Source organism: Anthonomus grandis, chromosome 9 (genome assembly GCF_022605725.1).
Source record: "Anthonomus grandis grandis chromosome 9, icAntGran1.3, whole genome shotgun sequence".
Classification (NCBI taxonomy): domain Eukaryota; kingdom Metazoa; phylum Arthropoda; class Insecta; order Coleoptera; family Curculionidae; genus Anthonomus; species Anthonomus grandis.
The window spans coordinates 18,498,433-18,705,624 of record NC_065554.1 but is presented as its reverse complement, the minus strand read 5'-3'; the positions used below and the strand labels follow the sequence as shown (position 1 = coordinate 18,705,624).

Sequence of the window (207,192 nt, the reverse complement as noted above, 5' to 3'; positions counted from 1 at the left end):
AAATTATTGATCTATTGCTATTGCTATTTACCTCACTCTTCTTTTTTTTCTATTGTTTATTCCTGTTAGAAAATTAATTATAGACCTATTTTTTAATGTAAAATGTTGATATCTGTAAAAATAAGTTTTAGGAAATAAAAATCTTTTTAAAATATTATTTCACACACTATTTTAGTTTAAGAAATGAAATATTTATTGCGGGTTTTAACGAATGTTAAGGTCGAATATTATCGGGACCAAACTAAATGTTACGAAATTTATGGTCACTTTTTGGCCACTCTGCATTTCTAATGGACATCTTAAAAGCGTTGTGCAATCCTTTTAGCATTTTTATATTTATATCGGCCTTGTCTGGTTTAAAGAACCAACCTTATCGACCAAATTCTGACAAGATAAATAGTTATGTTTGTACAGGCCGTATTAAAAAATAACACCCGTTTACGCCCACTGAGAAGCTATAAATACAGGGTGTAGCGCTTTGGTTATGGCTTAATTAAATATACCCCGGACAAGTTGTAAGGAAATGTCTTTATCGATAGGTATTTGTTCGATGTGAACAGTTTTTTGTCGTATAATAAGAATTTTATTTCCCATAATTTTTTTGTCTACTTATGTTAAGTTTTTATAAAAAATTGTTTTTTTTTGTTTTTGTTTTTATCATAAGTAACCCAATAAAATTGTCAGATTTTATAATTTGCTTTTCTTGGATTAAAAGAAGGAAAAAGAGAGAACACAAAGGAATGACGTAGCTATTTAAAAGAGTTTAGTAAGGGAGAAAACCGCTTTGATGTATCACGGATGTTTTTGCCTGTAAAAAAAACTTAAAAAAAATAATTTTAATAAACAAAAAATCCAAGATAAAAAAAATTAACAGTTAAAAAAGTTGGAAATAAATAGGAAAAGTAGCAAGAAATAGAAGAAAAAATCAGAAGAAGCTGAAGACAATTGAAAATCTATTCTATAGTCAAAAAATAGAAAGCGAGATAAAAAGCAAGTAGACCTTATATGAGCTGAAAAATAGTATATCAATCTTTCTCCCATATCATTTGTAACATCATTTTATTAATTATAATAAATCTTAAAAATAAAAAGAATAGAAGAAAATTCAACTTACAGAAGAAGATTAAATAAAAAATGCAATTATTGTAAAAAAAAAAGCTTATAAAACATAAGAAGAAATAAAAATTTAAAGTGTGTCGCAGATTAGCATAATCGGACATTTGCTTTACAGTTATTGCAAATTTCATTTTTACACCGACGATACGCAATTATATTTCCATTTTTCTTTACTAGAAACTGAACTTGCCCTAAATTGTGTAAATTCTGATCTGTCAAATTTGTTAATACCTCCAAACAAACTCAATACTCATAAATCAAAAAGAAATCTTTGCAAAGAAAAATTGAACATTTTCCTAAATAAGAACATTGTATCTACCTCAGGTATCTGTAAGTATTTGGGCCTAGTCATAGATTCCAAATTAAGATTTATATCATATAACATCAAAACTTTTTTTGGCTTATTTGAATTTACTGACAAAAAACATTTATATTACATTTTTTAAAAAATGTATGACTCTTTAATACAAAGTTATTTCAACCGTTGTAATAGTGTTTATTACTCCTTACTTAATAGTTTTGATGTCTGAGACTTATTTATGACCTAAATAGGTGTACTGGAATTACGCCATACATAGATCTAATTGGCTAAATATTGTGAAAAATGTGCGCGTTATAGGCGAAACAGTAATAAGACCTATTATGAAATTCCTCACGAACATTGGTAAGGGTTTGTCGGCTAATACCTTTACGTTCCCGAGTAATTCGATTTTATATATCATCAATATTTTGTAGTGGGGTTTTATAAATTTTGCTTTTTAAATATTTCCAAAGGAAAAAGTTTAGTAAAGTTAGGTCTAGGGACAGTATTGAACATTTAATAATTTAACTAAATAAACTCTTTATTTTAAACATACATTTGTATACCGTTTACGCTTTACAAGCTTATTAACTATCCATTATCATTTGTTTTGCATCGTTGGACAGGAGGTTGTATGCCCTTTAAAACTATGTATTCTACACTATAAGGTAGCCATTTGACATATTAAAATTTATATATGAATTTAAGTGAAGCAAGAAATAAGCCGGCTAGAAAAGGCACTAAAAGCTAAGGAGGTTTTCATCAAGAAAACTAACTTAAGAGGTATTATGATAACCCCGCCTATTATATTTTGCAGGTATTATTTAAACATAAAGCAGCTACTATTTAAATATTTCTTAAATATATAGATCATAATTAGATAGGCGAAAGAAAATTATATTTAGACTTTCCTACTTTTCATTAGCCAACCACTTGTAGACTGCGAGTCAGAGCAGACAGAGCACAAGGCAAGGCACTACATCTTTCTTGAAACTCATATAGGTTCAGAATCCAGAAATCTCTTCAAAAACCTAGAAAGTATTAAGCAGTTCCACTATCAATAACTAGTGGGATTGACACTAAGTCTACAGAGAGCAACAAGGTAAAGGTTTAATCAAGTCTCCGTATCTGGCTTCAAAAAAACAAGAGAAGGTAAAAGAAAATAGAATGGAGTTTGATCCATCCACTTCAACCTCTTCTTTCTCCGCACCAGTCACCAATGAGTTTATATCTATGGAGACTGAAGCACAGGAGATCCAGGGATTGAACTTAGATGTCAATACCTAACTGTCCTTCTTCAAGAGCCTTCCAAATCAGCAAACTAGTACAAATCAACGTGCAACAACAAACGTGCTTCATCCGCTACTCAGTTTGCTAAGCAAGATCTAGGACTAGTCTTAATTCAAGCACCTTGGATTAATCGCGGGCAAATCAAAGGTTTGTTTAGTAAAATATCAAAGGTAATATAATATACCAGGCAGGAATCACAAAAATATTAAGTATATATGTATTTCAAAATTCATGAGATGGGACTTAACACCAATTGTCGTAAGTCTCGATACTGGGGACACCATAGTAATTGCGTCAGCATATTTTGCTGGATATGGGCCTATGACACTACCACCAGAAGTTCAAGAGGTGATTCAATACTATAGCAGATTGCGTGTAACACTTTTCTAGGCTGTGATGCAAATGCTCATCATATCACATGAGAAAGCACATACATAATTTTTAGAGGTGAGTATCTCCTTGAGGTTCTAAATGTGGAAATTACACCAATATTTATAACTTAATCAAGGTCGGAACTATTAGATATTACTTAAGTTAGCTTTAGTATTAGAGACCACGTTAAGGACTGGAAAGTATCAGCTGAACCATCGATGTCAGACCACAGGATTATTGAATTCAGGCTAGATAGCATTTAATAAAATAAACTTCTTTAAGAGTTAAGAAAAATAGACTGCAAACTATAAAACACCAATCTGGAAAATAATATAAACATTATATATTAAATGGCAAACGGCACCATCTAGACTTAAAACAGGAGTTGTAAGATGTGACACGTGCTATAAATGAAGCCTTTGACTCAAGCTGCCTGGAGACTAGTGAATACCAGTCAATGATGCACCATGGTGGAATACACACCTAGCAAAACTTAGGGGTTTCCAATAAAAGGTATTATTTTGATATTCAAAGACAAATAGCTACCATGACTACGCGTACAGGACTATGTTTTTTTTTATAAAATTTTCCTTAAACAAAATTGGAGAGTGGCTGCCTATGTCCTCGATAGCCTCACGAGTTCCATCTTTGAGGTCTTGAATCAACGCTGGGCTGTTAGCGTAGACCTATTCTTTCACGTGGTTCCAAAGGATGAAGTCGCAAGGTGTTAAATCACAAAAGACCTTTACAGATCACTTCTGGGCAGCTGGGTAATTGCAAGAAGAACTGTCTTTTTAGCAGAAAGGATGAAGTGGATAATGAACACTTTTTAACCGTACAAGTCACCGGACAAGAGAAAATTCTTCCTCACTGGTGGAATACCAACGAATTTAGTGAGTAACGTCCTCTGCAGTTAGCGAAAGGCAAGCGTCATCTTCATACCAAAAATAGGAAAAGGATGGGACTGACCCAAAATCTTTTAGACCTATAAGTCTTACATCTTTCATTCTGAAAACAATGGAAAAGATTGTATCAGGAATGAGATTTAGGAGAGACCACCTTTATATTCATGTCAACATGTTTATAGAGCGCAACAGAACTACAGAAACCGTACTATATCATTTGACACAAATTATCCAGAAGACTTAGCCCTCTGCACTGTTCTAGATATATCTGGAACCTTTTTTAACACATCAAATGTAGTGGTCAAAAATAGCCTAGAGAAGAGAAATTTGAACAAAATCATAATTCGATGGATTTGTCAAATGCTTGCCACACGTACAGTTGAGAAAACGGTCAACAAGCATCAGAACTACTCGTGGTAGCCCCAAGGAAGGGTAACCTGCTTACCCTTATTATGGCATCATAGATAGCTCGATAATAGTATTCAGAGGCTCGTAGATAGTCGATGGCTAGTAGTAGATGAACCATTATAAATATTGACAAACCATGGAATGGCCTGCACAGGATTTGCTGATGACTAAAGAAGTCAATATTTTGGCAAGAAAGGGTTCCGGTCCTCAGTTTTTGGAACTTACTACTTACAAGCTTTTAAAAATGGAAAAACAACTCAGATAACGAATCTGGGATGATCATTTGAGGTTGAGACAATTCAGAAGGTTCCTTGGAACTATTAATCCAAAAAGATCAAAAGCTCTAGTAAGTTTAACTTCAACTAAACTACGTATTCTCGCAGGTTTTATCACCTTCGAGAACACCGTAGGAAATTAAAACTAGAACAGACAAATGAATGCAGATTCTGTGGGAAAAAAGAAGAGACCCCAGAACACCAAGTTAATCATACAATTGGTAACTATGAAGGGAATCATCCCATCACTAAAGCCGTCAAAATTACTAACCTTTATCAAAGAAATAGGATTGTACGAAGTAATTTGACTTGAAACTAATATTAAGTACTAATTAGAAAGGGACACACAATAGATGCTATGGGTCGCAATGTATCTTCATCCTTATTTTAATCTAGGCTAATCTCTAAATCTTGAGCCAACCGCTAGTAAATGTGAATATAGTGTTTTGCTTAAAGTTTACTAATTCTGCTTTAGTAGATTACATTAATAAAATAGAAATAACTTCCGAGCACCCTGTATGCGGTACTGGTCCGTCCTGCCGGGCTAAGGCCGTATTAGTATGCCGGTGGTACTGCGAATTCGCGTTCAACAAAAAAAGTCGCTCGTCAACGTATCGATGAGATGCCTGTCTGGGTTACAAACACGAAACGACACACGGCGAAACTCGAACTCTGGCAAATTTTCCGAACGTCACGTGGTCTATGGACCCGGCGAGTCTCTCCGCCCTTTTTTTTTGCCCGCGTACTGCGAGGAGCTGCCGAACGAACAGCAATTTTTTAAACGACCGACCGGACAAAATGTTTGGCGTGATCTCGGCTTGTTTTTGGTTGCGGCATGCGGTCGCTGGACGTTTTAGGACATTAATTAACAAACATAAAGGCCGCATTGTTTTAGCGGGTTCACATGCGTCCGTCCGTCCCGTCCCCGTTCATGAGTCGATGCGAAATAATGCGAACATTTTTCCGTGCCGGCATCCGAACCACCAACGAACCACCTCATCGTCGCCGCCGCCGTCGTTATTGATGTTATAGGGATGAGAACGGAATGTTCTTCAGTAGTTTCGGGTATTTTAACGAGGATCCAAAGAGTCATTATTATCGACATTCTTACGGAAATCGTTTCCTTGAAAATTCACTTTAAGACGTTAAACGGATTCAACAATGATAAAATGATTATACAAATAGCAGCGACGATAAGAACGATAGAACAACTCGAACATATCGGTATAAATATGACAGCAGTTCAAGAAGTACGATGGTTGGACACGGACAGTTAGAAAGTCAGAAAATCTGTAGTATTCTACGGCGGACATAAGACCAAAGACACAAATTTGGGACCGGATTTGTTGTTTAATCTTATTAAGTAGGATCTATTATCGCGTTTAACTTAGCACCTCTACATTCATATCAACATGCTTATAGAGTAGGCAGATCTTCAGAAACCGCATTATTTTGTTCCTTTCTAAATATATCTGGAGTATGATAACACATCATATGTAGCGGACAAAAATGCCCTAGAGGAGATAAATTCATAATTTAATGGATTTGCCAATTGCTTGTCATGCGTACAGCTGAGGCAACGGTGGGTGAACAAACCACAAACATTATAACTACTCGGGGCATGCCCCAAGAAGAGGTCTAGTGGTAGATGAACTACTTCATCCATGAAAACCATGAAATAACCTGCATAGAGTATGCTCATGGCATCGCCATTATAGTCAAAGGCTGGTACAAGGGCACATTGTACGATCTCACACATAGAAGCCTAAGCATTACGGAAGAATGACGTACATCAGTACGGCTGAGCATCAATTCGGCAAAAACTACGATTGTACCACCTTGCTTCCTTACAAATATTGGAGCAAAGTGTTATTAATGCAGATAATGATAGTTTAGCTAACTGTGATCTTATTTTGACACTCCTTAAGTCGACTCATAAAATATACACTTATAGAAGTATTAAAAATTTTAATAATGAGCTTTTTTTTGAGGATATGTTAAAAATTATCAGAGGTAGTATTTTTTACATAAATGACAAAATAGAGATTTTAACTTCTCACCTCTTGAAGATTTTTAACATACATGCTCCTGGGCGAACTGTTCGTCTGAGTTGGCCTCATGTGCCTTGGCTTACGGATATTCTGAAGCAAATTTTCTAAGAATGCGATAAGGCATTAAAAAATATAAAATTAACGAATCTCCTAACAATTGGAATTCGTACAAACAAATAAATTTTGCTTTAGCACCCCTAAGACGTAAAAAGATGCAGTCTTCAATTGGTGGATTCACATGATGCTCGGACTACTGGGAAAAGGCAAATAGTAGCAAAGGCAGTATCTATAGATGAAATGAACAGATCCAAAGCGCACCCATTCCGCTATGGGATCAAATGCTGCTGGTATAGATAATGTCTCTTTAATTATAGCTAAACTAAGTATTCCAGTTATTTTACATTATATAATTAATCAATGCGTGGACCTTCGCGGTTTTTCTTTATGTTCGAAAACAGCAGTCGTTGTCGTCGTCCCTTCATCTCTAAATGACTTATTAAACAATAAGCCTATTACCCATTTTAAGCAAAATCCTGGAGAGCGTTGGTTATCAACAATTATTTTTATATGAAACCCAATGTAACCTTTTACCCGCCACTCAATTTGAATTTTGGCTTAGTCACTGTGCGAAAACAGCTTTCTGATACACATACATGACTTGATTTTAGGGGTATGGAATCTGGGGTAGCAACTATTTTAATACTGCTAGATTTTTCTTGTGCATTTCACTGCATTAACCATGAATTGCTGTGTATAGAGTTAAATTTTTTTGGTTTGAATAAAATTGCTATAAGTATCTTTTTTTAAAGGACAGGCGTCAACTTGTAAGATTCTGCCTTGGGGAGTCTGCTGTAGGTGTTGCAGGCGTGCCTCAGGGTTCTTTTTGAGAACCTTTGTTACTTTTATTATATATATTTAGTTACTTTATTTTCACAAGCAAACTCCTATGCTGATGACACACAGCTTTTGCTTCATTTTAACCCACATTTCTGTAAAGAAGTTGAGGCAAATGTCAAAGCAGATATAGGAAGTCTTTTTGAGTATAGCATAATCTTAAACGCAATAGTATCAAAACCCAATTAATCATGTTTGCACCTAAAATTTGTTCAGAGATACTCCTTATCTTGTATTTAATATCAATGGTCAACCCCTAAACTCTACGGAATCTGTCAAAAGCCTAGAAGTGATATTTGATAGTAATATTAGGATTAGTATTCATTTGTCTAATCTGAGTAAAAAGACATATAACACTTAAAGTTCTGTATGGGAATAAGCATATCTTAAACTATAAGGTAAAAAAAAAGTTTGTGTGAATCATAATATGATATTTCTATTTTATCTTATAGTCTTTTTTTACACTATTCTTGCTTAACGCAAGAAGAAAAGTGTATCTTACAATTCATGCAGAATAATTGTGACAGATTTGTTAATGGCTTAAGAAAATTTAACCATCCTCCAGTATAAGGAAAATGAATTGGCTCCCCGTTGAACATCTGTTTCGATATTTAATGATAGTATTCATTTTTAAATATTAAAAACATCTCTGTCAGACTATTTAAGTTCAAAATTAGTTTTAAAAGCAGATATACGTGTGGTTTTTATAAGAATAAAGAGAGGTTTTTTGTGAGAAGTTTTACTTATAATGCTGTCAAATTTTATAATAAGTTTGTCAATATTTACAAAACCATATACCTAAAGTCAATGGTTTGTCAAATATGACGAACATATTAGCAAAACCGATTTAATGCGTTCTTTGCAAAGAAAATTGTATTGGTGTCAAGTAGAAACTATGACGCCAACAATAATTTTTTTTGTGATTTCTTAGAAAGTAAGTAGACCTCATTATTTTCGAACAGTTCTTGATGCAACTTTTCCAAGCAAATGGATTGAACGAAGGGATCGATTGAGTGGCCGCCAAGATCACTGGATATAACCACATTAGATTTTTTCTTATAGGGCTATTTGAAGTCCAAATTTGATGTAAATAGACCCAATAATATTGAGGATTTAAAGGAAAAAATTCGACAAGAAATTAGACTAATCGATCCGCAAGTAATTGACAATGTACATATACATTATTTTATAAATGAAGAAAAAAAAACTATGTCACATTAACAAAATTACCTTTTTTTCCAAATTGGCTAAAAATTTTAATTTTCATACATTGACCTTTTACAAATACTATTGGTAATACTAATACTAGAAGTAGAAATAATGTCAAGGGTTAGAAACAAATGAACAACGTGAATATAGATAGATTCTGCTACTTAAGTATATCAGAGTTTCTGCTGAGTAGAGAAGTACATATAAGTAGACGCATATCTTTTACCTGGCTAGTAATAAATACAGGGTTAGGAAGAGATGTACAATAAATGTGAATCAGCGCAAAGAGTTCCAAGATAAAAACGTGCTGAAATGTCAGAGACATGCAAGAATTTCTTAGACCAGTAGCACAAAGATACCTAACAGCTTTATTTTAAGTTACAAAAACAACAAGGATTTATTACTTAAATGCCAAAAAGGTAAGCTATAACATAAATGGAACAGAATCAGAGCAAAGTACAAGCAACCCTATTGAGCTCATGCGTGGCAACCTTCACTAAAAAACAATTCGAAGGCAACCGTGATCTTCAAACCTGAGGCGGCCATCGATAGTAACGTCGACGAACTTATATTACACCCAAAGTTCAAAATTTGTTAGATGCACACCACTTTCTTACCATGTGTAGAGCAACAAAGCGTTGAAGGTTTATTTGATCATTAGGCTTATCTTTTACATATATAAGATCTGGATCATGCCCTTATATAGTGGTTACATCTGCAAACTGGATCACCTGTCCATAGAGCTCTAAGGTATTTAGATCGGCAAATGAAATTAGGAATAAAATTGGATCCACCACTGATCCCTGCAATTAGTCACGTTCGACTCCTAGTTTTTAAATATAATGCAGAAACCAACTATGTGAGTACATCCTGATAAATAAAATCTGAGGCGCTCTAAAGAAACAATTAGTAGAAGTCAAAGTGATTAATCTGATATAGATTAATTTATGTAAATTCGATTCGATTTGCCATTAGCAAGGACTAATTATCTCATCTGGATGTTAGTGATATAAATTAAAAAATAGTATAAAGGAAAGAGATTCAAGACTAGAGAGTATAGTAAGAGAACCAGCCGACTGGATTATCAATTAAAAGAAAATCAGATCTCTAACATCTGAAATGAAATTCCTTAACGGTAATTGCAAGTTTTCCAAGATTGGGTGGGTCCATCTTCTTGAGATCTGAGAATCCATCAATTTAAATAAAATATGCAGAACATTTAACATACCAGCATGAATAGCCAAATGTATATGGGCTTACTGAAACAGAACAGAAACAGGAGAAAGAAATCTTAAGAGCTCCAAATTATTTTTTAGGCATAACAACTATCAGTACATGCAGAAAACGAAATCGCTAATAGATTCACAAGCTTAGTAATATCCGTCCTAAGAAAAAAACTAAGAAGGGACAGAACCAAAAAAAGAGAGGACTTTATATGAACGATAAATTGATATTAGTTTATGCCCTATGTTAAAGTTAAGCGTGCAGTCTCTTAAAAAAGTATAAGACTTTTAGGAGTTAGAAGCACCAACTTTATAAACTCGCAAGTGAATTTCTTTAAAAGTAGTTAAGCGCATTACATTCCTTCAGGCATTAGAAATGAGTAGTATTATTAAAAAATTTACCAATAGGTTAATAATCTACCATAAATAATTAGAAATACAAATTTGAAAAGATATAGGTGAGTTTCAGAAACATTTTGACTAATAGAGAATACGATTTAAGAAAAGATAAATAACATAAAAGGCACCTACGCTAGTATTGAAGAATTTATTATTGCTAGATATAAATTAAATAAAGAGATGAGAAAATACGAAAAAATAATTAATGAAAAATTCCAAGAGAAAAGTGGCTAAGGCTAATATTATTGCAGATGATTGGACCAATAATTAAATCTGAGTAAGATCACTAAAATCCCTATCAAATTTCCTTATAGGTATATTAATACGTTACACTTCAGTAAATTAATAGTACTTGAACGGACAATGTATTAATAAATAAACATAATAAAAAGAGTTGATTGATAAGCAATAGCAAGCAAGAAAGTAAAGATCAAGGTGACAAGATTTTTAGCATCAAAAAAAGTAAATACAAATGTTGGGAAAACCTGAAAAAAAATTAAATCAAATTTCTAAAATTTCAAGTGTTTCTCTTCAGTGGTAATTACTAACCTTCTTCTTTTAATTTAAATATTGGAATTTTAAGACCATTAGGTCAACATTTAAAGAAGCCCATATCTTTATTGTAAATGAATATCTTTAGGAGTAATTAAACGCCTCGCAATTCTCACATCAACTTCCAACTGAGATAAATCGATTAAATATTTTACAGCTTATACTTAACCTAACTGCAACTCTGTTTCAATTATTACACGTTAAGATTCTATATCTAATACGAATCGTGATGCATTCATGCATATTGTATTTTAGCTTGAGAATGAAATTTTCCCTTTAGCAGTGGCACCAAAATTACTATGACAAAATACTCTTTTTCAAAACGAAGTAAACTTTCCTGTGTCAAGTTATTCATATTCTGTAACCTTTAGAGCCCGCCAGCCAAAATTTAAAACAGCAACTATCCAAATATCCATTTTATGATCCTCGATAGTTAGATGAATAGCAACAACGCCAACAACAAGGCTATATTTGGTAAAATGAAAAAACGAACTAGGTTCAAATCGAATGTTTGCAATCGGCCCAATCTGAGTCACGAATTGCGAGTGCCGCACAATAAACACAGTAATTTTTTTGCACAATTTGCAAAGTGCCAAAGAACGGAACATCGCATTACGGAATATTAAATATGACCGTTATTATTGTCATTATACGACTTTAAGTCTGATCGTCGTTAACAAATTTATCGTGATTTCGTTCTTGGATTGATCAATAAATAGAGATAAAGTTAATCAACGATAGGTCAATAAACAAATACCTGTACTGAAAAGTCTCGGTTCAGATACTGTTTAGAAATAAATAATTGTAAAACCAGTTTTTTGAGTGTCGGTTAAGGAAGAATTGTAGCTTTGGTATAAAGAGGATTATTGGAAACTATTTTAATTTATAGGTTTTTCGGTTAATAATGTCGATTTTGTTTGGAGATGGCATTAGAGGTATATTAGCAGCTTAACACTAGTGACATCTACTATGTTTTAAATGGTAAACAGATACGATTCAAAGCATATATATCAATAAATAATACCAAATATATATAAATATATAATAATAAAAAATATATACCAATTTCTTCTTATGGTGGATTTAGCTTAGCTAATTGTGTTATCTCAAATAGCGAAATAAACTGGTACGAGGATATTTCTATTATCTATCATGCTTGCAGTCATGTTAAGAACATTTTTCGCATTATAAGGAATGAAGAAGCCTGCGAAGTTCTTCGAGAGATTATGGCTGGTACAAACTCCTACTAAGCATCTAAAAATGTAAATGAATCCATAGTTCCGGAACGTACTTTTAATATTCGTTACTTGGGAATTTATGAAGATAATTCATTTCATTAGCATATTGCTGTTGTAAAGATATCTGTGAGATAATAAGATCCACAGCATTATTTTGTATAATAAAAATTGATCAATTCTTGGTGTATGTATGCCTTTGCATTACGGTTTTCGTATTATATTTTTCAAATAAAATCACCCTTTCCACCGGGTGCTTATAGTTGTTAAGTATACCTGTGCAAGTTTTGTATTTGTTATTGTATAAGCGATTGGGAGGAATTCAAAAGAGTGCGAAATATTTTTACCCAGGCTATTCGTAACGAAAAGAAGGCTTATTTAAAATTTGCGTCACGTTCGCATAATCAAAAAGTTATTTGGAAAACACTAGATGAAATGAATGTTTATAATAAGAAAAAAGATAATCAATTGGGTCTACCTTTGCAATTTAAGGATGCAGAACAAATTAATAAATATTTTATCGACAGTGTTCGTCAGGTTGCCCCGCCGATTAATGACAGTACTTTGAGGTATATCACGAAAACAAACAAAAAATGGATATGTTATGTGAGCTAAGGCAGGTTACTGGTGACGAGATTGGGATTGTTATTCGTAATATAAAGTCCAATGCATCTGGTGCTGATAGAATTTCGCTAGAAATGATTAAGCTGTATGAATCAGCCATAACTCCGTACTTGGTACATATATTTAATACTCGTATTTTATACTTGGAATTTTTTTCCAATTGGAAGTAAGCAATTATTAAACCTCTGGCCAAGGTCACACAGCCTGATACGTTTTCTGATTTAAGACCCATCAGCCTGCTATTTGGGTAAAATTTTAGAAAAGTTGGTTTATCAGCAAAGTCCCATAGCACAACTACAGCATTAATTAAAGTGCTGGATGATATTGTAGGTGCATCAAATATTGGTAAAACCACGACTTTGGTTATCTTGGATTACAGCAAGGCATTTGACACCATTGATCATGGAATGTTATATGCAAAATAGTCTTATTTGTATTCAGATGCCACTGTGCTATTTTTTAGGAGCTATTTGAGCAATCGGTTTCAAGCTGTTAAAATTGATAACTACATAATTATCATCATTTTTGCCGTTGGATAGAGGAGTCCCACAAGGCTCCATTCTTGGTCCTTTATTGTTTATTCTGTATACTAGAGATATTGGACAAGCAATTAAAACATCTTGTGTAGGTACACCAATATGCTGATGACACTCAATTGTATATCAGTTTTGACAAAGAAGAACTACCTGCATCTATAGAGACACTTAATAACGATTTTAATTGCATATATTCTTACTCAGCTAACAATGGACTAAAATTAAATCCTAGTAAATCGGCAATTATGTTTTTTGGGCCTAACAAGGACTGGGTTAAGGATAATGTTATAATAACTTTAAATAATATACCATTGCCAAATGTAGATAAATACAAAAATGTAGGTATTATTGTTGATGACAGCCTAAAGTTTAAAAGTCAGGTTGTGAAGTGGTCCAAAAATCTTTCTGTGCATTGAAAAATTTCTACAAAAGTAGGGAAATTATTAACACAAACCTGAAAATAAAGCTAACGGAATCGCTTGTTTTATCACACTGCAATTATGGTGACACAGTTTATTGCCCTTTTCTTAATAGAAATTCAAAATACCAGCTTTAAAAAATACAAAACGCTTATATACGGTTCATTTTTGGGGTGAGTGTAAGAGAGCATATCACTCCAAAATATTGGGAACTTGGTTGATTGAAAATATGCGATCGTCAGAGGCTTCACCTGAATTGCCTAGCAAAACGATTACTTGATAGTTTCTCTCCAGGCTGTCTATTTCATAAGCTTAATAAAAGAAATACTCTTCATAACAGAGACACGCGCTTTAATGATTTATTTGATGTTCCTAGGCATAGAACAGAACTTTTCAAACGTTCGTTTTCCTATCTGTTACCTAAGTTAGCCAACACTGATATTTTTCGCAAACTGTATGACCTACCATTTTTGACATTTAAGAAAAAATATAAGCAACACTTACTTAGCCAAGTTTAAATAATTGTTAGTTGGTAAAAGCAATATACTTACGCCATAAAATGTGAAAATTTTTAGTGATGTTATAAAATGTCATTCCTACGCTTCTTTACCTACTGTATACCTTTATAATTACAAAAGTATCATGGTTAGTTAGTACCTTAAGTTGCCAATATGTAAATTTAATCTTATATATTTTATATGTATGCTCCGTTAATAAGAGCTATGCTAAACTTCGCCGAGTTAAAAATAAAAGCCTGTTATTATTATTATTATTATTATTATTATTATTAATAGAATCAGATAAACTTACCGGAAGATGTGTTATTTTAATAAACTTAAAAATAAGGCTTAAAAATAAATGAGTTTGTGACATCTTTATCTATTTTATTCTGCAACTTCTTTAAAGGTTCCTTCCTTAAATTTTACCTTTTTTATCTTGAATCTTTCAGTTTTACTTTTTTTATTATTCTTCTTATCCTAAATGCATCCAATTTTATCCTTACTTAAGCCAACAAAACCGAAGAACCCATGTAAAAAACCAAACTAATTAATTACCAACCCAAATTCACCAAACTCTATCATTATTATCATCATCACATTCGCCGTCCTCATCATCATCTGTAAAAACAAGGCAAATTACACGCGGACAACAATTTACAGTTTGGTCTTTAAACGAGCCGGCCATTATCGATATCGGGGTTCCAAGTATACCATCGAAAAAAGAACAACCAACGCTTATTTGACGTCGAAATGGTATGACATAATGACTGTAAAAATGTGCGATTACGGTTTATACGTTTCCACCAAGTCGACAAATCGTCGTCCCATCGAAATCGCGGACCCGCTTGTTATATATGATAAATTCTTGCGGTGGCAATTAAGGGCCCCTCTCAGTCTTTCTTTGGCTCTGGTACTTTTTTTTACCTAATAAACATCTAGTTACTCTCGCTACCTAAAACCGGACCGGGAATATTTGTCAGCATTCATTTTATATACCGGGTCGGACAACGTTTCGCTGTCCTTGCTAATGAATCGATTTTGATGACGGTAACGTTTTGTATGGATTCAGGTCACCAGAGCTAAAATCGTATCGTCAATCCCCCAAAGGGATTTAAAAAATATATATTCCTATTTAAACTCAATGTTTTAGATAATATTAGAAAAGATGTAAGGATTCTAAGTATATTTATTTTTCTATTTATTTGGTTAATCAGACTTGGTTGCCCAACGGATAGGTTACCATCACCCAACGAGAGGACAATATTATATTTAATATTTATAAAGCTTATAAAGGGTGGCCCAAAGAAAAGTATGGTAAATATTGAACAATGACATATTCAGTTTAAGAAAGGGTAGAAATAATAATACTGTATTACCAAAATGGCCGCATTAGAAGAGCTACACCATTCGACTGAAGTTTATAAGAAAATTTAAAGTAACTAAATCTGTATCTAACATTTGACCAGTTAGAAATTAAGCCACTTGACAATACCCCAAGCACAAGCACTCGACTGGTTATTTTTTTACGACTTACACGCTCAGTAGTACAAAGAAATGTAAAAATCAATAAATTTCACCCGTACAAGATAAAACTTGTCCATGAGTTTCATGAAGATTATTTTGATAGAAGATTGCTGTTTTGACGTATAATCAGCAACACAAATCTGTTATTTAATATATTTGTGTCTCGGATGAGTTTACGTTCTGTTTATATGGCGCTACAAGTACAAATAATTGATAATATTGGAGTGACTTGAATCTACATTTGTTTCGAGAGGTACACTCGCAATATCCTGAAATTTAATTGAAAGAAAAACTATGTAACTCCAGTACGACAGTTTTTGGTTTTTCAAAGAGTGGAAAAAACTTATGTGACATGGTTGAAAGGTTGACAAAAATCTACAAACTAAAAATAATTTTACATAATTATACAGGGTGCGTCAAAAATAAGTTGCGGAAAAATATGTAGTTTTTTCAAATGGAATATCCTGTATTAAATAGCGTTATGCTTTTGGGAACCACGAGAGCTTTACACTGATACCTCATTTTTTAAATTTAATTACGGCGTTGCCACGTAATTCGTATTTTTAGGATATTTTTAGTGTTTTAAGAGGTTTATTAAAATTCTTATAGCAACCGCTGTTTTCAATCTAGATAAACGAAATTTTTAAAAAAATTAAAATTCCCTATTTTTATATTACTCGTAAGGTATTTTATTAATACCCTGCTCTATGGGTCTGATGGAATAAGCTAATCTACAAATTAAAAGACATTACAATTTTACATCGATATAATATTAAAAGTGGTGTTACAATAAAACTTAAATGAGTAAAGTGGAATAAAATTTCTATAGGCATTCCTTTGACTTTTTTTAATTGCATTTAATCACGCTTCACCAAAAAAGGCGAATTTTCCAATACAGTGATTGCAAACGTGTTTCAATCATAGATACTTGTTAATTTCCGAGAACGAGCATCAACAGGGAAAGAGATACAATAGGAAAAATAAATAGGACTGTCCCGCGCAGATAATTTATGACCCTTTAATGGAACCTATGCCTGGCACGGATGACAATTATTTCGTAAAATCCCTACTCAATCAGGAATAAAATACATGTGGCAGATATAAATCATACCTACACCTACTGGGCAAAGAAAGTATTAAAATTAATTGTTTCCTATGCATAACTCAACGTAACTTGATGCAGAGTGGGATTTTGAAATTTTATTATTCCTCATTAAGTATTAAAATATATTTTAATAAAAAAATAAAAACTGCCTTCCTAAAAAATACATGTGTAAATTACATTTGATTTCACGCATTATAATAAATTTGATATCAAGTCATACCATTTATTCGAAAAGTCCAGTACTGCAATTTAGTCTAATAGTCATAGTATTCAACTGTTGCACTTGTCTGCATGCCTGATCACTATTTTTTGAAAACTAGATCAAGTTCAAAGAAATAGAGGGGCTGGCTATAAGAACCACAACAACTAGAACTTTGGAGGTAATCTAACGCACCTGGATATTTATGTTAAGAAGGTAATCTTACTCACAATGACTGCCTCCGCTCTTGCAATCAATTTGAATGCAGAAATTGGTCCGCAAAGAGTTTTTGATAGCAAGTAGAAACTCGCTTCCACTACTAGAGGCTAAAGTGAACTCATAAATATTCAGCATAAAAGCCATTGGTAATAATCTTATTGCAGATAATACTAATATCTATTTAGATGGTTCCAAAATGGCTTACGTATCAATGACCTCCAATGGAATATAAAGCAAGCATTAGGTACTATGCCACGTGTTCTTCCAACATACTGCATAACTCTGGAGACAGAATAACTAATCAGTAGTAACGTTTTGTTTTGCGCTGTCAGCTACGCCTCACGTCAGAGCTAATCCATCGCACTTTTGTGAAAGGTTCTTGCAAAGAGAGCGTAAGAATAAACTGGATCAAGGGATACAACTATATCAGGAGATTTCCAATTCCGTAGCCAAGAGGTCCGTTCTTAGTTCCACCACTAGAGCCCGAATTTTTCGTTAGTCTAACTATGGCGAACGTCAAAGAGCTTATCAAAACACGCTTTTATGGTCTTTTCAAAAAGCTTTGAGATAATACCCATGAGTGCAATTTATCTGAGGAACTTCTCAGCTAAGAGATATCCTCACTAGTAACTGTCAATTAAATCGCCATTTCTTCGAATTGAAACTAAGCTCGAGTCCACTATGCATAGCAATCAGGAGACAATGGAGCAATTGCTTTTTGATTGAAAACTTTGTAATTGCCCTTGTCATTTTGTCTGGGATGTAGTTTGGTTTCTAATATAATATATCCACGAAGGATACCTCAGTTAGACTCAAAAACGACAGACAATAAGGCTTTATGTGGGTTTGTGGGTTTGGCCGAGGCATTTGACATAGTGAATAATGATAACTTGCCAGATACTTAACATAAGGGTATCTGGTCAGGTGAATTTTTTCTGGATCTGCTGGAGAGTGACTTACTTAAACGTACTCAAAAAGTTCTTGTTGGTGAAAAAATTAATGCAGTGGTACGAATGTAACTTCCGCAATACTTTAGAAAATTCTTTCTGCGTACGTAATATTCATTACATAAATTACTTATTTAAAGCATCGATTGAGCGATTATTTTTAAGGAGCAAAAATGGCGTGCTCTCGATGCTCTTTTTCCTAAGCTGCGATAAAATAAGAAAAGAATGACAATCTAAGAAAGAATGTTCATAACAAACAAGTGAAAAAGAAAAATATTTAATATACAATTAAAAAGATGTGAAGCTTAATGCATACTTTTAAAGAACTTATAAAGAACTTAAAAACCCTCTCACCTGAGAATATCCTTTGAACATTCTCACTTTATTAATGAAATATTAGTGTGGTATACTATTCCTAACTTATCGAAATTCTAAACTAAGATTTACACTTTAAGTATAATTAAATTAAACCTAACTGCTATTATTGTTATATTTTATAAGTCAACTGGATCAACAAAAGTTAGATACTTTAATAAAAAAACCACTGATAAGAATTAGTTATTTTATGGATAATTGAATTGTTCGTATGTAAGTTTGTACAAAATAAATATATTGCTGCAGAAAACATTCAAGTAATTAATATAAATTAATACCATGAAACTAGATTTCGCTAGAACAAGATTTTGCATTGTGTATATTTGCTGTAAATAATGTTTAGTTTCTTTTATTTACTCGATCTGGATTCTGGTTGCTCATTCATATATTTTGTAGTATTCCTAGGCATGTAACCATATAAAATCAATAGTCCTATGGTTGGAACCTTTGTTGTGACACTCGAGTCACAAAACCGTTTTATCACCAACCAAAACTTTTTATTTCAATTTTGATATGATGGTAGCATCTTCGGGAGAAAATTAGTTGAAGAAGACTCTCCAAAATTTAATAGAGTTAATAGACTTTTATTATTTTGAAGATGCTAACATCGTTAGTGAAACACGTGTCGAGAATAGAATAAAGAGTTTTGGTTAGTGATAAAACTATTTTGTGATTTTATATAAAAACAAGCTTGGCCTATGCATATCAGCAAAAAAAAATTAATAATTACATACAGACTCTGAGTATACAGATCGGGGAGTCAATCATTACATAGAGCTATATGCTTAAAGGCGAAATATAGCAACACGCACGCCTGGATCGTGCGCTCTGCTACTCGCCTGCTACGTTATTGTTTTTTAGTATAATAGCATTGAGCGATTAGAATCTTATTAAGATTCAAATCATATAACTCGTGCTAACTTAGTGATAAGTATCAAAAGATTCGTATTATTCGTACTAAACCTAAACCATAGATATATACAATATGCCCTCACATACGGCATACATTTTGTATAAATGTATTTATATAATATGATGCCAATAGTACGAATACAATTAATACGATACATACGAATTGCGATTGTCGATACAACTTAAACGCAATCGAGAGAACCAGAAATACGATACTAGGTGCGATACGAATTTATACAAATTCGAAAAGGTTTTTGCGATTCGTATGAGTCGACAGTACATTGAGATTTGTATCAATGCTACGAATAATACGAATACGACCCATCACTACAATACGTACTAGTACGACGTTAGTAAGCATCTGACTTTGATAGCATTACTGGATTACTTGCAATCAAATTTCATCAATACGTTGCAGAATTCATGGTGTATCCCATCCATCTGTTGAAGAGATCAGAGAATCTTCTCATGGTGACGTCGCTTTCATTGATTCGTTAGGCTTGATGATGAGCTGATGGTGACTCTTCTCCTTTTTTAACAGAGGCGCACAGGCCTTAGTAGGCCTCTAAGGCCTTTGGAAATTTTTTTAATATTTTTTATACTATATAAATACGTTGATTATTTATTAGACAAAATTAAAAAATAATAAATTTAGTCCATCAAGAAATACTCCATGGAATTTACTTTTGGTGAAATTATAATGTGACATAAATCGAGAAATCAAAACATTTTTTTCAAAAATGTAAAGGTTGTTGTTTTTTACGTTTAACTTTTTAATGTCTCACTTTTTCCAATAAAATATATTTTTTTACAAGGTATAGAATGACAGCCACTACTAATAAAATCTACATATGCAAAAATGTACATGTTTATTACTTCTTTCGCTGCAACGAAATATTTCCCAAAAGATTATTAATAAAATAAGATTATGAACAATTAAATAAAAATTTACTAAAAAAATTTACTAAAGAAAACTTTTATTAGCCTTTTAACGAATACGACCCTGATTATTGGCAAGTAAATGGTCGGGTTACAATATCACTTCGGATAATTTATGGTGCAGAGAGTAATGGCAATTCGCCATTACCAAATGACTTTGTTTAAATAGAATAATAAACCAAACTCTTTACGAGTACTGTTTTATTTCAGACATAACATGTTTGATTTCAATGTAGATATTTATTTTATAGCTGTAATAATGGGGGTGCCCCAGTAAATCAGTACTTATGAATATTTACATAATAAAAATAATTCTAAGGCAATACTATGTAACAAAAATTTAATATACAAATAAAATATTCTTATGCGCTTTTTACAATGGTTAAAGCCCATCTAACTCAGCTCATGCAAAATAATTCAAAATTCATCGTTAATCTTCAAAGTCAATAATTTATCGGTAATAAAAGTTTATGTTTATCGTATAATAAATGGCCCTCGCCTAGTCGTAATAAACTACCTCCGTCCTATGTCAATGTCATGATTATTCAGCGTCTTTCAAAGTGAAAAAGTCAGTTGCGAATGTGATGGGAAACAATCGCTATATCCCATAGCATCACTAAGGAAAAGGTAATAAAAATGGCAATTGTGTAATCCAACACTTTAAAATTGTATTATGCTAAAACCATTTGCAGACATACAATAAGGCGCCAGAGTAACGTAAATAAATAAAGAAATAATAATAATTATTGAATGCCAATGCCAGAACAATCGAATATATTGTCCGGTTTGTTAGCACCTTTCAATAACTAAACTATTCGCGTGGGCTTTTAAAAAATAATACGGAGCTTAGTTTGCCGACGTCCATTATGTCCCATTTGAATAATTTTGCATATGGTATATTTTCTATTATCTGGAATATGATTGATGTAGTTTGCGTCTTAACTTAATGTCTTAAAAGGCATCCATTATCTTTAAAAGGCTGATGAGCCTATTTAAAATTATGTATGAGATATGTATTTTTAAACGTTAATAAGGTAATGACAACAAAAAACTCATAATTTAAATGGGTACAAAACATATTTATTCCTATTTAAGTTTGACATTACTTGATATTCAAGAAGAAAATTTGTTTACGAATAATTTTTTACTTTAAAAAAGAAATTATGCTTTTTGGTGTTGTCTTATACTTAAAAAAAATAAAAGTTTTACTATAAAGGCATCCATTCCATTTTTATCGTTAATAGCCTTTATAGGGTTCTAATATTTCGCACATTAAAATTTTATAAATAAATTATTATTAACAAAAGATTTAATGAGACCCTTATTAATTGGCATTCAACCCGAATGAAGCCAAAATGTGGAAATAAGGATTATGTTAAAATAAACTTTATTTGTTAATTTTTATTTAATTTCTTATTAAAAAAAATTATAATAATATAAAAAGAATTCATATTTTTTGAAAGCTTACATAAACTAAATTTTAAATTTTACGTAGGAGTGTCTGAAATAATTGATAAGCATCTTGTTTTCATATAATTTAAACAACGTTTTTTTGAATAGCATACAGCCTACATTAGTTGAAAAAAATTATTAATTTTTTTTTATCTTAGTAACATTAATTAAATATATTTTGTAAAAAAATAAGGAAAATATTTATAATAGATCACAAACTTATTATTTAAAGAACCTACTTGTTTTTTTTTCCTAATTTAGTTAGTAGGCATAATTTAAATGGATACGACAAACTTGTATATTTTTAATTTAATTTCACGTCTTTTAAATGTAAAAAAAAATAAATTGCTACTAACATAATTAGAAAACATGCACATTACTTACATATATAAAATTTATAATAATAACATTTATGTGGGAGTGTTTTAAATAATTGATATACCTCTTGTTTTCGACATAATTTATACAGTTATTTTTTTGGATAATATACAGCCTCCATTATTTAAACGGAATTTATTCGAATGTTTTTCTATCCTAGTTGGAAGGTCAGCCATTTGTTAAACGCCATCTTAAATTAATAAATTTCACAAAAGAAGGTCAACGTGTCAGCGGAATTTGTGTTTAATAAATATTTAGATGTTTTTTTTTTATATAATTTTATGCATTTACATACAATGGGGGTATTATAACATTTTTGGAATTTGTATAATTGATGTTAACGCCTTAAAAATATTTGGTACAATTTTGTAATCTAATTTGCATTAAGTTTTGTCTGCTTTAACTGAATTATTTTGCTTTGAAAAATATTGTGCAATATTAAGTAAACATTTTTGTAGAGTCACTATAGATTTATTATAAGAGATTGATAAGAAAACAAAATCAAAAGCTCATAATAATTCTGTAAGTTATAGAAAGCCTTATAGTAAAATACAGTATGCGAAAGGACAAAAAAGACCAGAGAAAGATTTTTGATTCGTTGTAAAAGTTGAAATGAAAGAAAAGTCACCCTATGACAGAAGAAATTTTAATAATAATGATTTGGTACCAGAAACATGCATTTAAGCCCAGAAAAAAATGTTAAATCATGAATATTTACTTGTTATTCGAACCAATAAATTACATTATAGTTTTTTATAACTAGAGTGTTTAAAATCTCTATATTTTTTAAAAAATATTAAATTTAAAACAAAAAACATGATTATTTTAAAGCTTTTACGAAATTGCACAACATTTCAAATATTTAAGTATATTATTGTATATTATTTTTATTGGTATATTAGACAAAAATATAAAATATTGTAAAAAGTTTTCTGTACTCTTATTCAAAGCTATTTTGAAAACGTTTTATTTGCCACATATTAAGGAATTTTAATATATCATGCATCAACCACATAATAGCACGTATTATTTAGAACACGTCATTTAAATTTTTTGGCAGATTGTTCTGAAGAAATTTAATGTTATCCAGTCGATTCCCGATTCGATCCCTTCACGATTACTTAACTTTACGATCACTGCCAATGATTCCGACCCAAACATTAATCGGTTTAAGCAAATGTTGGTTATAAGATACAATAGACCTACTTAGATCTGCCCATAATTATAAATTATAAGAGTTAATAATTTCGTTTTTTGAATATCCAGCTTCATCAGTACAAAGAATTGACCCTATAAACTTTGTATTATTTTCATGTCTATACAAAAACCAATTTCTGAACTACATACATACTAAGTGTATGAACTTTTTGTAATTTTGTATATATTACCAGTTTCCATAAGATGAATGAATGAACTCGTTCAAACGTATTATTATCAGGAATTCTGCAGTTCGCAAATCGTTCTTCGTAAAGCATTTTAGCTTCTAAGGCTTGATGTAAGTCTAGATTAGAAACTGGAAACTGGCTAGAGAGCTCATAGTTTTCAACTGAATTTTCATGACATTTTAGTCAAGTTTTTTTGCTTTTTTTGTTTTGCATCATGTCATTTTACCTAAATTGCTTGTGTCATTAATTTGTTTCAGTATTACATGGAATAAAATTGTGCAAATATGTTTTTGTTTATATATGTGTTTTCTCTTTTTACAGCTTTTTCAACAAATTTACTGTTATAACAAGGAAGCATGTTGATTCATCGATTAATTCATTACAGAATTGTCAGTTTTAAGATTGTAAAGATACATGTTCTTTAAATTTAATTTATTTGGGTAGATATTTATTTTTGAGATTTTTTTGGGTTTAAGAATTTTCTTCTTTTAATATTTCATTTAATATGGTACTCACCGTCTTGCTTCAGTTTCCTACCCTTCAACCAAACTTATTTAAAATTTAAAACCCATTTCAGATGCAACTGAGTTTGGTGATATTTGTGTGATTAAACGAAACTTTTTCTTAAACATGACTAACCAGAATGTATAGAAAAGTCAAGTAAAATTCAGCAATTTTATTACTTCTTGTAACTGACTATAGATGTTTACTCATATTATACAGAGTGTAAAGAAAAATAGAAAAATGTATTAGCGGTAGCTCGTTCTCGGAAAGCAAAATTATCCAGATATGTCTCTAACAGATAATTTTTTTTTACTAATCATTATACTAACATTTTATGAAATTATACAAACTATATTGAAAGTTCTAATGAAACAGTATTTAAAATATTTGAAAAAATTTAATTTTATTAATAATTAAAATTCATGTAAATACGATTAATAAAAAAATATTTTTGGAAAATATAGGCTTTAACATATATATGGATATTTTTTCTTAGTTCCTTAAGTATTCGTACTTGACAAAAACTGAATTGCTGTTAAAAATTATTCAAATGTTCAATGTTCAACTTTTCTTATAAAATATATGATTTTATACAATTATAAAAATTGTATAGCTCATTAATTTGTAGTTTGTACGTGGTTTACTATTTAGAAAGAAAAAACAATTTTTTTGGCTTACCCCGTATTTTTCAATAAATTCGATATCGTAAATGGATGTAATTTAGCTCGAAAAAAAATAAAATAAAAAAACATTGGCATGAAAAACAAAAGAATTACGCCCTAAACAATATGATTTTTAAAAAAAACACCCTCAATCAATTATTAAATTTTTGGATTCTATGGTCAATTCTAAGTGTTTCTTCATAAGGGTACTATACAGAATGTCCCCGTTCAACTGGTCAAAAATGCTAGTATATACAGGAACCATAGAGAATTAGTTTGAGATGGGACACAAATGGTCGGAAGTACGTGGTTTCCGAAATACCCTGTTAGGTTAGGTTTGTTATAAGTGGGGTATCTTGTGTCCCTCTACTGCAACCCTAGGTCTATTGTGGCTAAGCCTAATACCCTGTATTTCAGAGCTGATTTTCCCAGTTGAAGATATAAAAAAAAATCGATTTTTTTCCTCTGTATTTAAAATGCTTTTAGAGATTTTAATGAAATTTTTTGGTTTTTAATGATAGGTTGTGAGGCCACTTTTTTAGTAATTGCAAATAATTTCACTTTTTCAGGGACGGACCTGCAGCACGTGTGTTAATTTAAAAAAAAATGGTACGCCACTGCTTTTTAGAAAAACGTATGTTTTTTCAAAATATTCAATATATTTTCAACAAAAAAGACTAAATTTTTACACCGTTTTTGTGTAAAAAATTAAAATCCACACAGGAGTCTTTTACTTTAATTCCCCGAAATTTTTAATGTTAGCCAGTTTTTCATTGCAATATCCATGAAACTAAAAAAAAAAGAAAAAAAAGTGTGTGCATGTTTTCGTGAAGTTTGGTGTCGTATTTTTAGGGTATGGCAAAAAACCATTTTTGGGATATAACAAACATTATGTTTTGTTTATGTTATTTTTTATAACAATAAATTCAGCACTTTTATTATTATCACTATAATTTAGTAGCGATTACTTGTCTCTAACTGTTTAAAAAGAATACTGTAAAAACAAAAAAAATCGCTTTGACAGCGCATGTATAGACAGTGGTTTCCAGATGGTGAATTGCCCCTAACGTAGTTTTCATCAAAATTGATTAAAGGCTACAGGAGACCGGCTCAATGATGGTAAGTATTGTTGAATTACTACTATCGCTGTTTTATTTAAGCTTTAATTATAAAATTATAGCACGCATCCAAAATAAATCCCAGCAGTAGCACTCGTTAATTAGGATCAGCAGTTGGTTCAAAGATAAATACTTCTGAGATAGGAAACTCTTACAAGAGCCAATAGAACACTAAACCGTCGATTGAATGTTGCGCCCTATGAATGTCGAGGAGTAATAATAACCGGAAACGAAAATGACTTTGTGACGTCATAGTAGCGAGAAATTTAAAACTTGATTCTAGCGCCAAGTTTGAATGTAATTCTACCGTGCGCTTTAAATTAGTGGGAATTGTATGGTTCTTTCGGAAACTAGATTACGCAAATGAAAACAGTGTTGTCTTGAGAATTTTTTGTCTTTATATTAAACAAAGTCCTTTATTTATCACTTTTTCTATTTGCGTACTATAATTTGTGAAAGATATATTTCCTACTAGATAAATAAGTCTAGGTTGCAGAAATGAAACAAAAAATATTTACAAAATGTTTTACTATATTGTGAAAAAAGATTAAGGCACAAAATTTACAAGTTATACCATAAAAATTAACATTAATACGTAGGTTTGGTAAAACATCAAATAAAATATAAAAATTCGTCCAAATTCCACAATATATAAATATACAACTAAATTTAATTAGCAACTTTGTTATATAAAAAACGGTATATAAATACAAAGTTTGCAAAGTAGAATTTATCCAGGGTTACAAAAGGTTGTAGTAAATGTATTAAGGTCAATAAAAATGTAATAAAATCATCAAGGAATTACCTTTTACTTAATTCATCAGTAATATGAAACATTACTGGTAAAAATTATAAATTAAATAACTATCAACAAATTAGCAACAAAACAAATAATAAATCAAAATGATAGCAGCAAACAAAAGATAAAATATTTACAAAATATATTACCACATTATAAAAATAGATTAAAACAAAAAATACAAATTATTTAATCAAAATTAATAGTTATACACACTTGCTAAAACATGAAATAAAATTTAAAAAAGCGTCCAAATTCCACTATGTATAAATTTAGAAGTTAATTTAATTAGGAACTTGTATGAAGAACAAAGTTTGCAAAGAATTTATACTAGTAGAATTTATAGAAGGTAAGAAGGTATTGCAAAAATCAATTTTATCAGTTTCAATGCAAGAGCACGATCTTGGGAGTCTATGAAATTTTCAAAGGCAAATGGAAAAATTGTAACTGGTGTAAATTTTGCTTTTTACATATTTACTTACTGCCTCTTTCATTGCTAGTTTGTTAATAGTTATTATAATTAATAATATTTCCTAATAAACATTATTAGTGAATTGAGTAGTGGATAATTCACTTTGAGCGTATTGAGCTTCACTGGGTAATTTATTTCGATCTGCAATGTCTAGAAATAGAAAGCATACTTGGAAGTATTAATTTAAAAAATTATTTAAAAAGATAAAATCTTATACCATCTTGCTATATTGTCCATCTAGGATCCTATGGTATTACTTAAGATCTGGGTGCAGTTTTTAACTTTCAATCCATCAGCATATTCTGTTGTCGGCTGCTGCTCTATGTGAAAAGTGGTTAGTTTTTTATAATTATGGTCTGAAAAAATACATTTTTAAATGGATTGTACGATACTACACATCTTGGACTCAAAGAAATATAAAGTTATTATTTTATTAATTTCATATATATCATACAAAATATCATTTAGCCACACAACAATGATGTCAGTCTAATGTGTCCCTTACTAAGTTAAGTATAATGTTTTTTTAGTATAATAAAGCCTTATTATTAATTAAAGAGTTTAGTGTAACGTAAGCAGTTTATTATTAAATTAAGCTGCTTAAGCTTAGAGTTCTGGTGACGTACCTTTTTACAAAGATCATTCCAACTCTTTAGCTTCTTCTTCTCAGAATCCATTTCTCACTTTTGTTGTTTACATTTGCGCTTGCCATTTTCACAAAAAATGTTAATTGCAATACCTACTTATGAATATGCAATATTTAAAGTCGATTCAAAGTTTTTACTGTTTTTTCTCAGTTTTTTTACAATATATTTCACCGTTTTTTTAGAGAGTTTCCTTTATCCCACTTCCTTTATCTCACGTGTCAGCACAGATAAATGAAATATAAGCAGACTGACATAAACTGAACTAAACACTTGGAAAAGTTTCGTATGAAATATGAGAACAAATCAATTGCAAAATTTGATTTGATTTTTCAGCAGAGGTAAAAAGAAAGCTTCTGCAAGCTATAGCTAAAGACCCATCAAAAATTGATGATGACAGCCCGTACAGTCTCGAGGAGCTAATTTCTCTCTTTTACCGCCATCTATATGTCGAGGAATGCAAGTTTTTTCAATGTTCCGTAAATTTCACTCAAATGTCAAAGTGAGGTTGCAATGCCGCAAGCCATAATCTCCCTGTAATAGAGTTAATTAACATCTTAACAATATTAAAATGTTATGTTAAGGGTACATAAATCTTTTGGAGTTGGTTAAACGGGTCATACCAACATATCTGTAATATACCTTTTATGTAATATTTTAGTATTACTTTGAAACAACATTCGTATATTCCCTGTATGTTGATTACGGGTTATAAACAAATATACCAAGAATAATAAAAACAGTATATCGCAAGACATTACGTGAAGTAACAAGCAAGCTAGGATTAATATTTTAATTAAACATTATGCTAAAATTTTGATTTTGTTAGAATTCTTATGAAGCTTACAGCAAGCAAATATTAATTTACAGTTAAAATCTTTTAAAAAAGTTATACAGAATAATTACACATTAAGAAATTAAAAAAAAAAACGTTGAAATATTTGTAATAAATTCCTTAAGTATAATATTTCTACGTAAAATAAGCATTAAAAAAATTAATAAATGTAATAAATATTTCAAAGCTTCTGTCTTATATTTAATAACATTGAAGCACGTCCATCAATTATTTTGTAACGTTAATGACGTTAACTCGCCTTTTAAAAAAATGAACAGTAATCCAAAAGTATGTGGGACGAGAAGCCTATAATTTGTTAAACTGGTGGCTACAACAATTGTCGAAGATAATTAATTAAAAGACGCAAGGCAGATGATGGACAAAAAAATATACGCGGAAACCCATTTTGAGTCGATCACTCTCCGAACTGGCCCGCTACCGCGAAAAAAGCCAAAAAAAAATTTTTACCGAAAACTGGTCTCGTTCTTCCTCTTCTCGTCTTCTTTCTTTAAAAAAGTGGGCGTGGTTTACCCCGGTCATTATCTACTAATCAGTAACGGGTGACAATTGCGTCCGATCTTTTCTCTCGTTTAACGACTAGTTTTTGCTTAACGGACGACCGCCATATTTTCGGGTAATTTAAATTAAAGTAACCATCCATGGGCGCGCAGGTGAATCATCATCGTCATATATATGTATTATTAACGGGAGAACTGGTAGTGGGGATGACGAGTGAGATTTTGAAGGATGATGGTAGCAAGACAAGAAGTTTTATTTGGGGAAAAACGAACAGTGGTGGGGACTTTTTGCGCCTTGTCCTTGTCTCTTTTGTAATGCTGATTTAGGAAGATGTCTTTACATTTCGCGATTTTGATGGGAGGGTTTTAGTAAGTGATGCATGAAGTATATACAATCCCCACTATAAAGGTTGGCTTCAGCAACCTGATAAATATGCTGGATTTTTAACTCTTAAATTTTTGTCATTATTAAGACCCTAATTAAGAAAAACCTTCAAGTAATTGACAATTCACGATGCTCAGCAATTACTGCACAATTAGCAACCTATTGTATATACGATCGAGTGACGATCTAACTCACTTAGGTGACAATATGGCTCTAACAAGGCAATAAAAATGACGACTTACGCGGAATTACTTGTTAATATACTGATTAAAGTCACACGGTTATTTTATCGTCCATTGGAAAATCGCGTTTTTCTTTTTAATTGATTCCTTAAGGTGTATTTATAGATCGGGTCTAATATAAAAACGCGATCCGAAGGAAAAATGTAGGAAGTGTGCGGCCTGAATATTTTATTTTCAAGTTACGACAGTCAATCCTCGGTTCTTCTTCAATAGAATTTTTATTATTTTACACGGTAGCACAGAAATCAGAAGCCCATTTGACACTTTGGAAATAATAGGAAAACTAGAATAAAAGTATAATTTCCGATGTACCTTTTGAAAAACTATGTTTTTTAATTCTGATGAGATATATCCTCTATTTAGAATGTCTTTAGATACATTTCAGCTTAGTCATCCAAAAAGTATGCACTGATTTTGAATTGCTGATTGCTTTAATATAGATCAAACTTAATTTAATTTAAAGAACTCTTATTACACATGATGTTAATGTGCACTTTCTAAAAACAATCCTGACTAACTTGAGTTTTCAGGCATTTTTTTCTTAGTTAGGCATCTTTCAGGTCGTGAAATTCAGTACACGATATGATCAATATCATGATATAACAACGAGTGTGAATTTGGAAAAAAAACTAAAAAAATTAGAAAAGTGCAATTTGGTACAAATATCATGTTGATAGAATTTTAAAGCATTTAAAAAATTATAATAACAATCCCTTGTACGTAGCCACAGGCTCCGGACCACCACACAATTCCTTAAAATATCAAATTTTTTATAGTTAAATGGAGGCAGTTGAGAAAAATCTTAGTGATTGGTTGGTCATGCATAAGCTGATTTTTCTACAATTTTGGAAATTAACCCTCGACTTGTAAAGAGAAAGAATTTTGATAGAATTGTAAAAATTTTTAAAAAAAGTAGACTAACAAAGCATTTGCATGGCCAGATACCACGTATCATACAGTATCTTAAATTATCAACTTTTTTATTGTTAAATGAAGGCAGTTGAGAAATTTTTAGAGATGGATATAATTCTAAAAACTACCATTCGCCTAGAAAAGGGTAAAGATTATTAAAAAAATTTTGAACCATTTAAAAATGTTTATATACAAGGCGTTTCATAAACTAAAAGTGGAACACCAGGGAAAACCTTCTCAGAGAATCAAATTTTTTAGAAAAAATTGTATTGAACTTGCCCAATCCATAGAAAATTTAATTCTAGTTGTATATTTTTATTCTTGTTGTATATTAATGACTTATAACTTCTACCGATAAAAGGCAAGATGACAATGTTTGACACCACCATTTTATGGCATGAGAGAAATTCGACAGATGTCGAAATGACTATGAACACTGATCTCGAATCAATTAAGAAGTGGTTTTATTCAAATAATCTTTGCTTTAATTCCTCAAAAATAAATGTGTTGACTTTTAAGTCTTGTATGGATGATGTTGTGTTGAGCAATGAGCCTATTCTTAGACAGTATTCTAGCAAATTTTTGGGTCTAACAATTGTTAACCAGTTTTAGTTATAGGGTGAGTCACTCCCTGGGCCTGATACACTTCAACCCCAAAATTTTAAATTGCACCACCCCTTCTGTGATTATTTATCTATATCGAAAAGTTGTAAGGATGCTCTATTTCTATCAATAATTTTTGATCTGTCATTCAATAATATAAAATAATCAGAGATTGATCAGAATATTTTTGCTGTAGCTGTCCATTCATCAAAAAGAGCAAATTATCTATAGACTTATGATTAAGCAAAGCAAGGCTTATTTGCTTTATGAAACTCTGTTGAACTTAAGGTAAATAATGACTTTTAGGTATATAGTGAGATCTCACATTAGCGGACATTGACGGTACCAAGTTTATTGTCCGCTAATAAGAAAACCCAAATATGTAAATGTATGTACATAATATTTAATAACTAACATATGTTTTATTAATAACATAATTTTTATTAACTAACATGTATTGATGAAAATTACAAGTATAAACAAACATAGGTACATTGCTACCTTAAATACCAGAAAAAGAAAACTGAAATTTAAAATCCTTAAAAATTTGTTGCAAATTTCAGATCTTATACCTTAAAAAAGTCAGATATTTTTGCCTGCTTCTTCTTTTCCATTTTTTCCTGAAAAAGGCAGTTTTGAAAATGCGATTCGATATTTTTAAGGTGTTCAAAAGCGACAAAATCATTTTTTGTAAATTTTTTTAGATCATCAACACATTTTAATGCATGAATTCACAGTACCCAAAGCTTCTTCCCTTTTTTCCTCTTCTTCCTTTTCTTCACTATCACTTTCCAGCAAAATTGTATTTTGTACCTCATCAGCAATGGTTTCTAGACCTCTTTTAAATGTTTCCTCCGTATGAAGTTCTTGGTCCAATATAATAAAGTCATTATCTAATGCCTTAGAAATTTGGCCAACTTCCTGACAGTTTTTCCAGAATTCCGCTAAAGTTGCCAAAGGTAAGTCATCTTCTGGATCGTAGTCTTCTGCTCGTGTTGGAAACCAGCTTTGACAAAACAATTTTGTATAGTGCATGGGGTAACCTTATTCCAGGCGTTCTTAATAAAATATAATGCCTCCAAAATGTTAATCGATTTTGATAAATCTGAAGCAGACGACACATCATCCATTTTTGATAGGATGTGCTTTAAAATCTGGCTTCTATAAAATAATTTAAAATTTTGTATTATACCTTGGTCCATGGGCTGATATATAGAAGTTGTGTTGGGAGGTAAAAAAAGTATTTTAATATTTTTAAGGTTAAGTTCTCTTGGGTGTGAACCGGCATTATCAGGAAAAAGTAAAATTTTTCGTTTTTGACAACCCATTCTTTTATCGATATCCAAAAGCCAGTCTGTCATGATAATTCTTGTCATCCAAGCTTTTTTATTTGATGTCCATGTAGCCGGCAAACTCTTAAGTGGTAAATTTTAAGGCTCGTGGGCGCGCAGCTTTTCCAATAACCAAAAGCTTTTCTTTGTCACCAGCCATATTGGTGCAAAATAGTATTGTTAATCGTTCTTTTGACATTTTGCCCTCTGTGCACTTCTCACCTTTAAACATTAAAGTTTTATCTGGCAAAGCTCTAAAAAATAAACCGCTCTCATCTGCGTTATAGATGTCCTCTGGCCTATATTCTAGCAACATTCCTGGTAGCCTCTCTAAGAACTAATTCACATCTTCTTGGTTTACATCTGCCGACTCCCCTAAGATGCACTTAAAGTTTATATTATACCTTCTTCTCCACTTATTCAGCCAACCATCAAATGCGCTGAAATTGCGATGCCCCAATTCAATTGCTACTTCTTTCGCCTTCGTTTTTATTAGGGGCCCTGAGATGGGAATTTTTTGATTTCTTGCACGGGCAAACCACTCAAAACAAACTCGGTCTATTTGGGCAGCTTCACCTTTCAATTTTGCTGATTTCTGATCTAATTTTTTTCCTGATTGCCATTGTCTTCAAAGAATTTCTTTATTTTTTACAATCTTCGCCGCTTGACTTTTACTTATATTAAACCTAGAATAATATGTACATTGTGATCACAAAATACAAAAATTAAAATCCTACACCCATACCTTTCTCTCAGTTTACGGACATTTAAACTTTCCTGTTCTGCAATATTTACAACCTCCATTTTTTGCCTCAGCGTTAAAAAGTTTCTAACGGGCGCCATGTCACCTGCTTCAATTACAAGACGGTACTAAAACAATACATTCGTGGATACTAAAGTGGCGTGATTTTTTTCCTGGAGTAACGTAACGGTCATTTTTGTCCGCTTTCGGAGATCCGTGTCCGTTGTTGGGGAATTTTGCGCGTTTTGGGGTTGAAAATGTTTGTCCTTGTCCGTCCGACAGGACGACTTATTTTATAGGAAATTATTCTTTAAAATCTCGTGACAAAAAATACTATCCATTAATAGGACATGTCCAGTATTGAGAGCTGTCCGCTAAGAGGAATTTCACTGTATATCTTCATTATAATTAAATTGTCCAGATATTCAGTTACAGATGTATAGTTTAATCAATTTATTTTTAATCGAATATATTTTTGTTTTCCTATTTAGGATTATGAAAAGTAAAAATTGATTTTTAATTAGCTCAGGTAGATATGGATTATTAGAGCCTATGAAGATTATGTTAATAATGCCAGTAATAGACTATTTGTTACAAAATTGTTTATAACTGGTATTCAAATATTAAATGAAAATTGTACTAAAAATTCATTCCTTAAAGAAAAGGTGCTAGGCGGATACTTATATATTTATACAAACCTTTCAAATATATGCCATACCTACACCTCTTTTAAGGAAACCTGTAATTGGAGTTAGAGGCTCTTTTTATGGTCACATCTACTATACTAATATTTCTCCGATCGATGTAGGTTTAAATATACGAAATGTCTCTTTTGGTGTTCAATCCATCTTTATCAACGATGTTATGTCCTACTATAAATATAGTCTCTGCTTTATGTATGTTGATCACAAAAAATGAAGAGACTATTTTAAAGACCTAACTAAATTGTCTCTAACTAACTATTGGAAGCATATGAACTTCTTAAAATGTAGAGATACTCTAAATTATATATATATTTGATATTTTATTAAAAAAAAAATAGTTATGCAACACGTGTCGATGTCACTGATTTGGAAGTAATTTTTCACAGAGAGTTATGCTTCAACTTGAATTTGGATAATTATTTGTTAGCCTTTAAGACTGCTTGGACTTCAAGCAGAGTTTAAGGTTATTAATAGGTATCAAAGCTTTACTGGCTCTTTATAATGTCTTAATTGGAAGCATTACTGAATATTTTACTGTATAGTATATTTCCCAGCTTGTAATAAAAGTTTATAATAAGTACAATTAAAATTTACCAAATATCAACTAAAGATAATACTGTTTTCTCAAGATCCTTCTTATAAAACAAGGCAACTATTATTGGGTTGAATGCAGTTTCTTAAACAACGTCGTTTGAATTTCTGTTTTCTTTTTTCTTTACATATTTCTCAACATTTTATTCTCTGAGATTTAGGATCCAGTTCAGCAGGTAATAAACAGGATCAGTTTTTACTTTAATCTCATTAACTAAATTATGGATATACCGCATTTATGGATAGACCTAGGAGTCTACATGGAGCACTCTGGTGATCTAGACATATTTTACATTATTACAATTTCCTGAAAAGGAAATTACTTCCATAAGGTCTAATCTAAAGAAGGTTGGTTTATGTGATTGCATCTTAAAAAAATGTAAGTCGCAAATTAATATTTTAATTTACATCCATGAAGCGATTTATTTATTGAAATTTAATATTCATTTTGGCTAGTGTTAATTAGAGTAGGGAGTGATTCAGAGGAGAGAGTTGCTATTTTATAAATCTTTAATCTCCTATTTGTTTTAGTTTTTCCCATTAATGGGTAATAAACATTTTTTTCTTCCAATCAATCAGTCATCATACTTGCAACACTGATTTCATATAAATCTAGTAGCTTTGATGGAAAAGTAACACCCATGCATCCTTACACCTTTAAAATGAGTAACAAAAACTTTTTTTATAGATCTTGAAAACTAATTTCTTGTAAATTGTATGTATTAGTATATTTAAAACATTTGAACTTCATATGCTACATATATGTCAACCTGTTGGAGCATTATTTATTAGAAAGGCATCAAAAGGTGAGATTAAATTCTGCTTATTCTAAAATTTAGATATATCACAGGGAGTTCCACAGGGTAATGTCCTCACTATTTTTCTTCTTTTCATTCATACCAATTCGCTAGCAATATCCAAGTTTATTATTCGTTTAATGAAATTGATACCAACGAGTCTGAGCAAGCTTTAAGTTTATATTTTTTTACTATATCCAATCTACGTATAAGTCACGAATTAGTTTTAAACTCTGCTAAATCCAAGCTGCTGGTATTTGAAGAATCACTTTCTGATACGAAAAATGTGATCACGTAGCTCCGTTACTAAATAGATCAAAATTGCTATCCTTGGATGAAGAGTTTAATCTATAGTTGGCTACACTTGTTTATAAAGTATACCTACGCAATAAGCTAACATCCAACCTTACTGTTCATGGTTCAAAAAATACAATTCAATACCGCCTGTAGTAAAATCACTATTTTCCGTAGCAACCTTTAACCGAAAAGGTAGAACCAACCACAATACTCGTATTTTCAGTAGAAGAAATATTGGTCCCTTATATTGTATATATAAATCAGAATTCCTGTTTACTCTGAAAATCATCAACCATTTTCTGAATTATCAATATTTAATTTATTTTTACTGGGATGATATAATTAAGTATGATCCGTTTACAGTATTTATACAGTTATCTTACTTTCAGTTAAGTTATTGTGAATTCCATTAATTCCATTAAGGTTTATTGTGAGTGGGGCATCTTGGATCCCTCCACTAGTTTTTAATTTTAATAACTATGGTTGTAGTAACCCTAGGTTAAATCTATTCATGAATTTTATCAGTATTTAAATAACATATAAACATTTAGCAAATTCATATTTTTGAGGCAAATAAAAGAGGCCTGTCAAAATTGAGATGATTATCAAGATAAATGTATTAGTACCAGGATGGTCTATTTTCTGCCACTGGGATTTTTTTTCCAAGCATACTTATGCAATATAATGATCTCAGCATATCGGGTTTTTGCTCTAATGTTGAGCGTCGATGATGCTTGGACTTGGTTTATCATGAGTACTATAGACCACAAAACACAGTGACTTTTTATATATCGTGATGGTAAAATTATGCTAAAATTCCTTTGTACATCGCATTGCAGCAACTTAAAAATCTAAAATGTTGATTCTGTCAACCAGACAGAATTTCATCTCTTTTCGTGTATATTAAATTGTATATCTGTCCGTTTAGTATGACAAGGAGTTATGCTAATAGATTGTGCTATGTGTGAGTATATCAAGTTCAACATAACTATTGAGTTCAACTGAGACAAATGAAATTTTCATTTTTTAAACTGAAATGTTCAACCGATAATTGTGTGTATGAAGGCTGCATATTTCATACTTAAATTTGAAACAAGATAAATAATAATAAGAACTATATCAATAAGTTTGTCATTCATGGCACCAATGCAGTGTGGAAAATGCCATTTTTCCTCAAAGATAGTGGCTTTTAATTAGAGTTAGAAAACTGAAACAAACGTGGAATAACCAAAATTAAAATAAGGCTTTACAATATTTTTTCTTCTAATATACATATAATATTATTGTATTAAAAAAAATAATTATTTGTGTTTTTATTATTAAGAATTCCATTGAGAACTGAAGAAGTTTTGAGTGTTAATGTTAAAGACACTACATCAAACAAAGAACATGTTTAAGAAGTGCAAACAATTAAATAAAAACTACTATTAACTTCAAGACCTGGTTGAAATAACTAACTACTATAATAACTTGACAGTTGTAATCTGTTGGAAAAAACTATTGCTGTAAAATTGAGAATTATTCTTGTTGAAAATATGAGACACTATGCTAAAAATCTTAAGGAAACAGTGAATCTTTCGTGAGAAATATTGGTGTTCTTTTTTCTGTATCTTTCTTCTTAATCCAAAGAGAAACCAGCCAAAGAAAATCGGTATACTTGTTTTGTCATACGCAACTAATGAAATCTAAAGATATTTAACGTAATTTTTTTTAATAAGGTGTCATTCGAAGACTGTCATCTGAAAACTTTATCTTTATAATCACTTCCAGTACCGCTGTCTACAATTTTTTATTAAAATTGAACAATGAAATCATTTTGCACCTTCTGATCTATTGTAAAATCTAAAAGATTAAACTGTACATGTGAACGTATACAGTCTACAGTTTTAACTGACAGCTTAGACTTGTTCAATTGCTAGTTGGAACTCATCGTGTATTCCTGGCTTTAAATATTCCTGTGTTTCATAAGCTGCACAGATTAAGTAATGTTACTAACGTAAATTATTGCAATAAATTTGCATTTTTTAATCTATTTCTTGTTAATGTACGTAAGGTTTACTTCTCTAAAATCACACAAAAATTAAATACATGTATTTTAAATTGTATCAAGTAGTATCTAGAGGTAGTGATATTTCTCGTGCATAATGAAACTTTTTTTGAAAACATTGCTTCACGTGTCGTGATATTATTTTTAAGTATACCCCTCATAAAAAGTTAATTTTATTACTTTATTATCTTCTGATTTGTGTAGTGCAATTGCTGTATTTCTTACCATTAACACATTTTTAATTTTTCTAAATTAAATGGTAGCTCTTATAAAGCCGTAAGAGCCCTTGCATGCTGCTGAAACTTAGTCTGGCGAATATAAATTTGGAAGAAATGTTTATAAGAATATGCCTCTAATACCTGATGTATATTGCTTTTTCTGATTGATATTTTTTATGTTAGAACATAGATAAACCTTTTATCACAACGCAGTTACTGCCGCCGAATATACAGAGGTTTTAGTCAAACATTTTTTAGATTATCTGTATTATTTTTTTTTAATTCAAAATCCACTTAGCTAAAAATACTCATTATTTTTTGGCCAAAGATTAATGTAAAGAGATTTCAAGCGCATTTGACATGCACCCGTTGTTATTTTAGATCATAAAACGTTTGTAGGGTAAAGACAACCAAAAAATAACGTCTTTTAACATCTTTAAAAATATCATCTCTACCTGGACTGATGGTTTAACTTCTGAACAAGCTGAATTTTTTATATGAAGATTCTGAAACTTCAATATACTCTATAGAGAGCGCAATTTTATTTCTAAGTTACGTCGTTAAAACCAAAATATTAAAATAATTTAATTTCCCTATAAAGGAATAGTTCAATCTTTTCTTTTTTAACGTAATCGATAAGTAAACAAGTTTTAAGAGTCAAAACTTCAAAATCCTAAAAAATATTAATTTAATTTAAGAAATAAATAAGTCCAGGAAAAAAGGCCTTTCTCTATCAGTAGCGCCATCCAACACCTACGACAGAAAGTTATAAAGTGACCCTGAGTACTACTTGACTAGAGAAAAGATTTCTTTCCCGTACATGAGTACATGTCGGTACGGTCGAGAACTGTAACCGGTACAACTTACAGTTCTTTAACCTACTGAACTGAATTAGTTACTGGTTGGATTACGAGATGGCAGCGTTTGAGTAATGTGAGATTTTCCTTAAGAAAGTTTTCTTCTTTGGAGAGTTTCGGAGTTTCGAACCTTAGTCCTTTATTTTACTTGGAGATGGTTCTATTGACCATTTACTTTGAAATTAATATTTCAGTAGTAAGTAAAGGATTTTTTGAAATAAGCTTAATATATGATTAGTATATTGCTGGTTTAAGTCTTGGGAATTCTACATAAAATATAGGTTAAATAAATTAAATAATAATAATAATAATATCAAGTTTATTTAATTTTTAATTAGCCAGATGTATAGTTTTTTATATTTATAATATTATTATTAATAATATATATTTAGTTATTGATAATTTTAAAAAAATAACAAAGTTGTTCTGTTTAAAATTTTAAAGTTTTCTTGTTATTACATAGTTTAAAAGTTTTACAAAGTAAATAAAAAATTAAAATTAAAAAAGGCTATAAGACTTAAAAAAGAAACAAAATATTTAATTTTAAAATATATACAATTTAATTTTTTACATTTGAATAATCAAACTAATTAATTAATGATAGTTTTAAGAAAAATAATAAAACAGATGAGATATTTTAATTACAATTTTATTTTTTATTTTAACTTTAAACCTTATGTTATTTTTCATAAAGATTATTTTTATTTTTTAAATTTTACATAAAAAACCAGCAATAAAATTAATGAAAGAAAAGAAAAATGTACAGAAGAACATTTTAGATAATATTAAGAATATAGTAGATATTCATTCCTTAGAAATTCTAATTATTAATATATATTCCTTGTACATCATTTTATTTTCAGAAAAATCAATGATTTAAATTTATCAATTTTATTTATTTATTTTTTATTATTATGGGTTTAATTGCGATACTTTTGATGTGGCTAATATAAGCTTTCTTTTTTTGAGTTGAGTCTAATTAAGTATTAAAACTTTATTTTATTCATTAAATTTTTATTAATTGGGTAAAGATTTGGTCTTGTTTTAATTTATAAAAAGATCTATTAAACTAATTAAAACTATTGAGAATATCTATTTAATATTATAATAATATGCAAAAAGAAGAAATACTTAGAACTAAAAATAAATTCAAATTTTTATACAATGTATTCATTTATCTTTTTTTCATTTCTTATTTTTAATTTATCAAAAACAGTTTTTTATAAAAAATATAAAAAATAATAAATTCTTGAGCGATTTGTTGGCTCTATGGGATATTCCGTATATTTTAACATTTGTATCCAGCACTTCATGGAGGTATTTTTATTTTATTAAATAAAGTCAAAAATCCAACTAAACTGTTATTTGCCTAAATAAATAGAAAATTGAATGTATATATATATAAGTCCAATAGGATATTTTTTCGTGAGACAAATAAGTAAAACACTATACCTTATAAACGCGAAGTAAAAAAGCTTTTATCGATCATTCACTACAATGTGCAGGAAATTTATCACAAACTTTATATATACCAAAGTTCTTATACATATATAATAAAATTATTTCCTATTTTTATATATTATTTAATAAATATAACAATTTTTATATTATTATATAATCGATACCTATAGTTAATAGTTTCAATAAAGTTAGTTAAACAAAGTATACTGATACCTTCGAACTATGTCACTTTCAATTTCTTAACCTACCAGCTACGTCTTACATTGCCAATTTAGATGCCGACTTTTGAAATGGAAAATTCGAAACCCAATAAACTTAATCAATATAAAATCCCCATCTTTCGCTAATCACAGTTAAACTCTCCATATCCTATCTCTTTTGTATCTTTGGCCATACTCTATTTAAGACATAATGCAATATTAAAAGCGGTTTACTATTATATTATATATTATATCCCCCTTATTTCTTAAATAAGGAAGATGGTTGTTAGTACGTTAAAAGACTTCCTGCTCCGTCCTTTTGTTGTGAGGATCATCGTCTGTATTTAAATACTTAGATTTCGAATCCCATTGTCGGTGGGAAACCGTGTGATTATGTTATTATAAGAAAAGACTGTTGTAAGAAACCACTAAAATCAAGTTAGTTACGGGTTTTAAATGCCCCTGTACCTATTTAGAAAAAACACTGAAGTAGGAAATCAATTACCTGATGTCAATTAACCTTTGTAGAATATTTCAGAGTTTAAGATTTCAAAGACCTACTAATAATGTAATTTTTTCCATTTTATTGTATTTTTTTTTGATTCTGTGGTTGGAACTTTTGGTGTGACACTTAGGTCACCACACGTGTTTTTCTAACGAAGCATCACCGGGAAAAGATTGAAACTATAATTCCATAAAAATAGCCTAAATAAAAGCTAAAACAACGTTTCTTTTAGAACAAAGCCAATTTTTACTTAAAGTGCTGAATCTGCTACATTTTCTCTACATTACACAAGAATCAATAAGCTATATTAATATTCACGGAATATTACCGTCAATCTGGGATATGCTCGAATCCAGAAACCGAATTAAAATGTATTAAAAGTTAGATTGAAAAGTGTAAAACTGCAAAACAATAATTTTGTATTTTAAAAATTAAATATTTTGCTTTAGACCTTAAAACTTCTAAACAGACGCAAAACCGGAAGTATAAAAAAAAAGACCAAAGAGAAAAAACCACATGGAAACACATTTCGATTGTGTATATTAAAAGTGACCACACAGAATGGATTTGTATATTTTTTTACGATCCCGTCTGTCTGACAGGATGTCGCCGCCGTCATCCCGGCTAAATCTCGATTATATTATCGGGATTTGTGCGATCATAAAAGTCGTATTCGTGTAAACAGGATTTTAGTGATTTTAGAGCCTTCCGAAAACAAACAGGATTTTCGTATTTTTGTCAATTCGGGATATAAATAAACATGAGGCAATAAAATAGGATTAGTTGCAACTGGATGGGCGGAAATGATTATTTGAAATTACGCGTACAATGTATATGCAAGATGGCCCAAATTTCGAGCAGTTACAGGGTGCCTTACTATGATCTATGAAACTTATGATTCTGATATAACTTTCCTAATATTTTAGTTTTTGTAAATTGAAAAAGTTTTTGATAGTTTTCACCTTTGCTTGTTTCATACAGTTTTTATAATACAGGGTGTGATACTGTCAATTGAATTAAGGCAAGTTCAATAATTTTCTGCTTATTTTCTTCTTGTAGTGCATCTCCTATCGGAGGTTTGCTATCATAACACCAATGTGGATCTTGTTTAACTGTTCAGCTGAACATTGCTACAATCAAACCATACTCTTTAGTTCTTTAGCCAGTAGGACACCCGTCGTCTGCCAATGCACTGCTTTCCACTTAGCTCTTTCTGGACTATAAGTTGGAAAAGTGTGTATTTCTGTCCTCTCAATATATAATCCTGATATTAAAAACAAATCTTTTGTTAATGATTTCGCATTTCTTCAGCACTTCTTTAGTATTTGGACATTAGTACATTTAGTACGCCACATTCCACCGTAGCACTACATTGAGAAGGCTTGCAGTTTGTCTATGTGATTTTTAGTGAGGGTTCGTTTATGCTTCAACGCCATTCAAAAGCGTGCAGAAAACGTATCATCGCAGCATCCTCATGCCTAAAGTTTCATGTCAATATTTCAAATCCTTAATATAACTTTTTCCTTTTTTTTTAAGGTTGATCTCTATGCCCGTTCTTATTTCTCTTATTTAGTTCGATCCAAGTTCCTAGATATTCATATATTGATACATCCTCTATCGGTATTTTCCACGGTCAGGTGCACATGGTTAAGATCTTGTGAGAATTTTGAAGCTCTCTTTAATTTTTCTTTAAGTTAATTTTTAATTCGTGTTCATAGTATTGATCCTGTTGCATGTCCTTAAAATTACTTATTAACACAACTGTTATCAGTACACATCATATTATTAATTACTTTTCCATTTGTAATTCCCACTAACTCATCCTCTAGGGTTTCCCTAAAAATAGCTTTGCCATAGAGGTTAAATAGCAGCGGTGATAAGTAGTAGTAACAACCTTACCTTGTCTCTTGACTAATCTTCATTACTTTTATTGGTTGATTTTTTACCATTGTATTATATATTTGGCCTCAATATAAATTAGTAATTATTCTGACGTCGTTGAAGTCAATGTTTTTGCTAACGAACAGCTGATGTAACTTTTCATGTTTCACTTTATCAAAGGGTTTGTCGAAATCAATGTAACATGTATACAGCTCTTGGCTTATACATGTTACATCGTATCGATACAGTGATGGAAAAAAACATTAATCCGAAAAAGCATCTATTGTTTTAAAAAAAAAACATCTACAGTGATATCTCAAACAAGAAAACTTTCATTATATGCTCAACTTAATAATAGTATCATTAATGAAAAAGTAATATTGCTTATATCTTTCTCGATAAATCTTCTGTAAATCTTCTGTAAATTCTTTGAACTACACCATCATCAAATATCTTGATGAACTTCATGGATATCTGATCAGGAGCAGCAGCTTTACCGAGTTTCTTAGTCTCCAAAGCATATCATATTTCTGATTTTAATATTTTTAAGAGCACATTGCTTATTTCTAAAACTGGTTTTGGAGGTCTTTTATCATCCATCAGCTCCAACAAGTATGCTTTCTACCTTTTAAGCTTTTCCTTCATGCCAGTTATTATATACCTATTAATTGTATCCTTGATAATATAACTAGTTGCCTTGACTCTTACATACAGCCATTTCCTTTATTTCTTGTGCATGTAAAAGCTGTCAAATTTCTTTTCTAATACTTATATTTCCTAACATTGAACCATTGAATCCTTAAATATTCCTCTTTTGCTTTCTCAATTTTTCTCTGTTCTGCTTTATGTAGTGTCCTGTGTTTAGCTTTATTATTTCTCGTTTTTTCAATAAGATCCATAAAGGAGTTTTTATTAGTTGTTTTTCTTTTTAGCTATTATTTCTACCTGTATTTGTATTTACTTCCACTTTTCATCTATACTGACTTTATTTGATGTACTAAAATCTCTCATACATTCGTTCCTCAACACAACCTCTTTCCTTACTGTGTCGCGGATTTTAGGATTCTTTAGGAGTCTTGGGTTTATAAAGTTACTTTGACGTTTTGTTATCTTCTCATTATATTGAGTTTAGCTATGACCGGGTTGTGATCGAAATTAACATTAGCTCCTGGGGAGGTTTTTGCAGATTTCACGGAATTTTTGTTATTGAGAATGTAATCTATTTGGTTTCTAAATATATTTTCTGGGTTATCCGCAGCAGATTTGCAGGTGTACAATCTATGCTCTGGTAGTTTAAAGAAACTATTTGTTATCATAAGACTTCAACTTGATTTATCAGTCGATCTCCCTTATTATTCTTTTCTTCCAGGCCGGAACCCTTTGTGTGTACTTCAAGCTTCAAACTTTCAATTTTTGCCTACTTTGTCATTGAAATCACTTATAACTATTGTGATATCATTATTCTTTATGCTTTTAAAGATATCATCAGATTTATCATAAAATTCGTCATCCTCTTTATCTGCTGTTGGTGCATACGTCTGTATTTTGATTATGTTTCCTCTAAGTGCTTTAAATTGAAGCATAATGACTCTGTCTTCTCAGTAAGGTGTAAAATTGCCTGTAAACTTTTGGTGTAAAATCACTCCAAATCCATATAAATGCTTTGTAACTATTCCCAGAATAGTAGAATGGGTCGTTATTTGCAGAGCTGCTACTTCCTGTCCATTTGACATCACTAACCCCTTAATATCCTTAAAAACATTGTCCAGATTTCCGATGTAAGATTACTTCTTGTTTGTTGTTGCTTTGATAAACTTGCGCTGATTCCGATTTCCCGTGATCGAATTGGAAAACTATTAACAACGGAATATGTTGTCTTTAATGCAGTGATTTCCTCTGCCTTCTGCATCCACATGCCGTTGGTTATTTTCTTAATTCATTCGCCTTTGAGTATGATTTCTCATCTCTAGGACAAGTGAGTGAATTTACTCTTACCGGCACATACACCCGAAGCTGTTGACCGGCAAAAGGGATCACATGGTCGGGCTGCGTATTTACAGACTATACTACAGCACAGACCACCATAAAACTCGGCGGCTCTGTACCGCAGTATAATATGTAGTTAAGAAATGCGCTTATTTATCACTACATACTGTACTACGCTACAGAGCATTAGAAAGAAAAATGTTTTTATGTGATTTGTATTATGGTGCTGTAAAATTGGTAGTAACAGAGTAAATAAATGTGTAATTATTTATGTTATTATTATTATTGGTTTCATTTTTGTTAATGATTTTAATATACAAGATGAGGCGTGTTCAAATATTTAATGAATACAATGCTACTTTAAAATTTTAAAACATGTTGTGAAAGTGTGTTGTATTTTGGATTTTAGAATTTCGATAGTGCTTTGTTTCTTATTTTTATGTATATGAATACAAAGTATGTATCTAAATAAGTACATATAAGTTGTTAGATTTTAATAAGGTGCTATCTATTTAGTTTAGGTTTGAAATTTAAAGGGCCTAATGAATAAAAATAAAGCAATTTTTATTCATTAGGTTTACTTTACTTACCTTTGCTTAAAATATGAAAGCAAAACCTCAAGATTTTGCGGATTAGAAATGGTAGAATTATAAGCATATTTTTATGTGTTAATGAGTTATTGTCTACCGTAGATTGGACATGTTGCTTATCTATAGACAATATTACCAAACTTAAGGAGTTTCTACGAACACCACTGTTAATCAGTAAGAAAAAGCTGTAAGAAATTATTTAATATTTTATTAGATCTATTTTATATCAAAAAAAAATAAAAGAGATGATACCTAGTATTCATTCAACAAAAAGATTAAATTCAATAGTAGCTTCAAATTCAATATTCAATATTATTTTAATCTCTTGTTTGGCCCTAAATATCAGCTTTAATTTTAGTCCTTAAATAATGTCCATATACATTATACCTATATATTTTCCCCGAAAAAAACTAAATTTAACCTACCCTGTTTAGCGTTGACTAAATTCCTTTATTAAATTTTAGTACGCGGTTTTTTACAAGGAAAAAATACAAGGTACACCTTCTAATTTTAAACAGTTTGCAAACTTTTCTGAAATTGCAAAAAAATTTAAAGCAAACTTCAGAAGAATACTTAACGTAGTCAAGCTTAACCACTGAAGGAGTTTTTAATTTAGTTAATTTAGTAAAAAACACAAAATTCAATAATAATAACAACATAAATAATTAAATGTGTTACTACCATTTTTACAGCACCAAACCAATCACATAAAACATTTTTTATCCTAATGCTCTGTACCGTAATATAGTATGTAGTGATAAATAAGCGCATTTCTCAACTACATATTATACTGCAGTGCAGAGCCGCCGAGTTCTATGGTGCTCTGTGCTGTAGTATAATAAGTAAAAATACGCGGTCGGGCTAGTAATTCATCATGTAAACCTCCTCATCTCGCACCTAATCTCCATATCCAGAGGCTGTCAACTATTCTTCACCTGTGACCCCGCTAGCAATCTGCATCCAAAGCCTGGATGAATATGCTTATTACAATGCGTTATAAAACTTATATTCGAATAAATTCAAAAAAAACTAAAAATTCAAATCTTTTTGATTGATTTTCTCACGTTGCCTAATAGTCTTATTTTTTTCTAAAAAAAAATTATCTCAATAATAGGTTTTTTCTTGAGAATTAATAACGGAAAAGAACTTAATGATTATAAGGAGATAATGCGTGAAAATTTTGTTTCTCTTTTCCAAAAATTACAGATCTGTGAGAAAAGAACATTTAATGAAAGTTGTGAGTTTAGTTAAATATTTAGTTATATTCTGAAGAAAAAGATTGCCTTTTCGAGATGAACGTAAAAATTTACTGATATTTTTTAAAACTGTAAGACTGTTTAGAAGCCTATTGAAGCAAAATTTATAAGGGATATGTTTAAGGGGAATAAAAAATGTTATAGTATCAAATGTAAACTGTGCACTATTATCAGATCTGCTGTTTTCAGTCATGCTTCTCAAAATATTTATATTTATGAATTAAATTATGTGGATCATCATTAAAAAAAAACTAAGAAATCTAAAAATAAGGAGACTGCATGGCTTCACAGTTTTCTACGTGGTTGTGCTTCTGCTTTTGCTAAACCTCTGTGTATACGTTTTAATTTGACAATACGTAAGAGCATGGAGAACTATCGCCCAATATTCATTTTGTTCAACTTTTCTAAGGTCTTTAAGACCAGAATTTATAGCAACATGTTTTACCAAATTAAATATCTTGTTTTACCTTATCAGCATGTTTTTTCAGGGTAAATCAACAGTCACTAATTTAACACCATTTCTCCGAGATGCATATGAGGCTATGAATTTCAAATATCAACTTAATATAATCTAAACAGATTTTGGCTTCTATAATTTGGACCGTGCAATTCTTTCCAAAAAACTTTATAAAACAGGCTTTCATAAATATTTTCCTATTTCGTAAATATTTCCTAATAGTAACAAAGATAAAATGTTGGACTTAGAATAGCAACTTGAAGAGCACCCTAATGCTACCAACTTGAGAAAATCTAAAATAAAAACTAGACCAAGATCTAATATGAAATTGTCCAAAAAAGAGCAGAGTATTGAATGTCTCACTAAAGACCCTTCTATCGCCTAGACTTGCAATAAATATAATGTATTATAAAGGTCAGCTCTAGATCTACAACTTAAAATTTTGTATGATCTTGGTTTGTATAAATATTTTTTTAATAACGTTAGTGCAGGAATCGAAGAATTACGCTTATGATCAGATTCATATCGAGGACAAAAACGCAATATTAAATAAGTAAGAAAATAATTATCATTATTTAACTTGCTTTATATTATTTATGCGTAATTTTTCTTAGGTTCTTCTGCTTTAGGAGATTTTAAAAGATAGACATATTAGATCGACTGCAATTTGTAGAGGTTAGTGAGTTCAGATTACATTCAGATTACGTTCAGATCCATACATTACCTTCAAGTTTTTACTATTAGTCGATGACATGAAGGTTTTTTATTTTGTTAAGAACTGTCATGACTGCATGCAGCTGCAAGCAAGAACTAATAGAGTTTATTAATGTTGTGTAATTAACAGACTCCCACATAACATTTATAAATGTAAGAAGAGGCCAATTTCTTTACTTAAAGATAAGATTGACTTTGGTTACGTAATAAAGGATACCACACTTCCAAATTGTGACTTTGTTCGTGACCTGCGGGTCTGTGTTGATAAAGAGCTTACCTTTAATGCCTATAAAGAGTATTGATGTATTATAAAATCTTCTTTAAAGATCCTAGGATCCTTTATTAGAAAATCAACAGAACTAGTCTTTCAACTACAAGAACTAGAATTTCATTTAACTCCCATCTACTGTATGCATCTTTATTATGGTTACTTATTTATGCAGTGCATATTAACAATCCCGAATTAGTTTAACGAAAATTCTACAAATATATTAGTTTTAGGATGGAAGGTATATACCCTGAGCGCCTCTTCATTAATCTGCTGCTTGTGAGAGTCTTTTTATTTACATTTCAAATGGATGCGTCAGATCTCTTATCAACTTTAAATTTTGCTGTTTCCTACATCCATATAAGAAGACACAATATATTTAATGTATTTTCCATCCTTAGTTTGATATGGTAGTAGTTTAATGATTTTATACGTGATATTACTGAATTTATTGTATTATCTGTCAATATTTTAATAATTGTCTTATTATTAGAATTTGTTTTCTGATGGACAATAAAACTTTGAACTTAAACAAAATTTAACTATATTGTGAAAAACAAATTCAGGAAAGTAATTTTATTTTATGACATTGTTTTATGGTAGACAGGAAATAAACATTTTATAAAAAAGTGCCTCATAAACTAACATAATTTAAATAAAAATTGGCAACTTATCGACGTTATTTTTAAAATACACTATTACCATAAAATGCACTTATCATTCCATAGTTCACAATTAAAGCGTAATAAATGTACGCACCGAAGGAAATAAAAATAAGCCGGAAACAAACAACCCTTAACTGGTCCGTCCGGCTTAAAGGGAGGTCCCCAATAATAACATAAAAATCCCCCTGGACAACTCCGTCGTCGTCGTCTTTCGGATCGCAGGGCGGAAGTCGATTGTTAGACATTGTAAATGCTAAAAACAGGAAACGGATATGCCTATTCCCGATGTACAAGTCAAATTGGCCAAAGAAGCGGTTTTTTGTTCAGAAAAAGAACGGGCCCGTCTCGAAATATGTTTCAATTGAAATTAAACGAGATTAGGAAATGCAAATGGTTTTATGACCTTGAAGCATCTGTACGTACTGTTTCCTGGGAATTTATATTTAAATTTCTTTATGCTTAAAAATAATTTGTCACAATTTTTAGTAGTTAATTTTATCAAAAAAAGAAATCCTACTTTCAAAAACAATTTTAAAAATGTCATTAAAAAATAAAATGAGTTCTAATCTATTTTTTTTTTTAATTTTGTTAAGATTAATACCTTAATCTGAACTTACTAATTTAATTTTGTCACTCCCAGAACTTAAATTGCTTTTTACTTTTTTAAGTCTCCAGTTCAAATTTTCTAAGATATATGTCAAAAATCCCGAGAATTTTCTTTCTATAAAAATACCGACATTTGGAAAAAGATCAAAATAATTAACGTAATAAGTGAAAATTACCTTTAAACGTTTGTTTATCAGGAATATTGAATTATTAAACAAATTATGGAAATAAAACTAAAAAACTAATTTTATAATAAAATGGAGAGAAAGTTCAGTAGGTCTAGGACTTCTACTAAAACCAATTTTATTTTAGAAGAAATGCAGACATTTCGGCCTTTATTTAGGACATCTTCAGAGCTAGAAATAATACATTGCAGTTTAGAATTTCACAAGCACATAAATATTTAAATAATTAACAAATTTAATGATTAAATAAGAAACACTATAAAAAAGGCAGTTTAATTTTTTTATAATGTTATCCCGAATATGTACCTACAGCAAAACAATTGTGTTAAAAAGTGAAAAAAAAAACAGTTTATGTCAGTAACGATGAAATAACATTTTACAATAATTTCATATAATCTTAAATGATATAAAGCTTAAAAAAATTACTTATTTAAGACCCTAGTTCTATCCAAAGTCTTAATCCTAGAAAAATCAAAATTGTGACCAAATGAAAAATGATACAATGCCAGAGCCAGTCCTATCTATCCCTGTTGATGATGCTGCAATGGTATTTATACTGACTTATTCTGCTCTGAATGTATTGTCTAGTCTGTCCGACACAACTCTTATCACAATTATTAAAACATAGAACCTTGTAAATTAAATAAGAAGATAGGATCTTTAAATTTAGTGAAAACTGAGTCTTCTATTTTTGTGTTACAAAATGCAAGTTTAACATTAGATGCTCTTTTGTTATTAGTATTGTTTACATTTGCAGAAAGTCTTTTGATGTACAAAAACTTAAAACCACTTTACTGGTTCAAATTCTTTGAAAAACGAAGCACGTTTATTTTTTTTAAGATTGGTTAAAGTTCTATTGATAAAGGAAGCAGGATAATTATTATGCGTAATTAAATTCTTAATTATTATTTTATCGTCCTCATGAAATTCTATACTACTAATATAATGTGACCTTTAAAGGAAACGTAAAATGAAAGCATACATATAGTCTTTCTCTACTGGTTTATTCTGCATATGGCTTACAATTCTTAACATGTTTCCGACACAGCAGTGTCCATCATCAGGAGGATAAAATGTTTAAAATTAGCATAAGCCACACAGACCAGAACATAATTCATAAATAAAACTGAACCCATGGTGTAAGTGACTTGTGCTAATTTTATCCTTTTTATTTCCCTGACGATGGACACTGCTGTTACGAAACGTGGGGAATTTTAAGCTACATGTAGAATAAACCAATGGCGGGAGACTATATGCTTTTTATTTTACTTTAACCTATGACTCCACTGCTAGTATAGACTATTTTTTTACTATTTAAAGTAAACATTTGACTATTGGACTGTGGCATGAGGCTACAAAAAGTTATTAACTAGAATTATTAATTATATTTAGATATGTTGTGTATGTAAACGAGTATAGTATCTAAAAATGATATTAGGTGGTTATTAGTAAATTAAAAAAGCTAAAATCATCGTGGGCATTTTTTTGGGGGCAGGATAAAATCGTATCATCCACGTAAAGCTTTATTAATTTCAACCTAAATGGCAAAAAGTTTAATACTTTACTTGTAAGTTCACATCATAATCAACAACGTTAGCCGACTTTACAGAAATACATTTTATATAAAGTTTACGAAATCAAAAGAGTTAAAGATAATAAATTGAAAAGTTGATTCTGTTTAAAGGGTTTTTCTTAGACTATACAACCATAAAAATAGTTTCTCACTACATTAACCAGATATCCTTCCTTATATTCAGTACCACTTACTTATGGCGTCATCTAAATGCCAGACGGCAAAACATAAATTAAGGTCACTGAGCCATTTAAACCAATAGTGTGTTTAGTTTTCATTTATATAATGTGGCGCCATCCAACGGTCTTTCTACAGAAAGTGATTTAAAGTACTTGTACTTATGCCGAAAGGGTAAACTGAAAACAGAATTCTTAGCCCCTAAAGTCTTGCACATAGATGTACGTGATAGCGTGAAACTCCTATAAGCATAAACATCAATATAATGCTAATAATCTCTTAATAAGGATTGCCGTTATCGGACCTCATCACTATGATATTTGAGTTTGATTGCAAAAACGATTTACATTTCTTAAAATCTTTAAGAATAATATGATTACTTTTAGCGTAGTAGTAATAGTAGTAACGGTGGGGGGATAATGTCTGGCGGATATACCTAAGAGTCCCGTTGGCCAACCCTTGAAACCCCATCATTACCGCTGGCTATCCTTTCTAGTCGCCATAAGAAGTTGACCTGCCCTCCTAATGACGGAGATTTTCAGTTAAGGTTCTTTAGTTCCTCTCGTGGCAGGAAAGTATTTCTCCTAATCAAAAATGATAATTGAAGACGCGCAGATATATGCAGATGCTGGTTGAATCTACAGTAAGCTATTTGAATTCCACTTTGACAGCAGCAGTGCTATCGTAGCCGTAGTTGAATTTAATGCCAGTTCTTTGGCCTGTCTGCAACCGCTGGCACTTCTCCAATTTGTTTAGTCTCCTAGTGTTGTCTAGGATATGGGAAATGTGCCTCTTACTTAGGTCAAAATAGAGCTCGGGCTCAATCGGTAATCGGTGGGACAGATGATCCGAGCCTGTTAAACCTTCTTTCCTATAGGAACCTCTTAGTCATATAATATCCTTTGGCTTTGCGTTGAAATATAGCAGAATTGGAAGTCCAGCCAGTTTTTAACCATTTCAAGCCTTGTTTCCAGGTGACCGAGCCATACATTACTCTAGGTCTGATCACTGCAGTGTAGGATACTGAACTTTACAACCCACTTCCCGCCGACTATCCGTTGAACTTGCCGCAGCTGTCAATTTTTTTGTTAACTGCTTCGATGGCGTGCTTGCTTCACGTTAGCTTACTGTCCAGGTACAGACCTAAGTATTCGACCTCTTGCTTGATTTGCAAAGGTTTCTGGTACATTAATGGTGGCCTGAGTCCTTTTCTGGGAAAATATAAGAACTGGAGAAAGAAAATCAATTGTACCTTTTGATAACAAAATTTAACTAAGAAATACGATGACTGCCTAAATTTTTTAAGAATATGAAAAAAAAATAACACTTATTATTTTAGGGAATTAGTACAAGCTTTAGATTAGATATAATATTCAATTCGTAAATTCTAAATCACAAAATACTGGAGATTTCATAGGCCGTTAAATTTTCTCAACATTTAGTACGTGTTTAATTTAATGCCTACTCAAAAATGTAAACGGCGGAACTATAATTCATGACCTCCTGATCAAAAATGCAAATGGTGATAAGTCTGATGCATGCTTTTCTTTAAGTCTATTTTCCTTAAATTTATTTTTAATTTTGTTACTAGTTTCCAATAATGTTATTTTCTTTTAAGAAATTAAAAGTTAATCCATATTTTCTATAAATTTGGCATCTTGTATAATTAACTTAAATAGCAAAACGGCGCAATTTTGATAAATATGTGAGCTTTTTTTTAGGGTTACATATTACTTGTTAAGGGCTTGAAAATAAGGTATCACAAGACCCTATTCGATATCAATTTTTTCTAAGATTTCCACTTTGACAATTGTCTAAATATTATACTAAAATATAGTAGAAGTTAGCAGGCTTAGATACGCCTAGTTTAAATTCTAAATAGGAGAGAAACATAATTTTCACCCAATGCAACCTTTGACCTATAATATCTTAAAAACTTCCAATAGTTTTCCAGACTTATCACTTTTTGCATTTTTGATCAGGAAGTCATGGACTAGAACATACTAAATTTAAAAATTTACCAGCGCTAAAAAATCCCCATTTATTATGGATTACGAATATCAGCGACAGCTGTAATGGTCAGCAAATTCTGCTTTATTGTCTTTTGCTTCAGTTTGTTAGAAGGTTTGGACTGGGCAAACGGTTTTAGATATATTTTCTCAAATAATATTACTCTATATACTTTTGAGATTTTCAAGAGAGTATTGCTTTAGTATTGAAAAAATAAGGTGATGACAATGGTTAATTCTCAACTTGCAGAAAGCCTTCAGAAATCCTTGCATATAATTTTTTGGAAGTGTCTTTCTTAAGGTTTATGTACGTTTGCTCTCTTTCATTAATCGAAAAAAATTAAAACATGAATATTCAAATGAATATTATCTTATTTAATAGACTCAGTATTTAACAGCATTTTACTTAAAGTACGCTCGTCATAAAAGAAATTAAGTAGTAATTGTTAAATAAAATAATAACACAGAGAAATTCCTCACCAAATAAAAAAATCATAAAACGGTAATAGATTTTTCTCCTCAAAATAGAGGATATAGTAAATACTCTGCTAGCTCGTTGATGTTGACCTAATTTTTTTTTCAGTTTTTCTTTGGTGTTGAAAGTCTACTGGATGTTTTAGAGGATTGCAATCTTAGATGCATGAATAGCACCCAACTTGCAGAACCAGCTAATTCATAGATGAGATATTATTCATCTATTGTCTTCATAGTCTAGCAGCTTTATCATGCATCTATTTTCAATATGTATATTACGTAAATTAAAGTTAGTTCATAATTGTGAATATTCCAAAAATGGTTGCCAGGAAGCACCAAGTACGAATGGAAATTTTGAAAAAAGGCAATCAAAGACGTAATACGAGCATTGAGATTGAAATCCAAAATAGACAATTCTAAACTAACGCAAAGACTTTTGGACTATTGGACTCTTATATTATATTATATTCTAATTGAAGAACTTGACAGTACACACCTTTTTTCATTCATAATTCGTCATCACACCGTCTTGTGATTCAAAAACCAGGAAGTTTAAAACCGTAGGCCACCTGACCCGCCAATTATAAGCCCTATTTACCTAACATCAAAATTTTCAAAAATCCCATGGACTTCACAAAGAAAAACGTTCAGAACGAAATGCAAATAGAGACATTGTTGGCTTGTCACAATCCGTGACAACCGATGGGCTGCAATAAAAACATTTATTTTTTCTCTCGGTTTATTACAACAGTAAAGGAAAGGATTTTTTTTCTTGTATTTAACGTGAGGAAGTTTGTCTTCGCATTGTGCCTTTTACCGGTTTTACTGTTCTTTTGTTATAGATCCGGAAGCATCTGTGTTAAATACAAACAGTTCTGGTTGGGTGGTAAATATAAATGGATTGCACCAATTGATTATAGCGAGAAAAATAATTTTATTAAAAAGTTAATTGAATATTTCTTTTTTCACTATTTCAAATGTAAGATTTTTGATAATCGTATTCGCTTCAGTTGGTGGCAACTATGAAAATAGCGTTAGAATTAATAGTTATAGCATTAAAAAATTTTAATGAATCAGAAAAAATCGTTTTTTTTTTCAATGTTCTTACTAAACTTAAAAAAACAGTACTAAGCTAAATACTTTATTAACAAGAAGAATCAGAATACCGCCTGTTGAGATATTGGTGCATTCCGTCCAGGTTAAAACTCATCACTTCCTTTTTATTTTTACCACCTTATCCTACTTTCGACAGGTGTCAAACGTTCTGTCGGCACACATCCACAACAACACAAAACCCAAAACGACTTTTAAATAGAAAAGAAATTGAAAAGAAGGAGTTTAAAGTTGGTCGGAAGCGACAATTTGTGACGGCCTGCGGAAAACGTGACTAATTACCATTTTTATGAATGGCGTGTTTCGGGGTGGTGTAAAATGACTAAAATCATAAAATTCGGGACGAATTTAATAATTTTATGATTATTGACGTAAACATCTGGTTTTTGTGTTCCAGAGGTACGTTTTTTCCCAAGACGTCGGTTGTGTTTAAATTAGGACAAATTTACATAAACGTTTAAATTGACTCACGGGATGTTTTAGTATTCTATTGTGGGTAAGAAAGTTAAAAAGCCAAATCACCCACAAAACACATGGGAAAATACTTATTTGGTCATGTATATATATTACTGGTTTAATTATAGTATTTTATCCACGTAGTTTTATACAACGTAAGAACTTAATTTTGACACGCTATTCTACTTATTTTTATATAATTAAAAGTAACTCGACTGTTCTTATCCCATATTTACTTTAAAAAAATATGTAATTTATAAATGCATACATGCATTTTTTTAAAACTATAATATAAAATATATTTTATAGTTACTATTTATGAGAAAACGAAAGGTTTCAATAAAGTGTAGAATATATTTCATTCAGAATTAAACACTGAATAGGAAAAATGTCCCAAGAAATATACATTGACACACTCCTAATAATTTTTTTGTAGAATGCTTCCAAAATTAAAAGTGTCCTACATGAAAGCACTGAAAATCATAAACAAAAAAAAAACAATGAAAAATTAAAATTATAATTGCGAAAAATTAGAGAATACTTGGTGACATTTGGAGTTTGACCCCGACCAAATTTTCGTTGGTTTTCTTCCATTTGATCAAGAACATGAGTTAATCGGTCAAATCGGATGCCCAGCGATTTTTTTCGATTCCAGCACTTTGTCAAATCTGATTTTTTTCGTTCAACTATTAGTGACTTTGCCTTTCAAATCTATTGTTGATTTTTTTTTAATCTTTTGTAAAAACGTCTTCCTTATGTAAATATTATTAGACCACATTCTTTTTAGTTGACTTTTTTACTCTTGTCATCATCTCTAGCTGATTCAACTTTTCTCGGCCTCTTCTTGGCTTATCTTTCTCTCATTTTTACATAATCTGGCACATTTTTCTTACTATCAGGTTCATCTTTTTTGGTATATTTTATACTGGATTTTTTGATTTAGGTGTTGGAAAGATACTTTTGATCCTTTTTTTATTTGTATTATCATTCGGCTCATCTGAATCATTTTAGTTTTTTGGTGTTTTATTTTTTTTTATTCCTCTCGAATTCCTTAGGGAACAGTCAAGCTCATTTTATACCCTTTTTATTAAAAATTTTTTTTCGACTATGCCTTCGTCTCATATCAGGCAGTAAGTATACTTTTTTTCGCTCTCGCTAATTTCTTCTGCCTTCGGTTTTACTCTTTTCTTCTTAGTATGATATTAAAGTTTCTTACAAAAAAATCCCCAGAAAGGGCAGAAAAACCTACTCGAAACCTAGGACTAAATGAAAATAGGAACGCTCCTCCCAAAATATGTTAAACTGAATAAATAATGTTTAATGTAAATAAATTATTAAACCATGGAACAAATTAAAATTGCATTCAAAAATTATCGAATTTTTGGATTTTCCAAATTCGCTTAAGAGTTGTTTTTTTTTTTAATAAAGTAAGTTACTTCAATTTGGGACACAGGACCTGACTTTGTAGAAGAAATGTAATAAAAATGTTAATTGATTAGTGAATTAATGATTTTATTTATTTATTTTTTAACTGGAAATACTGGAAATACATTCTTTATTAACTTATTCCAGGCTCCCAAAGGTTAATTATATCGTACACCTGTCCTGCGGGGATAGCTTTGTTCTCCCTTGTTACGTCTTGATATAAAGCTTCAAGATTATGTGGCCTATTTTGATCAAGAAGGTTTTGAAGATATCTGCGAGGAAAATATTTAGAGGGTTTAGGTCGGTGCTTCTATCCGGCCAACGAATGTGTCCTTTGTTTTCAGTATATTTGTTAAGGAAAAATTCATTTAATAAATTGAGGAAGCATCTGTCATTATGGTGTGATGTCCTGTTGCCAACATACTTAACGTAATACATCCAATGTTTTTTATTAAGGAATCCATTATATTGCTCCTCATTTATTCTACATACATATTGGTTTAGATGGATTAGAATTATTGCAGGCCGAAAACAGAAACAGGCCGATAACTTTATTGTGACCATACATTAAATGATAGTCATCCCTGAAGTCTTACTTCTTAATTCTGCCTTGTGTTTTATATTAACCAATAGTCCTCATTATATCTATTAAATAGTTCATTCAGTATAAAACTGCATTCATCTGTCACTATTATATTTTCATTTAGGATATTGGCATTTTCATTATTTTTATTTTGTAATCAGGTAAAAAATTTTAATCGTCTCTCAGCATCGTCAGGTTTTATCTTTTTACTAATATAAATTCTAAAAGGCTTGTATCTATGAATATTAAAAGTTCTATAAACTCTTATTCGGGGTAATATTACTTCGTTTGAGAAACCTCTAATTTAAGCTCAAGAAATATTATTTGCCTTAAAGAACAATTTAAAATTATTCATTTTACTTTCTACTTTGTAATAACTAAATGTAAAATTAAGAGAATAACTCGTTTTTCATAATATATAATCATTGGTTTAATAGATCTTCCGTATTGAGCTAAATTATTATTAATACAAGCAAATAAAAAATAATAAAAGGAAAGTATTTCTGGATATTCTAATAAATAGCGCTCACGAAAAGAAAAAGTCGTATTGGTTCAATACATATTAACTATGAACAAACAGTAAACTGTCAAAATATTGAATAATTTGAAAGTAAACAAAACAAATCAACAAAAACTACCGGCGTGTAGATGAAACTTTGATAAATTGCTGAAATTTTAAACCAAGGATTTGAGGAATGCTATCTTAATTATATTATTTATTAACCTTTGTTTTCTCTCTAGCACATAGGTTTTTAAGAAAAAAATTACTTATATTCATTTTTTGAATAAGTGCAATAAATCGTTGGTTTAGGATTATAAGAAGCTCTTAAAAGTCTTAATAAAAAATTTAGGGCCGTATTTAATAAAACGAAGTTGATAATAACAGCTCAAATACGAAACGTCGGTTTGAAAATCTTACAAAACCATTTTGTAAAACAAAAAGAGTAGCAATGAGAATGACAAATTTATTTTGTTTTACCTATTCAAACAGCTTCATTTAACCGACCTTGCATATTTTTTAGCTTCGGAGATCCCAATGATGAGACTCCAATTTGACACACCCTGTACATGTGACATGATCTCAATTATATATTTTCTCTCTCGTTATGTTAGTAATCTATCATATTATTATTATATTGTAATTCTACACAATAAAGATTTTAAAGGAAATTTGAAAGAGAAAATGATGGTCATTTAATTACTTTAACTATTCCATACCCTTGCGTCATAACATAAAAAAAATTATCTGACGAATTGAAAATTAATTAAATACGCACAATTAATAATTTATGTGCAACCAACTTTCACCTGCATCATTAATTTAATAGTTTTAAATAGCAGCGTTAATTATTATGCATCAGGTGATGATTTTCGGTATCATATATCATATTGGAATAAATATCGAAATTTAATTCCCCCTTACGATATAACGTAACCTAACGCCAAAACCAAGCCAAACAAGGTATAAAATAAAGGATTATAATAGAAACGATTAATTAATTTGTGATTTTTACGCCAATAACTTTATTTAAGGTTTAGTAGCTTCACAAAAACTAATAAGTTAAGAGTTGAAACAAGCAGAAACCCTGTGTTTAGCAAAAACCGTGAACGACTTCATTTTGATTTCTATGTTTCTCCAACCATTATCAACTGTAACTCCATTCTACAAGATCATATGAGATTCTTGTTTAGCATGTTCTGATATTTATTCTGTTTCGATGTTTCGTTTCGCCTATTTAGGAGTCTTCACGCCCATAGGGCACTTGATAGATAAAGTTTTTCCTGCTTATCAGTCCTGTGATAAATAATTCAGGGAAAGCTGAAAATTTACATAGATATTAAAAATAGTATTACAAATAAAATGGCAAATATCCCCATCGATCCTCCTTGTACTAAAAATTTTATTCAAGGTCAAACGTCAAAAATATTGGTTTTTTGCATTTTTCTCGTAAAATGTAAGTTTTATCATAAAAATAGGTCAGACAAAAATTGTAGATCATAAAATGATCTACAAAAAATGTTTCTACATATTTTTTCGTGCGAGTCACCATTCTTGAGATTTATAAATACGCTCTTTTTTCAAAAATACTGACATACGTTCTTACTCCACCGTGTATCTTATGAAACATTCAATATAATAAGTAACTGTCTACCTGATTGTTGAGAGTCGTCGGTCGCATACCTGCTTTTTTCGAAAAAAAAGTCTCGCTTTATTGAAATGCTCTGTGAAAAATTAATCGCTGCGAATATTTCTGTAAAACAAGCGGACAATGATGCCGATGTCCTCATAGTTGAGACAGCAATAGAAAAATTCAATGGAATAAATACAACGATCATTGTGGGCGAAGACATCGATTTATTAATACTATTGACTGCACGAACACCAATTGATAAAATGATTTACTTTTTTAAACCAGGAAAAGCTCAAGTACAAACAAAAATATATTCGTCTCAAAGTTTAACTGCAAAGTACCCAAAATGTCAATCTCATGTTTTGTTCTTGCTAGCAATATCTGGTTGTGACACTACATTTGCACTCTATAAAAGAGGTAAAACAAAAGTTTTTAATTTATTAGAAAAACGTACCGATTTAATTGATTACGCAGAAGTATTTAAAAAAGACGATTCTTTCCATTCATTGCAAATGGAATCCATTTTCTTCTTGCTATGTACGGAGCTTCAAAAAGGATTAATCGTTTAGACAAGTATCGATATTTAAGTTTTGTAAAAAACACACGAAATAATAAAAGAGTAGAGTTATCTTGCCTTCCTCCGACATCTGCTTCTGCTTGTCAATACTTATATCGAGTATACTACCAAGTTCAAGTGTAGCTTCGTAATGAACTGGACCCACAAGATTGAGGTTGGAGGTTGACAGATAATAGTTTGCAGCAATTCAAAATGTACTTCCACCTGCTCCAGAAAAACTCCTTAACACTATTTTCTGTAATTGCAAAAAGGATTGTAGTAATATTTGTGGCTTTAAAAGAGTAGGATTGTTGTGCTCAGCAGTGTGTACGCATTGTCAAGGACAATCTTGCTCCATGCTGACAAAAAATTAGCAGATGAGGATCCGTATGAGAAAAAAGAGACAATTGATTCATCTTTATATTTATCAGGATCTATAGAAATAGAAGAAGAGGAAGAAGAAAGCGGAGATGAAGATTTTTTTGAAGATTATGAGTTAGAATAAAATTATATTTACATTATAATAAAATTATTTAACATATATAACATTTTTATATAGATATGCAATAATTTTTTAAACGATATAATCCATAACAATAATTCATTTTTTTAAATTAATACAACTAAAAAAAATGCTATTAAACGCTATTTCATGAAACTTTCTTACTTGCAATAGATTGTGGACTATGCCTACTGGGAAAACCACGTTAAAAAAATGCGCCGAGCATACTACCTCGTATAGTATAGGTGGTGTCGAAATGTGAGCATATTATGTAATACGATTTTTTTAACTTTTAGAACCGCGATATTTCAAGAATGGTGACTCGCAAGTTTAGTCCTGTGGTCTTAATGAGCTTCTTCCGAAAGCCATTCTGCTGTAAATATTCAATTAAACTTTCTACTTTGGCATTTTTAAATTTACATTGTTATTACACGTAATTATAGCTCTTATCTAATATGCAATTTTTATTTCCATTTAAAAAGTCAAAGTCAAAATATGCTTTATTTGTTCAAAACAATACATTGTTGTTTACAAAGCTATTACAAATAGCTACTTTACCTATAAATAATACAAAGCACTCTACAAATAAGTGTACAAAATAAGAGAATATATTAATAATATTAATATAAAAATTTTCCGCAAATGCAAAACCTCACATTAAAATGTAAGAAAAAAATAAGAATTAATACATAATATAAACATAAAAATATATAATTAAAGTAAGTCTTCATAAAATTCCAATTAATTCCTTCCCCACTAAGAGTATACGCATTCGCTATGTAAATATATTCATTGAGGTTGCCTCTTTAATATTCCGTGGTAGGTGATTAAATACCTCAATAGATTTCTGCGTCAAGCTAGATGTAGGAATAGGCAGATGCAAGTTTTTTACTTGATGTGTCACGTGCCTGGGATTTTCTGCCCTGAATTTATGATGATGTTTGTATGAGATGCCAGCCACTTCCAGTATATTATACTCGTGATGGTAAGAGCTCTCTCTTCGATGAACAGACGTCTACAAGACTCTCAGTGGCAATCATTTCCCCAGAAACAAATATCATACCTAATACACGATGACCCAATCGAAGTAAAATAAACAGATCTACCAACTAATATATCAAGTTCCTCAATTGTTAATCTTGCCGTAAAACAGCCTGAAGATTTCGCTTTAGCAAGACCAACAATATACTCCCCAAAAGCAAGATTTTCATTTATGGTGTCAATCCAAGGAACCTTCTGCTACTGTGTTACTTGATAGTAATACGCCGAAGAGATACTCTCTCCAGGGAGCCTTTAAAGCTCATAACCTCAGTTTTGTCTACATTTAATGACATAAGATTCGAATCAAACCAGATCTTTAATAGCTGTAAATCTGTTTGCAGAGAAGAGTGTAGAGACTTGCTGTCTAAGCTGTACCCTAAAATCATGCTGTCGTCAACAAATAGAGTAAATTTTCCCTGAAGGAGGTTCGCTAGATCATTAACATACAGAAGAGAAAGCACCGGAGCTAAGACAGACCCCTGTGGGACTCCCCTAAATTTACTGAGTCATGCCCTGAATAAAATAGAGCCAATAAACATATGCTGACGCCAATCTTTTATGTAGAGGGCAAATCAAGCTTGCGCTATGCCCCTGAAGCCACAGAGTTTGAGCTTCCGCAACAGAACCTCATGACTAACAGAATCAAATGCTTTTGACAAATTTGACAATTTGACTAAGGGTAGTAAAAAAACTTCGAACGCTATTGATATGTTCGAAAGATGCCGCCAAAGAATCTTAATATACTATCTATAATCTTAAATATACTATCATTGTGACGTATATATTTTGGCTTTTTTCAGAGAGACATTTTTCGACGGCCGTTTTCAATATAGTTCTATATGTTTGGGAAGTATTATTCCTGAGCTGTGAGAATTTCTGTCTGTCCTATAGATATGCATTTCGTGTCTTGCCTAAATGTTTATTATAGGTAAATTTGTTTGTCATATGATTGAATAATTTAGGAGCATATTAATGGTCATGTCTCAAAATAAAAAATTTTTTACTAAACAATCCAAAGAAGATTCAAGAATTTTAAAATCCTCTCGGAATACTACTAATTTTAAAAATCACCTCAGACAGAAACATCACATAATATTTAAACAATATTGTGACTGGTAGTGATGTGTACCGACGAGGAAAAATAACGAAAAGTAATTAATTCTCTATATGTATAATGAGGTTAGTATTATTAAAAATAATGTTACAACCATAGATGTGGATTTCTTTTGTTATGTATTGTTATTTCTTATGTTAGACAGTATTGATTTTCATTTAATTACAATTATGTTAAGCAGTATTTATAATTTTTTTTTTGTTCCAGAATTTAAAAGAAAATTAAACTGCTGATTCCTACATAACATTATAATCAGATAGGTCAGATACGTTTGAAATAAATTTGGCAGCATATTTAGTAATAAGATATGGCTTTTAAAGATTTTTTAGTGTTCTTTATTTAAATTTTTAGTTTATTTAGACTAATATTTTTAATTTCAAGTCTGATGATGCTCTAGAGCAGAACACGTGTAGCCTGTTAATATATGTTGTGAGACCGTAAATGTGACGCATTCAGACGGTTTCGCCTCCAAATTAATAACATTATCATCTAGAACCTAGATGCTGAATTTATATTGAAAGGTGCTGATTGCTGACATGGTTCTCAAGTTAGATGTTATGAAGACATACCTCTAAAAACTTTATCAGTCCTTGTAGGAATAAAGTAGTTCGAGTTGAAAAAGTTGTGTTCTTGCTGAGTTTGTCTCAATTAATGTATGGAGAATCGCTTCTAACTTGCAAAGTTCCAAGTGTAAAAAATAATTTTTACAAATACACTGTAATATTATAGGAAAATTCTCAAATTATATAGAAACCTGTTTAAGGTAGGGCCTTAGTCAAACAATTACAACTAATCTAATTACAAGTACTCGGATAACTTCTGGGTTCATATATCAAAGACGTATTGAAATTCAATCTCTTCTTAGAATGTGGCGTAACCTTCCGCATATTTCATAAAACTCAATCCGCTCGAGTGTTCAAAGTAGGTAACATTCCGATGGGGAACGCGATATAATACGTCCAACTGCTATTTCCTTCTTTTGTATTCCGCGCCATTCACGATTCTTGGCAAACACTGTTATAATTTTTCGTGTGAATTATTTTCGCATTCATCTAGTATTGCGAGACGTGTCGGTTTCTTTTTTTTTCATTGAAATTCAACGGCAAGAGGAAAACGTATACATAAATCAAATTGTTAACGGCAAAAGTCGGGGAAATATTTTTTTATAAAGGTGCTCCACGTGAACTAAAAATGGTTTTTAATGATGGCTTTAAACATCTGAAAAATGATTTATTAATAATCGATGCGGCCGGAAACGCTCTACATGGCCTCTTAAACATTTTCGTAATCGGTTTCCGCTTTCTTCCAATTAAAGTGCCCTTAAAGGTTTAATGGCCCACACGTTTGTTAGTCGGTAATTGGTGTTGGCACCTTTATTTGTCGCCTGTTCATTTATTTTTATTGGGTGATAATTTTTTAGGTTTTTTTCATGTACAGTTTAAGCGGTAAATGTTTGGAAGTAAGAAAATCCCAAAGCATTAAGTAGTAGCGTTAAGTACTTTTTAATATTCACTTGTTTTTTTTCTTCTACCTCTTCTCCTTCCTCTTCATCGTCTTTTTTTTCTTTTCCCTTTTCGTGGTTTTAGAATAAAAAAATAAAACTTTAAGAACAGTTCCACATATTAAAGTAAAGCTAAAAAGCGAAATAACTTTCGAAATAAAATTCCAATATCTATATATTTTTAGTGCTTTTAATAAATGAACCTATTCGTTATTTCCTTCTTCTTCTTATTTTTCTTCTTCTACAGCGCATAGCTAAATGCTGCTCATTTATATACTTACAAATCAATTATATACAATAATGTATTTTAACTTAGCTATAAAACGCATTAAATATTCATCAACTTAAAATGTTACGAGTAATAATTAACTATTTTGGTAATTCCTTTACCCCATGAGTCACACAATCAAAATATTAAAGACACTTATAAGCAATTTCCTTTCTCATAATTGAATGCTAATGACAATATGAAATTAATAAGGTATAAAAAAATAATAAACAAAAAGCGGAAACCTATTAAGGAAAATCTCCGAAATCCTTGTAAGGCATCCGGTATGCGGCTAATAAGCGATACATCAAAAAGCGACGACAGAATTCCAAAAAGACCAGAACTTCTCGCTGCGATATGCTTTCTTATATTATTATGATTTTCTAGTAGTAATGGGCCTGTATCGATTTAGAAGGTAAAAAGAAATCTTTAGCATCATTTAGGAAAAAAGTCTATGAATGTTCTAAAATATCTGTGAACATTCCAGAAACCATTAGAGAACGTAGTATCCGCAATTTGAATATTCCTGGGGCGCATTATTGGAATACTCACTGAGTGTCAATTATTACAAGTTTTACTTCTGTTGCCTGTTCCATGTAGGATCATCCACGGATATTTCTGTTTTTTTTTTTTACTTATGGGTAAAAATATAAATGTAACAATATCTGGTGAAAAGTTACTATTACTTAAATGAAATTCATTATGAAAGAAATGTTTTTTTTTGGTAAAGTAATGGCTTTATTGCGTAATCAATAGGAGGATACCTATTTTTAGCCCTGGTATTGGAAAAAGTACCTATGATGCCATCTCAAAGTCATGCTTAAAAATATAACTTAAGTTAACTGGAACTGAAAAGGTAAACCATTAAAACAAATAATATGTACCATTTTCATTTCGTGGTCAGTCTTTTTGATTTTTGGTTCTGAAATGAAAATAATTAACAAAAATGCAAACAGCCTTATTAGAAAAGGAGATATACATTATTAAGAAACAAAAAATAGAAGTCATATCAGCAATTTACAAATGCTACTGTACAAAAATAGTCCTCCACATCTTTTACAATACAAATTCGTTAAAAAAACAAAGATAACAAGTGTTTCAAAGCAAACTGATCATTTTCTTTATCTGATGGATTTCTGGTAGATTTGTGATAATATGACATTAGCCTTGGTATGAGTTTTAATTTTTAATGTTGCTTAATATTAGCATAAAAGTAAAATGCGTGTCTTATGTATTTTAGAATAATTAGGTAAATCTGGATTATGCTCAAAAGGATGCAATGCTTATAAACTATCAATAAGTTCAATTGATGAAGAAGTAGTCCATACTTGCAGTGGAGTTAATAAGTCAAAAGGTAACTAAAATTGTTTCTGTCATCCTCCACTAAATTTATTTGAAAAATCATCTATCCTACATGTTTCGGACATATAAGATGTCCATCATCAGGGATATACAATGAGGGTTTTCGTCACAACATATAACAAGCTATCGTGCTACTGGCAAGGTCAAAAGTTAAAATCTCAACAATAAATAAAAGAGCATATTAAGAATCATGAGAAGGGACTAAACAGGGTTTATACAAACATTAAAATCACGTAATTACAAAACTAGGATAATTGTTGAAGAAAAGCGGCATTGATTCTTTGAATTAAATGATCTAGATTGTCAATTTTCACCTCGTACACGAGTTCTTTCGCACGTCCCCATACGTAAAAATCTAGAGGGGTTAAATCAAGGGACCGTGGAGGCCATGCGATGGGACCTGCTCTTCCGACCACGAATTGGGAAAAGTATTATCCAGAAATTCTCTAACGGCGACCCGATAGTGTGCAGGACACCCGTCATTCTGGAAGACGATTGGCCCCCGTCTTTATTAAATATGGGTATATCAGCCAATAATTGTGGGAGATCATTGTGTAAGTGATGATTTATCTGTCCATAAGATGCTTTTTAAAAAGTGTCCATTTTCAACGTCTGCGTGAAGCAAAATGGGTGGGATCCTCATCGAATGCGCGAATTACGTTTTCATCTGCAGCAACATCATGCTGCCTCCGATTGATCCTCGGTTCTTGAAAATTTAGATTGCCTGTTTCCCTTAATCGACGAAAAGTGTTAGCAAAAGTGTTGTGGTGGGGCTCACGCCTATTGGCGTATTGCTCCTCATAAATTATTTGTGCTTCTCGCGTATTACCATTGGCTCTTCCATAAGCAAAGACAATATCGGCGAATTCTTCGGTAGTGTATGCAGCCATTGTGGCGATAATGATACGAAAATAAGGAAAGTCACAAAAGCAATATAAAAACTCAATTAACAGCAACAATAACAACAGTATTAACAATAACAATAACAACTACAGAAACCATACAATACTAAATTAACGACGTGGGTACGTAAGAAAGCTAAAAAGTTACACCACGAAAAATGACAACAACAATATGTAGCACATATTATTGTTATCACAACTCATAGCATGTTTCACGATCTCCTCATTTGACCATTCAAAGAATGGACTTCGATGTCCTTGTGATGATGCGGCTTCGTCTTACGACAGTGGAAATGCGACGGCGACGTAGGGCATGTATTAGAGCCAGGGGAGCGCAGTTTTAATAAAATTTGTAATTTTGAAATAAATACATAAAATTAAAAAAATATTTTTTTTTACTTTATTGTCCTTTAAAGTCATGAATTGTGGCAAGTTAGTCGGCTTTGTGTTACACATCGAATATCATTGAAAAGAGTATTAACTGGAGATGTTTTTAAAACTACCTGAACATCTTAATAGATTTTAGTTTTTTGTTTTAAAATCAATGACATAAAAAAACCCGAGACTTCTAGAACACAAGTTTATTAAGAAAATATCTTCTATCTGAGCCTATCTATATGCCCACCAAGTTTGGCTTACCCTCCGCCAAACACCCTGTATACATAATATATACAAGAAAAAACATTTTTTAAATGTAAGAGTATTTTTTTAAATCAGAAATTTTTTTTTGAAAATTGATATATTTTTATGCTTTGCAGGTATTTAATTTTATAGTATAAAAATTGTATGGCATTCAGCCAATAATAACTGAATATAATCGTATTGTTCCTATTAACAGAATATAAAAGATCTTTTTTTCTAGATTTTTGTTATTATTCTTAAGTTTTATTCAAGATAAGTATAAAAAAATAAAAAAGTTTAAGGAATAGGCTTATAATTACAACTTACATTTTAAAACAGTAAATCTGAATTAAATAGGATTTTTACATAATTAAAAATGTTATTTGTAAACAATATATGCGCACGAACATAGTTTCATCAATTTCTGGCATATTGTGATTTATTTTCAAGCCAGTTAAAAGTAAAAAAAAATATGTTTATTTAACCCAAAATATAATTTTTTCTAAAAAAAAACATCCTATTTTATTTGAACCAACAAGCATTGCAAAGTCGATATTATTCATTCCTATAGGATCTACACCGACGTGGTTTTGCCGGATACTGTTTATCACGGTCATAGGAAGATGCTTGGCTCGAGCACGAAAATTGATGAAGCTATTAATATTCTTGGGGTGTTAAGGAAGTCGCACCATGTTTTAAATACTTCGTGGGTGCACAGGGAGGTCCCTTTAATGGCCTTTAGGAAATTACTTTTTTATCTTATGTAAATTAACCAGATAACAATTTGGGGTTGCGTAGATTAACTAAGAGGGATGATGATTAAAAAAAATTGTAACAGAGAAACGGATAGTATCACAATGGAAAGATTGATCAAAAAAAGAATAGAGAAAGAGAATAAAGATATATTTAAAATATAAAATGAAAAGTAAATTTAAAAAATGGTTTTGCTCGAGAGTATGCATCTTGGTGATTTGGCACACGTCTCTACCAACATTTGTCAGACAAAAGGTTTGTTCTTTCGATTTTTCGGGTATAAAATATAATACGGGGTATAAAAGAGATCATGTTTACCTGAGTGACCGCAAGAAATGTGTCTAGTAGCCGTGGATAATACAGGAAGCCTTTTTAGGCAGATGTTTTTGAAGCTTTTGTCTGTCTTTTCAGCTGCCCATTGAAATTGATCAAGATTGAAAAATCTACCAGAAAATATACCAACACCTTTGGTTCTATTATGCTGGATTTGGGCATTCAAAGTTTCAACATTATATAATTTTTTTTTTAATAAGAACTATGTTTTTTTATACATTTTGAAAAGAAAATAGAATTATTATTATAATTTCTAAGTATATTAGTTTATATTTGGTATGACTATTTTAAGTAATTATTTCCATTTTTATTTAGGTTTATTGCAAAAAAATCAAGTGTCGATCGTTGGTTATTTTCAAATTAGAACAGATGGAAGTAATTGTATTTTTTCAAAAGGCACTTCACAAATCAAAAATTATTTAGCGTATTTTCATTTTATAATTTTCAAGTTAAATATACTTTGGTATCTGCTATGAGTTTGTGATACAGCATACCAGTCTATTCAAATATAGGTTTTTTTATTAAGTAAATATACATTAAAAGAATGCAATAAAAATTATTAAATTTTTTCTAAATAAATAATTTTTCTTAAATAAGTTCCTTGTTGAAATATTTAATATTTTAAATTTTGGAAAATATAAACACCGAAAATAAATAAAAATATTTAAAAGGTATAACACCCTATCTACTAGCCGGTATCTACATTATGTATGTTCTTAAAATATAGATTAAAGTTAAGATAAGAGTGACAAAGAAAAAATTGAAAAAGGAAGAGGAAAAATTATTAAGCAAAATAATTGTATTAAAAATACTTATTGCTAAAATGATGAATATATAATATAATATAATTAAGTTTTATTAATAATATATTTAATACAATAGAAAAATATGTTTTTTTATTAAATGTTTATTTTATTTAATTACAATTTATGGGTATAGGTTTGCCAGTGAGAGAATACTAACTTTGTGGAAAAGTTTTTGGTAGAAAATCTTGAAGCATAAAGAGCAAAAAATATTTTGGGAAATGACGTCAAAAGCATAAAAATCCTGGAGCACATAACAATAATTTGCATAAAAAACATACAAGGCTACTCTAAAAGCCTGAAAAACGTAGAAAAGTATTTCCTATCCCTGGAATCCTTAATACTTTGACTTAAGTCACAATGCTGTTCAAAATTACCTAACGAGGAGTACCTAAAGAGTTTGTAATATATTAAAAGTTTCTAATTATGTCCAGGAAGGTATTCTTCACGGGCCAATCTTAGAACCACTTTTATTTTCCTTATATACAAAACTTTTATAGCTATTAAGTAAATTGTTATCCTCATCAATATGCGGATAACAATCAAATTTATGTTTTATTTTCTAACGTAGATGCAAACGACCGATGATCTTTTATCATTTCGGAAATATCCAAAGCTCACAAACTCGTTCTTAATAATTCTAAATTTAAGCCACTGTTTGAATCTCAGCCCCTTGATAATTTCCAGATTAAAGTTGAAGGCACGAGTTTGACTTTTTCTGCATGTGAAAAAATATTAAGCTTTGCTTGACAATAAAATTAACAAATCATGTTCATCAATTAATGACTCATGTTTCTCATTTATTTTAAAGTGCTTACCTTAAATTAAAACTATTATAATATGTATAGACGTAAAGTATGCATATATGTATATACCTAAAGTATGCTTCTTAACAATATAAAGTTAGGGTTCTGTGGGTTTATCTACTTTCTTAGTGTAATGTACTCTACTGGCCTGCACTTCATCAAAAGGAAAAACAGAGTTTTTCTAAAAACTGTTTGTAATGCATGGATGAAAATTGAACATCAGTTAAAAAGCCTAAAACAAAAACATACAATAAATAACTTTAAATTAATAATAAAAATAAGAATGTCTGCTAAATCTCGAATCAACGCTGAGTTTAACAGAAAAAGTAACACTGTATATTTAAACAAAATTCTGTGATGTTTGTTTTGATTTATGCAGATTTAAAAAGTAAGTTCTTATTCTATTCAAAAATTGTAATTAACAAAATAAATAAATATAAAAGTGTTATCTCTAAAAAAGCGAAATTAATTTTTGGAATTAGCTAAGAATGCTGCATGTAGTAACGATTCACTAAATATTTGTACAAATATGAGTCAAGGAAATATTGCTAAAGTTATAGATGGATGATAGAGGTATATTGTAGTAAAAATTACATACTGTGCAGTAGTTTACGATGCTTTTTTTTATTTACTTTTAGATAGGCAACACATTAAATCAATCTTAAATTGATGACATTAAAATATCACAAGTCTTGTTATTTAGTAAATGAGAGCACTTTTTAATTGTTCCAGATATAGGGATCACTTATTTTTTGTATATGCTTGTTCTTTGTCAATTTATTATTTACATTTCATCTTAGATATTTATAGTGTGTAACTTCTGTAATTTTAAACCAACACTGTATCATCTGTAAACATATAATAATTTGTTTTTAAACCAGAATTCTTAAGACTATGTACAACACGTATAGTAGATACAACGGTCCAAGAACCGAGCTCTGAGCCACACCAACATCTAAAGTAGCTATGTCACTTTCTTTTCGATTCACTGTTGTGTAATATGTCCTGCCAACTAAATATGTCCTAAACAAAGTTTTAAACAGTCCTATGAATTCCTTTTTTATCAATTTTTCAAGTAACAATTCTATATCGACCGTGTCAAAAGCATTTTTTCGGTCTACAAAAACTGCCACTACATATTTTTGTTGATCTATCTCATTTGAGATATATTCCAGAAGATGTGATACTGCACCTAAAGTATTGCTTTGTTTTTGAAATCCATACTGTTTGTTATCAAATTTTCCTTATATGAACTTAATCTGTAGTTATTTAGTTCTTCATGTTTGCCACTTTTGTATATATGGGCATGATCTTCGCCGTTTTTAGCTTCTTTGAAAAGATACTTGTTTCTAAAATACTATTTATTATTTGTTTTAATTTTTGTCCAATAATATTCACGGTGCTATTTTGCCTTAGTTCAGACATCATCTTCTCAATTACGTTTTTGCCTGCCTGCTCTAAAAATATGCAATTTTTTGTTTCTTTTTTCTTAAATTTTATATTTTTGGGTTTTTCAACATTTATTGATAGTTTTTGTCCTATATTAGAAAAATGTTTATGTACTTCTTGTACTATACACTTTGGATTTTTTATTTTTTGGCTATTTTGATGTATAATTTATTGTTTTCATTTTTTTTTACAGAAATCATTTAATACTCTCCAAGTTTTTTTAGAATATCCACTGAATTTTTCCAGCTTCTTTTGAGCATATTTTTTTGCAAATGCTTCTTTATATCATTTACTTTGTTCTTCATGTTTTTAAATGCTTTTTCTGTGTGCTCGTTAGAAAGTCTTTTCCATCTGACGTATAGTTCATCTCTCTTTTTATTTTATTTAGAAAATCTGCTGTAACCCACGCATTTCCAGTTCTAATTTTTAAAATATATTGCTAAGAGCATTGTATTTTTGAGTTTTTATTAATTTCTCTGTATCAAGTTTTGCTTTTCTTTTACGAATTTCTCAACTTTATTATTTAAATTGATTGTCATTATTTTATTGTATTATCGGTAAGAGATATTTGGCATTGTTAGTTTTTATTTTTTGTATCATATGGTCCATTATTCAGCTGCTTTGGCGGTATTTCTACTAACATTATTATAATTTAATATTTATTTTTTTACTTAAAAATCAATCATTGTAATAATATTTTTATATTCTTTTATTATAGTTGTTTCTTGTAACAGATTTAGATTGTAACCTATTATCACACATTTGTTTTTTTCACTCTCTATTCTTTTGCCTATTTCTCCTAGAAATACTTGAATATTACTATTTGGTGGTCTGTAAATGCTCCACAGTAAAATTCAAATTGCTCTTTATGTAATCTGTTTCTCAGGCTTCGTATGTTTATATATATTATATTTCAAATTTCTAATTTAGGGTTTTTGAGTATATTAATAAGGGCTTTATTTTTCTTTATCTATCTAAGTTTCACACAATCATCAACCGGAGGATCAGAATCATTGCAGCGTAGATATATTTTGCCGCTAATAAACACTTGATTTTTTTTGCTTTTTGTACTCCCTTTCTTTTTTAAACAGTCCCATTATAATATCCCAATCCTTGTTAAAATATATTCTTTAATTTTCATTTAATCATCATTCATTGGTTTTCATTCCTTTCTTTTCTATAGTGGCCTTTAAAATCTCATGCCTTGTCTCTTCATTATAATTGGTCCATTTTCTTGTTTTTCTACTATGTATGCATCCATAATTTCATGATCTGAAAGCTGTGTCTTTATAGCTTTAACAATTTTTTTAGTGATCGTAATGATATCAGTTTCCTGTTTGAGAACACCAATCATAAGGATATTTTTTTCCTTTCCATCTGCTTCTGCGCATTCATGTTTGATTCTAGAGTTTCAATCTGTTTTTTCAAGGAATTATTTTCCACCTTCATACCTTTTATATCCACTAAAACTTGATCCATCTGAGATTTGTACTAGTCAAAAGATTTCCTAATTTCCTTTCTTTTATCCTGGGAATCCTTTATATTATATTAATTGCTGTGCTTTTTGATATATTGATTACTATGTATTTTATTAAAAAACTCAAAAAAAAATCTCACCCCTATTATTAATTTTAATTCTGGTTCTACGAGCCGGACGCACACACGCCAGACGACCCCCACCCTTACCATCAGATGCCCCATTCATTTGATCAACAAAACATACCGGGGAGGCCAAACAGCCGTCAGTCGCACGTGGTCTTTCCGGCATACAGGCACGAACTTTCGTCGTCTATTCGGAATCTGATTCAGTTTATCGCAATCCGTTTTACCGTACGGTTATTCAGGATAACGAAGTGTATTTATACAGTTAGCCTACGTTTGTTTACATTTATCGGTATATTTTTTTTTTAAATAAGTGAGGCAGCCAAAAAGGTTGTTGCCTTTGAGGAGAACAGAAACGTTATCGGCAGTCAAAGGTGAGAAATCTTTGTTTTTTTGATTATTAACATTTTGGTCCTTTGAGCCGGAAAGATGATAGAATTGTTAATTTTTTTGTTTGTTTTAAGATTTTATTATTTTTTTACTTTATGGCTTTAAAAACTAATTGTCTGTAATTAAACATTTTATTTATTTGCTTTATTTCAGATTCTTATATAAAGGAAAAAGTCCATTCTGAAATTAATGTAATGTTTAAACGGTTTGTAGAAGTCTTTTCTCGTAAATAAATTCCAGTTTTTTTATCAGAAGTGACGCATTTCAATTCGATTAAAAAAAAAACCGAAATGCATCGCTCTGACATTATAATTGCCATTTTATTTGTGGAGAAAAGACATCTCCTATATAAATTTTCAATAGATCAAATATCCTAGATTCCGTATACAGTATTGGCAGTTTTTGGTATTTATATTTTTGAATTATTAGGTCGTTTAGAGTTAAAATTTTCAAAAATAAAAACGCAAATGTTACTTAAATTCTTACGGAAGAATATGTTTTTTACAATGGAATTTCCAAGAAGCATTAAAAATGCAATGGAACAATAGCAATAACGGTGCGGAAATGACGCTATTTTAAGGTGAAAGGCTGCTGATAATAATGAATGATTCATTAATGTTCGATAATTTTTATTTTCAGTTTCACTAAGTTTTAAAAGTTTTCTAAATATAAATCAAAAATTACGTTACGGAGAGTACGTAACGTAATTTCTGAAGTGTCTTAATTTAAATGGAATTTTTAACGACATTGAAAATTCCATTTCCACTATGTGCAAAACAAAAATCTTAGATTGGGAATCAAATACATTTATGTTATGCTTAATTTTAATTAATTTTTGTGTTTTCTGGGAATATACCTAGTCTTTGCATAGCCTGAAAAAGTTCTTATAATTTTTAACAATTATTAAAATATATAATAAGAAAAAGTGGAGCTTTTGCAATATGAAGTGATTAAAATTTTAAAAGCATCTATATAATCTACTATCAGAATATAACCGAATAAACAACAAATTAATTTTAAAATTAAATTAACATTTTGTCATGTTCAGGGTGATTTTGGATAGTGTCATATCACATTAACATTTTTGGGCATATGAAAAATGTTTAAATAGCAGTGTAGAGTTTAAACAGGAAGTTTTGGTCAATAGATCTTCTATAAAAGGTGTGTAAAAAGTGTTGTTAAGAAAATATTTTTATTTTTAATGACACACACACAAGAAAATATTAGTAATTGGGCTTGACAATTTGGGCAAAGTTTACAGATCAAGATACATAATATTATTTAATTCTGTGAACTTTGGTTTGGGTATGTCACATGTTTTTTGGAAAAAATAACAACTTATCTCGTTATTTACAAATTTAAAAAAAAAATAGTAAGTAGTGTAGTTCAAAAGTCAAGTCCATCAAAACTCGAAGAAATAGTCTTTTTTGTCGTCAAAGAGACTGTAATAAAAATTAATAGTATGTAATGAAGTAATTTCAAGTCACAGGTCTTGTAGTAAAAAATGATAGTCGAATACATTTAATTTATGCATATATTTTCCTGTTGACTGTGATTGTAGTTTTCGAATACGCTGAAAATTTTTTTAAATTTTTGCACGAATTTGAATATTTTATCATATTTAAGCCTCGAAGTAATGACTATAAAGTAGCATTTTAATAAATAATAAATCATTGCGCCCCCTCATATAACTCATTTATGAAAAATTAACTATAAATGTCTCAAAACTAATTACGCCAACCTACGTCAAACCAATCAATTTCCTAGCAAATAATGTCGAAATAAACGGCGGCAAATCGCTTATTTTAATATCGCCGACAAATCGAAATTACCTTAAACTCGGTTATATATACGTAATAAATAAGCGTCTTAATAACTTCCGGTGCGACGTCTATTATTAGCTGGATGCCCATACGGATATTATTAATATCCACTAAAGTTACGTAAAAGTAACTGAACTTGGCTTGAAATGACAAGACAGGACGTTTTCGCAACGTTTCTGCTGATGTCATGGTTGCACCGGGAGATCTACTTAGTTGGGACTTTTTATGGGCAATTAGGTCGAGGTGATCCTCAGATGTATCAGATATGTTGCAATAGATCGTGCATTATCATATTTATTAGTTAAAAGGAAGATGTAGATGAATTTAAATAGAATCGTGTATAGATTCTAACTAGTGTTATCCAGTTTGTTTTTTACCCTCAAATTTGCATAACTAAACCCAAAATATATCAACATCAAGCAAACATAATTTACTCTTATCTCTTAGTGTTCAATGCTCAAGAAGTAACTTCATGAATTAAAGCACATTCATGAAAAATGAAAATATTGAATGAGTAAAAATCTGTTGAAAACTGATTCTGAAGCTTTGATGGTGATCTTATAACTCTCTTTCTGAAACTCTAGATGCTTGTCAAAATCATTTGGCATTAAATAGGAAACGTGAAATTTTATGATTTGAAAGTGGTTTAAATGGTGAAAATTGATTTTGAAGCTTAGCGAAACAGAATTTCTTTGTGACAATTAAAAATAAAAAAATTAACAAAAAACAATTATTTTTAAATATGATGCGAAAAAACTTGACTTTTAGCCTAAAGGGCGCATTTGACAATACCACGGTGGAATGAATGAAAATTTCAATACATCTTACTAGCGATATTTTATTGCAAATATCCAAAGAATATTTATTTTTCATTGTGAAGGTAAACAGGTATAAATAAAAGAACCAAAAATCAAAGTCAATGAGCATTTTTCTCTTGTCTTCTTTGATCAGACAAATCTTAATAATAAAACACTTACCCTTTTTGCAAAAAAATATTTTCTTAAATCACCATATAAAACTACTACGGCATCAAATATACTTGAGTGTTTATTTTAGGAAGCGTTTAAGTACCCCGTTAAGTAAATATTTTAATAAACAAACGTTTCCTGAAGCACTTAATACCGAAGGCTTCCTCATCAGTCAACGAACCATTTTTTAAAGAATAATTTTTGCAGGATGTTTGTTTTATGGGTACGTGACAGTTTTTTTTTGCAATTTTTTGTTCTAAAAATATCTTTAAAATAAAAAGAAATAAAATGTTCATTATCTTTCACGTCTTTTGCATTATTGAATCTGCCATGTGTGTATTTTTCCTTAATCCAAAGAAAGGAAGATGTTTTACCCAAAAATATGTTATGAGACTTTTTAATTTCTAGAAAGGTACGAACTCATAGACATACTACATTTTCATTTATATACAAATGGTTTTAAAAGATCTTAGAGGAAATATGGATCTGATCTTTCTAAAACATTTAATTTTATATTAGGATACACTTTAAAACTATATAGAATTGTAATAAAATTCATGGCAACTCTCTTAAATAAAAGTTATTGGACAAATTGGATAAATAAGTTTAAGGTGCAGTTGGTAGGATGTCAAATCTTGATTCATATATACGCTTTTTTTTAGTGTATCTCTCTCGCATTTAATTTTTTCACTATGAATATTACTTTACTATATTTTACTGAATCATTTTAAAACGTTGGTTGTCTTAGGATATATAATTTTAATTTTTCAAGTTATCTGTTTAACGCCAATATGTTGATTCTTTCAATCTTTCTTCTTATCTATCTCAATATATTTTTTGAAATTTTTTGCCTCAGAATAAAATTGATTATTTTTTTGTGTTATCTGCTATTTTTTTCTGTATTTAATTTTGTCTTTCTATTTTTGCCTGAATTTTAATTTTAGTAGCAAATTTTATTTGTCTGTTACTGCCTGAAAAGTTTTAAGATCATATTTCTCTAATGTAATTTAACTCAATTCACACGATGAGTATTATTTCATGGTGATTCTCTATGGTACTTGATAATAGATAAAATATTGATTTTCTAATTTTTCCTTCATTTATTTCTTTATTAATACTTAGTTGTTAATGAAATAACGTTATTTACCTTACTACCATTTACAAGCATACTTTTTTACGATCCTCTCTGATTCTTACATGGTATTTTTTTCCTCTTTAATAATTTTTTTTTTGGTAATGTCTATTATTTACATATTCCTGTCAGAACTAATAACTTAATATATTTTTAATTACTATTGCTTTGCAGCCATTTGACTCCTAAACATACTAATTTTAACCAATGCCTACTTCCTCAAGATGTTCAAAGATTCAAAGGCTGCCTTCTCTAATTACGTTTTTCCTTATTTTTTTAATTTTATATAGTGTATTCTATAATTAAAAATATTTGCCAGTGCATGAACGAGCTGCTCCTCGTTAGAATCTTAATTTAAATAGAAGACACTGGCTTATGCATTATTAATTCCTTAATCGCCCCTTTTGTTCATTGTATGCGTTATTTTTAGGATATCCTGTATTTATATGAAAACTTATAATAAATGATTTTTTTTGTCTTAATTACCTCGTCGCTTGAGACGAACAACCCACGTAAAACTTCCCAAAGGAAGGAAGAAATCAATTTTGCAATTCTATTGTTTTTTTTTATTTTATGCTTTCTTATGTGCGTTCTTGTTTAAGGCCACTTTTATTGTTTATTGTTTATAAATAGCATGTGGGATAAGTTTGATTTTTAAGCTCAGGAAATCTCTTGTCAGTATTATTAAGCCATCAAGCCATATTATAAATGTAATCCTGCACTTATATTAATTTATGATTTTTTTAATCTTTCGCCTACGATAAATAAACGATAGGATGTAAATAATAATAATTAAACAAACGAATTAAATTTATTATATTTCCGGCTCCGCCGTTATTCGATAACCTCCAGGATAAGAAAGTTCAGTGCAGATAACAGAAAAATTTAGAATACTATAGAATTTGTTAAAGTGGGTAATTATTAGGATAAAACTTTGGATACTTAAGAAAATTTTGTAAGAATTTTAATTAATTTTTTTAAAATAATATTAAGTGCCAAATTACTTCTTATTTTATACATGGTTATATTGGTTTCCGTTTAATATTTTTAAGAAAAAAAAGTTTCTTTTGCAAAAACGCTATTTTTGGGTACAGGGAAAAGAAACGACAAGAAACTAAAACATTAAATTGCCAAAAAATATCTCAAATTAGTGGGTTACATTTTTACGTATATTTATTTATTTTTCTCTAAAAATGTCCGAAAATAACAAAAATGTTTTTTGTCTCTTATCCTTAAGATACAGCAGTTACAGTTAAATGAAACTTTTATTTTTTTTATTTTATAATTTATTTTTTTATATTAATTTGTCATATTATTTTCTTTGTTTTTATAGTGCATCTCCTACGGGAGGTTTGCTACCATCATAGCGCAATTAAAACAAAAATAAATGCAAAGAGAAGGAACGCACTGGGTACCAAACAAATTTCTTTATATATTTACCTTCACATCTCCAGTAAAAAGGAGTTAATATAAAATTAAACTTATGCAATAATCAAATAATAAGACAGACTCACATTTGTCTAGAAAGTATTCATTAGTGCTGTAGTAAGCTTTTTTCTAAGATCAGTTTCTCAACTCCTATCTTTAAATAGTTCATAAGATATAGTCTTTCTAAGCAACAGTGGAAGATGGTTAAATACCTTCTTATTATGGTACAAGAGTTTTGGGTTGAGAAAATTGGTTTAAAAGACATTATGATTTAAAATTTAAAGACGACGAATGATTTAAAAATACCTTTTATGGATCAAAGAATGAGTCTCAAGTATAGAAATCATCGGTGTATTAATATTTGTAAACTGGTAAAATTTAGCTTACTATGATTAATCAGAGACAAATATCTTATGTCACGCTTTTGCAGTACAAACACTGAATTAAATAAGTAGACCAACGAGTTTTCCCAAAAACAAACACCATATTTTAGGAGTGAGTCAACGAAAGCATAATAAGCATCATTGGTCACTATTATATTTAAGGTACTTCTAACCACTCTGCAAAACAACCTGATCAATTTAGAGCATAGCCGCTCAATATGTCGTCTAACTTTAACCTACCATCGATAATCAATCATAAAAATTTATTTGAATCTGTTACAGTAAGAGACTTTGCACCCAGGAAGACATTACCTAAGATACACTTAAAATTTAGAATATTTGTTTTTCAAACATTAAATGTTAACAAAAGACAGTCGCACCATTTTTTAATATTTGCCAAATCCTGAATAACTATTTCTTTAACAATAGTTGTAACTTTGCAGTGCTAAAGAAGAGTAGTATCATCAGCAAATAAAGTACACTGGCCATGCTTGCTAATCCATAGTAAATTAATGTAAATTAACAATAAAAGAGGACCAAGAACACACCAGCTGTGACATTCAACACCCCAGACTCATCCCAGCCAAAACGAACCCTTCGACATGTATTTGAGAGATGTGATGTCAATAACTTTAAAATAGAGTCCCTAAAGCCACATACTTCAATTTTCCGAAGAAAAAACTCATGAGATACACAATCGATGCTTTGGCCAGGTCACAAAATACTGCTGCGGCGACTTTTCCGCTATTAAGTTTCAGATAGAGGTTTTCAAGAATATGGAAAATGGCGTCATCGGTATTCTTGTACAGTTGGAGTCCAAATTGGGACTGGTTTAGAATATGTTTTCTTTCAATTTAATTTATCTTTTCTTATCATTATCAAAAAGTTTATTAAGGTTAGATCAGATAACTTTCTTCTATGGTTATCTGATCACGACCAGCAGCTTTACCGGGCCTCATAGTCTCCAAGTCGTATAGTATTTCTGATCTTAATATTTTTAAGTGCATTTTGCTTGCTTCTAATACCAGTTTTGGAGGTCTTTTACCATTGAACAATTCCGACAAGTATGCTTTTCACCTTTTAAGCTTTTATATGCCTATTTGTATCCTTGATAATATTACTAGCTGGCCTGAGCCTCTTACATCCAGCTATTTCCTTTACCTTTTTGTGCACCTGAAAATATTCTTATTTTGTTTTCTTAATTTTTGCCTACAGCATTTTATGTAGTGTCCTTTATTTATTTATCTTTGATGCATTTGTTTTTCTCATTTCTTCTATAAGATCAAAAATTTCTAACGTGATCCAGTGCTTTTTCTTGGTTCTTATTTACTTCTTATCTATTATTACTTTCTATCTTACTCTCATCTTATTATTTATAACCCTGTTTGTGTTTGCTTTATATAAATCGGTTGCAAAAAGTCTTTCGTCGTTGTGCGATGCCTAATTTTCACTTCCTTCTGTTGTTCCACTGTTCCTTTCTTAGCTCTAGTACTTAAGGCTTTCTTTATTCCTTTGGTCTAAGTTTCATTCTATATTATAGCAGTTGTTTTTGCCCTATATCTGTCACTATCAAATAATATATTCCCATTAATTGTCGTACGTCGTCATTTTGGATTCCATCTCTTCTTGATATACCCAGTGATCTCCTAAAAACATGCATTTTAGTTGCAAAGTGTTCTTTGATTTTGTTCCGTTATTCTCTGTGTCTTTTTCGTTACTTCATAATACATTATTTAGACATTATTATAATTCTTCTGGCTTATGTTATTCTTTTCTTTATTTCTCAAGCGTCTTTTCCAGATGAGCCAAACTCCACACCACACAAGATACGTGTAAACTAGTTACTTCATCTATACCTTGCTGGATATTAGATGTTTCTGCTACTATGGGAAGATATTTCGTGTAAAGGAAAGTGACTCGGATGTCGATGCCCATCCCGTTATACTTTCTTTTCCATTGGTATAGAGTTCTCGCTATATAAATCTTGAGAGATTGAGAGATTTTATAATAGAGTGACTTAGATTGGTTTCCTGTAAAACTTTCCACAACTTCTTGACAGGAACTGTATCATAGGCTTTCTGGAGATCTATGAACATAAGATGGGTTTCTTGATTGGCGGCTGACCTTTTTTCTATAACGTGTTTTAAGCAGAAGATGTTATCCATACACATACATTTATATATTATTATACGGATTATTTTACTTTAGTTTTATTTATTTATTGATTAAATTTGCTCCTTATTTTGAATCGTAAATGCGGCTCAACATATTGGCATTTAACGAGGTACAATCTATATTTTTATATTTAAAATTTAAAGTTATTTGTTAATAAAAGTTATGTCCTAAGTATAAATTGTTATTGATGCTTTATTACTAAACTTTATTTTAGCTTTACTTTCCAAAATAGCTCAAAATGTGGTAGTAAAATTGTTGGTATTTGGTAATTTGGTAAATGGTAAAAAACCTAATTGTTCCAAGTTTTAATCATAAAATAAATGAAAGACAGACATTTAACGGCAATATATTACACCATATGTATACTATTTGCGACTAATAAATAATAAAGCCTAAATACAATCAATAAATAAATGAAACTAAGATAATTAGGCGAAATTAGTGATAATTTTATCGGTTTTACATCTTTAAGGAAAAAAACTAATGAAAATATTTCAAGCTATTATATTTATTTTACTGGTATTTTATTACTTTACAATTATAGATGTAATTTTTCAAGTAATTAGGTAATTGATCAATTGACTTAAATTATTTTCGATATTTTTAAGATATGTGAAGTTTTATGGTGTCAATTGATTCGGTTTTCTATACAATTGAACCGTTTTTTGATGATTGGTGATATATTCGATAATTTTAATGAAAATCACCATATTGGTATTAACTGCCTGTAAAAACACAACTTATTTAAACCGTTTTAGTTTTTATTTTTTTTTACTCTTTTAAGCGTACTAATTTAATTTAATGAATAGGGTAATAATAAATGATTTACAAAAATAGTATATTTGAAATAAAAGTTAATAAATTATTATTTAATATTATATTAAAAGTTAATAAATAATTATTATGTGGTGTAAAAACATTGGATTTATTTTGGCAAATTTAAGATTAATACAAGTGTCAAAAATCCACATGACAACAGGTTAATCTCAGCCATAAAGTAATAACTCTGGTTTATTCAGAAAATGCCTACATTTTGCCTTTGTTAATTGCCTTATATTAAGCAAAAAAATTTAAAGTTGTTATAAAATAAAAAAATGTTATCCAAAACAATTACCATATTTTTGAGGACCTGGCTCAATAATTAAAAATTGCAAGTTTAATATAATTTCAAATAAAATTTAAAAAATTAAATATCAGTAACAGCAAAATTTAAAACAAATTTTTTTTTAAATATTTTTGGCTTTTTTATGCTTTTTCTACAAAACAAATTAAAAATTGTTTTCACAAAGCGCACGAGCCGCGAGCATTTATAAAGTGTCAATAGAACACAGGATATATGTCGTATATATTTGCATCGATAGCATTTACACAATAGGTTGAACGGGAAACAGATATACGGATATAATAGGTATCAAAAACAATAAATACTCCTTTACAACTGATAATAAAAGACCGGTGTAGATATACGACAGGATTTCCGTGAAATAATAAAAAAAAAAACCGTTTGAAGTGGTTAGAGTGCAAAACGTAAATGTGTTTATCATTGGAACTTGTGTAGCTCCTTAATTCAAGAAAGAATCCAGAAGCTCCCCCGACTGTCTGAAAACAATTTTCTATTTCCAGACCGCGACGAATTGTAAACCGCGTAAATCAACCGCCAAAACTGTCATTCTTTGTCTATTTTTAACCGCGGCCGGTAATTGAGAAAATGTCCCGAAAATGTGTTTTTACGTCTTGTTTTCATTAAGACGTTCCCTTGAAAAAACAGGAAGAGGTCGATTTCCCAAAGCGCGCACGGTTTATGGCCAACAGGAGTTTTCAACAGTAAATCGACATGTCACGTTTATCAATTAACATTCGGGCTTGATTTTCGAATTTCTTTTTGATCTCTTAATGAGGACGAGTAATGTGACACTGACTCGTATATTGATGATCAAACTCTCTTAAGATACTCATTAAAAGCACATGGACATTCAAACTTAAATATTTCATTATAAAAATAGGGTCGTCTTCCAGAGATCTCTTTCTTGAGCTGAGTGAGTAGCTTCTTGTAATGTTTGTTCTGTTTTCATACCTCATTTAGTCTATTTATCTCATTGACAACTCTTCTTCCATTTTCCCTTGAATTACCAAGGTTTTCATGGCATTATCAGGCCTCGCCAGATGTCCGTCGAGCTCTTCTATGATTGATTGGTTTGTGCGGCATGCAGTCCAAGGTATGCCTACATCTCAAAAGCATTGATTCTGTTCTTATCTGATCTTTTAATTGTTCAAATCTCGTTATTGTCGAGTTAAATTAAGTGACGGAGAGTTCTCATTTTTTGAATGAGCTGTCGTGTGTTTGAGATCTGTTCACGACTGTAGCTCTTCCAGGCATAAAAACTGTTTGTTCGTCTGATATTTGATAGACAAAATATGACTTTAGGCCTTCGTTAATTATATTGAGTGGTACCTTGCGGACATGTGGTATCAGTGCAATCGTCCAATAGTTATTGCAGTTTCAGTCAGTGTGTGGTCCTTTTTTATGTAGGGATAAAAATTTTGATTCACACCCCTCCTGCTGTCACTTTCCTGACTGCCATATCTTTTGACCTATTGCGTGTAATGTCCGATTTCCTCTGTAAACGTCGGGTATATATGACAGAGAAATCAAAATGCATATATACGAGAACCGACGAAAAAGCTTAAGGATGCTTATTATATACGTTAAAATAAAATTAAGTCCTATAGATTGTAAGGCAAAGGCTTGGTATAGTATCCAAGTATAACTAATCAACAAGCTATTGTTAATAATGCGTAGAACACTTAAGTAAAAAACATGCGAGTTTTAATCGATATACCAAGAGCAAAACCAATTTAAGCACACTTGGTCTTTTTTAAATGGATTTCACCCTGTATTTTTTATTGCAAAAAATATTATATTTTTTTCTGTTTAGAATAAACTATTTTGGGTTTTGATATCACACGTTGCATTTGAAAGTGAGCACTCGCATTAAAGTCTCATAAACTAATAGAAATATTTAAATAGAACAAAAAGCAGAATATTCGAAAGAATAGTATGAGGTTACCAAGCTTGTTTCGAACTCCACCAAGTCGCATCTGTAGCAGCAAAATAGGGAGGTGATAGTTTTCTGGCAACATCAACTCTGTGAGCTTAAAATCTTAAGTTTATTATCAATTATGACATCAAGAAATTTGCTAGTAGGATACTGAACAACGTGTTCCTTGCAATAAAAATATCGTTTAGGTTGCCTTTGAAGTAAAAAGTAACCTTCGTCTTACGAAAGTTCAGCGACAGTCGATTGGCATCAAACCAGGCCTTCATCCTACGAAAATTCCTTCCCCTGCAAAGTCGAATGCAAGTACTTATTATTAAAAACTCTGCCAGGGAACCGTGATGTCAGGAGCAAAGAAAGTTAATTTTCCCTGAAAGTAGAAAGTCGAGATTTCAGAACAAAAAAAAAATAAAACTCAAAAAACTGTAGTTTACTAAGGGTCTAACTGTTTCTTCGACAAATTTCAATGAATTTTTTACTAAATATCGCTCCATATTTCGTCGCTTAGTAATACTCTCCAAGGTACTATTTTATTCCAACAGGCTGATCCAGTACCAAAATTCGCAAAAGAAGTGCTGAAATATTATAAACAACATACAAAAAAAAACTTTCATTTACCTACTTCCACTCCAAATATTTCCCCAAGTGCGTTTAACAACTTTTATTGCAGTATAGCAGAACACCTTCAACAACGCTTGACACCATCAGTAGATCCAATATTTCTCAAGTAGTTCCAGTTTCTGTTTTTTCCTACTAACTAACAGAATTAAAAGGAGTTATAAAGTCAATAAAAAAAATAGTTCTGAATTTCCGCAAACATTCTTCTCCATATTCCTGATTCAGCATTGAGGCTCCTAGTTAAAGCAATTAACCAGTCATGGGAAACGGACTTTTTCCTTATGTCTAAAAACAGCCAAGGTCCTTCTAATTTTCGGTTAATATCACTTCTATCCACCACGTCAAAAATCATAGAGAAGCTGGTGAAAACTTGTATATTGTCTTTTATCATAGCAAACAACATTCTTGGTATCGGTATTCGCGAAAAAACTAGTACAAATGATGATGTGTACCATTTTTTTCAGGACAGAGTATAGCAATGGCAGTGAATCTTCGGCGGCGGGTTTTTGTGATCTGTCAAAAGCTTTTGACTGTGTTAGTCATAGCATTCTGCTGCGAAAGCTTCACCGCTATGGTTTCAGAGTCGTTTCTCTATCATGGTGTTCCTCACTCCTTAGTCGACATCAACGGGAGAGAGTGCCTCACGAATTGTCCAAATCTCTGGGGTCTTCACGATATTCACAGACGAATCCACCTAGGACAAGAAGTAAAAGAAATAAAAAGAATGCCGTTCACAAAGTCCATTTAATTCTAACCAAAAGCATACCTTCACTATCATCTAAGTTGTACAATCCTACCATGAATTATAAAAGCTGTTGTATATGTAAGACAGTTAGTAAAACTGAAATTACATGTAAAATAAACTGAAAATATATAAAAATTCCAATTAGTTACTTTTCCAATACAAATATAAAGGAAATGGTCGGCATGATTTTTTACCACTTGAAACTACCCTAAAAACCAAAGAAAAAGACCTCTTTGTTATAAACCGGGGCGCCACACAGGCAGATTATCACTTCCTGTGTTCAAAAATCAAAGAGGGCCTTCTACCGAAATCTTTCGTCATATACATACCATATACCCAGAGATGGATGCCTTTTTGACACATCTCAGAAATAAGGGGGCGTCGCACCCCATAATGGGCCTCTTTGATTCGAAAATAGTTACGCGGATGTTCTGCTGTGTGGCGGAAACGACATACGTACGAAAACACACCCCTTCCTGTACCGCGTGTTTTCGTTTTTTTTTTCTCTGTCTCTCTTAAAGGGCCCTTTGATAAATGGACCCTTTATTTTTTAACGGGATATCCTGTGAATTTCGGAAAACGGTTTTTGTGTGGTGATAACGGTGTATTATTGAGTAAATGAATGATATTATTATATCCTGGTGGTTCACATATTTTTTGTATATAAATAAAAAATAAATTTTGCCTGAACCTTATTCAGAAAAATCAGAATGATTATTCCTATGCTTTACTATCGAAGAAGTTGATTCCACTCAGTCCTGACGAAAGGAGAGGAAAGAATCACTTATATTCTGAGTTCTTAGAGGTGCCCGGATTCTAAAAATTTGGGAAGTTTTTTACTCCAACCAGATCTCATCAGTCATTTCATTCCTTCGTGAAAGAGTATTAGAGATAGATTGCGTAGAAACAGCTCTTTGATTGGTGAAAAAAGCAATGAAAATTTCTTAGGAATACTAGAGTTAATCAGCAACTATGATCCAATGCTCCGTACCCATTTGAAAGAAATGCGAAAGTCCTAACAGTCACATCAGCGTTTGCAAGTCCATAACCCGTCTCCTGATGTGTATAATGTATTAGTCTCTGTGCTCTATACGTTATAGATGTTATTTTCACGAAAAGAACAGAGGCTAACTATTATACTAATTTGGTTAATGCGTTACCTGATTTTAGTCACGTGGAGCAAACAACTTTCATTTTTAATTTTATTCGCATGTATCGTAGCTTGAAGAACCTCTCAGATTGAAGAATATTTTCTGGCTTTTGTTGATTGTCACGATAAAACTGGTGAAGTTATTGCTGCTTTGATTTGTGTAACTTTGGAAAAATATAGCATTATTGGTTAAATACCGTGGACAAGGTTATGGCAATGACCAAACATGTGTGGTGAATACAAAGGAGATCATGGTCTCATTCTACAAAAAAAATCGTATGCACTTTGCACACCCTGGGAAGCTCATACTCTCAATTTAGCAGGAGCCGATACCGCTGAATGCCGCACCAATGCAATAACTTTATTTGGAGTAGTTAAATAAAAAATCAGTAGTAGTACGATACGTTGGGAAATTTTGAAAGATCCACACTCACTTCACTGCTTATTAAACACAAGATGGTCTGCTCGGATTGATGCTGTCAAAGCTTTTGCTAAAAATCTATCGATGCTAAGGAAACCGATGCTCTTACAAAAGTGACAGATCTGAATCTTAACCGCGAAAAAGTCTTAATATCTGATATCTTCAATTTTTAGGCAGCCATTGGGGTTTAATATTGAAAGAATTTTGAACTATTGCGGAAGGTTTGCCAGATACTCTATTAACATTGCTGAGTAAGTCGAAAGAAGAAACTTAACAATACACTTTTCAACAATCATACGTATTTTTATAAATAAAAAAAAATTAAAGGGAACCCGCATCTAAAATTTCCCCTGGTGCCCGAATATTCTCTCTACGGCCCTGATTCCACGACATATTAAAAAATAGATGGGATACACAGCACAAAATGTAACGTCTAACAATTATTGATTAATTTTGAAAACATCATGATGATTCTCTCCATGCATCCATCTTAAAATTTAATCATTTTAAAACACTCTTTATAAGGAAGGCCCAAAGAACCATAAAAATCTGGTCCCAATGCATCATGCAGGTGCATTATAAGAAACTCCACCTTTTCTCAGCGATAGAATTTCTGAAACGTGAAGGAATGCGGGTGCGGACCGAAAACAGGTTTCGATGATGATGATGGCACCTACTCATTTCCTCAACTTCTTGCTGATGCCACAAAAGGTCAATTGACTTTATTTAGTAAGTGAGAGCCGCTCATTGTTTTATTGGCCGATATCAGCGGTAATTATAACGATACGGGTGTGACGAGGAACTTAAGTGTTTCGAAGTCAAAGATCACCTAATTGTTCTATAGCAATTATATCTATTTATAAGGTCGGGTCATATCTATTTTTCTCTCTATGAATTAATTATATATCCGAGCCGATCCTCGCTAATTATCGTGATGATCAAGAGGACGCGCGCTTTACAAAAGCAGCCTCCGAAAAACACAGGATTTTTGCAGTTTGTGCATATATTGAATGAAACGGAAAAAAGTTGACGATAATGGCAATTGAAAATCGGGCGATAATATATTTCCTTTTCCTGTTGTGTGTCTATTTAGTGGCGCTTTTATGTAACCAAGGATACGGATATCCTGTACCGGCGAATACGCGTCCTTTTGGTATGCGCCTGTTTATTTGGATGGTATAGAAATTGACGATGGGTCCTGCTTAATATTTAAAAATGATTATATTGACCCAGTCACGGTTTATTTCGGCAGACCAATTTTAGACTTTTTGGACGTTTTGTACGTGACCGTCTGGTAAAAGTATACTATAGGAAATAGTAGTTGATTTACATTTTTTTTTCAGTATATTGACTCACCTACCGAGAGAAGTTAACTCTATCAGCCTAAACGGAATTAAATTTTTATTTAAAACATGCTTAAACAAGGAGCAACTCTTTTCAGCAGATGTTTGTTTTAACAAAGTAATACAGCTAAGCTTTTATTCGAAAAGTAATCATAATTTTATTCCTTATACACCTCAAATCTCAATTTTTTCATTATCAGTAATTTCTGTGTTGATCTCAAAAGTACATAATATTGGTATTGCGTTTGGCTCAATATTGAGGAAATATTTGCAATAGGTGGGAAATAACGTATTTCATTATAAAAATTTTATGGTTGGCGAATTTTTATGTAACATTTTTTCCAATATAAGAGCAATATTACTGCGGAGAATATAAATATTAGTTCTTAATAAATATAGGCTAATATAACATGAAGAAATGAAAAATTGTAAAATTTTAATTTTTTTGTATTTAGAGAAATTGATGTAAGGCAATAAATGGCCAATGGTCGTTGGACCATAATACTCGAGCTATATACAATACATGTATATAGCTAGCATACATACATATGAAACATGAGACTAATGGATACATTTGAAATTGTCCTAAAATTAATAAAACAGTAAACTCTTAAACCAATATCAGTAAGTCACATAGTTTTTAAAACTAATGCATTGAACAATAGATCGAGTGCTCTTAATACAAAAAAAAATCAGCTTTCATTGCTAAATGTCCAAGAGCATTCGTCTAATGTCATATGTTTAGCATAGATTTTATTACTTTTGTAATATATTAAAATTTCAGTGGTTGCCTATAATATTGCTTTACAATACTACTATATCACTCTAATATATATAAAAAAAGTATTTCTGGGGTGCAATAAATAGAAAAAATAACGAATGTAAAATTTAAATCCCATATTTATACATTTTTTATCCGGTATTAGTTATAGAGGTTAGGTGAAATTGAAATTTGGCAACTAGGATTTTTTTCCAATATCAACCTTCAATTTCTGTCCAATGTTGATAGTAGTACCCTTCTTTTACTGCTAACAAAGCTAAAGAGCTATTTTACCTTATAAGGATTCTTTAAATTGCTCTGTTAACAGATGAATTGCTAAGATGTGGTCCTGCAACCAGCTAGAACCGTTTTGAAAAAATATAAGAGACTTACTGATCGGTGATTTCTGATGTTCTAACCATGAAAAGTAGCGAGAAAAACCTGTAAAATTAATTGATTAATTTATATGGAAAAATGTTGGTCACCTTGCTTACCTACTCTAAGATCATAAATAAATAATCTTCGCAACTCATTGATTAGCAAGCAAGTGAGGCATCTACAGCTGCTCTAGTTAATAACAGTTCTAGCGAATAAAAAAGAATTACATGCATTCCAAGTATTCGCCTCCGGATATTCTTCCCAAAATGTTCATGTTCAGTAAATAAACCTCTTGATCCATATTAATTATGTTGCTGATAAAAATCGGTCTAAAGTAAATCGATAAAAAACACTCAAAAAATACGCAACCGGATATTAATAAAAAGGAAATAATTTGCGTTATCGCTAGTTATTTAAGTGGGTGCACCCTTGATCATGGCTTAGTACATTTCAGGTTGTCGTGATATAAGCTTTGTGGTTTATGGTCTAAGGATGTCCCTTAAAACATTTAATGGTGAGACTAGATTTTATCTATTTAATATGCGGGAAATAGTGTATCCAAATGGTTAACATAGATTATTTTTATGAAGGGTGTTAAGAAGTCTAAGTTCTATTGAATAAGCACATTTCTTATATTTAGCATATCTCAGTACAAATTCTACCTCATATAATTGCCGTCAACGAAAATCTTTGATCCTAACGAAATAGTCGGATGTTTCTGTATTATATACTAACAGGTATCAAGAAAAAAATTTAAGGAAACTTTGTAAAAATCCTTATCGAACTAACATTAAGACTTACGATGCTTATTTGCAGGTTTTCAGCTGTATTTTTAAATAAGTTAAGCAATATTTAAAAAAACTCTGAATTACGGTCTTCATCAGCAGGCACTCACCAATCAAATCAAATTCAATTTTTTTTCGTAAATTGAAGAATATTCCAAGAAATTCATTAACAGTATAACATTTTTATTCCGGTTGGTTAAAGCCTTTATGGTAACAAAACACTCGCTGTGTAAACAGTGAAATATCTTCAATTTGACTAACTTTAATAGCTCTTTAATAACCAATATTAATGTTTTTTTTCCAAATTGTTTCAGAACTCTTGTCTTGTCTGTACAGCCTTAGAGTCCCCCAGAAATCAAAATAGGCTACTACGACCAACCGATCAAAATGGCTCTACAAGCTGCTGAAGGACCAATAAGATATGGGATTACTTCCGAATGGGACCGATTGGCTTCTTATAGAAACACACATCGTATGGATACGGAACAGGATAATTTACCAAAAGGTATGTTTGTGGCATTTTTTTAAATTATTGATATTTGGCAAAAAAGAGACTATAAAAAACATTTTCAATTTTGATAATTGAAAAAAAAAAGTAAAACCTATATTCAACACCCAGGCGATTTGTATGCAGCCGCTTTTGCAGAATACTCGTTATCCATACGGTTTGTTTGAAACCACTTTCTCAAGGTCCTAGAAATCGATTCACCTTTTTTGCCAGATTATCGCATATAGGTTAGGAGTCATTTATGGTAGAAATATATACCTGTCTGATCTACTATATACAGGATGATTTCAAAAATGATTTATTTGAGCCTTTTCAATGAAAATGAAAATTAAATGGTAAATGATACTTTATTAAACTCACTTACACACGATGATGTTTACAAAAATAAAGTACAACATTTTTCGTCTTTATACTTTAACCATTAATTAAAGTTACTTTGTGTATGTAGTTTGTATAAGACATCGTATTGGTCAAAGATATATTGTAGATTAAATAGTTTGTTAAAAAGGATGAACAATACACTTCTAACCAAGAATTTTATAATTAAAGAAAAAAATGCAGATGTCTATATATTTAAAAAAAAAGATTGATGATAGAAGACGAAAATGATATCTTACCCGAATTATATAACTAGCGGCTCTTATAATAACTCAACGCCCTGTATTGCGGTGGTTTTTGAAATAAAAAGAGAAATTCTTCATCTTTTTAAACGTTTTTTACTTGTATCTTTACTTCATTTAATAACTTCAAAATTTTCTTTCCAGATCCTAGACAATGGACCAGAGAAGACGTAGGCCAATGGCTAAGACACATCACCACCATCCATAACCTGCCTGAGGTGCCGTCATCCAGATTCTTAATGAATGGAAAAGCCCTTTGCTTGATGTCTCCCAGCATGTTCCTATCCAGAGTCCCATTGGGAGGAAAGTTACTATATAAAGATTTCCAGTTGCGGCTGTGTGCAGCTATGTACTCCAGAAATTAAGTTATAATGTTTATTTTTAACAACGGGTAAAAATGTGAATAACACCTTTATTATGGTTATCTTTTGCCAGTTTGTAAAGTTATGTAATGGAATATCTTAATCTTAGCACATTACCAGATGTATGAAGTGTAAATGTTGGTTTAGAGCAATGGAGTTTAGTAGACTGATTTTAATTTTAGGGTTTTATTAAGACAGTTTCTTGTTTGTATATATGCGTTTTTTCCTAGTCATGTAAATAGTTGAAAAGGTTATTTAATTTTTAAAAGTTTTTTTTTTGTAAATTTCTTAGTGTAGTAAGAATATTGAGTTGGTAATAAATATATTTTCAAAAACAGTGTTTAATTTTTTTTTTCATTTTCTCGTAGAGCCCAATAGTATAGACCTTAATAGAATTGTACAAATTCATAAAAATTTTTATAATTTGATCTAGGGGGATTTTAGAACTGTTCAAAAATTATTACCCAAATATAAATAGGTGCATAATAGCCTCCTTGGCTGTCCTCTGCCTTACAATTCAATTACTTTTATCACTGAAACCCTATGTTAAGCTCTATTAAAGCCTTAAAATATATGCACTATTTATTATAGGTTGATGTACCACAATCATCAGAAATCGGATTGAAATGAGATGTGTTAGGGAATACGTTATTTGACCAATACTTACAAGGGTTGTTTTAAATCGCCTTAATGTTTTTTGCTATATTTACAATAAATATAAGTTACTACATTAAACATAGAGAAAGCCGAGATATGCAATGAATTGCATTTCCTCTCTCAGCGATAAGTGCAAGTTAGGCATCTGGAAATCAATGAAGCATCGTCGTTTTCTCTAAAGTAAAAATTTGCAGAACTTTTTCTATACGGTCAATGTGAATTATATAAATTGCCGACAATTTGATACAATCCTATTCTAAAACACTAAGAACTAAACTATTATATATATATAAACAACATTTTATGACCATAATGTTATTTATTTCATTACAATGTATTGTTTATATATTATAAAACTTAGCATTCTAAAACCTTTCATTGTAATGTTGTCGATATGGGCGGTAAAAGTCAATTGCTGGTCAAAAATTATCCTTGAAGTGGCCCTATTCAGTTTAAGTTATTGCCTACGCTTAAGTCAGATATGATCATCCATGTATTCCTTTTGATGAAGGTTTTTTTATTAATAGCTTATGAGACACACTATAAAAGGCTTTTTGGAGGTCGATGTAAACGACATCAACCTGATAGCCTTCCTAAGTCTTGCTATTTAAAAATTCTTGAAACTCTGCCAAATTTATAGTTGTTGACCTGCCCTTGTAAAATCCATTTTGTTTAGGAGAAATGTATGTTCTAAGGGTATTAGAAATTTTATCCCTCAAGATGATACCAAGAATTTTGGAAAAAATGAAAGCAAGGATTCCTCTATAGATTTTAATATTAGTTTTGCATCCACCTGGGAAATGAAGATGTATCAATGAGTTCAACTCGTCCAATATGTCTTTCGTTGTTAATATGTGATGAAAAAGAAATGAAAACAGATTCTCTGGAACAGGTGCAATAATATCATTATTGGAGAAATTGATGTAACAAAACTCAAAGTGGTCAGCATTAGTTATGTTTTTAGGAGTCCTCCTACGTATTCCTTTATATTCCATTAATTTTGCTATGCCTGTAACATTGCGTAGACTCTTAATATAAGTCCAAAAATACTTCATATTTCTTGATATCATCTGCTCTGGTGTTTTTGACAAATAACATAAATCGATAAGGTACTTCGTCTCTAGCCTAACAACAAAATAATCATTGTAGACCTGTTTTTTCATATTTTTTGCTGAAGCATATTTTAAAACCTTATATATAATCTTTTATATATGCTCAAAAAACTATCTACATCTTTCACCAGCATCCACCATTTTATTTACTGTCGTAAAACTTGGTCCCTATCAATGGACTTAAGAAATGTATTATTCTCTTTGTAATTTGCACAATCAAATAGATGCATTTTAGTGTTAGCCTTATTTTTACAAACAGAAACTCCTTTTGTTATTAATTTGATTTCTACAGCAGGGTAATACAAATCTAGCTTGGCACAACACTTGATCGGCAAGAGACATCTTAATGTTATTATGGGTGTTTATAAAGATCCAATTTAAAAACCTATTCATATGATTTTTTATTGTATTAACTTCTCCTATTTCCAAGTATAAAATGGTGTACAAGATACTTCAAGTTAGCTCATCCTCTGCAGAATTAAAATTTTTTGGTAACACACTTTCACCAAACTGCATTTCCAAGTCCGCAAAACTGATTTTATTGAAATTCTAAAGTCTCACGAAATGTTCTGTAAGAATCAAGACAAGATTGGGGTGGGAAGTAGACAACACTTAGTTGCAACTTACTTAACTTGTAGAACTTCTTCTGCATTTGTAGAACCGCCCTCTAAAACTCAAATGAGTAGTCAGAACTCACACCCAAGAAAACACCGCCACCTCTATCACAATTAAGGGTTTCACAGTTTCTATCCATCCTGAAGTACTTCTGAATCTTAAATAGTTTACTGTTCGAAATACTGTCAATAGGCCAAGTCTCAGTACAAGCTATATAGTGGAAATTAGTTGCTTTAACAGCTAATGATTCACTAGTAGTCGCTGTCATCGTTTTATTTGATGATCTGAAATCCGGTGAAAAATTGTCGAGTCTTTTTGCTACGGAAGAAACGGGCCACTACTCAGCTCCAGCAGAAGGTTTTTTGATTTGGCAGATTGATTTAATGATGATGTAAGTGTGACAGAATTTTTTTGCTACTTTACTTATAGATTGGCAGATTTTTCCAACAAATTATTTTTCAAACGATGCAATAATTGAGTGGTATCGCTTGCACCAGGAAAATCAAACTTGTTCGGGTGAAGCCGAACAGTTCATTTCCCATCGTATCAAAGTCCGTTTCCTTAAGCTCTATTTACAGCTTCGCAAATTTTAAATCCAACAGCTTTGACATTTTTACATAATTTAGTCCGATTTATTTTATTTCATTAGTATTTATTTTCACTAGTGTCCATTTCACTGATTCACATCCATTGATTCACACCAATTCACATCCCACACCTGACACCAATGTGGCGTTTTACGAAATATAAATATTTATTTACTTAAGTATTTAAATTTCGTGTGATTATTCTAAACTTTACTTCACTGAACTGGGAACTTTCGACGATGCGGCTCCTTATATACTCGGCAGAACGGTGTTCCGGAAGATTCTCGCTTTCAAGACGTCGTGCGGTGTCGTCTCGGATGACGGATAATCAGCTGGTTTCTTGGTATCTATAGTATCGTTACACTGTTGTTGCTAACATACACCTTAAATTTTATTAGTAAATAAACTCATTTAATATTATAATTCATAAAATTATATAGCAAATCGTAAAGAAATGTTTAACTTTTTTTTTTGAAAATTTTTTTCCTCTTCTTTATGTAAGGGCAAATTAAATGTCTAAAAGTATTCCTGGTTATAAATAAGCTTAACATTTGATTAAGCTGCCTTATCGCACTATGTAGTGGTAGATAGAATTAGTTACTATAAGGTTTGTGTTTTTATAATAAGCAGAAGAGTTTGTATATTTTTTACCTCCACCGATTTACCCTTCATGACAGTTGCTGATTTACTCTTTGTAAAATTCTTTGCAAGAGAAGCGATAATTGCTACAATATATTCAAATTAATAAAGGTTTATGAAGTCGTTGGTAGTTGACATCTGTTTTGAATCCTCACATACTTTTTAGCAGCTATGCAAAACCTTTCACATTAGCATCTTTAATACTAAGTGTTTTTCTTATAATAGATGCAGAGCTACAGAGTCTTGAATCGGCAGTTCTATGCTATAGGATTTATTTGCTTCCGTAGCTTTTTCCTCAAGATGCTTCAATTTCACATTGGCCTTTTTCAAATCTTTTACACGGGGTTAATACTCGTAAGTAAACAGGTTTTTAGTCTACCTAAATCATTGAGTTTATTGATATCTTCTTTAATTTTAAGTTAAAGAAGGTTAATTTCGTTTAAAAGTTCTTCGTTTTTACAGATAAGATTCATAACTTCACAAATTTTTTTTTACAGTGTAATGTTTTTGATCTATGACCATACATTCAAAATCAACTGGAAGGCGTTTTAAGCGAGGAATATGATAGTTTTTCTCATTCTCAAGTTCTTTAGACAGTTCTTTCAATTGCAATTGGATAGATCTTTCTTTGTCCTTCATTTCTTCTTAGAGTTTTAATATAATATCGTCCTATTTCAATTCTTGCACCCAAGCGTTGATTTATTTGGCTTTCACAGATTTTTTTATGCTTAAACAACATATCCCTAAAATCCCCGAAATAAAAAAAGATTTTGCGTTAAATAAGAGCTGCACTCTTGATAAAAACGTACCATAATACAATGATATTCTATATGATATTCTAACCCTAAAACACAGGGCAAAAATTAAGAAAATCACCCAATTTTACAGAAGAAACCTTTTTATGATCTAGAGACCTTAACCTTCCATTTTGTCTGCAGCGCCCCCATGATCGACTTTACCTAATAATATTTGCACACATCAAAACGTCACTCCTTAAAATTCTAATTCATGCTCCTGACAGATGCTTGACATTGACACGTAACGTCATTTTTAGGTTATTTTTGTAAACTGGATGCAAAGAAGGGATTTAAAGGGAGTGTAATGTTTATTTATTTATAAAAATTAAAAACTTTATAATAACAATCTTAAATAATGTTCAAGAAATTAAAAGAGAAAATTACCGAGGAGGTGAAAATTAGTCCTCAAAGATTCCAACAGTTGACTCAAAGCGTAAGCGATAAATTACAAGGAACCAGTGCTCCAGATGAAAATATGTTTTCTATTGGGGAAGATGATAAGGGTGAGATATGGTGTATTTGCTTTTGTTTAAAGTAACGTTGCAATATTTGAATCAGTTTGTACACCAGAGATGTTATGTTTAAGCTTAACTTTTTACGTATTTCAACATATTATTTTAATGGGTAATTTGACCCAAAATAAACTCATATTTTCATTTAATTTTTACTGTCGAATCTTTCTATTTGTTTTCTGCTTTTTTTTAGTTATGTTTTTATAAGATTTTCTAAAAAAATAGATGTAAGAGCATAATGCAACTGGTTAAATTGAGTCCTAAATCTATCTATGATCACACAATAGAAATTTTAAGATTAACGTTATTTGGCATTCTGTACCTCTAAATGATTTTTTTTTGATAAAGCTCTGGTCTAGCAGCTTTCCTGAATTTTTCACCTAAATTATGCAAAAAGGCTTAAAATGTGTGTAATTTTACCAAAAACAATAATCTCATGGTGGAAAAAGCAAATTTTTAGGTGAAAATTTTTGTTTTTCCAAAAAAAAACATTAATATATACTTTGACATTTAATTGCTTCTGAGATTATATGAAAACACTTAAAATTTGTGTAATTCCAACCTAATCCATCCCAATCCAACTACTAAAGGATCAGAAAAGGAATTTTTGAGAATTCATATAACTGTAAAAAATTTGATTATTATTGTAAAATGACTATAGAAATATTTTCCCTTAATTTTAAGTGCAATTTTCAGACATGTTCGATTTGGTTGAGTTTATAGTTCCAAGTTCAATTAAAATATATAAATGTTGAAATACATTTTATCGTGTTTTTTTGGAAAAAAATTCACTACTCTGCCATTGAAATATTGTTTAAGATAAAATTACACACATTTTAAGCCTTTGCCCATAATTTTACTTGCAATATTCAGAAAAGTTGCTAAACTAGCCTTTATTATATTTTTTTTTATTAAGGTTAACTTTTATTAGATACTACCTCATGAATCATAGTTATACTTATATAATATAATTATAGGATACTTAGTAAAGGCTTTATTGTCAGGTTTACTATATTGTAGTCTTCATTGATTTGAAATGTCTTGTGCACTTCTTTAATAGTAAGCACTTTTACACTAGTTGTGGTCTTAATTATGAGAACATACTTTTTATTACATTGATTGCTATAAAAATACAGAGTTAATGTCTTTTGGATTTCACAAGCAATACACTCAATTCTCCTGTTTCAATAATAAGTTCAATGTAAATGAAATGTAACTAAAGTATAGTAATTACATATTATGATAGGAGCAATACTTAGAACATTGAAAATTGAACAGCCTTTCAATGTTCTAAGGAGCAATAGGATAGTAGGATAGGAAAAGTTAGATTAGTCATGTAAGTAGTTAGTCATGTAAAATGTCAGTATTCTAACTCACGTGTATAAAGCTAAAATATATAGGTTCAGGTTCAAGTAGATGTTAACAATTTAAACATTGTTAAAATGTTGAGATTATTTAAATAACGGTTATGTAATATAAAATCATATATGGCTAAAAATAGATACCTAAATCTTAAACTGAGCTGCCTGATCCTGAGTGGCAAATTATTAAAAAATTTCTTGCTATCGTAAAGACAGATCTTTTAGTCAAAGCTGAATGGGAGATAGAAAGGGAAGAAATACCTGAATTGACACAACGAAAGAAAGTGAGGAAAAATGATCAAAATACTGGCAATTAAATGCTGTTTAAGTCATGATATACCCAAAAATAGATACAACATACCAAAAATGCTCAAAAAAACCCCTCCTTCCCCCAGTTGTGCTATACAATATCTGAAACTACAATATTATACCCTTCAGTAAAGACACAAATGTGTGCTAAGCCCATATAAGTTTGGTTTTCAAGAAAATTACAATACCAATGATACCATATTTCAATCCCTAGAAGGTCTTTATTCTGGCATAAATATTGGTGATGTTACCACAGCAGTTTCCTGTTATTTGTCGAAAAGCTTTTGATTGTGTTAATCATCAGATTCTGCTAAAAAAGCTTCACTGTTATGGGTTTTGTCAGATAGCACAAGCATAGGGTAAATCCTACTTGCCTAATTGTTGACTACTGTTTCATCTGAGGGTTCATCTTTATCTGAAATTTTTGAGATACTTCTCAAATATATTTCTAGTAATTTCACTTCATATCCTGATTCCATATCTTTTAAGTATGACCTAGAATTTTACAATGCAATTTTTCAATGGAAGATCAGCCCAAAAGCAAATTTCTTAGAGTCACTATTAACTTTTGCTTTAATTGAGTCTAGATTGAGTTATGGAATCTGTTTTCGGGGCATGTCAAGCATTAATCTGATGGACTCATTTTTTGTGTTCCAAAAATGAGCTCTTAGTGTATGTTGGTAACAAAAATAATTGAGCTCATTGCAGACCTCTTTTTGTAAAGGATAAAATTTTAACTTTATAAATTTTTTTTTCTCAAAACTGCATTTAAAAACTTGCCAAGAGTGCCACTTTATAATACGCAAAATGCCTCAGACCTAATCCTGCCAATACCATACACTTCTTTAGTAAAAAGATCTGTAATTTATGAAAGTATTGAAATATTCAACAATAATTTACCACATCAATTAAAAAGCATTAATTCTGTTAATGCTTTTTCATCAGTGTTAAGTTACGGATGAATTTAATTGATATTATTATATTGTAAATCAATTTTATTGTGATCATTTTTAAATCTATTATTGTAACCTCTTTTGGGCCTTTTTATAGATTTTAACTTGTTAGTGTATTATTTTATGTATATTTTTTATTTTATAAATATTATGCAGATTTTATATCATTTATTTAGTATGTAATTTGTATTATTTATCACAATTTTTTTTATTTTTGAATACTTATCCAATTTCAACAAAAATTGCTTTAAAATACCTTCTTAGTCAAAAGTTAGTTGTAGGTTGTATGAAAAATTAATAATTTTCCTTGTTTTAATGCATATAAAATAATTTTTTTATATACATTTTAGATGACAATCCTTCAAATACTTCAATGCCTGACCAAGGATTTTCAAGTGTCTCGTTAGTATCTCCCAGTACAGAAAGTAAAAGTCGCAGAATGTCAAACTCTTCTATGGCAAGTGATGTATCTTTCCTACCCAGATATGAACCAGGAAGTTTTTACCATTTACAGGTACTTATATATTTTTTTTTAAATTGAAATGTTGAATTCACAACCAAGAACCTAGGCTAAATAAATTATGTTTTTTTGTCAGATGCAAGCATTGGCTTTGTTGGAATTTCTTAAATCTTACAGTGCATTGAATAATTATTTCTGTCTGCCCTTTTAGTTGCGTGAATAAAGTATAGTCAGCTATTGCAAGATTACTCGCATGATAGAATCTCTGATAGATTTTTGCAAAATCTCAGAATTATGTATTTTACAAAATTTAAAGATAAAAGAGGTGTAGTAATAAAAATGTATATCAAAATTTTAAATGTGATTAGAATATAATGAGTCAATCTAGAGGGGTAACTTCTATATATAGGAACTATCACTTTAAAAGCAGTTTCAATATTTAAAACATTATCTTTTAAACATAAAGTTTTTTAAATTGAAAGAACTCGTCCATTATCTCAAAGAGACCTACGTAGCTAGAAAAAAATGAAAACTCGAAGTCTCAGTCTCAAAATATCTCTTTAAATATTCAGGTAATATGTTATAGCTAGATGACCTGCTAAGTACTTAGCATGTTACCTGATTAATTAAAGAGATATTTTGAGACTGAGACTTAGAGTTTTCATTTTTTCTCTTTTTAAAGTTTTTTTAACAAAGCCTTTAAAAAAAAAATAAAAAAATGGAACAAAATAATATTTCCTAATATGTAGGGGAGACTGGGGTCAATTGAACCATTTTGGACAATTTTTTTTTTCTGGCTAGATAAATACTATAATACTAAAAAATTGGTAACATATAGCTGGGAACTTGACATACTTGACCTAGTAGTTATATTTGACTATAGATAAGCGAAAAAAAATATGCAAATAAAAATAAGTGGTGGAGCATAATGTTTCAAACGACCCCAATCAAGGGTCAATTGAAACACATTATGGGGATAGTTGTAACAAAAGCAATATAGATTAAATAAAAAACACATTTCTTTTTATTTTCTTTCATTATTCAAAAAAGACTTAAAATCATATAGAAACTGTAAAAAGTGCCTCATAACAACAACAAAAAAATAACAGAAGCTAATATTCTGCTTATGAGGAGGAACATTAAACAGAAACATAGGAACATAAATTAAAACTTAGGAAGAGGTTTAAAAACAAAACACAACAACTGGTGGTTCTTATAATATAGATGTGTAACACTTAACTTTCAATTTTTGGTCAGAGTCACTTTGGCAATTATGGCAAACATAATATGTCAGCTCTTGTGGTGTGCATGCTTCATGCGACCACATTTTGCAGTTAGTACATCGCTATAGTATAGTATCATCCACTGTTCACCTGGCTTATTTTTATTAAATGGTTCAACACACACCAAACAAAAACATTCACTTTCGTCGGTAGAATGTTGAGATGACTTCTTTACAGGTGCTTTTTTTGGTATTTTCTTTGGACCCTTCTTTTCGGTTTCCAGATACCGTTTGACCTTTTGTGTTTTCTTATTAGCTTCTCTCTCTATTTCCTCCTTTTCCGGTGTATCGGTGTACACGGTTAACTTTCTCTTTTTCTTTCCTCTTTTCTTGGTGAAGCTTTTCCGAAAGGCCTAACAACTTCTGGTGAAAACGTGTGAATTTTGGGTGTTTTCGGAAATTTCACAATTTTTTAGGCCCCGAGAAGTTGATGGCGTTGGGTTTTGAAACTCATCTTCTAAGGTTGGTACAGTCAGATTGTTTCCTGGACTCGAACTAGGATGATCATTTGAGGGTTCGGTTGAAGGCAACCTATTGGTAACAGACGTAGATGAGGTAGGATTATCAAATGTATCTTCCATAGTAGGATCTGTCAGATTCAGATTGTTGCCTGGATCTAAAGCAGGTGAAACTGAATGTTCGATTGGAGGCAACCTATCTGTGACAAAAGATGGCGAGAAATCTGTCTCCGTAAAGATATCTCTGTTAAAAGGATATATCCCTGTACAGTTAATTCCGGCTTGGATATTGCTTTGTGTAAGAGCTAAGGGCAATGATGTTGCGACAATTCCGGGTAAATCATATATAGACATCGGTTTACCAGGGTGACTACGAATCCAACCATCACAAGCAGAGTTTATTTATTGCTTTCTTAAGAGGACCGAAAACTGTTCTATCGAGGGGCTGACATTTATGTGAGCAGTGGGATGGGAAAGAAAGCATTACTATTCCATGAGTTTTACAATAGTCTAGAGCTTCTATACTAATATGGGATGAGTGGTTATCCAGTGTGAGTAGAACCTTAAGAGCTTGTGAAGAATTTGTGTGCTTTTGAAAGTGTTTTAAGAACAAGACGAACTCTTTTTCTTGCATCCATCCTGACCCGTTTCCAGCTTTAATACACCCTGGTGGACCATCACGAATAAAATGATCCTAAAACCGCAGTCGACGAAAAATAAACATGGGCGGAATCGAATTGCCTAGTGCGTTTATTGCCACCGTAACTGTTACGAGTGTACCACGTTCTTGTGAGGTAATTGCACCCACTTGTTTCATGCCTCTTTTTGCTACATTTCGATTTGGTTTCTGGACTGTTGTCACACCAGTTTCGTCTACGTTGTAAATATCCTTTGCTTCAAATTTGTCTCAATCCAAAACTCTGGCAAGATTATTAAAAAATACAGAAACATTTGCACAATTAAAGCTGGTTGCTCTGGCTAAGCTGGTTGCTTGTGGTGCTCTTATTGATAAGTCACGGTGTCTTGACATAAAACCGGGAAACCAGTCTTCTCCTGCCATGCCGTTTTTAATCCAAGTGTCCGATTTATCTATATCATCTTTAATGGTTAATTCTAACGCAAGTCTCCGAATATCTTTGGTTGACAGACCTTGATAAATGTCTGCTGCTTTTTTTATGTACTTTACCAATTCGGTTTCTTGAAGTTCATTAAAAACTTTATTTGCAGGTTTATAGCCCATTGTAATAGGTGGTTAACCTTCAGTATTCCCCGCAGCTTCTTTCTTTCGCTTGTATCTCAACAAAGACTCATGAGAGATCCCAAATTGGTCGGCAGCTAATCGTAGAGAACTTCCATTTTTGAGCTCTGCATATGCAGATTTATATAAAGATTTATATCTGCATATGTTAACCGCTTGGAAGTGTTTGATTAATACCATTTAGGAACGGTAATTACCGATAGACCGCTTGGAATCGGTTTTTGTTTAATGGCCCGCGGCGTACTGCCAGAAAATGGTTGTCGATATTATGGTCTATATTACGCGCGCAATTTGTTTCTATCTTGTAGCGGAAGAAAGTTTTGATTACTGTTTCAATTGACCCGTGTTACAATTGACCCCAGTCTCCCCTACAAATTAAAATGTGCATGAAATATTGCACGCAGGTGCAGAAACACCTAATAAAATTAAGTTAATTATAAAGTTGTCTTGGTAATTTCCAAATCTTTAACTTTAGGAACTATGCCAAAAATTTATCTGGGGCTAATATATCACTAGATACGAAAATGCAAGTTAATCTACTGCTTCTTCTTATGGCTTTTGTACAATAATTATGAGAATACCAGTATTGAAACCTAATCCACACATACTCCTTTTGGTTTCTAAAATATTTAGCACGCACCCAGATACCCGTTTTGCAAACCTCTTTATCAAATTTCCAAAAAGCCAAATTATGTATAATTTTTTCATCACTGGATGCTAAAAATACCCATAATAACGCACTGAAACTTTTATGGAGTCTTGAAATAATAAAGAAAATATATTGATTATTTCGACGCGGCTATACGCAGTGAACTTTAAAATTCCATGAAGGTCATTTGACCAGGTATATTTTTAAAAGTGTTTTTTAAGAGCTGGGGGTAAGTTATCTGTTTTCAAATTTCAGTCCGACTGGGATGCGTCAGCCAGCGAATTAGAAGACAATATTTCCCAGTCCTCCTCGAAAGTGGGAAACGTATCTAAAGAGCAAATCTTATCGGCATTTCAAAAATCACAAGCGCGTTACCACAAGTACCGAGGCAGGTACACAGACCTAGCCAGACACTATAAAGAACTAGAGAAAGAAAACGCAAAAATTAAGGCCGTACTTGTGGACACTCAGGATAAAGCAATACGGCGGGCAAACGAACTAAAAGAGCAATGTTCTCTTGAAAAAGATGCGAAAGCTCACTTAGAAAGTGCTCTCAGGGACGAACTGGATGAGAAACAGATGAAAATTCAGTCATTAGAGACGAAAATCGGATTGTTAAAGCAAGGTAATAGCAGGGATAGTTTGATTGAGCTGGATAAGAAAGAAGGCGTGGATAGTGAGAAATTGGAACAATTCACAAAGTATTTAAATGAAGCGAGGAGTGAAATTGAGGCATTGAATAGTAAAATTCAGGAGTATAAGGCTAGTGCCATTGTGTTTCAAAGTAAAGAAATCGAGTATAAGACAAAAGTTGCTGGTTTGGAGAAGAGTATTAGTGAGTTATCTGAAAGGTAGGTTAATACATTATATTCTTAAGACAAATTTGTAAGATGTTATACTTTGTTGCAATTTTCAGTTATATTTATTTTTCCACTCTCTCTTACAGTTTTATGTTCAGGAGGATATTTTTAGCTCAAAATCGATTTTGGAGAATTTGTCCAGCTTTTAAATAACCTAATATTTTATTTTAAAGCTTTTCTTTTAACATTTTGGTTCAAAAAACCATTTATCAGGTTTTGGCTCTTTAGTTTATTTCTGAAAAAATCATTTATGCCTAAAAAGGAGACAGGCTTATACACTTAACTGTTCTAATAAAGTATATAATAGTAAAATAAATGTCTATAGTAACACAAGAATCTGAATATATTATTATTTAGAATGGCTATTTATTTAATTTGTCATTAATTTTGAATGGACTTTCAAAGTTTCTCAGACTTACTAAAATCTCTCAAAGTCTTATTAATAAAAATAGTAAAAAAAATTCAGTTTATTTATTTGCTTTTACATTGTCTCAAAGAACCTTACCCCTCTAAAAGTCGCATACGTCTAACTCTATTATTTTTTTACTTTTTAAATTCTAGCTATTGATATTTTTAATTTTTAGAGAAAAAGAAACTAATTTAAAATTTGCTGAAAACAAAATGGAACTACACAACGAATTACTAAACAAAGATTCAGAAATAAACAGACTTAAAACAGAAATAGAATCTCTACGTACCACCATTAGTTCCCATGAAAAAGAGAATAAATCTGTAAGAATGGAAAACCTGCAATCCCAAAACAGCAAATTAATAGAAAAAGTGGAAACCTTAACTCAAAAATGTAACGGACTGGAAAACGAATTACTAAAAATAGAAAAGTACAAATTAGACATTGAGGAGCTTAATAAGAACAATTTGGAATTAACGAAATCAATTGAGGCAGAACAGGAATTAAATAGGAAATTAATGATCGAAAAGGATCAACTACAAAATATTATCACCGGACTGAAGAATGGTTTGAGCTTCTGCCAAGAAGATTTAAAAAGGTATTAAAAATAATTTGTTTATATTATCATTATATTATTATTTTTTCCAGGATATCTGAAGAAAAACAAACCCTAATAAAAACCGTCCAAACAGAAAAACAAACTTACGAAAACCAAATTGAAGAACTACGAGAAGGCGCTAAACAAGGCTTACTTAAACTAGAAAAACTAGTCTCTGATCGGTTCAATCAAAGCTATAAAGAACGGGAGGCACAAATTAAGCAGGAATTTGAACAGAAAATTAAAGAAATATCCCTAAATAATGAGAGCCTTGCCGAGACGCATGTGCAGCTAGTCGAAAGAGATCATATTATAAAAGATCTCAGAAATCAACTGAGAGATGCAGAAAATGAATTGATTGAGAAAGACCAGCGATACAAGCACTTAGAAAATAACCATTTGGAACTTATGGACGAAAGTAATCAATTAAGAAATTCTGTAACTGTTTTACAAAAGCAAATCACCCAGGTAGGTTTTATTGTCTGATATCAAATATTTTCGTGAATTCTTCTTTAGTTTCAGAAGAATGTTAAAAATTTAGAGGAAGAAATTGAAAAGTTAGAGAGCATGTGCAATGATAAGGAGAAGCAAAATGTTTCTATGGCTAAAGAAATTTTAAATTTGGAAACTACTAATGCGGAGTTGCTTCAGAAATGTAGGTAAGTTACATGTTTATGGATATGAATGCGTTTTATGAATTTTTTGGGCAAAAAGCCTTGAAAATATAATGAAAGAAATAAGGAGAAGTTTTCATAGTGTTTAGTGTTTCATAGTTATTAATTAATAACGTTTAACGTCCTTAGTGTGAAATGAAGAAAATTTTTTGCAAGTTTAGGTCTTCAAATAAAACTGATTTTATTTCAGTTGAGAATTGACGACGTTTCAGCCTTTATTTAGACCATCTTCAGGGTTATTTTCTACTGATTTTTTAGACAGAAATAGCCCTGAGGATGGTCTAAATAAAGGCAGAAACGTCAGCAATTCTTCTGAAATAAAATCAGTTTTATCTGAAGTCCTAAACCTGCGACACTTTCTTTCCATGTTTTATTAATTTTTTTGCTGTAATTTTTTGCATATAGTAACTGTATAAATATTTTATATTTTATATATTTAATTTATTTTTATAAATAACATTTAATAATTAAATATTCTCTTATTCAAAAATGCCCAATATTTGTTCTTTTTACAATAGCAAATTTTTGGAAAAGATAAGAATCATTCAATGCATGGTTTTAACATACAAACATAACATGCGCAAACTTTTAAGCATTTAGCTTTTGGATAACTAGTACATAAAAGCAATAAAATTTTAACAAATATATAAAAATATAAACAAAATACCACCGTATGTAATGACATATAAAATCAAAAACAAAATACAATATACAGGGTGTTTCAGAACTATAGGATCAAACTTCTAGGGGTTGTTCAGTGCAACAGTAGAATCCATTTGAGTATAGGAACCCATGTCCTGAAATGTGTCACTACGCCACTACGGCCCTAAGACGCGTTTAAATTTAGAAAAAATATTAATTACCTAAATAGGATCTGATGCATTTATTTTTACCTTTGTATTTTTTATTTTTATTTTTGTATATGATACCATCACAACAATTGTTCAAAATGTCTTCCTCCAACCTCAATACACCGATTTAGACGTCGCACATGATTTCGGCGGACTACACTAAAAATTTAATCCTCGTTTTGAATGATTTCAAATGCTGCTGTTATTCGTCCAATTAAGGCTAGCTCTGATTCTACTGGAGTTTCGTAGACTAAAGACTTTACATGTCCCCACAAGAAAAAATGGAGCGACGTTAAATCGGGTGACCTAGGAGGCCAAGAAACTGCTCCACTTCTGGCAATCCAACGCTGCCCAAACCGCTGAGCCAAATACTCGCGTACTTGTACAGCAAAGTGAGCCGGCGCTCCATCATGCTGAAACCACATTTGCTTTCTAACGTTTAGTGGAACATTTTCAAGGAGTTCTGGGAGAACTTCCTCCAAGAAACGCAGATAAATATGTCCTGTTAACCGTTCCGGTAGAAGGTATGGCCCAATTAAATAATCATAAACAATGCCTGCCCATACGTTCACAGACCAACGATTCTGATATTTTCTTGGAAAAATTACATAAGGATTTTCTTCGTCCCAAACATGGCTATTCCTACTATTAAAAATACCGTCTCCTGTGAAAGAGGCTTCATCGGTCCACAAAACATATCGTAAAAAATTTGGTTGTGCAATGATGTGATCCAGAAGCCATCGACAAAATTGAACTCTAGGATGATAATCGGCTGCAGTCACCTCTACCTTGAACTTTCTGGAAGGATGGAGTTGTTGCTCGTATAGTACCCGCCAGGCAGAAGCCTTACTCGTATTCATATTCTTAGCGACGTCACGTGTGCTATTTGATGGTTCATCGGCAACTCGCTGAAGCACCTCTTCTTCAAATTCGACCGTTCTTACGGTTATACCGCAACACCAGTATCACGCATCTTGGCCTTAAACATGCCTGTCTCAGCGAACCGCCGATGAACCGCAATAAACTTTTTGTATCCAGGATGCTGTCGTTCGGGATAACGTTCATGATACAACCGCGATGCTGCTCGTGCATTGCAGTTTGTTGCTCCGTATGCCAAATGCATATCCGCCAATTCTTGATTGGTAAAGTTTTCCATTAGCAATAAATGTTTAAAAATTGTAAGCTATAAAATTTTTAAACGTGACATTGAGAATTGACATTGATAAGCGTTGATTTTAAACAATTTTTGTTATGGTATCATGTACAAAAGGTAAAATAAATGCAGCAGATCCTATTTAGGTAAATAAAGTTTTTTATAAATTTTAACGCGTCTTAGGGCCGTAGTGGCGTAGTGATGCATTTCCGGACATGGGTTCCTATACTCAAATGGATTCTTCTGTTGCACTGAACAACCCCCAGAGTTTGATCCCATAGTTCTGAAACACCCTGTATAAAATATAGCATTTATAAAAAGGAGTGAAAAAGAAAATTAGACTTAAATAATGATACTACATTTTAAAGATATTTAATATATACAAACAAGCACATGAAACAACAAAACCATGCTCCACAACTAATTCTGAAATCCATCAACATATCATGATCATGAGCCCGTCGAAAGGAAGGAACAGAGAGAGAATTAAGAGATAGGGCAGTGGCTAATTTAATATGCAAAGGATATTTCATACATTGAATATATACGATGTTAAAAATAAACCTTAAACAAAAGTTTTGTAATTTTTGAATTCGCTATACGGTTGCAGTTGTTATGCAAGGGCCATATACCACATCACAATAATTAAACACACATGATACCAAATAATAGCAAAGTATTTTTTAAAGTGAGTGCTTAAAATGTTTTTATTATGGTACAATAACTTTAATAAAATCTCAGTTGGTAATCAACGATCAATCCTAAATTTGTTACCTCATTATGAAACTCAAGCTTTATTCCATTCATAACGAGATTCAATTTTGTCAAAATGTGATGCCTGTTTCTCTGCATACAAAATAACATTAAATCTAGGGCAGTGTATCCTAGAAAATTGGTTTATTATATCAAGTTTTAATATTCTGTTATACCTGATTAAGAAGATTCGCTTATATTTACTGCTTGTGATGACAAAAAAGACAAATATATCTAGAATCATCTTCATGCTGTTGAACTTTGCATTTTTTTCAAGTAAATTTGGCAACATACATTTTTATTGTTAACTTAATTAAAAGAGAATATAAAATTCGACCGAGTACTGAGCCTTGTGGTACTGCCTGCTTCACATCACAGAATTACAGCTTGCATTCTGTCACCTAAATTTAAACAAAAAAACTTAATTGATAAATTACCTAAACCCGTTTAAACTATAATATGTAAAAGTCCTTTGTAATTTAAAGTGCCAAACGCTTTAGAAAAGTCAAGCAGTATCAACACTGTTCCCTTATCTTTGTTTAAGGATCTAAACAAGTGATCGGTGAAATTAAGGAGAGCTGTAGCGCACCTATGCCCGGCCCTATACCCTGACTGATATTCTGGTAATATTTTAATGTAAATTGTGAAAATATTTCATTTTTTCTCAGAGTAGATTTACAGAATTGAGCTTTTTGCAATTTAAATCGGTAAACCTTCTGTATCAGAAACTTTTGCACCTTGGTCAAATCTTTTGCACCTTGGTCATAAAAGTATTATTATAAATTCCTATAAAATTGGAGTAGTTCAGAGAGTCATTAAAACTGATTTTCCACGTGGGAAAAAGCTGAACCTAGAATCTCTGTCTGAGGCATAAATCATTCAGATGTTTGCTCCCTTGAAGTTCGTTTTTTATCCTAATCCCTGGCATTTTGGCTCATTTACCACACTAAAATAGTACGTTTATTTCTGCATTTCCTTACATTGTTTTGTCAGTCTTGGAAAATGTCTTCATACTTAGCCAGTATGTATATGTCCTAAATGTGAGTATTATATTCCTGTCGCGAATATACTAAAAGATTTTCACATTATGTTCTGTAATATATAAAATAAACATTATCATAAATGTTATTGAAAAACAAGGAATTAGACCTAAAATAGAGTTTTACAGGGTCCGGGTCAATTTCTCAATCTCAATATTAACCCTATTCAAACTCCAGAACGGTGACGAACTATGACTCTAACAGCTAATCTCTTATTCCATAACTTATATGCACAATTGTCTAAAGAGATTATAACTATTTCTACAATTCAGTACTGGTATTTTCACGTTAAGACTTAGGAGGCAGGTGCTAGTTTTATTACTTTAGATATTAGGAACAAAATACTAGTAGATGTATAATAATAGTTATTTGCATCTCCTATTGTATCTTAGTTTATCTGGAAACTTACCTTGAATGATTAAATGTATATGCAGGGTAGGTTTTTTGGTTGTTTTATGTAGAAGTTTTAAAAACTGCGCTAGATAAGGCCAGTAAGTAAAATAAATGAAGAATCCATTATTACAAAATAATACATAAATAAAAAATAAAAAGACAATATCAAGATTGATATACAAGGTATAAATATTCAATCATAATTTTAATTTTATAACATTTATAACCAACATAAACTTGTACATTGAAGTGGTATTAAAAAGTAGATAGTGGATTAAAAAGTAAATAGACAGAAGATAAACAACCTAAACAAACTAGAAAAACAACTTGATTCCAATAAATTGCTTAAAAATTCAAAACAAAGCTAACAGCTAACGCAGTCGATCTGGTTTCTAATTGCATAATGCATCCTGTCGCGAGGCGATTTCCACCGACCTAAGAGTTTAAACCATGTGTTTTTATCATAATTATAATGGGCTATTAATTCCCAATTTTACAAGAATTAAGAATACAACGTTGTCTCACTTAAATTTAAGTTTCAGCGAGTACGAAAATCAATGGATAATCCCAAAAAGCAAAGTATTTAAATTACAGGATAAACAATGCAACAGTCCAGTATCGAAAATGTCAATACCAAAAAATTGATCAATGACAAAGAAGAGATAGAAAAATCACTTTAGTCAGAGAGAGAGAAAAACAACCTGATTCCAATAAATTGCTTAAAAATTCAAAGTGAAGAATAGCTAGCGCCATCTACATACGTTATTTATAAATAGGCCGAACTTAGGCCGAACCTTCTAGGAGTTCTTATTTTTACAATGCCAACAAGTCACAATTTTTAAAGTCAATCTTAAAATAAAGCACAACCATCTCCAGTATGAACAAACTGCACAAAACTAAATTGTTATACTTACTAATTAGAGGAGGGCACGATTTTCTAATATTCTTTATCACAAACAAGTGAATTGCTCTTATTTATAGTATATATAAAAACATTTGAAAATATACTGGAAACTTACCTCATAATTAATTTTGTCTTAACTAAAGTAAATACCTAAGATAAACTAAATTCCGTCGATTTTTTTCTTATTTCAAGTTAACTTTTTTAAAAACAAAGTAACGTTTATGCAAAATAATACCTCTGATTTAGTATTTACCTTTTTAGTTTAAGTATATTATTATTTTCAGACTTCTCGAAGAAAAACAAGAATCCCTCGAACTGGAAACCACCGAGAACAATTTATTCGAGATAAAGGTTCAAACTTTAGAGAAAGAAAAACAATCTCTATTGGAGAGTTTCGAGTTGGAGCGGAAATTATTTAACAAAGTCATGGAGGAGCACAACGAGGCAAAAGTGAAAGATATCGTTATAAGCGAACTGGAAGAACGAAACAAAAAATTGGAAGAAAAAATCGCGAGGCTAAAAGGATTCCTAAAAGAAAAGGAAAAAACCATTGTAGAAGTGAACAAATTAAAATTAGAAGTTGAACATGAACTAGAGAAAGCCAAGGAAGCGTTAAGGATAATGGAAGAGCGAGACGAAGCGATAAACATGGATAAAACCGAATGTAATTTGTTGCAAATTAAAGTGCAACAGTTGCAAAACGAGAAGGAGTGTCTGATAAAATCGTTTGAACGTGAAAGGGAGGCATACGACCAAAGTTTCCATAAAAAAGATGAGGAGCTCGTTAGCCACAAGGAGGAACTTAAGACAGAAAATGTGATTTTAGCTAAAGAAAATTTGGAATTAAAGAAGATCAATGAAGAGCTGTTTGGCAAAGTCAGAATATTTGAAGAGAGACAACAGGTAAAACCTTTAATTTTTTTCTTAAATGATAAATAAATGAACGTATTGCTTTTGATTACAGGCAGTTGAGCTGGAGACATCAGAATGCAATTTACTGAAATTAAAATTGCAAGAAATGGAGCTAGAACGCAATGAGCTTTTAAAGAATTTCGAGGCAGAAAGGGTGCTTTTTAATAAAATTTTAGTCGAACATCAGGAACTAAAAGTTAAAGATGAAAAAATTAAAGATCTTGAAGGTAGTAATCATAGGTTGACCGAAAAAGTGGCAAAATTCAAGGAATATTTGAAGAAAAAAGAGGAAACTATCGTTAAGTTGCATAAGGTAAATTGAAGTTTTTAATATTTTAATTTTTATTATATTTTTTAACATATACTTTAGGATAACTTGGCTAAGGAACAAGAAATCGCGAAACTGCAAGAGTTGCTCCATATCAAGCAAGAGCAAATTGATTCCTTGGAAATAGAAAAAACCGAATGCAGTCTGCTAGAACTGAAAGTGAAATCATTGGAAGAAAAAAATAAAAATTTATTAGACTCGTTTGAAACTGAAAGGAAAACATTCGAAAGGGCCTTATCCAAAGGAAGTCACATAGAAAATAAAATAGACGAGTTGAATCAGCAAATAATCCAGTTAGAAGAGAAAAACTCCGAAATGGAAAATAGTTTTCGTAAGGAGAAACAAGATTTAATAGATACGTTCGAGGTGAGTGAAATTAAAAAGTGATTACATTTATTTATCTAACTATATTAAAGCAAATGGGTTAAAATTGAATATTTTTTTACCATTTATAGATTTATTTGAAGAGAGAAGGAGAGATTTATTTGAGATATATCTATATTGGGTATAAAAAATACTTGGAAGTTTTCTGATTGTATTATTATAGTTATACGTTTTCTAGTATCCATAAGCAAAAAAATACGACGTCGTAACTTCTGCTATTCATTTTGCACTTTGATTAGTTAACAAATAAATTGATTTGATTAGTTTTCAATAATAGGTTCACTCTTGATTCTTATAAATTTTCTTACAAAGCCGTTCATAAATCTTAAAGCCCTCAATTATACTTTTGCATCTGTTATAAAAAATTAGATTGGGATATAAAGTATTTATTAAATTTTTGAAAGATGGAGAATTACATTATCTTTAATTTAAATTAAGTACAACGTTTAGGTTAGGAAGTATGCATCTCCAACATTTATCAAGTGTAAACTGTAAAATAACAGCAATAGCTATTCCACAGGTTGGCTTGCGCAGAAGATTCCTAGGTTTGGCGTGATGTAAGTTGCTTCCAGGAGTTATCTTTTCTTCCTTTTCTTGCACAAGATCTTTCTTCTTCTCACTGTGCATTATCCTCTCAGATTGCCTCGCGATTACATTAGCCTATCTGATTTTATCAATTTTAGCTCGGAACAATTCAATTAAAGTCATATTCGTCCATTTTCACAAGTTTTTCAGTCATGAATTCCTTCTTTTGACTGGTCCCCTTTTTTCGCCTATTTTTTTTCAAATTACAAGTTGTAGCGTTCTGTATTTTTCGGTTCTCATTATATGTCTAGAGTAATTGACTTTTCTCTATTTGACAGTATTCATTATTTCTGTTTGTTTCTCCATATGGTTTAGGACCTCCATATTGGTAGTATGGTTTGTACAAGGAATTTTTAGCATACTGCGGTAGCACCATATCAAAGGCCTTTACTGTTGGTGTTGTTTCTGTTAGGGTAAACGTTTTCTCGCCATAAACCCATATGCTAAAAATATAAAACCTCAGAACACGGAACCTGGTTTTCAGGTTAAGTCTGAGATTACACAGCATCTTAAGAATGTTATTAAATACTGCTCTCACCTTTTCTATTCTACCCTTTATCTCAACTGAATGATCCCCACTATCATTGAGTATGCAGCCCAGATATGTAATTTTCCTCACTCTTTCTAGGGTGTTCCCGATTAGGGTTATCTTAGCGCTAGCATTTAGGTTTTTTACTGATTACCATTGTTTTAGTTTTATTTATATTAATTTTCATGTCATATTCCTCACAGACGGTAACTACTCGATTTATAAGCCGCTACAATCCTTCTTTGCTATGCGCATGATCCCCACATTATTTGCGTATCGCAGATTATACAGACATTCGCCATTGATAATAACGCCATCTGTTGATTTGTTCAGTGCTTTTTAAAATATTTCCTCCGAATATACCTTAATCAGTATAGGTCACAGGATGCACTCCTATCCTCCTCCTTTCTTAAATAATGAAATTGTCCGTTGTATTGCTTTTAATTCTTACTTTGGCAGTTTGATTCCATTATAAGTTTAAGATAATACGAAGATTATCAGACCACTCCACCAGACGTTAATACCTCAATAAGTTTTCAAAATCTTTCCTTCTGTCTAATGTGTGTTGTTTTAGCCATTGGATCAAGCTTGTTCTACTATTCCTGATCTGGAAATCTCTCATGTTCGAGTCCACTTTTGATGTTCTTTTGTCCTCAATTCCACTGGTCGCTTTGTCTCACCTATCTATGAATCTCCACATTCACAGGGGATTTAATCTATACAGTTCCTGATGTTTAATAGACTCAGTCTTCAATACTAAACCTCGTATGATTGTCTTGATCGTATACTCTTGAATCCTTAAAAATCCTGCAGGCTCCTCCAGTTGCTGTGGCTCTTTCCTTGTTATTTCTGCCGCATTTTTAATAGAGGTCTTTATTACTTTGTTTGAATACCTGTTCTGCTTTGAGTCTTTGGTGATGTTTTCTTTATTTGTTGTTGAAGTCATTATTATTGTTACATATTGTGGCTGCCCTTCTACACAGGGTTTTATGGATTCCCACCTTTGTTGAACCAGGATGATTGGAGTTGTCCTGTGTGTATTGGTTTGTGATAGACTGAAGTCCTTAGGCGTCCATTGTTGTTCTTTACAAGAACATCTAAGAAGGGCGGTGCTTACTCAGTTTCCAACTGCATTGTGAACTTGATGCTTCGCCTAATGTTATTGAGGTGCTCCAGTAAGTTTACTAGCTCTTTGTCTTTCTTTTGTTTCTAAATAATAAATGTATTATCGACATCTAAGCCACAGCTTCGGTTTAGAATGAGCTGTCCTTAAGCTCCAAACATTTATCACTCTCTACAGTGAAAGTCCAGTACGGCCTTTCTGACTCCTTTCGTGACGATGTTAAGAGATTCTCCGATGGGCACATTTGTATAACGTCAAAGCTTACTAGCTTAGCGGTGCGTCTAACGTCAGTGTCCCGAAGGAGTTCGACGAAGTAAGCTGAGTTTCAGATTAAGAATAGCAGAACACGCTTGGTCCAATGGCCACAACATATCTTGGACAGAAGCAAATGTTTTGTACAAGGATCAACATTGGAAGAAAAATTCCTGGAAGCAACTTACATCACGCAAAACCAAGGAACCTTTAACAAGGCGCTTCACGTATGACCAGACGTCATACACCTCTACACTGTCTCTCCTATATGCTTGTAGAAGAGATATTATTGTTAGTGTACACTTACTTGATAATTATTGGTGGTAGTTTCCAACCGAAACGTCTTGCTAAATTTAAAATAAACACAATTTCGAAAATTAGATTTTCCTATCCAATGATAGCATTGCAAGGTAGTCGCATAAATTTTCTCTGTACCTTCTCTATAAGGCGTACATACTATATGCGTAAAGTAATATGACCATACTATTTATCCATACTCGAGACAAAACGAACGTTTAAGGTGTGTAAGGTAAAATCTCTACTCTGTGAAACTCCATCGTAGTGTCCCATTTTGGTTGTAATTGCAGGATATTTGGCATATTTTTAAAGATAAAACTTTGCCGCTTTCGCAAACATGTTCCACTTTTTTGTGAAACTAATAATGCTGCAGAACAGAATTGAACTAACTAGTTTTACCTTTGAGATACAGACCAGAACGTTTTCCATTTATGAGTCTAGTGTTATCAACTCTCCTTTTTGGTTGGGCATGAGTCAAAATGCTAAGATGTTGTGATGAATGAAAATGTGCGTTGTCTTGTGGCAAATGCTAATTCTATCCATTTTTTGTTTGTTTGAGAGTTAGTTTTACAGGAGCTGTTCTTCCATTACACCTTCTAGATTTAGTACCATATATTATAAAGTTAAAAAGGTGGTTATTCTTGGATCTGTGAAAGGTGAATTCGTCAAACTGGGTGGAGCATCATTTTCATGAAATACAATAGTAGCCAAATAGCTCGAGCATTGTTAAACGAATGTCAAAGCATTCCGAATTCCTGAAAGTGTTTGGCATAAATTGGAGGATCCTAACCAAATGGTCTCCAGTTTTACTAATAGTGATGAAATTGTATCAATAACGAAACTTATGATGGGTTTTCTTCTGCTATTTAGATAAATTCTACCTGGAGTACCTAAACAAAAAAATTCACACGGAGCTGCCATAGGTCGCACATTATTTAAGGTAGAGACAAGGTGAACACTGCTTTGGATAGATATTTTTGTGTAGAATTCATTGGCGTTTAAGAGCTATGACAACTTGGTCTTTTTTAAGCCATACACTCTGTATTTTTCGACGCCTATAAGTTTTTTTTTCCTTAAAATGATACAACATTAAATACTTTAGTTTCCAATAAATGCTCTAAAAACCAAAATACCTAATGTTTAGCTTAATATTATTATTTAATCATTTTCATGGCAACTAATAAGGTCAGAGCTTGCACTCTGTACAAGATCAAGCTCAAGGCAACCAGTAGATAATATAAAGGCATTCTAGTAAACCATGACAATAAGTAGGCAACATACTCATTGTCTCAAGTTATTGACGTTTATTTTATCATAATTAGTTTAACAAAAATAATAAATACAATGAAAGCGTTTGAAAATAGTAAAAAATATGACATGGTGGTTTGCTATAAACAATATCAAGGAAATATTGACAGAGATTCTTCATTAATATAATAAACAAAACGCTAAAAAAACTTTTTTGGAAAATATAATCACAAAACATCTTAATGCATTCAAGCAAAAACTATACATATTAGACCAAGCTACAAGCATATCGATGTCATTCTGTGTATATACAGGTTGGGGAATCGTTTATTTCGCATAGAGAGGCAATTAAATTTGTCTAAAATTATTTTGGACAATGCGTACCTGTATATTCGCGTAATATATCCGGTATAATGGCGTTCATCCTCTATTTCTACAAGAAAACTTGCCAACTAGTTCAAGGCTCCACCTCTGGTGCCCAGGCACTTAGCCAGTAACAAGGGAAAGTAACTTTTGTCAAAAGCTCTCATTGTATCCTGTGCACTGGAAATTCACTCTTAATTGCTTCAATGCAGGTTTGTTGTCATGCATTCTTTGGGATGAATACATGTTATTTAATATAGATTGTTCCATTACTCAAAACTAATTTATTTAGACTTTTTATACCCATGGATTGACGATAGATGCCTCTTTATTTATATTATTTTTATTTCTGTTACTCTTGTCTCCTGACTGATGACTTGGGTACATATAACTCTGTTTCGAGAATTTAGGAAAATAAGCTTTCCTCAGGGAAAAATTAAATAACTGGGAACAATGGATAAGACAGTGTACATACACACCTCTTTAGTAGAAAGGGAGATACTCCATTGGGTCCATATGAGAATGAACCTGGCAAGGTGATGGCGATATTTCAGACAACACATGGATATTTAGAATATGCCATAACGTCAGGATGATCAGATATTCTTTTTACATTGCTGAAATGACTCAAAAATTATGCCCAACCTCTCTATTGACTCTTAATATTATGTATAGAGTTGGAATAGCACAATAGTTAAATAACTCCAGGCTACTGAAGCTTCAATTTCAAGTTACAATTTCTAAAATCAATAGTGCTTTCTGTATCATAATAATTATGAGATGGTGAATAATATGGTATATCGCATCATAGGCTATTATTTGCTCTTTTATACCTTTCACATTAGAGAAAAATATAAATCCAGCACGGCGCTATTATTATAGGTATCTTATTAATTTGTAAAAAGTTTAAAAAAGAAAAGTAGGTATTAAATACGTTTATAGACACATTAAATAACCAAAACTGGCAAAATACTAAGACAAAGCCATCCAGCCATCCATACAAAAAAAAAATATTTGCAACAGAGTTGAATGAGATACCAACAGCCCCGACTTTTACCATCTTACATCTGACAAAAAATCGCCCTCAATAATAAAGTTATAATGTGAGTTTGCCCTATAAATTATGCGTGAGTTTCTCCTAAATTGAGACATCTGAGTTAGAATATAACAAGAATCAAGATAATATATTTACCATTTTTATTCAAGTACGACAAAAGCCTTTTTTAACTATCATTAACATGCTTGACTTAATATTCTCTCTAACCTCAACCAAGACCCTCCCATACCGTTCTTTTGAGCTGTAATAAATGTTCCTGTTTACTCTATTGTTTATTTTAATTTAGTGAGAAAATAGAAACGAAAAACTTTTCTTGATACAACAAATGAAAATTGCTGAAATTTTTGTCTTATAAAGACTCTAAAGACTATATTTTTAATATTATATTTATAATAAATTAATCTTATTAAAGATCTTTTAGCAGAAAACCCACATGTACAACTAATCACTCGATTAGTTGTATGACTTTGGAGCTAGAAATAATTCCGTTTCTGTATTAAATTTGTTTATTTTTAGCTAGGAAATAAAAAATCTGAACTATCTGAGGATCAACTAAATAAACTAACTAAAGAAATTATTCTTTTAAAAGAAGAAAAGGAAAATCTAAATGCTAGATTAAAAGAAGAAAGCGAATTTTCAAACGGGCAAATTGATCTGCTTAAGGAAGAGGTAGCGAGGTTGCAAAAGGCCATTGATTATTTAACGAAAGATCTGCGTAAGATTAAGTACAACTTTTCAAATTATATTATATAATATGTTTTAATTTTTACAGAAACTAGACAAGAAAGGATCGAAGAACTGACCACTATAATGAACCAACTACGGAACGAAATAGATCAATATGAAGAGAGGCACAAGAAAATGTCAGAAACCCTGAAAAATGAAAAGAAGCAAAAGAAAGACGCCCTGGCGAAATTGAAGAATATGCAAGAGGAATTAGATAAGAATAATATTGAGATAAATAAGATTAAGCAAGCATTAGAAAGCGTGGAAAAATTATATGAAGAAGCTAAAAATAAACATTCTGGCGATGCTGCCCTACTCGATGACACGAGAAGAAAATTAAGCGAATTGGAGAATGAGAAAATTAAGTAAGTATATTCATAAATAGTAAGTTTTAGTTAAAAAAGAAAAGTGAAAACAAATTTTTATTTAAAAAAATAATTAAAAAGTTTGCCTTTAATTACCGTGAGTATTTATAAATGTATTAATACTCGTATTTTAAGGATCCAAGTTTTAGGCGAAATTTACAATATTAGGGATATTATTTTATCGCAGTGCTTTAATCGCAGTTAATTAGTTATGATTCTCAGTCATTTTGACCTTTAAATGAATGAATAAAAGTTTGTCTTATGATTTATTTGGCTCGCTCAATACATTGATCTTTTCTCATGTTTTATTAGTTATACCCTTTTATTAGTTATTAATTACACAGTTCTTAGTTGTTATTAAGATAATATTAATAATAACATTATTTTCCTTAATATGTTAATTATTGTTAGTCCTGAATATTATCCAAATATTTGGACATTATGACCATGTGGCTACAATGAGATTGTATTCCTAAATCAAAAGTTCCTGTATTTGTATCCATATGAATACAGCAACTAAAGTGATTAATAAGTACAATTCAAATCATTACTGGTATATGGATAAAGATATTTAGGTTAAATTGTTTGAAAAATATATTTGACTTAAATTTCTGATTCTCAAAGTAATAAATGTTCTAGAAGAAAGTCATGTAAATGAACATTACTACTGTTGTTGAGCAGGTAATGTATAACCAGTATTTAAAGTTAAATATCCTTTTAAGTAGGCAGATTAAATTAGTCTGAATTGGAATTTAACAAGTGGTATTCCAGAAATGTAATTTATTTTGATATATGTTTTTAAACAACTTTCGATTACAACATCAAATTATCTGAGAATTTTGTCACCATATGTACCTACTAGATTTAAGTACATCTTGTGATTGAATTAGAACTTACGAATTGCTAAAGTGACAATTCATGTATCTCTAATTTATTAATACCCTCTAAACACACTATTATTAACACGATATATAAACTCATTTTTTATAAAATGAATAATAAGTATTTTGAATTTAGGCTGAACAATGACTTAAGAAAAAAAACGGAGCAGTTTAATTTTAAAACCAAAGAAATGGCCGTGATAGAGCAGCAATTTACTGTACTCACTAAAGACAAAGACAGTTTGATGCAGGAAAACAAACAGTTAAAAGAAAAGCTGGAAGAAACCATTCAGGAGCGTGATAGTTTAAAACCACTCAAATCTAAAATAAAAGATCTCGACCAATTTAAAAAACAAAATGAGGTAAAGCTTAAAGATCGAATTTCATTAAAGCATGTTTTTAATATGGACTTTTGCAGGCCTTACAAAGCGAATGCGATAAACTGAATCAAGAAATTTCGGAACTTAAAGTGAGAGTGAACCAGTTATCTTCCGATAATAAAAATATTAATGAAGAACATGATAAATTAGTCGATCAGGTTGAAGAGTATAAAGCGAGATGCGAATTGTTGGAAAGCGAGAAGGAAAGTTTCGAAAAGTCCAGAACGGAATTGGAACGGCAGAGAGATCAATTAAAGGTAAGAAAATATTTGTTACAATTTTGTTTTAAATTTTAGCGTAACTAAATTTTAAAATTCGTCAAACTAAAAACGGGTGAGTAAAATATGCATTCTAATTTACTAGAAAATTAAATATTTTTTTGGGAAAATTTGAGTTGGTACATTCTGGGGCCGTATTTTTGAAACCATTCGAATTTGATCGAAATTAGAGGATTTCGCGTGAAAAATCGATATTCGTATTTTTCACCGCATCCTATACGAACTTTTTCGCATGCAGTGTCTCTTCCAATAGCACTTGACTTTGCTACGTTGCCACTACATTTTCATGTTCGTATGCGAATGAAATTTCGAATGCTGTTTAAAAATACAATTTTTAATTAGTGTGCGAATTTTGCCGCTCGACTTTGTTCGCATTCGAAGATTCTCGCATGGTTTCAAAAATACGGCCCCTGGTTGCTTAAAAATGCTGTTTTTTTTTTAATTGGTTTATGGACAGATTTTTTTTAAGATGCTAGAATATATTCATCTCTACCTGCAGAAGAAATAAAATATCTCATATTTATATACAAGGTGCCTCAAAAAAAAAATTATATTTAAAAAATCAATCAAAAATAAATTAAGCCGTTTATTGAATAAATGTTCATTAATTAGTAGGCTCCGTGATGGCTCCCATTTCGTAGCGAATACTTTGTTTTAAATGCACCAGGGAATACAAAAATCTCATCCATTCTTCCCAAAGAGACCAACTAACTAAATCATATATTTATTATAATAATATTAGCCTAAAAGAAAATTTTGATCTTATGATGCTCTAGCTAAAGAAACAGGTGTAGACATTTGTTATATGCTGTTAGACCGCGACTTTATGTTTTCTTTGTTTACATCAATTTTGCACCAGTGAAGTTGATTTACGTAGATATTTAGACTTTAGATTTGAAAAAACCCTACAGAAAAAAGTCCATAGGACTCAAATCAGGTCTGTGTGGAGGCCAATTTATATTACCTCTTCTCGAAATTATTTTCCTCGAGAAATTCCGCGAATTCGTGGCAGACGCATTGGATCTGTGTGTGGTACGTTGCTTTAACCTGCTGGAACCATGTTCTTTTGTTGAAAATTGCGCAGACTTCCTCAGATAATGCTCTGAATTCACTGTATGTTTCGTTTTATCTTCAAAAAAGTATGGACCTATCATTCCTCGCGATTTACATGGCAGCGATGATATTCAACAAAAAATAATTTTGAACTAGAGGGTTGTAAAGTTGTAAAAAGAACATTTTTTTCCGAGAAATTTAATACTATACTTCAAAATCTACGTTTACGAACATTTACGAACCTCCACTATTAAGGTTATTAATTATTATATAATTAAATTCCCTATTAAGGTTACTATTAATAATTACAGGTCCAATAATAGTGTTACGGATTTCCCGTGGGTTCAATAAATAAGCGCACTTGAACTTAACATCGAATCAGGTCCCTCTATATATTCCCAATTAGATTCTCCTACTAATTTTTAGAAATTTAGCAGAATGTTCTACAAATTTAGCAGAAGTACAAATATAAACGAATATAAATGGATTAGAATAATCTGACCAACACAGGGCCGTAGTAAGGCAACATTGTAACATTGCCCTCCTCTTAAATTCGATCGTCCCGATCAGCCTGACCTAAATATAACTTAAGCCTATCTAAATGAATTACCTTCATCTTTGTCTTAGGGTTGCGCTGGATTCTATAGATGACATCACTCATCCTCTTTACTACCGCATATGGATCTTCCCAGGCTGGCATCACTTTGGTGATTTCCCTTTTTTTCTTTGAGGGTTCCAAGGCTACACTTTGTCACCTTGCTTAAATCCTGAACTGGTTGCTTTAGGGTCGGATCGAGTCTTTATCCGGGTACTTGTAATCCTTAGTCGTTCTTTGACCAATTCGTGAACATCGTGTAGTTTTATTTTTACATCGTCCGCATAGTCCTCCACTCTGATTTCCTCATTGCTTGATGTACCAAACACCAAGTAACCATATAAGTGGTGTTAACCCAGTCGTATCGATGAACTGCGGACCTGTAGGCCAGCAAAAACATTGGCAAGTAGAGATCCCAATCCTTTTGATGTTCATCCACCACCTTGGAAAAATGTTCTTCGATTGTCTTGATGAATCTCCACCATGCCATCAGATTGCGGATGTAAGGCTGTTGTCCGTGTTCTGTGAATTCCAAGCAGTTCACAACGTTTTTTAAACAGCTTAGATTCGAAATTCCGTCCTTTATTAGAATGGATCTCTAAAGCGACCCCAAATCTGCTGAAGACATTGTTCACTAAAACCTCAGCTACTGTCACCGCTTCTTGGTTGGGAAGAGCAAAGACTTCCGGCCATCGACTAAAATAATCCATGGCAACCAGGATGTACTTATTTCCCTTGTTGGTCTCGGGAAATGGACCGGTTATTATCGATGACGATTCTTTCGAATGGCAGCCCTACATTATACTTGCTCATCCTAGCCCTGGATCTTGTGCTAGGGCCTTAACGGACTTTTTCTGCACTATGAATTTACGTCACTCCATGTCGCTCTTGATCTGCCGTTGTCCTTCTCCTGAACAATTACTCATATAACTTGGTCTTCGCGTTCGTATTTTATTAATTCAGCAGTACTCCAACCTTTACTAACCTCAAATTTAAGACTTCTTATATGTCACACTTTCCAATTCTTCTACTTTGGCACAATGTTCGCATTGTGGCTGGCAAGGTCTCCTGGATAAGGCGTCTGTGTTGTTATGCAGTTTACCCGACTGATGTTTGATGTTGAAATTGTGCTGCTGTAACTTCTCTAACCATCTTGCGACTTGTCCCTTTAGTTGTTTTATCTACAACAACCATTTTAGAGCTATATGGTCTGTCCTAATTGGAAACTTTTGTCTATATAGGTATTTGTGGAAATGGCCTGCGGCTCTGACAATAGCTAGAAGCTCTCTCCTCGTGACTCAATCATTTCATTCTTACTTTAACAACACTCTGCTAAAAGACTCGTTCCTCGCTATTCTGGACTTATGATAGCACAGCTTCAACACCAATATTGCTTGCATCTGTATCCAAAATAAACTTTCCTTGTTGTTTTGGTATCCTAATATGGGACTAGAATGTAAAGCAGCTTTTAGCCTTCAAAAAGCAAGATCGCACTCCCTGTTCGGCGGCCAGTCCTTTATGCTTTCAATTTTACCCTGTTCGGTTAGTATTCCCGTAATAAATTTTCAAAAAAATGCACTTTCTGTTGAAAAAGAGCGAGAACTTCTTTAGGTTCAATTTAAGCCGAGCATTCTGGATTTTGTTAAAAACTGCTTTTAGGTCTTTGAGGTGATCATCTTAAGTTTTTCGCATTACGAGAACATCGTCAAAGTACACAAGGCATGTCTCGTAGTACAAATTTCATTAACCTCTCGAACGTAGCGCAAACATTACACATACCAAATAGCATAACACTAAAATGATGACTCCTTGTCTTCTTCCTGACTGCCCACTTGCCAATATGCACTTTTTAGATCTAATGTCGAAAACTAGCTTGAATCGAAAGCGTATCGTCAATTCTAGGAAGTGAGTAACTATCTTTCTTAGTGACGTCATTAAGTTTTCTATGGTCCACACAGGATCTAGTTGATCCATCCTTTTTCGTCACTATAACAGCAGTGCTGCAAAACAATATTTAAACCCATAAATAAAAACTGTTTGATTTTTTTCAACTAAACTGTACATCTGTATGATATTGATTAATTTAAAAAAAAAAAACAAAACCTTAAACTTTATTTTAAATCATGTTAAATTAACCGTTTATAATATCTTTGAAATACAATTCAACAAATTGAAGTATGTTATGTTTATGTAAGACAACTAAAACCTGACCCAATATACTCAAAGTTTTGGAGCAAAAAATATATAATATATCTTTGTATCTAAAAAGAAATTAAATTTGAGCAACAAATATCTTGAAGAATATAGCATTTAACAATAAAAATGTTTCCTTTATTTAATGTAGCTGATTTAGCTTAAATAGTATACTTTTTTTAACCTGTATGTTATAAAAAAAATCTGCCAAATGACTACTACTTAAAAAGACCTTTAATTTGAGATATCACAAAAAGGGTGATGCTATTTAAGATTTAGGGACTAGAGTGCATAGAACCCCAGAGGTTCCTTACCCCAAGACCTCTTATAACATTTGTACTAAATTAAGGTCTTTCAACCTTTTTGCTTTCAAAGATATTCGCATTGAAATTTTTCTATTGACACCCTGTATATCTACAAAAAATTGTAGAGCTTGATAATTCACTCATTTGTAAAAAAAAATACTACTCAATTCCTGACTTTTGGGCTATTTTTTTAGTCTGAAATAACCACACTAACAGACCAAAACCATTCGCCTTCGGATGTACCAACCTCAAACAATGTGGATATACTTCAAATCCAGCAGGATTTTCTCGACTTAAAAGATAAATGTGATAAACTCCATGAAGAAAACAAAAATCTGAAATCTGAGTATGAGCTGCTGGAAGATCAGTGCAACAATTTTAGTAAAGTAAACATCCATACGGGTTTGACAAATGACTAAAATGCCGTAATAAATTATTGTTTTTAAGGTAAAAAAGGATTTAGAAAATAAACTGGAAGAACAAGAGATGCATTTTAACGAGTTGCTGCATGAAAAGCAGCTTCTGCAAGACGAGGTGCAAGAGCTTAAAATTTCCCCAATAAGCAGTAGTACCAATAGCAGCAATAGCAAATTAGGTAAATTTGTAACTATTACAAGTTATATTTCATTATAGCGTATTTTTTTCAGATAATTTAGCAATTGTAAGACAAGAAATGTCCATGCTCTCCTCAAACGGGGGCGACAACGACCTACTAACCAAAGAAATCGAACATTTAAGGGAAAAACTGAGCCAATACCATTCGCTAGATGTAACAAATAAAAGTTCTATTGAGTTTTACGAGCACGAGCTGCAAAAGATGAAAACGAAAAATGAGAAATTAAACAGGCAATTGGATGAAACTTTGGTGACTCTAAACCATTGCGCCGAATTATCTAGCAGTACGGAAATTGAATATTTAAGGAACGTGCTGTATAATTACATGTTGGGTAAAGAGAGTTTGGTTTTGGCACGGGTTATTGCTGCTGTTTGTAAGTTTGATCCGACGCAAACGGAGGCCGTTTTACAAAAGGAACAACAGAAGCAAACGTTGGTAAGTTAAAGTAATTTTTTATAAGAATTTTGATATTATAGATGTTCTTGAATGTAGAATGCTTGTGGTCATTTATATTTTGACTTAAGAAACCAATGAAAGTATCATTTATACAATTTCACTCACAAACTTTTAGCTCATCGTGATCGCAATTGTAATGTCTTTTGCAATATCTTTAAAGAACGTCGTTTTCCGCATTCGACGAACAGAAGACACAAAACAAAGTACAGTAGTATCGCGATAATCCGAATCAATTAAAACCATGCCGACCAGAATTATCTAAAAATCCGGATTATTAAATCATTGTAAAAATGGTTTTAAACGTTGTTAACTCAAAAATAAGTAAATAAAACAACGTAAACATATTTAAAATTGTATATGTATATTGAAGTAATATACACATAATAAATAGTTAAGTCATTGGATCTAGTCGCTCTCGCTTATTTCTACGCGTTCGGTTTCATCTTTCTTCTGATTTTGACTACTTAAATTTTGTTAAACTGATTGAAAGAAATTAGTGATTTTAGACTGTTTTTCAAAAACGATTTCCTCTAATTTTTGCTTTGAGTCATGACGCCAGTTAATCTGTGGCCCACTGTAAAACAAAATTTAAATGTTAGTATCTCGATTTTTAATTTTGTAAACCGATGTCATTTCCGGGACATCTTCGTTTGATTTATCATTTGACTCGAGTAAATCGTCTATCTGAAGCAGTTGAGCATCACCATTTTTCACACAACTTCATTCCAATTCTACTCTGCACTCGCAAGGCAAAACACCGCCATATTTGCCAAGGGTGAATTCATCGATGGGAGAAATTTCGTTTCCCCAACGAATTATAAATAAAATTCTTAAAAGCGTAGACCCGATGAAATTCCAGCCCTAGTACTAAAACGTTGTGCAGACGAATTGACTCCTCCCTTATGTAGATTGTTCACGGCATCGTATAAACAGGGCTCATTTCCAACAAGCTGGAAAACTGTTCAAGTGCAAGCTGTACCCAAAAAGGGTAAAAAAACGATGCCGTCCAATTACCGCCCGATTGCACTAGTTCCAGTAATATCGAAGATTATGGAGAAAGCAGTCAACCAACAACTGTTAAGATATCTGGAATCATCTGGACTAATCAGCGATCATCAATACGGCTTTCGAAAGCTTAGATCCACCGGCGATCTTCTGGCTTACGTCACACACTTGTGGACGGAGGCCATGGAGAAGCACGGCGAGTCCCGCTCAGTCGCTCTTGACATTTCCAAGGCATTTGACAGAGTCTGGCATGAGGGACTACTAACCAAGCTCTCCTCAATCGGCATACAAAACTCATTATTGAATTGGATCAAAAGTTTTCTTGAACAACGAACAATCCAAGTAGCCGTCGATGGACACCTCTCCGACAAATTTAACATTAACGCTGGAGTCCCTCAAGGATGCATTCTATCCCCCACCCTTTTCTTGATATATATTAACGATTTGCTAGGAACCACTGTTAATCCAATCTACAGCTTTGCGGACGATAGCACACTTATTTCCACATTTAAGTCCGCCAAACCAACGACAGCCGCAACTTCTCAGAATCTTAGGCAGTAACAAGTAGCTTCAATCAACAACGATATTAGAGCAATCTTGGAGTGGGGCGGTAACAATCTGGTCAATTTTAACGCTAAAAAAACGCAGGCTGCAGTATTTACGATGAAGACTACTAACGTTGATGGCCCGGAGCTGGTTATGGCAGGGAAAACATTTTTCATTCATCTTTACATCTTCTAGGAGTCGAAGTCACCAACAGTGTGTCCTGGCATGACCACGTTGCCGAGATCGCTAGGGCAGCTTCCAAAAAACTCGGAGTGCTTTTCAAAACGAAAAAACTGTATACACCAGAACAGCTGCTGACTCTTTATAAGGCTCAAATACGCCCTTCCCTCGAGTATTGCTCGCATGTCTGGAGCTCTGCACCCAAGCATAGCTTAAAGCTGCTAGATTCTATACAGAAGAGAGCTATTCGTCTTATCGACAAACCAGAACTGACAAAGAGTCTGGATAGTCTGGAGCACAGGAGAAAGGTGGCTGATCTCTGTTTATTCTACCGTTATTATCACGGTAAGTGCTCCTCTGAGCTGGCAGGCCTGATTCCACCCAGGGCTGTTCCGGCAAGAAGGACGCGTCTAGCAGTTGCGGCTCATCTACATCGAGTCCACCTGCCTACCCCAAGGACGTCGCTGTATCGGGACTCATTCATCTGGAGAACATCCTCTTTGTGGAACGGGCTTCCACCTCACATATTTCCCGACGCATACAACCTGCAGCGATTCAAGATAAATGCCCACAAATATCTTCGCGCAAGCACCACTCCAAGAGTGACATAGGACTTTCCTCTTGTGCTTGTGTATACCATAAAAAAAAAAAATTCACCAACATCTCTACTTTCTATATTATGGAACAATATGGAAACTTCACCAATTTCTTCCGCTACAAATATTGTTTGAAGGTTTTACTTTATATCACTTAAAGGGATTAAATCATTAGGATTATCTTCATCCGCTACGTCACTTTGAGTTAGCAAAATCTTATCCCAGCATTTTTTTTAAGGAACCCGCTGGTACTTTTTCCCAAGTATTATGGAGGAGGCCTACAGCAAACTTGATGTTCATAATATTTAATTATTCTTCACTAAATAATGACTAGAAGCATTATCAAGTAGTGCCTTTTGCTGTAGGTTTACAATCTACAGGAAGCTGTTTTCCAATCACTAGGAGTTACGTTTGAGACTTCATCATCCTCCCTTTACTCAATATTTACACGGTATACTTGAACTTTATATCTAATTGCTGTTCTTGCTCGGAATGCGATGGCATTTTATTATGTCGTTTTTTTTCAATAACGTGTTATTAAATTAAGCACTTTTTTGTACAATATTTTCGTATTTGTACCGATGTTTTGGTTTCTAGTTAGCTGCTTTGTATCGTCAGCCATATTTAAAAATAGGCTGTTTTCTTGTGTTAATATTTTTACCTGATTTTCTAGAGCGTCAACCCTTGCAGATTGCTGATTAAGCCTCTCCAGTTTGCATTCCACAATTACGGCTACTTTCTGTACATTTCACGCATATCTGGCGATCAATTCAATCTAGGAAATATCAGAATTAAACTGCTTCCGATATATTTTTATACTGAAACTTGGGACACTAACCAGAAGAAGCGTCGCTTTTAATATTTAATTTGTTATGGAATTGCGTTTTTTTTTAAAGATATACACTTGCGTGCATAGAAATCGGCCCACTGTAAACTTTTGACTTTAAATAAATTTTTTTTTAATTATACATCAGATCAAAAAAAATATGCTGTTTGAAAGACAATTTAATATCCTTTAATATGAGTATAAATTTATGAAAACTTATTTGAACATCCCATCTTTAACATAGTGAAATTAATGCATTAAGAAAATTAGGTTTTTTTTATTATTAACATAAATAGGGTTATTGACAATTTAAAACTTAACACTTAATTTTTTAATAATGGGTATGACCTCCTCTTGCCCTAATAACATCTCTTATACGATTAGGCATAGATCTAATCAAGTTTGCTATTGTTTCTTGTGGGATGTTTAGCCACTCTTCTTCTACTGCAACAATAAGCTCTGGGATCGAGTTTGGGGTACGACGTCTAGCTAGAATTCTTCGTTTTAGCTTATCCCATAAATGTTCGATCGGATTTAGGTCAGGACTGTATGCTGGCCACTCCATAACCTGAAAACCGACTTCTGCAATGTAATCTTGCACGATTCTTCACGGTGTGCGGCCTTGCGTTGTCATGCATAAAGGTAAATTCATCTCCAATGTAGTCAACGTAAGGTACCCCAGGAATTGCTAAAATCTCCTCGATATACCTAGCAGCCGTTAAACCTCTTCTTCGCCCCTACGAATGAACTGAAGGTCGGTTCGTGCTTCTATAGAAATTGCACCCCAGATCATGCAGAAACCACCTCCATAAGCACTTCGCTCTTCAAAGCAGCAATCTGCAAATCGCTCTCTTGGTCTTCGGTACACTTTCCTTCTTCGGTCGCTACCATGGAGGCATATTCTGGACTCATCTGAGAACAGAACAGATCCCCATTGTTCCAACGTCCAATTTAGATGATCCCTTGCAAAACGCAGGCGTGCTTGCCGATAAGCTAAGGTAAGTTTTGGACCAATCGCAGGTGTTTTAGGGGTCAGGTTATTTTCCTGCAGTCTTCGTCTCACTGTCCACTGACTAAGAGGCACTCCTCGCACCTCACGGAGCTGTCGTTGCACTTGAACGGCATTAAGGTGACGATTTCTTAATATTGTTGACACAATAAAGCGGTCATCACGAGCGGTTGTAAATCGCTTCCTACCTGTTTCAGGTCGCCTATGAAAGGATCCAGTCTCCTCATAATGTTGGCACACTCTTCGAACCGCTGCGCGAGTCATATCCAATTGTCTAGCAACAGCTCGCTGACCAAGTCCATTTTCGATTAAAGCAATAACTTGGGCGGCTTTTTGTGGTGTAGTATGCATTAAATTAACACACTTGAACACTATTGAGGTTATGAAAAACGAATAATATGCAAATTTCAGTTGCAAACGCAATAATTTTATTATTTGACAGATTTGTTATATTCGTTACAATCACCACATAAACTTACTCACATTAAAGGATATTAAATTGTCTTTCAAACAGCATATTTCTTTTTTTGATCTGATGGATAATTTAAAAAAAAAATTATTTAAAGTCAAAAGTTTACAGTGGGCCGATTTCTATGCACGCAAGTTTATAAGGTGGCTGTAAGCTGGAACCTATTACCTACTTAAGCCCATTTATAGAACAAAATATTTAAACATACATGGTTTAAATTTGGAAATCTAGTGCTAACGTTTCAACACTCTCCATATCATACACAAGGGTACGAATTCGATAAAGAAATATTTTTTTCACGCTTATTTTGTCGAACTATAAACACTTAAACATTATAAATAAAATTATAAACAATAAATAGTCCTTAAAATATTTTTGTTATACAAATCAATTTTCAGTTTAAACAATATATATGATAAAATAACATTTTAAAACCAATAGTAAAGATTACATTGAAATGTAACATACTCCCTTTATTTCTTATGTCAATAAAAATCTATTATCTATGCATAAGTGGATTTTCATACCATTTTAGTATGGATACCTTGGCTTCGTTAATTTGCTAGTGACCCTTGTGTATATTTTCAACCCACTATCAAGCCGACTACAGGTCGCTTTTGCTTTGGGTTGGATTTTGACTGGGATAAAATTTAATTTCGTCTACTTGCTCTTACATCAGAAAATCCTAGAGAAATTTAATGATATTAAGCGAAATTTGATATTTAGGAATGTTATATGTATAACTAACTAAAAAACATCTAATTGCAAGGCTTCTTTTATCTATTATTCCATAATTGTTTTCGATTAGATCCATTTGAATATGTACTCATTAATTTCGGAATTTTTAAGAGTACTTATTACATATCAAAAGGTGGATTAAAAAAACGATTTCAGAATTTTTTTTCTTTTATACGATTTTCGACATAAGTTTAAATTTTCGTATTAAAAGAATAAATAAATTTGTTTATTGCCAACAAAATGCAAACTATTAAAGCTGAATCAAAATCATGACATGAAACATCCCTATAATTAACACTTATTATCATGAATAAAAAAGAGTAAAAACACAGTAAACATTTGATATGCAACAATAAGCTTATTTCAAAGTGACATTGTTGGCGTTTAACTTTTTTGTAAAGTTAATATTAATCTGTTAAAGAGAAATTGCACTAATTATACACTCGTCAAATAAAACTACTTTTACATTGTTATATGATATAATATACGGTTTTACGTAAAAAATTTAATATTTTTTAGCTTGGACAATTGGGCATTCTCTAGCATAAGGACGAACAGCCGAACGGTTCCGGATACAGCTAACGGTTCATTTTGAACTAGAAATAAAAATAAGACAACGCGAATTATGGACAAAAAAAATGCAGAATATACTAACAGGAGTATGGGAGAATATTAAAAAATTACCCTTCATGACGCCGAATAGTATATAAGCTTACTTACTGTATATAAATAAAATTATATAATTATTTTTTTACAGTTTTTTATTATGTTACTTATTAGAAACGCCCATTATTTAAACAAAATTACAATTTTATATAATTCATTGCCTAAACTAAACAACATTAAGTAAAATCATTAAGGGCTGTTTTTTACTTAACTGTTGGTTCCCACTGAGGAATCGGCTATTAATTATTTTAAATTCCATTGCATTAAACACAACATAATTTAGGCTAGTTATATAATTATACACTATACAATTTTATATTTGTCTTGTTACTAATAACAAATGTAGTCAATAATTTAATTTATATGACGCTGTTACTTAAAAAAAAATATACTATTTTGTATTTTTCATTATTAGAAAGTTTTGGGAATTAGATCAAAATTTGCTTGATATTAATTGGACATTCCAAATTTTGCCAGTATTTTATTTTTATGTGTGAAGTGAATTCGATAATATTGTACGTAATTAATATTAGATTTATTATTTTTCAAGGCAGACTTGCATGTCTACACTGCTACTTTTTTAGGTATACATTTATGAATCTTTCACGTTTTTCTGTACATATTTTTGTTAAAAAATCGTAATATTTATGTGTACTGTTACAATAAAAATTAGTTTCTTTAAGTAGTTTATTTTTATTTAGATATGTATCCTTTTTGATTTTATTTCTATGTGCACATCGTAAAATGTTGAAATTCGTCATAATCGTAATATTATCAAATCAAATGTTTTGTTTATACAGTGCTTTCATTTCAAAACGACCCACCCTTAAAAACTTTGTTTTTACTGTGGTACCTACATCATTTTAAAATTCTTACATTTTTGTATAATAGATCATCAAAAAAAAAAAAAATACAAGGAATTTAGAAGTTAAAATGTGTGGTAACAAACAGTACATATAAACAATAATAAAATGGTGTATACGCTAGCCGAAAGAATAGAAATAATTTTCCTTTATGGAGTTCAAGATCGGTGTGCTCGCAGAACCGCGAGAGCATTTAATGAAAGGTATCAAGATAAAAACGTGAGCCATACATACGTATTAGAATTGATACGAAAATTTAAACAGACGGGATAGATTTGCAATAAGAAAAAATATGAAAATAGAGTTATCGATGAAGCATGCCAAGTTGAAGTACTAGGACATTTTGCTATGGATCCAACTTTGTCTATACCAAAGGCTGCGGCCTTTAAACTAACAAATATTTCCACTGGTTCCGTACATAAAGTTAAAAAAAAAATAAGTTCTTTCCTTATAAAATTCATATTCTTCATGAACTGGGAGAAGATGATTTTCATAGGAGAATTCAATTTTGTGAAGTGATGTGCCAGCGAATTGACGACGATCCCCATTTATTGAAGAACATTTGCTTCAGTGACGAATCGACCTTTTTTTTAAATGGCCTGGTGAACAGACATAACTGTAGATACTAGGATAATGAAAATCCGCATGTTTTTCGGGAAGGCTATACCCAATTTCCCCAAAAAATTTATGTTTGGGCAGGAATTTATGGGAATGAAATAATCGGGCCATTTTTTTTGGAAGAAAATTTGACTGGCGAAATTTATTTAAACCTTTTAGAAAATGCAATATACCCTTCCATCATCCAATCTATGGAAAATCAAGTAGATCAACATGGTGCTATATTATTGAATGAAAATAATATACATTTTCAGCAAGATGGAGCTCCCACGCACTACACTTTGGTAGTTCGAGAGTGGCTTGATGAAAATTTTCGAAAAAAGTGGATTGGCAGACGTGGTGCAATCGAATGGCCTGCGCGGTCTCCGGATCTAACCCCACTAGACTTTTTTCTTTGGGGCTACTTAAAAAGCAAAGTTTATAAAACCCCACCTGAGAGTATTGAGAATTTAAAAAATAGAATATTTCAAGAATGCAGAGAAATTAGCGGGCAAGACCCTTGCCAATGTTCGTAAGGAGTTTGAAAATAGGCTTTTTTATTGTCTTGCTAATAACGGCGCGCATTTTGAAGATTTAATAAAATAAATTTGTTAAACTAATTAAATTTGTTCTTCTACCCTACCGATTTACACTTTAATTGCTTCTTCGTCAGTCAATTTTATTTTTTTTTACAACCATTGATAGCATAATGAATGCCCTTTAAAATAATATATCTCACCATGGGGTAGCCATTTGACATACCAAAGTTTGGCGTAAATAAAATATTCATTATTTCTAGAAATTTTCGCTAACTATTTGCTTACACATTTACCGATTTCATTTTTTTTGGTACCGTTGAATAGAGAATTTTACGATCCTTACTATGATGTATCACACGATGGGGGTTCCCATTTGACATATTAAAGTGAGGTTAGCTGGAGGTGAGGAGGTGATTGACAGAACTTCAGTAAATGCATAATTAAACGTCCCCCTGTATATTATCTAATTTGACTTTTTTTTTTTTTTTTTTTTTTTTTAAGAAAGTTATTAAGGGTGGATCGTTTTGAAATGAAAGCACTGTATATAAGTTTAACGCAGGAATTAACTAAGCAGGTCTAAGACACGTGAAGTCTCCTAATATCATTACTGCAGCAAGTTGTGCATTTAAATTTGATTCTTTATATATCAAAAAGTTATAAGTGAACATTCTGTTATGTGAAAGATTAGATGAAACTTCCCAGTAAAAAATGGATACCTTAGAATTGCGAGTTATCCATTTATGATAATCTTATATATAAAATTATCCATATAAACTTTTCTTCTATTGTGATATTAAAAATCGAATTTGCATTTAAATAAAAAGTTATGCAACAATAAATAAACTGTTAAAGAATCACCATAATAATGTGTACGTAATCGAGCAATGATATAACAATCACATCAGAATATTGTACTTTTGGTAAAATATTGTGATGTGATCGAGTATAGGCCGCCTTAATTACGGCTTAGAAAGAACATTTTTGGTTGAACCACGGCTTTTTGCTCATTTTTTCACTTTTTGAAAACAGTTCTAGTGAAATAGGAAGATTTTTTTTTAAAATTATTGAAAAAAATCACTCAAAAATGTTTTGAGTTATAGGCGATTTGTGTCGTCCAAAGACCACCAAATTTAAAGATTTTAAAGCCAAATTGTAATTTTATGATTTTTATTTTTGGTCGTAACTACCACTGGAAATATTTACATATTTTTTTCACAATATAGTGAAATTCCTGAGGAGTATTTTGAGTGCAAAAACGTCGCTCTAAATTCAAGTTTTCAATAGAAAAGACATTTTTGGTTGGACCCCTATTTTTTTACTCACAGGTGTTGTAAACGTTAAATTTGGTTCAATTAATTACTCCTTGTTTTTCTCAATAACAAAGGGTATAACTTCACCCCTTATAGTTACTTAGACGTTATCCATAACTTCAGTTAAGTGATTTTTATTATTTGTTACAAACATCAGCGTTCAGTTTTAAATTATTATTTTCAGCTAACGAAGCCAAATTCACTGTTAATTTCAATTTGAGCCATAAGCAACTCTGGTATGTCGAAAGATAAATACACCTGAGAACCGTCTGCGTATTGTTGCATTTTAAGATATTGTAAGCAGTCCTCCATATAATCCACATAAATAGAAAAAAGTAGTGCTCTGCGAATATGACAATGACAGCGACCTTTAAGATACGATTTAAAAAAGTAATAGTATTTTTTTGAAAACTGAGAGTACTGTAATTTAGGGAGTAGTAATTTATGATCCATGGTATCAAAGGCTTTACTAAAGCTTAACAGCGTTAAATACGTTATTTTTGGCTCTGATATCAATAATATATAACAGCTCAAGAGACTTGTGGTACTCTTTAATACCTAATTGACAGTCTGGAATGATTTTTAACTTATAGACAAACTCTGAAATTTCATTATAAATAAGACGTTCTCAAATTTTTGAAACCACTTGTAAAGTTCTGGCAGATCTAATATCTTTAAAACCTTGAAAGGGTGGCTCTATAGGCAAGGGGATAATAATAGCTTTCATTCCATTACTTGGGAAACTGTACAAGATACAATTAATAATATTTACCAAAACCTTCAGGCAGTAAGGAAGGCATAACCTAAAGATCTTTAATAGATTTAATTCCATACCGCACTAGCTCCAATATTTTTTATAATATGTATAATTTTCACTTCATTTATTAATTTTATGTTAAGTTATTCCTGATTTTTTCTTGGTAGCAAGAAAGAAATTGAATTTTTTTCCATTACTCCAAAGTTTTTTCCTTTTTTTAATTTCATTTTTGGAAAATAAGCTAATTTATCCCTGTTTAATGCAATTTTTAATTTTTTGTTATAATTTAGGATAGCTTCGGTACCTTTTCTGCTTTATATAGTTTTGACGCGCCTTATCGAGTTACATTAAAATTTTTATACTGGTAGTAATATAAGGAGTAACGCAGGGGCAATAACAACAGGGGCATATTTATAATAATAAGTAATATGATTATTAATTATCGTCACTTTCTCGTTAATATTATTGGTATAGATTACATCATCCCATAGCAGTTGCTGAGCGTTATTTTTAAATACTAAGGTATCAGTATTATCATAATCGCGATATATATTTTATAGTTTTAATAATGTATGAAGCAAAATTGATTATAGTATGATCTCTTATTTCTTAATGAAGTTCAAAAGTTTTTAACTTGAACTTATTTGTCTTAAAAGATCTATGTTTAAATCTCTAAAAAATATTATCTGTCATAAAAAGGTACTGATATACTTAATATATCCCTTAAAAAATCAAGAAAGTTAGATGTTTTAGTTGTAGGGGGATTATATAAGTTTGTAACAAGTATATTTTTATTATTTAAATTAAATTTAAAACTATGATTTTGAAAATTTTCTGTGACATTTTTAAATATTACTAATTTATATTATATATATATTTTTGTATCCCTCCTCCACGACTCTTTAGATCTTTTATTATAAAATGATATCCAGAAACGTTAAAAAGCAAGGTATTATCCTGTGAAGTGAGCCATGCCTCTGAAATCCCAAGTATCTAAAAATTTGATACGTAATTTACGAATTCATCGAACCATGTTTTTCATTACATTTGCTTATAGTAATACCATGAAATTAGACTTAGCATGAAAGCAAATTATACTTAGCATAAAAGAAAAGGCGAAGTTCACTTTATAGTATAGTAAATCTGTTAAAAAAATATGCCACTTTGACGGAAACACAAGCATTTGTGTATCAAAATCATTGGAAGAGGATTTAAAAAGCTTAACTTGAAAAATATGGGGTGGAAGCGTACCGACTTTGTGAATAAAACTAAAAAGTTTTTTGGGTTTCATTTATCTCGGGAATGATAGATTTTTGGAAAAATTTGTTCCAATTTTCTCTATATTAAATAATTTATTGGTAAAATTTGCATAAAATATTTTTTATACAGTTTAAATCGAGTTCATACCGAATTAACCATGTTAAACGCTAAACAAAGTCATTATAGTCATTAAGCGCGCTGTATACTACTAATCACTTCCGCGAAAATGTATACTTTTCGAGGAACTATTAAGTAAATCATCCTATCCTTGCTCATTAGTCCAAAACTATATAATTTCAGTTTTTATTTTATATGAGAGATTTTATCGTTTAATCAGAATTAATTAGTATATACAGAGTGAACTTAAATAAAGGTTAATAATTTTTTCTATAGAAGTTTTGTTTTTAATCATTCAAAATAATTAAAATTCATTCAGTCATTTCTCAATCCAACTAAATATTGAATAAAATTAAATTTTTTTACATATATAACTCACTTGTCTAATCCATCTATAATTATAAATAATTTGGCTGAACAAAATACATAGGACGATACAAAATAAATGTTTTGCTGTGTAATGTTTTAATTCATTTACAATTTACCTCAATTCTTGTTCGTTTTGTGTTTTACTTTTATAAATTTTATGTATATTAACAAATCTAAAGTCATAATAATTTGAGAAAAATCTATGAGAATTTTTTGCTTGTAAATTAGTTATTTGGTCCCTTGAAAGTAACAAAATATTTATCTGAGAATTGATTTTTGAAAGATTTAGAAAGAATATAAAAATCATATTTTTTTAGTTCTAATGAAAATAACATCCACGATACAGGGTGGTAACGGATTTGCATTGAGGGTATTGACAATAAAATGAATCGATTAGAGGATGTAATGCAATACTGCAATGCATACACTGGTCTGAGTGCCTTTTATTTGCAGATAACTGCAAAATAGTTCGCATGATAGAAACTAATGAGGATTGTTCCACTGCAAAGAGGTATTGATGCTTTGGCACATTGGTGTATAATAAATAAACTACTTCTTAATATCAAAAAGTGCAAGTGTATGTCAATTTAAAGTATTCACAATAAAATAAAGTTTAATTATAGGTTAGGTCATATTCCCCTAGAACATGTCGACTCTAGGAGGGATCTATGCGTCATAAGTCATGAAAACTTTTGGTTTCATAATCGGGTCAATAAAAGAATTTAAAAAGTTGGAGTCTTATTACCTTATATAGTAGCCTATTTAAGTCTAAAATTACAAATTAAGTCTAATTTTTTTTGGTTTAACAAAGGGTCCTATAGAATTGCAGCCATTTAGTTACTTGAACACAAGAATACTGAATACTGTTAAGCCCTTATCAAAATAAAAAAATAGTTTACTTGATAGTTCATGTAAGTACCACATGGTATACTTAGCAGATACTAGAGGCCTTAACATTAAGAAATTGGAAGGAAATAAAAACGAAGTTACAGATATCTTGATGCCAGTGGCTAGAGGGGGAAAACATATTAGTAAATAGATCTGGAAAAAGCCGAAATACACATAGAAATATAGTTATTAATTAAAGTATTAAATAATTTGAGCAAATTATAGGAGAATGATCTTTTAAACAGTTATTTGCGATATTTGGGCACTATCAGAATATCTCTTTGTCTTTTAAATCGCAATTTGCCATAAACATAACAAGGCATTTTATATTTTATAATTTTAAAAACTAAACAGTACAAACGAAGTTTGTGCCGATTATTCATATTTAGTCAATTAGATTTTCGAAGATACTGGGTGTTTTACTAGTTCTTCTATTTAGGTCATAAATAAGTCTGATACATGAATTTATATAAAAAAATAAACAAGTAAGGAATTTACAGGAAGGGGATATTAATGACGAATTTATTGTTATGGAAAATAATTTACCGAACAAATAGAATCATTATTTTATAGACAGTATAAATAAAAATCTATTAGATGTAACAAATATTGAGTCATTGGCACTGTAGCTTTTCTTATTTTAATTTAATTAATTATACAGGTCCTGATAAAAGACGTTACGGGCTTTAAAATGGTTACCAGTCAGAGAGCACCTTCTACTCAATACGCTGACATTTGTCGAAAAGATTAAAATTGGGCATGCTCCACAGTATCCGTTAGTAAGTCACGTTCTCTGCCGAAATATATGATCATGATACGCGATCGAGAAATAATTTATATACCAAGAACGAGCTGAAAATTCACTAATTTTTAAGGATCTAACCAAATACAATACATTGCCAATAGAAATCAAAACAATAGAAGAGGTTTGTCTAATTTGTGTCTTATATGTTTGTTTGCCTAATATAAATCTGATTGTGGTTATGGTATAGTGTATAGGTGACAAGAGTTTTAAGAGGTAAATAGAGGTATTTTTTGTCAAGCATAAGTTGTCTTACTATTAGGAATTCCCTGTTGGACAATGCTTGCTAAATAAATACACTCCTTGGCGATGCCCATGTTCTTTTGCCTTCATGTTTTTTTCATGCAGGAGAGACTTTAATAGTTTATCTTAAAGCCTTTTAAAACACGCTATATATATGTAAAAGGGTAACACAAAAATTATAAAATTCATATGAAAACCATTTTTCCCTATAAGCAATATATTAAAATTTTAAATTGTCAAGCCGTATCATATAATTTGGTTATGAACAAGCGCCCGTCGATAAAGACAATTGTTCAAGCATATAATTACTATGACGCCCCTCGTTACTTATAAGTGGGTTTTATATGAATTATTTTAGTTTAAAAAAGTTTTTTGGTTTACGCAGACCCGTGCCGAACAAACAGTTTTAGAAATGAGAGTCATGTTATTTTGTTTTGTATTAACCGCTTGCCTCACTGGTTGCTTATGGGCACTACCGAATGTAAAAGAATTAGGTATGCTTTAATTTTTATTATTTTTTTTCTGTGTTTTTTTTGTATATTATAATTTTAGAAATGCCTAAAGACGTCTGTTCAAGTTCAACCGGAAACGAAGGAGAATACTGTCGAGAACATTGCACCAAAAAAGGCAAATCTAATGGCCTTTGCGTGAACGAAGTGTGCCAATGTGTTTTCGAATATTAACTAAAATAAAACACCCTTAATCTTTTATAAAAAGAAAAAAAAACTTATATTGCAAGAAAAATACAAAATCGTTCTCTACATCCCTAGAAAGAGAATAAAATAATAATTATCACAAAGGAAAGGGTGTATTACGTTTAAACGGAGATGTCAAGGCTTAAATCTAACATTAATAATTAACATATTTAACAACTTAACTATTAAAAATTTGTTCACAAAAAACTGACGTCAGTCTTTGCACATATTTGTAACGCTTAAATAAATGCATATTTATACACACAATAATATAATGGTTTAATTTGCCTAAGAATTACTTGAAATCGACTCTAGGACATTTAGTTTATTTACAATCGTTTTAAAAATATCTTTTAATGTGACGGTGTGTGCTGTTAAAAATTACTTCTTAGCGAGAGTATTTTAGCAACTATTTCTTAAGATTACAAACAAATAAAGGTATCTTGGCTTAAATTTAAAAAACCAGTCATGTATCATTTTGTTCTATGTTTCAATTCAAACCATTCGGGTTGAGTTTTATAATATACAGGGTGTTTATTGAACATAAGGCAAAATTTTAAGGGAGTGTTCCTTGGATCAAAAAAAGAAACAAATATTCTGGAATTGCGTCTTTTTTAAGTGTGCAATGTTTAAAGAAAAAATCATTATAAAAGTTGCACATATCTATAAAGCGTTGCTATTTTACCATAAAATGGTAAAAGTGTTTTAAGGTAAAAATGAGAGCAAAGTATTTAATAGTAAAAATAAAGATAAAATATTAAATATATACAATAAAATATCAACGTCTTTTATTTTGTTTTATTCATCTAAATTCATTTTTCTTATTTTAACCCAAATGACTCTTTTTGAGATTTTTTCCGTATGTTAATAAACACCGTCTATATAAATTATAAACTAAAATCACTCGTCAATTAAGGAAGGATATGGATCCAAATATATTTGAATAATACCAAATTAATTTTTTTCAGGCCAATTATGGTGGGATTATTAACTGTTTGGCTGACATGGCTACAAAATTGGTGAAATAAGCAATATTTTGCGTTTTTTAATGGTTATTACAATAACAAAAAAAAATTGCGTGATGTTCTATAAGTAATAGCACTTTTTTCTCGAACGCGCTGTTCTCTGTGGGTATATCGACGAAGTATTTAAATGCTAAAAGAAAATTAATACTATACGGCTCTCAAATCAAAAAGGTATTGACATTCAATAAACTGTGTAAGTGTATAATTTTCGAGATATAATAATATGTTTTTAAGTCAGAGCGAACCAGGGTTGTGAAATATTTAATACCTGGTTTTTGATATCAGAGGAATATAATATAAATGATTTTTGTTTACAAATAAAAATTATATTGATTAGGCATGTTTAATCAAGATCGATTTAAGCACAGTTTAGATTTGTGCCGATATTTTCAAAATGCCACTAATTATTTGTTTTTTGTAGGTGTTAGTTGGATATGGGATGAAATAAAACTCGTCTCTCAAAATTTGTATGATTCCAACGTTTCGGCCTATATTAAACCAGCTTCAGGTTAACAAAATAAGAAAAAGACATTTTTTTGTACAAAGCGTAACATTAACAGTTACTTTTATGATGTAAAGTAAGGGTCTAATTTTGAAAAACAAATAAAGACCTGAACATCACTATACAACATCTAAATTGAAACGTGGGCATCATAAAGATTTAAGAGGCTTGGGGTCTTATTTGACCCCATATCCAACGGAAATCTAGAAAATAATTAAACTGGGTCACTCAAACAATATATAAATGATTCTTTTTGTTTTTAGCATTTAAATCATATAGAAAATACAAACTTTTACTTTAATTTATTATTTTTGTAGAATTAACAGCAAACAAGTTTGAGATGGTCTGTATTCTTTGTTCAATATCCTGTATATTGGTTTAATTATAAGCTTAGCATTAGGAAGGAACGCAAAAATTCCAGATCTATTTAAACGATCCCTTTACATATTAATCTCTAAACATAACGTCTTGTATTCTTGTTGGCGCCATACTGACGCTGCGTTAAACGACCATTCGATAGCTTTCCACTAAATTAAACGAGCCAAAAATATTTTAACAAATAAATGAAGGGTACAGCTAAAAAACCAGATATGTCACTTTTTATTGAAAATCTCGGTAGAGGCGCCATTGAATTCCTCGAATGAAGACGCTTATTTTAGAGTACTAAAACCGGGAAACAACCACCGTAGTCTTGCATAAATTAGTATCTAAAATATAGCGTACCGAATAAAAACCAGCTTAGTCCAAACGTCCAGAGAAAAAACCAGCGATGTCATGTAAACAAACCGGCTGATGCAATATTCTTTTTTAAAAAACGAGCCAGTATTATTGTAACTGCAAAAGTGTGACTTCTTGTTTGTCTGTGTGATTAATAATAGACCATTATGGCTAATAGTGATTCGGAGGGATCCGTTGAGAACAAAAATATAAAGTCAGATGTCTCTAAAATGTTGAAGTTATCCACTCATGAAGCTGGACAGTCTTGTAATTGCTCAAGGTTAAAGTGCTTTAAGGTACCTAATGAGGCGCAAAGAGCAGAAATATTGAGACATTTTAATGCTCTGAGCTCTCACGATGAGCAAAATTATTATTTAGCTGGTTTAATTACAGTCTTACCTGTCCAGCATAGAAAATCTCGTCAAAACGAGAATACTGCCAGTTTCCATGATGCAAGTTATGCGTATCGAGTTCGAGTTCGCGATGGCGATATTCCGGTGTGTGCTAAAGCTTTTTGTTCCATTCATGGGATTACAAAAAATAAAATAAATTATATAAAGGAAAGCCTCAAACGAAGTAGTGCAGCTGATTAGGACAGACGTGGAATGCATAGTGCAACTCATAGGAAGCTGGACGAATTAACAAAAGGTTTGGTATGTGACCACATCAAAAGTTTTAAGGGTCATCAGAGCCACTATAGTCTAAAAGATACAAAAAAGACCTATTTACCAAAAGAACTTACAATCAAAAAGATGTTTAACCTCTTTAAGGAAAAGCATCTAAATGCTAAAGTCTCGCATGAAACGTACAGAACAATCTTTAATAAAGAATTCAATATTGCTTTTGGATACCCTAGAAGTGACACATGCGCAACGTGTGATGAATTTTAAATTAAGCTTAAAAGTTTGACTGATACTGATGAAATTAGAGAATTAACCGTTATGAACGAGCTGCATAAAAGGAAGGCTGAGGCGTTTTATTCAAGGAAAAGGCAAGCCAAAAAAGCTGCAAAAAAAAGCAATAAAAAGAAAGCCATCTGCATTGATTTTGCAAAAAATATTTCAATTCCTAAAATTGTCTATGTACGCCTTTAATGTCCTCTCTTCGGGTCAATCTATTTTTTATACCTATTTTTTATATTATCATGAAGGAGAGGCTAAAAAAGGATCAAACGAAGTTGCATCTTTTCTTCTTCATTTTATTAATAATTATTTAGACGACGATGTTGAAGAACTGCAAATCTTCTGTGACTCTGCCGGAGGACAAAATAAAAACTTTGCCATTTTTCGATTTATTCATTTTGTAGTAAACAACAAAATTCATAATCTGAATGAAATAAAAATCACATTCCCTATAAGAGGACACTCCTATTTGGAATGTGACAAAAATGTAGGATTGTGGGATTTGAAGAGCCCCTTTGAGGTCCCGGAAGAGTTCGAAAAAGTCATTAGGCATTCTCGCTCCAAAACATCGCCGTTTGTTGTAGTGTATTCTTGTTGTGAGTGTGTCACAAAATATGATACTGGATTGGAAATAATTTTTAGACACAATATATTTACAAAAATGCCCATTTAAAATCCAGATTTTGAAGGAAATAGTGGCATCATCTGATCATAGCCGCCTTATCTACTACCGTTCAACATACAATGGACCAGTTTTGTATTGATTAATACGAAAACGCTTTGACCGAAATTCAGCTTTAAGATGCGGAGAATTTTTTCTGCCCGTATTGGTATATGATGGTAAGTTATAAGAAAGTATTAAATAAAAATGAGATGTATTAATTTTTGTAATTTTTTTACAGATTCCTTACCAATTCCAAAGGCTAATTTTAACGACCTAACGAGCCTCATGAGGTTTTGCAGTCCAAAAGCAGTGACATTTTTTCAAAACCTGGCTCATCTCTAATTTACTATATAATAATATGTTGATAAATAAACATTAAAAATTCCAAAAAATTAAATCTTTTTTATTTCAAAAATAAAAGCAGCTGGTTTTTGTCGGTTTCAGGTGACATTACTGCTATTGTTCCTGCAAAACCCTGAGTGATGCAGATTTTTTTGCAATAAAGCCGTATTTATTTTTTCTAAACCAAAAAACCATACTCATAATACTTTATAATAATTAACTTCTGTTTTATGTAAACTACATGTTTATATTCGTTTTGGAAATAAAAATAATTGGTTTTGAACATTAAAATTCAATTTACTCTAATGTGAAAAGAAATGACATGTCTGGTTTTTTCCCTGTACCCTTCAAATTTATTATCAAGGAAAATCATTCCAGCTCTTCTCTCAATCCAGCGGTGCTTGACCGACCAGAAAATCTGTCTACATACATGCTTTACTCGCGCGACTTATAGTACTATGCGACTTTTGACACTATAATCCATCACTAAGCAGGGCACGAAGGGATAGCTCAAGGACCCTTTAGACTTGAGAATGAGTGCATACCTTACCAATGAGAGTATTTTAGGATATAAAGTAAAATATGTAAATTTTTACTATGTATAATAAAATTATTCACTGCACTGTTTTATCAAACCTTTCTTTTAAATAAAATGATGTACTAATAAATAAATATGATTTGACACAGTGAGAGTTGTGATTCAAAAAAAATAAACAGATTGTAAAAAAATTAACTATTTTAAAAAAATGGAAAAAAGTTGACCCGTTTAGATAAGACTAAGATTCAAAAATCTTAACCAAACTTTAATATTTTCCCCTTTTGTTTATAAACTTTAAAGCTTAACTATAAAACTTTAAAAAAAAATTGATCATAATCTAAAACCTCTCAGAATTAATATTCAATTGTCACTAGGCTGCCTTTAGTCTGAGGTAAAAATCGCTTGCCAAAACAGATTATTTATATCAACTTATAACCTGTTCAGGCAGGATTCGTCGCTGTTTTAGCTGTTATTCTCTAATAGTGTTACGGTACCGTCAGTTTATATCACACGTCTTGCAAATGTTTCGCCACACTTAAGGACTTGAACGGCTCGGACCACATTCTCCTCAGATCACCCTACAAATTGAAATATATATCAGCTAAAATTTACAAAATTAAGGACATTTTTAAATCTATATGTAACTGTTGCACAAAGTTGGTTAAACTAGAGGAAATTTGCAGATTTAATGTCCATTTTTAAGGTAAAATGGGGTTGCTCAATGGGTCAATTTTTCAAGTCATATGTACATATATACATATCATATTGCACCAAATAATGCTAAATTAATGATCTGTTGTTTTAAGTTGTACAAAGAAATCATGTAAATCGGTTTTGAAATTCAAATTTGTACACGCGTCCGAGAATATTCACTGATTGGCGTGACCTCAAAAGTTAGTTACAGATATTTAGCTCCAGGAATAATGCACTGGAATCTTATAACAGGTGTTTGTGTTAGTCGCTTTGTAGTGAATGGAGAATGTATTGATTAGATTGTGTTGATTTATTTAAAATACTGCCGCTACGGATTAGGCCAATGTAAGATCAGATACAGAGAAAAAAAGTTTAATAATATAATTAAATATTTTTTTGCTTACTATTTATTTATTTGAAAATTACATTTTACAAAATAAATTGTACAGAGAAGAGCATAACATCTATATAATCATACTATAGTCGCTTTCACGAATCATATATTATCTAAGCACTGTTCTTTTCTTAAATTGAACCTCCTGTATTAATTGCTGAAGATTATTCAAACTTTGTTGTGTGCTCTAGTTTTCTCACGACAGCCAAGCATAATTAATATTTCAATGCCCTTAGGTCTCAGTTAAACGTTAAAAAAATATAAATATGTATTGAAAAAATATTATGGGTTGGGTTTTTTTTATCAGCTATTAAAACAAGGCCTTAATTTTTTATTCAAGAACCAAACTGTTATTGTGTGGGTATAGTTGGATATTGTTATTCCCAAGATACAGGGAATAATGTAAAAATTGCCAAAAACTTTATTAAATAACAATAATAACAAACTAATTAATAATTTCAATAGCAAAATTATGAACAACAGACTAAACAGAGCTTTAAACTTAAAAACAAAAGTTAATCCCAATAAAAAAAGTAATCTTCAAATGCTTTCATCAACCTTTTTGTCTGTCTCCTCAAAAAATTTCCTAACATCATGAAATTACTTAAATACCAAATAGTTTAGGTCTTACTTTTTTCTTTAAATTTTTGCAAAATTGCCAAAGCAACAAATTTTTTATCAGAATGTTGATTGAAAGAAAAAATTTCTGCGATGAAACCAATAAACTTTACGTTTCAGGGAAGTCCCATTTAAGGGTAATCCTACCTTATATTTTTTGGCCATTTTTTATTAGCTCAAATGCTTTTATTATTTACCGGACAATACGTCTCTGAGAAAGTATGAAAAAATTCGATTTTCAAACGCCGTTTTGCTGTTTTTGCGCACGTTCTTATTCATAGCAGTAAATGTTATAAAAAAACTAGGTGCAGCATTGGGATCACAGTTGTACAGCCGCATCGACTGTGTTCAAGAAAACAATTTTTTTTTTAATCAAACACAAAAATCAGCATATTTGTTTACGGCGTAACATCATCAGAAAAATTTGGCTAGGATTAAAACTTAGTATGTCCCTTCTTTTTTGAAGAACGCCTCAAAGGTGAAAGATATTTGATTTTTTAATACTAATCTTCAGAATATGTCAGACGGCGAATCATCAAAAGGATTTATCATTAAAAGTAATTACAAAATTTCCAGTAGTGTGCCAGTAGGTTGCAATCGTTAATGTACCAGATTCCTCAGTAGTTTTCTACCGAATTGCCAAAAACGGACATCTAAACTGGCCCTATCGTTGACCCTAATTCTAGTGGATCCATGTAGTGTAAGATAAAAGGTAGACATAAATCACAAGCCCGTAATATTTGGATGTTAAAAATTAATTGCAAAATATCGAAAAATTATGGCTCGAACGATTCCGTGACAGATCCATGTTCTGAATGCGATGGTGTTTACTTCGGTCAAAGATCAAGACATTTAAAAACTAGAATTTCTTGACATAAACGAAGTACAAAACCGCATGTACTTATTAAAGTAATTCAATAAACCGCTCTTCCTGAGCACTTTACTATAGTTAGTTTATAAAAAAAATGTACTTTACCAAATATCTTACCTTGAGGTATGCCATCGTGAGTAACGGCAACAAAGTAAACGGGACCAAATAGAGTAAAGCGGGCTGAGCCGCCTTGAACACTTCGGAACTGACGGTGGCGGTGAGGAGACCCAAAAAATACCCCAATAAGGAACAATGGAAGTAAGTCAGTCTGGAACCGGGCGGCGCCAAACCCTGAGATTTCTTGTAAGCGTCGTAGCGCAGAACGAAGCATAGAAGCAGACCGGGCATCACTATATCTCCAAGCCCTTTAAAACAAAATCGTGTCGATGTTTCTTCTAATTTTATCTTATTAAACGCGGAATCTTACCTAACATGCTAAAATGCCCACTGTTATGGATACTAGGAAATACCAGTTTGCCCGGTAAACTTAATTTCGGCGCTTCTTTCGCCACCCCTCCTATATGCAGTTTTCGAGCCACCAATCCCACTGGGTTTTCCGCTGGTCTAGTCGCAACCTATTTGGAAAACAACAACTGAGAGTTTCTTTTTAATTTCCTTTGACAAATTACAAACTTGCCACGATTTTCAGGGTAATGAATACAAATTCTTTTTTTTTTCTTACAAAATCTTACTTTAATTGATAGGATAGGAATAGGATTGCTTCCACTGTATTAAACAGAGTAACGGAATTAAGAGATCTTGGAATAATTTGTGAATATTAATAAATATAATACAAAACATGAAACACTTTCTAACACTGAAAAGTCTATCCAGAATGCAGATAGAAATTAGGACTTTCTTTGTAGATGTATTAAAGACTTGCTCTGCCTTCAATATTTTATAATGTTTGTTATTGCGTTCTGGATTGGAGATGGTATATTAGGTTGATAGCATTAAAAAATTAGCGAAAAGAATCTGCCCTTTAATTTTAAAGTTCCTTTACTTAATAGTTACTGTTTGGAATGATTGGTTGAGATTCTAGTTATCTACCTAAGAAAAATATATGGACAGCATACTCCAATAATTAGAGTGCAAGGTCCGTTCGAGAGGTACTGTTTTACCTACTATGACTCTATGTTTCCTTTCATAGTTTTGAAAACTCTCTTAAATATATAGGGCAACAATTTCCTTGTAATTTAATCACAAACTTGTATAATATATTTGTATAATGAAACAAATATTTTAAGTTAATTTTATATTATTTTAACACAATTAGGATACCCTTTTTTATTATAGTCATAGAAATATTTATTGTGCAAAATATATTGTTAATTATACAAAACACAAAGGGTGTTATTCGCGTGTGGCGATCTTCCATAACACAGGGTCCAACAAAATAAATCTAAAAAATTCAAATATATAGAATATTACACAAAAGGTTGAAACTTATACAATAAAATTTAAGTAAAACTCTTACATGGAAAAAGACATATACAAATTTGTCGTAATGCTTAATAAATTAGTGTGGATGTCATATCTTTTTGCGACAAGTATAAAGGAGTATTAATATTTATAATTCTATGCACAAACAAAGAAAAGCGAAGTTTGACACGACAGTTATATTTTAAGTGGCCATTAGATAGATATAACTGAGTTAAGTGGTCAAATTTACGGCTCCCATATACATAGCGCATGCATGTATTTTTTGCTCAGTTTTCTCCGATACTCATTGGGAAGATCGTCATAATAAACAACATTACAGTAGTCTATCAGAGAATAAACGAGTAATTTAAGCAGCAACATCTTTGTTTATTGTGGAAGACGATGTTTAAATGCATATAAAGATTTAAGTTTTATGTAAGCAGAAGTAAATTTTTTCTTTTTTTATTAAACAACAACCCAAGCATACAAGAATACTTAGAGATTCTGTTCAGATTTCTGTTAACAACACTTAATCTCCTGGATGTGTCCTCATGTTTAACTTCAACAGAAGCTGTGTGTCATGAGTATATAGATGTACAGAGCAGTCATGAATATAGGATAACAGATCTCCGGCGTGGATAGATTTATAATTTAGTGAAAAAAATAGACATATGATGCCAGACTATTCTACTGTTTTGTTTTAAAGAGGTTTTTAATTTATAGCCGTATCATGTTACAACAGTTGGTACAATTACTTTGAAATTTCTGATTCTATACGAAATTTCAGAAATTTATTATTACCAAATCAAAATTTTTTGGCTTATTTTTTTTTGTTGGATATAGATCAAAAAAACTACTTTAGACAACCGATTTGTATATTATAGGTCTGAAGTAGTATTTTTGACCTATATCCAAGAAAAAAAATAAGAAAGTTTGCAAACTGAGATTGCGAGAAATAATTAACACCAAAATTTAATATTCAACAGCTTCACCATAAATCTATCCACTAATCAGTGGGTTACAATAATTATTACTGTCATCGGCAAAACAGAAAATACAACAATATCCTACTGCAGTCAAAATGGAAGGTTTTGTAGAGGCTAAATTGAAATAACAACTGTTCAACAGCATTGAGCTGCTTTGATGCAGTACGCCTTTACCACCAGTCTTAAAATCGACCCATGTAGCTTAACAACTGACTATTTTTGACATATTTTTTTAATAGAATTTTAGTTTTCTTTTTAAGAATTTGTTATGCTCACTTACCTTAACCATAACGTTGGCGCTGAAGATATACGAGGAGAAGAAGACCCAAAAGACATCGTAAATCAACAAACCAGTCAAGAGCAAAGTGGATACTTTCAAACTGGGTAGTCTCACGAAGGCTATGAATGCCACACAAAGTCCCATGCCCATTGCATCCATCAGTAACCAGTGGCCTTTAAAAATAAGAGTAGAGGTGAATTTAAGAAACTGTAATGAAAATGTGAACTTGTTTTATAGGTGAAACCAATTTTTCATTTAAAACTGATAGGGGTCCAAATAAATTCTGCGATTTTAGTTAATTAAAAACAGTTATAAATCAAATTTTATTCAGGTATTATATGGAGCTGGTATTATGTTGAGCCATCAGTACAGTTCTAATATTACAGTAAAATAATTCTCCGTACTTTAACATATTTTCAGATTAACATTCTTGTTCGAATTAGTCTCAATGTATAATTTAAAATGATATTTTATTTTTGCTCTATATGATCATCAAATAAGGCGTTCAATAAACGCAGAGCGTAATTAGCATCTTGAATGCAAAGGTAATGCCTGCATGCTCAGTAGAAAATTAGCATTTCTCTCACGACATCAAAACGCATTTTAAACACTTAAATTAGTTGAAATTTTTAGAGCATAAAACTTTTACTATTAAAACAAAATTAAAATTACGCGACAGCAATTTTCTAAATATTACAACAGCGGGACGGTGTGATTCCCATCACTCAAATGAAATATGTTAAAAACCGTGACAAGCGAAATGCAAACAGGAAAACACTTTTATCAGATAGTCTGCTTCGGTACTGTTTACTGAGCTTTATTAAAGTTAAATATTGGCAAAACAATGGGATGTTTGAAAATCTGAAAACTTACCTGTTAACACCCATATGCAGACAATAAATAGAGACAGGGAGAAAGACAATAATTCGGCTGCGGTGAACCTGCCGCACATGCCGAATGAGATTTTATTGCCGTCCGAGCATGGTCTTATGATGTACTGGCACATGGGTAGAAGTAGAAAGGCCAGGGCTACGGTAGCAATAACTAAAACAAAAAAAAATTATAAATATATTTTACAAAAGATCATAAACTTTTATTATAAAGAATTTACAGTTAAAGGTCAATAAACTAATCATACTCCAGTAGTCGCAGAATCTAGTCATCTGTAGCTTGCTAGTGATAGGAAGTTTTCCCATATTATGGAGAATGTAACAAAATATTTGTATTTAGCTAGAATAAGTTCAAAATTGGCAAAATATTTTGATATTGAGAAAAATGGGTCAAAAATTAGAAACATTTGACACAGACATCTGTAGTATCTAGTATGTTAAGTTGAACTGCAAATTATTTAAGATTTTTTTAAAGTTATACAACTTAAATAGGTAGATGAAATTTTAAAAATAAAATACGAAGAGGCAAAAAAATATGTCAATGACCTCTTATCTTTTGTATAATTTAGTAGTCAAGTCAAAGTCAAAATACGCTTTATTAGTTATAACATAAAATTGTTGTTAACGGAGCTGGAAAAAATACAAAAGAAATATTTTAAGTTGTTTTCTGAACACAGTGTCAATTTAATATTTGTATGAAAGCTTAGTAACTTCCCTTATGTTAAAACCAGTGACAATAATTCTCTGTTGGCTGAATAGAGGTCGTATTGTATTACTAGATTTTGCATTACAAATAGATCGAACGGCACGTTTTTGTAATATGAAGAGCAATTGTAGAAGATAGTGGATAACATTTCCTCCAAAAACCCAGAGACTCAATCAAGAGAAAGTATACTGAACTACTAACCTGTGGGCCAAGTTCCTGGGTTAGTACCCTTACTGCAAAATAACCAGAAGCAATTTTTCAATAACACTTTTGTCAAGATTTTGTATGTGTTCTTCAAACTTCGGTTCCTCATCTATGTATAATCCAAGAAACTTGCTGTTGTCCTGTAGACTCTTTAAACACAAAACCTTGGTTTTATTTGAATTCTATAAATATTGGGAGTCAAATCAAGTTTTAATTTTTTGCAGGTCGGTAGACAGAAAAGTGAAGAGACTCGTTGAAAGAGCTATGCCACAAAATAGTCGTATCGTCGGCAAACAAAGTAGTATAGCAAGTTCCCCTGTATATCAAGATTTGCTAGATTATTAACATACAGGAGAAAAAGAATTGGATCTAAAACCGATCCTTGTGAGACCCCTACTGCTTTGCACTGTACTTAGAGCTTGCAGAACCTTTAAACACACGCTGGGAACGATCAAGTATGACGAAAACCAAAACTGGGCTATGCCCCCGACAGATGATATTTCCGCAACAGAAGTTCATGACTGACACAATCAAAGGCTTTTGATAAATCGGAAAACACTTCAGAAATCGCACCGCAAATATCCCTACTCTACTTATTTGCCCATACAACTCATAAAGAAAGTTGTGTCTGGCATCGTGAGTACCCATCTCCTCCCGAAATCCAAACTGGAATATACTGAGGATATTGTTTTCAGAAAAGTCATACTTTAGACAAGCTTCTCTATAAATTTAGACATAGTGGATAATAAAGAAATAGGTCGAAAGTTTGCAGGGTCTTGAAGGTCTCAGCCTTTAAAAATAGGGATGACTTTGGCCAAAATGTACCCAATGTCCAAGATGTATTAATCGACCCAGTAATATGTTTAAATTTTTGGCAGAAATGCAGCAAGTAATATGTTAGCATAAATCCGATCGTCTTCAGAAAAATTCGTGTTTTTCGAAGAGAACAGAGTTTTCGTCTGGGGTTTTGGGTTGGATTTAAGTTCTTTTGGAAGGTTTTAAAGAAATTATTAACTTCTTCTTCTGGTCTAATAACTAGTTGATAAATGTCCTTAAAACGAATATCGTAAACTATTTTCCGTCTCCCCTTGTTTATTTGAGGAGTTATTCATGCAATCTGAATAAGATTTTTTTAAGGCCCTAATTTAACGACGATATAAAGAGCTGCATGATTTGAAATATTGATGAAATCTTGGACAATTAGTCTATCTTCTAATCATATCTAGAGAACGCAGATTTTTTGATGAAATCATGAATCCCTTTGTAAACCATGAGCGTTTTGATGTAATCCTTGGTTTTAGTCTAACAAGTGGAAATAAAATATTAAATTGGTACACCAGTATGTCATTAAAGCGTGATAGTGGTATTAGGTGGATTATTCCAATCAATCGAGGCACTCAGATCTTGAAAAGGCCTAAAGTTGCTATTTAATTTATTTTTTAGATTCTAAAATTTTGTAAAAAATCGCTTAATGCTCAGACAAGCCTGCATTTCCAATCAATAGTTAATAATATTAGTCGCTAACAAAACACGTATCGAGACTATAATAAAGACTTTTGGTTAGTGGTAAAACTGTCTCGTGATTTGAGTGTCACACCAAAGATTCCAACCATCGGACTAACATTCAGTAATACGATTTGGTGACTTAAAATGGAATTTCTCCAGACCCCATTAGGTTCAAAGAAACCTTGTAACAACCCGATTAAAACTTCTTGCTGTAAAACTAACGAAAGAAGATTAAGCGACTTTGGAGCAATGTAATGAAATTATATGTCCAAAATTTGTTTATTTTTCTGGACACTTTAAATAGGTTTTGTCTTCTTGTGGAGTAGATAAAACCTAGCATATAGTACAAATGAGTTTTAGGTAGTGATTTAACCTTCAATTTGTAAACAAGATGAATTGTATATTATAAGAAAATAAAAATTTAAGATTATTTACACCTATCTAAGATTAAATCACATTTACTTGTGTTCTACCAAACACTCTGACAAACACTCTTTACTATCAATAATAAACGATACATGTATTAGTATAAACAAGGATACCACAAAAAAGGGTTTTCTTTGAAATAAAAACATTTCTTTCTTCCACTTTAAACATTTTTAACACATACATTATCAATATCTCAAGAATTGGATCAAAGAACTATTCCATACCAGGTCAATAATGCACAAAAGGGTAATAAGCAGACAAAGCAATATCACCTGTTCACTCTTAATGACGATATTTTGCTATATTACCAATGAAATAATCCATATAACTTTTCTAGTCAAAACACCTATCCACAATTACCCAAAGAAAAAAAAATCATTGAAGACCGTTTCACAACAATTTTTCTTTAACAGTTAACAATCTTTGTCAGCCACATTGGATTCCGAGAAACTCAGTGTCATCATCATACAAAATCATGTCAGATGTAACTAATGGAAATTCATCAAACACATTTCATTCACATAAAACATAATTAATTTATAAAATTGCAACATATCATTACTTCACTTTATAAAACATATGACATTCATAAAGCGCTATCAGTATGTAACCAATTACTCAAACATTTTTTTTTCTATTGTCACAGCAAATTAAGAAAAATTAATAACACGCTTTGTGGAATGAAAACAATGCCGCAGATAATAATCTTTCACTTAATTGCATTTTAAATTGGTCTAAATGCACACAGCAACACAATGCAATGACATATATAGATTCGAGACGATAAAAAGTGCATTTAAATATAGCCCTGCAAAAAATGTTTGTACTATTAGTCAGATTAGTCTACTACTTTTAAACTAACTGTATTTCAATTTCATATCACCCAGCACCAATACTAATCAATCATTGATCGACTTTCACCAAAATAACCAAACCTTGAAAAATTGTAAAGACAATTTTAATTAAAATTGTTTCGTGAAGACTTTCATCGCAGTTCAATTGACCCGATTTTGCCTTGAGGTAGAATGGCCTCTTATTGTATTAAAATATAAGCTAGTGAAATTATCAGGCAAATTATATAAATATTGTTTTACTAAGAAGCTTACGAATAACTGGGTTATAACTTAATTCAATTTAAAAAACACTTGTGGGTCAAGTCTGTATGCTTTTGAGTGAGCAAAGGAAACCTATACACTGCTGGACCTTAAAGATATGTGTTACTAAATAGTGAAATTTTAATTGTACCTTGCTTTGCTTAGTGATGTTTGTCAAAAACAATTTTAATTTAATATTTTCACTAAATCTACATCACTATGAGCATGAGCATTATATTCTTACAATTATAGCAAGAGAAAGAACTGACTAATTAATAGAGTAATATCTTTTGAATTTTATTTATATTCTGTTTGTACTGACAATATTGTTTGATAACTGTATTTTACATGTAAATTATATTACTGAAAAAATAACAAAGCTAATATGCAACCTTGCCTTTTAATTCTCTTTAAACTTACTTGTTTGAATCAATAATTAATTATGAAATAGTAAATATATGTAATAATGTATGAGAAAATTGTTTGCTTGTTCAGAAATATTACATAAAAGTTCTGATCTTTAAAAATAAGTAGTTTTTTTAACTATTATTCAGTTCTTAAAGGCAATTATGAGATTTATCTTAAATATAACATCTTAGCATCACACATTATTACTAGAAATCAAACAAAATCAAAAAAAATTTATTATTCAAAGCCATTTAACGGGAGCTAAAGCCTATAATTGTCTACCACTAGATCTGAAGACTAAAGCTAATATAAACTGACTGTAAATGTCAATAAAACTAATTATTTGGCTTTTGCGATAACCTCTGTCAACCACCCTGAATCTGATAACATAAAACTCAAAAGCTCAACCAACGTTAACGGAAGTTTCCAAAACCAAATATTTAGGTATCATTATAGATAAATATTTAAAATGTATTAAAATTAACAGCTAGTATTAGCAAATTAGTAAACAAATGTTATAATTTAAGAAACATTATGAGTCAATCCTTGTCAATATCTGTGTACAAATCTATTACGTACAAAAAAAGCTTAAAGTTCATTAAATGTTGTACAAAATTATACTCTTAAGATAATTTATATAAAAAAGTAGGCTGTACCATACACAATTATTGTATTCGAAATAAATTTTTGATATACGATCTTTATATGTATTATAATGTATTATATGTATTATAGAAGTAAGTAGGTATATTTTTGTATCAGAATGAGCTAAAAAAATATGTAGGTCAGAGCGGCGAAACTAGATATGGAATTAATATCTGATAGAATTGCCTAGGAGTAGTACTAATGCTAATTTAAGGTTAACCTTATAAAAAAAGAATGTAGGTCATATATTTTCGGAAGTAAGCTTTGTGTTTGGTCCCCTAGGTATCATTGCTTGTAGATGGAGTTGTCTTGGTATTTATGTTAACAATTTCTATATAAATAATCTTTTTTTTTACTAGTTAGTATAGGAATGAATTATTTTGTTATTAAGAATTAAAAAAAAAGGTGGATACAGGGGTTGGTGTGATATTTTAAAACGGATACTACATGCGGTCATTTTAAAATTGAGTACTCATAGAATGATTCCTTGGATTTTCATAAATTTATTTATGAAAACTAATAATTTTTAGGAGTAAGTAATATTTTTTTTTGAATTCGAACTAACTATATCAGGGGATTGTTCTCATCAAGTAGATCACGAAAATACCGGGTTATAAGGGAATCCGAGCAGAACTAAGAAATCGAGTGTTTTTTCGACGTCAGTTTTGAGCCCAAAAATGGGTATCAAAAATGCCATATACGGTCTCGTTGAATTCAAGATGACGAAACTAAGACAAAACCGTTGGAATTTTCCCGATAGCCCCCATAGAAGCCGAGATATCGGCCTTCAAATTTGGATTTTTTCTATTTTCGGGTACATCCCCCCGTTTGGATTTAAAAAAAAATTTTTTTTTTTTCGAATTCGAACTAACTATACCAGCGGATTGTTCTCATCAAGTAGATCACGAAAATACCGGGTTATAAGGGAATCCGAGCAGAACTAAGAAATCGAGTATTTTTTCGACCTCGTTTTTGAGGCCAAAAATGGGCATCAATAATGCCATATCTCGGCTATCATAAAAGCTACGACCTTGCAGATAGTCTCGTTGGATTCAGAAGGACGAAACTAAGACAAAACAATAGACTTTGAATGTACATTTAGGGATTGATACTTATTGTACAAAACATAATTTAAATAACATTATTTATATAAGATTACACATACTGTACTTCTGCTAAGGAAGTGATAGCATGAAACATATACTAATATAATAGAAAAATTCTTGTTATAACCTACTTCCAACTTGTAATATCTAGAAATGCCGCAATTTTTGCACATTAAAAATTCTCAATTTTCGAGCTCAACTCTCTATATAAGTATACACATGTAAAAACCAAAAAAAAAAGAACCTACGCCACTGTAATTAGTTAAAAATAAAACATTTAACCTGGATTTCAGATCTAAGGAACATTATATTCTAAAAATACTGGTACACTAGAATGTTAACATGACTTTTAAAATGTGTCCTCCACATCAAAACAATATTCAAGCTTTCAGCCTAATCTGTCTGGCTACGTCGGATAGGAAATCACTAAATATGCAGGTCACTTCTAGGAATAAAAGTACTCTTTTTTTAACTACGTAACTTCCTTAACTTGGTTACTTTACTTTCTGAGGATAAAAGAATAATAATGTTAAGGTTGTTTCTTTGTGACTGAAGACTGAAACTGTAACCTCCCATTTCACTTCAAAATACCTAAACGGGGAAATTTCCTAATGTGGCCCTACTCTAATCCTATTTATCTAAAACTCTAAAGCTGAAATACGTGCTTACAATATATTTTTTGGTTTGGTTTTGATTTTCAGGATTTAAAAAGTACAAGTCAGAAGTTAAATAAAATATTAGATAAAATTTTAACTGACTTCAACTGATATTTACAGAAGAGCTTCAAGGTACATACACACAAAGAGTTTTATAAACTTATTATCGCTGACAACTCCTATGAACAATATGTAAAAATATTTTGAGGAAAGGGAACCTAAACTATCATACTGTGATTCAGATAGCAGGTTTTGGATGTTAAATTGGTTAGCATGTATTGAGAGCCTAATATTCTGCAATTTTAAAGCAAGTTCTCTATTTTATAGGAAATTATAATTAAACATAGATATTTTCATGAATGGTTAAATACAATCTTCATGTTTCAAACATCTTACAAATTGAACTTGAATATTTTTAAACTAAGCGATATAAATCTGGATAGTATCTGGAAGTCATATTCAATTCTGCAAATGAATATAAAGGGTGCAAAGAACTGGATCCAACAAGAGAAGTCACTGAGTACAGCTTTTTTTTTTAATAAAGCTATTAATTAATAAAATATTGATAAGCAGTAAGATTTGTTAGGCTTGTAAATTTTATAAATCCAAACTTTTTACATACAAAAAACAAGTTCAAGCTTAAATATATCATAATAATAACAAAAAAAAAATTAAAATATATGCCTAAGTGACACTAAACTAGAATTCACTATCATAGGATTAAAACTCGATACACATGTTAAATTAATGTGTACAGAAAAATATTTAATTGACGTGAGAACCTGTGTCATATCCTGTTTTACTAAATGAAAATTATTTCTTCATTTCAGTGAAGAGAGAGAGAGAGAGAGAGTGTGTAAATCTTCAAGACACAAAGAATATATGAACTAATATTTATATAATAAAAAAAATCATTCATTATCACAAACCAATATTTAATTATTTAATCTTCCCAATGTAACCAAAGTAAAATCACCATCAATAGATGAGTCTATTTTATACTAAATTCCTTTGTAAATTAGGTGTAGTTTTTTAAACATTTGTTTAAAAATACTGATTTTTATACTTTATCATTGTAGTTACATCATCTAGAGTTTTTAAAGGACTATCTGCTCTTTTGGAACCTAGACAAAGTATTCGCAGTAAGCTTAAAACTATCACAGTTATTTAATTTGCATAAAAAATCTTCACCCCAGTCTTATTGAAAGTGGTGTATATAAATATGCGTAATCTTAAATCATAAAGTACATAAAAAATTGTGAAACATACATATGATTTCCTCTTAATTCAATTGTCTTGTATTGTAAGAATCCCAGGGCTTACCCAAGAAGAAAAACAGTGTTTCCAGGTAAGACAGCACAAAGTTTTTATAGCTGTATACATCAAGTTTTTATAAGGAATATGTAGGTTTTTAGCAATGCCTGAACATTATCCTTCTCTCTTCATATAAAAATTCAATTACACTACAAGTGTTATAAAAGATTTGAATAGCTGTTATTGAATTAAAGCTAAAAGCCAAACGTATAAAAATAAAGTAATATTAAGTCATAAAGTATAGAAAGTTACTACAAACTCGTCTAAAAATTTAATAGTCCTATGGTGTGACACTCAGATCATAAAACACTTTTACCGCTAACCAAAACTCTTTATTTTACTCTTGACACGTGTTTCGCGAACGATGTTAGCATCGTCGGGAGAAGATTAAAACAGTTAACAGTTAATTGGGTTCTTCTGTTTATGTATTTAATATTGGTACTTTATTTATTATAACATTTATTATTACCAAATGTTTGTTTTATTTTCTCTAAAGATTGGTCAACATGAAGTAGGAAACTATATTGTACTTAGAACAATCAAAGGTCAATGATAAATAATCTACTGCCACAACCTGTAATTTTTGTGAATAGGGTTTGAAATATTCACTATTATTGACAGTAAGATCTAATACTGACATTTATGGATAAAACCAAGCATAAAAAGGCAATCAATATTATAAAGAAGAGTTATTCCTGGGAACTTCCTGGGAAGTGCATTCAGATTTCAGTGCGATAAGTACTACGGCGTGACTTGTTTCACCGAGTGTCTTGTCTGCTTAAAAGAATAATTATTTTTATGCTTTTAAAAACTGTGTACCTTTTATACCTAATCTGTACTTTGAGCTTCTAAAATGTCTTTAATTTTTCCTAATAAAAATATCTTAAAAAAAATTTTAGTTTTTGTTCGACAAAAATTAAAAAACCTTGCATTTAACCCCATTTATACAAAAATTTCGTGTGCCAATCATTACATTTTATACTCCAGGCCACTCTTTTTAAGTTACCATTGATTTATATGGCTACTGAGAATCACCGGCGAGCTACAGGCATAATTACAATAGTTTTCCTGTGAATCACAGCTGATTCATGTGGCATAAACTAATATGCTACCTGTGAGACACACTTGATTCACGTGGCAGTTAACGTGTTAAAAATGCATTTCCAGATAATTAGATACTGATTTGAATTAAAATATTCTAATTCCATAATTTTCCACATACGGTTTTGACAACTTTTGACCCTGAGACTGGATTGAGTTTCATGGGAAGAAAGAAGATAATTTTCAAAAAAGGTAAAATGTAAAAAATACAAGTAAAGCAGTTTTCCTGAAATCCTTTTCGGGGGAAATTTAAAAAAATTATTTAATCCACCAGTTTACAGAAATTTTGCAAACTATTTTGTTTTTTTTTAATGGCTAAATATTGAAATATTAATTAATTAAGAAGCAGGAAAAAGAGAAGAATCAAAGTCCTGTTTCGAATGGAGTCAATCATAGAACTCTAAACAGACAACTTAGAATAGGTACCATTAAAAACTTGAAAAAGTGGAGAAATAATTATTTTTTTCTTGACACATGTTAAAAGATTTTTTTTAATGAAATGTTAATGGAAAATTAAATATTTTCATATTGTCACTACTGAATTATTTACTAGTAAAAATACATAAAATATATTTAAAGTATGTTATTATTTCTGCAAATAAATTCTCCCAAAAGCAAGTTTTCATGTACAAACAATGGTATTTCTGCATTGATAATTACATCATAACATGATAAGACAATCATATGAAGCCCTTACTGCACATTATAAATCTAGTACTAAAAACAGGCATTTACCCAAATATTCTGAAAAACTCCATAATAACTCCCATATATTTAAATCTGGTGACAGCCAGTACATTGAAAACTATCGGCCTATTGCAATAACGAGTACCCTGAATAAATTACTTGAAAAGTGCAATAAAATTAAATTGGAAAAACATTTAGAAAATAATAAATTATTGTCAGATTCTCAATTTGATTTTCGAAATAAAATGAGCACTGAAGATGCAAATTAAGAATTAACAGAGCGATTATTGAATGGTTTTAATGAGGGTTATAAGACCTTAGGCATTGTTATTGATCTTGCAAGAGCCTTTGACACTGTGGCACATCACATACTCTTGCAAATACTGGGTGAAGTGGGTTTAAGAGGTACTGAGTTAGCACTCTTTAAATCATATCTTAGTGATCGAACACAACAAGTAAAAATTAATAATCTTGTTGGAGAGATGGGTACAGTTGAATGTGGTGTGCCACAGGGTATAGTCCTGGGGCCACTCTTATTTTTTATCTATATGAACAACCTTACAAGAATTTTACCTGAAATAAATTGTTCTATTATTTGTTACGCTGATGATACCTACAGTAATTCTAGTAAAAGCAAAATCATGGTCAGAAGTGCAAAAGCTAGCTGAAAAATATATCACATTAATTAAACTTTGGACGGATCAGCATCTTCTAACTCTAAATAGTAATAAAACCCACTTTATAAATTGCTTGATTTATAACACTAATCAACAAAAAGAACCTGTGGCACTAACAATACATATCTACTTATCCTTGTTTTGCAAATCAGATGGAAAATTGTACTTGTGATTTTAGGATTTCTTCAGTTTTATACACAAATTACCTTGGCGTCAATATTGATAGAAATTTAAGATACAATATGGACATTGATTACATAACTAAAAAGATAAGGAAAACAATTTATAAGTTTTATTAACTAGGCGAATTTATGCCCTGTGAGTTGTTGGAAGTGGTCTATCAGGCTCTGGTTGAATCCATTGTAAATTATGGTATAAGAATTTGGGGTAGTGCATGTAGCACAATGTTAACAAACCTGGTTATCACTCAAAAATATATACTAAAAATAATAAATAAAAAACCAAAAAGATACCCAACAGTTAATTTGTTTTTGGAAAGTGGTGCTCTCACTGTAAGAGAACTTTACCTGAAGAGCACCCTTAACGTTATGAAGAATAAAAGCATTTATAAGATTCTACCCCAACGCCTTAATATTACTAGATCTGTCATGAGAGAACATGTTTTTGTGACTAAGGTAGATTTTACAATTTGTCAACGTCATATATCTTATGTGGGGCCAAGAATCTTTAATTTTATACCACACTCTTTTAAGGCTATAAGAAAAAAACTGTGCATAACCGAATGGATCAGGTGTAACTATGAAAATATTTTATTAAAGCTACCTTTTCTAATGTAAACAAATGTTATAATTACAGGTATATTTGCAAATATTATTTATTGATAGAATAAAAGAATGAATTAATTTAAATAGGTATACTTTTACAAATTTAATATAAGTAAGTTAATTTAATTTGGGATTTATAACAAGCTCTCAAATTTATTGTTAAATTATTATTGTATTCTGAAATACTGTGTCCTAACAAGTCACTTGTGACTTAGGGCACAAACATTAACTTTGTAACAATACTGTACAATTTTAAGTAATATATTTGAATTTGAATTTCTGTATTTCTTTGCTTGTGACTATATAAAATAAAAATCCGTAAAATTATTAAATATCTGAAAATTAAGATTACAATGTGACATTTAGAATATTAAATGTTGAAGAAGCTCCTGTACACATTATATAAATCCCAGAATATACTTAAAAATTACTACTTACTTGCAGTACAAACAGCAAACAACATCTGCATTGAATCAAAGAAAAAGAACATAACCAGTAAGGATATGCTTGCCCCTAATGGTAAACACAAAGCATGCATGGTATCCAAAGTCTGGACATTATTTTCTGGCTGCACACTTTGAGATGGATTCAAAAGACAATTTGTAGAACTGTGGGCCTTATCACGAGCCTCCTGCTCCATATTTAAACTGCGGAAGCTACCATAAACAATAAGGAGCATGGAAATTAAAAATGTGGATACTCGACTGGAATCCATGATAGAGTAGGCCCATTGATATTCCACTGTTTGCCCCTGGCTGTCTGCCATCCTGACATACAATTGTTTTACAGAACTCTATGCTATCTAAAACAAATGATTCCACTGCAGGTTTATATGCAAAAAAGGTCAAAGAACTTATAGGTACCTGCTTGGAAGATAGAGTTGTATAACAGAAATTCCAATAAATTTACACTTTAACATCACTCGACGATATTTCCCAACTCCATATTAGTGAAACGCGAAACAGTTTTTCTGATCCAATTAGCACTTGCACTTGTTTTTCGTTTTCTGCGGCGCCATGTTGAGTTTTCATATAGACATGATAAAAAAAAAACAAGATCGCCAATGGCGCAACTTTCTAATTTCGTTTCGATATTTAATTGAAGTTTTTACGTAACGCGACCGAGGATTTGTTCTTTCTACGGCCGATGGACGTTCATTGTGGAAGCTCGATGTTTAATTATATCGTAAAAATTAATAATAATATGGGAAGTGTTTGTAAACAAAGATGAGCCGTCCGCACTCCCACAGGCGTCTCAGTCTCGCTTGTGGGGCTTGTGTGAAAAATGAAATATCGTTTATCGTGACGCGCTCGCGCCTCTTGTGCGAGAGTGAGATGAGAGGCGAGAATCCGTACGGTCAGATTCAGATAGCTAAGCATGAAGATTTTTTGCGACGTTGTCCGTTGTCCGTAGAATTCCCTAGACTTTTCTTCAAGGTATATAGCTTTAATACAGGGTGTCCCGAAATTACATCGCATTATTTGACCAGCCGCATCTTTGTCTAAAAATAAGACAAAAACTTCATATGAGGAGCTTGCGTTCAAAACCGGCTATATCCATTTTTTTGCTAATATGCTTTTTTCGAGATTTTCGGCTAAGTTCCATAAGATCTATGATTTGGCATGATCATTTGCGTTCAAAACGGGCTCTTTCTATATTAAAATCGCATGTAAGAAAGAAAGAAAGAAAGAAAGAAAATGTGCTATATTACGTAAGAATAATCTTGTGTACAAGCATCCTACAAGCTAAAAAAACAAAACACAAATACAATTTCAAAAATTGACAAAACAATGAACAAAATTAAACACAAGAAGACAAAACTTTTTGAACATACTTAAATTAAAGATAACTAAATAAAACAATCAATTACTAAATAAAGGTAAACTTGTTGACAAAACTAGAGAAGAAAAAAGGAAAAAAAGAAAACTTTCCAACATGTCCAAGGTTAAAACCTATCATTAAAAGTCATCCAGGTTATAATATGCCTTAGCCAATAAAAGCGACTTTAATTCTCTTTTAAATTTCTTAACATCCGATATATGTCTAACACACAGAGGAACATGATTGTAAATTTTTTTACTTATGTAAATTAATGAGTTTTTGGTAAGGGAAGACGTAGGAATAGGTAGGGGAACATCATTTACACGACGAGTCAAATGGCCAGTGTCAGAGGGTAGTTTGGGAATTTTGTGAATAAGAGCAGCTGTTTCTAAGATAAAGAGTGAAAAAAGAGTTAGGATTTTTTCAGAAATGAAGAGGGGTTTGCAAGAATCTCTTAACTTAGCAGAACACAGGTATCTAACTGCTTTTTTTTGAATAACAAAGATAATGTTAAGTAGCCCCTTATTGGTTAAACCCCAAAAAGGCAAGCCATACCGAATATGAGGTTCAATAAGTGAAAAGTACACTGAACGTGCAACCACCCCTTCCAGCTCTTGTTTTGCCATTCTTACTGCGAAACATCCAGAAGATAATTTCCCATCTTCTTGTAAAATGTAAAGTTGGCCTTTTGAATCAAAACTGGCTATATCCACTTTTTGCGATCAAAAGTTGATATATCCAATGATTCGCTTTAATTGTTGAAAAAATGTTTTGAGTCTCGTTTGACATCACTATGGCGCAGCCAGAAAAACGTCTTAAGGGGCCAAAAGTTGTAGGTAATTTTGAAAAAACCGCCGCAGACAAAAATGTTTAGCAGTGTTATAGTGGTTTTCTCGTTAATAATATGGCCTTTTTTCGCGGTACTGCAATACTTTTTTTGCTTGAGATAGGGATATATAAATTATTCGAGAATTCGATTTTCCGCCTATTTTCTATATCATCGTTTCATTTGAAATAAGTAGTCTTTGGATCGGAGTTTTTCTCCCGTAATGTATCTAATTATACCCGAAAAACATCATTTTATTGCCTTCCTCTTCTAATTTTGAAATTGAGATACTGTTATATAAATGAGAATTCGGTTTTCCCCCTATTTTCTATATCATCGTTTCATTTTTTAAGTAGTATTTGGATCGGCTTAAAATAGAGTTGTTCTCCCTTAATGTGTCTAATTATACCCGGAAACCATCATTTTATTCCCATCCTCTTCTAATTTTCACATTGAGATAGGGATGTATAAATGAGAATTCAATTTTTCCACTTATTTTCTATATAATCGTTTAGTTTTTTAAGTTGTGTTTGGATTGGCTGGAAATAGTGTTTTTTTCCCGTAATGTGTCTAATTATACCCGAAAAACGTCATTTTATTGTTGTATAAAGAATAATCTTTGTAAACTAGAATTTACTCAAGGTATTACAAACGGTGATAGTAAATGTATAAATGTCAATAAAAATTTAATGTTTTCAATAAATTACCGCCTACTCAGTTCACCGGTAATGTACCTTAGAAAATATTAGAAATTAAATAACTATCAACAAGTAAGCAATGAAAGAGGCAACCCGTAAAAATTATAGCAGCAGAAACAAATTATAAAAAATTCACAAATGTATTACTAAATTATAAAAAAAGAATCACAATTTATACAATCAAAATTTACAATTATACATGATTGTTAAGATCCTAAATGAAATATAAAAATTCTTCCAAATTCCATAATATATAAACTTACATTGACGAGCTTTGTTGTATGAATAGCAAAGTAGAATTTATACAGGGCGGGCCAAAATATCATAGTAAATGCCAAGGGCAATAAACATTTTGTGAAATCACTAAGAACCCCCTATTCAATTTACTAGTAGCTAGAGTTCCTTAGTAAATACTATAAATTAAATAACTATTAACAAATTAGTAAAGAAAGAGGCAACAAGTAAATATGTTAAAAATAAAATTTACACCATTTTGCTATTTGCCTTTGAAAATATCGGACTTTAAGATCTGTATAAAATCTAAAATTGCTCATGGATTAAAACTGATGAAATTACTCTTCTCTCAGGTTTGCCGTCAGCTTAAGAGTAAAGTTTGAAATTGAGGCTGCCAAAAAGTCTATAGAGAAACATGATGGATTCTGTTGCGTCTTGAGCTTCACTGGGTAATTTATTTTGGACTCTTTCAATATCTAGAAATAGAAAGGATAGATTTGGCGAATTATTCAAAAAGTTTCCATTTTTGCCATATTATCTATTGAGGATCCTATGGTATTACAAAATAATAAGCCTTTATAATAATAATAAGTCTTTATTTCGAATAGGCAACTTGCCCAATAACAGGAAACAGTTGCAAAACAATGAAAAATATAGTTAAAAAAAACACACACAAACAAACCTAAAAGAATGAAAAGAAAAGAAAAAAAGTAAAGTAAAGTCACAATCTCAAAAGTTATCCAAAAAATTAGAACAAATAACTATTAATATGATATAAAAACCCAATTATAAAAGTTTAACAAGATAATCACATATTCAACAAAATTAAATTAAATAACTGCAATATACCTACTAACTATAACTTAAACACATGGGTCTTAATCCCAAGAGTAATGATCCACCAAGATATCGACAATCACATGAACCGGAGAGAAATTTATATCGCACATGTGACAGATTCGATTAAATATAGCGCATATTGTATATAGTGGCGATTTCAACAGGATGTTAGTATGAGGCCTTGGCAGAAAGAATGTTAGGGGATGTCTAGCGTTAAGCCTAGGCACCATGAAACGTACACCAGAAAGAAGTACAGGACTATCAATGAATCCATTCAGTAACCCATGCAGGGATTTTACAGAGAAGATCATTCTTCTGAGATATAATGGATGTCGATTGAAGCCTTCCAATAGTTGCCGATGATCAAACCCTCTTACCGGATATATGCGATCCTGCCTGAAGGCCAAAAACTTAGCAAATCTACGCTGAACAGATTCAAGGAGACCAACATGATTCTGATAGAGCGGGTTCTATATAATGCCGCCAAACTCCAGTTTTGATCTTACAAAGCAACAGAAAAGCAGTCTTAATGTAGATTCCAAAGGAAAACTCTGAGAACTTCTAATTATGAACCCAAGCCTTCTCAGGGCTGACTTGACCATGTTGTTGAAGTGTGGAACGAATGTAAATTCAGAGTCAAAGGTGATACCAAGATCAGTAATTTGCTCTAATCTACTCAAAATAGTATCATTAATAAGGTAATTAAAATTTAAGGGTGTTTTTGATCTAGAGTAACTGACCACACTACATTTAGCCGCATTCAAGCCTAACCTATTAACAGCGCACTATACCTCCAATGTATTTAGACAGTTCTGAAGAAAAACACAATCCTCCAAACCATATACATTTAAATATAGCTTCATCGGCAAAAGCCAGCCTATGACAAGTGAGTGACTCAATCAAGTCATTTATAAAAACACTAAACAGGAGCGGACCCAGGTTCGAGCCCTGTGGCACACCCGACGTTACGTTAAAAAGTTTCGATTTAAAGCCCTCATATTCAACATATTGAGATCTACCAATCAAGTAGGAATGAAATAAATCAAATAATCTCCCTGGAAAACCATACTGAGTTAATTTATGCAGCAAAATATAGTGATCTATCCGATCAAAGGCTTTTTGGAAGTCGGTATAAATAACATCGACTTGAGTATTAACATCAAGTGATTCACAGATGTGGCTAGACAGACAGGATAAGTTAGTAACACAAGATCGCCCGCTAAAAAATCCATGCTGGTCTACAGAGATGAGTTCTTTTGCGTGACTAAATAGCGACCGATTCAGGATAATTTCCAAAATTTTTGAGAAGTTACAGAGTAATGAGATTGGCCTGTAGTTCCGATTTGATCAGAGTCTCCAGCTTTTAAAATAGGTATTATTTTAGCAGTCCTCCAAATTTCAGGAATCTGTTCTGTTGACAGTATTAAGTTGAAAATGTAGGTCAGCGGATCAGCCAGGACACCAATGCAATCTTTAACCAAGAAGCTAGGTACACCGTCTACACCAGATGTTAATTTATTTTTGAGTTTTTTACTAGCCAAAATAATCTGGGAAGCATCAACGTTGGAAATGTCAAAGTGGAGCACAGACCTGGATGCAGTTTTTAACTTTAAATTTATCAGCATATTCTGTTTTCGGTTTCTACTCTGTGATCAAAAGTAAAGCCAAGTTAACACCACTTTATACAGGGTGTTTCAGAACTATGGGATGAAACTTGTATATGGGTTATTCGGTGCAACAGTAGAAATCATTTGAGTATAGGGACTCATGTCCGGAAAATGGTCACTACGGCACTATACTGCTTCAAGATGCTTTCAAATTAAATTAAAAATACGATAAATTGCCTAAATAAGATTTAATGCATTTAACTTTTGCCTTTTGTAAATGTACTTATTATTTTAATAATTTTCAAAATGTTTTCCTCCAACTTGAATACACCGATTTAAACGTTGCACATGATTTCGACGTACTTAAAATTTAAAATCACTAAAAATTTGATACTTGTTTTGAATAATTCCAAATGCTGTGCTATAATTCGTATACAATTAAGTCTTATTCTGTTTCATTTCGCCACAAAAAAAAATCTAGGGACGTTAAATAGGGTGACCTAGGCCAAGAAACTGCTTCACTGTTATCGTTTTTAAAGATAACAACACAATCATGGTTGTAAATTGTTTAAAATTATCAGCTATAAAATTTTTAAACCTGGACATTGACTTAGACATTTTGAACAATTGTTCTGATGATATCATGTACAAAAGGCAGAAATTAAATGAATGGATTAAATCCTATTTCAGCAATTCACCGTCTTTCTTAATTTTAGCGAGTCTTAGGGCTGTAGTGTCGTAATGACACTTTGCCGGACATGGGGTTCTATACCCAAATGTTTTCTACTGTTGCATTGAATAACCCCTAGAAGTTTGATCCCATAGTTCTGAAACACCCTGTATACATAGCAGAGAATTTTAAATAGGTAAGAAAAGCATAAGCAAATTTTGACAAGGATCAGATCAAGAATAAAACTAGAAGTGTTCTAAAAATTTAGCGCTTGTTCCATTCGCGCCAGATGAAAAAAGAATTTTAATATTATCAGCCGATAGCTGCTTCTGACTCAGTGATATGAATTCTTTTTAAAATCTTAAAGAAAACAAGAACGATAATCAAATTCGCATAATAAACCACTGATAAGAATATTGAAAAATACCCAAATTTTCGACCACTTGACGACTTGTCAAGCGGGTTGCTTACTACCTTTACTTACCTTTTAAACTTGTGCAACTTTGCCAAATTTGCGGCTTATCCAATTCCCGCCAAATGTCAAATGAAAATGTATAAACATCATCAGCTGATTGATCTGTTAGTGATATGAATAACAAATAAAGATAAATAATCCTTTATTAAGAAAAAAAAACAAAATAAAGTTAATCATTTACGATGGATAATGATACGATAAACTTAGGGTTAAAGAAGTACTTCAATTTTGAAAAATTCAAATCTCCACTGCAAGAACAGGCTGTCAGAGAAATTTGCCAAAGTCTGTATCTCTCAACTATATTATCAAATATAATCCATATTTATTGTAGGAAAACATGATGTTTATGTCTCAATGCCCACAGGCTCCGGTAAATCCTTATGTTATCAATTACCTGCAGTACTTAGAGATTCTATGATCACTATTGTCTTTTCCCCTCTGCTAGCTTTAATTAAGGTTTGTTTTAAATTTAATTATTTTACTGAAATATGTTGAATATAAAATTTTGCATTTCTAGGATCAAATAGATACCCTGATATCTCTCAAAATAAGAGCAGCTTCTCTTAACTCCAAAATAACCAAAACAGAAAGGGAAAGACTTATTGCTGATTTAAAATCTACCTCGCCAGTCACCCGCTTGCTATATATTACACCAGAGCAAGCAGCCACTAAAACTTTTAAGGTAAGCAATAAACTGATCTTTTTAAAATATTTCACTAATAACTTTTTTTTATAGGAGTTATTTGATAACCTGGTGAGATTTAATAAGATCTCTTACATTGTTGTTGATGAGGCCCATTGTGTAAGTGAATGGGGTCACGATTTCAGGCCTGACTATTTAAAACTAGGAAATTTACGGGAAAATAATTCTATCCCTTGTATTGCATTGACTGCAACTGCAGGAAAACAAGTAAGTCTTTGGATTAACTTTTGACTATATTTATTTAGGCATTGCATTAACTCCTACAATTCAAAGTCAAAAAATAGCTTTATTATTATTAACATAATGTTGTTAACAAAGCATCATATAAAACCTTAGATAGTTGACAATATAATCTCTTTAACATTTCTTACATACATGGAACTAGAACACATGCAACACAATTAAAAAAAAGTAGTAAGAAGTCACATCATATTATGCCAATCTTCTCACTATCAAAATGTTGCACTTAAATACTCTTTTAAAGAATAAAATGCTTTTGCAAGTAAGAGTTTTTTTATATTTCTCCTCAAATGTTCTTGACAATTTATTAGCTTTATATAAAGGGGTAGATGTTGAAAAAGCCTTCTGCCCCCATATACAATAGAGGACCTAATCTATTCAGTTTATGGGATAGGCAGAGGTAAAAAGAAAGTTATGTGGAGATTGTTACCCTGAGGAGGGGATGGCGTCAAGTTAATGCAATATTTTTTGTGGGTAAGACAAATAGGCTCTAAAGTAGAAATGCATGGTAATATCAGGACAGAGTGTTTTAAAAATAGTGGCCTGCATGGGGTATGAAAAGGAGCTGCACACATGTCGCATATGACTCTTTTTTGCAAAATAAATGGAGAGCTGAAGAAATACTGATAGCACACACACCAAAATACAATACCATATCTCAGATGAGATTCAATAAGAGTGTGGTAGGCAATTTTAGCCACATTAAATCCCAGAAAATGTGTTATTACTCTAGTAGCATAACAGTTGGATGATAGGTTTCCTATTAAAGAGGAGATATGATTTTCAAATTTTAATTGCTCATCAATTATCAGACCCAAAAATTGCATGTTTCAGAAGGACTTATTGTGTTATTTTGCAAAGTGACAGTTCCCAAGTTACATTTAAAAATTAAAATATTAGTTTTAGAAATGTTAAAAGTTAATCTTTTACATTCACACCATGACTTTACAAGAATTAAATCTTCATTAATAACATTTTTTAACCTTTTGGGATCAGTGTTATGCAAAGTATTGTTGTATCATCCTCAAAGGTAGTTAATTTGCCCCTAATTGGAACTTTAGAGATATCATTGACATATAGCAGGAACAACATTGGTCCAAGAACAGAACCCTGGGGCACATCCACATCCATATGCTGAAGCAATGACATATCATTGGTAAAGAATGTCATTCCAGATAGTTATGTTTATGATGTTCTTCTAGACAGTTAAGAACAAAACCAGTCAAGAGCAACTCCTCTGAATCCATAGGTTTCTAGCTTCTGCAGCAGTATTCTGTGACTTCCACACTCAAACGCCTTAGATAAAACACACAATACCGCTGCCGCACTCTCCATAGCATTTAACCCCATGTATAGTGTCTCCAAAATCTCAGATATAGCATCAGATATATCCAGTTTTGTCTGGAATCCAAACTGCTGATGGTTAAGACCATTAGGTTGTTTTAAAAATTCCATAATTCTAGTTTTTACCAATTTCTCTACAAGCTTGTCATTATTAGGAATGTTACTGAATGAATGTATTACAAACAGGTAATTCATATTACATTTAAAGTTAAAACTGAAATAATAATTAAGATAGAAATAGATGTTAAATCAAATTATATATCATAGAATTGCAGACATAAACACAGATCCTAGTTTAAAATTAGCGTAGCAGTCACAGAAACTGGTAAACTAAAACTTGTAATTTAAATCACATATAAGTGTACTAAAATAAAATTATTTTAAGGCTGATCATGCAAGAATAATTTTCTAGTCAACAGGGTGTATGGATAGATATCAAATTCATTCATTCAATTGTAAAATAAAGATATTTATGAGTAATAATCAGTAGGATATTCAAATTCAAATGTTCATTGGTAACAAATATGCATAGCATTTTTACGTCAAAAGTAAAAGGCATAACAAAAGAAAGCTTAAAATTAGAAAATCTCATCCATTATTCTCCAAAAGACCAACATACAAAATTGACAAAAACAAAAAGTCATGGTCTAACAACATTACAGTTACAGGCTACACGTGTTTCGCTTTAGCTAGAGCATCATCATGCACTAATTAACCTAAAAATTATTGTTTATTTATGTAGTGTGAAATGAAATTATGTAGTGTATGGCTTTTAAAGGCTGATGATGCTCTAGCTAGAGCGAAACACGTATAGCCTGTAATTATATATATGATTTTGTGTTTTCATGAATCTTGTTATTATTTACAAAGTCCTCTAAGTTATAAAAGGAATCATTTTTTGAGAAGATTTTAATTCATTCTTTGAAACTCATTCATTCTTTGTAGCTGAGATGCCTAATACTTGAGGGGCAGAGTGTTAAAATTTTTTTATGCTATAGTAGTTGGTCCCATTCTTGGGTTGGGAAAGTCTTAAGATTTCTAGAGCCAAATTAGCACTGTACAGGTCTAAAAATCTTAGGACTTTCCTGATAAGGGTTCCTCCTTACGCAGAATAAATGACACTAGTATGAAAAGACAGTCAGCAATACCAGCGGAACAAAAGCCTGATGGCAATCATCCCTGTATCCCGGACTTCTGACGCAGATTCTGTAAGCCAAAGATTTTGTCAGAATAGCTGAATCTAGAATGGCATAAGTCATATTCAATGTAAAAATTTCAAATAAATAAATTTCATACTAATAGAAATAGGAACCTGAATGAAGATCACCAGATATAACATCCCTTGATTTTTTTCTCTGGTATCACTTACAAACCATTGTGTTTAATACATAACCAGATTCAATTAGTGATCTTCGGCAATGAATTATAACAGAATGTGCATCTATTCCACCAACAATATTTTAAAATGTAAGAAATGAGTTTCAAAATAGATTTCTTTTGTTTAGTCTAAAATGGATTGCACTTTGAGCATCTAATTATTTAATAAAGTAGCATTTTGCAAGAATTAGGATTTTTAGTTATTTGTAAACAATAAATCGTTGCACTAAATTATTTAATTTTTAAAATGCCTATCTCAATGAGCAAGTATTTTCGGTCCCACGTTCGTAGGAGATTTTTGAATGCAGTTTACATAAGGGACACTGCTATTTTGTCATTTATGTCGCGGGACACTGTTGCACCAAGTACACGTTTAGGTTATTATCAAGTGCTGGTGAAGAACTATTATGGGTCCGTACATTTTACGCTCTATCAATTAAATTTTAAGGAAACCACCTAAAAACTGGATATCCTTAATACATAGTATGCCTAGCATTTTTCAAAAAAGTCCTGCATAAATCCAAGACGACAGCTATTTTGTGAACTATATTCTTTTTGTTTGTAATTGTGAGTTGAATAACGTTAATGGTTTACATGAATGTCCTTTACGAAAAGTTGACCAAGCAAAGTTAGTTTCAAAATAGTTACCAAGAAAATTATCATTTCTGTTTATGCACTGATTGACTACTTGGGGATAGGTATTGTAATTTTTTTAAAAGTTTTTTGGGACCATCTTGAGATTATCTTATCAATTAGGATGTTGCAAATTAAAGGGATATCAGTTTAATGAAAACTTAAAATTGTATACTTAAAGTAGCTTTACATTTACTATTAAAAAGTATTTATATAAATTACTTATAAAAAAATAATTAATAATAAAAAATACTAAAAATAATTTGCAGGTAACCCAAGATATCATTGCTAGCCTAAAACTAGCAAAGGACCACAAAGTTTTCAAAACCTCCTGCTTCCGAAGCAACTTGTTCTATGACGTATATTTCCCAAATATTCTTCCAGACCCATACAAACACTTGAAAAACTTCATATCAGACTGTTTGCAATTTGAACAAGAAAAAGACCTACCCAATGACCAAAAATCCTGTGGGATAATTTACTGTCGAACTAGAGAACAGACCGAGGTCTTAGCCTCCAAATTGAACACAATGAAAATCAAAACTTTGTGCTATCATGCAGGTCTGAAAAATCATGAGAGATTAGAGTTTCAGGAAATGTGGCAGCGCGGGGATGTTCCGGTCATTTGTGCAACCATTAGTTTTGGTATGGGGGTAGATAAGGCTACTGTAAGGTAAGTTATAATCCTTGGTTTTGTTTACTTGATTCTTAGAATTTGGTAGCATTACACCAAATTAAGGTATAATTTGAATAACCTGTCTAAAATTATAACATATTTTTTTTTTATAAATTACCTAGTTACTCCATTCACAGGTTTGAAATGAAACAATGGGTATATTTATAATTTACAAACCCCAAAAAGTTTTAAATTAAACTGTCCCATAAAATAGTTGTGTATGATCACTTAGTGCAGACTTAAAAAAAAAAGAAAATTTATTGTATTCATTAATTTTTTGACAATTTCCTAATTATGTAACTCGGTAAACTAATTTAAAAAGTAAGAGCTTACAGAAGAAATACTTAATTTTCGATTAAATTTTTTATTAGTGTTAATATACAGTTAGTACATACATAAGTCAATATAAAAAGTATTAGTAAAAAGATCACATAAAATACTTGAATGTATCTCTACAGCTTTCCCTGTATTCTAGTAATATCAAGATCCTAATTGGCAGTTTTTACCAATAAAAGCTCTGTGAGCATCAATGTAACACACACTGATTCTAATCTATATCTAGCCCAAAAACCTAGAACTTTTAGACAGCATGATGATAGAAAATCGCTATTTCTTTATTTCATTTTAAAACACAAATAGTTCGTCTAACTCTCTTGTACAATACTTTTTAAGAAACCTTTTTTGAGCAGCCATTTACAATGTACCATATGAGAGATCAACTAGTGCAAAGAGAGTTTATTAGATATATGTTGTGGTTTAGGATATTGGCTTCTATATCCTAAACAACAAGACCATTGTTTCCAATATTCTTCCCTGAGTTATCCATATATGATTAAGATATGGCATAAGAATATTATGATTTATACAATCGAAGGCTTTAGACAAATCCAAAAATACTACTGATGAAATACCATGATATCCAAGTCCATAATATCCAAGCTTAAGCAAGATATCATAATGGCTATTACAATAGCCGAAATCCGTAATACACTGGTTTAAAGATGTTTTGCATTTTATTGTGGGAAGAACGACAACCTTGTTCCACTCCTCTGCTACTTATTTTGTTATTTAATTTTGACATTATATTTATAATTATAATACATATACATTTATAATACATCAGCAACGGTAAAGAAATAGAAAATATTAATTTGTCAGTTCTAAAAGGTTAGAAGCAGAGCTGAGAATCACATTATTATATTCTTCCGCAATGAAATTTGGGTTTCCTGTAATCTGACAATAAAATTTCTTTCACTTGATTTAATGCTGAATTGGTCAAGTGCGAGTGCAAGGAGTATTATTTTTTATTAAGTCTTACTAATCAGCACATTTTTTTCCTGAATGCATTAATAAATTGAGCACTACCAGATCTACTTATTACAAGAAGAACACCTATCCGTTGCTTACATATATCAGCTTCTGAGGTGGATATACTCATCATCTTATGTTGTTTTAATTTTTGGGAAAAGATTTTAATTTCTTTAGGTCGCTTATTATAAAAAATAATATATATTTTTTTTCACAGCATATTTTGAGTTATATACTAAAATTGACTCCTGGAACTGCATGTGTAAACATCAATATGGCCTTCTCATGAATAATGAATGGTTAAGATCGAACTGTATAACAATACGATGATTTTATTTAGTAAACAGACATCAGTTGTTAAATATCTAGGTTTATTAATTGATAGCATATTGTCATGGAACTTGCATATTAATAGTTTTAAAATAAAAATACTATCATTTGTAATAATACTTAGGAAGGTAGGGTAGGTATACGTACTTAAAAAAAATGTAAACAATAATATTATGAACATTTATAAATTATAAAACCTTTAAAAGTCTTACAAAATGGACAGAGTTTATTATAGTTTTTTATTTTGACTTTGAAAACATTTATTCAAGCTACAAAACTTAATTCAAATCAGTCGCAAAATTATATTAATATTACAATGAATAAAGTTTACACCTAAGTTGAATGCTTCACTGAATGAACTAACTGCCAAACAATGCATTGGTAGCATTTGTATCACAATTTATATAAATAAGTGTGACTATTAAATTAAAAGCTAGTCAAATATTAGTGACTAAAACTAATAGAAACATATCAGACATTTCCTTCAAGAGACCAAACAAAAAACAAAACAAAGTCACGGTCAAATTAAAAATGTTTACATAAAAAGCGCTTATAATATATGATAAAATTTAAAATTCTTTTGCCTAGACTTACACAGATCATATAACAAGTAACAAAACAAATCAAAAGCTAGGTTAGCTCAACAATCCCACCATAGATAAAAATGAACATTAATACAAAAACTTTTATACTACTGTTATGTTATTTTGAAGTAAACATTGACTATACTTGACTAAGTTATTATTGAATCGATTAAGCCCAACAGCCAATTTGTACAAATACAAGAGGGTCAATACAGTTTCTATTGCAAATATAAATATTGGGGATCCAACCCAGCTAATCGCAAATTGAAACAAAAAGCGCATGCGACAAAGATTAAAGATTATTAATTAAAGATTCTTCAGGTACACCACAGTTTTAGATAAAGATTACACCCAACCCAACCCATTTTTTTTAGTTTTATCTAGTAAAGTAGTGATTAACTATATTAAAAGCTTACCGCAAATCTACAAAATCAGCTATTATGAAAACTTGCTATTTAAAAAAAGTTAAAGACATTTTTAAATAACATTACTGCAACAAACTACAGATTCGCATTTGATTGGATTATTGTGGTTATATTTCATAACCACTTGATAATAAAATTACTTGTTAAAAGTATTGCATTCTGATTGTGAGTGTATGGAAACCATCAGTATTTTATGCTAAAACTGTATATGTATAAATAATTATTGAGCGAATAAACGTAAATTAAATGAAATAAAATATCTGCTTAATATTAAATCTATTCAGTAGTAAATTTCTCCACCGGTTTGTTTCATTTTATATATTTTATCTGATTTCAATTGTAATCCCTCCTCTACGTAACCGTCCTTTAATGTTATCTACGTTTTTATCCCCGTGATATGTATTTTTTTTAATTTGACCAGAGAGAACTAGGACTTCCCTGGAGATGAATTAAATATAATTCGAAACGTCGGCTAGAAACAAATAGTTTTCTTTAAAAATTGACCAATACACCCACAAAATACCACTTCCAATTAAATCTAATGTTTGACCTGCTTATTGTTTTCTGTCTATAGATTCGTAATTCACTGGGGTGTCCCAAAAGATCCCGCATCGTTTTACCAAGAGTCCGGCAGGGCTGGAAGAGATGGAAAACCCTCTTGGTGTCGGGTGTATTATAACAGATCGGACTCGAAAGCAGTCGAGTTTCATTTGACGCAAGATTTAGGAAAGGCCAGTGGTAAAGAGGCTAAAAAATTGATGGTAGAACATGCCGCGAAAGGATTTAAGAAAGTTTTGGAATTTTGTGAGAGTCCATCGTAAGTTTTTATTCAGTTTAGCGTATAGTTTATTTATATATTTATTCTATAAAATCGTTGTTTAAAAATGGGACATGTACGGTGACGAATTTGAAATAACTAAATAAATAAGGCACCTTAGAGTTTTATGACAATACGGCCTTTTATAGTAAAAATTGTAGAGCAAATATAATTTTAAATTTAATACGAGAAAAATCTTTTACATTTCTCGTTAAAGTTTTATTTCTCTTATAAAAGTTAAACTTCTAAAAATAAATTATTCCTACAAATTAGGAATGATTTTTGGAGGGCTTTTTTCTTATAGGGAATGCAGACACATATTATTTTCCAAGCACTTCGGTGAACCACCGCCCAAATGTCGTAAAAATTGCGACTGGTGTAAAGACAAAAAGGCGGTCAAAGAGATGGTTGAAACATTTTTGGTAAAAAGTGTTCAATATAATAGCCATATCAGCTCTTATAACCATATGGACTATGGAGACTTATATGGGGAGGGTCGAAAAGGAATAACTGAGTAAGTGTTTTAATATTTAATATAAGTTTTCCAGGCTGTCTACGTTTTGTGTAAGGAAAGTGTCTATTATTATTGCGAATAAACATGCCAAATTTCAAAAACTCGAAAAAGTCCTTTTTATTTACGATATTGTAGATCGTATTTCAGAAAATTTAAAAAAAGGGTAAAAACTTTACTTGAAAGTTGGGAAAATGAGAAATGGCTTTTACTGCTTGGAAAAAAATAGTAAATTGGTCTGATAAGTATCTGTTCAAGTTAACTTGTAAGGAACTTTTAAGTAAAGCTTCAGCTTTCATATGAAACTAAAATCAGTGAAATCCTTAAAGAAGTTTTTAAAATATTTGGATTTTTGTAAAGCCATTCACAGTGTCAATATTTTTTCAATCAATTGAAAAACTAGTTAATAACTCCTTAAAAATTCTATGTACAAGGAAATTTGTAAAAAGCTTTTTTGGTAAAAATACTAATCAGCTTTCCAGAATAAAAGCAATAACATCCTTACTGGAGTTTTCAAAATATTTAGATTTTTGTAAAGCCTCTGACAGTATCAAGATTTGTTTCAGTCAATTGAGAATTTAGTTAATAATTGAGGCGTCTCATAGCAAAGCTCGTCTTATCAAAATTTTACGAAAAATGTGGTAAATATGGCAATATTCTCTTTAGGTTGATATGCTCCTTCTACCTTAATAATATTCACCAAAACTTGCCTTATCCCATTAAAATTCAACGGCAAAATATTGCTGTTATCGCAAAACTTGCCTTATCCACTTGATGTGTCGTTTCAAAACGCACGTTATCCGCGCGACCACTCAGAAGTCGAAAACATGAAACACGTGCCTGCTTGTATCACCCGTTTTATGTTTTTGTAGATTATTTGGATTAGTATAGGTTATAACAGAGTTATTGTAGGATATTCTTACCAAATTCTTTGTTTTTAACTAACTTTTAAGGTATTTTTATTGGAATTATAATTTATAAAACTAACTAGTTATTTTTAATATGGAGCAAAAAATTATCCCCGCAGAACGGGGTAAATGCAGAAGAAATATCAGTGACAGATCTCAGTGGAAAAGACAAATACTAAAACGCGAAAGGCATTTTATGTTTTTTTTTGCAAGATTGATAGGGTATTAAAGATAATTGTTTTGCTACTTTAGGCGTTCCGCCGAAGGTTTGCCAGTCTATCCTACCTGCGGTCACAATGGAAAAACATACAAATGTATAAGATTAACCAGCCGAGATGTTTATGACTTTCATCAAAACTTTTATCAGGGGAAAACCAAGAAGGAGCAAGATGCGTACATATTAAAATTTTGTAAATGTTCACAACCGAAGCGCGATAGACGCGATATATAAAAGTAGGTAGCAGTCGAAAAGGTGTAAGTGTTAAGTATTTTGTGGCAAAGTCCGGTTGCCAAAAATTTGAAATACAAGTTTGCCAAAAAACGTTTTTGAACATTCTTAATATCTCTTAAGGATCGCGTCCAAAGAATTGCCAGGCGATATCTTGAAACTGGGCTTTTGCCCAGAGAAAATCGTGGTGGCGATCGCGTAAGCAAAAAATACGAAGAAAAGCGAGTGGCCGTGAGAAAATTTCTGGAAAGTTTGAAAGGATTGGAAAGCCATTATTATCGTTCGAAATCAAGTAGTCGGCAATATTTGAGTAGTAATTTAAATGTGTCCAAGCTTTGGAGGCTCTACAATCAAAAAGCGACTTTTAAAGTAAAAAAAACTTTTTTCCATCACATTTTTTCAAGAGCATTGCATTCCAAATGCATTGAGCTTTCTGAAAAAATAAAATTAGAAAAAGACGTCGATAAAAAAAACCAATTGATGATAGAAAGAAGGGTACACAAGCTAAGAGCCAATGCATTTTTTGCCAAACTTAAAGAGGTTCACTGCAATATGATAACATATTCGTTTGATTGTCAAAAAAAATTTGGTCAATCCCAAGGTCCCCGACCAGATTGCTTATTATAGCAGGCAGTTATACACATATAACTTTACTGTTATTCAAGGTTCTTCCAAAGCAAAAATGACCATGGAAAACGTTCATAACTACACTTGGATGGAACATCAACATAAAGAGGGTTCAAATGAAATCTCTTCGGCAGTTCGGATTTGTCCTCTTATTCGGTCATAAGGTTATGTGCTGACGGATGCGGTGGACAAAATCGCAATTCAACAATGATAGGTATGTTATCTCATTTTCTTATAAATATCGCACCGTCCAATATTAAATCCATAGAAATCATTTTTCCTGTTCCTGGACATTCATATTTACCACCTGATAGGGTATTCGGTAGAATTGAAAAGGAATTAAAAAAAAAATGTCGACGATTATCGATCCTAAAATATATTTGGATTTATTTAAAAAACACGGTTCTGTAGTAAACTTAGGCCAAGACTGTCTGGTTATGGACTGGAAATCTCAAGTTGGCGATTTTTTAAAAAATGTTAGCTCTTGGCATTTTAAGTTCTCCTTTGCTAAAAGGTTTATATTGACTAAAAACTCTGGTGAAAATAATATTATGGTTAGAGGAGAACAATTTTATAACTCGGATACTGGGGTACCTAAGTCGATTTTAAAAAAAGGAAAAAAAAATGGGATCATTTTGCTCCAGACACTGTTCCAATGGGAGCTCCAGTAAATTCTGCCAAGTTAAAGGATGTTGATAATTTACTAGAAAAACATTTTGGAAATGAATGGAAGAGCAAAGAGGATTTAAAGTTTTATAAAGATGTTTTAGATGAAATATCGCAGCCATTGATAGGACCTAATTCTGAAGTTCCAGAAGATCAATTTTCCGAACCACGAGAAGCAGAAGATGAAGGAGAATTAAAAATTTAACTTTTAAGACTTTTGTACTTTTAAAAATATAGATGTCCCTTCTCAAATTCAGCGTTGTTTTATTTTTTTTGCAGCATAACTTGTCAAATCCAAAATGACTAATCAAAACTTGTCTTCCATTTTTGTTTATTTATTTTAGCCGATTAAGGATATTCTACATTTAAATAAATTGATGTGAGTGTTTTCTAAAAACTAATTTTATATTATTTATTTTTTGTCATTGTATCCAAAAAAATAACTTTAGTAGAGGTTTTTCTAAATTTGCGTAGAACGACTTAACATGGATAAGACGAGTTTTGCTATGAGACGCCTCAATTCTAAAACAGTTCTATTTTCAAAAAAATTTCTGAAGAGCTTTTTAGTAAAGAAACTCATTGACTTTCATATGAAATTAAAATCAATAAGATTCCGAAAGGAGTTTTTAAAGAATTTGGATTTTTGTAAAGTTTTTAAGAATATTAAGATTTATTTCAATCAATTGAGAAAATACTCATTAGTTTGGCTATGTTTGGCTATATTTACAATAAACTTATAGGAAATTGTTTGGTAAAGAAACTCATCAGCTTTCATATGAAACTAAAATTAATGAAATCCTTAAATGAATTTTCCAAATACTTGGATTTTTGTAAAGCCCTTGATAGTATCAAGATTTTTGCCATATTTATGATCATCATCCTTTGACACTGAAATATAATATAAATTTTTATGAAAAAAGCTCCGTCAATACAATGCGTATAACTCACTTACTAGACCGATTACCAGTAACCGATTTTCCACTACTACTATAGATTATGTATGTTCTAATAATGCAAAATTTTGTCAATTATTCTGTCGAAAATGCAGCATTAACCGATATTAAAGCAATTGTTTCCAATGCCCCAAGACCTAGACAACAACTAGAATCTAGGAGTCGCAATGGTAGAATTTTCAGCAGAGCAAATTATGGCATATTCTACAATTCATAAACTTCTTCATTTAGCTCGTTTCCTTGTTTTCTTTAAGAAATCTGCGCTCACTCCACATCATCAGGGAATTTACATCTACTCCAGCCTTGGTCGAACCGTGGAGTAGGTTCCACCGATTTAGAAATAATTGTCATTCATAAACAGGGAACTCTGATTGATCATTAACCCTTATCAAAAATCATAGTAGAATTGGTGAACAAGCAATTCTCTTGCAATCAAACAATATCATAAAGTGTTAAATCGGATTTTGTGATGGCACTAGTATTGATGACTTGTTAAGGTTTATCGTTATGATTTTACGGACATCTCTCAAGTTTGGTTTTCATAATTTCTACTTGGTCAACGTCTGTGTATCCGCATAGGATCTTATATCTCTAATAGAATATCAATTGTGTCCCGAAGGGATTAGTTTTGGCTTTTTAAGCTTTCTCTGTTTATCAAGAAAAAAAATTCAAAGACATCAAATATATATTTAAGATTGCTACAATTGAACTCTACATAGAAATAAATAAGAATCACTGAAATTGTTTAGGACTTGTTCTATATTTCGAATATATTACATAGCATTTTTTTACTAAATTAACCTTAACATGAAATATAAATAAAAACTTAATTAATCTACCTTATGCAACATTTAAAAATTATTTACTCGTTTGGTTCTAGTGGTTTATTTTGGCTTATCTGTTTTCTAGTATGTTTGTTTTCTTATTTTACGTTTCTCGTAAGTAGTGCGAGGTAATTGCAATTTGTAGTATTCCATAGGTACTTTTTGAACAGAGAACTATTTGAATTTATATAAAGCAGTATATACTTTTCATTCTAGCTTCTTAAAAACGAGTATGATGAAAAAACAACTTTACATGTTGTCACAATATTTGACTTTGATCTGCATTTCAAAAACTAATCGCTCGTCTATATATTTATATGAACTTTTTGACTTAAAAATCTGTTCCTGAATGCGCCTCAGAATGTTGACTTACGATTAAGTAAAACTCTGTATAAGTTACAACAGGTTTTAGTTTCAAGGTTTCAACTTCATTCCATGAAATGTTTTGGACTTTTTGTTGTCTAAGATGGATCCACGTGAATCGTTTGAATAATAAATAATAAATACATTTTAAATGAAATAGTTACATAAAAATGTGAACTTAATAAAACGCCGGTATACTTATTAATGAAATTGCTTATTAGTGAGTCAAAAGAAAGAGGAGGAGAAGCCGATAGCGACGACAGCGACGGAGGTCAAGCGGCATTCGAAAGGGAACAACAAGCGAAACAAGAAACCTCCGATTTTATTAAGAAACAATTCGCACTAAGGAAAAATCCTCAGGTTCGAATTTTACTGCAAAAGAAAAACCATTTTTCAAGGTTCGATTTAAAAAATATTTTAGGAAGTCTCTCATGAAACGATAGAAAAACTATTCTCGAAACATGCCAGGGTAAAAGCGGCAGCATCCACCTCAAGTAAAGTTAAAGGATTAACTTTGGGAACCAGGGAGCAGTATTTGTCGAAAATCGTGGACACCTTGTATGCTAATTATACTGAATGCGCGACGAACCAAACTTTGGATAAAAAGGACGTTGAAGATTGCAGTGTGGATCTCGAATATGATATTTTTACTGCCACCACCACGATGACTATGTACAGAAATGGCTTTGCACGACTGGTATGTAGATTCATTTCAATACTTTATTTCAAAGTAATGGTCCTGATAATATATGAGAAATAATTAAATTAATAAAACTTTGCATGTCACAAAATATTTTTCATATTTTTATATTTGGGTAACTGCTTGTCTCCTTTTCTAGCAGAGCTCCATTTTGAGTTAAATACAAAAATACATTCCAATACTTTCCATGAGTTTGGTTAAGATGTGTTGATGATATTATTGCTTTAATTATTTTTTAATTTTTTAATCATAAAAATTTTGTAGATTTGGAACTCAATAACTTTTTTTTGTCCATTAAATTTACCTTCGAACAAGAAACAAATAACCAGCAATTGTAACCTAGTAATTGTGTAACCAACAATTGTTAAGGTCAATAGTTATGACGATAGGATTACTGATAAGCTGAATAAAAGACATAAGTTTAAACATAGGAATTCCAAAAAACTTACTATCTTGACGAAAGGCTTTGAAAGTGAAATAAGAACTATAATTAAAAACTAACATCTAAGAATTGTTAATTCCTAGGTTGGTCTTCAAAAAAAAAATGATTCAAGGCCAGAGGTTTAAAAAAAAAGACAACCTAAATATTCCTTTGTTTTAAGATATTTTTTGAAATTTTTCTTTTAAATATTGCTACAAGACAGATGGAACATAATGTGAGGAGCAATGGCATTATATACTTTGCACCTCTTAAACCTAAAACATCTTTGAAATTTAGCCTATTTATATGCTAGTACTACGAATCTGTAACAATTTTATGTATTTTTACCATGAACACTTAAAATCAGTTCATATAGCATAACTTTGTGCACAAGTACAGCCAACTGAAACTGAAACCGTTCATTTAAAAATAGTCACTTAGATTCTAACAGCGTACTAATACTGTCATACTTTATCATATCACAGGTAAATTTTAAGCAGGCATTGTGAATTTTTTGAAGGCTACTTTTTATTGATACAGTGCTGGCCAAATTAGTGTATTTGCATAGTTTACTGTAGGTAATATTAAGGAATCGCAAAGTCATAGCCTAACATCGATCGTGAGAAATCTCCTAATCATCTATAAAACTTCCAATATTTCTTATTCCCAATGTTTCTTATTAGTAGGGATTAAAAACGAGCCATTTATACTTATACTTATGTCCATAGTCTTAGGAAAAGATTCCCTAAATCCTAGGAGTTTCGATTTAGTAGCGTTAAGAACCATAAATTAGATAAGTAAGATCTGCATTGATAGCCTTCAAAGACACCAGGAGATCGCCACGTTTAAGCAATTGATTTGTTGGGGTGTTTTATTTTCTGTAGTCGAAATAAGGCGGAAGCTGAAGAAATGTATTTAAATAAATATCTACAGGGTTATACGACGGAATATTATGGATAAACTACAGATTATCAGAGGCGTTCCAGAAAAGTCTTTATAATTATTTTCATGACATACAGGGTGTTTTAAAGTGTAGAAACCTATCAAAGTTATGTTTTTTTAAAGGAACACCCGGTATTTGCTTCTGGGGTACCTGTGGCGAACTCTTTTTAAAACGCTTTTTATTCTCCAAAAATGAGCGGATAGATTTATGTGTGGGTTAAATCGTTTTCAATCTTGCAAAGCATTTTTTAGTTTCAAAAAATATTAACACTTAATTTTTTTAAAAATTGTGTTTGCTTTTTCGAATTCAATTTAAAAAGCTCTTCCTAGGTCTATACATAACCTTTCACATTTTTATAAAAAATTTTTTTTTCAATACACGTTGGTTTTTTGCTATTTATTCAGTATATACTCACTGAATAGGTGATGACAGGTTGGCAGGTCATGTTGTTTGTAATTTATTTGTCAGTTACTTAAATGCTTTTTTAAATTTCTCGTTTGTCATAAAAATAATTTTAAAAGATACTTCTGGAACGCCTCTGATGTTCCCAATTTTTAAAATTTTTGTTATCCTGTAGTTTAGCCAAAATATTCCGTGTCGGTCCTGAATAATCCTGAAGAAAGAACACAAATGGTTAGGCGTCTGAAAGGCAACTGTGTAGCTTACAGGAGTTTTGATAAACTAAAGAAAAATAAACTTCTAGACGAAAATAAAGAAAATTTGGTAATGCGTGGTTGAGACACCTTGTAAGTCTTAACGTCAAATTTAAGCCACAACAGGCGCGATAAATATAACCCCCATCGTGAACGACTCTGCCAGGGACCCCAGGATGGCGTTGCGATTAGAATAATAGCATTTTGTCAGTGTTTTATTTTAAAAAATAACGTGATACCAAACTTTTTAATAATTAAAAGTCCTTTGCTCAGGGCCAATTTACTAACTGTACTATATTTAATCGTAAAAATACCGTTTATTGGTCAGATGAACATCCACGGCTAGTTTGTCACCAAGTTAGATTTGGATTTAACGTCTTATTAGGTATTGTGTGTACCAATGTGATTGGACCTTTTTTCACTTAAAATCCAAAAGATATTTGAACTTCTTACAAACTAACGCAGCGCAAGCTTTCGTGGAACTTCTAGTAGCCCCCCTGCAAACTTGTATTTGACTTATCACAGAATTTTTAAATAACGAATTTTCCAATAAGTCAATAGGTAACCTGGGACTAGTAAGAAGGGCTGCGAGATCCTCTGACATAACACTGCTTGATTTTTTACATGGAATTTCCCCAAATGACATTTGCTGCTATAGAAACTGTTAACAGAATTACCACAAGAATGATAAGAAAATCCCGTGAAGCAGTAATGTATGTTGTGCGTGCGAGAAGACGTCGCCTATTTGAACACGTACTTTAATCCTAAAATGTTACTTCTTTAATAATTCAATAATAATTTGAACAAATAATTAATACAAATATTACAGCCTGGCAAGCCTACCGAAATGTACCGAAATGTACCGAAATATGTTGATGCCCTTATGACGCGATACTTGTAACTCTATTAAACATAAATATAATACTATCGATTTTGTGTATTATTTTCCTTGTAATACACAAATTTTATACAAATGGAGTTTAAAGTTAAGCACTTATGTCTGCTATAGAAAAGGAAGTTGATTTTGACCGACAGGTTGCAGCGGCACTGTTCTATGACTTGACGAAAGCTTTCGGTTGTGTTAGTCACCGAATATTGTTGCGTAAGTTGGATACATTTGGTTTCAGGGGTAAGGCAGTGGAATGGTTCCGTTCATATTTGAGTGATAGAACTAAGTCTGTATGTTTTGGTTGTGCTTTCTCTACCCGGCAAACCTTGAATGAGGGTTCGGTTCTTGGCCCAATTTTATTTTTGTTTTATGTTAACGATTTTATGAGCCTAAAGATTCGGTGTTTACTTTGTTCGCGGATGATGCGGAGTGATATGGATAAGCACATCCTGGCAAAAATGTTAATAATGACCTACCTCTAATTAAAACTTGGTGCGACTCAAATAAACTTTGTTTTAATGTCTCAAAAACCAACATTATCTCGAAAATGTGACTTGGGACCAGTTTACTTAGAAAACTAGTTGTTAAGCACTACATCAGATATTAAATTCTTAGGCATTGAAATAGAAAATAAACTAAAATTTCAACAACATATTGAACAACTGGGTAGGAAACTTGCATCAAACTGCTTTGCAATTAGGATTATCTCCAATGAGTTAGATAAAGGTACGACTTAATAAAATCAATATTTTGCTTTAATTGAATCGCATTTGCGGTATGCCATATGTTTTTGGGGTTCTTGTTCTAAACACTTGATGCATACGTGATTTGTGTTTCAAAAAAAGGCAATTAGGTACATGAATAACGCCAAAGCTACCGATGCATGTAAGACTCTTTGTTGCGGACAAAATGTTAACATTGCCCTGTCTGTTTATACTTAAAACAGTATCTTTTGTATTAAAGAAATATGGTGGCAGTTTGAGTGAGGTTTGTCTTTTTATTCCACAAGGCAGATACATAGGGTGCCCATTCCCAGATCGGCTCTGGTGCATGACTGTGTTGCGTATAATAGACGTCAACTTTTTAAACATTTGTCTATCAGAATAAGACAGATTTCTTAGGTCATAGATTTAAAAGGGAAGTTAGGAAATTGCTTGTTGTAAGACCCTGTTATAATATTGAAGAATATTTTAATGATACATTTTAATGTATTTAGTTCCTACTGGTATAAGTTTGTGATTTTTTTCAACTTTAGGTTTTATCAGCACTTTATTTTATTTCATTTATTTTCATTTTGTTTTATTTTTATTTTGTGTGTATATTTAATTAATTTTTTAGTGTTTGTTCTTACCTACTTTTATTTTTTTTTGTTTTATAGAGCTTTTTTCACAACAACAAATGTTTAGAACAATAAAGCATATTTTGAATTTGAACCGAGTCAATTAACCAGAACGGCAACAACGCTTTCTTATTTTTAGGGTCGGTTTTTTATTCATCGTCCGAATTCAGCTTTATCTGTCAGTCACTACTGTCCCTTGTCAACTGTGTCAATAAACACAACTGTCACCTTGACATTTCACTCGGGGAAATCGTGAAACTTTCTAAAAAACTTATTTTCAAGAAAAATGTATTTTTTCTTATTTTTTGCCTCTCGCAAGTGAAAAATTAGCGGAAAAAGCACTATTAGATTATATTTGCATGTACGTAAGTTCGCTAAATACTATCTAGTTGCGCCTGAAAATTTTTAACCTAGTTATTTTTAGCCCATCATATTCTTGTTGATTTGGTTATTTTTTCCTTTTTAGATATCTAATATCAAGAAAAGCACGAGTGACAAGATTGTGTATGAAAAACTAGTGAATTTCACTCCAAAACCTGCAAAACACGAAACGTTAACCGACCTATTTAGGAACATACAAAAGGAACAACAAATAAAAAAGAAGGAAGATCATAAACCAAGGGAGGGCTTTAAAACAGCTGGGGAACTCCTAAAGGAAGAAAGTTTAAATGTGTTTTCTAGTGAAAAAGACATTTGTGAAAATGGTGCAGACAAAAATGATATCAAAATAACCAATACAAGTTTAAGCAAAGCATTTAAGACAGCAAATGAGCTATTAAATGAGCAACAAACTAAGGACAATCAGGTGAAAATAACTCAGTTTCTTAATAATTCAACCGAAATGAGCAAATCAGCAAACTTAACATCACTATTTGGAGATTCTGATGATGAGTTAAAAAGTGACAAGAGGAAATCCGACAATTTAGATCGAAGCAGAGATAAGTCCAGAGACAGATCGAGAGATAGATCAAGTAGCTCAAAGAAAAAGGACAGGTATGACAGACATAGAGATAGAAGTAGAAGTAGAGATAGGGTTAGGAGAGATAAGTCTCGTGACAGATCAAGGGATAGATATAAGAGAGATAGGAGTCCTGACCGAAGAAAAAAAGATAGTGACAGAAAGAGGAGGCACAGCTCGGAAAAAGAACGAGATAGAGATGATGACAGGAGGAGGAGAAAAGATGAGAGGGAAAAAGACAATCGGTAAGTAAGACATATTTAAAGTCTACCTATTTTACTATTCATGTTTTCTAATCTCTAATTTATACAAATTATTAGATAATTTGCTTATAATTGGATATCCTTAAAAATACTATTTATGAAGAGTGTAATTGAATCAATTGAAATTTACCTTAGAATTTTGGTCCTTTTTCCACTATTCTTTTTTCTTTTTTGAAGATTAATTTAGAACTTTTTGAGTTATATGAGGTTTTACTCACAGGATATAGATTTCATTTAGGAAATAATTTGATATGTATATAATTTTTGTGGGTCTTACAATTTCTAAGCTATAACCAGTTTTATCTACCAAGATCAGCAGATTTGAGCTTATTGGTATGAATTGGAAACTAAATCTGAAGAGCCTATAAAATGTATGATCTATTAACTCACCAATAAAATTAAAAAAAAGATTAAAAGATGAAACCTATTATGTTTTCTCAAAATTTAAAGAACAAAGTCTTATGTTCTTTTAAATAATACTTGTAAAAGTTGTAGGTGTAATATGAAATTGTGATTGCTTAGTTCTCTTTTTTATATGTGTTGTAAAACAAAAATTCTTTGTCTTCTTCATATTCAATAATAAAAAAGAAGGATTTTTGATTATTAATTATAATCAATGAGCCAAATAAAAAAATAAACTATGCGATTTCTGTATTTAGGAAAAAAATGCTCTTTATAGAAAAAATATGTAAACCAAAATACAAAAAACCAATACAAGGAAATTTCATTCAATACCTTGTTTATATACTCCGAAAGTTCTTAATTTATTTATTTTTACTAGGACATAAAAGGGATCATCCTACTACAAATTATAAAAAAAATTTCATTTGTAAGTACTTAAAATTAGGTAATTAAAATAAATAACTATTGAGTAACAGTAACATTTCTTATATACTATGTATGTGCATCTAAAATTTATGAGTGTATATTAATGGTTCAAGATGTTTTTAGGGTGTCCGGTAGATAATTTCTTCTCTGTGAATATTTTGTTCTCAATATTTGCCTAGATCTTCTTTGGTGTGGGTGAATTTTTATGGCATGTCTGTAAATATTAAAGAAGTTTTTAGGGTATGTAGGTATAGAAGAGTAAGGATATGTAAGCCTATGAAGTGTTGCCCGCAGGAGAGCTATAGTAATATTGGAAATGGACCAAATAGCCTTCTTTTATAAAACAAGGTTCTGGAAATTTTATAGCTTAAATATTGAAGCTTCCCTAAAAAGTTAAAAATATTTAAATACTTTTCAAGGATCTGAGAGAAGCTATTGCATTATAAAAAACACTTTATCAATAGATCTTATTGAAACCTTGTGCATCATTGGTATTCTATATTTATTATTTTTCTTTATTAATTTTAAAACACTTTTAATATACAGTAGTTGCAGAAAGTAGAGCAACTTTTAAAAAAATAAAATTTCTTGACAACTAACAAAGGAATAACAATGATATTTATCCACAATACTTTTGGTCAAGTAGGTAGTCTTAAATCAGATAAGAATTGACCTTCTAAATATTTCTGTTTATTTTTAAACTGATAAGAATTTGTGTACCTGGCAAAAAGTAGAGCAACAATTTTTTTAGAACTTACAAATTGAATAATATTAGTTTAATTCCAGCTGTTTACCGGTTGCATTAAAAGCAAAGTTAGTTTACAATGCCTAGAGGACGGCCTTTATCCGTTGATTTAAAAACACGAATTATAGACTGTCACAAAAATGGTGAAAAACGAATCAATATTGCAAGAAGGTTTAGTTTGAATAAATCTATAGTATCACGAATAATTTCACGTTATGTGAAGCATGGACATGTTTTACCTAGAAAAAAAACAGGAAGACCAAGAAAAACCGATAAATATCAAGATAAACAAATTTTGAAAATATCTCAGAGTGATCCATTTTTGGGTTCAAGTAAAATAAAGCAGTGTTTATCAGAAGAATTATGCGTTCAGGTATCTTCAAGGACAATAAGAAGTATTATGCGAGGCCAAATTATTTGCAAGACGTCCAGCAAAAAAGCCCTTATCTGCAAAAAACAGACGATCCCGTCTTCTTTTTGCTCGATCTCATTTGTACTGGACAATTAATGACTGGAAAAAGATAATATTCAGCGACGAATCAAAGTTTAATTTGTTTCAAAGTGATGGAATAGCATATGTTCGACGTCCTGCAAACCAAAGGTTAAATCCCAGATACACTTGTCCAACAGTAAAACATCAGTTATGGTGTGGGGCTGCTTTTCCGGTTTCGGAATGGGGCCACTTCATAAAATTAATGGGATAATGGATATATTTATGTACAAAGATATTCTGGAAAATGAAATGGTTCCATATGCAGATGAGAAAATGCCCCTTGGGCACATTTTTCAGCAGGACAATGATCCAAAGCATTCTTCTAAATATGTAAAGGCTTGGTTTAGACAGCAATATATTCAAGTAATGGACGGGCCAAGTCAATCACCAGATTTAAACCCCATCGAGAACCTATGGGAAATTTTGGATAGGAAAATAAGGGGGAAAACTTACAAAAATAAGGACGAATTGTTCAATGCATTACACGAAGCTTGTATTAATATGGACCCAGTAATAATTTCTAGGTTACTGCAATCTATGCGCCACCGTTGTGAGGAAGTTATCAAAAATGATGGATATTTTACAAAATACTAAAATTGTAATTGTATTTCAGTTTTTACGAAAAGAAAAACATCAATTCTTAAAAAGTTGCTCTACTTTTTTCCGCCCCAGAATTAATTTTTGTACATAAAAAATATAAACAAAGAATATTAAGTTAAGTTCTTGATAGATTTATAATGCTTAGATCTTATTGGTATTATATTTCCAATATGATTGTATTTTCTTACTAAATAAAATAGATGTGTTTAAAATAAAGAAGTTGCTCTACTTTCTGCCACTACTGTATAGTTGTCTTATTATAAAAATATTGATTTCCTGAGAATGTAAGTCTGGTGAATATTTTTTTTTACAAACTTTAACCACATATTTTTGTGTGATACTAAGAAATTGGATGACACATACATTGTATATACCCTCCATCCATACATCGAAATAGATTCCACCAATGATTAATAGAGCATTTTACGTTAATTTCTAGAGAGAATTTAAAAATAGTTTTTTGAATTTTTCAACATACTATACCTGACTTTCATATTTTAAGTCCAAAATTACTCCTAGATATTCAACAGATTTCACTGCATTTATTCCAACAATAATAAATGTACCATTAACATAATATAAACATTGATACTCAATTTTAGGCACTGTCTGTAAAACTGGACCAAACCCATCCCCTGTGGTACCCCAATCTGAACATTGCATATTTTACTAAAAGCATTATTTATCTTGACTTTCTGTGGTTTTTTTGCTAAATAGGACTTAAAGAGTCATATACAGTACCACTGATTCCAAATTTTTTTAATTTTTTCAATAAGATTGGATAAGATCCCATATCAAGAGCACAAGCAAGACCAATAAAAATACCCAAGGTTTCATATTTATGTTCGAAGTTATTATTGTTATTGTATCTTCTGTACTCAACCTGGAGCAAAAACCATATTGAGAACTTAGTTTTATGCATTTTTCAAAAAGCCTGGAGAAACAACTTTTTATAGCTATTGGTCTTTAGTTGGTCTATCACCTGTTTTATAGACGAACAATGGAAGCTTTTTTCAATATATTGGGGAAGGTTTTTTTTTATCATTCCATTTATTATTAATCATTACGTTAAGTAATGTAATGGTTTAGTATAGGTTTAGTTTATAAACTTTTGATTATCTTTTAATATCTTGGGTGAGATATTGTCTGACCAGCTGACAAGTTATTCTTTAGAGAATTTATTACAAATACAAGTACGTTTTCTGATAATGGATTGAAAAATTGCTTACATGAAAACTGATCACTTTACTCATTTAAGTTATTCTTTATTTCTAGAAAATCAAAAGAAAATGGCAATAGCGGCAGTAAAAATGGCCGCCTAGAAGTGACCTTTAACTCAGAAACTGAGATGTTAGAATTAACCCCCACAACGCAAGCCAAACGGCGAAAACCCACTGAAAACCAGGAGGAGCAACAGAACATCGAAAAAGACCACAAAAACGTCGAAAGATTATACGATGAAATCCTGGAGCTTGAAGAGGGCGAAATCGACGAGACCACCCAAAATGAACCGGTAAATTCACCGCCTTCGCCGACCCCATCGCCATCGCCAAGGCACGAAGTCGATATGGAAATCGATCGTGGAGAATCTGATGATGATCAAAAAGAGAAGAATGGCATTCCCGCTAATTTAAGCCAGTTAAGTTCTTCGATTTTGATAGATAGCAAAATACCCGATTTGATAGCGCGTTTAACGGAGAAACTCGAGGGAACTTCAAAAATCGAAGTACCAAATGTCTCTCATTCAACACCACCGGTCCAATTACCGACGCCCGTGCCCGCCGAGGTAGTGGACCCACCAAAAACTGAACTGAAAATCAATGATGTCAGTGTTTCGAAGCAAAACGGTGAGAGCAGCAGTAGCGGGAAATCGGAAGTGAAAAAGCCAAAAGGAAGACTGAAGAAGACGGAAATCGGTCTGTTGGTGGTGAAACTGTTGACTCCAGCTTATGTTGATAAGAGGTTCGAGTCTAGGGAAGTGTTTAAGGTTATGGCGAGGAAAATATCGCATTCGCTCGCAGATAAAGGTAAATAATTTATGTTTTATTTACTTATAGCCTTATTAACATTACACTCATTTTTAATGGTTAAAGCACGTTATCGATTGCATTTTTCAGGTCGTTTATAAGAATTTGCCTAAAAAAAATACATTTATTTCCATCAGGTTTGTTACCCAATTACAGAAAAGAACTTGATTTGAAAAAAGAAAGGAGAATCAATAAAAATATATATATCCTGCATATGCAAAGCAGGACATAAAGTAACAAAATATATGTGTATAAAAATGGGAAATAAAAATGCAAAACATTCTATGTACTTAAACAGATTATGGTGTCCCAGATAAAATGATATACATGGGGATTTCGTAAACGGTAAGAGGTATAGTTTCGGTTAAATGGGGAAAAAGTTCTGCTGTTCCAAGCCCAATCAAATGCGATTTTAAGATCTGCGATAAATACAGGCGTTTTCAAAAGATTAGGTTTTTAGATAACCTGCAATATCGTCGCCATCTTAAATTCGATTTTAATAAAATTTGGTAGAATAAAAAGACCTTTAAAATAATCACTTGATCTCCACTCCTATTTAAGATTTTGCGGGTGGTTGCAACCCCCGCCAAGGGGTTGAATGTATAAAAAAAAATTTGTCTCTCTAAAATCAAAAATCGACGGGTCCAAGCATTTTTGACAATTTTTAAAAAATGGGCTCCAAACATTGCTGAACTACGTTTCGAACGAAAGTTCCAAAAGCATCAACGATTTGCTATAGATCTTTTATTCTACGATCCTGAAACAGTATTACTCCGGGAATATGTGAAATTCCTCTCTTATTCTGGACATAGTTCCTTGAATATCATGTAGAAGGATAAATTTTGTATAATCCACATAATTTGATAGAAAACCAGAGAACTATGAGCGTTATAAAATTTACTTTAATTGAAAAAATTAGGCATGATAGTAATCATATCAAATATCATTAAATCACCTGCTTATACATTTTGTTTGAAGCGATGTTCTGAAACATTTGTTTGCCACAACACATGATGTGTAAAAAGTTCAAATCAGTTCAAATGTTGGTTTGTAAAAATACCTTTATTAAACCAAATTTGGCATAATTTTTTATTGTTAATATATTCATGTATTTAGCCCTGTTTAATATTTATCACTTTATTATAAAACATTGAAGTGATTAAAATTCCCATTTAATAACATTATAGTAACTATATTATATACGGCCACATCTCGGTGTTCAAAATTTGTTGACATTTCATTAAATTTATTCACTAGGATGTAAAATTATTTAGTATTTTTGGAATGTTGAATTTGTTTTCTTCGCTAATAGGAAAATTGCATATTACTCAGGTGTAAAATTCCCCTATTACATACTTATATATAAATAAATAACTATTCTTGAATACCAAGAAAAACATTCTATAACTTATTGGTTTCTATTGTGTGGATATTACATAAGTGTCATGCATTTTTAGGTTTCTATTTATTGCAGTAAAAAAATATATATTAGTGACTTTTTCATTTTGACCACAGTTGATCTGCACCAAAAAGTTGTTCCATTTTGGCACACCTTTTTTACCACAATCTACAGGGAGTCCCAAACAATTTTCTACAGAATCTCGTTTTGGGCCAAATTGAATCAAAATATGCTTTATTGTTTTTCAATCTTAGAAATAAAGCAAAAAAAAAACAGATATTAAATAACAGTTAAAAAGTTAAGGATATAGTTAAAAAGAAACAATCATATATAACTAATATTAAATTAAAAAAAAAAAAACAATATTTACATAAAATGTAAAAGCCCCGAAAAAAAATCTATATACAGTATCGGACAAAAATAGAGCGACGATACAGTTTTTTTCTTTTATTAAAAAAGCAAAAACGCAAGAAGAATTAAAATTCAATACAACAAATACACTCATTAATAAACATATATTTATTACATAACATACCAAAATTCTTCTGTATAAACAAGGTCATAAAAAGAAAAAGAAAAGATAAATATTTCTATACGACAAAAATTAAGCGACGCTTACAATAAAAATAAAAGAAAACATTATCAGATTGCGCCCTTAACATTTAGTCCACAAGCCTTTATTTGCGATTACTTGGCGGCACCTTTGAGGCATGAAAGAAATTAAATTATCAATTATTTATCAATATTTTTCCATATATTTTTAATTTATTCAAAAATGTACTCTTTGTTTTTATAGGTTTTACTTCTAAGTTGCCTATCCACAATTTCCCACAGGTTTTCGATCGGGTTAAGATCGGGCGATTGGGCTGGCCATTTAAGAATGGCTATTTTATTTTCTTTAAACCATTCTTTTATACATTTTGCTGTATATTTTGGATCATTGTCGTGTTGGAAAACAAAACGTAGTGGCATATTCCATTCCGCATAAGGTAGCATGACATTTTCAAGGATATATTTATACTTAAACCTATCCATAATGCCCTCAATTTGGTAAATTGGTCCCATTTCATAGCCAGAGAAACAACCCCACACTAACGCGTTGCCACCTCCATGTTTTACAGTACCTTGGACATTCTTTGGGTCAAGTCTTTTACCTGCAATACGACGAACATATTGAACACCATCACTTTTATACAAATTAAACTTTGACTCATCACTAAAAAGTACTTTTTTCCATTGCTCTGGTGTCCAGTGAGCATGTTGTCCTGCAAATAAAAGACGTGCTTTAATATCTTCTTACTAAGAAGCGGTTTTTTGGCAGGTTTGCATGCTTTTAAGTCTGCTTTAACTAGTCTGCGCTGTATCGTTCGAGAGGAAATATTAGAGCGCCCAGCTTCAGCCAGAATTTGCTTTGCTGACAGAAAAGGATTTGCCTGGCAGATCCTTTTAATTTTTCTATCCATTTTTTTTGAAGTTTTTCTCGGTTTACCCGTCTGTTTTCGGTTAACTACTTTTCCTCTAATTCGATAGTTCTGAATGGTCCTCGACACAATAGATTTTGAAACCCTTAGTTCTTGTTTTATTACGTGTTGTGGTGTTCCCATCTTATACGATGCAATAATTCTTTCTTTAAGATCAATAGAAAAACTTTTACCACGAGGCATTTTTAAACAAAATATAGATTTGATACCGACCAAAACCGATATTTATCTACTAATGGTATGAACAATTTCGATCAAGTCGCTTTATTTTTGTCCATGAAAAAATGCATTAAAACATACAACAATTTACTAATCTCTTGCTATTCATCACAAGAGGCAAAGAATGTTTAAATACGATTAACAAAGGTATGTACTGATACTACAAAATTGTGCCTAATTATACGAGGTACAGTCACAAAGTTTTTTAGGAATATTATAGCGTCGCTTAATTTTTGTCCGATACTGTAACTGATCTAGGCAGTAATATGCTTTTTTAATTAATAAACTTTTTAACAGAAGGGCTAAACTTCTTGCTACTACTTATGACTGCATTCCATAATTATGCATTTTAATGCCCTCATATATAATTAATTATGGTTTAAGGGTATTCTTTTAGGTGCATAGATGTAGATTGGCAGTATTATATCTTGTTGAATATATTTTGGGCTCATTATCACTCGCATGTTCATGAACCATATCAACCGTCATCAGTATGAAAATACAAGTTGATGTGAGTATTCCCTACCTCAAAAATAGTGGCCTACAGTGGTCTCTAAAGCCTGCTGCACATAAATATCTCATAACACGCTTCTGCAAGACGAAAAGTGATTGAATTAGAATTTGACTAGCGAAACCCCAAAATTGAATCCCATATTTTAAGTGGGACTCTACTAGGGCAAAGTAAACACTTCTAGCCACGTCGCTACTAACCTTAATGCAACGAACACTAACATGTGCTATGAACATTGGCTCAAAAGAGATTATATAACTAAACTTTACAATAAATGAAACCTTGAAAATAGAAAACGTCGCCATATTATGACTGATAAAAAATATTATTATATTTTGAAAAAATGCCTGAAACACAGTTCATCTATGGAGCTAGATGTGAAAGGAACAGCGCGTTTTTTTGTCAGGATTTTAAATTTGAATGGTTTTTTATATAAAGGCATCCACTCTCTATTAACTATTTAAACTAATTAAGAAAATGGATACAGGGGAGTGGGATAAACGTTAATTATGCTTGGCCTCCAAGAAGATTCGACCATTAAAGGAAAACTTAAATTTTTTTTCTATACATTTTATTAGTATACAAGCACAAACCATCAACTCTGCAATAATTTCTAAATTAATAATAAAGTGTTTACCTTAGATCGAATATAATGCATAAAGTATTAATCAAATTTCCTTTGTTTTGTCTCCTTTGTTTTCAAAGTAGAATTCCCAGAAAAAGTGCTTCTCATTTTATTCTCCAAGCATAATTAGTCACTAAAAGTAACAAATAGTGACGTTTCTATAGGATTCACTTATGCAAACTTGTCGGATTTTAATGTTGAGTAACATAATAATTCATTTTTTTGAATTTAATAAAAATTTAAATTGCATTATTTGCATTTATATTCATTTATAAAGAACCCACTTCATTAGATTCTTTTCTGCAAGGAACCAACCCAAAGTAAATAATAAGATCTTTCGTAAAAATCTCCTAAATCTCTTTGAAATATATGTATAATTTTACTGAGAACCAAACGATGTTATGATACAGAGTGTCCTATATAAAATAGTAAAGTTGAGTATTGCCAAAGGAAAATTGAACATACTCTATATGTAGAATGCCTTTATATTCATATAATACACTTTGTAGATTCTGAGATAAGCTTGTTTCCAGATACATCAAAAAAGCAATATGGATCTTCTGGGTATTAACGAAACCTTATTTTAAATTTATATAACTGCCAACTTATTTTAAGAATATTTAGGCACAAAATTTTTATATTCTTTTACTTTTAGATGAGGACGACATCAAGGAATACGTCAAAAGATTCCTGAATCGAAACCTGGAAATCACCTCTAAGACACCAATATAGTTTACGGTTATTTACTTAAGTGACTATCGTAGATCTGTAATAATAATTTAGGGATATTATTATTGTCAATCGTGATTGCCTAAGGTTATGTTCCTCAATATGATTGATTTTTAAAATTGAATTTTATACACAATATAGTGTAAACTATTATTTAAAAATAACTTTTCCACATGTTTTAAAAAAAATAGCTCAAATTTAATTTTCAAAGAGGCATGATTTAATTTTGTGGTTGAAACGAATTGAAAATATGTATATAGAGTGAAGTGATATAGGTAGCGTGAATTTTGGGGTTATAGTTGTATTACATATTTTAAAGCATATTTATATAACAGTATATATAGAGTGTATTTCAGACTATCTTACCTTTTTTTGTAAATACAATATCTATTTAAGTTAGCACATGAGGATTTAGAGGAGCTATTTTAATTTAAGTACTTTGTTTTAGGGCTTTATTTTGTCAGGTTTTTTTTTGTATATAGTGATTTGTTTGCTGTTAAAATATACATTTAATAATATAATGCAATATTTGTTTTAATAGGTAAGTAACAATAATTAGACAGTTATCAAGAACATATGTTTGGGTTTTTGTTATTTTTGATGACAAACGCTTATTTATGTATTTATTGTATACATTACATACACCAGCTAAGCTGCTAATTAGAAACAATTCCGTACATCAAAGTGTAAAATATTAACTAAAACAAGTAATAAAAATACAAAAACAAGAGAGGGAGAGAGAGAAAATATTAAACTAAGCTATATGGTAAACAGCCATTGTGACCTCCCTACCTAAGTCCTTACCTGAAAACTGTTTTTGTCCGGAGTTAAAACGACCAAGTGAATCGGTCATTTCGGAAACAAGATAAATTCGAAATTATAGTACTGAGTTAAACTTTGGATTTTCATTACGAAGTCGTCTATGTTTTACTTCGCATTTTCCAAATTTGGCATGTCCTAACATTGCATACTACAATTAAATATATAATAATTTTACGTTTTAAAAACTAACTTAACCTTAAAACTATAAGCTGCAGTTCCTTACAGCAAGTCAAGAGTGATGTTGTTTCTGCTTGGAATGATGTTGACAATGCGTTGACAATAAAAAACGGGTTTATGCAGAAATCTCAATATTGTTAAAAATTGAGTTATGTTGTTTCTGAAATGACCGATACAATTAGGTGTTGAGGGTTCTACCAACAGAATTTGAGAATGTAATTTAAAATATTAACTTATTTTGAGGACAACATCTTGGACGACATATTAAGGCAGGTAAGTTACCTTGTTTTTGTTGATTTTAGCAAACCCACCTTGAATCCACAATTCCAAAAGCAATAGCTAAATTAAGGCTTTATGTATTCCAGAAGAGGGATTTGGATTGTTGGATACTCGGGGTACGACAAGTTTTATGCTCCTCGCTCAATATTTTTAGGGAGAATATGTACAAACAGTAAAAAATTGCACCCTAAGCCAATCAGCAGATCAGGCAAATTGGTTCATTTTGCTTTCAAGAACAGATAAATAGAACATTTCGATTTTTGTTTTTTAGTAACATTGAATGGGCTAAATCGAGTCTAAAAATCGATATGGATGGAGTGTTATATCAGGTATATTATATAGAAAAATACACACATCGGAAAAGTCTTAAGGATATTTTTATAAAATAATAAAATTATAAAAAAATTTTTTTGGTGATCAATTTAAATCAAATTTGAAGATTGGCTCATCCTGTAGATTTCTGTGAGACAAACAGAATCTTAACACTGATAACAAATATTTTAGGAATTTTTTCACAAAACAGAAAAAACCATGGTTTTTATATTGCAATAAATATTTTGGTAGTCTCGATTTCGTTCATGGTACAGAGTTACTGCTCTGCAGAGTGAATAAAAAAATTGTGTTTCATCATGGAATGACGTCATTTAACTTTGGACGAGATGAGTAGAGGTGTAGGACTTCTTCAAGGGGGCATGCGGCAAATTGATGTAGCTGAGCGTCTAGAAGTCTCTCAGAGCGTTATAAGTCGATTGTGGCGGCGTTTTCGTGAAACTGGAAATCCAGCTGAACAACATCCAAGACGTGACCGTGCTACGACAGCTGCTCAAGATAGATTTTTAGTTTTAACTGCTAGAAGGCAACCTAACATTACAGCTCCTGAATTGGTTATCAACTTGCAGAGAGCACACAATATTACCGTAGGCCGTGATACTATAAGACATCGTCTCCATGAAGCCAACCTTCACAATCGAAGGCCACTTAGATGTTCACCTCTTTCCAGAGGCAATCGCGCTGCGAGATTAGAATGGTGCCAAGAATATCAAAACTGGAATGAACATGATTGGGCTACAGTTTTATTCACCGACGAATCCAGATTTGAATTTCATCCAGATTCACGTCGAGTGAGGGTATGGAGACGATCTGGAAATGCAGAATGGTTAAGACGTCCAGGAAGTGTATACATACAGAGGGGGTACAATTATGGCATGGGCTGGAATAATGATGGGCGGTAGAACCGACCTCGTTTTTCCAGATCGCTTCCTTACAGCTCAGCAGTACATCGATACCATTCTTCAACCTGTTGTTCGTCCGTTTGCTGGCACTGCTAGCCGAAACTTCCACCTAATGCATGATAATGCGCGTCCACATGTCGCACTCGTAGTGAAGGACCGGTTCACATAACACATAAGATGTGTTCATATTCTTATGTGTTGTGGACTGGTTGGAGAACGAGGGGATTGATGTATTGTCATGGCCAGCATAATCTCCTGACCTTAATCCAAGCATGGGTATATGAGCATGTATGCTCCAACGAAGAATGACTCCACAGGTCGATGACATTTACACTGCCTTTCGTTTCCGGGAGCGATTGATGGGCAAACTTATATAAAAAACTTATACCCCAACAAAACATCGACAACGTTATTTTTTCTATGACCAATAAATGTCGAGCCGTCATAAACCAGCGTGGAGGTCATACTTTGTACTAATTTGCGTTTTTTATAAAGATTTTTTTTTGTATCTAATTTAAAAGACATTTTTTTTCATTATACAAAACAATAAATTTTTAAAGAAATTGTAGACTTTTTTTTTTAATTTTAGTTATAGGCAGTTCTTCTATTTTTGTAATCTTGGTTATTTTTTTAGTATAGTAAAAGAGTCTTAATTACTATAGTTCGGCTATTATTTATCCAGAATAATTTAAAAAAAAATAAGGTAAATTTATAAAAATATCCCTAGACTTTTCCGATGTGTGTAGCTTTTTAGGGAACGTTCATAATTTACACAGAAACCGCCGGTATATCCCTAATTTAAAATTAAAAAAAAAAAAACAGCTGTGCGAGACATATTGGCCTTTTCCCGATGCAATGTATCATTGCAATTTTGTTTATAGCTCTCGTTTGGTTTTAATAATATTTGAATGCATGTTGTACAAAATTTCAAACTATGTATTGTATACGTTTGATATACAACTTGCATCGAAAAAAAAGCCAGATATTGAGGACTGGTAGATACTAGTAGGTAAGTTTACTACTAGTACGCTTCAGTTCTTTTTAAACTGCTGTGTTCTGAATCGCTAAAGTATTTGTTTCCACCAACGACGATTAGATTAGCTATACATATTATAGCGTTTTTATGATTCGATAAGGTGTGAATTAAAATACTCGATGCACAAAAATAGTCAACTGATTTATTTACACACTTACACTATCACTTCGACTACTAGAAATATTTATTTACACCATATTTATGTCCAATTTAAATATCACGCCAATATTCCGAGCTGAACTGATAACTGGCTTCCCAGCGCGGTTCTTTATATACTCGGAAGCACACTGTCCGGAAGATTCGCTAATCTTTACACACATCTCCAGAGATGGCGGGCACACCGCACCGCTCGCGTCATTCTGGAATAGCGGCATCGCCAATATTGTTACTATAATACTATAATGGCACAGAGACCTTTATGAGATATATAGATATAAAAGTATTGAAAGCCTCATAAGAATAACTTGTTGCAGTCTTATACTTTAGTTAATATGTTATCTTTTATGTCTGCTGAATCTTGCCTCGTTAAAACTAAAGACCTTTTTATTTATATAAAACATTTACATAAAACAGATGCAATAATTATAGAAATAAAGAAAGGTCCTACAATATACTATATATGTATGATTTCCGAAAAATGCCGGCCACAAATATACAAATATATTTTTTTAGGATATTGCGACTTGTACCTCTCGAAACAAATGTGACCTTTTCGTTGGGTCACCCTGTATATATGTTTATAATCCTAAATGTTTACTTACCGCCATATTCATTAATTTAAGAATTCAATAGCACTCCTCCAGACATTCCACATGATCTAGATTGAAACGCAGTGCCAAAATGAATTAGACTTCTGATCAATATTTTGTTTGTGCAATTTCTTTTCATGACTTCATGTGTACTATATTGTTCACATGTCTGCCTGTGCAGATTCTTCTGCCCTTTCTTTGTGACAAAAGTGATGTTTGTAGTTATGTTTTATCCCTTTAAGAACCATTGACAATTGAACCATTTTCTTCTCTATCAAATGTACCCGGAGGTATTTACATATTTCTCGAGTTTCTGCTTCTTGTTAGAAAATTCTGTATGAATACACAGCATTCCGTAATCAATCGAGGTTTATCTTGACTTAATAATATGGGAACTCGAATTACTGCAGACATAATTCCAAATACATTTTCAATTATTTTATGGGCTCTAGAAAGTCTATAGTTAAAGTTCTCTAGTGTTTTAGTGTCATGATTTCCACCATATGGAGCCATAAGGTAATCTTTTAAAGGGAATGCGTTGTCGCCAACAATAACATAGAGCACAGGCTTTGTTCTCATTGCTAATGGTTTGCCCGAATATAGATTTAGGGTCTTATTTTCCAACGCCTCATACAAAGAACAATTATTGAATACACCTCCATCTGATATTCGTCCTTATAAGCCAATATTACTGTATATTACAATGTAATCCGCACAACACAAAGCCATTAGTACTATACTAAATATTCCCTTGTCATTTATATATTCAGTACCACTATTTATAGGACCCATTATCACTATATGTTTTCGATCTATAGTACCAACAAAATTTGGAATATTCCATCTGTCTTTAAACAAATCATCATTTATTCTGTAAAAGTTGTAAGTATCTGTAAATAATATTAAATATTTAAACATTTATTAAATAAATAATTACTTAATTTATAATTTATTATTAAGAATATACTTATATAGTCAAAACCTTTCCAAGTGGCGGATTCAAAAATCAATCAGATATGAGATAGACTTATGTTATTTTAATATAAAAAAAGGTAGATAGACATACAGGGTGATCCATGACGATCTGTTCATACCTTAACCAGAAGTTGCTTGCAGGGTCAGTTCCTATCGAAACGAAACATCTAACCGATCCAACATTCTTCCGTTCTATCTAATTTTTTTTTGAGCTTCTTAATCTGATATACAGGAACAGTGTTCGGATCCTTGCCTATCTATTAAAGGAAGTTATGGATTTTAATAAAATTTTGGACGAATGTAACGTTTTACAAGACCCTATCACTGGTGCAACAAAAAAATTAATTTTTTACTTTTGTTTAAAAACATCATCTTGTATACTCCTAACCTCAGGTTCAGGTATCAACATATTCCAAGTCCTTCGAGTATTCCCAAATCCTTAGCTTGTTCTTGAATGTATAGGGAGGAATAATAAACATAGAACAACATAGATTTGTGTCTGTCTAAGAGATCCACTGCCACTAATTTGGTGCTCTACCAGCATTGCATAATTAATAATCTTGAACAACTCAATCAGATTGACTCTGTCTATACGGACTTTTCAAAGGCTTTTGACAGAAGTCAAATCAAATCATTTATTTCTATCAACATAATAACAATGTATAGGAATTGTCAATAAAAATTTCAAATTCAAATTTATTTAAATTTAAATATTCATACAATACATTTAAGTTCTTTATAGACATTGTTTTTTTTTATCAGAAATTTTGTTTAATTGTTACCTAGAGGTTGATGCCCCTGTATGTGTACTGAAATATTACTTATATACTATTTCCTAAAAATGTAAAGTGAAAGTCAAAATATGCTTTGTTTGTTTAAAACAATAAATTGTTGTTTAGAATGCCAATAAAAATACATAATTTACCTATAAATAATAAAACAGACAGCAAATGACAAACTAAAAGTATCATATATTCATTTTTTTTCCTATTTATTTACAAGTGTGGAATTAAATCCAATTTTTCTACCCTATGACATAAGTTTAGATAAAGTTTCATAACTATTTACAATAAAGTCCTTACACCTTTCATTAAAAATCTTAATCCTACTTATAGTTTTAATTTTATTTGGTATTAAGTTGTAAAATTTTGGTGCTAAATACTTTTCCAATTTTAAATTTTTAGTTTTTTATTTGGTATGAATCACCCTGTACAATTACTTTCATATCATTTGAACCCATGAGTTGAAAGGGATTTTGACTATACCGTTCATTACAACAATTACGACTGTTACAAATGAAATCATTGGTAAAGACAGAAGTACTGAATTTATTTATCTAATAATGAGGATAGCGACAATGATGCCTCTATTATTCCCGAGTCTCCAGGAATTGCTGATATACAACAGAAGCCAACGGAGAACAAGATGAGGCTCCTGATAACCGAGCACAGTTAAAAAAAAGGAATTTGTTTACCCAAGCATTTATCATCAACAAAGAAAAAAAAGTTTGCAAATGTTTCTGCTCAAAGAGCGGAAGTGGATTCAATATCTTCAGGCGAAAAGGCAAGAAGGGAGAAAAGAAATTGAAGAATATTTTGCTTTTGGAAATTTAATTGGTGCTAAGCTAAAAAACATGGACCACATTACTCGGCAATATGTAATGAACTATATAGGGAGATATAAAGATAACATAGAGAAATAACATTTAACAAAGCTTCTAGCTTGGTAGAGGATCGTTCGATTCTTCACTGCTATCTATAATCATTTCTTGAATTCCGGAGAGTCAAGCCACTGGCTCTGCATTAAAGTTTACATTATTCGGTTATTATTATTTTCTGAAAGATCCCTTGGCATTCTTTTCAAAACTTCTAAAGGGTAATATTATGGATAAAGCCCTGCGTTGCTCTAAAACCCAATTTAAGGTTATTGCTTACAGCATTCCACAGTC

The 207,192-nt window shown here is 31.4% G+C and overlaps 4 protein-coding genes and 1 long non-coding RNA gene across 7 annotated transcripts; 4 read left to right on the top strand and 1 right to left on the bottom strand.

Moving 5' to 3' along the window:
* Positions 1-73,490: 73,490 nt before the first annotated feature.
* On the top strand, positions 73,491-92,731 carry LOC126740667 (transcription factor ETV7). Of its 2 annotated transcripts, none has more exons than XM_050446790.1 (3): positions 73,491-73,725; positions 91,221-91,411; positions 92,179-92,731. In XM_050446790.1, exons 2-3 carry the CDS (start codon positions 91,294-91,296, stop codon positions 92,397-92,399), a joined length of 339 nt encoding a protein of 112 aa, XP_050302747.1. In that variant the 5' UTR covers positions 73,491-73,725; positions 91,221-91,293; the 3' UTR covers positions 92,400-92,731. The 2 variants fall into 2 exon arrangements, with proteins under 2 accessions (XP_050302747.1, XP_050302748.1); XM_050446791.1 differs by lacking the exon at positions 73,491-73,725 and adding an exon at positions 90,524-90,635.
* Positions 92,732-97,062: 4,331 nt separating this feature from the next.
* LOC126740407 (interaptin) lies at positions 97,063-132,725 on the top strand. The gene is made up of 17 exons (XM_050446421.1): positions 97,063-97,306; positions 100,289-100,452; positions 104,301-104,896; positions 105,490-105,912; positions 105,963-106,380; positions 106,429-106,571; positions 111,965-112,583; positions 112,645-112,905; positions 112,963-113,286; positions 119,275-119,473; positions 119,531-119,849; positions 120,867-121,092; positions 121,149-121,367; positions 125,729-125,920; positions 125,982-126,129; positions 126,182-126,585; positions 132,495-132,725. Exons 1-17 carry the CDS (start codon positions 97,159-97,161, stop codon positions 132,516-132,518), a joined length of 4,827 nt encoding a protein of 1,608 aa, XP_050302378.1. The 5' UTR covers positions 97,063-97,158; the 3' UTR covers positions 132,519-132,725.
* Positions 132,726-140,729: 8,004 nt separating this feature from the next.
* Positions 140,730-141,356, top strand: LOC126740410 (uncharacterized). Its single transcript, XR_007661899.1, has 2 exons — positions 140,730-140,880; positions 140,939-141,356. It is a non-coding gene; the product is annotated as an uncharacterized LOC126740410 (long non-coding RNA).
* A 4,759-nt stretch (positions 141,357-146,115) lies between these two features.
* Positions 146,116-164,583, bottom strand: LOC126740408 (signal peptide peptidase-like 3). Of its 2 annotated transcripts, none has more exons than XM_050446423.1 (7): positions 164,107-164,583; positions 163,682-164,041; positions 151,909-152,079; positions 151,036-151,208; positions 148,775-148,922; positions 148,465-148,712; positions 146,116-146,349 (listed from the first exon to the last, which is right to left on the bottom strand). In XM_050446423.1, the coding sequence occupies exons 2-7, from the start codon at positions 164,007-164,009 to the stop codon at positions 146,278-146,280; spliced, it is 1,140 nt and encodes a 379-aa protein (XP_050302380.1). In that variant the 5' UTR covers positions 164,010-164,041; positions 164,107-164,583; the 3' UTR covers positions 146,116-146,277. The 2 variants fall into 2 exon arrangements, with proteins under 2 accessions (XP_050302380.1, XP_050302379.1); XM_050446422.1 differs by having other exon boundaries at positions 163,682-164,045; positions 164,107-164,582.
* A 5,922-nt stretch (positions 164,584-170,505) lies between these two features.
* Positions 170,506-200,547, top strand: LOC126740456 (ATP-dependent DNA helicase Q5-like). Its single transcript, XM_050446487.1, has 12 exons — positions 170,506-170,696; positions 170,746-170,870; positions 170,932-171,096; positions 171,151-171,324; positions 174,981-175,384; positions 178,609-178,851; positions 179,156-179,365; positions 184,373-184,511; positions 184,573-184,848; positions 189,563-190,299; positions 194,259-195,010; positions 199,901-200,547. Exons 1-12 carry the CDS (start codon positions 170,597-170,599, stop codon positions 199,975-199,977), a joined length of 3,402 nt encoding a protein of 1,133 aa, XP_050302444.1. The 5' UTR covers positions 170,506-170,596; the 3' UTR covers positions 199,978-200,547.
* The last annotated feature ends 6,645 nt before the right edge of the window (positions 200,548-207,192 follow it).

What these genes read in the sequence shown, in the direction of transcription:
- LOC126740667 (XM_050446790.1), top strand. Translation starts at nt 91,294, where the DNA reads ATGGCTCTACAAGCTGCTGAAGGACCAATAAGATATGGGATTACTTCC. An exon ending in ACAGGATAATTTACCAAAAG is followed by an intron (nt 91,412 to 92,178) that starts GTATGTTTGTGG and finishes TTTTCTTTCCAG; the next exon opens with ATCCTAGACAATGGACCAGA.
- LOC126740407 (XM_050446421.1), top strand. Translation starts at nt 97,159, where the DNA reads ATGTTCAAGAAATTAAAAGAGAAAATTACCGAGGAGGTGAAAATTAGT. An exon ending in ATTAGTGAGTTATCTGAAAG is followed by an intron (nt 104,897 to 105,489) that starts GTAGGTTAATAC and finishes TTTAATTTTTAG; the next exon opens with AGAAAAAGAAACTAATTTAA. An exon ending in TGCCAAGAAGATTTAAAAAG is followed by an intron (nt 105,913 to 105,962) that starts GTATTAAAAATA and finishes TATTTTTTCCAG; the next exon opens with GATATCTGAAGAAAAACAAA.
- LOC126740408 (XM_050446423.1), bottom strand. Translation starts at nt 164,009, where the DNA reads ATGGCAGACAGCCAGGGGCAAACAGTGGAATATCAATGGGCCTACTCT. An exon ending in GCGCCAACGTTATGGTTAAG is followed by an intron (nt 148,923 to 151,035) that starts GTAAGTGAGCAT and finishes TTTTCCAAATAG; the next exon opens with GTTGCGACTAGACCAGCGGA. An exon ending in TGGGCATTTTAGCATGTTAG is followed by an intron (nt 148,713 to 148,774) that starts GTAAGATTCCGC and finishes TTTGTTTTAAAG; the next exon opens with GGCTTGGAGATATAGTGATG.
- LOC126740456 (XM_050446487.1), top strand. Translation starts at nt 170,597, where the DNA reads ATGGATAATGATACGATAAACTTAGGGTTAAAGAAGTACTTCAATTTT. An exon ending in CAGCCACTAAAACTTTTAAG is followed by an intron (nt 171,097 to 171,150) that starts GTAAGCAATAAA and finishes TTTTTTTTATAG; the next exon opens with GAGTTATTTGATAACCTGGT. An exon ending in GAAATGGCTTTGCACGACTG is followed by an intron (nt 184,849 to 189,562) that starts GTATGTAGATTC and finishes TTTCCTTTTTAG; the next exon opens with ATATCTAATATCAAGAAAAG.